Here is a 245,367-nt window from a genome sequence, read left to right as displayed (position 1 = left end):
TTTAACCCGAAATATACTTCAGAGTATTTAGGACAGATATTTTAAAGGCCTGAAAATATAATGAGTAAACTAGGTATTTTAAAATATAAGGTAATAACACTGTAAAACTTATTTTGCATTTGAACATAAAATATATTTTTAATTTAATTAGATTCACATAATTCTCAGATTAAAGGAGAATCATATGATTTACCAACGTTAAGTCACCCATATTAATAATAAAAGAAACTGTAATATATTCACATATTTCAAATAAGAGTAAGTAACGTGGGGTTGTGTGAATAAATGTTAACTTATAATAAAAACATTTCTTTATTTTTCTTCAATTTTGAATAATTTTATCCATAAAAAAAATTTGTGACAGAGCGACAAGCAAATAATCTAGTAATAATTGATTGTTTCTAATAATTTTATTATTGAAATGATAAAAATAGTTGTGAAAACAGAATTAAAAACAGATCTTACAAAATCTTACACATTTATTTTGCAACTTCTCCTACCACCACCATCCGAATCACCTTATATTTTAAACATGATAATGGAATGAGATTTAACCCAAAACCTCTCTTATAATTTTAATAATAGGTGAAACTCAAAGCTCCTTAATGAAATCGGTACTTACTAACTCAATATTTTTATTTAATTTGTTTATTCAGTATAAAAATATGCATAATTAGTTTCTTTTATAATAATATAATCAATATCAATAGTTGTGTAGCAGAAGAGTCCACATAAAATTAATGTGATTGACGAGAATTTTGGAATATTTAAAATGAAACTTAAAAAAAAACAAGTAAAAGATCGAAAGTTATAAAAGAAATTAAGAAATTTAAACATATGATAGGAAATATGTTTGTCTGAAGAAAACAAATAAATAAACAATTGTTCTCTTCTACCTAATGTGTGTTTTAAAAGCAGTAATTAAACACAGAAAAAATAGGACTTGTAATCTGTGCAATCACAGAAAATGGGTAAGAGGTGAGAGGGTGTCATTTATTTGGAATCCATTATTTTCAATGTTCAATGTTCAATGTTCCAAGTCTTAAATTTTAAATTCTCCTATTTTCTGCACTTCAATGGCCCACAACTTGGGAATAAAAACTGACGCGACACGAAAAAGATTTAGCTAAATGGGATCGTATAAAGCTATTTAATTTTAATTTTTTAATTTTGACCTTATCCGTGTTTAACAATGTGAAACCAAAAACTACACTTTTAGTAGTGATGAACAAGGCGTCAATATTGTTTTTCTTACGAATCTTCGCATATCCCAGTCAAACAATGTTATTAATGCACGCCCTAAGTAGTTTGTTTCTATTCTTCTAAAATAAATATTTTTAAAAATATTAAATTATTCTTTTGTTTTTGGTCTGTGTTTATAAATATTAAATTAGTCTTTTAGTTTTTTTAAATTATAATATTGTTCTGATTTTAAAAAAATTGACAGCAATTTAATTTTTTTGTTAAAATTTGTAAAACGAATTAATGATTTTTTTATCAAGACACTATAATTATACTAATTATATCGATAAAGCAAATTATAATTATTAAAAGTTTTAATTTTAATAAAAAAAATTTGATCTGTTTTAAAAAATTTAATAAAAATGATCAAATTACATCAATTTTATAAAAATCAAGATCAAATTATAACTTAAAAAAATTAGAAGACCAATTTAATTATTTTTAACAAAAATAATAACTAAAAAATAATTAAATCTTAACAAATTTTCAGCATAGAGTTATTTTGTTTTGACGTGTTAGTGTTATAATTGTATCATGGTAAAAGGTTTATTATTCTGTTTCTCTTTTGGTTGGAATAGATTCTTTGTATTCTTAGGCTATGGTGGCTATGAGAGGACCAAAAGCACTATGTTTGGTTGATAACAACTTGAAGTGTGCAATTTGGTTTGTGTTTTAAAAGTTACATGTTTTAATAATGTTTTTTTCTTTCTTTTATTTTGCAGGGCATCTTCTTCGGATTGGTCAATGATTTTGGTCCGCACCTTTGATCTCATCTTCTCCACTCCACTGGTGGGATAAGACAATCCGAAATGTTGATTTTTCTGCAATTTCTATTTTACCAAAAACAAGCAAACAAAAGATTTATCTGTGTATTTTCTACGGTAATATTCAAAGTTTTAATATTTGATGAAGGTGAGAAGAAAAAAATGAATCCAAAGAAAATCAATTGAAAATAAAAAATTAAATAGAACTTAATAAGTGACTTTTGGACATTAATTTATTAAACTTTAAATCAGTGGTGACAAGGGTTTTCATACACGGTGTCATGTGGGAGGATTTAAATGAAAGTTTGCCATATTAAAAGAATAAATAAAAAAAATATTTGTAGATAAAATTGTTTGATGAAAAATATATTTCAGAAAAAATAAGTCACATGCAAAAGTTGTGAATAACTTTTTGAATATCCTAATTAAACACTTGTGAGATGAGGGGTAAAATTCTCTATTATATCAAGGCACAGTCACTTTTATGTTGGGCCTCGATTTTGAATTGAAGCCCAGTTCAAATATAAAACACGGGCTTTGGTTGAGGAAACAAATTGAAGATCTGTGAAACAAGCCAAGCCAACTCAGCTTCAAACAAAATACCACAATAAAGGGCTTTTCTTCCAGCACCCCCAATTTTTCTTCCTACACTCCAACTTTTTAATAATTTCAGATTTCAGAATTCGGTGTTACCGGAATTCAGAATCCGGTGTTACCGGCTTTCAAAATTCAATTTTATCAATTTTCAAGATAGGAACAGTGACGAAACATGAATAAAAATTTGAGGGGTGTCAAATTTAATTTTTTTTATATATAAATTAATTTTTTAGTTAAATAAAAAATTCTTCATTTTCTTTACTTAAAGAATTTTCATAGAGTGATTTATATATGCACTTTTCAAATTCTAATATTTCTAAATCATTGAATTCACGCAACAAAGGTATTCTAATTTTTATTCCAAATCAAGGTTATCCAACCAACCTAAGATATATCCATAAATTTGACCATTTCAGCAGAAAACACAACAACCTTTAAATTTCATAATGTAAGGTTTAGGGATGGCAACGGGGCGGGGCGGGTACGGGTATCATGATCCCATCCCCATCCCCATAATAAAAATTCATCCCCATCCCCATCCCCAAACCCAACGGGTATACAACTTTTGACCCATCCTCATCCCCATCGGGTAACGGGTATTTTCTTATACCCATACCCATACCCATTTTTTTATTGTTCCATATATCAATTAAATATTTTTTATAAAAAAAATTTAAAAATCACACCAACGGAATCATGATACTATCAAAATATTCAATATTAAAATAACATACTCTTTTTTATTTTCATGATGTCAAATATTAAGAAAAATATTATAATAGTATAAATCTCAAATTAAAGTATCAAATAACAACTAAATAAAATTCAAATAATTATATAAAAGCTAAAAAATTACACATTACTAAAATTTTATAATAACCAAAATATTTATTAATTTTACAAATGATCAGTGGTTTCATTTGCATTCGATCCACCTACACATAGAAAAAAAATGAAAAATTAGATATGATATAATAATTGAAATTGAAAATTTTAATTACTAGAATATAATGTACCTTCTTCATCAGATTCATTTTCACTCATGAGAACATCTTTTCCTTTTAATTTTTTAACACCTACAAACACCAAATGTAGAATATTAGATGAGAATTCACAAAAAATACTAACAAAAAATATTAATAAATTTGAGTAACTTACCTAGATGGTTTGAGTTCCATATCCAACTTCTTGTACACATCAAAGCCTCTATAGTAATATGATGAAGTCGACTACGGTGAGAAGTTAATATCTGACCACCAGTACTAAAAGCAGATTCAGAAGCTACAGTTGTTATTCAGAAACTTTAACCCATTTGTTTTCTACCATGATAGGATATCAAATTCTTGTGTAACCGGCAAATTATCTTCTTCCAAGTAATAATCCAACTCTGTTTTCATAACTGTAGTTCTAGATTTTTTCTTTTTTGCCATAAACTCTAAAAATTCATTCGCATCATTATCAACATCCTTTCCCAACTCCAATGATGTAGCTCTATAAGAAGAAGTTTCATTCTTTTTTGATTGATATTCCAAAACCAAATCATAGCACATTTGACGAATCCTACTAAGTTTCAGATCAAAATCATTACCATACAATTTATAAAAATAATATTCTAACATGTCCATCTTGTACCTTGGATCTAAAACTGAAGCAATTGCCAATATATCATGAATAACACTCCAGTAACTTTCAAATTTCTTTAACATTTGTATTGCCATATTTTGAATGGTTATCTCAGGAGATTTAACCCAATCATTTATTGCAATCTTGATCTCACAAATCTTTGGGAAAAAGATGTTGGCAGTTGGGTATTTGGAACCAGAAATGATTTATGTGATGTCATTAAATAATTTTAGCCTTCGACAAACATCCTTTGCAAATTCCCACTGCATATCAGTTGGCAAAGAAGTGTATTGAGCTTCACGTTGCTTTAACCTAAAAAACACATCCTTATAACATATGGCAATATCAAGCATCTTGTAAGTAGAATTCCATCTAGTTGGGCAATCCAAACTTAACTTTTTAGTGAAAGAAATTCGCAATTGTCTAGCTGTTTCCTCAAATTTTTCCATTCTTTTAGGAGTTGCTGTCCAATATGCTACACTTTCTCGAATTTTTTCCACCCCTTCTTTTAGGACGACTAACCCTTCTTTCACAATCAAATTAAGGATATGTGCTGAACAACGCATATGAAGCAAAGACCCTTTCTTAATGAGTGTGTCCAACTTCAACTCATCCTTAATTTTTTCAATCATGCTATCATTTGTGCTGCAGTTGTCTAAAGTGATAGTAGACAATTTTGTATCAATATTCCAATCGAACAAACAATCAACTAATACATTGCAAAGTTGATCAGCTGTGTGAGGTGCGGGAACATAAATGAACCTATAAATTAAGCAATATTTTGTAAGACATATAATCTTTCTAGAGGTGCATAAAAAAAATTATTGGAAAATTTATAAATTAAAAAAGGTGTACCTCAAAATTATATTTTGCAATGTCCAATTGTCATCAATATAGTGAGCTGTGATAGACATATACCCTTTCTTTTGATTGCTTGCAGTCCACATATCCGATGTAATTGCTATTCTTCCTTTATTTGTATCTATCAACTTCATAACAACTTGTTTTTCATGTTCATAGATGCCGAGTATCTCTTTCTTTATCGTATTTCGTGAAGGAAGTTGAAATAATGGTTGAATTGTTGTCACGAATCTAATAAAACCAATATGGTCCACTATTGACAATGGATATTCATGCAATATAATCATTGTTGCAAGTTCCCTCTTGGCATTTTCTTCATTATAAGCTCCACAAGCCAATTCCTTTTTGCCACTTGAAATCTTAGAAAAAAGTGTTTTTTGTCCCCCTTTTCCTTTTGCTAAAGCCTTCTTTTGAATACATATGTTTGTATGATGGTGCAAGTGCTTTGTTCCATTCTTTGTTTCTCCACCAAGCAGTTTCTTGCAATAGTTACATTTAGCTTTGTATTTTCCATCAACTTTTATCTTTTCAAAGTGTTCCCACACAACACTTTTCAATTTCCCTTTCTCAGGCTCTACTTGTGTTGTTGAATGTATTTCATCATGAACTTCTGAAGGTGTTTGCGTAGATGGATTCAATGGAGATTGACTGTCATTATTGGAACTTTGAAAGGGAGTTGGTTGTTGTGAACACTGTGGTGGACTTGGTACCTGCAAATCTTGATCTCCTGTGCTCATTTTCTCTAGAAACTAACATACGTAACAAAAAAAAATCAAACAAAGTAAAAAGGTTAATTTCTTTTTTAAAAAAATATAAAAGGAAAACCAATAATCAAGTTTAAAAATATTTCAAATATTTTTTATACTATTAAAAATTTATATTATACCACTTAAACGAAATAGCACAAATAACAAAATTAAATTAATAATAATTCAAATTTAAACATAGATTCTTCATCTTTTGATCTTGAATTAAATTAAGGATTTATGCAATTGAGCACTTAAAATTGAGAATTAAACATTATCATGAAACAAAAAATAAATAATAAATAAAATTATCATAAAGGAGTAAAGATAATTAAATGTGTGACCCAAATTTGAGAATATCCATTTGAACATAACATAACGGAAAAAAAATGTATAATTAAGATTATGATAAAAGGAAAAGTACCTTGAAGATCTGCTTAAACCTTAAAGAACAAGCCAAACAATTAAAAGAGAGTAAAAAAGTGTATAACCAAAGTAACAAAAAGAAGAGCTACAAAATAAGAGTCAAACATTTTCATGAAAATAAATAAATAAATAAAGATAATCAAATGTGTAACCTAAAAATTATTTCATAGAATGAAATTGAGGAACACCTATTTGAACATAATCATGTACAGAGAGTAAAAATTATGTAATAAGAAGAAGAAAAATTACCTTCAAAAATTAAATCTTGAAAAACAAACCAGACAACTGAGAGAGTAAACAAAGTGTATAACAAAAAACAAAGAGAATGAGAAATATGTTATATATATATATATATATATATATATATATATATATATATATATTATATTATATTATATTATATTATATATTATATTACTATGTATATATATTATATGTGTGGATATCTTATGTTTATATATATATATATATATATATAATTATTTATATATATTATATTATATTATATATTATATTATTATTACTATGTATATATATTATATGTGTGGATATCTTATGTTTATATATATATATATATATACATTTTTTTTTATAGATATATATTTATTTTAAGTATATATTATATTATATTATATAATAATACAAATATAATAATATATATTATATTATTATGTATATATATTATATGTATATGCGTAGATATTTTATGCTTTTATATATATATATATATATATATATATTTCTTTTAAATTTTTATAAATTTGTAATGTTATAAATTTGTTTATAAAAGATCTCACTAGTTAAATGATTAATTTGTTTTATACGTATATATTATATATATTATATTATATTATTATGTATATATATTATATGTATATTATATTATATTATATTATATTATATTACATGTATATGTGTAAATATATATATATATATATATATATATATATAAGTATATTTTATTTATATGTATATATACTATATTATATTATATTATATTATATTATATTTTATGTGTAAATATATTATTTATTTATATATATTTTTTAGATTATTTAATAAATTATAAATAGTTTAATAATTTAAGCGGGGACGGGTATTTGGGCGGATATATATATATCCCCATCCCCATTCCCATCCCCAGTTGAAAATTTCGGGTATTACCCATACCCATACCCATATCCAGTCAAAGCGGGGATTCCCCGTCAAAACGGGGACGGGTTCGGGTGATACCCACGGGCACGGGTTTATTTGCCATCTCTAGTAAGGTGTACTAATTTGGATAAAAATATAATTAAGGTTTATGCCATTTTGATAAAAGAATTCCTAAAATCATAATTAAGGTTCATATTAATTTGAGTAAAACTTAATTTGGAAAAAACAACATAGGAGAATCATAAATTTAAGATACATAAATTATAAATTTATCGACTTTCAAAAATCGGTATTACCAGCTTTCAGAATCCGGTATTACCGACTTTTAGAATCCGATATTACCAAATTTTATTCTTGGAAGTACATGCTACAAAGATATTTAGTTTGTAATTTATTTATATTTTTTTTTGAAAGATATAATAATCTTCACGATCAAACTTGGAGGTGCAGAAGGAAAATTGGGAGTGCAGAAGATTTTATCAACCAAAACAATTTCAAATCATAAACACTCAAAACATCATCTGATTTTCGATCTAACATGCATTCATCACGAAGGCTGTGAAAAAGGAGTCTATGCAAATGTTACTAATATTAAGTCAAAAAATTAAAATAATATATTGTCTTTTAAAAATTAAATTAAATAATATTATTCCAAGTTAAAATATTACTAGTACTGTGAAGTTAAAATACAAAATTATATATTTTTGTTTCATTTTTTTATTTATTTTAATTTTATATATTATTTCGTTTCACTGTCATAAAATGAAATCTATAAAAAATACTTTTATATATAAATTTCTCATTTAATTTTAAATATTTAACTTGAGTTATTATATTTAAAATGTTATTATATAATTATTTTGATTTAAATTTTTATAACTTTCTGATAATATAATGCACAAATGAATTCCTTTTCCCATTCTATACATATTAAAAACTAAATTTAATTAAATATAAAAAGATTTGATTATAAATTATTATATAATGGAAGTTATTCATTTTTTATAAAATTAAATAGGAAATAAAACATATGAATAAATAATATAATATTTTCTATTTAATTAATAAAATGACTAGTTAATTTAAAACTACATTGATATTTATCTTTTTTTATTATTATTTAATATTTTTTAATTTATATTAACTAACTTTATATAACTTGTTAATTTATCTTAAAATGGATAAGAGATTTTCTAAAACTAAAAAGTAAAATTTAAATTTATTTTATAAGATAAAAAACACTATGCAAAAATATCAAAATTATTTTATAAAGAACATCTAAATTTTATTTTACTAAATAACTTTTGTGTATAAAAGTTAAAATAATTTTTATGTAACTAATATATTTTAATTACTTACAAAATACTCTAGTCAAATTTAATTTTTAAAAATTAATGTCAGAATCATTTTATACAAATAATTATATATTCCTCACTATTGATTACAAATTATTCAATATTTTATTTTACAAATATAAATTTTAATCAACATCATATTTAATGATATATTAAAATTGTATATAATGAATATATTACAATCATATATTAAAAATAAAATTATATAATAAATACATTATATTTTTCTAATAAAAAATAAAAAATATACACTTAAATTGATGAATATCACATTGATTTTTAAGAAAAATAAAAATGATTTTGTCAATAAAAATTATAAATGAATTTGAGAATAGACTGTTGTGTAGTCAGATCAATAGAAATGCTATATAAAATCCTTATTCTTTACAAGTTATACAACTTCATTGATGATGAAAAATGAAGTAATAATAACTATGTCTTTGAAATGAACAAATTAAGGTATGTCTCATTCAATTCAATTTTGTATTATGTCAGTGACCCACTGATCCAATGGCAGACAATTCTTTGCTTCATTCACAGAAAACATAACTCAATTGATTTTCAGAAGAAAAAGAATAAGAACAGAACAGGTAAAGAAAACTAGTTATTCAATTTTAATATGACCTATAAGATTTTCAGAAGAAAAAATCATAGAAAAACTTCGGCAAAACAAGTCAATGCGTCTTAGAAGCTTTTATAAAGGAGGAAAGACCTGTTGCACAAGAAATTTCCATCGAGAACAAAATAAAATTATATTCATAAACAAAAATAAACTTATAAATTAGAAAATATGTAAAAACTCTTATAACTTCTAGACAAACCCAAAGAAACACCCTAGATAACTAACATCTTCTACCAAAGGAGAGTTTATGTGTATAGAAACCGAGAAGATCTTATAGTCATTATTGCACTTCATACGAACAAAAGGCAACAAATAAAAGTGTGGGAGAATGGACCATATAAACCATCTCATCTGCCATGCATTACTAAGAAATGCAATAACAATGTTGAATTATTCTTACCATGAAAACATCTTCAATGAAAGGGAAGTAGTGAGGTTGGCATCTGAAACTTCAACTACTCAACAATACCCAACCAAATAAGTTAATTTTTGCTTGCAATGCCAGTCCTCTTTCTTCTCCCTCCTACTTATCAAGAACTTCTATAGTTTGGAACAAAATGTCAACAGCTTGCTCGATCTCCTTCTCTGTTATGATCAATGGTGGGACAATCCTCACTACATTTCCTTTTCCAGCAGTTAACACTAACAGGCCAGAATTTTGACAAGCAGCGACAAAGGGCGTGGCAGGTACATCAAAATCTATTCCTATGATTAGTCCAACACCACGAATTTCTTTCACATGTCGGTTTCCTCCCAACTTCTGCTTGAGTAGTTCTTTGAAGTAGAGGCCTTTCTTAGATACAGATGACAGGAAATCAGGTTTTGATATCTTATCAAAAACAGCAAGAGCAGCACTGCAAACAAGAGGGCTTCCTGCAAAAGTGCTTCCATGATCACCGTAATTTATAGAAGAAGCAATTCTCTCTGTCACCAAAACTGCTCCGATAGGTAGGCCTCCAGCAAGAGGCTTTGCAAGGGTCATCATATCAGGGAAGACCCCATATGCTTCATGGGCCCATAAAAACCCTGTTCTACCTAAACCACATTGAACCTACAAAATCACAAGAAGCATATGATAGTTAATAGAATAGTATATAAAACCAAATGCAATACTTAAATTAGCTATAATTATACCTCAACATATGACACCTATATTTTGTCACTCTATGAACAACATAATTCATGTGACAATGTCAATCTTCTCATCATTCAATCAACATGGCAAAGATAGACCAACAGACCATTTTTTGGGTCACAATGTCATCAACATACTAAACAATCTTTTCCAAAGGAACTTAGAAATAAACTGAAAAAAAAAAAACACTTAAAAGTGAAAATCAATGGAGTCTTGGCTTGTTACATACGCAAATTTAAGTTTAAAGTTTTTCAGGAACACTAGGCATTACCATTAACAGTAATATATCAATATTAGATGCACGATACCTCATCAAACACAAGAAGTGCCCCAGTTTCATCACAAGCATTGCGCAGGGACTGTAGAAATTCTTTTGTGGCACTGTAAATCCCACCTTCTCCTTGGATGGGTTCCACAAAAACTGCAGCAATCTTGCCCTGCTTAATTAATTCTGTTGCAGCCTGAGCATTTCCATACTCTAAAAAGGTCACTCCAGGCATTATGGGTTCAAAAGGTGTTCTATATTGTACTTTACTTGTCAAAGCAAGAGCACCCAAGGTTCTCCCATGGAAGCAGTTACTAAAAGCAATGAACTCTGTTGCTGGCTCCTTCCCATTAGTAGTTATTTGTCTCTGATGTTTTCTTGCAAATTTTATAGCTGCTTCATTTGATTCGGTTCCAGAATTTGAAAAGAACACACGATCAGCAAAAGAGGAATCCACAAGACGCTTTGCATATTCTACCTGCAACAATTCAAATATAATTATAGAATGCAACACTGTGCAGAGACGCATAACCTGCTTCTACAAGAAATGAACCAAAGTAAAGCATAATGGAACCACTATTAAATAAAGTATAAAGTTATAATAAAGACATACCCAATAACATTACAACCATATACTTATTAGAAAAAAAAAACATATACTAAATGTTATTTTCTTTCCTTTTCATAATGCAGATGCAATAACAGAATGACATAATAAAATCATATGATCAATGACCATCTCTTACTCCAAAAATCCAAAGCACAATAAAGAATGAAATCCCCAAACCAAATGATCAATGGCAAATCTTTTTCTATTTCTCTAACAAGTATAGGATCAAGGACTCATATACTGCCAGATTAACTGGCATTTATGCAGAACATATCAGGGATGGAAGAAATCTGATAATGGGAAACTACAATACTCTGGATTCTATGAACAGTAGAGTATAAAATTGGGGAGATGTAAATTAATCTTTTAACACCCTATGAAGACTAATAACTAGGATTACTCATAAAGTCCTTCATATTGTAAACTAAAAAATAATAGAAGCCTCGAGTGCTGACAACATTATGTACACTTATGTTTCATTGGGGACTTATTTATCATTTTTATATATTGGTTTAGTTTCCCTTTTCCTACTAGAGTTTTAAACAATTCTAATTTATAGAATTACCAACCAAGTAAGCACTATACTCTAAGGTTTAATGCCTGATAACAACAACTAGGTTTCCCTTCAATTAGCTAATGGTACAGTATAAAACAAGTAACCAATCCTGGAAATTAACTCTCTCAAGCTAAGGTAGATCACCATTAAGAGAATGTAATATCCATAGGAGAGGCACGTAGTGGAAACAAGGGACAGCTGGCAGTCCACAATGATGAAGAGCATGTGGCACCATAGTTTGTTAGGTGCAGTTGGTGACTCATCCCGCACGATTGAAGAACTGAGGATAGTATTTATTAAGGAATGAGGTCATATTCTTCTCTCTCTTCTATGGGCTCTTCTCTCTGAGATCACTAATTTTCTGTTGCTTTGTATGTAGTCCTAGTGACTTTCTATTTCAGTACTCAAATAACACTTTTAAGAGGATTTGTAAACTATACAGGTTAACTACAGTGTGCATACTAACACATAGATATGAAGAAATTGATATAACTCAGACATATAGTAACATGCACAAACCTGAGGTATTGTGTAGAATATATTGCTGGTATGAGTAAGGGTGGCAGCTTGTTCAACAACAGCTTTTAACCAATCTACATCACCATGTCCCAGAGCATTCACAGCAATCCCACCACTCAAATCTAAATATTCTTTTCCTTCAACATCATACAACTTGCAACCTTCACCCCTCTCAACCACCACTGGTGATCTTACATATGTTCCCACCAAATACTTCCCTTCCATCTCGATCACTTCCTTAATTTTCTCCAATTTTGTCTTCCCAGTGTTTGGTGCAGCAACATCCGCATTAAGACACGCACTCACAACACTCCGACCTCTAATCTGAATACCACGACTTCTTCCGATCAAAGTGCCCTCTCTGGGTTTGTAACATGATTGGGAAATTGAATGGTTTGGAGAAAGGTAAACTGCATTCATTCTGTTCAGTTAAGGGAGAGATTCTTCCACTTCTTCCCTTTTGCTGAAACAACAATAAAAATTATAAGAAATAAAAATATGAGCTTGCCATAGAGTTCAGAGTTCAAATTAGGTATTCAAAATCGCGTTTCAACCCTTCTTCTCCTTCTGGGATGGATCTCGAGTCGCCTGAAAATGTCGCGATACAGTCTCTCCCACCGGGGAAGAAGCCCACAGACCTTGCGGCGGCACTGATAAGGGCAATGTTACATGTTACTTGTGGTGGGACTTCTAACGGCTCCGTTACTTGTCATCCAAAAGATATTTTTTAAGTAAAGTTTTTTTCATTTAATAAAAGAAATAAAAAATTACTCTATTTAATAATCTTTTTCAACTTCTTCAAACAAGACGTTAGTTTTTATTTAATAAGGACTAACATCTATACTTAAACTTTAGGTAAATTAAAATAAGGTCTCGCTAATCAGTGTTCTAAGGTATTATTAAGAATAATTAATATATATTAGATTTTACAAGAATATATAGATAAGTATAATCTGACCTAATAATTATTAATGTAATTTTATTTTTTCTAAAAGACAAAAATATCCATAAATATTATACATGTATATTTAATATTTTATTTAATGTTCATAAATAAAATTTAAAAACTAATTAAATAATAAAATAACTATATTTTAATACTGTTAAAAATTAAATATAAGAAAATTTAAATTAACAAAAAACCAACAAAAAAAAATAGTGTTAAACATCTAAAACTTAAAAAAAATAACATAAAAAAGTATAAATTAATAGAAAAACCAACAAAAAAAATACTGTTAAACATCTAAAAATGTTACAAAAAAAAGAATAATTAAAGTGTCAATTTAAGACTTAATTGATTTTTTTTCTTTTTAGTAGAGACTTTAAAAATTCCAAAAGCTTGTTTTGTAATAGTAAGTTATTGTCTGCACATTTAAAAGGGTATTTTTATCTTTATAAAATTTATTGTGTGCATTTATACTATTTTAATTATTGTATTTAATTATTTCAACTTTTAATGTAAAAATGATGATATCAAAGCACATTTATTGTTCTTTAACCGGTGTCCTTAGGACACTGGTTAGCATTCTCCGTTACAATAATATAATTTTGGGTAAAACGTTTATAGAACCACAAATGTACACTTCTTATTTTCAGGAAATTTCTTTATGCAAACTCGTATTTTCTTCCTGCGCCCTGCATCTTTTGAAATTTTAATTATGCTTATGATGAAATTATAGGTCTAGATTACGTGATTAATAAATATTTTGATTAGACTATAATTCAAAAATAACAACTTTACGAAATTTAAATTATACAAATTCAAAATATAAATTTGTATTTCGAATTCGTAATACAAATTTTATTTCGGAATTATGTAATTCATAACACAAATTTCAAAGAGAATTCATAATATAAATTTTATTATAAATTATACAATACGTAATACAAATATTCGAGAGTTTTGCCTTTGACATATTTGAATTTGCAATGATGACTTAATTTGGCAAGGCACTATCTTACGACAATAATTCGTTTTGAATAATGATTATTAGGTGTGAGGAACTATGAACCAAAATGGAGGTGCACCGAGGCAAAGGGTGAAGGAGAGGTGCGGCTTAGGAAATCTGATATTAAGATTTTAAGTCATTTTTAAATAAACGGGGTGCAGTAAGAAAACACGAGGAGAAGAAATACCCTTATTTTTGTCCTACTAAAGCGACCTTTTTTTTTTTTTTTTCTTATCCATGTCCTGTGTCTCAACTTTTTCTCGACATGTATTATAAATGGAGTTTCTCACTGCACCTCCAAACATTTATTCTGTATCCTCAAAGATTTTAAATTCCCATTTTGTCTTTAAGTTAAAATAACTACTTTTTTTCTTTTTCTAACTTACTTACTCCAAGGTTTTTTCGAATGAATTTCAATATCTGATATTTTTTATATGAAAGTCGATATTAAAATATTTTTACTATATATCAGATGTTGACGTTCAGTATTATGTTTTTTTTTCAAAGTTAACCTCCGATGTTTAATTTTATTTTACACATGCCAACATCTGAAATTTTAATTTTTTTTTATCGGATGTCAACATTATATATATATATATATATATATATATATATATATAAATTTCTTTAATTTATTTTTATTTACTTTTCTTACTGTTAATCTTCTTAAAATTTATTTTTATTTTAACTTTTTAATTTATTTAATGTATATGTTTAATTTATAAATATTTAAATTAACATAAATTAAAAAATTAACATAAGTTTTGATACATTAACTAGATGTGGAAATTCGTTTAACACTTTTAAAAAAATTATAATTTTAATGTAATAAATATTAACATATTAAAATATAAAAAAAATTAACAATAAAAAATTGAAAGTAAATATAAATTAAAGAATAAAAAATAAATGAAATATATATATATATATATATATATAATTTATTTATTTCAAAATTTTATCTTAAATTTTTTTTTTTAAATTTGTTAACCAGATTTTCACGTTAAGATATGTAAAATGATGCTATTTTTGTAATTTATGTTAATTTAAATATTTTTAATTTTCATTAAATCAAAAATTAAACAAATAAAATATAATTTACTTTATATTAATTTATATAAATATTTTCAAAAATATTATATTAATATTTATTATTTTTAATTTAAAAGAAACATTTTTCAAAAAAATTTAACCGATTTTCATATCTGTTAAACATTTGTTAAATTATTTTAATTTAATTTATCTTAAAATATTTTATATTTTTAATATATTAATTTTAAAAAATTATATTAAACAAATTAAAAAATTAAACTATAATTAAATTGAAAAAGTAAGAGTAAAAAAATAAAAATAAATAAATTAAAAACTAAAAATACAAAATATAAATAATATATATATATATATATATATTTATTTATTTAATGGAATGTCGACATTCATAATAACATTTTTCTTTAAAAAAAATAATATATTAGATATCAACATTAGTAAAAACAAAACTAAACACCATATATCGACGATCGTAAATAAAAAAAAAAATAGACATAACATCCGTAAAAGAGGAAGAAAAAGGCATTAGATGTCAACATTTATGTGAAAAAGTTTCTTGAGAGTGAATTAGTTACAAATGATAAAAATAGATAAAAATGTTGTTACTTTTACATAAGGAGGCAAAGTGAAAATTTAAATTATTTTTGGAAGTACATGAAAAATGTTTGGAAGTGCATAAACAAGTCCCATTATAGATTTAGAGTAAAATTGGACTTATAATAAAAACATATATTAATATTTTGACGAATTGATTTTGGTATTGTATATTTTATATTTTTATTACTAAACCAGAATATTTTATCTACTTTACTTTTTATTACTATAACATTTTGTTTATCAAACAACTTTAACCTTTATATTATTTTTATTTAGTTATGCTCATTGTTTTCATTTTTAATTTCTTAATTTTTCCCTTTTGGTGCTCACGTGTCCTTAGACAACATTAAATGTTTAACAAAATTATTGAACATAAAAATAACCGTGGTTTAGAGGAAACATCCAATCTGAATTTCTCAATTCGATTAATTTTCAGATTACCTGTTCCGAAAAGTAAAAGGGATCATTTGCAAATCATAATTAATTATGCGTAACCAAACACACTACTACTAAATATGTGAAAGCAAACATTTAAAAGTGTCTTTTAAATATATATTATTCCCGTCACAAATGTTTTGCATATAATTTGCATTTACTTTTTTTTTTTTCAACAAAGACATATTTCTACCTATTTTTTCACTATAAACCACTTACATTGGGATGGTCAAACGATGAAACAAAAAATAATAATTGAAGTAGAAAATAAACTTGTTTAAATTGTATGAAGGATGAAGAAAAATAAATAAAAATGAGTGAAATATTTATATGTGTATGAGATTGATTTTATACAATTAAAAAGAGGTTGTTGGCATTAGAAAGTCCAAAGTGTCCTCCTACTATTTTTTACAAATTTAAAGATGCAATTCAAGAAATTATTTATGTTGGTGATAAAAAAAATGTTAAAAAATGTATATCTTGGGAAAAATAACCCACATAATCGGCTGTGTAGACATATCACCCGTAAAATAATGTCTTTTTAACAGTATATAATTATTACGAGTCATACATAATCAATTATGTTGGACTACTAACATATTATTTTTAATGAAATATCTTTACATGATTTACAAACTTCTCTTCTAAATATAACCATGACTTCATACAATTTATTTTCTAATATATAAGAGTATCATGTAAATACATGTAATAACAGTATCATTAGTTCAAATTGCACTACAAATAAAATTTGACATATCAAAGATAAACAACAATTTACAACTTGAATTACATTCAATAATCCAAAGAAAAAAAATTGGAGAAACTCATTTACAAACAACATATAAACAAATAATTTTTTTATTAGCAATAAAAAATATTAATATAAACGGTGAACAAAGATCCTTCAACTTTTTTACAAGAAAAAAAACTATAAACAAATAGCAAAATAAACAAAATTAAAAGAGAGAAAAATATAACGACAAATAAAGAGCAACACACAAATTAAACTAGAAAACATATTGGTTTCATCTATTCTTAAACTATCCTCTTAAATTTCTTATAAGGCTTTGTGTAAATTGAAGTTTGGATTGTCACGAACACTTAATTCTTCATCCCCTCTAGGCATGTTTGTCCTTCAATCGTTCTAGTCTATACGAATTTTACCAAAAAATAAAGGTTTTGACTACAAATAGCCTAACAAATGGTTAAGATAAATACCAGCAATCCACAAGCATATAGGCCATGCATGCTTAAGAAAAGTAAGTTAAAAAGCACAAAGATTGCACATAATTTGACTATATGCAAAACATCACACTCAATTTACGCCCTTTCCTTGTTAAGGAGCCTCAAAACTGCTTAACATATGGTTTGTTGTTTCCGTAGCTACACACATAACATACGTTGTGTTCCTACGATTACCCATTTGTTAATCAAATTTTCAGGGGTTACTACTTTATTAAGTAAGACTCTCTATGCGAAATGTCGTGCATAAAGGAGGACATTTAATTTTCAAAGTAATTAAAATAAATCAAGGTCTTCCTTTCTAAAACCATCATGAAGTTTCTTATACACTGATTTAAAAGTGTAAGCTTACCTATCTTTCATATTTCTATCTAGGGCATCCCGTTATTGAAATTTTTTTCTTAAACTCAACAAATTTAACAATAACCCCTTCAAAACCATAACGTGCAGTCAAAGTCAAACTATTTACACTATAACATTTTTGGCTTTAATACTAAATTTGTTCGCGAGTACAAAAGTGTTTCATTTACTATATTAAATAAACACTTTTGTAGGCGTTACTTAAAAACTACCAAAGGCAACACGAAATTAGACAATGCGTATAAAAATGTAGCCTAAAGACATGAAAGGCAACGTTTGTGCAAGTGTGGTGTTCAAATTACTAAAAGCCACAATTTTTTAAATGTTGGCACTAGAATGTATGACTACATCAATGAAAACTATGACCTCACTTTAGACTAAAAAAAATTGTAGGATTTTTTCCACTAAACCCAAAATCGATGTGCTCGAGAAAAATCATTTTGCTTTCTGTCGCAACTGAGATCGCGGTGGGACAACAAAAATAATTAAAAAAAAACAGAAGAGTCGTCACCATAATTTATTATGGAAACTATAGAAAAGACTTAAAAAAAAATAGTCTTCAAAATCAAATATGGGTTCGGGAGTCGGTTACGTGTGAAGAAGGTATTAGTACCCCACAATGTCCATCCTAAGACGGTTCCCTTTAATTAAGTATATGCAAGATAAAAGTAGATGTTTTAAAATATTTGTTGTTCCCAAAAATCAAACAAAATAAACATACAAAATAATAAAGATTTTTTTATTCTCCCGACAAAGATTGTACCTCGCTCCTACGCCTTTTCATTTGGAAAATTAGTGATAACGTAGTTATTTGAAAAAAAACTATTTGAGATGATGAGTTAAAATTTGAAATTTTAAATAATTATTTTTTCAACTTATTCATTAAATATCTTTTATAAAATAAATATAACTCATCTAAATATAATTTTAGATTACTTTCAACATCAAGGACAATTTGGTAATCTTGTTTTTTTCTTCATTAAACTTACTTTTTAATTTATCACATCAATTAAATAACTCAAACATTCACGCACTTTATTTTTAAATTCACTTCAAAATCCCTTATGTTATGTTTGAATTGAGAGATGAAATCGAGGGATGGGGTGAGTTTGAGTAAATTTGTGTTAGGAATCCAAGTGTGAGTCTAAGTCCCACATTGACCAGAATTGAGAAAGTAGAGCACCATATAAGGATCAAGACCCATAAACCCATCGCCTTAAGGTTTTGGGTTGAGAGTGGTGTCAGTGTCTTATGTGGTTGGGCTCAGGTCTCATTGGTGTTGTATCTCCCCAGTGATACCTTCTCCTTTATAAACCTGACAAGTGATATCAGAGCCGATGGTTAATACGGGCTCAGACGAGTGCAGTATGATCCCTGACAGTGTTGGTCAGGTAAAGCGTGTCCCGTTAAGAAGAATGGCGGTACAGAAAAGGGTAGCTTCCGCTGGAGGGGGAGTGTACCAATGTGGTTGAAGGTACTCTCCCTCAGTCTAAGTCTCACATTGACCAGAATTGAGAAAGTAGAGCACCATATAAGGATCAAGGCATAAACTCATCGCCTTAAGGTTTTGGGTTGAGAGTGGTGTCAATTTGAAAGTGAAGGTGAAGGTGAGGTTGTTTTGATTAAGGGAAAGATTGTGTGATTCAAAATCAAAATTGATGAAATTTTGTGTATAATATAATAGGTATGATAAATTAAAAAACAAACTTAATAAATAAAATAATATGATTACTATTTTGCCCTTGATGATAAATGTATTATAAATAGAAAAAATAATGTTAAAATGAAATTAAAATTGCAATTTAATATTACAAAACATAATTTATTAATTCATTATTATCATTATTTTAAGTATTGTTACTAATTATATTGTTATTACATATAAAGTTTTATAATACAATAGATTATAAGTAAGACTTTTTGACATTTCACTCCTTTTCTACACAAATCTGTTCAAACATGTGAAGAAAGAAAAAAGTGAACTGCACACCTTGTTTTTCATGTTTTTCATTTCGTTTTTCACACTATCTTTTCATTTATTTTTTGGTGTTCGCAAATCCTTATACGAATTCAAACAAATTATTAAAATGAACAACACAAACTTTATAATATAATAGATTATAAGTAAGACTTTTAAGACATTTCACTATGTTTCTATACAAATATGTTCAAACATGTGAAGAAAGAAAAAAGTGAACTACACACCTTGTTTTTCGTGTTTTTCTTCTCATTTTTCACACTATTTTTTCATTTCTTAGTTGGTGTTCGCAAATACTTATACGAATCTAAACAGATTATTAAAATGAACAACACAAACTTTATAATATAATAAATTATAAGTAAGACTTTTAAGACATTTCACTTCTTTTCTACACAAATCTGTTCAAACATGTGAAGAAAGAAAAAAGTGAACTGCACACCTTGTTTTTCGTGTTTTTCTTTTTGTTTTCACACTATCTTTTCATTTCTTTGTTGGTGTTCGTAAATCCTTATACGAATCCAAAAAGATTATTAAAATGAACTACAAAAGCTTTATAATATAAGAGATTATAAGTAAGGCTTTTAAGACATTTAATTCATTTTCTACACAAATCTGTTCAAACATGTGAAGAAAGAAAAAAGTGAACTGCACACCTTGTTTTTCGTGTTTTCTTTTCGTTTTTCACACTTTTCTTTCGTTTCTTTGTTGGTGTTCGCAAATCTTTATATGAATCCAAACAGATTATTAAAGTGAATAACACAAACTTCATATTCTAATCCATTCAAATTTATTTATTTTTACACAAATCTGTTCAAACATGTGAAGAAAGAAAAAAGTGAACTGCACACCTTGTTTTTCGTGTTTTCTTTTCGTTTTTCACACTTTTCTTTCGTTTCTTTGTTGGTGTTCGCAAATCTTTATATGAATCCAAACAAATTATTAAAGTGAACAACACAAACTTCATATTCTAATCCATTCAAATTTATTTATTTTTACACAAATCTGTTCAAACATGTGGAGAAAGAAAAAAGTGAACTGCACACCTTGTTTTTCGTGTTTTCTTTTCGTTTTTCACACTTTTCTTTCGTTTCTTTGTTGGTGTTCGCAAATCTTTATATGAATCCAAACAAATTATTAAAGTGAACAACACAAACTTCATATTCTAATCCATTCAAATTTATTTATTTTTACACAAATCTGTTCAAACATGTGGAGAAAGAAAAAAGTGAACTGCACACCTTGTTTTTCGTGTTTTCTTTTCGTTTTTCACACTTTTCTTCCGTTTCTTTGTTGGTGTTCGCAAATCTTTATATGAATCCAAACAAATTATTAAAGTGAACAACACAAACTTCATATTCTAATCCATTCAAATTTATTTATTTTTACACAAATCTGTTCAAACATGTGGAGAAAGAAAAAAGTGAACTGCACACCTTGTTTTTCGTGTTTTCTTTTCGTTTTTCACACTTTCCTTTCGTTTATTTATTGGTGTTCGCAAATCCTTATATGAATCCAAACAAATTATTAAAGTGAACAATACAAACTTCATTTTCTAATCTATTTAAATCTATTTTTTTTACACAAATCTGTTCAAACATGTGAAAAAAAAAGTGAACTGCACACCTTGTTTTTCGTGTTTTCTTTTCGTTTTTCACACTTTTCTTTCGTTTCTTTGTTGGTGTTCGCAAATCTTTATATGAATCCAAACAAATTATTAAAGTGAACAACACAAACTTCATATTCTAATCCATTCAAATTTATTTATTTTTACACAAATCTGTTCAAACATGTGGAGAAAGAAAAAAGTGAACTGCACACCTTGTTTTTCGTGTTTTCTTTTCGTTTTTCACACTTTCCTTTCGTTTATTTATTGGTGTTCGCAAATCCTTATATGAATCTAAACAAATTATTAAAGTGAACAATACAAACTTCATTTTCTAATCTATTTAAATCTATTTTTTTTACACAAATCTGTTCAAACATGTGAAAAAAAAAAGTGAACTGCACACCTTGTTTTTCGTGTTATCTTTTCGTTTTTCACACTTTTCTTTCGTTTTTTTTGTTGGTGTTTGCAAATCCTTATATCAATCCAAATTGATTATTAAAATGAACAACACAAACTTCATCTTTTAATGTATTCAAATTTAATTTTTTTTCCTAAATTAATTTCCACGTGAACACATCCTAAATCGGATATATTGATACTTAAAAAAATTGTAACATTCTAAAACAAAGTTTTAAAGTTCACATGTGAATAGCACGTGATTTTCATACATATGCATAGTACACATAAAAGAAGACAAAAAAAGAGAGGGCAACGGCAGAAAAAGGGAAAAACCTGAAACCTGAATTTTGCAACTATTCATGTAAAGAAGTGACAAACAAATAGGTCCAACATTTCTCACCTTCCTTGTTTGCATTTCAATGAATTTAAATCACAGGTAATGAGTTTTCGAAAACATAACAGTTAAATGTAATCTACATTTTTTCTATACTTACCCATGAACTTCAACTTTGAACTATGGATACAATTTTTGTTTTACTCGTCACTTTATTTCACACCATTCAAACATTCAAACAAGGTATTATAATGAGAGTTCCTTTGTTGGTGAAAATTTGTTGCATTAAAGTTAAAACTCTTGGTAAAAGAAAAAAAAAAAAAAACCGAGTGAAAAGACAACACACGAGAAGACGTGTTCGTAAAAAAAAAAGATTCCCCCAACTTGATTTATGAGCGATACTAGTTGATAGGTCTTCTGAAACATCAATGGCTATTTATCTGTGCATGTCACCTGTGGGGGTGAGTTTATCAGAAAAGAAAGAAATGAACCAATTGAGAATGAAGCATGTGATGTGGTTCGGAAATAACTAGTTTCGGTAGAAATTGATCTGATCGAGAAAACCTATTTGGTTTTGGGAACGAACCAGGTTCTTTGCATGGGAACTTACCTTTTCCTCTTACCCATGCCAACTTCATAAATTTACTCTGTAACTTGTTTGAATTTTAAAATTCATTCAGCAGTTGAATTATGTTTACACTTTCTTTTTTAGATAATATGTTTACACTTTTAGAAGCATAATACATCCTTAAACTTTTTCAAAGTATTCTTTTAATATGAGAATAATAGAATAATATATTCTCTACTTCCACCATTTCTTTATAAACAAATACCTAAAAATTTTAAATGAATAAGTATTTTTTTGATTTCGAATCAATACATCTTGAGTAGTTAGAAATGCAGAAGAGTTTGAAATGCAAGAGATGTAATGAATAAAGAAGTTATACCCTCAGAAAAAAAAATATAAAAGAAATTTTACAGAATAAATTGTTATATATATATATATATTATAATCAAATCATACCTTATAAATTATATAAATTATTATAATCATGACATATTTCATAATTATGAAATAGTAATGAATAATATAATAATAATTATACATTAATTTAACTGTATGAGAGATTTGAAAAAAATATCAATAGAAAAAATAAATATTTAGTTCATATTTATACATATTATTTCAAATTTAATAAAAGATATAAAATAATTTTAGATTGGTAAAATAATTTAGGCATAATAAGTGTACAAACTTTTAATTCATGAACAAGTTTTAAAAATAAGTTATCTGATTAATTTTTTTTTGAAACGTCGTATTATAATTTACATTAATATCATTATATATATATATATATATATATATATATATATATTTTTTTTTTTTACATATAATTTTTTATTTTACAAATTTACTGGAAACTCATATTTCATGACTACATAAGATTGAACTTCATCTCCATACATGGAGAATGATATACAAATGTGTATACAAATTCTCTTATATACACATTTGATAAATCTTCAGAATTAATAATCAATAAAGTAACTTTTAAGTCAAGTAGTGAATAATCATTAATGTATGTATGACAATTGAACTAGACAGTAAGTATTTATGAGAGCAAATTAATTTTTTTTATACATATTTTAGAAATACAAAATATATTTTATAAAATTTGTTTATAGAAAGTTAGATTACTGATTTTAAAGAATAGTATAATAAAGTATTCTATAAATTTATATTAACCAGTAAAAAAATTGTGTAATCTTTTATTTTGAAAACACTTGTAAGAATTTTATCTAAATATTCTATAAAAAAATAACGAACAAAATATGGAAGATGGATTTGAAATGATCATAATATCTGTTGCACCTACCAATCAATTTAGCTCTTTTCTTTTCTTCTCGGTCAATTAGCCACTGAGAAGAAACAGGAGCTTGTTACAAACAAATATATTGTATTCATCAACGTCATTATAGCTGGGTCAGTAAAATCTTGATCCGAATCTTTGATCCATTAACATAATCTTGCATTCTGGATTATTTTCTTATCAGTAATAATGATGAATCTGGTTGAAATTTGACCACACAAATACTGTGTGTAAAGAAATCAGAATGAACTCCATGACAGGAACATTCGTTATTTGAAGAAGATTATATAATACTGTAATGAATTCATTAATTAATGTTTTAGAATTGCCTAGGAGATATTATTAGTGTTTTTTTTTTATTTTCTTTGGACAGCATACAAAGAAGACAGTAATAATGAGGCGACACAGATTGCACTAATGGCTATGATAAGTTTTATAAGTAAACAAAATGGAAAAAAAAAAAGAATGGGAAAATGTAGAAAGTGATTTAGGTTAATTATAGAAGGACAATTGATGGAGGAAGAGGTGTCAGCAAGGCCAATGGAAGAGTAATGGAGCCAGCTGTGTTGTGTTGTGTCACAGAGAGATAGATAATGTTAAGCCATACAGCTGTTTGATTAGATACAAGCAAGTGTACGAAATTAAAGAGTTGTCTTCATGGATTGAAATGAAAAGGCCTCACTTCAACACCATCATCATCATCCAGAATCTTCGCTCACCCTGCTTTTAGATTTGTATGTCCCAAAATATCCCCTACCTTCTCCTATTTAAACACGCCCTTACCCTCTTCTTTTCCTCGTACTGTGTCCAAACATGTTAATGTTTGTCACTCCTCTCTCTCCCTCCTTCGCCTATCTCTCTTTCTCTGTGAGACCCGTTTTCTAATGTTTTGCTAGAAGTCTAGCCATCTTTGAATATAAATGTTAATTCTATGTTTTTATTTTCTATTAGACTGCACAGTAAGGTTTGCATTGCTTTGTCCATGGGTGGTTTTTTCTTTGACAAATGCAGTGCTATAGAGTTTCTGTGCTACAAATACTAACATGCATGTGGTTGTATAGAGTATGTGATGAGAAAACGAATTAAATTTAAATTATGTAAGGGTTACGAAGGGGCTCACTTCAGTCCAGTCCGCGGCGGTAGAAGGCTGTGACTCAGCTGCTGACTCGTTGGTTCAAGAGTTCACCATTTAAGGTCAATGTCAGCCCATGAAACAGTTAAGGTTGTAACAGTTAAGGTGGTGCGCTTCTGATTCAACGATGCGGGAGCTGCATTCGGCCGTCACTGTCACGTCTTGGACTGAAGGGGCCTCTTCATTTCTTTTATCTGTTTGGCTCCTGTTTGGTTTTTTTTTACCAGGTATTGCCATGAAGGTTGCAAATGGTCGATTCGAGATTATCAAACAGTTTTATTGAGATTACAGTTGCGATGAGAGGTATAGGCTGAACTTGTTATTTTACCTTTTTGATCTTGTAGTTCCTTTTTGTTTTATTGTATGTTAGAGTACTTTCTGTTACAGTATATTCACTTGTTATCGGTATTTTATGTTGATAGGAATTCTTCTGCAGCGGCTGAAGGAGACTCTTGTTTAACTGCTGAAAAGAACCCTTTTGAAGGTTTAGGGCATTTCTCTGACGTTGGTTCCTTTACACTTTGAGTTTATGGGTTTTTTTGGATCAGGATACTGTGTTTGTTGACAGTGTTTTATTTCTTTGAGCAGAATCAGGTGACTTCTCTGGCGGCTTTTGTTCTTTTGCACTTAGAGTTGAGGGGTTTTTTAATCAGACTGTTGTTATATATGTCGACATTGTTTTACCTAAGAGCGTGTTCTAGTTAATGATGTAACAGATGATTCATAAGGGAGAATTTTCCTTTGAAGAATCTAGAAGGATCTAGAAGGGGAAGCAGGATGTCACCTTTTTCTTGACATTTAATGGATTACTGAAAATGTCTGCATGTTAGCTTTTGGAGACTCGATTAACTGTAATCAATTAACAGTGTTATGTATTTTGATGGGAGAAGTAATGATATAAGTATTTTAAGTTGTATATGAAGTTGAATAAAACTGAATATGAATATATCATGATTTGCAGTTATTATATTTGTTAGACTTTAAACTTTGTTGGTACTTTATTTCTATCTTATTATATCCAAGGAATGTTGAACTACTTAAAGTTCATTACCTTTAATAGTTCATAGCCTTAAGTAAGTCTTTATAATTGCTGAGGTTGAGTTTTTGATAATGTTTTAAAAAACAATTTGTGCAAAAATTTCTGTAAACATAATGCTATGAAAACCAAGTCTTGAACAACAATTAAGTTATGTAATTTGCCATTTTATATTTATTTTATGTTGTCTGGAGATTTTTGATTTGGTAGGAGTTTGCATATTTGTATTGATTTACCATTATTTCGATAAAGGAGTGAGAAATGATTAATCATTTCTATTGTTACTACTGAAAGTCACTTGAATTAATATATATTAACGTCCATAAATATGTTGAGATTTTTTTATATATCAAGTCCAAAAAGTGTCTAATTCCATTGAATTTGAGTTGTAAAGCTAATTAAGCTTACTATTGTCTTCAATAATAATTTACAATTAAATTAAATTTGAACAAATTAACATTGAATGCTATTTACAATTAACTTGTGCACACATTGTTCTGTGATGAAGTATAAGTAGCAAAGCAGATGCACACATTGTTCTGTTACGAAGTATAAGTAAGTAGCAAAGCAGATGGTGTGGATGAAGATAGAATTCAAATAATTTCAGGTGAAGATTACACTAAACATGTAGTTTTCACCTATGCTGGTATTATGTAGATTTTAATTTTATTTTGTTTCTCTTTAAGTTGAAGGATTTAAGCTGTTTTTTGGAAGTGTTGCAACACTATTCAAAAGTATTATTAATATTTGAACGAACAAATTATAGATATTATAAGAAAATCTTGGAAGTAAAGTAATATGTGGAGAACGCATGAAAAACAAATTTGTACCAACTCAAAGTAATTGTGTATACCGAAAACGTCCTTATTCACACGTATAAATGTCAACTTTTATTAACATAACCTAAAATTTCTGTATTAACATAACCTAAAATGTCAACTTTTATATATATTTTTTAAAACGTTCTATCTTGTTCCTCCTGCTAAATATTTATGAATACACTTAAATTAATTAGTTCAAGTTATTTTAGTTTAAAATAATAAAAAAAATTGAGATTATGAAAAAAAGTTAAAGATAAAGAAAATATATTAGATTTGAAAAGAAAAAAAATACTTTTAAGATTTTAAATAATTTATTTTTGTGGGAAAGAAATTTGTTTGGTGTGCCTGAATTTGGTCAAAATTTACTCTTAAAAGCAAAGATAGACTGAAATAAATGGACACGCCACTTTCCCATTCCATCTGTAATTGATTTGGTGTGCCTTAATTACCAATCTCTCATTCTTTGAATCTTCATTTTAAGCTGTAACACACAACACAACACCCTTGTTCCTTTCAAAACACTCCAATCACAAAACTATCCATTGAAACATTTGATCCCTTTCGAGCATTTTCAAGTTCTACAAAATGCAAGCAACCTCTCTGTCTTCCCATGTGTTCTTATCACACCCTCTTTCACGAGAACACAAGGTCTTCTTTGATGCCACCAACCCTCGTAGGAGTTTAATCTGTGCATCAAAAAGTGACTCCTCTGGGCACCACTGTGATGGGAAGATGGTGGACGAGAACATGATCCTTCTCAGAATGCGAATTCGAGAGATTGAGATGCTCGAAATGAAGACTAAAGCTTCTTCGGATTGGAACGAATGGGAGAAGAAGTATTTTCAGAATTATGATTCGGATGTATGTGATGCAGTTGGAGTGTTGCAGAGAGTGTTAATGAAGACTAGACCTTCTTTTGCACTTGCCACATTCGCTCTTCTTATGCTAACCATGTCCATGGCCACGCTGCAACTTCTGTTTCATCTTGTAGGGTTTGCCAAGGGAATCTATCATATCTGAAAAGACCAGCTTTTTGCATGAATAAGAGATCAACTTGAAAGGATGTAGCAGAAATTGAAAAATCTATGTTGTGAACGCAACTTTCTGTGAAAGGGACAATAATTTGTTGCTGCAAATGTTGTTTGTATTGTAGAAAACTAAGAGATTATAATGTGAACAATACATGTTGTCTTGTCCTTGTTTTTTGTTTTTTTTTTTATTTATTATAACCTATGATTGTTTCATCAGCAAAGTTTTTATGCAGTGAAAAATCTGGTTACAATCAATAAGATAGATTACAATCTTTCCGATTAAAAAGTATATGGTTTATTATAATGAGTTTACATGTTAATTGATGAGGGTGACACAGCCATGTGTATAATTAGCGTGAGAAGAAACAACTATATTTTCATACATTTTAGGTGGAGACAATGGTGAAGGAAAAAAAATGGTTTATCTTCTATAAAATGGAGAAACTGACTAGTGTTTAAAAATTTAACTATTTAACCAGTGTTTTATGATTTAAAAATTTTAAATGAGGCGTTTTATTTTGAAGTGTCAATAAGTAATCTTAAACAACATTTTATAAAGAAATTGTTATAAAAAGGTTTGCATAAAATATAGTTTATCTTCTCATTAAATTTAAATTTTACAATGTTTGGAAATTAGAAGGGACATTTAAATATACTTTCTCAATACTAGCAGAAACAAGCCTTATTTGTATTTGTACTATATTATTTTAATGAGTTAAAATTTAGGGTTTATACTAATTTCAGTTTTATAGTTTCGTTCAAAATATATATATATATATATATATATATAATATTTGACATAGAATTTATAATTTGAATAAAAATAATGTTAAAAAAATAATAAAAATTGGAGATTTTCATATAAAAAATAAAATAATAAACGAAACGTAATAGTATAGTATTATACATCGAAACTTGTGCCAAGTGAAAAAAAATTATTTATCTTTTCTTTTTCTTTATTATTTTATACGTACCATGATAATAATTTTGAAGTTTATAGTATTTAATTTCTAAAACACAATTAAAAATAAAAAAATTAAAATGAAATATACTAAATAAGAAAAAAAATTATTGGTATATATATTGTCATATATTATTTTGTTAATAAGTAAGGATATAATATTAAAAAAGTAATTATTTTTAGTATTAAGAGTAATATTAAAAAAAACATAACTTTTATATTTACAAAAACTAAAATTATATTTCTTATATCACTTTTTTCAATTTTCTAATAATTTCCTGAATTAATGTTAAGGGTGTTTAAGTAAATAGATTTATATGGGTGAAATTACTACGATTAAATTGAAAATGAATTTTTTGTTTTTTCTAAGCCAACCTTTTTTATCTATATTAATCCATTACAATTAATATATTTATTATAGTTCAATAAAAATAAATTAATTTATTTTTTTAATATAATTAAAGTCTTTAACTATTTAATATAATATTATTATAGAGATAATAGTTGAAAATTAAAATATAATTTATATAATATAGCAAACAGATAGATTAAATTAACCCTTAAACTTTTGAGAAAAGGAAAAATTTGGTGGGTTTACAAATAAACTCACCTTTAACCTAATTGGAATATTTTTAATCAAAATACTAAAAGAGTCTGATTTAATTTAAACTGTATATAAAAAGTTTGAATGCTTTCTGATCTAACGTGAGTTCGTTCATTTATTGAAATTTATTGCGACATTTCAAATCAATGTAAAATTTAATGATGTAGAAAGCTGGTTCTAGAAGATGACATAAGTAAAGCTCTATTTGTTATTTATAATAAAGGAGGAAGGAGAGAGGCACATCAAGAGTAACGTTGATCTGGATTTAGAGAAATAATAACATTGTTGCTCAGATCGTCACTGTTTTTCAATAATTTTCTTCTTGTTTGTTAAAATTTTCTTCTTATTTTTTAATAGTCAATTAAATATCATAAAAATTGTTACAGAGTAATCGACTATAATTACATTTAATTAATTAAAATTATTTTACATGAACCTAATGAGATAATTATATATAACTTTCGATTTCAAAATTGGCAGAGTTCCCAATTCGAATAGTTTATCTGGAATCACATTTTCAAAACCTACCTTTGAAGACACTCGATCTATCTTTGGAGATCTAAGATATTGAAATATCATTTTCATAACAAAATAAACTAATAAAAGTAACATGCACATAGGGGCTGATTCAGCACTTGCTGATGTATGCTTTTGTGATTATTGGAATCAATTGTTTATGGGAAAGAAAGTAAGAAACACCCTTTTCTTCTTCTTCTTCTGTATTTTCCTTTTCACCATATTCATCTTCAACATTTTTTAATATATAACTGCATTATTTAGGAATCTGACGACGCCATTTTCTTCAAGCAAAAGCAACTCACAATTACAAAGCGAGTCAAATCATAACATTTACTAATCTGTATATAGGTAAAATCAAAATCTACACCAATTGGGATGAATTGAATGGTTTTTACAAATATGAAACCAAATTCAACACATGATGAACAATATTTTGGTCTAGGAGGGAGGAACTCCAGCAAGAACAGTCTTAGCCAACTGAACCAAATGAAAGAAAACCAGTGCAGAAGAAGTTGGAACACTGATTGCAACCAAAGCCATGGCTCCAAGAGCAAAACTAGGTCTAGTATTCATCAACTGGGTCTGCAAAACCCCCAATGCATCACAAATGATGGAATCATACTTGGTATAATAGCGTTTCTCCCAATCCATCCAATCCGAAGGTGGCTCGTAGTTCCTCTCTATCATGTTCATCTCATGGATCCTCTTCCTCAGTGTTATCATGCCCTCATCCACCAACCTTCCACTGAAGTTCTGATCTGCCGAACCTCTCATCGAACACTTAATCGGAGATAATAAACAACAACTTTTCCTGCCACCACTGCAACAACATGGTTTTGAGGATGAAAATGGGTGGAACAAGATTCGTGAGGAATTGAGCAAAGAAGTTGATTGCATGCTTTTTTCTGTATGTGAAAAACTGCGTTGTGTGCTATGGATTTGGTGATGGGAGTGGAAGAGGAATGGTGTTATATTTATAGGCATTGGGAGAAGGTTCTGTTTGTTTGGCTCATATTATAACACTTTTTTTTGCAACGGAAAGCCTTAGAGAAGAAGTAATTAATGGCCAAAACCGTGTTTATTTTAAACAACAGTTAGTTAATGTCTTTGTAAAAGCGCGTTTCTAGAGTGTAGCTGGATTTGTTCGAGGATATTAATTATACGGATGAAGGAAAAGGTGACGCGTGTCTGTGGAAAATGGAGTAATCGTGAAGTTCGTCGAACTTCTCTGTAGATTAATGGGATGCACCGTTGTTGACTTGTACTATTTTAAAGAACAACTTGTGGAAGGTTTGTGTATGTGATTCCATGTAGCAGAAACTAATCTGATACAAAAAATGATGAAGAGAATGTAATATAACAACAAATTTTATTATGTATATTATAAATAAAAGGACATTTATTTAAATAGTTGGAAACAAAAACATCAACGGTTATTAAAAAGCATCCTTTGTGAATACATATAAAAGTCTTTCTTTGATAGTGACTTTGTCGACCAATATTTGAGTTGTGGCAGAAACAGCAATACAACACAATTGAGAACTATAAACTTGTCTCTACAACATCATATACAGTATAGATCTACCCAACATTTACGTAATTTAATGTTCTTGAAACTTTCACATCAACTAAAGATAAAAACAATTTATAATATATAAGTGAGTGTAATCTATATCTTACGAACCGATTTTGTAGAATTCAATTAAATTTAAACTTCAATTCTAACAAACGTGGATATGAAGAATGAAAAAATTATTAATTTGGGTGAAGCATGTGAATAAAAATTAGGATAGCATTATTGATTGGATTGATTAAATAGAAGAAAAAAAGAGTTATGAAAGTGTAAAAAAAATAAGAGTTTAGATAGAGTGTGGGGCAAAGGGTATAGGGTAGGCTTGACTTTTATTGCAAGAAAATAAAAAGAAAAAGAACAATGATGTCGGCGATTTGTTATTGTTAATGTCAACTTTGATTCAGTGTTTTTTTTTTTTTGAGGTTCAGGTTCTCTGCATCTTATCTAGGAGTAAAATTATAGTATTAGTGTATTGCGTATGGTTGAAGATGATTGATGAAGGTTCCTATTTATGGAACCAGCATGACATTAAATGAGAACATTAATTTAATGTTAGGCAAGTAATTAATGCCAAAGAGTATATAAATACCCTACACTCACCCTGCACACTAATCTACATTTCTCTTTTTCAAGCTTCAACTACTCCATTATTATCAATAGGACAAATATTTTATGCATCCCAATCTAATAATGCAAAGTGGTTTTAAAGTTTTGTTTAATTATAAAGATTGTTTTGAAATTTTTATTTTTTGTGAAGTAATTACTTTTATTAAAGTGGCTTTTATTATTTTAGTTATGAATTATCAATATTAAGAAATGTTTGTTTCTTTCTCTTGTATTTAAAAATTAAAAAATTGAAACTTTATCTCTACTATTATTTTGTTTTCACACGTTAAATATTTAAAAAATTACAAATACAAGACATAGCTATAATGTTATTAAAATATTTTATATTAACCTTCCATAATCATTAAACTCTTTTGGGTATTGTGTGATGAGATTAAGAGGCTAACATTTATTATTTTATAAATATGACAAATAAGGTGAAGTTTAATTAATTTGATTTTAATAATTTTAATACGATGTAATTTATTTTTTACAGTCATTGCAGTATAGAAAAAAATATTTTCTAAAAAATATCATCCTTCCGAGTGATATGTGGAATACACACGAGGCACACAATGGTTCAATATTTTTCTTATTAAATAATCACTCCCTCATAATTGAAACAATTATACGATCTTGTATAAAATTGAAAACATTAATATTATCAATTAGAATAAATATTTAGATAAGGTTGCTTATAAATATATAATTTGAATATTTAATTGTATAATTCAAAACTTGAAATCCCTATGCTTTTTACTAAAAGTTATGTTTTTTTTCTTAATGTTAGTAGTGGTCGTATTTTTTTTTAATTGAAAACTGAAAGAACTCAAATCAAAACCTTTATATAATTAAAAAAACATACTTAATTTATAAAGTCAAAGGTGTTGACTTCTGAGTAGCAATATTTATATAGAATCAACATTAATTATCTGAATAGAGATAATTGAGGACAGTTTCTTAGAAATTAAAGCGTGTACAAGAAATTGTCAAAGTGAAGGGAAGCATATATTGATAGCTTTTGTGGCTATATCCTTTCAGAAAATAATATATATAAATATTCTAGTCGGCATGAGCAGTTAATAAATAATAAATAAAAAATAAAAAATTGTCAACCTCACTTCATACTTAACACTTTTAAACTGATAACAATATATTACTAAATTTTTAGAATGTGTTGTTTATTTATTTTTTATGATATTTCGAAGTATTTTTTCAACATTTATCTGGGTTTATAAATAGAAAATTTATAAAGTCTTTTCAATTTTATTTTAATAAAAATAGACCTTACGACTTATTCTTATTGACACATATTCTTTTCATTTAATAATTTCTATAACTAATATAATAGAATTATTCTTACCTGCGTAATTTTGTAAGACTCTATTTTTAATCAATATAAGACATTAATTTTATAGATGCATCCACTCCATACCCTATATTATTGGGTTTGGTGGGTAAATAATAATATAATTATTAAGCCCTTTTAAAATTATAAAAATTAAACTTAAATTAAGCGTGGTCGTAGTTATAATTAGAGTTATTGGATTTTGAGGAAGAAACAAAGTTTTGTAGAAAAAGGTGCTTATAATTAGAGCCATGCACGTTGTCAGAGAAAGTAGAAAAATTGACCTTCTCTATCTCTACAATCTTAAACAACATGAAGAAGCAAACAACGTGAAAGAATAGGTTAATTAAGAAGTGAAACTTCTTCCCTGCTACGAAACTAACCATTCTAGAATAAGTGCACTTTTTCATATGTTTCTTTGAAGTTGTGACGATATTTACGTACTTCATATAAAAATATTAATTTGTTTCTTACTTTTTTAAATATTTTATGAAATATTAAATGCTTGCTTTATCAACCTGTTACTGTTTCCAATCACAGAACTTTCTCTTTCAGGAAATAGGAGGTTACATGAGAATAAGCGTCTATAATAAAAAATTCTTAGGACAAACATAAGTTTTGAGGCATGAGCTCCAACTAAAATTGTATATGTTGTTGTTTCCAATTACGTTTTGTTTTGAAGTTACGTGACATTCATACTTTCTTTAATTTAAAAATGAATATTTACCTATTTTATTTTTTAATATTTGAAAGAAGAATAATTTCTACATCAAGTAAGAACATGGTTTGTGATCTCAATCCATTGCCCTTTTCAGATATCATAGGATTCCTTTGTCCAACCCTAGAAGATGAAACAGAAGTTGCAACATTGACATTGACATGGTTAGCGTAAGAAGAGCGAATGTGGCAAGTGCAAGAGAAGGTCTAGTGTTCATTAACACTCTTTGCAACACTCCAACTGCTTCGCATACATCCGAATCATAATTCTGGAAATGCTTCTTCTCCCATTCACTCCAATCCGAAGAAGCTTTACCCTTCAATTCGATCATCTCAATCTCTCGAATTCGCATTCTGAGAAGGATCATGTTCTCGTCCACCATCTTCCCCTCATAGTGGTGCCCGAACGAGTCACTTTTTGATGCACAGATTAAACTCCTACGAGGGGTGGTGACATTAGAGAAAATCTTGTGTTCTCGTGAAAGAGGGTTTGATAAGAACACAGGAGAACATAGAGATGTTGCTTGCATTTTGTAGAACTTGAGAATACACAGGAGATGTTGTTATGGGGATGAGAATGCAATGGGTTATTTATAAACATGTGTGTGTGTGTAAAATAGCATGGGGAGGTAGAGGACGGTGGAGTGGAGGATTGGGCGTAAAATGAAGATTCGAAGAAAGAGAGATTGGGAATTACGGCAGAGCATGTAATTGGGGTTGAAGGTAGCGTGTACATTGATTTGAATTTGAATGTTTCGTACGCTAAGAGAACCTTCTTGTCTTGAACAACTTTTTGGATTTGTTCTGTTTCTTGTGTACATAACTGCCCAACATTATGCCCATAATATATTGCAATTTGGAAGACACTTCAGTTTTTAAATCAAATAAAAATAGCTAATCATAGGATGATCGTTAATGGGGCCAAGCCGAAGAGCCTACGCTACAATATTAAATTAAATTATTTGAACGCTGATGTTTCAAATGACTCTATTGATTTTTTTTTTTGTTTTTGTTTTGACAGGGCAGCTTTATTTAATAAATTTTAAAATTAAATAATATTGTAAGAATAAAATACGTGATTCGGAAATTAAACAAATAAAAAGTAAAAAAATCAACGCATTGATAAATTGAAGTCGTGATACCACCATGACGGTAACAAAGGTCAAATCTTTGGGGAGGATAAATAGCATGTTCTGTTTAATTCTATGGAAAATAAAAGAAAAGGATAGAAAAGAAGAATTAAAAAAAGAAAATAGAACCCCTTGTTTGATTCTCTTAATGAAAATTAGAACATGAATCATTAACGGAAACAAATAAATTGTCATAATTATAGATTCCAATTAAAAATACTTTAATAATCCACTATATCCTCATCTGTCACAATTTATTGCTTTTACTGAACTAGTCAATTTATTTAATAAAAACACTCAAATTCAAGTTTATTGCAATTTCTAATTAATTGAGGGCTAAACAAAACAACAACAAATAAACAATCATTTAAACTATACAAACTTTTTTTGGAATGTAAACTAAAATACTTTTAACTATTTTTTGTTATTTTATCCTTCCATCCTTTCCTTTAACTAAAAAGAAAAGTTATTTTTACACGCGTCTCCTCCTTAAATAGTTATTTTCCATTCCTCTCCTTTAACTCAATCGGTAAAAAGAGAGAAATATCTATTCCCATTTCTTGGTTTCTTCTGAACTTTTAACAGCGACAGAGATTTTCCTTCATTTTCTGCTTTCAAACATCATATTAGGAATTGGAAAATAAGCCCCGCTACCAACGGGAAAGAAAAAGGGAAATAAGCCCACAACTTAGGTAGGAAGAAATGATCAATTAGGCCAATGTAATTCAAAACTAAGTTCACAGAAAAAAAAAAAAAAACCTGTGACCAACCTCAATTTTCACAAATTGTTGGTCACGGTAGTAACAGTCAAGAAAAACCCATCTCATGGATGATTCCACGTAATCTCTGATCATTGAATGAAAAAAAAAAAAAAACAGTAATCAAATGAACCAACATGAGACAGTCCCGGATTATAACCCATCGCTCTTTATTATGACATCTAAAAGCCTGTAATTCGGCCCAAAACTAACATCCTGTAAGCATTAGCTGATGTTTTCGTTGTCCAATTATCACATTGTGTTTGTGGTCTTGTTCTATAGGAAACGGCTTACTGTCTCAGTATTTGCTGGTCATCCTTCGCAAATGTATCTTTTCTTTTCTACTTAGCACCTGTATTAGATAAATCAATAAATAGATAAATATCTGATATGAACAGCAGTAGGCCCAGCTGATTACAAACCTTCGAGGACAAAAGGACCAACAAGATCTCCTCCAGCTGACTCAGGGGGCTGGTTGGAATCAACTTGGTCAACTGGAGGAGCTTCAACTATCTGTTCAACTTGTAGAGAATGGAGCATCTCAGTTTTTATTATTGGCTCCTTGTCGTCAGCAGGGATTTGAAGTGGCTCGTATTTGGGTTTGTTTTTCTCGAGGAGAAGATAGGTGGTGAAATACCAAAATAGTAGTATTCTATTTTGTGCTATCACCGTATCCCTGATCCTACTTTTCCCAAAGGAAAACCGCTCTAGCGCCTGTGAAAAAGGGAAGGGAGTACCAAAGAGAGTTGGATCAGCATTCGAGAAAGCGCATAGAAAACAAAATAAACTACCAGTTTTCCACATATTCTAACAGCGGAAATGCAGATAGGTAATTTGTATTATTGTGTGGTAGCATCTATTCCAGGTACAGTTACCCAAGAGATGACAACTGATCACAATTTAATTTCAATTTAAACAGAAATGGTTGAGTGAGAGTATATTATATGTCCAGGCTAATATTCCAAAATTACCATTTATATGGAGAGAGAGTTAAAACCTCACTACTCAAGCAACAACTGTAGTTCAGTAACATTAAAAGATATAAGTTGATTCAAAACTGATGATGACTGGTCTTTTCTTCCTCCCTCACTTGTACATATTAGTTAAAAACCCAAAAGGAACCATGTTTCCCTGCTTCACTACTTTCCTTTTTAAATAATTCATAAGATTTCTCTAAAGTTTTGATGTCCAAAGGTCTCGATATATCCTCTCTTTTTCCATTTCTATCAAACCTGACCTTAATTCGAATTGAAATGAAAAGATTGATAATTCTACTCTCACCTGCTCTCCAGTTCGAATATCAAATGAATGTTGATGGTCAAATTGAAGACCACTAAATTCATTGATAGAAAGTCCCTGAAAAGCCCTGAAAGTGTGCATAAATCAATTTGGTAATCATTAGTATCAGAGCAAAGGAAACCATTAATAAGCACTGCAAGGATATTTAGCTCAATCAAGTTCTATTTCCTAGTAAAAGCTATATAGTTGAAGTTAACTCCTTGCTAACTCATAAATCAGAACTGAGCTTACCATCTAATCAGCGAAACATTAGGAATCCAGCGGAAAATGATTGGGGTATTCTCAGGATTAGCATAGTAGCCTCCGAAAACAATAAAAACTGTCATCAGAGAGGGCCCTACTGCCATTGCTGCTTCAGTGGTTGGAACCATAGCACCAACAGTGAGACCCATAGCAGATGCAGCAAAAGATTCCATAGTTATAATGCCACAGAACTTTCCAAATCTAAAATACCAAACTAAGAAGTTAATTATAAGAGAAAGGAAGAATTAACAGGAATAAAGCCCTCGAAAGAATAAAGGCAGAAAGGAGGAAAGTGAACAGACGCTGTCAAAGGATAAACTTTTCATCCTTTCCTTGCATTATTATCTTTTTTTATAATGAATACAAAAAAAAGATCAAGGGAAAGAGGGAAGGACATTCATTGGTCACCCCCTATGTATGTATATACCCCTGCTACATTTAGAACTGAAATAAAAATAATCCTCATAAATGAAACAAGGGCAATAATGGATTGTGAAGGACGGCTTAGAAAATCATGCACATTTGACGGTCCTCTTTATACAAAAAATTATAGAAACTTTCAATCTACTATCCAACAAAATGTAAAATATGAAATTTTTATTCAAACTGGCTAAGATAGAAACTAACCTTTGCAAAGTAGGATGAAGACGTGCCATTGGATACAAAACAGTACCAAACATTAATGGAAATGCTGCTCCAATGGGAAGCTCAGCCAACAATTTTGAGAACAGATAGGGACCCAAGGAATAGGAACCTTTAGCTCGTTCTCTATCTACAATTGCCCGTTCCTTTGGAAACACACCTATCGTCTTTGTGAGAGCAGCCATAGCTGTGTTTATTGCAGTAACCTGTGAGCCTCACCATGTAATTGAGGAAAGCAAACTTAGCCAACTGAAATTGTCATGTTGATAACATAACAAGATTTGGGTTGAAAGCATTTCAAAGTGATTGTCAAGACAATTACAGGATAAAAGATGGAACTCAAATAGTCAAGTGTTCTAGATTTTGTATACACTATCCCTGTACAATTAATTGGTGGCCCCATAATATTTTTACTTTTGTCAACAAGCAAAAATCACACTGTTATTTTATGAATTTGACCTTACAAAATCAATTAAACTAACATGACAAATAAATAAAATTGGTAGCGGTGCAAGAACATTTTATGACAAATACCAAATTACATATTTTTCATTTTTCTCCTTGGAACTTACTAATTTACATCATGAAATAATAACCATTCAAGATAACATGGTTACTCTATCGTTACTATCTTTTTCCTTGTTCAAATTTTTTCTTCCTAACTACTTCACAATATTAATTAGAACCGCCTCAAGTATCTAAATGTAGTTGGAAAACATTGGATCACTAGCTTCACATCCTAATGAACAGTTTATCAGATATATGTGGTTTATTCACGTGTTAAGTATGCTCAAAACAGAGGTACATACTTGCAGACAGGTGCCTATGCCAAAATTCAGAGAAGTAAAAAAAAAAAAAAGGGTAGAAAGTTCATTTAGTTTTAATAGTTTTGGAGAACAGAGCATTAGCACATTTGTGAACAGGGTAACCCTTGGTAAAAGCCTGAAGGGGAAACGACCAGAAGGAGAGTTCCTCTATGTTTTTGTTTGAAATTCAATCACTAATAACTGCAGCATTATGTTCTTTCTCCCTTTCCTGTTACCTATCTGAAACACCATTTTCTATTCATGGGTTCCTACCACATTGTAGAATAAAATTGCATATGTAGCATAGAAACATTTCTTTGTTGTACTGCAATGCATGTTAGCAGCAGGGAAATATGAGAAACAAGCAACATGAATCAAGAACATCACATACCTGAAGCAATCCCATTCTGTCTTGTACTGAGGTCTGAGAATTTCCCATTCTCCAAAATACTGACCCAAAGATAATTGCTGATGCAATTGACATCCTTGCCCGAACTTTGTTTGTTGGTGCATCTCGCGAAGCCTAATCAGCGTATCATTAATCCAATGAATGAAAAATAAGTTTCATTATATATCTAGTAAAAACGTTGAATTTTTAATATGGAGAAAATAAATAATTTAACAACACAAGATATCAGATGTGAAAACGATAAATATCCCACTTTTGTGATTATATCTTGCCAAATGACATAAGGAAACCTCAATATACTTAAATCTGTGCAAGAAGGCAAACTTTATGGTACTATCAAGCAATTTATGCATGTTCTCCCATCCTAAGGGAAAACAGACAGAATTAAAAAAGGGAGGACCTGCATCCACGCTCTTTTTAGGAGCAACCTAAATTGCTTCCACCAAGTTCCTTTCTTCTTTCGTACTGCCCTCTGGGTGATTTTCTTTCTACTGTTCGAGAGACCGTTTACATTTGGGAGATCGTTTACATTAATTTGACTTGTGTATATGATTCTTGATAACGATTCCGATAATGACTGAATAAGACCATCAACTCTTTTTCGAGAGGTATAGACACTATGAGCAGAACTGTAGTCTATGGATATGAGATCAGCCAAAAATTCAGCAGGATTTACATTATCTGGGCACCGGTACCTGTTAAATGAACAGTTACCCACCAATTATTCATAAAAGAGGAAAAAGTCATAGATAAAAGAATAAATAACATATACACAGGAAAATAAAGGTTTTTCATACTACCATCCAATCCCAAATCCCCTTATGTGGCAATCTTGGTAAATTTTATGATAATTACCTTATAGTCATACTGAGGATATTCATGATTGGTTAACAATGTAAAAAAAAAAAAAAAAACTTACCCTGACAACATATGTCTACTGAACTCTTTCAAAATATTATAATATTATTGTTGGAAATCATACATCAACTAGAGATAAGACAAATTTATAGTATAGAAGTGAGTGCAAAACTCACCTTACACATCAAATTTGTTGGGTTGAGTCAAGATTAAAGTCCACTTCTTAATATAGTATTAAAGTCATTTAGATATTTATTCTAATGACATTTGTTGTTAGTTTGACCTATCATGCAACCCACTATTAGGATGCTATTGGACTAGCCACAATTATCGGCATGAGGGGTTGTGTTAGAGATATCACATAAGATAAGATGAATTTATAAGGACAAACCTTATTATGCAAACTGGTTTTATAAGGTTGAATTAAGTTTAAAGTCCACATCTTAATAATTATTTCAATGTGCTATTTTTTACTCCGATTCAGATATATAAAGATAGCAACTGTGATTTCGCATTGATTCAACAACCCATATATTGTTAGTCTGGATTTCTCGGCTATGCTAGAAGTATACCAATTTAAATTAATATTGTCAAATAATAGACAAAAATGGGTGTTTTCGCAACTGAGTATAAATAAGTCAGTTACCAAATAAAAGGTTTTAAGCAATATAATATTGAGAGTTAAGAGAATTCCTCGTATGGAGAATGTATAATGGAATAATGTTAATAAGATTAAGAGGCTAACCCAAATTTTGAGAAGTATGTCAGTGGTTCTTGATGAGCAGGACCAGCATAGGCAAGTGAACCCTCTGTTAGCAAGATGATATCATCAAATTTACTATACACTGAGCCTCTTGGCTGATGTATAGAACATATAACGGTATGACCATCTTGTGCAAGTTGCTGGAGAGTTTCCATGACTTTCTCAGCCTGGAAGGCATCAAGTCCTGAAAGCACACAAAGCAACTTTATGACAAAATAGGCGAAGTGAAAACGCTGATAATAGTCTGTAAAAATTGACCATTTGCACAATATTACATGAAAAATATATAAAAAAAAAAAGGTGGGGGGGGGGGGACATTCTGTGACAAAATCATCAAAGGTGAAAGGGAGTATCAGTACGAAACAAGAAATCCCTTAAGTATATGTCAATGTTAGAAAAACCAGTTCTGGTTCAAAACTTATCTCCCTGAACTATTTCTTAATATTAATTTAAAGGCAGCATATATTCTTGCTTTACCGGCCACACACCTAGACTATATCAAATGCAAAGTTTAAATTCAATTTAAAAGCAGATTTTGCAAGTGTGTGATCACCTGTTGTGGGTTCATCGGCAAATATAACAGATGGACTTGCAAGCAGTTCACACGCCAAGGACAACCGTTTCTTTTCACCACCACTAATTCCACGAACTTTTGCATCACCAACACGTGTATCAGCACAACTAACCTTTTGAAGAAAAAACATACAGGTGCCAAAGGGAGTATCAGTACGAAACAACTATCAGCAAGTGGAACACATTTCCTATCATAAATCTGAAATAGGAAAGCTGAAAAAAATTATTTAAATACAAATTGTAGTTGTAGACTTGTAGTTGATCACAATGGATGAATTGAAATTCATTCTTCAAGGATAATATAAAGGATTATAGAATAGCCTATTTAAAACTGTTCCTACATTCCAACATGAAAAGGTTCCGGGATACAAAAGCAATCTCACCAAGCCTAGTTTGAAAAGGAGATTGTTCACGAACTCATCCCTCTCTTCCGCAGAAGATATGTTAGGAAGCTGAAGTTCGGTAGCAAGTGACAACGTCTCCCGAACAGTGAGTTGCGAGAAAAAGAGATCCTCCTGTCTCACATAAGCAAACCTACACCAATAATGAAAGGCATCTTAATGAATCTTCTCAGCATGCAACTGAAAACATAAAAAAAAAAAAAACTCAAACAAACAAGCATACTTGCACGCGCTCTTCGAAGCAGGCTTTCTATTAAACTCCACATGACCAGTCAAATACATTCGAGGAGATGCTGTGACCTGACCCGCAAGAACATTAAGCAACGTTGTCTTCCCTGAACCTGAAGGTCCCATTATGGCTAATAACCTTCCAGGTGTCGCTATTCCACTCATATTTCTAAGCAGAAATCTCACCTATTCATTAACATCACCTTCCAAGAATCACCAGATTATAAAAAATAAACCAAAATAAATCAAGAAATCCCTATAAAACTAAGCATCTAATACAAAGGTTGATGTGAAATTCAACATGCAAATTTCAAAGGTAGAACCAAAATAAGATTGCATGTCACGAAATGATTAACAGATTAATTACAATAAATATCCAAAGCCTGTAATACTCAAGCTTAATCAACAGTGTGTTAGGTAACATTCAAGAACAGAAAGAAACAGGAACCCACGGTCCTGGTGGATCTATCGTAGAGGCAGCAATTGACGCTACTCCATCTGATTGTGACCGGTGTGACCTTTCCGGCGCCAGGAGCTTCGGCATCCTTAGAACCGTTCTCCAGCGAATCGTAGAGGTCGTTATCCGGCGAGAGAGCAGGGCTGGGAGCGGAGAAGACGCGGACGAGGAAGGAGACTGCTACAGCGATAGCGACCTGGCCGAAGCCACTGCCGCCGAAATCAACGATCATTTGGTGCACTTTTTTCCCGCCAAAACCCACCATTATCGTCTCTTCTCTTCTGTCTGAATTGTACACTGTGAGCCAAAGTGTGAGATGTGTGTGTTCTTAAGGAGAAAGGTGAGGTATCCCAATGGAATAACGACGTCGTTTTTAGTAACAGAGATCAAGACAAGAGTGACACGTGTCCACGTGTCCACAACGGTATTAGATAAGGTGCGTGGGAAAAGCCAAAATAGAAACCCATAACAATCCAATTAAGAGTATGCTATTTTTAAATGAATTCAATTGAAATTATTATTTGTTAAAATGTCAGATTAAATAAATAACTTGATTAAAACAAGGAATATTGGGTTATTTCTTTTTTGAAAAGGTATTTAACCTTTGTTTTAAAAAACTGAGAACAACTTTGTGAGAGTTTAACCAAACAAAATGAAAATAACCATATCAACAATTATACTTTCTCAAGTTTATAAAATAAAGTTTATTTTCTCTCCTGTCGTCAAAATAGATTTTCTGTTAGGTGGTAATAATAAACTAAAATAAGTAAGTTAGTTCTTCCTAACGGCATTGTCTCTTGTAAAAACCCCATAAAATAATAGTTCAAATATAAAAATTTTGCAACAAAAATCATAAAAAAAAAAAAGTTAAAAGATTTGTTGTTGTCTTAATAAATGAAAATAAAATATAAAATTACTGAATTTGGTCATTCTTAATTCAGTTTTACTAAGACTTGAAAATGTTTTCCAATCTTATAAATAAAATAGTTTATATTTTTGTAATAAAAGTTACTTTTATTAATAATACGTTTTGTAAATATAGAAGAAAGATAAATAATTGGTTCACTGTTATAACTAATTCAACTTTAATTCTACCGGTGGAAATACATGTGTGTCTTTTTTTATTTTTATTGTAGATAGTTATTTAATTTAATTTAAAAAAAATGAATTTAAATAAGTAATAATATAAAAGAATAAAACAGTAAAATAATTATTGTAATTTAAAAAAATAATAGAATTTAAATTAACAACCATTTAAAAAGTAGAGATAAAAACATAATTTATTTTAGTTTAAAATAACAATGATTTAAAGGATGAAATTGGAAAAAAAATATATGTACATGAAAAAAGAGAATCTTTGTATATAAGTATGGATTAATTTTATTTAAATAAAGTTTAATATAATGTGATTTAATAAAAAGAAAATTAATTTTAAGATTTAAACAAATCAAAAGCAAAAAGTAGAGGTAAAATATTTCCTTCAAGATTAATTGTCTATTAATATTATTTTTTCATTTAATAGACACAGGGATAATTAGTAAATATTAAACAGTTGTTTAATTACCTCTATGGTTAATATAGTTCAAATAAAAATAACAAAATTAAGACTGTTAATTGTTTTTCTTATTATACTAAAAAATAAAAAATTTAGTAATGCTTATTGTAATTAACTTACTGCTTATCACAAAAAAAAATTATAAAAATCTTATTTTTCACTACTCTCTTTGGATTGGATTGAGGAGATTGGAGGGGAAGAACATAAGGCAAGAGACAATTAAATGAGGTTATTTGAATTAACGACAAATTAATGAAAAACAAACAATAGAGATGAGTAGAAAGATTTACTTAGATTTAAGTTTTAATTTATATAATATAGAAAAAGTTAATTAGAATACATGATAAATTACAAAAATATCATTGATATAATTTTAACGAAAATATGTATTAATTAAGATTAAAAATTGATTAATTATAAAAATCAATATAATATTTAAATTTTTCTTGTTAATAAAATGTCATAAAAATACATCAATTTAATTAATAATATAATTTTTAATATAATTTTATATGTATATACAAGTTTAACTTATTTTGTTAAAATTCAATTTACAAGAAAGAAAACTATTACTATCAAATTAGACAGAGTGATTAAAAAGTTAAATCAAAAAATACCTTTGCATGGTATTAACTAATGCATCCTCTGATGACATACAGTTAATTTGTATGTAATTATGAAATACAATTAATTTATAACAACAAATTTATGTTATAATCTTTAAATTAGTGTAATAATCATATTAATTTTAGAATTTCAACTTTTGCAAACTTTCTTTTTTAATTATTGTAATTAAAAATTAATTGCATTAAGTAACACCTTATGAAGATTTGTCTCAATAGTTTCTTCTCCCCATCAATTCAACCGTGCTCATTCATGTCACTTTATAGAGCGTCACTACCAAATGTGATTCTTATATAAAAGTTGGTGAAAGTAGGATAAAAAAGGTTACCTAATTATTATAACCAAACCACTAATAAGATCAAAATAGTTAAAGTATTACATAGAAATTTAAGGTGAAATGTACACTTTTAATTACTGACGTTATTCTATAGTTAAAACAAAATCATAAAAACCAATCAAATCCAGTTTATGAACGTTTTTGTACATTGACAACAATCCAGTATCCAGAGTTCCTACAAAAAGAAATTTGATGTCTAAAATAACCCTTTAAATGATTACTAATTCATATCCAAAAAGATTAAGAGGTGTAAATACTACTTAATTTTAAATTTTTGAGAGTGTTTATAATTAATTGTCTTTTTTATTGCAATAAAAGATAAAGAATTAAATTCAATAAAAGCTGTATAAAATGTACTGATAAGCATTAAAAAATAGCTATAAAATACACATCCTTGTAAAGCAACCAGTAAACTGTTTGCCAAATTCTACACTATTAGCTGAAGAATGGGTGAGTTACTTTTTGGACATTTTCCTGCACATTTATGTTATATGTGTGGTCCGTAAATGACTTTTACATGTAAAGTCTTCTCATAAAAAGGTGAAAAGTCCAAACTTAAGCATAAGTGATGCTGACATCTAAAAATCCTTCTGTAAGTGCAATGCAACCTCCTACTTTCTCCTGAAGAACAAATGTCAGGTGTTCCAACATGAATCAAGATAGCCCCACCTAAGAAAAACATAACTGCACCACAGGAAGTAACAAAATGTTTAGTAGGAACATAATAAATCATCCCTGAAACATATCTCAAAAAGAAAACAATATTAAATTGCAAAATTAGTTCCATGATAATTCATCTCAGAAACATTCCCAAGAAAGAAAACAATATGCACACAAGATTAAATTGCAAAATTGTAATCTTATAGCTGTAACAAAGAATGAATAGCGGTATAAAAGAATAAATAATGTACATATCCAATCACCTTGATCGATACAATACCAAAATATGCTTGCTAAGTTGACTACAAAATACTAATGATCCCTACTCCCTAATCAAAAAAGACGGCTTCCTCTGCAATGACATTTTCACTGCATGACATCTTAGTCCTTAGATTTATTTAATTTTTAATATATTTTACAAAAACAATCTACAAAACTCGTGTTTGAAATTCATGAAAGGATAAGATGAACACACTTTACTTTTTCATTTCAAAATTCAAAGGAGAGAATTCATTCTCCAACGAAGATGCAGGCATTTGATTGTATAAGTACATAGTTCACTTCAGGAAGCACACTTTTTGCAGTCTATTTCTCAGCTTTGAGTCAGTACACTTGCGATTGCCATCCTAGCCTCTTTACATAACACGTCAGATTCCTTTCCAAAAATTGGTTTATGTATAACCACTTTCACAGAACCTATGTTCAGTATACCCTCCTTTCCTGCAGGCATGATTTGACCAGTTCCAATAAGGGTAATAGGAACGAGTGGAGCATTTGTCTTTGCAGCTACACTAAAAGCACCCTTCTGCAGATCCTCCAAAGAAAGTCACAAACAATGAGTTAGTTCACTGATATAAATCTCAGACAGAACAAACATGTATAAAAAGAAGAAAATGACATAGTTGAAATTAATTTATCTCAAGTTACATTCCGTAATCATCATATAAGCTAGGGAGTCTCTTATTTTTCTGGGTCATAGCTTTCATGAGTCAGTCCATTTGACACATACCCTGATACCCTGCACCCCCCTCCTACCGATTTTTCCATCATCTATATGGTACAGATTCCTATCTAGGTGCAATAAGCGCCCCAATCACTTTATTCCCAAGTGAAGACAGGAAGAAATGAAAAAGGAAATGCTATCAAAATTAAAAAATAAGTTCATTTGTAATATAACTATTACTCTTCCAGTGTTTTGAGTGTTTTAGTAATGTTCTCAGATTGTGCTAGTGCTAGTTACTTATTTAGTATGTGAATGACATAAACTTCATCCATCTCCCCACATGACACAATTCATGTTATGAACACAAGTCAAATCGGAATAACAAATACTTTCTTTGTATTGTGCTATCATCTATTGTAATATAAAAATTGTACACCTGTCACCACCTGTTGGTTGGACAGTACATTGGAGTTAACTTTCTGTTTTTCCTACTTTCCCATCCATTTACAACTTGTAGCATGTTACTAAAGAAAGATCATTGTTAGTCATTTTAGTGGTCAACATGCTATATAGTTGAAACCCTAAGCCTTTTTTCCATTATTCTCTATTTTTCTGCTCTAATTGAGCACCAACTCCTGCAACTCGAGACTTAGTTTTTGCTCCTATTTAAGGATTTCACACAACCTTCCAGTCAAGGATAGTTTCTGCTTCTACTCTTCTAGCATGACTAACCTCTTTTCAATGGTTTCTAAATGAACTTCTCGACCTTTTTTTAGTCTAATTTGGTTGACAAATTGACTGGAAATTGAATTTTGTGAAAAGGCATTGCCAAAAAATACCCCAGCCATATGTTGCTTTTACCTCCTTGGCCATGCAATATTTCATACAATACAGTTCATTTGAAAGTACATCATTACAGCCCTCTTCATTCTGAATTACTCTATAATGAAATGCACATTTTGATGTAACTACAGTAGTCATCTTGTTTAGAATGCTTTCTTTTGTTCTGTTGCCTTCCAGCAAAGTTTATTTTGTGTTTATGGATAACTCATACAGCTTCAAGTATTTTCTTTTAGTGCTATTTGCAACAAACTGAGAACTTGGAAAACTTCGGGGTCATCGTATGTTCCTATTGCTGGATTAGGAATGTATTCTTTGCAGTACTCTTGAACTAGACCTATAGATTAATTAAATAATAAGCATCAACAAGTGTAATAAATTTTTAGGACAGTGATTATAGCAGATCTTGCTACAAGTGAAATATTATATCTTATTCTTATCTTTCCATCATAACCTAACATCTTGTTTATTTGCCACTAAGTTGCTACACTTATTCTTCCTCTGTCCTTTTCCTAGCAGCAGCAATATTCATTTTTAAAATTGTGTTCCTTTTGTATGGTATGAATTGAGTTATTTGATCTTTTTGAACTTATTATATGTATACTACGTGCATAAATACATACATATCTTTTCCTATCTAACTTGGATCTCAGTGTCTGCTTCTATATCATAATTATCTATAAAGATGGCAATGATTAATGATTACAAATTTTTTTACACAAATTCACCTTGAATGTGCCTAGTTTTCCATCTTTACTGCGTGTTCCCTCTGGAAAGAAAAACACAGAGGCTCCTTTCTTGATCAAATCCATACATCGTTTAAGACAGTCCTGTAGGTTAAGAAGCAAGCAAAACTATGACTTGAGCGTCATTTATGTCTTTCAAGCCAAAAGGGGAAAATAATTGCACAGAAAACACTGTCATCCAAGCAAGAACCCATTAAAATTAACTGCAAAAATAATAATAGTAATAGAGAAAGAATACCAGCTGGCTTCGGCTGTCCATGCGCTTCAAAGGAATGACGCCCAAAAAAAACATTGCCCACCCAATTATTGGAAAAAGAAATATCCCAGTCTTGCTAATAAACTTGAAGCTTCTTCCTAACGTGAGAAGAGTATATATGTCTAGAAAACTCTGATGATTCGAAACATACACAGCAGGGGTATCTGGAGGTGGCAGATTCTCCATTCCCTCAAATTCAATTTTAAAAAATGGTGCTACAGTCAGTGTAGCCCACACCTTGGCAATAAAATGGTGGAACTTTCTTCTGTAGCGATCAAACAGGAGTACCAACGGATGTCCAACCATCATCAGCACAAAAAGAAATATGGCACTGAAGGCTGTGACAGCATAAAAGCAAGCTCCCCTGACTTTAGATTCCACTTTCAGCTCTGTAAAATAAACCAGCCTCACAGTTCAAACATAAATCACAAAATCTAATCAAATAGAACATATTATACATACCTGGTAGTAAATAGCCATCTTCAGCAGACCCAGCTGCAGTAAGTTCAGATCTAACAACTACATCTCTGGACAATTTATTCTGAACAAGAAATTTAGGACTAACAAACAGCCATGATACATTTCCAAGCTTCTTGGAGATTCCTTGCATGCAACATTGAGGAGCTACAAAGGAAAGGGAAACAAGGATAAAGAATAAATAAATAAATAAATAAAAATACAACCAGCCATTTACAAAATTTACGGCTAGAAACAATCATTGCATCCTCATCCAGGTATCAAGAAGAAGCAAACAAACTAATAAGCACCAAAAAATCACCAGATTAGTATTGAATCTTTTGAAATGTAAGATGTTATTAAGAATGCATAATGAGAGTACACACTTACCCTTATGTGAAATCCTCAAAATTGGGTGATTATAAGTTGTTGTTCCTCTGTGAGTACACAACTGCAACACGAATGGGATTCAATCAAACAAAGTTAAAAGCCCGTTCACACACACACACGTAAAAAATAAACATGAGACGGAATAGAATGATAAAGAATTACATCACTTACGAGGGTGGAAGAGGATCCCGCGAAGAATCTCGCTTTTTTGTGGCCTATAGATTAAAAGAAAGGCAAAGAAATAAGTAAAAAAAAATCTGTGAAGAAATTAGAGATAGAAATAAGAAAGGAAAGGACTAACCGAGCTGAGGAGGATGGTGGATTGGAGAAGGAGAAGAGAGAAGAGTGATTTCCATGGTATCAAAATTGATGCGAAGAACCGCTTAGGGTTTGATTTGCACTTTTTTTAATTTGGAGTCGGAAATTTCAAAGTATCACATTGTTCGGATCAATCACATTGTTTTGTTTCTCGACTTTTGCTTAAGATTGACACAGCTCAGTTCAGTGGAATTGTTTTCTATCCCATTTCACCTTGGTTCAATTATAAACTACATTAATATTATTTTATCTCTTCTTGAAAATGTTTAAAATTAACTATTGCATTTAAAATTATTTTCTTATCCCACTCTTCATCTTCCTCTTCCATCTAACTCTTCTTTTTCTCTTTCCCATATATTTTCTTAATAGAACAGAAGTCTACTTTTTAGTTTTGGCCAAAATAATAATATAATGAAAAACAAACAAACAAACAAACTATATTATCAAAGAAGACATGAATTGAGAGGGAAGAAAATATTTTTATAAAGAGAGGATTCCTGATAAAAATTTATATTTATGTTTATCTTTTTTTTTAAATAAAAAAATTTAGTAACTACCGGTAAATGTTAAATAAGTATATAAATATGATATATTTATTTTGGAAATGAATTATTAAACTAAAGAAAAAATAATAATATTATTATAAAATTATAGAATAAATTACAAAATTATAAAATTACACAATAAATTATAAAATTATAAAATATCAGTGTAAATATACAGTTGAAAGTTATATACATAATGTAAACATCAATTGTGAACGTCAAACAAACAAGATTTTAATGAAGAAAAATCCCTAGATACCTTTGTACAATAAATTAATCATTATTTCCAAACAAAAATCAATTTCAATATAATAACTTATATCTTTAACAACACAGTCATTCCAACTAACATCCACTAATATCTGTGGTGCATGATTGAACCTTAAAAAAAAATGATATCATTAGAATATCTGTTATTTACTTTGAAAGTAGATCTCAAAACTAAAAATGATTATTAAGATTCTAATATATTATGATAACTATATTTCATATTATATAAGGTAAATCTTATTTACATTTTTATAATATAAAAAGTAGTTAAATAAGATTTTTTTTTTGTAATTTACTAAAAACTATATTTTGTTTATAATTTTATATTTCATATTATTTGTAAAAATATCAAAATTAAAAATCAAGTTTTAAAAAAATCTAAAACTTAACAAATAGTCAATTAATTATTATTTAATTGGTGCTTGTATTGTGTTATTATAATATTATTATTATTATTATTATTTAATTTTTTATTTTGGCGGATAAAATTATATTTTATTCTACCTTTATGTGTGATCTTCTTATCTTATTATATTAACCGAATTTTAATCTTAAAATTCTTTTATTTTTATAAAAATAAAAATAAACAAGTTTAAACTCTAGATGCTGGAGATAAAATATAAAACTACAGTTAAGGTTAACAATGATTCGATATATTTTAACAACGATTTGTTTATAATAAAAGAAGATAGCAATATAGTTGATTTCCTGGCTTTCCCCCTTTCCTGTTTTCAGAGAACACGAAAACAAAACATCGATGATTGAACCCTAAGTTTAAATTTACCGTGGGTAGCCAATTCTAACACTGGTACGTATTTTTCTGTCTTTACCACCTCTCTGTGATTCATCTCTTGTAATCAGTTTTTTGAAAATCATTGAATTGAACCGAAGTTGTAAGTTGAGTGATGTAATGATCCTCGAATGAACTTTTTGTTATTTGTTGTGATGAATGAAGGTTGTTTTGTGTAATTCGATCAGATTTTCTTCATTATACTGAGGGGGGAAATCAGATTGTATGTTTGGACAATATTTGATTTTATGTTCTGAGGGTTGAATGGAGGGAGATGATACAAAGTTGCAGTTGTCATTGCCATTGTTTGAATATTGTAATGGAAGTGAAACGCATAGAGAGATAGAGTAAGAGAGGATTGGTTTGGGTATGTATCTTCAGAATTAGAGAATTAGAGGAAAGAATGTGAGAATTAGATAATGTAATAGCAAAGTTGGAAAACTTGACTTTTCTGTTTCTTCTGTTGAATAGGTAAAAGCACTCCAATAACCAAATAAAACCACACCTGAATTAACTGGACCACTTTTTTAAATGATTTTAACCATACTTTTATTTATATTTTTGGATGGTTTCTGGTTCACCATTCACTATACAAGTTAGGAATACAGAAAGTTCACTCGGATTCACGTCTCATTTCTCTGTTCAAATGAAAACATCTGCCTTCTCGATTTGCTACACCAGTTCCATCTCAGTCTCTCCCCACAATCAAAACAAACAAAACCCTTTATTCTTCTTTGTGAACTCTTAATTCACACATCCCATTCCAAATCTCAATCACTTTTTTTTATTTAATAGTTATCTTCCTCCCTTGTGTGTATCACTGTAAGCTTGATTGTGATTCTCTTTTTCTGCATCTGTCTTTCTCACTGGTTTTGCAGTCATTTCTTGATTCACAGATATATCTTTTTTTTTTTGTCTTTATCTCATTCTGTCTCAGATTTTTTTTTGCTTTTTTAGATTTTCTCCTTTTATGTTTATAATATATGATAAATTGGTGCTGCCATGTTAAGTTGTTCTTTGTATATATGTCTTTGATTAATTTTACAAAAAAACAAAACAGTAGTCAGATGTTCTCAGGTTTGTTAGAGGTGGACACAAAAATATGATTTGAGATAAATTTAAGAAATAGTTATTTTCTGGAGTTCAGGAGATACAACAACTGTAAAGCCTTTGTTAGTGTGAATATTTGTGACTCATTATCATAGTTCAAACACTTTGAATGTGAATGGTTCTTCCACCAATTAAATTAGGATTATGAGACTTTTCCTTAGTAAATAAATACACTCTATTTGGATATTGTGGAAGAATAATTTTCTTGAGTTAACCCACTGTGTAATGTCAATTGATGCTCATACTAAATCCTACCTGACTGTAAAGAATGCCACTAATAAATGAACTTAAACACGACACTACAAACTCAAACAATTTCCAAACTCGTTCAAGTTGAAAACAATTTTCAAACAATATGATTCTGTTTTCCCTAGCCTTATGTTTCTGAAACCATTGATGAGTAGAATTGTTTTATCCTGTTATAGTACTAGAAGACTTGTTTAGTTATCTAAATTTGTGCCTTTTTGAATGAATTCAGTGAAAAATTGTTCCAATCAGGCTGCTCAGGTTTGTGAATTTTATTTGTACAATGGCCAACAAATCTCAAGAAGAGCCCAAGACTGCTCCTGAGCCTGATCGGTGGTACAATCTCACCCTTGGACCTTCGTTCAAAGATGAATCCTCCAACAAATACTGCACTCTACGATGTAAGTTCCAAAATATAAAATTCATTTCTAGTCTTTTTCTTTTTTCTGGTGGGTCAGTTCTTGTTTTCCAAGTTACTGGCAACTAGGCGTGGAATGTTCACACTTGATTTTGCAATGATTATATTGTCAAGCTTTTTGACTTTGGCTCTATTGTTTTTCCTTATTTTAATCATTAAAGTCTTGAAATCTGTCAGATGAATTTAAGCCAGCTTCAGTTGATAAGAATAAGCCAGGATTGCTACGCAAGACCAAAGAGAACAGGATATCTGTGGAATTTCAGAATAACCAAATAGGAAAACCCAAGGTGACATTTGAGGGGAATAGTGAGGATTACAAGGAAAACGATGCTGTATTGTTTTTTGATGGTGAGACACTTCGATTGGAGCGGCTCCATAGGGCCGTAAAGCAACTGCGACACCTACGAATGCCTGGTGAATCTGCAGGCGCTGCAACTACAGCTGTGGCTGCTCCATCTGGACCAGCTTTGGATCCACGATCATCCCCTGTTGGGAAGTCTGTAAAGCCAGCATCTCTTGGCAGAAGCTCATTTCAGGCTGTTCCAGTAAGTGTTCACTAAATATCTACGGCATAGTTGTGTATACTAGCTAATTCCATTGCATCTTAAAATTGTATGGTGTTGGAAATTTGCATTATAAATATGGTTATTTTTGCAATTCATGAAGGTTTTTACTGATTTTATTTAGTTAAAAATTTACTATGTATGGTATGTGCATGATTACCATAATGTATTCTTGATATCATAATGATAGAGAGAGAAAGTTGGGGAGGGGGAGGGTGAGTTGATTGGAGAGGCCTGGAGGGGCAATATAAATGAATGAACTGAAGGCTATTTTTCATGGTTACACAGTAAGCTATGTTTCATTTTTCATCAATTGAAGCATTTGTTTAATTAAGTGGGAAAAGAGTTATAGAAAGAACTGAAGGCTGTAAAATTATACTTTTGAGACTGGCGAACAAGGTTTTCTAAATGAATGAAGCAAAATAGTTTGTCTCCTGTACCATTTTAACGATATTTCTGTTGGTTCTGCACAGGTTGAGGTGGAGCGTATTGATATTGGTGAACCCGAGAACACTGGTATGTATCATATAGTTTGAAGATTTTTGTAATTGCATATTTGGACTGTATTAAGTTTTAAACTTTTTCTCAAAGTAAACAGGCGCTAAGCTTTTCATTTTCATCATTATGTGATGCAGCTTTTTATTTTCATCATATGGTTATTTACCGTATGATCTTTTCAGTAAAAGTGTTCTATTCATGTTTTCCAATTTGGTGATCTGTGTTTCCTTTGCTGCGTGTTACAAATTGCCTCATTGTTATCCCCAGTGCTGAAAGACTTTTTTATTGTGTAAACGTGTTCTATTCACCATTAATGAAATAGTTGATACTGGTTTTGCTATTTATTTATTTATATATGAACTATGATTAATTTAATGTTGTACGTGTCACATGACAGGCACCAAAGTTGGTTCGAAGAGGTCATCTGATTGTCTAAATGAACCGCCCATTAATACATCTCCAGATGCGAAAAATGTAGTCGAGGAACATCACGATATAGATATTAAAGACCTTTTTGGCAGCGAGTCACCGGAAGATGACAATAATGTTGAAGAAAAAGATAATGTTGGATTTGACATGAATGTTCCACACACGGATGATGATATTATGGATGTGGATGTGGATGATAGCGGTGATGAGGTGGACAAAGGACACAATCCTGCAGAAGCTCCCGAAACCCAGGCGAATGCAGAGGGAAGGGATGAGCAGTCATCTTCTTCTAGCAGTAGCAGTGGAAGTGGCAGTAGTGAAAGTGGTAGTGGAAGTGGTAGTGGAAGTAGCAGCAGCAGTGACAATGAAGACAGTGATGAAGACTCGGTTCATTCAATCTAAAGTTATACGACACCGGTTTCATTCTTTTTCTTTTCTCATTATTGGTCTTTACTTTTTGCTAAGTAATCCAATACATAATGAAGTGAATGTGTTGGTCAGGCCTGGCTTGGAAGGGTTCTGAATAATGTGCTGTATTTTATGTGTTTATATTATTAATCGACTTTAAATAATTTCACTTTGACATTGAAACATGTGAAACAATTTTTAACTGGCCCAACTTCCATGGTGGAAAATTGGCTAGCCTGAGGTTGATCTTAGGGAGACAAAATGAATTTGAATTCTTTACTAATGTTATAGTTTACTGTCAATAGGACTTTCAGTGGTTTAAATACTATTTTAGTTCCTATTTTGATCTAGTTTGTTCGATTTGGTGACTCTTTTTTATGCGTTCAATTTGATCTTTGATTTACCTTATATTCAATTTCGTCTTTTTTATTGATGTGGTTTAAATTGATAACAACAGGTGTACAACTACATGGACTGTCGCTGCCACTTTTGTGTGTTTTATTCAAATAAGTCTTTATTTTAGTTAAATTTGTTCAATTTAGTTTCACCCTCCACTTCATCATTCTCACTATTTATTTCATGACCCTTTACCATTGCACCCTTCACCAATGCCACCACCATTGTCGCCGCTACCACCACTATACTAAAACCACCACCATTGTCGCCGCTACCACCACTATACTAAAACCACCACCACCACCAAACTAAATCCATAGTCACCACCACCACATTAAAACAACCACCACCACAACGACCCTACAACCACCAACACAACTATCCCATACCATCACCACCACCTTACTAAAATCATCACGACCACCTCTACCACCGCACTAAAATCACATTCATCACCATCACACTAAATCCATCAACAATAATACTAACAGTAGTAGAGGTTTTAGTGTGATGGTGGTGAATATGGTTTTAGTGTGGTAATATTGTTGGTGGTGGTTGTAAGGGGTGGTGTTGGATTTAGTTTGGTGATAGTAGTGATTGTGGTTGTAGGATGGTAATGGTGGTTTTAGTTTGGTAGTGACAATGGTGGTGAAGGGTCGTAAAATAAAGAAAAATAAAGAGTGAAAATGATAAAAAAGTTCATAATAAAATTCATGATGAAGTGGAGGATAAAATTAAATAACACTTATTCGTAGTTTTTGTTTTTTCTTCCGTAGCTCACAACAACTAAAATAATATGTCCGAACCATTTATTTATCCTTTTTTGTAAAATCTTTTTATTAAAAATGTGATTTAATTTTATTCCATCGCTTTCTACCAAACAAAAATTACATGACTTACAACCAACTTCATGACATTTCAATAATTGACCAGGATATGCATTTGTTAGTTTTCAGATAAGAGTAAAATAATAAATAAACATAATCTTATTATATATATTCCTTGAACCACCGTCTGAAAAACAAAACAAGATACAGTCTAAACATGAATCTAAGGTCGAAACTTTTGACTTTTATACTTCAATGTTGTATCTACATTTTTTAAAACCATAATCAGAAGCGTTACTTAAAAACTGTCGATCAATTTTGATCGAAACACGTCACTTCCAAATAAATTTTCCAACCATTGTATTCCAACACGTCTCTTTAGTCTGAATTTTTGAAAGCAAAATTAGGTGTGAGAGCTGATGTTGGCTATCTGTTCCACGTTCTTAGCCACGCCCCGTTTCCGTTTTCTCATAACTTTCTCATTGATACAAGTCTTTTCAAGTCCATCACATTAAAGATTCGACAACTTCCAAAATAGATACAAGTATTAAGTTTAGACATCAAACATTATGCATTTCTCAACTATTTTTTCATCGACAAACGGTGAAAGTGACAAGGTAAATTCCATGATTCGCAGTACAACAATTTTTACACATTACAACTTATAAAAATATTATTCTTTTACCACATAAAATAAAGCGTCAGCAGAAAAAAAAAATCAACAAAAGTGAAACACAATACTAAAACCGTATTGAAACCTATTTTATTATTTACGTGATTCTTAATAAGTTGGTAACACCCAATTACAACCACTTATTCCAAATATTTAACATTCAAATTATTTCAATTCAGGATTATCATTCAAGCTCAAACTATCATTTATTTGTGCTGAAATCTCACATAATTAAATATTTCAATACGGTAAGATTTTTTCATTAATACAAATTCAAGACACATAACAAATCATGCACCAATTTCGAATGAACAAACGTGAACTCAAACTTTCAAATTTGTTTAGGGATGCGAAAGCAGATTAGGTTTGTCAGGAAAAGAGTTGGCCGGGTTGGAATTTTAACCTGTCAATCCGCTATAGTCCGGTTTGTCTAGCCCGCTCAACTGGGAGGTCAGTCTGTCCTGATCCGCCAATCCTTTTCTTATTTGTGTTTAAAATTAAAAATAAAAATAATATTTTTTATATTATATAAACAAATATATATATATATATATATATAAATAATTTATAAAAAATTAAAAAGTAAAAAAAAATTAAAAAAAAATGGCGGCCCAACCTGCTGACCTGATGGTCCGCTAGCCTATCCTGAGGCGAAATGAGTTGAATTGTCCAACTCGTTTATTAGTGACGGCCAGCCCGACCCGGTCCAATTTTTGTGGAACGAATCAAACGGACTGGACTGATTAGTTTTGCCACCCCTAAATCTATCACTATTAACCAAATCAAGAACAAATTTGCTTCAATAGCAAAAAGACACGACGTAAGAAATATATTCACATATTTCATATTTTCATATTTTATACGATAAAATGCTATCAAAATTTAATTAGTTTATTTATCTAAAAAATTTATGTATTCCAAATAAAATTTGAGCAAGTGTTAATTTAATACAAGAAGATTAAACATGTGTCCATATAAAATCATAATAATCAAATAAAAATATCAATGTGATCTCAGAACAGTAAAAAGTATGTATTATATAATTATAATTTATTATGTATAATAGTTTTATTAATGTATTTCATACTTATTTTAAAAGTCGTGTTAAAATTGTTTATAACAATACAACTTCATTAATAAATTGGAAAAAAATATCATTAATAGTTAAATCTTTTATGGTAATTATTTTAAAATTAACGCCAATTGACAATATATTTAAATTCATCCCCAGATACTGTGACTAAGCTGTGATGTCTGAATTAAAAAAAAAAAAAAAAAACTGACACACGCGCTTACGTGGCAGGGCGATTAGAGAAACAGTCAAGTATTATTTCCACAAGTAAAGTATAACCGAATCACCAGTATCACTCTTTAACCAAAAAAAAAATGTAGGATTTGTCCACATTTTGTCTTTCTTTTTTCATTTATATATAATAATTTGCTGATTGTGATGATTACTTGAAAATTAAATAAACCTGAAATTGAATCTTAGCATCATCATCATTGAATAGAGAAAAGAGAAAGGAAAGAGCAAATCCGTGATCTCCATTCTTTCCCAAGCACCTAACAACCAATCTAACCTCCAAGAAATAAACCCTTGCCCTCTCTCTTCTATCACACTTTCTCTTCTCTACGAGGCTGGGATTTGAAATCGAGCACTGAAATAGCGAAAAACCTGCAAAAACTGGAGAAAATTTTTGGAACTTTCTGATCCATTCCCTTTTCTTATATGCATGTTAGTTTAACAGTTTCCATGCCCATCATCACCGAACCAGGAAAAGCCAAGATCTTTAGCGACCCTTTACCGAGAAGAGTCTAGAAAGCCAGACCCAGTTCTCAAAATCCCTTCTTTCAAGCCACGTCTTCATATGCCCCAGCACCAAGTTAGAGAGCACAGTAGTGGCTATGGGAGTTGACAGGAAATGGCTTTTCACTCTATTCAGTGCAGCATTGCTATCTCTCATGGTTCTGTTGATGTCCTCTTTCTCCGCTTTTAGTTCCCCCAAGGCTTTCCCTTCCCTTGTTCAGCATGGCTCTCGCTACCCTCCAGCTTTTGCATACTTCATCTCTGGTGGACACCAAGACAAGGACCGGATCTTGCGTTTGTTGTTGGCAGTTTACCATCCTAGGAATAGGTACCTCCTCCATCTTGGGAGGGATGCCAGGGACGAGGAGAGAAAAGCCCTGGTTGCCGCCACGAGGGCGGTGCCGGCCATTCGTGCTTTCGGGAACGTTGATGTGGTTGGAAAGGCTGATTATGTCACCTACTTGGGGTCCTCCAATGTGGCCATTGCTCTCCGGGCTGCAGCCATTATGCTCAAATTGGATAGTGGATGGAATTGGTTCATCACTTTGAGTGCACGGGATTATCCTCTCATCACACAGGATGGTATGCCTGTTTGGTATTTTCTGTTCGCTTCTTTGATTTGTGACTGTGTTTTGATGAGTCAGTTCCTAGATTGCTGTTGCATGGTTGGTTGGAAATTGCCTTTTGATTAGTTGGTAATTCAGTATTATGAATTTGATTTTGAGTGATCCAGTATTCAGAAGTAGTTGCTTGGTACTTAAGGAAAGTTTGTGCAATTTCAGTGGTCCAAAAACTCACTTTCTGTTCCTTTAGTTCATCCTTTGTTCTCAAGTTTCCCTTTTTTAGTAGACGCGTGAGGCTGGAATTTCAGAGAGAGAGGAAAGAAAAAAATTAGCAAAAAGATTAAGACATTAACTGTATGCTAATCTATAATTTTTTTTATTGCAGTTTAATTATTATCCTCGACAACTCAACTCCCAAATATTCCCTTAGGAAATCTAAAATATACATTATTAATTGCAAACTTGTTCTCTGTAGAATTAATTTTCAAATTGACGAGCTTCTCCTTAATCTCGCTTATCCCAGATGGTGTCTTATCGTTGAATCTCTGATATGATCAGCTTGAATTTATGTATTTCAGTATATAATTCAAATATTACGTTTTTTTTTTTTTTAAGTTCTTTTGGTGTCTTAATTTTAATGCCTTGTTTTGAAATTTTATGAATTCTGTTTGAGCAATTGCATTGATGTTAGCATAATATTGCTTTTATGTGGCTAAATAATACTTTCTGTAAGTTCTTGTTTTGAGATTTCTTTTTGTATTGATTTTTTGTTGTTGTGATACTGAAGATCATGGTTTATTCTTTTAAGACAATGCTGAAATTATCTTCGCATCAGATTAGTTACTACAGATTGATTAAACTGAGGCCTGTCCAAGTGTCATTTGGGATTCTACTTTTGATTTTCAGATTAAATCTAAAATTTACCTAGAGCCCCCCATTTTTATAGGCTATAGTTTTGAATGTTTAGATAATAAGTTAAAAAGACAGGTTTTCCAGCTTATTAGTTTTTCATGCATAAGGAATTTGTGCTAACAGCCAGAAGATGAAGCCAATACATAAATGGTGAGGGAGCTGCAAATGGGAGAAAAGGGTATTCAGTTGAAAACAGGGATCATTGGGGTGAGAAGAGTTCAGTTTGTTAGTAAATGAGTTTAGGTCTTAGGAATTTGAAGTCACTTCATTTGTTCATCCTTGTTGATTTGAACCAGTTTGTGAATGCATTTTGGACTCATGCCAAGATTTTGCACATTAATTTCCAAACGAAAGAGATTGGTTCTAAGCTGGAGATTGTTTCATGTCTTAGATGGTTAAATATCTTAAAGTGCTTATTATCGCAAAATCTGATGACCGATCAAGTCGATTCTTCTGATTGCATGGGATTACATGCCACTCGTTATTTGCTCATGAATTGATAAATTGAAATACTGGTCTTATTATACAGATCTAATAGGACTGGAGCATGGGCTTCTAGTTGGAGGAAAGTTTTAATCATCCTTACGAAGTGGAATATCAAGGTGGAATATGGTTTCGAATGCTGAATTAACAGCTACTGTTATGCAGAGGATATGATTTAGCATAGTTCAAATGTCAAATAGTCAAGCAAAAAAAGTTGTCACAAATAGCAAACTAATTCTTAGAAACTAAGGATGGTCTTCTGTTTTTATTTTGTTATCACTTTTAATAGCAAAATTATCACCTTGTTTTCAATTTGTTTCCTGTTTTCAAAGATCTGTACAGTAAACAGAAAAAACAAAAAAAAGGGTTTTGTTCATCATTTCCTGTACGAATCTTTTAAAATAAGAAAAAGATTGGAAACAAAGTTACAGTTTTGTAATTAAAAGTGAAAACAAAACGTTTCCTCAAAGTAAACTGGCACTGATGTGTTTTAAGGGGGATGGACAGTTATCTAGATTTTAGTTTCAGACTTTCATCACTTTCCATTATGCTTCTGATTAAACAACAAAAATTGTGTATGTTTCACTCTGATGTGCGCATGCTACAGGAAGTATGCTAAGTGTATTGTCATGTCTCAAATAGGTGCTTGCAACATATTTATAAGTTATAAAACCTTAGTAATTTGAGGGCTGCATGGAAGGTCTTCAGAGATATCACCAATGTCACTTATGCTAGTCAAGCAGTTAAGAAAGAACAAAGAATGTGACAGTAAAATTTGATTTTATAATGTAAGGGGGTATGATGAAAAAACAAGTTTTTATGTTGGTAGCCACAGAGATTGGCTTTTGGTGCCCGAGCATGTGAGATTGGTCGTGAGACATTCGATGACAGACACGTTGTTTATCATAGAATCTCCTAAGGCATTTCATGTTTTACAAGTGAACCCTCAACCCTGTAGAGCCAATGAGGGTGGCTGATCCTAAAACTTTGAGTTCGACTGTAGATTATCATTAGCCTCTAGATTAGCAAGTAGCAAAAATCTATTCTGCATCAGTGCGTCATGGGCTCATTCTATATGTTATTTTAGTTGCTGTACGAGAGAAACATCTATATTCATTATTCTGTTATTGAGTGAAGGAATACATAGAATTCTAAAATTTGTTCACTGAATTTTTCTTGTTTTAAGGTCAACAGAGTTCTCAGTTTTTTGTTCATACTCTCAGTTTAGCATGATGTATGCCTTCTTTCCCTACTTTTCAAAGTTACTGATCCACATCCGTTATCTTTTATCAGATCTGTCCCACGTTTTCTCTTCTGTTAGGAGAGACCTGAATTTCATCGAACACACCGGTGACCTTGGATGGAAAGAGTATGGAAACTATGCTAATTCTAGCTGCTACTTTTTCTCACTTATTCAGTTAGCCTTATATCATTTATTTGGTTTTGCAGGAGCGATAGATTCCAGCCTATTGTAGTTGACCCGGGGTTATATTTAGCAAGAAAGAGTCAAATTTTTCAAGCTACAGAAAAGAGGGCAACTCCTAACGCATTCAAAATTTTCACAGGCAAATCTTTGATCTCATAGCACAATACATGTCTTGCGCAGTGTTTCTTTCCCCTCTATATGTTGAATGTTTTTCTTGCCATGCAGGTTCACCATGGGTAATCTTGAGCAGGCCCTTTCTGGAGTTCTGCATTTTTGGTTGGGACAATTTACCACGAACCCTATTGATGTACTTTACAAATGTGAAGTTATCTCAAGAAGGCTACTTTCACTCAGTCATTTGCAATGCGCCAGAGTTCAAGAACACAACAGTAAATGGGAACTTACGATATATAATGTGGGACGATCCTCCAAAGATGGAACCACTCTTCCTCAATGCTTCCCTTTACAATCAGATGGTAGAAAGTGGAGCTGCTTTTGCAAGACAGTTTGAACTTAATAATCCTGTGTTGGACATGATTGACGAGAAGATCCTCCATCGTGGTAGCCATCGAGCTACTCCAGGAGTGTGGTGCGCTGGGCGGAGGAGCTGGTGGGTGGATCCTTGCTCCCAATGGGGTGATGTCAATATTGTGAAACCAGGTCCTCAGGCTAAGAAGCTTGAAGGGTCCGTTTCTAACCTTCTTGATGGCTGGAACTCACAGACCAATCAATGTCGGTGAATAGACACGAGAATAGAAGCATTTAGGAAGCTGTGCTGTCTAAGCACCACCATTCACAGTAATTGCCATTTGCAGAAAACACATTCTTTGGTCACCCAAGTGTAATGTCAATATTGGAGGCATAGCATTGTTTATAAGTGAGTTTTGATAGCAACACATCAGAGTTGTAGTGGGAAGGGAATATGTGTTTAAGCTCTTTGGCTTTGGAGGCTTAATATTTGTGGTGGATCCTCCAATACCTTACATCAGTATGTCTCCTCATTATCATAGGGATTCTGGACGATCAGAGCACAAAGTTCATTCTTTTTAGATATCATTGTCATTTTCCATTCCCCCATTATTGTACTTTCTTTTTTTTTTTAATATATCAGGAATATCTCTCTGTTAGACCTCAAAGACTAGTTTCTCAAAATACTGAAATCTATCTAACTATTCTTATAAACACGGGATTGAGATTGAAACTTTAACCACGTTCTACAAAATAAAATATCTACCGACCATGTCATAATATAGTGTGGCATTGGTTTTTTTATTATATGGGACCTTTGCTGGTTTAACAGCTTTTCACTTGCCATGTCATTGAGTAACATATTTTGAAATGGATGGACGAGGTTAGAGAAAATACACCAGAAAATTAGGGTGAGAATAAAGTTGTTTAGCAGAGTTGAAGAAAAGTTAAAATGGATAGGAATTATTTATTAATGTAGTTTTAGTTAGTAGAAAGTAAAAATTGATTTGATGGTCCAAATATACTAAAAGAAAAAACAACGTAATTTACAGTGGCATAGATGGTCATGCTGGGTAGCATAAAACGTGCCACATCCCAGTCAGTGTTGGGTTCCATGGCACTTTTTCGATCATCCAAAAGGTTCCTCATCTCCGATCTCCTCCTTCCCCTCACAGAATCTTCTTCGATATCCCTTAATCCTTCGTCAAGTTCAAATTTTCACCACCATTACCCCAAACCCACAATCCAATTTCCCTATGGGTCTCCAAAAAACACCACATTGGCCTTCCACACGGCCCAACCTAGGTCCACCTCCAACGCCGAAGCAATCTGCAGAATCTTATCCAACTCCCGCGACTCCACCGTCGCTGCCTCTCTCGCTGCTGTTGTGGTGAATCCCTCGCCGGAGCTCGTCCTCGAGGTCTTGAACAAACTCAGCAATGCCGGTACCCTTGCGCTTTCGTTCTTCCGTTGGGCCGAGAAGCAAGGCGAGTTCAAACACACCACAGAGACCTTTCACGCATTGATCGAAGCACTGGGTAAGATCAGACAGTTCAAATTGATTTGGACTTTGATCGACGACATGAAGCAACGAAAGTTGCTGACTTCTGACACTTTTGCCCTCGTTGCTCGGCGATACGTGCGAGCACGGAAGGTCAAGGAAGCAACCGAGACATTTGAGAAGATGGAGCGGTACGGTCTGAAGCCGCATGTATCGGATTTCAATAGGTTGATCGATGTGTTGTGTAAATCGAAGTGTGTTGAGAAGGCGCATGAGGTGTTTGATAAAATGAGGCACTTAGGGTTGGACCCCGATATCAAGTCCTACACCATTTTGCTAGAAGGGTGGAGTCAGCTGCAGAACTTGATCAAACTCAATGAATTGTGTAGGGAAATGGAGGATAAAGGTTTTCAGATTGATGTTGTTGCGTATGGAATAATCATCAATGCGTATTGCAAGGCTAAGAAATTTGATGAAACCATTGGGTTGTACCATGAGATGAAAGCTAAGGGTCTGAGGCCCAGTCCCCATGTGTATTGTACTTTGATTAATGGTTTGGGTTCAGATAAGAGATTGAACCAAGCTCTTGAGTTTTTTGAGGCATCTAAGGCTAGTGGCTTTGCACCGGAGGCTCCCACCTACAATGCTGTTGTTGGGGCTTATTGCTGGTCTTTGCGTATGGATGATGCGTATAGGATGGTTGGCGAGATGAAAAAGTGTGGAATTGGTCCAAATTCTCGAACTTTTGATATTATACTTCATCATCTTATAAAGGGTCGTAGGATTGAAGAAGCTTGCTCGGTTTTTCACAGAATGGGTGGCGAGTTTGGGTGTGAGCCGAGTGTGAGCACGTATGAGATCATGGTGAGAATGTTTTGTAATGAACAGAGATTGGATATGGCGATGGCAGTTTGGGATGAGATGAAAGAGAAGGGAATTCTTCCTGGAATGCACATGTTCTCCACGTTGATCTGTTCCTTGTGCCATGAAAGTAAGTTGAATGATGCGTGTAAGTACTTTCAAGAAATGTTAGATGTGGGTATTCGGCCTCCTGCCAAAATGTTCAGCACCTTGAAGGAAGCTCTGGTTGATGCGAGGATGGAGCATATTGCCATGCATTTTGCTTTGAAAATTGATAAACTCAGGAAGTCTCCATTGGTTGCTTGACACAAAGGTACACACAATAATATATCAGGAATTGGTGGTGTGAATTTTTCATGTGATCGTGAGAAATTTGTGTCTCTGTCTTGGTAAACGTTTGTTCACTGGAGATGGATATGATGTTCTTGCACGACAGTGTATGTGAGGAATCTGTTCATATCGTTTTGAGACATTTTATATATGAATGGGGTTCTTCAGAAGGAATTTGTGCATCACACTGTCTGAAAATTTCAGGTTTCCCTTGATATATCCCAAGGCTAATTCATATGGGATACCTATGATCAACAGAACCACCTGGCAGATTTTATTAAAGGAATTTTTATTAGGAGAAACTTTAGAGAATACTTTAACTCTTTATAATTTCAGTAATATACAATATGAAGGAAATGATGCTAATATAAATTTCAGTATTTATGCTTTATTTATACTAAAATAGTCAATAGACTAATTTTGGGTATTGTTGACTTTCTAGGGATGTTGTTCTCTATGTTATTAGTAAAGAGATTCATCTGCATCATTCTTTCTTAATTATTTAAAAATTATAATTGAGTTGAATTTCTTCGGCAACTGCGTTCAAACTCTTTTTGTGTGCATATATAAAAATTTACAAATTTCAACATTTAATCGTTAATATCGTAAAAGGTCATGAAAAATATTGGGAATAAATTTTCTAATTCATTCTTTATGATCCGTTAAATTTATTCAAAGCCATAAAATTACAAGATATTCATTCGAAACCATAAAATTACAGTATATTTATTAAATTGATGTGAATATTATCGAAAAAGGCAATTTCTGTGTTATTGAAAACCAAAAACTAGTCACATCATGTTGTTATGAACTTTGTTTGAGTTGTGGATAAACTGACCACTGATTATTTTCTTAATGTCTAATAAATCACATTATTTTTTCAAATTTTGAAAGCATTACTAAATGCATTCTTTCTGTCGTTAAGATCATTTGCATAGTCACTCTCAAGTATAAATAAATAAATTTTCATTTCGTTAGAAAATTTTCAAATTCTGCGTTCTCTGCAAATATAAGGCTCCCTTCCAATTGCTTGAATAAAGTATTATCAACCTTTACTTATTTATTTATTTTTTAGCAACTCAATACCTAAAACAAAACAAAAAAAACACCAATTTATAGTCAACAAAATTAAATTATCCCAATATATTATCATGTTGCTTCTGATTGATTAAAAAATTCACTACAACCTTGTAAAACTTCAATGTCAATCTCTCTATATTTTAAATTAATCTTTTAGATTTATATATTTTTTCAAAATTATATTATTTTCCTATAATACAAATGACGATGGAGAGGTGGTGTGTGTTTGGGGTTAGTAATAGTAATATTTCTATTTATTTTAGAGGCAGTTAGAGTGTTTGGGCCATGTGCAGCCCAGCCCACACGAGAAACCGATTCTTGACGCGCTTGATACTAAAGAGCCCACAGTGTGCGCATTGAGGGAATAGTTTCGTCTCAGAGGAGAAAGATCTTCTCCCACCCTTGTGCTCAAGTAAGGTTTTCTCCTCAATTTGTGTTCTGCTGCTTCATTTCGTTCCTTTGGTTCTTGCGGGAGAAAGAATTTGGTAAGCAAGAGATTTTTGTCTTTGTTTTTCTCCAACTTCTCGATTTAGACCGCAGAACTCCGATTTTTTTAACCTACTATGAAAATTAACCCTTAGTTTTTTACAAATTGCATCTGAGAAGTAGCGCAATCTGCAGAGTTTGTTTTTATTTTTATTATTATCATAGTCAAGAATCTCTCCTTTTTTGTTATGGTTTGTATTATTATTATGTTGAATAATCTGTAATGTTTTGTCAGTTATCTCTAGATGTAAAGCAGGGTTTGCGTGTTTTTCTTTGCCCATTTCTCGAGTTCGTTAGGTTTACTTAGTATGGTTTTTTACATTTTTTTTGTTTTGTTTTCTTTGCAGGAGCAAGAAGCTGGTTTGGTGTTTCTTTTTGTTTCACCTTTTATGAATTCCTGAATTTTGAAGGGTTTTAGGGTTTTACAACATGTTAGGTTCATTACCTATATTGCCTCTCCCTGCACCTCCTGCTGATGGAAATCTAGGTCCTCTTCCTGTGTCTCAAGTGTCTGAGGAGAGAACTTTCAATGAGGAGCAGAACAAATCAAATTCAGCTTCTGTTCCAGTGCCAGCAACAGTTGCAACCCACACAAGAACCATTGGAATTATACACCCTCCTCCAGATATTAGGACCATTGTTGATAAAACGTCCCAGTTTGTGGCTAAAAATGGTCCAGAATTCGAAAAGAGGATTATTGCAAATAACACGGGCAATGTCAAGTTCAATTTCCTTAACTCATCAGATCCCTATCATGCATATTATCAACATCGGTTGGCTGAATTTCGGGCTCAGAATCAATCATCAGGGCAGCAAACTCCTTCCCAGCCTACTGACTCGGCTGTTCCCGAGTCAGCTCCAACTGCCCCTATCCCTGATAGTAATGGCATAGCAGCAGTAGAAAAGCTCGATGTTTCTGCCCAGTTTAAACCTGTTAGGAAAGTACTTGAACCCCCAGAAGCAGAACAGTATACTGTCCGGCTTCCTGAAGGAATTACAGGTGAAGAGCTGGATATTATAAAGCTTACAGCACAATTTGTGGCTCGAAATGGGAAATCTTTTTTAACAGGGTTGACAAGTAGGGAAGTCAATAATCCCCAGTTCCACTTTTTGAAGCCGACCCACAGCATGTTCACGTTTTTTACTTCCCTTGCGGATGCATATTCGAAGGTTTTGATGCCTCCAAAGGGATTGACAGAGAAGCTGAAGAAGAGTGTGTCTGATATGACTACTGTCCTTGAAAGGTGTGTGAATAGGCTGGAATGGGAGCGTTCACAAGAGCAAGCTAGACAAAAGGCAGAGGATGAGATAGAACAGGAAAGAATACAAATGGCTATGATTGATTGGCATGATTTTGTGGTGGTTGAAACAATAGATTTTGTTGATGAGGAGGATGAAGAATTACCTCCTCCAATGACCATTGAGGTGGTTATAAGGAGAAGCAAGGTGTCAGCCACGGAAGATGATACTGTTGAGCCTGAGAAGGAGGTTGAAATGGAAATGGACGAGGAAGAGGCTCAGCTTGTTGAGGAGGGCATGAGAGCTGCTAGTTTGGAAGACCCAGATGACGGGAAGCAAAATGAAGTCAGAGTTACTGAAGACCCTGAACCACCAATGAGAATTGTTAAAAACTGGAAGAGACCCGAGGAGAGGATTCCCGCAGAAAGAGATTCAGCCAAGTTCGTTGTTTCTCCTATCACTGGTGAGCTAATTCCTATTAGCGAAATGTCAGAACATATGCGAATTTCTCTCATTGATCCCAAGTACAAAGAACAAAAAGAAAGGATGTTTGCCAAAATTCGAGAGACAACTTTGGCTGCGGATGATGAAATTTCAAGAAACATAGTTGGACTTGCCCGGACCCGTCCTGATATATTTGGTACCACCGAAGAGGAGGTCTCCAATGCTGTCAAGGCAGAGATTGAGAAGATAAATGACGAGCAACCTAAGCAGGTCATATGGGATGGTCACACTGGTAGTATTGGGCGTACTGCAAACCAAGCCATGTCACAGAATATTGGAAATGAGGACCAAAATGATACATCTAATAATGAAGCCAAGAACCTTCTTGGTCCTGCTGCACCTCCTCCAAGACCTGGTATGCCTTCGGTTCGTCCACTTCCGCCACCACCTGGATTGGCTTTAAATCTTCCTCGTGGTCCTGTCCAGTATTCTGTTCCTCATAGTGGTGCTCTTCCAATTCCTCCACCCAGGCCACCTGTCATTCCGATGATGCCATCTGTTCGGCCAGCTCCTCCCCCTCCAATGCAGATGACTTCTGGACAGCAGTCAATTATGGCTGGCCAACCGCCCCCAATGCCTCCAATGCACCTGAATAACCAAGGATTTCAAATACCTCCACCACCAGGATCCCAATTTACTCCTGTTCCAGTTCCCCGACCTTATGTTCCTCTTCCTGTTCCAGCATCAGTTATGCCTATGATGCATCCACCACCCTTGCCACAAGGAGTGCCACCACCGCCACCACCAGAAGAGGCTCCTCCCCCACTCCCAGAAGAACCGGAACCAAAGAGGCAGAAGCTTGACGATTCTGCTCTGATCCCTGAAGATCAATTTCTGGCGCAACATCCTGTATGGATCGACCCAGTTAACAATTATTATTTTGTTAAATGTTTATATAGCATTATATGTAGCGTTAGTGCTTTTTTATCTATCCTAACTGGCAGTTTGTTTTATTGACTGTAGGGACCTGTTCGTATCTTGGTATCTGTTCCTAATGTTGATGAAGGAAATCTCAAGGGACAAGTTCTGGAAATTACAGTGCAATCTTTGTCTGAAACCGTTGGTAGTTTGAAGGAAAAAATTGCCGGGGAGATTCAGCTCCCTGCTAATAAGCAGAAATTGAGTGGAAAACCAGGCTTTCTCAAGGATAACATATCACTTGCCCATTACAATCTTGGTGGAGGTGAAACACTTGCTCTCACCTTAAGAGAGCGTGGTGGTAGAAAGAGATGAGCTTGTCGCTTGCATGTCGGATGAAGAAGGTTGTTGTAATCTTGGCCTTATTGTAAGGCATATGGACTCTTATAGTATTGATAGACTACATGACTTAATTTCATGAATTATATGTTGAATACATTAGTTTTATTGTATTTTTGAGACATCTTGAACTATTTACTGCTTTCTGGAAGACTGATGTTAATTCTGGAATACAGATTTTGGCACCTTGGCGCTTCTCTCTTGAGGGAATGGGAAGTAGTGGAGTTCCTTTATCTAATATGCTCTATTCAAATTACTTGCATCACTGATTATTGCTTTCTTTTGTATTTCAGTTTAGTATTTTTTTTTAATTGAGAAGTTTCTTTTGCTGTCAGAGAGGGATTATTTACATATTGACTTTTTGTTTGTTTTTTTCATTTTCAGTATTGCAATAATCAACGTGAAGTGATGATTTAGTGTTTTCTTTTTCTTTTCCTTTTGTCTTCTTCCTAGTGTTTAGGTTTTTGTCATATGTTGGATATTTTCTCGTACAACGACACTGTTGGACAGTTGGTTAGAGAGGCGTTGGTTGCTGAGAGCTTATGTACCTTTAGCTGGGGTATCTTGTTTGGGTTCTAGTCAAAAGGTTGTTTTATTTTGTTGTTTATGTCCTTAACCTAGATTATTTCTTGCAGTTGTTGGTTGGGATGGTTGTTTTTTGATTTGGTTGTTTTGTCACAACAGAAGTTCTACTTGGAGTTGTGGGAAGGGCTGTGCAGCTTAGCCTGATGTGTTTTTGAATGAGATGATGCGCAGGTAGAATGGTGAACAATCTTTTCTGTGCTGTTGTGATCTTTCACTTTTTATCTTGTAAGTTTTGTGCTGATGGCAGTTTCTGCCTGCCAATTTATTGCAGAATGGACCAGGTTTGGTATTTTAAAGAAGGCACCGATTCTCGTGTTCTTTTTTGGGATATGTTAGGAAACTTTCTGATTAAGTTAACTTGCCTCTGTATGATTAAGATTATCTGGTCATCCTTATTCTGCCATTGTGCATTTGTTTCTTCCCTCTTTTTACCCCCATCCTCCCCCATTGGCCTGAATTTTACGTGTTTTTGTGAGATTGTTAGTATCCCCTCATCGGAGCCCTATGTTTGACTCTCGACAGACTCACAAGTTGCAAACTGGTAAGCTTGCTTGCAAGACGCTCCCGGGGAACGGCATTGATGTATAAAAGATATTATTGAATTTGACTTCTGTTTCTATTTACACTGGGAATTGTGGTCTCTTACAAAACCTTATGATGCACCCTTTCTGTAGTCTTACCAGATTCCAACTACTCTAAGAAACACGTCATTATTGATACATAAGCGCCGAATAACGTTCCATTTGCCGTGAGTGAGATGATCATTGTTGATAAAAACATGTATGCAATATCAAACTATGCGTATTATCTATTTCTATTAGACTATAGATTTATGATTTAAAAAATAATCAAAAAGGTGAGTAAGATTAGAGATAGATAGTTTCTTTCTGTTTTAAATATAAGTTTTGTAGTTGTAAAAACCCACTTATATTTCCCGCCACATTTGCTTTGGATTTTCTTTTTTGTAAGTTGAGTCCATTTACTATCTTAATAAGTTATTTAATTAAAAAAATTATTAAATTAGTAAGACATTTACTAAGGAAATATTTTACCACAAGGGAACCAAGCGAAGTATTTTCGTACTAGAATGAACTTCCATCTTGGGTATCCGAATTTAATATTTGTGGATTAAAAAATAAATAAAAACTATTTAAGACGGAATTTATTTCAAGTTAAGTGTTAATCAATGCTAGCAAGGGAATCTTTAATCATTAATTTGTGAATAAAAGAAAACGGTCGACAATTGTTTTCTGCTATTTTTGTGATTTTTTATATTTATTTTTTTGGTATTACACACATCTTGATTATAAATCATGCATAGGATAACTAAAAATTTATAAATCTGATAATATTACAAAACATGAACGAACAAACAATAAGACCTAATCTTCTTGAAGCTGTTTGGAAATATGGAAAGTGTTTGGGAATTGAATTACTCAATCCCTTTTCACTTGTATCAATTAGTTTCTTGGCATTGTGCTGGCTCCACCATCTTCAGCTTCATCATGAACCCAATTTGAAGTGTTTAAATTTTTAAAATGCAGATATTAGAAAGCTAAGAACAAATATAAATAAGTAATCAGGGCTACACAAGAAGATAATGTTTGGCAACTCACCTTTTTAAAGTACAAAGTAGTTTCTTTGGCAATGTCTTGAGGGAGAGGAATGCACTCAACCATACAATGCCTTCGTTGCTGGGCCAATCCCATCACTGTCTCAATAAACACGACCTCCTTTCCTTGCTTTGCGAACATCATAACTAGGCACTTTTTAAAATTTTGAATTTCTGTCCACACATCTTCGTGCACAGTTCGTGTAGCAGATTCATGCTGATAAAAGGAAAAGACAAAGTAATAAGGTTAAAATTCCATCAAAATAAGATAGTACTAAATAAGCAATAACTTGTGGTTTCAACTCTTAAAAAACCGGCAGTAGTAGAAATTAAAAGTCACCTGAATTGGTAAAATGCAGCAATGACCAGGAACCACGGGTTGCCACTGTGACAACATAAGATATGTGAAATTTGCGATTGAAACAACATAAGATATGTGAAATTTGCGATTGAAACAACATAAGATAATAGTGTAACACATCAAACATGATTACAAACAAATACATAGAACTCTAAGAGCCAAATACCTGTTAGAACGACCATTTGATCTGATTGGATGATCTTCAATTTCATGTTTTTGTATTCATAACTTTTACTTCTTGCTGCCCACCAAACAAAATAAAAAACAGACAATTAAATCAAAATAATCAACAAACTAGAAGGATATGTTTCTGTAAATGAAAGATAAGTGCAATATGTTGAATATTAGTTTGTTCTGACTATATGTAATATGGTGGAGGGTGGGAAAAACACAATGCACTGGTTTAAACTGCAAAGACTATAAGATGCAACCAATCTAGAAAAGATACCATATCCTATTATTTTATGTTTTACCATCAGTTTTTCAGCTTCTTCATGCTCTCCCTTCAAACGAAGTTGCATAGCCTTAGCTGCCAATTGATTTGCACTCATCCCAGTCTTGACTTGAGCACTTCTTTCCAAAAGAGAGCCATCAGAATTATTACTCATCCTGCATAAAGCTTCCATCATTGGAAAACTTAGTTAGGCTAGATACTGCGGCAAAGATTAGCCCAACACCCTCAGCTACCACGTTTTGGTGGCTCTTTCGCTTTCCCCAATGCAAAGAATCTTGAACTTTAGGTTTTCTCATTTCATGGTGGCAAACAGAAACATCCTTTAAATAGTCCTGCTACCATTTCATTAATAGAGTATATTTCAGAATTCCAGAAAAATGTTATTATCACCAAAATATTTATTGGACATAAAACGAGTTGAAGGAACAAGAAAGAAACGTTAAAACCGTTCAATTCTGTCATCAAAGTTCCATTGTAGGAGCCCTTCGACCGTGCCTATCAGAAACTGGTAAATTTTCTTTATGTGCTCGAGCAAGAGTAGCTGCATTAGATGCAACATCTCAATCTTCGTTTACCAGTGCTACACATATTGAATCTTAATTTTAAAACTGTTTGCAATATTTAAATAAAGAGTTAACTCAAATTTAAAAACAGTTACCTTAAATTACATGTATGAATTACTTGTATGATGTTAATACAAAGGTTTTTGTTATATTTAAAATAAATAAATATTAATTTAAAAATATTTTAATGGGATTTATGCAACAATTTTAATAATGAAATTTCAAACATTTTTTTCTGACCAAGAAGTTAAAAGAAAATGAAAAGGTTGCACTTTTTGCCGACCGTTGAATCTCTGGTGTTGAACATTAAAATGATGATATGAAAAGATACCACAAATAGCAGAACTGACCTCATTCTCTTTTCTAGCAGTACAATCATCATCTTGATTGAAGCCATAAGAAATCGAGTCCAGATAAACTATTTGATAGGATTCCAATAAAAGATTTACACCATACTTCATTTCGGTAACCGGGTGAATCACTTGTTTAAGGCATGTGCATTTTTATGAATGAATTTGATAAGTGTTCCTCTGTAATGGTGTGAGACTGAGCTACATTGGTCCTGCAACCATTATTTTGGCTGAAGGAGAAGTTTCCATAAGCTACTGTAATTTCCTTTCATGTTCAATAACTTGTTTTTGACCATTGTCCACCACGTTCTGTCACTGAAACTGTGTTCCATTCCTAGAACTCTTTCATGTGATAGCTCATTATTATGTTGTGTATATATCTCTTTATTTCCAGCACTGGCAAAGTTGTAACTCAGTTTATTTATATCTGCTTCAGATAGGATATCATATTTTGATCTGATTACTTCATGAAGCCAGAAACCGAGTGTATGGTCATGGAGGAGGTTGCATTTTTAACTCTGGAACTTAACAAGTTTTGTGGGTTTGCGAGTATTCATATGTTTAGGTTGTTCAACTTTCTCTTTCATAACACCTGGTTTCTCATGTCAAATGGGAAGCGGTTAATCTATCTTCCACAGTTATATAACACAAATGAAATGATTTCTCTTACGAAACTGATTTTAAACGCTCAAGTAATCTTTATTCAGATAGCAGAAGAATACAGAGAAAAGGTTAAATGATAGTGTTTATATTTTTTCCAAGTCCCACATCGAACGATTTCAAAGGAGAAGTGGGCTGCTTACACTATAAGACGAAGGTTGGTTCTCTTGTATTACTCACGGAGCCGTGTGATAAGCACAAAGCGAACTATTCTTTCGCCTTTTACTAAAGAATACCGTGTGCTTGTCACTCTAAGCGGCATACGCCAATTTTTGAAAGGGCTTTTCTTTAGTAAAGTTCTGCAGTTCTAGTCTAAATTTTTTTGTATTGTTTTTAGGAAAATTATGCAATTTTTGTCCAAATACTTTCTTTGCTTTAAAAGTAAATTTAAAACAATTATTTTTAAAGTATAAAATATCTTGTCTGCTTTGGAAGTAAATTTTGAGATTAATATTAATAATAATTTAATAAAACTAATTTAATTTACACTGTTATAAATAAAAGTTTATTTGGTGGTTAGATTTAATTATTAGAGACCAAGTTGCTGTGCTTCAGTAAAAAGTATTAGATAACGGTGATATTTTATCATTCTAAAGATTGAATTTTATCATTCTAATGATTGAAAAATTTGGAATTCTACTGTTTTAGGAAATTTAAAATTTTACCAAGGAAATCTTATATCAGAAATTCTGTATCCGCATTGATTTGTATCTCAGAACAACGAATTTTTAAGCATACTATAAAAGTTAACCCTAATTTTGTTCAAATTGCATCTGAGAAATAGCGCAATCTGCGACGTACTATTCTAAGGAATTTGATGCTTGTTATTATTGTAGAAATTAAATGTTAATGAAGGCCTGGCCACTTAAGAGAAATATGAGCTTAGGATTACATTGTCGAGAAAACAAAAGTGTTGACATGTTCTTAATTCGAATTATACAGGAAAAAAAGTAATTGGATGGCTACAATCCATGATTCCTAAACAAAAACTGTACTAGATTGCTTTCAGCAAATGCCCACAGGGACAGGATTATATTGCTTTGATAAGTGGAAGTGCTATATTCCATTACCTGCATTGATATTTTGGTTAGACAAGAACATAATTTATCGTCAATTTCTTTGGAAATAACAAGCAGTTTCCCACCTCTGCAGATAACAAAAACCAGCTTGGATAAGATATCTGACTGTTAAGTCTTCAGAGACATCTATCAATTGTGCACACCACAATACTACTGCAATCTTAAATTTTTTTTTTACCACTACACAACCGTTGCATAAAACTGAAGATCATCAACACAATCAATACATGACAACTATCAATTTTCCTTACTGTAAAACTGAATATTCTGATGTATTGTTTACTCAGAAATCAAACTCCAGAGACGAACACAACCGTCCTCCCCTGAACTGACCACTCTATCATGATGGATAAAAGTTAATCCGTATACTCCACCTAAATGAGCACCCTTTATGGTTCTGCGGCTTGAAGTACACTCCGTATACTTCACACGTGTCAAGTGAACCAGTAGCTACCAGTGTGCTATCAAGTGACCAAGCTAGATTGTTAATACGTGCAGTGTTAAACATGTAATTAAGCTTCACCTGAAAGATAAAATTTTCAGTCAAATGCCATCTCATGAAGAATTTCTTTGGTCAAAACAACTAAGCATTTCAGTAGCTATTACAGTATTTATCATACATGAAGCACACAAACTTCAAGAAATGAGCCGCGTCTGTGTTGGAAATTGCGTCGGTAATTCGAAGTTTGTTGTGTTTTTGTCAGTGAGGAGGCACGATCATCAAAACCTATGCTGTATCAGATTTTGTTATTTTATGGTCCCGTTTTACATCATTAATTGTGTGTGGATATATCCGGGGTAGTACATTCAATGCTTAAACGTTAAGGTTATTGAACTTTCTTACAATTATCCTAATTTACAGAACATGTACATTACCACATTCATTTAATGAATGTCTTCTTTCCTATCCCAACATTGGAAATACAGTTATAAACAGTAGTGGGGAAGCCAAATATAACATTCAAAAACATGAAGAGGTTCTTCATTTCGTCATAGATCTGAGTAAATAAGTTTAACTTTCCCTTAAGCAAATCAAGTATTACGACCACTCAAATGTTTCATCAGTGCTGCTCCTTACAGAATCAAGTTTAACAAAAACATACTTGAAATTCAGATGCACTCATCATGATGGGTAAAGCAAGAATGCTACTACAATCAAAAAGATAGAGAGTCACCTATTTCAAAGAGGAAAAGATAGTGTATGGGATGAAACAAAGTCTAATGTTACCTCTTTGAAAGCACGGTCCCATACAACAGCTTCACGATTCAAATCAGCTGATGTAAACATGGTAACGTCTGGAGAGTATTTGATTACGGTGATCGCGCCTCGGTGCTTCTCGAGTACAGTCTGTTCAGTAATTGTATCCCCTGAGACTGAATAGATGCGCAATTTGCCGTCTTGCCCTCCCACTTGCTTCAATGCCATCAGGTGAAAGAGCAGCCGTGGTCACAATAAAGTCCAGCTTTACAGTGGAAAGAACTTTTGCACCGTTTAGTAAGACAACTCCAGATTCAACTGCAACGATGGCAAGCTCAGGGTGGTCAAGTGCAAGGCTCAAATCCTTAGGTTGACTTCCAACATCAACAGTTTCAGCAAGACCTAAATTATCCCCTTCAAGAGGAACTCTGTATACCTACATTTAATACAGACAAGTTTAATCACTATCTACTGAAGCCTAAAAAAATCTTTAGTTTGGAATAAAAGCAAGGTCAATGTTCGTTAAATCTTATGAGGAAGTAAAAGAAACAATTGACTTTTCACAAGATTGAAAACCCAATTATAATCTGCTCCCCCGGTGGACCAAGTTATAAAATCAAGAATTAAACAAATTTGCTTAAACTATTTTTGAGTGAAAGAGGAATAATGATAAGGAGTTCGATTTTACAGTAAGCATTAAAAAAAATTATCAACGATGCAAAAGGGTGCCTTGTAGACTGAATAATTTGACTAACAACCAAGCATAGATTAAGAATTCAACTCAAAGATGTGGGGTTGTGAATATCAGGTCCAAACAGTAGTTTAAAATGACCAAGAAAGTAAAATCAAGCAACGAGAGAGACATTTCATATGTTGCAAGCCTTGCTCAGAAAAAGATGATCACTCATTTTTCTATATGTTTCGATGTTATAAAATGGCCACCCAGAAACGAAATGGACTATTAACTGCTATCTTTTTTTAATAAAAAGCTGAACTTTATTCTTTTTATGCACTCTGTTCCAATATGGAAACAAAAGTTATGAATTGTCAATAATGATTCAAGACTCAAAGATAATTCATACGGAACTTACAATGAAAGGCACTATTTAGCTACATGGCTTCACAAATCTTCACCAACAAAATATTTGTTAAACAGTAAACACCGTTAATAGAGTTGCAAAAGTCAGAGGCCTAGATCTGGATTCATTGCAGACATAAGTTCAATCTCTAATACTGGAATCGACATAGTTGATTTTGCATGTACTTTCAGGATAAACATAAGCAAAACTGACTTCATGGTGTGGTGACTAGCCTACTATCAATCAGAAATATTATACTACATTTATCTAGAAACAATTCCACAATCATCGTATATTTCAAACGTGGAGCTTCAGTGTTTGCAATGACGAAATAGATGAACCAAATATGTCTGTATAAAGATAAACCATAAAGGAATGATATCACATGTCAATCAGTTACCTTGTTGTCAAATCCAGAAGCAATAACACCATCTTCCCCAGCTACCAACAATTTGATTAATCCGAATTGTTTATTGTCAACCTTGCCAGCGTATCCCTTGCCTGGAATCCATCTAATGATCACTCCATCATAGCTGCTGGTCAAAAGCATCTTTTCACTTTTTTTGAGAAGAGTCAAAATGGTGACATTTTTCATGTGACCACATATTGACAACGGGCTTTTATCTAAATCCTTAGCAGAATATAAATTGGTCCTGCCACCAAGAGATATAGTAAGCAGAAAATCATTCAGCCAAAGAGATGTAGCATATCAACCACCTCAATTGAGCTACAGAAATTCCACTAAGATATCAAGAAAATAGTAAAATCATTTATTTTTCTTTCCCAGTGGGCTGTTTAGCTTGTTATAATGGAAATGGAAGCACCAAGCGAGCAAGTCCATATATCTGCTTAGTGTACAACCTTTTCCATGGGGATTTATTTCTAAGACAAAAAATAAAAAGAAAAAAAATGAAAAGTTTTGTTAAAATTACTTTATACACAACTTAAACAAATTAGAGAAACTATAAAGAGATAGTTTCTACAAATTAGCTTGTGCATAAAACAATTTTAAAATTAAGGAAAAGTTCATTTCCAGTTTTCTTCCTAATTTTCTCTCATAAAATCCTCGTAGAGAAATTCGTCAAAACAAGACCTATGTTTTATTACCATATCATTTTAATTTAATCACAATTAGATGCATCTCATTCACTTTATCCTATAGAAATCAAAACGAAAGATACTATTGAATTAAAGTATAATGCAAAACTCACAATAATTTAGATGGAAGTTACCTACCTCCTGGGTTGGAGAATCTACAAGTAATGCAACTGGTGACTTGATGACCCTTTGTTGGAAGGGGGAGCTTAGAAGGCCTCAGTTAGCATATCTCCTTCAACAAAAGCTGTGTCCAAACAAAACTCCAAGCCTTTAGCACTTGATTGCAATTACTCTTCATGGATATTCATCTTTGCTTTGTGGACTACAGATTCACCTCTCTGATATAGATCTAGTTCAATGCTTGACAGGATTTGGAGAGTCCAGGCTATCCCTGAAAATACGTATTTTGGAAATAACAGAATCTCACTGCATATTTACTGAAACCCAATATAGAATTCATGCCAACACCAATTCATCAGAAGGCTCAAAATCTCCCAACAACTTTTCCGACTGACAAACCAATAAAACCAAAGTTTTCCACACATCCTCACAGCAAAATCTCCCACCTACCAAACCACTCAAAACCTTCCCTAGCAACTCAAAATCCCCTTCCTTGCACACCATACCAACGAACTCATTCAAACTGGAGGAACGCGGAACATAGCCTTTAAAAATCATCTCCTCCAAAACCAACCCAGCTTCCTCAAACTGCATACACCGGCAAAGCCCATCAAACAGGGTGCGGTAGGTCACAACATCAGGAACACATTGTCTCCTTGGCATGTCCCGAAACAAATCATCAGCCTCCCTCCACTTCCCCTCTTTACACTGCCAACCAATAACCACATTGTAGCCAAAAACATCAGGCTTCACACCCTCTAATCCATCATCCAAAACCCTATAAGCCGCTTCAAACTTCCCCTCCCTACAAAACTCCCCAATTAACACATTACAGGTCACAGAATCCGGCTTTACACCACCACTCTTCATTTCCTCCAAAACCCTGAACCCTATATCCTTCTTCCCCCCTTTTAAAAACCCTGAAACCAAAGTGTTGTACACCACAGCATCAAGCTTCAAATTGTTCCTCACCATCTCATCTTTCAGCCTAACCGCGGAATCAAAATCGCCCACCTCGCAAACAGCTTTAATCAAATTAGTGTACACAAAAGCATTAGGCTTAATTTTAAAAACCCTCTCCATCTCTTCCTTCACCTTGAACGCCTTGGGAAGGTGCAATTGAGGGCTTTTGCACAGCAAGTTAATCAGAGTTCCGAACGTAATTTGATTCGGACGAACGCCTCGCCTACGCATTTCGTTGAACAGCTTCCACGCCCGATCGCGGTCGTCGGTTAGAGAACAACCGTGGATGAGGATGTTGTAGGAGCATGCGTCGGGACCGCGAAAGCGGGGGAGGTGCGGCAGGAGGCGCGTGAATGAGGCGAAGTCGCGGCAGGAGAGCAGCGCGTGGAGTAGGGAGTTGAAGGAGCGGAGGGAGGGGGAGGGAATGGAGAGGAAGGTGCGGAGGGCGCGCGATGGGAGGCCGGCGCGCGCGTAGGCGGCAATGACGTGGCGGAGGAGGGGTTCTGGGGTAGGGAAGCGCGTTTGGGTGTGGAGTTGGTTGAGGAGTTGTTCCATTTGGGGGAACATTTTGGCTTGGGCAAGTTTGGTGATAATGAGGTCATAGGAGCGGAGGGAGTGGCGGAAGGGGCGGGGGGAGGGGTGGTTAGGGTTTGGGTTGAGGAAGAGTTGAAGGGCAACGGAAGGGTCTTTCTGGGAGCGGAGGAGAGAGGTGAGTCGGAAGGAGGAGATGGGTTTGGAAGTAGACATTGCTGTGTGTTTCTTTAACTTCAGTTGCTTTGTGTGTTTCAGTGGTGTTATGGTGAAATTAAAATTTTGAATGGCAAAAATAAAAATTATTTGTCAAAACATTTTTTTTTTTTTTACTGTATGATATATATTGTCTGCTTTGGAAGTAAATTTTGAGATTAATATTAATAATAATTTAATTAAACAAATTTTATTTACACTGTTATTAATAAAAGTTTATTTGGTGGTAAGATTTAATTTATTACAGACCAAGTTGCTGTGCTAGTATTAGACAACCGTGACATTTTATCATTCTAAAGATTGAAAAATTTGGAATTCTACTGATTTCAAGTTCTTCTTCTGCTGATTTTTCTTTTGCCAGAGGTTTGATGTTGTTTCGTTTGGTTCTTGAGAAGGAAAGAAAGAACGTGATAAGCAAGAGATTTTTTTCGTTGTTTTTTCTCGTAACCTCTCAATTTGTACCTCAGAACTCCGAATTTTTAAGCATACTATGAAAATTAACTCTCAATCTCTATATTTTAAAATTATTGTTCTAAAGTTATATCTTTTTTCAAAATTATATTATTTTCCTGTAACAAAAATGCACATTACCTAGTTGTGGGTGTGTTTGGGTTAGTAATTATAATATTTCAGTTTAATTTTATAGGCACTTAGAATGTTTGGGCCATGTGCAGCCCAGCCCACAGCGAGCCCACAGTCTGCGCATTGAGGGAATAGTTTCGTCTCGGAGGAGAAAGATCTTCTCCCACCCTTTTGCTCAAGTAAGGTTTTCTCCTCAATTTGTGTTCTGCTGCTCCTAATTTGTGGTACCATATCAGGAAGTAAAAGTTCCTCCACAGAGTTGCAATGGATATAATCTCCCAATTACAAGAACAGGTTAATTTGATTGCACATTTAGCTTTCAATAGCATTGGGACATTGCAAAGGGATGCCCCTCCCAATCGACTGTCGCCAAATTATCCTGAACCTCCGCCACATCCTACAGAGGAGGGCACAAATTTTTCAGAACAGCCAAAGCTCATGAGTTCTACTTTAGTCAAAGCTGCCAAGCAGGTATGTAAATATATCTCTGGTTCTTGACACATCAGGTTTATTTTCTTGCAAATCTTGCTTCCATTTTATCACGATCTCCCAAGTCCCAAAAATGGTTCATTCGTTTTTGATAGGCCGATTTGGATATCAGTTGCTCCTACAAAGGTTAAATCTTTTGTTTGAACTGATGTTCTAAACTGGATGCCTGCCAGTGATTTAATTCAAATTTGAAGACCTATAACTGTATTGTCTGGTGACTATTGTGTTGTGCAGATTGAGTTCTGAACTTCTTAGCCGTTTCCCTTCTTTGGGTATAAGTTGTTTGGTGTTGTTGGTGAACATCTGGTTTTTCCATAGGGGCTCCAAAAGTTCCGGTGTTAATTTTAGAGGTTTAGACACTGATAGAGATGTTAACAGGCTTTGGCGTTCTCAATCTGTGATTGTTTGGTTTACATGGTTGGAAAGATATGCCGGATTTTATTTTTTTTTTGTCAAATGATGCCTCTGGAGTTCATGTAAGATCATAAAATAGTTCACTTAATTTCTTCGTAGTGTCCTACTAATGGTTTTTCTAGGGGTATCTTTGGTAGAGATGTACATAGATATTGGTATACTGTGTTGTGTCCTGTTCTTAGTTTTTTGGGTTTCCTTTTATTTCTTGATTTAATTGTTGAAATTTCTTGTTCTCGTGCATTCAATCTATCCTTAATAAGTTCCATTAACTAAAGAAAAAGGTTCCAGACATAGCTTAATTTTCTGAAGTAAATTTTCTGAAATATATTATATGGATCATACTAAATAAACATATTCTACGACTGGCATGGGTGCCTATGGTATTATTTCTCGAAGAAAAATGCTCTCGTTACCTTTGAATAAAAACAGATGGATTGTCCTTTAGGATAATAGAGAGATACAAGATGTGGTATCAAGTATTCCAATTGTGTGTTTGTTTTAGAGGACAACATGCACAATACACGCTTAGAAATTGTAAAGCAATATTGGATGTATACGTAGAACCAATTTATCCAATTGGACTCGGGCTTATTTTTTCTTATTTTCTGATGCTGAACTTCATTATTTATTGAGCCTCCTGTCTCATTATTTGATCACTCATAATTGGTCGGTTTAAATATATGGGTTTTTCTGCAGTTTGATGCATTGGTTGCAGCTCTTCCAATATCCGAGTCAGGTGAAGAAGAACAGCTTAAGAAGATAACAGAACTACAAGTGTGTAACTCACACCTCACTGAGTATTCTTCTTATCTGATTGACTGGTCAACTTAATAATAAGTAAACTAATTGTTACAAACAGTGTTTATGCTTTTACATTGCTTCTGCATTTTGCCTTCCAGGCTGAAAATGATGCAATAGGCCAAGAACTTCAAAAGCAGTTGGAAGCTGCAGGTGTGTCCAATTCTCTATTTATATCTGAACTCTGAGCTTTATATCTTGATTTCTCTGTATAACACATGAAAGTGTAAATTCCTGTTATGCGTCTTGTATTGCATCTGTAATGTGCATTCACTTATAATTCTGACTGAAAATGCAGCTGTAATGTGCTCTGGACTTTAGGATATCTAGAGAAGTTATGAGTCTAACTAATACTGTGTCTGTTCTTGATGTCAGAGAAGGAATTGAATCAGGTTCAAGAACTGTTTCGACAAGCATCAGATAATTGTTTGAATTTGAAGAAACCAGATGACAATTAGCTACATGCGTTTTTGGCTAGATCAGAGTGATGAATTTGGCCACAAGTATCTCAACTTGACACAAAGCAGGGACTGCTGCAGCAAGATTTTCCTTTTCTCCATGAAGTCTTGGTTAACTGAAGCATTATATATATATATATATATATATATATATATATATATATATATATATATATATATATATATATATATATATATATTGTTTTTGCAACTTTTGCATGTCGGACGATGTTTTGCCAAATTCATAGTTGTTACTGTAAGTATATTCCTGCTGTCTATGGAGAAATGAAACCCGTATTGATACCAAGTGTTCTTTTTACCATCTTTATTCATGTCAGTCTCTGAAAAGTAGGCATCTTAGTGACACCTTTTTATCCTTAATAATTGTAAGTTAATGTTTTTCTTAAATATTGACGAATAATGTGTTAATTCTTAAATCAATTTTATTACGATAATGTCATTCCCTTAATAAATTCATTTTCTATGTTGTAAATATAAATATTAATGTAGTTTTCGTGTCAACAAATTAGAATATAATAATTAATATTGTATTGAGAACTGAGTAAAAAAGAGTAGTTTACTTAATCTTTGTTAAAAGAATATCAAACGATGCTTATTATCCTTTACTTTTAGACTAAAGATTTTAAATTTAAAAAAGAATCAAAAGGGTGAGTTAAGATTATAGATTCAGTGTCCTTCTGTTTTAAATTTAAATTTTGTAGTTGTAAGAACCCGATTATATTTCGTGCGACATTCGCTTGTTTGGAATTTTCTTCTCTGTAAGTTGCGAGTCCATTCCATTTCTTAATTAAGTTATTTAATTAAAAAGAATATAAATTAGTGTGACATTTATGAAGGAAACATTTTACCACGTAAAGGAAATGATAACAGTAATTTAAATAAATCTGTAAAATCATTGCAAAGTTCATACGAATAAACCTATAATTCTTCTAAAATAATTATACCATCTTGAGTTCCCTATACTGGTTGGGATCTTCACAAGCTAAAATTGTAAATTTGATGAAATAATGTACAGTACATGAACAACAAATAAACAATAACTCACATTCTTATTACCTTTTTTGAAAGGTAATGGGTGCAGAACACCGCCACATTCATTTCTATCACTAAGATATTGTATGCCAGGACAGATTCCAATGTAGATTAACTAAATCCTTAAATCAAAGAGGCCTAATCTGTAAGATGTTTGTTAAGAAGTTTCATGAAGTTGTTTTGTCCAGTCAAAATGATTCCACTCTTTGGAAAAGTTTGCAACTGCTTGTTTTTGTACCTCCACGGCCTCGTAGCGTCGTCGTCTATACATGTCCTCCTCTGCCAATTGTAGCATGCCTCTTACCACATTCAATCCAAGACTGCTATTAAACTGTTTTTCATCGTCAATGACATGGACAAAACCCTTGTTTAAGCCAAATTCAACGTGGAAATATGGAAAGTGCTTGGGAATTGAATTACGCAATCCCTTTACACTTGTATCAATAAGTTTCTTGGCATTGTGCTGGCTCCACTCATCTTCAGCTTCATCAATAGCCTGTCATGAACCCAATTTGAAGAGTTTAAATTTGAAAATGCGGGTAATAGAAAGCTAAAAAAAATATTAAAAAAGTAATCAGGGATACATAAAACAATAATGTTTGGCAACTCACCTTTTTAAAGTACAAAGGAGCCTCTTTGGCAATATCTTGGGGTAAAGGAATGCACTCAACCATACAATGCCTTCGTTGCTGGGCCAATCCCATCACTGTCTCCAGAAACACTACCTCCTTTTCTTGCTTGGCGAACATCATAATTAGGCACTTCTTAAAGTTTCGAATTTCTGTCCACACATTATCGTCCACAGTTCTTGTAGCTGATTCATGCTGTCAGATGAAAGAAAAAGACAGAATTACAAGGTTAAAATTCCATGAAAATAAACAATAACTAAGTTGTTTACGGCACAAGACCAGGCCGCTCAAAAATCTGTAGAGCACTTTCAGTTCAAGTCAAATTAATGCAACTTAATGCTACTACAAATTCATGCAATAATACTAATCTACCAAATTACTATCTCAAGTTCAAGAAAGCAGTATCAAATACACTTAAATTCTCATCACTATCATCCATTTGAATATTCTCTTGGACTAGCATATCACTCATATTGCAGGGATTGTGCTAAATAAACAATAACTTGTACTGGTTTCAACTCTTAAATAAACAATAACCAGTACAATAACTTGTACTGGTTTCAACTCATAAGAAATTGAAGTCACCTGAATTGGTAAAATGCAGCAATGACCATGAACCACAGGCTGCCACTGTGGCAACATAAGATATGTGAAATTTGCGATTGAAACAACAAGATGCATAGGTCGATTTGGATTTTCTAAACAAAAGAGGCAGCGCTCTTGTTGAGTCAAGAACCTATTGGTCTTTTTATGGATCTTGCTGTCATCACCTACTTGCTTCTTTCTACTCTTTCTGCTTGGACCATCCTCAAAATCATATTCATCATCAGCCTGAGTGGAAATACTAAACTTCTTGTTCTGCATTATCTTGTGAGCAAGATGCATATCAGCATCATCTTCTCCTTTCTTCTGCCCAGCAGCAGGTATCTTTTGCATAGCATTCCTTAAACAAGTAAAAAATCGCCATTAAAAGCATTATAAATAACAAAATATTACAAGGATGCATGAAACTGTAGAGACCACTAATAATAGTGTAACACATCAAACATGATTACAAGCATAAAAAGAATAAAGAAATGCAAACTAAAAATAAATAACGAGAAGCCCAGTTTTTTTCTGTAACAAGAGAAATGTTAACTAGGGCATAATGTTTTCACATTAAAAATGAATAAATTGTGAGTGGGATAATGGACAAGAACACAAACAAATACGCAGAATTCTAAGACAGCCAAATACCTGCTAGAACTGCCATCTGTTCTTGATCTAATTGAATGATCTTGATTTTCCTGTTTTGTGTTCATAACTTTTACTTCTTGCTGCCCACCAAACAATAAAAAAATACAGACAATGAAATCAAAATTATCAACAAACTAGAAGGATGTGTTTCTATAAATGAAAGATAAATGCAATATGTCGTATCATCTATTTCCTTATTTTATGCTTTACCATAAGTTTTTCAGCTTCTTCATGCTTTCCCTTCAAACGAAGTTGCATAGCCTTCGCTGCCAACTGATTTGCACTCATCTCACTCTTGACTTCAGCACTTCTTTCCACAGGAGTGTTTGCTTCTAACGGAACATCTTCCAATTCAACACTTTCCAAAACAGAGCCATCAGAATTATCACTCATCTTGCTACCGAAATTTTGCATAAAGCTTCCATCATTAGAAAACTTATTTATACTAGATACTGCGGCAGAGATTACCCCAGCACCCTCATCTACCATGTGTTGGTGGCTCTTTCGCTTTCCCCAAGACAAAGAATCTTGAACTTTAGGTTTTCTCATTTCATGGTGGCGAACAGAAACATCCTTTAAGTAGTCCTGCTAGCATTTCATTAACCGATTTAAGTAAAGTGCAACATAATAAATTTCAAAATTCCAGAAAAAAGTGATCAACACCGTAATATTTATTGGACATAAAACAAGTTAAAGGAACAAGAAAGAAACGTATAAAAGTTCTTTATTTGTCATCAAAGTTACCCTTTTAGGAGCCCTTCGACCATGCTTGTCCGAATCTGGAGAATTTTCTTCAGTTATCCCTTTTTGTCTATTTTTTATAGCACGTAGATGTGCTCGAGCAGGAGCAGCTGCATTAGATGCAACAGATGCGGTCAACTCACCCAGAGAACCCCACCTTTCTTGCACAACCTGCACATATCAATATAAGTAAATGGCAATTTTTTACCGGATGACAAAGATGTATTTTTATATATGAACAAAAAGCAAGGCAAAATAACCTCATTAAAGTTTCGTCCTTCTCGAGCTGCTTGTTCTTGTGAACGCTTTAAGGCTTTGAGTCTCCAACTTGCTCCTCCATCCCCAACAAGGGAAGAAGATAGAAGTTGGTCAGCACCAACTTTAGCTCCATCCTTTTCTTCTGGGTAACCACTTCCACTATCCTTCAAATATGGATTCATTTCCTTAGGATTTACTTTCTTTGGCTGAAAAACAAAGCAAACAAATATGCCCTTTTATACATTGGCCGAGAATGAAAGATGAAGACAAGCTGCAAACTGTATGACAATGTTCAATACAAGCCACAACAAATGGACAGCCACTTCAACTATCGAAATTTCAACAGAGAAATTGAAACATTGTTCCCCAAAAAAGTCCTTTTATCTCTAACAAAATAAATATATCAATAATGAAATAAACAAATGATATAAAATAATTCTCCAGAAGAAGGCCAAATGATCAAACCATTTTATCTTCAGGAGGCATTAGCTCACCATGTCACTGCCTAATACATTCTTTTAGTTATGTATGTTAACAGGAGATCTAAATATATTTACAGCCAGAAGGGAACGATATTTAACCGAGACATACCTCCTCAACAGGAACCTCCGACACATTCTCTTCTGTTTCCGCAACTGCAGGTTTCTTACTTTGAGCCCTGAGCATCCAATCCAATCCCATTTCTTTTCTCGCAATTTCCATCTCATTAGGGAAATCATCCCTTTTATTTTTTGATTTACTCTTTCTCTTTTCATCTTTATCACTCTCACTTTCACTTGAATAAGGAGAAGAGTCTTCATCGGACGAATACCACTTCTTCTTCCTAGATCCTTTCTTGATCTTAACTAAATCGTCATCAGAACTGTCCTTAGAGCTCCTCCCTTTCTTTTTGTTCTTTCTCCTACTCTTATCTGATTTTATCCTTTCTTTCGAGGCAGAATCCAAGTCCTCATCATCCACCTAATACATAATACACACGATCATACATAGGCAATAGGAACAATAACACTCACACTAAGATAAGAGTAGCTCTACTCACCTGATCCCGGGGAATGAATTTCACACCTGAAAACATTTACTAGATTCCTAAATGGTGCCAATGCCTGCATAATAATAAAATAAATATACAATCAACAAGACGAGGAATTTGAATGGACCTATCATAATAATACAATCAATCAACAACATTTTAAAACAATATTATGACCTGTGATAGCATGGACCTGAATTTGAATGAACATACACTGAAGTTGCAACTAAAACGCAGAGTTGAAACCATATAGAGAAGGGAATTGCAAAAGTAGAAATTACAAAAACTGGAAACTGGAAACTAAATCAAGGAATCAGAACCAATCGGTCCAATTCTCATGCATTCAAGATTTCAATCTCTACAACTACAACAGATATTATTCTAATACAATAATCAAATTGAAAGTTCAAATCAAACCTAGATTAACCAAACACTTCTAAACATTCACAGCTACACTAAGGAAAACAAATTTGAGGATAAAATGCAATAGAAAAAAAAAAAAAAAAAAAAACCTGAAGTACAGGAAAGTGGGTGCGGGTGGAATGCCCCAACGATGGGGAGCCAATAGTTGGTTCAGCTACAGCGAGACGATACACGTCGCAGCCGTGGGGGTTTCTTCGTCCAGAGCAACAGCCTTCGGCGCCGTCGATTTCGTCTCCTCTGTGGGGGTTTCGTCGTCCAGAACGAACCTGGATTTCTCCGCCCACAGCAAAGCCGCCGCCGCCGTGGATTTCGTCTCCTCCGTGAGTGACCAACGGTGGGTCTCGTCTCTCGAGCTCTGTTGTGTGTGAGTGAGAGAGATGAGAGAAAGAAGCGAAACAAAAAAGAAAAGAAAAAAAAAAAAAACAATGACACGGCCCACACAGGCGGCCCGTTTTGAACTTTACTTTCTCAAGCTAAAACGGGTTACGGGATCGGCCTGCACTCAATCTTTTCACAATTCAATATGCTAATGAGGGATGTTACTCTCTATACCTCCAACAATTTTTTCAGCATCTTTAAATATTTTAAAAAAATTTAAAATAATCTTTTAACTTTGACCCTTATCTAATCTATACTCTTAAAAAAAGTCAAAATCCAATTAATAAAGTTATCTAACCCAACATCCTGAATATATATACATATTTCGACATCCTAATATATATATATATATATATATATATATTGAATTTTCTTTTACTTTTAATTATTTTTTATTTTTTAATTTTTTTAACACATATTTTAGAAATTAAATAAAATATCAATTTATATTTTTATATATATAAATATTTTTATTTTTATTTTTATATAATATATTAAAAAATAAATAAAGTTGTGAAATAAATTAAATTAAAATATTAATTTATTTATTTTTTTTAAAAAAAAGTACTGAAATATTTATATATAAATTCGGTTAAGTTATTTTCTCAATCGGATTTCAATATTAGTATCTTTATTTTTAAGGTATAGATTAGTTAGCGGGTCAAAATTAAATAAAATATTAATATATTAATATGTATTTATATATTTCAGAAATTAAATAAAATATTTATATACATATTGATATGTATAAATATTTTTAATTTTATTTTTTATATAATATATTAAAAAATAAATAAAGTTGTGAAATAAATTAAATAAAATTAAAACATTAATTAATTTTAAAAAAATAAATAGAAAAAATTAAAGAACCGAAATATTTATATATAAAGTTATTTTCTCAATCAGATTTCGATATGAGTATCTTTATTTTTAAGGGTGTAGATTAGCTAGCAGATCAAAATAAAAAGATTATTTTAAAAGTTTTTGAAAATATAGGGGTGCTGAAGGAATCGGTGGAGGTGCAGGGAGAAACGGCCGCTGATGCGTTAGAGGATTTGGTAGCTCTGTACTTGTGTCTAGATTTCGTGGTTAAAAGAAAAGAAACAATGTTTGAACAAACATATTTGTATGAAACAGTATAATTTTCCTTTCACAATCACGAGCGAAGTGATAAATAAAATAAGAAAATAAATTATGTGATCTGAAAAATAACAAGATATAGACTGGATATATATTTTTTTTAAATACATATACGGCCAGTTCATTGTTTTGAAGAAAATAAAGTCATCAAATTCTTTTTTTAAGATTAAAATCGGTGGAATTTTTTTTCCTATTTTTATGAAATTATATATATGAAAGTAAAATATCACATAACTCAATTAAAAAGTTTTAAAATATTTATCAAAATTTAGTAGAACATAATTGATAATTTTTAGATATACTGTGAACTCAAAACCTAATTAAGTTTAAGAATTATTATTACATTATTATTTTTATTAATATTATATTTTGTTCTCGTTTTATTATTAATATTTTAATACTATAATACCAATAATAATAAATACAATAAAATCAACAAAATAAATTAACGAAATCAAATGGAAAGAAAAATTAGTAAATGATTTTGGATATCTCTTCCCCACCGATGTCTAAATAACATAAAAGATTAATAACGATAGTTACTTATATATCACTAAAAAATTAGTAGAAACTTAAATTAGGTAGCAGAGAAGAGAGGGATGAGGTTTTTACCATAATGGTATAATTTTATATTGAATTTATGTAAATGAATAACAAATTTAAATTTTACTATCAAAGCTCACATGATTTCATAGGAATTAAGTGAAACTACGATGACTTTAAACTTCTTTAAATGAAATTATGTCAAACTCTGTATGATTTTATTACATGAGAATAATTTATTTGTGTGAGTTAAACATAACTTTGATTAGAAATAGTTTTTGATTTTTGTTTTTTTACTAAAGTTATGCAAAATGACACAGCTTTAATGTAATATAAAATAACTTTATGTAACATCAGTACGATTTCACGTAATTTTCTTCTGTTTTTATATTATGAACGCATGACTTTGGAGGACTTACCTATGATTCCATAATTGTAAAATTTAAACCTTTTACCCATTTGCATAAATTCAAGATAAATTTGCACTATTCTAGTTTAAAAAACGAGGAAGGAGCTTAATGGACATAGTAATTTCTGCAAAAATGGAGGTTTTGAGTAAAAATGTCAAAATGATAATCTGGTCCGACCCAGTTCGACTCATCACTGGTTGATCATTTAATGAATCAATCCAACTCGATTCATTAATTAACGAGCCAAACAAATTTCAATCTGATCCGGCCGACCACCACTGCGGGTTGGTGGATTATACGAATTGGCTCACTTAATTAAAAGAAATACAATTTTTTCATTTTTTGAATCAAAACTATATTATAATTCTAATTAAAATCTAAATAAACTTTAATACAATCCAAATACAAATTATTTATATGTTGGTTAAAAAAAACAACCTAACATAATCCAAATAAAAAACTCAACTTAACAATAAATATTTGTGCGACCTTTTACTTGCGAGTTGGTAAGCCGCCAACCTAGCTTACCACTACTTCAATCCAAGTAAGCCGGGTTTTAAGTGAGTCAAATCAAAATTAAATGTAAATTGAAATTTCGACTTAAATTCATAGAAAATCGAATTGGTTTCGAATTCATAACGTCTCTAGTTTTAAGTATGAAATTGAAACAGAGGATAAATAAATCTACAATTTTGATGTAGATTTGGTTGATTGATTTGAAGGAAACGTCTAGGGTTTAGGAGAGGAAGTAGCAATGGCAGATCCCAGACAAGAAAAACATGTACGTATAAGGATGGTGACGCATGGACAATAATGGAGGTCAACAAAACGCAAATTTAGGCCCCAGGAGACTCAGAGCAAAAAGAATAGAAATTCTATGATTGCCATTCTCTTTTTCTCTCACTTCCATTAATATGTGGATGTATATGTTTGAATAATGTGTGAAAATGGACCCATCAATTAATTTTCACAACTCACAGGTGGTAGTAGGTTATCGAGTAAATAACAGCATGCATCTACACTTCAACTCTTTGATTTGAAAAGCCTTTGGCTTCTTCTCAGCCTCTTCCAAATCTCTAATCATCAATCAATAGCTACCACTCCACTGCACATGCCAGATACAAACCTCAAATTTTATATCTTTTCTTTATTTTCTGTCATGTGGAAGCTTCAACATTGGAGAAAAACACCAAAAAATCAAATTAGTTTCACACAATTTTCTCAAGCTTTTGAACACAATATTACAACTCACTATGCGCGTTGAGTGTAAAATCAACAAAACTCGGTTGCTCAACTAGCTGGAGCTACCAAACTTATTCTCTCTTTGCATCTCTTTCATGCAAGCAAAATGCAACACAACCTAGTTGTGGTAGAAATATTAATTTATGAAAGTTACTATCTGTAATATATACATGCATATAGAGTCTTTCAAACAAAGTGTTTGTCAAAAAGTATACACATATATATAAAGAGAGAGATAAGCATGAAACTGTTTTCATCCAAACAAATGTATTACTATAATTTTTTATATATATAGATATGATAGATTTTCTACAGTTCTCCACTGTTAAGATAGAAACACTGACATTCAAATTAAATGATCCATCACCATCATTTCCACCAAAAATAAAGGACAAAACATCCATCTCATTAATGGACATGTTTTCTATGGCTCCAATGAAATCAGTGATTAAGCTGTTTTCTTTATAGTTATACTTGGTTGAGTGGAGAAGATGCTGCAATATTTTTTCAGTTTTGATATCTTACATTACTTCTGATAACTTCCACATTTAAAAAGGACAAACCGATGATTTCTTATTCCCCATTGAAAGATATTATTGATAAAATTAACATTTTTGTTGAAAATTTGGCTTCCTTTTTTATATATGTGTGAATCACTAGCTCAAAGAAAGGAGTTTTAAATGAAGTTTCAGGAGAGTCATCATGTACCCTGAAGTCAAATTCTTGTGAAAAAGTTAGCCAGTACAAGATGGTGCAGAACAATGAAAAGAAGATCAAAGTTGAAAAAATGTTTGTTTCTTTGAGCAAAAGATAGCAGCTAAATATTTTAGCCATGCCATTATCAAATAACTTACTGTCTGCATTCAATAATTTTGTCTATTCACCATCAAGTCAAGTGGCTATTTGGTCACATATTTGTGAAGACAAAACAGGAGACAAATGTCCTTATCTAACTTTATTTTATACATTCAACTTTAGCACAACACAAGTAATGCATATATTAAAAACAGACCCTTTTAAATGCATAATTTGGCATCCCAAAATATTGTTATAAATAAAGCCTCTTCCCTCCCTCACTCTTTAATTTGCTTTCACTTCATCTCTCTCTCTCTCTCTCTGTCAAATACCCTGTTCTCTCTTCTCCTCTAGTTCTCCATTCATTCTTGTGTTAAAAAATAACCAAGAAAATGGGTGCTCTTGATTTCCTTTCTGACTACTTCTCAGTTTCCACCCCAAAAAAGAAACGCAAGCTAATGCAGGTTTTCACGACCTCCTAAACCATATATGTGAATGTGTTTCATGGTGGTTGTAGTCTAAAGCAAATTCTGATTTTTATTTTCCTGTCTAACCCTTTTGTGTTGCAGACAGTTGAAATCAAAGTGAAAATGGACTGTGATGGCTGTGAAAGAAGAGTTCGCAATTCTGTTTCCAACATGTCAGGTTGGTATCTTTGTTCTTTATACTCACTCTCGTAGTTTTCAATTTTCAAGCAATTTTTCATACGAATTGATGAGAGTTAACTAAGTTGAAGTAATTTGAAAACACGAACCCAGGTGTGAAAGAGGTAGAGGTGAGCAGAAAACAAAGTAAGGTAACAGTAACAGGTTACGTGGATAGAAACAAGGTCCTAAAGAAAGTACAAGGAACAGGAAAAAGAGCAGAGTTTTGGCCTTATATTCAGTACAACTTGGTCGCATATCCCTACGTGGCACAGGCTTATGACAAGAAGGCACCATCTGGGTATGTGAAAAACACTGAACAAGCACTCCCAAACCCAAACGATGAGAAACTCACCTCTCTCTTCAGTGATGACAACCCCAATGCATGTTTAATCATGTAAACTATTTTCAGTACAACAAGATCAGAGTTACCTTGCAAGTTCATGTGTGCATATATAGTTTCTTTCAGACTATTTCAGCTTCTTGTTACCTGTGTTGTCTTTCTTTAATGGCTACAATTTTGGTTCTGCTTTTAAGTTAGTATAGAACTTGGAGGAATGGATGCAAATTCTGTTTCCTGGCTCTGTACTTGTGTCTAGATTTCGTGGTTCAGAGAAACAAAGTTTGAAAAAACAGTACAATTTTCCTTTCACGATCACGAGCGGAAAGTAAATAAAATAAGAACTTGAATTCAAATAAATTACTTGATCAAGATGAAAAATAACAAGAAAGATAATTAATTATGTTCTGGATATTTAATTTCATTTTTAAAATAAAATGTACGGCCCAATATTAATTAATTAAATAATTATATTATCACGCTTTAAGTTTGTTTTTTATGGTATCCATATCAACTTTCTTTCAGAGTCATCGGAGCAACAACTCTGCTAAATTAATAACGAGAGTTACCAAAAGGTCCAAAAAGATACCTCCAATTCTTGATTCTTTATACTTGTAAATGATCTTTATTCATCCTCTTTAATCCAAAGTTGATATTTTGCCAACCCTAATCTGAAGATATTACATGCAACAATACCTATAATTGATGGATAAAGTAAATAACCCCAGAATTACGGAATGAGGACCCATGTTAACTTTTTATCCGATTAATTTTTTATATACATATATTCATCGTTATAACATTGTTAAAAAAAATAGAATAATATATTTGCCTTCCCTTTAATTTTGGGAATCACACGCAGATAAGTTATTTTAATCCAAACTCTAATAGTATATGTATAGAAACATTGACAAAAATCGATATACCTTAATGTTAGTGGATACAGTTGAAGGATAAAGTTAGATGAAGACATGTCTCAAATATACTAGTGTGCAATAGTAATCCCCTTTAATGATTTCTTTTCTCCAACACATTCTTTCATCGCAATAATCAGATTCTTTTATTCAAATTTTCCCGTATCACTCAATCAAGGTCTCATATTTAAATTTGTGAAAAAAATGTGAATAATTATAGTACAAAATTGATTTAATATCAATAATGGTTATTCCAGCTATACCATATATTGAAAGATGAATGTGATTCGGACATTTGCTCATCAATAATTCACGGTAATTAGATATTTTTGTTACGTCACAAATTTATTCAGATTAAGGATGTCATAAAAATATGCATACGTGGATAAAATCCGTAACAGGTAGGAAATTTTTATTGAAAATGTATATCTGCAGACTATACCCACATGTTAACGGGACGAGTACAAGTATCATTGTATCTATACCCGTGGATACCTGTACCAACTATACTCTAATTTAAATTAAAAAAAATTAAAAAATTACTAAAGCATTAACATATTGATTTTGGATGAGTTATTTTTTATCAATTGGTTTAAAAAAATCTTTATTTATTTGTAAATTGTCATTCAACACTTTTTTAGATAAGTTATTTACACTTTGTTTGAAATTTATAAATGTTATGCATTGTATTTTTATTTGAATTTATGATTAAAATTTGTTGTTAAATATTAAAATTTTATTTTTTGTAAATACCTGCAGGTACCCATGGATATCCGTAAATATTAAAAAAATATAAGAATATCCGAATGAATATGAGTACATGACGAATATTTATCTAACAGGTAATGTACGAGAAAACTATTATCCGTATCCTACCAGCAATACTAATAGGATGGAGAAGCTAGAAACTTTTCGTTTTTTTTCTTTCACACAATCATGTATATATAACATGAACTCAAGGCTTGTACTTGGTATGAGATCACTTGAAGAAGGTAGCTTTTACTTTTAGGAATAAGATACAAAGGAAACTTACATATCTTTTTGTCTCTCTGGAATTCAATGACTTTATTGAAAAAGCATAAAAGCAAAAAGGTTTTTGTTACTACAAATAGATAATGGCAGCATGTGTAATAGTATAGGGCAAGAGAAGATTTTTTTGGTTTTGCATTTAATGCAAATGCATAATAAGTGATTGCACTTTCTTACCAGCCAAGTGTGGAGATAGAGATGGAAGGATGATGAATACAATAATTAATTGTTCTATCTCTATCAAGTTAGGCTTCTGTTTTTTTTTTTTTTTTTTTTTTTTTTTTTTTTTTTTTTTTAATTAGGGGACAAAAAGAGAAGGGGTCCATGTTTATATTTCATTCCCATAAAACCTATAGTTGAAAAAAAGAGTAGAGGGCTATTATTTGGCAAAGGAACCTTCCACTTGGGGGAACAGCAACCATAACCAAAGCATTCTTGTTCTTTTTTTACATTGCAAGTGGGTGTCTTAGCAAGAAACAATAACTTCGATGGTTCAGCTGAGTTATCATTTTTTGCATTTTTTTCTTTTGTTCTTGTTAATTGTAACAAAAAACAAAAATGAAATAATGCTATTTTAAAAGTAGTTGAAAATAGCAAAATGATCGAATTTTTATTTGAAGAATCATCCATGTTTAGTATTAGTAGGAATAGTAATTCTGTCCTCTTTCAAAATTTAGTAGAAGTCCTACTGGGCCTTTTAATAATATTTAGACCCAGTTCAGCAAAGTAATAATGGGCCGTTTCAGCCATGAGTTTGACTCTTTTTTTTCATGTTTTTCCTTCCCGCACCCAATCGTTACCAAATACATCCATAAACTTAAAAAAGTTTAAAATACTGTTTTTTCACTGCTTCAACTTCACTGTTACCATCGTCCCATTGTCATCTTTGTAGAGGGAGAAAAAGAGAAAGAAAACACTGGTGAGAAAGAAATAATAGAGAGAATACGTTGTGAAAAAAAAAAAAAAAACTTCTTTCAAAACTCATTCTGAAAATTCAATCCTAAAATCTTCTTTCGAAATTTATTCCATGCGTCCTGAAAATATTGTTCTGGAAGTCTTATTCCAGAAAATCTATTATAGAAATCCCGTTCTAAGAAATAATATTTCAAAATTTCTAGAAGCTTATTCCAAAAAAATTCTAAACACACTTTTAGAATGGTCATCTTGAAAATTTGGAGGTGGTGAAGAAATTTTGGTGATGCTTGAAGAATAAAGACTTTTTTTTTCATTCAACATACTCTAGACTTTAACTTCTATCATCTTACTAATTTCATGATCTACCTCTCATTCTCGTTTCTTCAAACTTTCCTATATCCTTTTGATCCACTAGCCTTTTGGAAAAAAGTAGCACCTTTTGAGTTTAGTTATTTTTTTTCCTGTAACAATGTCATCTTTCATATATAAATCTTGAATTTTTTTTATATCATATTATTAGCAAAGAACATTTATCAATTTTATCTTGATTCACTGTAGAGTCGTTAAGTGTGTAATAACTAATCCAAAAAATCAGTGCAGCTAATGGACACTAAAAGAGGAAATAATCATTTAAAACAATTCTAAAAGCATTTGCAATCTTATTATTGATCGAGTGATGATAATTGATATTTTAACTTTTTTAAATGTGTTGGTGGAACAAAGTGTCAAAGAAAGTTTGTTACGATAGTCTCTGACTCGACTCTGATATCATATTAGAAGTGGATTTTAAGACTAACTGAACCTCACACAACTGGCTTGGAAAGTGAGGTTTGCACCCACTTATTATTGTGAATTAGTCTTATCTCTAGTCGACGTGGACTTCTAATAAAACGTGGCCAACAATATTTTATCTTGATCATGGGTGTGACTTTAGCATGCCTAGTTGCACTTTTATGTGAAAGATGCATTGCAGCGTTGGAGCAAGATATAACTAACAATCATGTGTCTATATTGGGTTGATATCTTTATTCCATATCTTGAAGGCACTTTCATTGGCAGAGTAGGTTTTCAGAATGTATTGTGCTGCAGTGTTATTAGAGAGGCATGCTATGTGGCTATAATTGTGATAACTGTTCCTTGTTCAAGTGTAGAGTGGGAACATGCTTGTTTGGGTATAACAAGGACAAAGAAGTGCAGCAGTGTATGATAACAAAAATTGAAGTAATGAAGAAACACTGGTTTGAAGTTTCTGTGGAGTTGATTCCTACAATTTTACAGTTTCTATTTTTAGGCCATTTCTCACCCACGGGTTGCCTTTCATTTTGTCTCTTAGTGAAGCATTTTAACGTTTGAGAAGAAAAAAAAACCGTGTTGGAGTTAGAGCCTGATGGGTCAAAAATTTGCGTTGGAGTTAGAGTTTGGGCTTATTCTTTCTCTTTCTTCTTGCACACCACTTTCCTCTACTCTCAAACACTTTCGCTAAAGTGCAATATGCCAATATATGCTTTTGCCCTAACCAGTTTTGCCATTTTGTTTCAGATAATTTGACCTCAACAAAAAAAAGAAAAACTGATAAAGTTAGGCTTGGACTTTGACCAAATGATGGATTCAAACCGAGGACTTTATATCACTGTAGTGAGGTTCTCTTTTTTCACGAATCATCACAGGTCTTGTAACATTCTGCTACTTTCTCTTGGTTATAATTCAAAGGGGTTACTTTATGCAGTTGAATATAGAATTCGATAATTACTTTAAGATGATTAAGTAGGTTGATTAGATGTAATGGTAATGAAATTAGCAGTGTGAAATGGTGGATATGTTTTGACATGAAATGGTAAAAGATGGTTGCAGGAAAAGAATGGGACACGTCCCATTCAAAGGCACTAGGGGGGGACCCCATGCTCACTGTTGCCATTTATGACTTTTGGATATGAAATACCAACCATATCAGATCCTCCTCTTCTGCCACGATACGATACAATACAAACCCACACCACATCATATGACTCATGTCACGGCCTGTAATAATAATACTCATTACCCATAAAACAAACAACAACCTCAAATTGTTGTGTTTAATCTGCTAAAAAAGAGTTACCTCTGATAATGTAACGTAACGTTATGGTAGAACAGCAATGAGAGAGGAATGAAAAAGGTTGATGTGTTGGAGAAGATGCAGGTGTTTGGGAGTAGGAAGTAATGATGACCTAACAAGAGGTTACAGTGGTGACTGAACCCCAAGTCCACACTTTTTCACAGCCTTTGTGTGATTGCGTGCACTTTCTCTCTCCCTCTGCCAATGCCCTATATCATAGCGTAGCCTATCAAAATACAATCACAAACAAACCCTTCTTCTTCTTCTTCTTCTTCTCTCTGTCACACCAAAAAATAAACTCATTCATTTCACCTCTTTCTCCCTACCATAAATAGCTTTTAAACCATGAACTATGTTTACAATTTGGACCCATAAAAGGTTCAAAAATTAATTTCTTCTTTGCTTTTTTCCCTTCACCTTAGTTATAGCACCACTTAACCCCTACCCTACCTACCCTCTACTCCACACACCACAGGTGCTCTACCAATTCTCTCACCTTTTCAAATTTTGCAACCCAACATTCTCTTTCCTCCCTCGTATACCTCGTCTACTGCCTTGGGAAACCTTTTCCTTCATCAACACACTCCCAATAATGTTGTTTTTCTTTTTCATGTTTCAATTTAATGTTATTTAAAGAAAGAGTGATGGATGATACTGTACATCTATGTGATGCACATTCAAAAACTTGGATGTGAAAAATCAAAAACTGTTTGGAGAATTGGATCACAGTGTGAAGGACACATAGGTATGGAATATTAGGATCTCAAATATGAGTAAGCTAGGGTGGAGAGTGTTTCAGGCTTTTTCCACTAAGATTCTCTCTTTTGTGTCGTTTTAAAGTACTTGTCTCCTCTATTGGCATCACCCTGACCCAACTGTTAGTGCCATTGGAGGAGATATGCTACAACGTTAATTCTAATTAAAACAACAAAATCTGCAAATGAATTTGTTGTGACTGAAAAAAAAAATGCATTGTGTACACAGTAAATAGTAACCATAACCACTTATTTCAATGTTGGTGTAACTTGAGAATATGTTCACTCTTCCTCACGAATCCCGACTTCGGTTGGGCTTGTAAGGTTAATTCCAATAGTTCAAAGTAAATTACTTAAAAACATAACTTTTTTGCAAATGTTTAACAAACATAAAAAATCTTTAATTTCAATAAGACTAATTCTTCACGGAATATAAATGAAAATAACTATACTGTATGTAGATTTTGAGATTTAAATATTGTTTTGATATAGCTGTTTTGTCCATGTGACGAAGAAGGGAATTTCCTTTCCGAAATCTTTTTCTCTTTTTCTTTGTTTCGATACAAAAATATCATGAGACTTTCCATTGACCTTCGTGTACATCGCATCATTCCTTATAGAGAAGTTGATCAAACAAATGATGAAGAGACAAAGGGGTGGTTCCATTCTCACGTGACAAAATTCAGTCTTAGGTCAAGTCATTCATATTCTTTTTTACCAGATTGCATGTATCATTCACATCATGTAGTTCTTCTTTAATAACTGTGCAATTTTTTATTGTCCATAATATCTTCTGTGCACCTTCATCATAACCATGGATTCCAAAACTACAATTTGGATAAGTTGACTTTTTATCAAAATTAAATAACTTAATCACACGTTAAATCTCTAATTAAATTAGTTCGTAGGAGGGTATAATGTGTCATTGAATTTCATTTGTTACTGCAATGAATCGGAAACCATAGCAGAGAATGATTGTAGAATATGAGTGACAAACAAGTGGTGACAATGTTTGCATTTGGATAGCGAAAAAATAGCCTCAGACAATGGTCGCAAACCAGGGATTGTCAACTGTCACCGAGGTACGGTGAAACTCTTCATTGTATTGTGCTAAATATTGTATGGTGGAAGAACAAGTGTAGTCATCATCATCTTCCATAACCTAAATCTTTAATAAAAACTCATTCTTTGTACCCCACCAATTTACTACCACTCATGCATTCCCTCCCACACTTCCTTGTTGCTGCAAGAATAAACTAACTTTTCCAACGGATAAGAGACAGAGAGATAGAAACATTATTGAAAAAACATTCTAGTTCCTTTTAATTATGAGTTTATTATGACCCGGAAAGTACCTGTTTTTCAGAACATTTTGTCAATATATGAAGTGTTCTTTAACCATACAACTCCTTTCATTCCACATACGTATCGTTTCAAAACTTTCTCGAGAAATTTCTCATACTAAGATGTACCCCTGAGGAAACACGTTACCAAATCTTATGTTTGAAGTCATCACTACAACAGCAATTTACAGATATTTTCTTCTGTATTTAAAATAATCTTAGCCGTTAAGTTTTGTATTAAAATGTGTGCCGAACTATGTGAAGTGAAACCAAGTTTAAATGACAACCAGACATGCTTTTTTTTTAATAAAGTATTTTGTTTGTTCCAATGAATGTGGTGACAGTGGAACTTGGTACAAACAAACAAAACAGTAGTTATCCAACTAAGAAAGTTATCAGCTCTTAAGAAGACAGTTATTGCACCTAGTCATGTTTGGCTCTGTTGTTACAAAAATATTAAAATTATAATTTTTTTTTGTTATGAAACATTTAAGAATAAAATCATTCTTCAAAAAATGTTTATTATGAAGAGAGTATGAAGTGGGCATGTGAAGTCGCTGTTGTTCTTTTATTGTTTTCCGTCACCATTTTATGTCAAATCACATCACTCAGAACAACCCCATCACTCACTCTCTCTCCTCTCCCACTCTAACTTTTTTTCATTATTTTTCCAATAACACACCCTTCTTTTACCACTATCTCAATTCTCATCTAGTTGGAATTCAGTGATTTATGACAACTCATTTTTCTTGTTTTTTTTTTCTCAAATAAAATATAAAATGTATTTAGTTAATTAATCTATTTTTTAAAGTTTTTATATGTAATTAATACATATATTTGTTAAATATAATTATTTTATTAACATATTCATTTGGGATGAAATGTATTGATGATAAAAACGGATTTTGAAGGATATATTTTGAATCTTTTATATGCATATTTTGTTATCATTAGGATGATTAAACAATAAAGAAGTCAATATAAATACTAAATTTAAATTCTGTTTTAAGAGATTTGTTAAATTTAAGTACACATATGTTCAAATTAATTTGATATGATTGTTATACATCGAAAAGAATATTAATTTTAATATAACTAATTTATTTATTTAGTTGTGGGAAAATTTGTTTATAATTAAAATTGAAAATTTTATAATTTAATTTATTTAATTGAAGTTGAAAGGTCTCCCCTCTCTCTCTCTCCTCATTTCCCCATTTTCCTTTCTAATTCTTTCCTTGGCATTTGCCTTTAGCTTCAACTCTTTTTTTTTAACTTGATTTAAATATTATGTTATTATATTCTTTGTGTAAATGCCTTGTACATTTTCTTTTCATTTTTATGATCATGATTTGAATCGTATAAAGTTTCTACATTTCAAAATCCATACTTAACATGAAACATAAAATTGAAATGTTATTTTAAAGTTATGTTGGAAGCCCATGTGGCTTTGTTTTGTTTGCTTCCGAAAACTGGTGGAGAGGGAGATAGAAGAGTGGCTACTTTTACCACTAGCCAGTATAAGAGAGAGACAGTAGAATCTATAAGTTGTAGAAACTCACATGCAACCCCTTTTACCGTTTGCTTAAGGAGCTTATTTTTTGGTTGCAAACAGAGGGAGAGAGAAAAGAGGGAGCGTGTTTCGTTCCAAACAGCACTGAAGAAATGACTAAAGAAGAAGACTTTAAGCTCCTTAAAATCCAGGTCTTTCTCCCTTATCCAACACATGCTTTCTGTCTTTCTTTTAAGACATCTTTTCTGTTTTTTTTTTTTGTTTTTAAATTCCATTCTCTATGAACACCGCAAAGTTGTTTGTTAGTCTTTTCCTGAGGAATCTTTCTGTTTCCTTTACTTGGTTGCTTTGTTTCGTCTCATTTTCATATACAGACTTGTGTTCTCAAAGTTAACATTCACTGTGATGGGTGTAAGCACAAAGTGAAGAAACTCCTTCAGAGAATTGAAGGTCCTCCCTTTTCACCTCTCGCTCTTACTGTTCATTCACTATGCTCATTCTTGTCTACATTATCTCTAGCTTCCCTTGTTTTTCTTCACTACATAGTGTACTAAACATGAAAAGTTGTGAAAGTTTTTCTTAGGTGGAAATCGTAATCCTAGCATAGTTGTTTAGTCCAAGTTGAGTAGAGTAGTAGCATTGCTAACTCACATCAAACGGTTTCATTTCAAGCTGACTGTTAAATGAAAACAAGATAAGTAACCTGTATTAAGTACTGACTTGCTCCTTTATGTAGAGATACTATGGATATTTTGTTTTGAAACCTTCTATGGGAAGTTTGGCTTTCAATTATGATGTTGTAGTTTGACCTTCGTTTATGTACGGCTTGGATCATGTTAAGGATTTGGTAAATTGTTTAGAAGAATGTCCTGTTTCTTTGTCTTTCTAGTGTTTGTACATTGTTAGATTTTCTGGTTGATCTATTGTTCTTGCAATTTATTGTTGAGCTCGCAACTGAGATTCTGGTTACTTGTTGTTCTGCAGGTGTTTACCAAGTTCAAATAGATGCAGAACAGCAGAAAGTAACGGTTTCAGGTAGTGTGGATTCTGCAACCTTGATCAAGAAGCTGGTGAGAGCTGGTAAATATGCGGAGCTCTGGTCTCAGAAAACAAACCAGAACCAAAAGCAGAAGAACAACAACAACACCGCGAAGGACGACAAGAACAAAGGACAAAAGCAAGGTCTTGCCAAGGGGCTTGATGCCTTCAAAAACCAGCAAAAGTTTCCTGTTTTCAGTTCTGAAGAGGATGAGTACTACTCTGAATATGAAGACGATGACGAGGACGAAGATGAGGAAATGCGGTTTCTGAGGGAGAAAGCCCATCATCTGCAGATGCTCAAGCAGCAAGCAGCGAATGCAAATAATGTGAGGAAGAGTATGGGGGCCATCGGAGCAGGTGCCATCAACGGTAAGATGAACAATGGTGGTGGTGGTGGCAATGGTGGTGGTGGCGGCGGCAAGAAAGGAGGCCCGAATCCGAATATGGGAATGAAGGAGAGTCCGAATGCGGGGCTTGATCAGAAAACAATGGCGGCCCTAAAATTGAACGGTGGCCATGTGGTGGGTGGCGAAGGCCTGGGCCTGAATCTGGGTGAAGCGAAAAGGGCGAATGACATCGGTGCCATGATGAATATGGCTGGTTTTAACGGTAACGGTGGCAATGTGACGAGTGCCACTGTTCTAGGGGCTAATAATTCTAGCGCCATGGGAGGTTTTCCTGTTCAGTCGAACAACATGATTCCAGGGTCCTCTGCAGGTTTTTCGAACGGTGGTGGGCAATACCCATCTTCTCTGTTAATGAACATGAATGGGTTCAACAACCATCCATCCCCATCTCCATTGATGATGAACATGAACATGAACATGCAGGCCAGACAAGCCATGCAACAACAGCCCCAGATGATGTATCACAGGTCTCCATTGATTCCCCCCAACACTGGGTATTACTACAACCATAGCAATAATGGGTACAACCCTGCACATGCACAACAATACTCCTATTCCTATGGCTTGCCTAGTTACCCTGGGGGTGATGATCACTCTGCGACTCACATGTTCAGTGATGACAACACCAGCAGCAGTTGTTCAATAATGTAATGATAGATAGTAGAGCCCAAAAAGTGAAAACAGAAGCAAAAATAGGTGGTGGGTTTGACCTTATAGTCCCATTTACCAAGCTAGAATAGTGTTTGACTGCAATGTGGTGGGGGATGGATGGATCAATGAATGAATGTGTGAGTGAATCATATCAGTGTATCAGTGTACTGGTTAAGATCATGTTTGGCTTCTTGTTATTTTTTAAAACATTATTGTATCGCTGGTTGTTCTGTCTTGTGAATTAGAAGAACATGTTTTATGTTAAAAGTCCTAACTTTTTCAGGCAATGAAGTTTTATTATCTTCTTCTTCAAGGCAGTGTAAATAAGCAAACCTAATAACTTTGGAGTTTGGGTTTGTCGGGACATGGTGGATGGGTTAAGATATTATTTTATTGTATTGGATTTTGTTGGATATTGGAGAGTATGGTTGAAATTAGACAAGGTGACACGAGTCACTGTTTTCTGTGCACTGAGACATGAAATGATGACACCGTGTGTGTATGAACAGTTGGGTTGACAATGTGTGCATCGCTGTGAGGAATAGTATTATGCACGTTAGGTAGATACGCACGCGCGTGTCACGTGTGGGATCATGCAGGACCACGTTACAACTTGGGAGTTGGTGATATAATTATGTTTACAACATTGCTAATTATACAAACATATGATGCTGACATAACTCCACCCAGCCCAGGTTGTATATTAATTATCTCAAACAAAGCACATGGCACTGTGTTTAAGAGACAATGTTAAACCAAACCCAACCAACGTTGTAACCTTCAAACATTGGTGTTGAAGTTCAAGTGTGATTATGAGAAGATTTAGGTTTGAAAAAAAAAAAAAAAGTGGAAGTTGGTTGATGGTTGATGGTTGGTTTGTTATAAAGGAAGGGACAAGGAGCAGGAGGGGCCATGTTGTGTGGTAAGCAAAACGCTAGTGCCAAGACAAGGACCATGACCATGACCTTGAGCAATAAATAATGAATAGAATGTCTACAAAGGTGGTTGCCAGCAAATTAAACAACAGGTATAAATTATAAAGTGGAATGGATACTATTGGGAACTGGATTATTCTAAAGAAGGGTTTTAAAAACAACAAACTCAGATAATTTAATTCACAGTATTCAACAGTCAATTCTCTAGCTAAATATCTCAGGAATGCTAGCTATGCCATTTGCGAATAAAATCCTTATCCAAAATATCACACCAAATTGGTACAGTGAAAGAAATTACTATGAACGAAGCAAAGCAGAACTCGTCACAGTTCATGCAAACTCTTGTTGTCAAATTCTAAATAATATATTCTCTGCATTCGTTCGTTGCTAACAATTTCGATAGGTTTATGAAATAAACAATGCATTATAATCTACTCTGGTTTTTTCGCTATTTGCTTTCTAGAATAATACACTTATATTTTGATGTAAGTTACATTTTAGAAGAAACGATTGATATTTTTATGAAATGTTTTATAACTGTTACGTACTTTTAAATTTGTATTTACTTTTATTGAATATTATCAATATCTGTGTTTTATATTAATAAATAGTAAAAGAAGAATTTAGAAAGTAATTCATAAAGAATGTTAATTTAGTACATTGATAATATTTAAAAAAAATTAATATAATTAATCACTTTCATCGTTGATTTTGTCAAATAACATTATTTATCAAATACTAGAAGAAGTCAAGCATTATTGTTTTTTTATTCTTGATACTTGGAAGTGTGACTTTGCCAATTTCATTCCTATGCTTTCTCCAACTCTGGATTTTAGCTTAATTACAAATTTGCCCCTTTTTCAAGGAAGTATTCTAATACTTGTTTTTTTTTTTTTTTTGTAATTGTTTCTACACTCTTTTAAATAATGCATTCTTCACTTCACTTGTGCTCCTTTTCAGTGTTAGGTCAATTAGATTTACACGCAACATGATGTCAGAGTGAGATAAAATGAAAAATCAACTTTAGTTTAAATTAGGAGAGATTTTGATATTCCAAAATTTTCACTAAATTAATTATGAGCGATTTTAATATTTTAATGCGAAGATGTCACGCATACAAATCAAACTTTATTTTATTTATGAAGATTTTGAGATATAGATGAATTGTATATGTTAAAAAGGTTAAATATTTACTGTAAATTCAATAAAATTTAAAGGACATTGACGAGGTCAGATAATAGTTTGAAAAGGAAAAAATGGTTTGTGCGGCAAAATTTAATTTTTAGGTTGGATAAGGTTGAATAAATAAGAAATGTCGAAAGAATATTGGATCAATTTATGAAAAAAATTGAAGAAAAAACTCAAATTGAAGATCTTAATTCAAAAAATTAACAGTCTTTTATTTTCAAAAAATTGGAATTAATTAACTTAAACAACTATGGGATAAAAATCAGTTATAGTCCAAATTAAAGAGATCAAATCTGCAACTAAATAAAAAAAGAAAAAACTTGAAGAGAACATATTTTTTACTTGTGCAGGAATTTGATGCTTGTTATTATTGTAGAAATGAAATGTTAATGAAGGCAAAACAAAAGTTAGATTGTCGAGAAATATGAACTATGAACTTAAGTGAAATATGAACTTAGGATTACATTGTCGAGAAAACAAAAGTGTTTACATGTTCTTAATTCGAATTATACAGGAAAAAGTAATTGGATGGCTACAATCCATGATTCCTAAACAAAAACTGTACTTAATTGCTTTCATCAAATGCCCACAGGGACAGGATTAAATTGCTTTGATAGGTGGAAGTGCTATTCCATTACCTGCATTGATATTTTGGTTAGACAAGAACATAATTTATCGTCAATTTCTTTGGAAATAACCAGCAGTTTCCCACCTCTGCAGATAACAAAAATTAGCTTGGATAAGATATCTGACTGTTAAGTCTTCAGAGACATCTATCAATTGTGCACACCACAACACTACTGCAATCTTAATTTTTTTTTTTCACCACTACATAACCGTTGCATAAAACTGAAGATCATCAACACAATCAATACATGACAACTATCAATTTTCCTTACTGTAAAACTGGATATTCTGATGCATAGTTTACTCAGAAATCAAACTCCAGAGACGAACACAACCGTCCTCCCCTGAACTGACCACTCTATCATGATCAATAAAAGTTAATCCGTATACTCCACCTAAATGAGCACCCTTTATGGTTCTGCGGCTTGATGCTGGTTTTCCAACTTCATATATAATCACACATGTGTCAAGTGAACCAGTAGCTACCAGTGTGCTATCAGGTGACCAAGCTAGATTGTTAATACGTGCAGTGTTAAACAACATGTTATTAAGCTTCACCTGAAAGATAAAATTTTCAGTCAAATGCCATCTCATGAAGAATTTCTTTGGTCAAAACAACTAAGCATTTCAGTAGCTATTACAGTATTTATCATACATGAAGCACACAAACTTCAAGAAATGAGCCGCGTCTGTGTTGGAAATTGCGTTGGTAATTCGAAGTTTGTTGTGTTTTTGTCAGTGACGAGGCACGCTCATCAAAACCTATGCTGTGTCAGATTTTGTTATTTTATGGTCCCGTTTTACATCATTAATTGTGTGTGTATATATCCGGGGTAGTACGTTCAATGCTTAAACGTTAAGGTTATTGAACTTTCTTATAATGATCCTAATTTACAGAACATGTACATTACCACATTCATTTAATGAATGTCTTCTTTCCTAGCCCAACATTGGAAATACGGTTATGAACAGTAGTGGGGAAGCCAAATATAACATTCAAAAACATGAAAGAAGTTCTTCATTTCGTCATAGATTTGAGTAAATAAGTTTAATTTTCCCTTAAGCAAATCAAGTATTACGACCACTCAAATGTTTCATCAGTGCTGCTCATTACAGAATCAAGTTTAACAAAAACATACTTGAAATTCAGATGCACTCATCATGATGGGTAAAGCAAGAATGCGACTACAATCAAAAAGATAGAGAGTCACCTATTTCAAAGAGGAAAAGTCTAATGTTACCTCTTTGGAAGCACGGTCCCATACAACAGCTTCACGATTCAAATCAGCTGATGCAAACATGGTAACGTCTGGAGAGTATTTGATTACGGTGATGGCGCCTCGGTGCTTCTCGAGTACAGTCTGTTCAGTAATTGTATCCCCTGAGACTGAATAGATGCGCAATTTGCCGTCTTGCCCTCCCACAATTGCTTCACTGCCATCAGGTGAAAGAGCAGCCGTGGTCACAATAAAGTCCAGTTTTACAGTGGAAAGAACTTTTGCACCCTTTAGTAAGACAACTCCAGATTCAACTGCAACGATGGCAAGCTCAGGGTGGTCAAGTGCAAGGCTCAAATCCTTAGGCTGACTTCCAACATCAACAGTTTCAGCAAGACCCAAAGTATCCCCTTCAAGAGGAACTCTGTATACCTACATTTAATACAGACAAGTTTAATCACTATCTACTGAAGCCTAAAAAAATCTTTAGTTTGGAATAAAAGCAAGGTCAATGTTCGTTAAATCTTATGAGGAAGTAAAAGAAACAATTGACTTTTCACAAGATTGAAAACCCAATTATAATCTGCTCCCTCGGTGGACCAAGTTATAAAATCAAGAACTAAACAAATTTGCTTCAACTATTTTTGAGTGAAAGAGGAATAATGGTAAGGAGTTCGATTTTACAGTAAGCATTAGAATATTATCAATCAGAAATACTACTATTTTGCTTTTAGATCTTACAGTTTATTGCAGTCGCAGAACTGTTTTAAGATCTTGAATATTTTTCTGATCTTTTGAATGAGTATTAAAATCCATAAATTGAAGGTATTGTAAATGCAACCTCGAAGTAATAAAATCTTGACTCGAATTTCATTTTTGGATTAAACCAAAATTAAACACACTACTGTATGTAATTCACAGGTACTGTAAATTCTAACAAAACAACTGCTTAAAACTGATAATAGGTTAAATTGCATCTGTTATTTGATATTCGATCAAAATTTCCCTACATGAATAAATAGATTGTGTAGTAGAAAGATTTCATAATGAATATCAACGATGCAAAAGGGTGTCTTGTAGACTGAATAATTTGACTAACAACCAAGCATAGATTAAGAATTCAACTCAAAGATGTGCGGATTGTGAGTATAAGGTCCAAACAGTAGTTTAAAATGACCAAGAAAGTAAAATCAAGCAACGTGAGAGACATTTCATATGTTGCAAGCCTTGTTCAGAAAAAGATGACCACTCATTTTTCTATATATTTCTATGTTATAAAATGCCCACCCAGAAACAAAATGGACTATTAACTGCTATCTTTTTTTAATAAAAAGCTAAACTTTATTCTTTTTATGCACTCTGTTCCAATATGGAAACAAAAGTTATGAATTGTCAATAATGATTGAAGACTCAAAAATAATTCATACGGAACTTACAATGAAAGGCACTATTTAGCTACATTGCTTCACAAATCTTCACCAACAAAATATTTGTTAAACAGTAAACACCGTTAATAGAGTTGCAAAAGTCAGAGGCCTAGATCTGGATTCATTGCAGACATAAGTTCTCTAATACTGGAATCGACATAGTTGATTTTGCATGTACTTTCAGGATAAACATAAGCAAAACTGACTTCATGGTGTGGTGACTAGCCTGCTATCAATCAGAAATATTATACTACATTTATCTAGAAACAATTCCACAATCATCGTATATTTCAAACGTGGAGCTTCAGTGTTTGCAATGACGAAATAGATGAACCAAATATGTCTGTATAAAGATAAACCATAAAGGAATGATGTCACATGTCAATCAGTTACCTTGTTGTCAAATCCAGAAGCAATAACACCATCTTCCCCAGCTACCAACAATTTGATTAATCCGAATTGTTTATTGTCAACCTTGCCAGCGTATCCCTTGCCTGGAATCCATCTAATGATCACTCCATCATAGCTGCTGGTCAAAAGCATCTTTTCACTTTTTTTTAGAAGAGTCAAAATGGTGACATTTTTCATGTGACCACATATTGACAACGGGCTTTTATCTAAATCCTTAGCAGAATATAAATTGGTCCTGCCACCAAGAGATATAGTAAGCAGAAAATCATTCAGCCAAAGACAACCAACAAGCATGTCCTCCACCTCGCCAGATTCAGTACATGACAAAGTCTTATGAAGGGTTCCACTGCTACCATCCTCAACAATATTCCATACTTTTGCTGATTTATCAGCGGACACAGTAAGAACCTGCCATTGATTACTTAGTTTAGAGTAGCATGTAAACAGAACTGCGCTGAAATCGATAAAGCATAAACACAATCAAATCGTTTTATTCTTTACACGATTAGACTGGTCTTTGCTCATAAGTTATTATACTTGAAAAAACTAAATATCTTCTGCTACCATCTATTCTATATTTTCTTATTAGCATATTTTTTATCAGCATGTCTTCTTATTAGCATGTTTAGAACTACGTTCCAAACCACGTTGAAGTGGATTGAATGCAGAAACTACATATATTATGTAGCGTGGGAATGAATTCACATTTGTGGATCTCAAACGCGATAACAAGCAAACACTATACCTGTTTGCTGTCAGGACTCCAACTAACTGCATATATGCTGCCCTTGTGACCATCCTCCGGGGACAACTCACCAAGTTTGTTCCCTGTCTTTCCATCATATATAATGCCCTTCCTATCCGAGCTAACAGTAATAAATTTGTTCCCATCTGGAGAAAATCTCACACAGTTGACAAAATTCGAATGGTCCCTGCAGATACAGAATGTCTTCTATGACAACCTGAATAAAGAAATGGAAACCTACTCAACCCAAAACATTTCTATATGCTAAAACAACTTCACCCTATTTTCAAAAGTAAAGAATTAAATTAATAAACGAAAATGCCGCGATTTGGTACTCCTGATCATACACTATATATAGCTATAAGGAAGTTATCTTTATCCACACCATCCGAAAACTCTTCAATCCTGATCATGTTCTATTTATAAAGTTCCTTCATATCCCAATTACCTGGTAAAAGACATACATTAATTTTTACGTGCATCTTTACCAACAGAAGAGAGATGCCAACTCTCACAGAAAGTCCCTTCGTAGGAAATTAATATACTGCCCACTAAAAAAACTGAGAAACAAAAATGAAAAAGAAGCTCCCCAAGTTAATTTGAAGAGGCATTTATCACTATTAAACCACAGTGACAAATATGCTACCCCAGGTCATAAACTTACCTGATGGACATATTGAACTTGAACGGTGGACCATCATAAAAATTCGCCAAAAAATCTTCTCCACACGTGACAATGCGGAATGGCCTTGTTGGTTTAAAGGCACAGCTTAAAACCCGTCGCGAATGGCCATCAAAATCACCAACAGTGGAACCTGAATCCCACCTTAAAATCCAAAATATATTAAAAATGAAAAAAGGGGTCAGGCAATTAGATGTTCAAAAACAAGAAGCACTTTTTCACATGCATGCATTTGGCCAATTCTTCTTCTAATATAATTCTGAGAACATGTAACTCAAAATTCAAACATTATGAATTGAGAGCCGTAACAGAGAAAAAAACGTTACAGAGAAACTCAAACAAATTAAAACAATTTCAGGTGAAAATTTGCTTAGCTACCTCCATTCAAATCATACAGGGTCATAAGAAATGAAACTTAAATACTTCTGATGGCACGAAACTTTAACTATGACTAGATAGATGAGAGTCAATGTCAAGTTGTCGTTGATAATGTAATTACACATTATCAATTACTAGTTCTTTTAAAGTATCTCATCAAAAGAAATTCTTACACGATATGGATTTAGTGGAAAATTAAGAATATAATAGATTATGGCTGATCTACAATCAACGAATTTTTTTATTATAATAATAATGAATAATTAAAAATAATAAATAAAATCATTTTATTTGTCATTCTCTTTTACTTTAGCTAAATAGTCCTGTTTTTTTTTTCTTTTTTTTTCCTTCTCACTTTTTTCATGTGCTATCTAACCAAAGCATTACTCACTTTTTTAATTTAATTCTTGACATGACACTCAACCATATGATTGCTGATAAAAAAAATACGCTCAATCATATGTTTGCTAATTAAAAAAAACACACTCAAACACATACCTCAATTATTCCTATAAGATTGTAAGTTTTACGGGAGTCTCCTTCAAGTAAGAATTTTGTTTGCTTTTGTGTGTATATTTATTTGAACAATATCAGACATATTGCTTATTAATACAGACTCAAAAACTAAAATTAAGAGAATAATGATAATATTGTTAAATTTTTGTCAAATATATGAATAGTAATGTTATACTCACGATATATAATTATTAAAAGCAAAAATATTTTAAAACTTTTACATTGATATTCCATGCCTATTAATGAAACTATGATGAAAATACAAATAGAGAAAGAGATGCACTACCCAGAAAAGTGTAACAATAGAATCGAGTTTAATTGCCATCAACTATTAGAAACATTGATAATTAAAATAAAACTGAAAAATCTTGTCCGAATAGACATTTTTCAGAAAATATTTAAGCATGTTTAAAAAATAAACTCATACATAAAAAAAGTTGTGACAAACAGATGATGAAAAGTTCTAGGCTCCACCAAACAAAATATCTAGATATTAAAATTTGATTCCCCAGTGCCATGGAAGATTCATGCTGATTATTAAAAAAATAACTCAAAATTGACGTAACTAAAGAAAAGTGCAATTAAAATTAAAAAGCAAATAAAAAGAAGAGGAAATGAAAAGACAGTTACATAAAGGCGCGAACGAAGGACTTGCCCTTGCCGTCCCCACAAGCGACGATCCTCATTCCGTCGAAGGACCACTGGAGGTCGTCGATCCGACCCGAGAGGACCCGAAACTCGTTCTTCAGAACGTATTCGTTACGCGTCCCCCAGATGCGGACGGTGCCGGAGACGTCGGCGGAGGCGATCCACTCGCCGTTGGGGGAGTAACGCGCCACCGTGACAGGGTAGGCATGCTCACTGTATACGGAGACCTGGAGCGGGTTCTCGAGGTTGCGGATGATTACGGATCGGCCGGTGCAGTACAGAATGTTGTTGGATTTGGTGTCGCCGGAGATGAGGATGCCGCGGCCGCGCTCCGTGGAGGGTGCGCAGGAGTAGGTCTCCAAAAGTGTCGCCATTGTTGAATCGGGATTGCTCTGTGTCCATTTTTTTTGGGTTGTTAAGGTTGCGAGTTATAGAGTGCGATAGAGAGTGCGTGTTTGTGTCCGAAAATTGAGGACCATGTTTTGAACAAGCTCGCTCTCTCATTGCCATTCACATTTTCAGTTTTTGTGTCAAACACTTCCCTTCCTCCATAACACTAATTTCAATTCATAAAATCAATAATATTTTATGAGATTACTTCTGTAATCTATATATTAAAAATTAGTTTCAAAATATTAGACCTGAAAATTAATATTAAAACATCAATCCAAGTGAAAACATATATATTATCCATGCTCTAATCCTAACAAAGAGGACATGAAGAAGTATTATCAATAAAATTGTTATAATAAATTAGTTCTAAAAATGTAATTATGAAAATTGTGAAAAGTTATAATTCAATTCATTTTTTACTATATCTAAAGTTTAACTTGATTCTCATTATAATTCTGTAATTATTCTCTAACAGATTATCTGAGTAAAATTAATTCTCTTTATGTTTCTCCAATTTCTGAAATCAAACACGTCTTAGAAGCAATAATGTTTTAGATTATAATGTTTTTGTCTCTACTTCTCTCCTTTCTGGTGTCTTCAACATGCATGATTCCCTTGAATTGGTTTTTTCTTTGCATTTGTCTTTTAGTTGAGTCTCTTGGACTTTTATGAGATTTATCACCTTGGTAAGATGAACATGATTTTGTTGGTTGGAGAGAATGCCAAAATGACTCTAATGAGTTATGTCACTTTCCCTCAGCTACCATTCCGGCACCCTAAATCCCTAAAAACACATCTCCTATTAGTAAACAACAAAATAATGCCTTAATCTAACGAATGGATAATCATATTTTAATATTCCTTTATTTATATATATATATATATATATGTCAAATATAAATATTATATTCTTCGTATTTATTAGTATTCATTGCCATAAAAAAATATTAAAAAAATCACTTATAATTTATTAAATTATATTTATATATGTTTAGATTAAATTTAATTAAAATTAAAATTTAATTTAATTTATATAATACTTAATATTTTTTATAATTTTATTTTAAAAAATTAATAAATATTTTTTTAAAATATTCCACGGTATCCCATATTTAAAAAAATTATAAATATTTTTTAAATAGTAATTTAATAAATAAGCGAACAAGTAACAATTTTTTTTTAGCGATAGACAAACACAAACACCATTCGCCTCTGATCCAACATGTCATCCTACTAATGTCAACTTAATAATAATTAGACACTTTAAGCTTCAATATATTTTATATATCAATTAAAGATATTATCTTTAATCAAATTATTTGTGTCTCCTTTTAAATATAATATCCAAAATTTAAGTATAAATTAAACGTTAGAAAAAATATACTCACAAACATTAAATGTTTTGTTTTAAAAGTAGTATCATAATATGTTTTGTATAAACAAAATTATACTTCAAACGTTATAGTAAAAATTTGTGACTTTTAAAAAAAAAATTGAGTTCAAAATCCTATAAAGATGTGAAACAGTCATGTGTTATCTTATTTAAATAAAAAATTTAATAAATTTGTATTTTGTATAATATATATTATTGTATGACAACATGTTCTTATTAAAACAAATTGTTTCTTTGTTAAATTTGAGCGATAAAAAAGTTATTTTAGTTAAATATAATTCAATAGATTTTTTTTATGTTATATATATATATATATATATATATATATATTGCCATAAAACTCAATACTGTTTGATTTTTTTCTCTAAAATATAAAATAAATTACAACTTATTTAAATAAGATATTACAATTAAAATGAAAAATATGCTACAACATACTTTTTGTTAACATTTAATAATATTATTCATAAAATATCCTTATTGTAAGTGTTATTTTGTGATATCTTAATTTACTTCTTTTTTGTTAAATTCAATACTTCTTTATCACTTTCTTTTTTAATATTTTACTCAAATAGAAAAGACTTATAAAATTTATACTTTTTTACTGGTTGTTGGATTTTATACTACTTATATTTTAATTAATAATTATTTTTTTGGTGATTAATATTTTCAGAAACAGGAAAATTAACTTTTTATTATTGGGAATGGATGATTTATTTAAAGTTTAAAATCTAAATTTTATATCAGTATACTTTAATAGAAACATCTCATAATATTAAATTTTAAACTTCTGATCTACACTTCAGTTAACTTTTCCATAACAGATAAATATTAATTAATAAGAATTTATGTTTTATTTTACTAATAGGTCAATAAGTACTTCACTTATTACAAAAATAAATGAATGTCTCATCGATAGACTCTACAAGGTAATAATCGGATATATTAACTAATATAATAAACAAATGTCTCATCAATAAACTTTATTACGTAATAAGTTAAATATATTAAGAATTAATCTTCAATAACTCTTTAGTATAATTTTCTTTCAGAAAGAATATCTGTTTTAAAATAAAATCATAGTTTTTTTTTTTAAGTATTTTCGATGGAAGATCTTCTTCACTTGAAATTTTACATATAAGATTTCCTTTTGTACGACCTTTCACTTAAAGGAAAGTTATTGTAAAAGAATTATAAAAAAAACTTTAATATTGCAAAATGATATCTATAATTATAGAAAATAATAAATGAGATTTTATACCTTATAGGTGACACACCGGGTAGTATAAAATATTAAAATAAAACCTTGCACTAAAAATGCTAAATATCATTGTTGATAATTACGATTTTAATTTTATCATTAGTATACTAAATAGCAGTAACATTGAGAAACACGGTTTTAATTTTATTATTATTAATAACATTATTAATTATAATAAAAAAGTTATTAATTATAAGAATAATATCCACTACTATCATTATATTACTTTAAATAATAATAATAATAATTTATATTATTACAAGAATAAGAGAATCATTAATATTATTTATAATATTTATTATAATAATTATTGATACTTGAACCATCATTATTATAATTATTATTGTATAAAATTAAATCGTGTTTTATTCATATAATAATTCTAGTAGTAAAATTGAAGTTGTATTACTTCACTTAGATTTTGAAAATAGAAATAGTGTTTATAAATATGCTTTTTTTAAAAACAAAAAATTGTCTCTTTATGTGGGATTCATTCATTTTTTTTTTTTTGAATTTTTTAAATTTCAACCTCTTCAATAATTTTAAAAAGAAATGCAAAGACATATTTTATAAACAACAAATGCTTTTCCAGTCACTTTAGCCACTCGTTTTTATTTTAATCTGGAAAATTGTAGTGCATGCATTTTATTTGGTCTTCCACTCACTGTTCATTTATTAGGTTAATGAATGTATTATTCGTTACTAGGCCAATACTGATTAATTAAAGTGCATTAATTAGGGTCAACGCACTAATTAGGTTGGGAAGTCGAAAACAAAAAAAAAAAAAAAAATCAAAGAAATTTAAATGACAAAGATATTGCATGACTGTAATTTATTACATGTCATAAATAACATTAACTATTTAAAAACATTGAAAAAAAAAATTCAAGGAAATTTAAATGACAAAGATATTGCATAAACGTATAACTGTAATTTATTAGATGTCATAAATAACATTAACTATTTAAAAACATTGAAAGATATTTTAATATAGGTTCTGCTAATAATATTTAAATACATTTTAATTTTAATTTAAAGTATAATTAATGAGTATTAAATTTTGTAAAAGTTTAAAAATAATTTTTATATTATATGAATTTTAATCTTAATAATTATTGATACAATTTTATTTTATTTAAAAAATAAAATTGCTCATAAATATTTTATGATTATAATTGATAATTTATTTTTTATATATAAAAAAAATTAAATAATAAAATAATTATATTTTAATATTTTTAAAATTAAAATATAGTTTAAAATTAAAATATAGTTAAACATTAAAAAAATTTAAATTACTAGAAAATAAAATTTTGTTTGTTATTTTAATAAATAATAAAAAATAATTAACATAATATTGTTTGTATTAAAAAATAAATAATATTTTTTTGTTAATTAATTTTTATGTTTAATTAATATTTAATTTTAAGTGATATTAAAATATAACTATTTTATTATTTAATGTTTTTTTTTAAATCATCAAATAAATTATTAGTATAATATTTATGAACATTTTTTCTTTTAAATAAAATAAAAATACAATGATAGTTACTATAATATAATTTATTTAATACTATAATTACCTATAAATTATTAAACGTATCATAAGACCTTCATTAATGATTCTCCATAACATCTGCCATTTTAGCCGTTTGAAAATAAATAGAAGTCCAATTTGACTTAGATTTTCACATTTGAAAAAAGTATTACTTTTCCCTAATCTGTTACTAAAGATATGTATTTTTTTATTGTTATTAATATGTGTAGAAAATACACAAACTGCAACTTTTTTACAGTGGAAGAAATATTTTTTATTAGAAAATAACTAATTTGAAATTTAATTTCTTAATAATTGTTTTCGGTAAACATGGCGAAGTGAATTTTTCAATAGTTTACAATGATTTCATAACATTGCATAAATTTTTCATGCTTTTACAAATATACCATACCTTGTAGAAATATAATGTAATAGTTTTCAAATTGTTAGTAGTACATTTTCAATAAAGAATTTATATACAAGATTTATTAATTACAAAGAAGAGATAAAATTCTCCAGTATCAAAAATTATTTTTTTATAACTCTTGATTTGTTCAAAATCATAAAAATATTATACTTTATTTTGAAAAATAATAATGTAGGATTTCAAAATAAAATATGGAAATAAATATAATGTAGCATGCCATTAAAATAACACGAAAAATTAAATATGGTGTAGTGTAGTTAATTATTGAGAAAGAAAAGGTGTAAACTGGTGAAGTGTGACAAGAGGGAGGGTAAGAATAAAGTCTGAAACAGAACATGCATTGTCAGAGTGAGAATAAGAAAAAAAAAAAAAAAACCATGTCTCTGTTGAGTTTACAAGAACCCTCATTGAATTTTTTCACTACAATTCTCATAAACAAAAAAGTGTGGCTTTCATTTTTCTATCTACAGGTTCACACAGTGGGTCCAACACTCACACAATGGCACAGCACAAGATCTCCACCATCAGACATTAAATATCTACCAATTTTGATCCTATAAATAGCCCTTCTCCCCTTCCCTTTGATGCTGCATATCTGTTCATTTCTGAAATACCCATGGACAGAACATTGCTCCTCAAGTTACTCACTCTGGTTGTTCTCCTAGGATGTTCCTCAGCTTCAGATCATTTGGTTAATGTCTCCAAGTTGGAGATGTTTGTCGAAGAGCTTCCAGATATGCCCAGAATCCATAGTTATCACTTTTTGAATGGTGTCCCAAAATCCAAACCTCTCAAGATTGGGATGTTCAAGAAGAAATGGGTATGTGTCTTTCTTTTTCCCTTTTCAGTTAAATTTGTTCTCCATCGTGTTCTTCAATTCACAAATAGTTTTTAAAGATTAAACTTTCAAAATTTGAAACCCCTCCTTGGACTGGTGCAGTGAATAATTCTAGATAATTGTGTGGTTCATAAGTTTTGGTATTAAGAACTGTTTTCCGTTTAACTTGTAGTTGAAATTCAAACCAATAATTTATTTCATAGTTAATTTATTCAAATTTTGCAATTTTTTTAGCTTTTTCTAATCAATGTGTGGTATCTTATACTCTTTTCCCGATATTGGATTTCCCTAAGTACTGATACAGTGACAGTGATTATCTAAATAAATATTGACTGAAATCTGTTTTAAACAGTCTAAGTCTACCGTCTAGCAATAATGCTTGCATGAGTTATTCCTTCAGCAATTCCATGACTTGAAATGTTCATTATTTGTCCATAAAATAAGTATTGGTCATTCTCTTCCTTGTTTTCTGTCAACTTAGTCATCTCTACCTTCGATTTCTTTTTTTTCACAATCAGGTCTTACTCCAACTTCTTTATGAAAATTGAGATTTTTTGGATTACTACAAGAATTTGAATGATTGATCTTGGTGTTGCAGATCTAAGATTATTTGTTTTTAGATGGCTCCTTCTGTTTTTCATAAATGGTTATGTTCAAAAGTCTACATGATGGCAATTTTTTCTCCTTCCCACACTTTCCAATCAGAACTGTCAACGAATGCACTCATTGAAAGCAACACACAATTTGTTCACAAAATTGTCGTTATTTTCTTGTTTCCGGATTTTCTCTTTTTCTCTGTGCTTTCCCCAACTCAATGCTGCAATTAAATGTAGACCCTTTTTAGTCGGTGAAATTACTCAAACTATCTCCATATGAAAGGCCCACCTTGTAAAGGATGCTCTACTCTTGTATTTCAATGGTCCCTTTTTCTCTTCGAAAGAGATGATTTATGTAAAATAACTCTTCACAATCTTACCAGGTTTGGAGAAAAATAACATACAACAAGAAAACCATGATTATATTCTCTAAGATCTGTGTATAACTTTGATAGTTGTCGAGGAATAGAAAGTAAAAAGAAGGGTAGGTAAAGTATGTGTCCCTTTCTTATCTGAATTTTACATATATCACATTAGAAACTTAGAAAAGTATCTTTGTTTAAGTATTTAACTTTTAACTTTTTCGTCGTGTAAACAAAAAAAATCACTTTTAACCACTTTATTTAATGATCATCGGTGGTTCTAGTCTCTTGAAAAAATTATTGGTGGTTCTAGTCTCTGCTGATTAATCCTTTCAGGTTAACATAACATGTCACTGACCCTTGTTCACTTGTTCACGACTATTAGATAATTACACAGAGGATTGGTTCGCAGAACCTTTAAAGTGATATCCACTCTGGCCTTGACATTGATAATTCAGCGTCCACTGCCACTATTGTCTTCTTTACCACACAATTCTCAGCCTTAAGTACTATACTTTACCTTCAATAATATTCCTTTGGATTGGGTGCCATCTCCTTCAAACCTTTTTTATATTAGGGAAAATAGAAAAAGAGATCGTAAAATATCATTCTGCGAGTGCATTTTCTAATGGCCATTATTTAATTCACATCAATGGACCTGAGGCTCTCAAGATTAGTCACTATATAATTACGCAAAGAATTGGTTCCCAAAGCTTTGAAAGTGCCATCCACTCTGGCCCTCACATTCATACATACCTCAGTATCCACTAACCACAATGTCTTCTCGTTCACACCATTCTCTCACTCTTAAACTCTTAATTACTTCACTGTTACAGTTTGTCAAGACAATTAGTCAGAGTCATGTCACAGTATTCTAGATTTAGAATTCAAGGTTCTGCTACCTCTTTCTTTCATAACGTTAACGTTGTAATTACATCTTTGTTTTCACTAATGTAATACTTCTTTTTTCACAATTTGTAACTATCTACTGTTCTTTTTTTTTTCAGAAATTTCACAGGGATCTACCTCCGACAACAGTGTATGCTTTCGGAAAAACCAAGCACACAGCAACTGTTCCTGGTCCAACTATCGAAGCCCTTCACGGGGTTGATACGCACGTGAGGTGGCAAAATCACCTCCCTCCAAACCACATACTTCCGTGGGACCCAACGATCCCTACAGCAATTACCAACACCACACGTGGCATTCCCACAGTGGTCCACCTCCACGGTGGCATCCACGCGCCCGACAGCGACGGAAGCGCGAATGCATGGTTCACTTCTAAGTTCAACGAAAGGGGACCCACGTGGAGCAGGAAAACTTATCACTATCCAAATAATCAGCACCCGGGGAATCTATGGTACCACGACCATGCCATGGGGTTGACCCGAGTCAACCTTCTCGCCGGCTTACTTGGCAGTTACATCATCCGCCACCCCGTCGTGGAGGAGCCGTTAGGGTTACCCACGGGTGAAGAATTCGATCGACCGTTGGTCGTCTTCGATCGTAGCTTCCGCACCGACGGTTCCATCTTCATGAGTTCCATGGGTAACAACCCCGACATACACCCTCAGTGGCAGCCAGAGTATTTCGGTGACGCCATCATTGTCAACGGCAAAGCGTGGCCGCGCCTCACAGTACGACGTCGTAAGTACCGATTCCGCATAATCAACGCCAGCAACGCCCGGTTCTTCAGATTCTTCTTCTCCAACGGCTTGAGATTCACGCACGTGGCGTCCGATTCGGCTTACTTAGACAAGCCCGTGACGACAAACGAGACTCTGGTGGGGCCATCTGAGATCACAGACATCGTTGTTGACTTCTCTCAATCTAAGACTAACGTCGCTATTCTATCTAACGATGCAAACTATCCTTATCCTTCTGGTGATCCCGTTAACGAGGCTAACGGCAAGGTTATGAAGTTTATCATTCTACCCGATCAAGAAGTCGACACGTCACGGATTCCTCGACGATTGGTGGAATACCCCGTCGTGGATTTATCGACTGCGACGCGTACACGGTACGTTGCCATGTACGAGTACACGAGCAAAATCGATGAACCAACCCACCTGTATCTAAATGCAAAACCTTTCGATGCACCGGTAACGGAAACCCCGAGGGTGGGTTCCACGGAGGTGTGGTACGTGATAAACCTGACGGAGGATAATCACCCGCTGCACATTCATCTGGGTTTGTTGAAGGTGTTGGATCAGACGGCGCTGGTGGAGCTTGACGAGTTTAAGGAATGCATGACAAAAAAGAACGACCCGGTGAAGTGCCACCTGAAGAAGCACGCACGTGGGAAGAAAGTAGTGGTGGAAGATCACGAGAAAGGGTGGAAGAATGTGTTCAAGATGATACCTGGGCATGTAACGAAGATTGCGGTGAGGTTTTCTTACATACACACCAACGCTTCCTATGACTTTGATGCAACCGCAGAACCTGGCTACGTATACCATTGCCATGTAAGCACTCACTCACTCACCATTTGTTTTTCACTTTGTTACTACAGCCATAGCAACTAATGGTGCACACGCATTGATGCAGGTATTGGATCATGAAGACAATGCTATGATGAGACCCTTGAAACTCATCCACTGATCATCTTCATATTTACATATATTTGGTGTGATTTTGGTGACACAAACTCAAGTGCAATCGGTACAAGTTTAAACTTGTTTTAAACAAAATATATTTTCTAAAATTTATATTATACCACCTTGAGGTGCTTTTGAAACATCAAAAGTGAGGTTATTTTAAATGCATGTTCATATGTTTTTGTTTAGGTTTGAATTAACCAAGTCTACCATAGTAGATTGAACATTTCTTATTGTAATATTCTGAGATGTATTTATTTTTTATGGATTCAACAAATTACTTAAGTAAAATAAACCTATTAGTTTTTGTGTTAAATAAAAAATGGTGCTAAATTTTATAATTCTTTTATTTTAAAATAAAACATTGAAAACGTAAATTATTTCACTTTAAGATTAGTTTTCTCTGCGATCAGTTTATGAAGTCAAATTGACAAACGTTAGCTCAAATATATGTAACTGATGCGAAAGAAACTTGGTAACAAAAAATAATACTATATTTTGAAATTTTAAAGTTGCATGAAAAACAGTTTACTAATGAGATAAATTTATGATTTTGGCATTGCAAAAGGATTTGTTGACAATATGAAAAAAAAAAAAGGATTGGTATTAACTATCTTTATTACTTAAAATTAACATTTTTAGAGTGTCTAAGAAAGAAAAATGGCGAAAAATGTAAGGGTGTTTCTTTGTAAGGCACATACCCGTGACACAATAAAGCTACCAATAAAGAATGGAGTGGCCCACAACGCAAGCTTAGTCCGTCTCTTTTGGGCTTCTATGTTTTAGTGATACAAAAGATAAAATTATATTAATGGTTAAGAAACAATTTCCTTTATTTTTATGCAATTTTCAGCTGGCACAGACATAATTAAAAATAAAATATAAACGTGTAACAAACATAAGAATAAATATTCTCACTTTTTTTATATTTTTGTAATACCAATAGATTCATTGAAACAAATTCCTTCCAAGATTTGATTTTAATCTATCATAAATGGTTTAGATAAATTCTAGAAAGTCTATTTTGACTTACTAATATATTGGAAATATTTTAATAACATATTTTCGAACGTGTTTCTTAAGCACAATGATTTATATTTACTGATATTTTAATTATGAATTTTGTAAATCTCTCTTTTGATTCAATAATTTTTATTTATGATTTTATAGTTTTAATAATTAATAAAAACCATGGCATTAAAATCGTATTAAATTAACATTCAACTAACACTCTGTTATATTTAAAAGTTTTTTAAACAATTTATTTGAGTTTGTGAAACTTATTTATAATTTTTATGAGTTTTTAATTATAATCGGTAGAAGTTTAGAAAAAATACAACTTTTAAATATTATATAAATGACACTTTTATTCTTATAATTTTAAAATAATCATAATTCTTTTTTCTATTTTTTTAATAATTATTTTTTACGTTTTAAACATTTTGTTAAATAGACACTTATTTTTATTATGTTTTTAATAAAATTTATTTATGCTGTATATTTATTTTAATTTTATGTAAATAGTTAATGTAATATTTTGAATTAAGAGAAGCGACTCCCACTTGCTAAACATATAAAAGTAACAAATATTATTTATTAAACATATAAAAAAAGTTTAATGTTTATTTCAAAATTAAGAGGTATCATCAGCTCTTCGAAAAATGCAATGCACACCTTATGATTTATCAGCATGAATACTTCTAACTTGTTTTAATAACTTTCAGGTGAAATTCATGATATCCATTTGAATAAAAATTAAATAACAGAATTAAAAAAAAATTAACAATGTTTATGCAAACACTTTTATAGTTAAAAAGAGTGAAAATTAGAAATAAATGTCCTGAAATCGTATTATATATGATGGTATGCGCAGCATAACCCAGAATACCCCTCGACTCTCAGCAACCGTTTGATTAAAAAGTCTTTGACATTACAGTGATCATCATCATTCATTCGTGCATGTCAATCGGTATCAGCATCACCTTCCTAAATTCAACTACCCGTTCCGTTCTCTTTCTTCTTTCTTGAAACCCTAATAAACTCCTTCACTGCTCTGCACTTCCCTCTGATTCCGCTTCTGGTAACACAAGCTCTTCTTCCCAGATCTGAAATTACTTGTTTTAGCCGTTTCTTTCTTTGTCTCTAATGATTTTTTACGTCTCTTAAGCATGTGACGCGACTCCTTATCCGAATTCCAATCCACGCTTAATTGTTCAGTTTTTTACGTTTTATTCAATCTTCATATGGTTCACTTTAGTTGGAAATTGAAAATCACGAGGTTCAATTGACGGATATCATTCTCCTGAAACGCTTTTAGCTAGATTTTAGTTAGGGACCTGACTGAATCTTTGAGAAGTGTTGTAAGTGTTTCCTAAGGTTTCCGGGATAGGTTTTTTAGGAAGTTTCCATTTGCAAGTGAAGTTCCAGAAAACTGTTATGCCAAATGTGTGTGGATTTGATTTTGGCCATTACTTGATTATGTATACATTTTATCTCTTCCACCCAGTAGCATGTTGTTATGATCGATCTTATTGTTGAGTACAGAAGAAGAATGATTAAATGAATAGGCAACATATCAAGAATAAACATTATTTGAATTTTTTGTCCTGTGCAGCTTCGACTAGTAAGATACTGTTGGGCCGGAGCCATCTAATGATAAAACTTCCATTTTTTACATAAGTTGCTGCTGCTATTTTTGTAATCAAATGGATTCAGTGCCTGATAATGTGTCTAATTCACATCCAATCAAAGATCCACCCACTTTTTCTCCTGATAAAGAGCGTGATGGTCAAGCCTCTGCTGCTTCAGTTTCTGAGCAAGATAATTCGGCGCACGAGACAACTCCTATGTCATCCCCACCAGGCATATCGTCTTGGGCCAAAAGCTTGAAAATTTCTCAGTCATTTTCTCGCTCCCAAGATGACCCATCAGGTGGAAATGTTGAGAAATCAACTTTTGCTCGCTTCACTAGTAATCTGGGATTGAGGTTGTCTCCAAAGTCTCCTGGATCAGATGACAGTTCCAATGAAACTGCTGTACAATCTAATTTGTTTGGAAGCATTACGAAAGGCCTGGTTGACACTTCTAAGAATGCTGTGAAAGCTGTGCAGGTTAAGGCACGCCATGTTGTTTCCCAGAATAAACGCAGATATCAGGTGATGTTCGTGTTCAAACTACTAATATACTTTGTCTTTATCATTGTAAAGCTGATTTTCACAAAGTCTTACTCATTTTAAAAAATAAAATATTGTTTCGTTTCTTATATTGGGAACATTTCTTCAATCCCTTAATAATTGGGTGCAGCATATCTTTGGGAGTCCAGCCAATGCTTTTATTTTTTTGCTTTTCTAAATTAGATCTCATAGCTGGTGTTGAGTTTATAAGGCCCTGAATTTTGCAGACATTTGCTTTCTCCCAGTTAAAAATACGTTATATAGTTTAGTGTTCTGTACGGAGAATATTATAGTGTGTTGAAAAAACCGTTACTAGAATTTTATTATTTAACTATTGTTGAGACTGGTGAGTGCATTGAGTTTGAACTTTTGTATTTCTTTGCTTCATTCTGAATTGTATGTTCCCTTCTCAAAGAACCAGGTTGTTGCATACCCATGTCCCCTTTTATACTCTTTACCTTTAATTTTCAGGAAGGAGGTTTTGATTTAGATATGACATATATCACTGAGAACATCATTGCAATGGGATTCCCTGCTGGTGACATGAGCTCTGGGTTTTTCGGATATGTTGAAGTGAGTTAAAATTCTGTATGTTTTTTTTTAAATTGCTGTCTTAATCTTTAACACCACTATTCTGACTATCTAAAATTGTAATGCAGGGATTTTACAGAAATCATATGGAAGAAGTGATTAAGTTTTTTGAAACTCACCATAAGGTAGTAAACACACTCTGATGCATGAAGTTACTCAGTGTTATATTTATGCCTTTGCTGTAGTTTTTGTATAATACAAATCAATGTTGTAGTGTATGGAATGTTGTTTTTGTTTCATTTAGAAATGTCTATACCATAAATTATTTGTATTTTATTATAAGTTTAATTTGGTTTATTGGAAGTGAATGCTACCTATGAACGTACAATCACCCCGCCCCTCTAGCTAGGCATGGATTTAGCTCCTGTAAAGTAAGGGGGTTTGGGCTCAAAAGTTGATTTTTTAATTAGTCCATAGTTTGTTAAGATGTACATACATTTTATTACACCGTGTACTGTATACCAGTGGTTATAACTGCATTTTATTGTCTGCAGTGCACTCTTCTTTCTTTCACTTTAGAAGAGTTAAGTCTTGCTAGGCTATTTTGTTAGTAATCGGAATATAACCTAGAGGACAGATGATGGACCACTTGTCTCGGGGTCAAAGGCTGTAAGTTATACACAAGTAAGGCACAAGAAAGTGGCTGTGGTGGTAGGGTGGAAACGGAGTTTGTCTGAGTTTGAGGAAGGATTATACTTCTGTTAAGTAAGTTGTAAGCAGAGTGCAGAGATGTCTGTAGGGAAAATATTAGTTGCGTCTTTTACATTTCTGTTCCTTTTCTACTTCTGTCTACCTCTTTTCATGCCTACAATAATGCTGGTTTGGTTGGGGAGAAAAAAAAATGTTGGGAAAGAAAATCATTACGAAAATGAAGACAAAGAAGTCTTCACTTTTTTAGTTGGATAGAAGGTGAAAAGAAAGAACGAAGTGTTTTTGTTTAAAGGATAAAAATACCCTCAAATTGAAAAAGACTGTCAGATAGGAGAAGTTGAGGGATTGGATTGGAACTCTAATGAGCTTACATTGATTTATGTGTGGTCTTCTCATACAGGAGAGAAAAGTTTGAAGGTGGGTCCTACATATTCTCTTCTGTTCTTTTTGCTGCCAAACATGGAGAAAAAAAATCATGGAATGCGTGTTTTGTCTCCTTTTATTTCTCCTGTATTTCTGCTATTCCAGAGGAAGTCTAAATTTCTATAGAATATCCTGTTTTTACGCTTCGGCGCTGTGTTCCTATCATATTCTCTGATAGCTTCGGATATGTATGGGGAACTTGTTTGCTCTTGGATATGATTTGAATTTCCTGGGCCCTTTTTTGCAATACATATGCTATTATGCTCACATTTCTACAACACAAGGAGATATTAAACTGCTGAACTTATCTTTGACAGTTTTGGCTATTTTAATTTCCCTACTTTAGTTATTGTTGTTGATAATACCATAAGATTGCATTGTTGAATCTGTGATAAGATTATTAAGGTTTATTAGATATAGGCTGAAATTGTGTTGGAATATTTTATCATTGTTATTTTGTTTTATTAGCTGTACACAGAAGTCCTCTAGAAGTGTCTCTTGGGTGAGAGGATTGTATCGTTTTTAAATAGGGAGAGCAAAAAGGAGAGGTATCTCTCAATCTCATGAATAGTATCTAGAAAGATTTGGTCTTTAATCAAGGCAAATGGTCTTGTATGATCTATCTAGCCATCCTTGCATTGTGGGATAAGGTTTTTATAGTTATTATTGTTGTATTAGTTGTACATATTTCGGGCAAGTAGGCTGAACCTCTTGTAATATTCTTTCCCTAAACTTTCAAGTTGGTATCATAGCCCATGTCAAGTTGCATCGTAAAATTCAACACAACCCTATTTGTTGTGCCATTCAGCCAGTGATCCAGGTTTGTTTGTTGATCCTAATTCTGAAAATCCCTCCATTTGTTTCATCTTTATTAGAATCCCATTCAGTGGTGTTTTCTGGCCTCATTCTGACCCAGTTTGATTTATGAGCATCTCGTTTGCAGTTCCTTTCTGAGCATCTAGGTTGTTTTTGCCCTAAAACCTCACTTTGTGGCTTACTGTTGTTGTTGAGTTTTTCTTGAGGCTTTTGTGTGGAGGTCGTCTAAAACTCCTTTGTCTACCACGGTTTCCCCAAAGGTTCAACTGACATGAATCCAGTGGTTCTGGATCCTCAAATAGCTGTTTTTTGACTTATTAAGTCTATTTCACTACAACATTTGTTGGTTGTAATGATCAACTGTGAGACATCCTCAGTAAATCTCTGAGGACCAAGGAATACATTCGTAGCAAGCTAAATATATATACAATGATACAACTTGTATGCACTGGCTTGAGGGTGAATGTCTGTATTACATTAAAATTTTATTGTTTAGACTTTGAGATATAGGTTGAAATTGTGTTGGAATATTCTATTGGTTTGGTTGTAGTTGTTCCTTTTACCACCTGAATACAATCCAGATAATGTCTGTTTGTCTTGCAGATCTTGTAATATTCTTTCTCTAATTATGGGAAACCTCTTGTATAAAATTTCTCTCTCCCTCTCTCTATAAGATAGGATGGACCGAGAGACTCTCCTGAGCAATTTTCTGTCAAATGTTTATTCCTTATCTTTGTTTCAACTATCATAAAATAGTCCCTATTATTACATATTAGCTCATGCTTCATATATTTTGTTATTCTGTCTGTTTCATATTTTATAGTTTGACAAGATTCAATTATATGGTGTCTCTTTTATCAAAGGACCTCAAAGTTTGAAACTTAACGAGCCTTGTTTAGTTTTGCATTTGACTTTTTCCTTGCTGTGTGCAGGATAAATACAAGGTTTATAATCTTTGTTCCGAGCGGTTGTATGATGCATCATTGTTTGAGGGGAAGGTAAGTCTTTATTTAGACAATTGTGATAGACTTTCTTAAGGGTTGTAATTTTTAATTATACACCATAACCTTTTGGTCATAACATGGACATATCACTTTAGTTTTAACCTTTAATTTTGGATAGTAGCCTTGAGGTTATCCTTTCTTCAATTAACAATTCATTCACATCCCATCTGCTCGTACTTCTTGATCATGACGCTAGACAACCTAGATTACTCGAAGTTTGTTTTCTGGCCACGTTATATTTTCATGGACTTTATTGAACAGCTTCTTGTATTCTTGCATCTGAAATTTGAAATTTCTTCTTTTAGGTGGCTAGCTTCCCTTTTGATGACCACAATTGCCCGCCAATTCAACTGGTTATATCCTTCTGTCAAAGTGCTTACTCATGGTTGAAACAAGACATTGAGAATGTTGTAGTTGTCCACTGCAAGGCTGGAATGGCTAGGACAGGGTTGATGATTTCTAGTCTTCTATTATTCTTAAAGGTAAAGAATTTCTCGGCATTTTCTTGAAAACATGATGAATGTGCTTGATATTTGCACTTTCTTTCTTGTGCTAGATTTTTTAGATTTGATGACTAGAATATACTGCAGTTCTTCCCAACCGCTGAGGAATCGATGGATTACTATAATCAAAAAAGATGCGTTGATGGAAAGGGACTTGTTCTGCCGAGTCAGATTGTAAGTTCCTGCTCTGCAATAGGTCAATTAGGTCAAAATTTGGAGATTCTGGAGTTATTACTAGAGTTTTAATGTTTTCTTTGTTAGTTCTGCAGTAATTTTTTATGTTTTACTGTATTCTGTAGAGGTATGTCAAATATTTTGAACGAGTCTTAACTTACTTCAATGGCGAAAACCCTCCTGCCCGCAGGTATTTACCGGCCAAGATGTGACTGTAGTATTTACTTGTCTTAGTATTCATACTGACATAATATGTACAGGTGCATGCTTAGGGGATTCCGGCTTCACAGATGCCCTTACTGGATTAGGCCGTCTGTAACTGTCTCAGATCATAGTGGTATGCTTGACAATCTTGTAGTAAAATTTCCCTTAAAGTATACATGTAGTCCTTGACCATTCTATTAGTAGATTTATAAACTAATCTTTTGTACTGGTCATTAAACTTGTCCTTGTTTCTATTGTGGTGTGTTTTATATAATGTTTAGTTCTATGTTATGCACTCAGATCTTTTTAGTATGAACTGAGAAGGCATATTCTCGTTAGGATTTTCATCCGAGGACAATAGCTATGTTTTTGTTTCTAGGCAAGAGTCCTGATTGATATAAAATCACGGAGAAAGTCTACCTGTTTATGCATGTTCTTTCTAGCTACAATGCGAACGAATTGTTTGCTTTACTAGTTATGAGTAGTGGTAACTAGATATATATTTGCATGACAGTATGACCTGCTTTGTTTTTGTAATGTAAGATCTTAGTGTCTGACAGACTGCCCTGTTGATGTCTACTCTAACCCATTTCTGATGTGTAGGTGTTTTGTTCTCAACCAAAAAGCATCCGAGAACCAAGGATCTTTTGGTGCGTTTCATTAGTATTATGTCATCTGTGTATCAAATATTGTATTGAATTATTGTTCCAAAGTTATGTTTTTTGTTGCCCTCCCACCCCTCCCCAAGTATGATGAATTTCTGCGTGACTTGCGATTTCACAATTTGCAGCCAGAAGATTTTTGGTTTAGTGCACCAAAGAAGGGAGTGATGGTATTTGCTTTGCCGGGAGAGCCTGGTCTTACAGAGTTGGCTGGGGACTTCAAAATTCATTTTCATGATCGCCAAGGAGATTTTTACTGGTATTAATTAATTTTCATTATTATTGATCAATTCTCTTCGGCGTTGGTCTTAATGTTGGATTGAAATTTCTTGCTCTTTTCACTCTTTTAGTTGGTTGAACACAACTATGACAGAAAATAGAAAAGTATTGAACACCGGTGATCTTGATGGCTTTGACAAGGTAAGTTTTGTGGTTATTGGTATGAGTAAAAAAATTTATCTGGCTTCTGTTGAGTTCAGCTTTTCCATGTCTATCATTCACAATTGGATCTTCTTATCAACTTTATTTTTAATTGACCTGAACTTCTGGCAGAGAAAATTGCCTTCTCCAGGATTTATGGTCGAGGTTGTGCTCGTGGACCATAATGCCAGTGTAGAAACTTCGCAACCTAAAACTACTACAACGAAATCAGATGAGAGTTCAAGTAACAGTCCTACTGGTCCTGCGCCAGTGGAAAGGAGCACCCCTTCACAGAATGCAGTCAAAGAATCAGAGAGCCATAATAATGATAAAGATGATGTGTTTTCAGATGGCGAGGCAGAACAATCTGCTTCTTCAGCAACCAAGCAAACGAACCCACCTTCTGAAGCAGTTGAAACTGTTAAAAATGATACCAGAGGCTCCGAATCCGACAGAATTTCAAATCAAATTGCAAACTTATCACGTGCAACAGAACAAGTTTCTTTGGGAAACAAGAGTTCCTCCACGTCAATTCATCACGCTAGTGAGCCAAGAAGTAATGTTGACGGTAAAACAGTGTCTAGTATCGAGGTGCCCAGCGCAGAAAGTGAGTTTAAGGCCATGGCTGCAGATGCTTCTGTTTTTACCTTTGGAGATGACGAAGACTACGAAAGTGATTGAACTACCTCAATTTGTCTTTATACTTCGATTTTTGTACATAAAATTGCTTGCAACTTCAACAGCAATATTTTGGTCATCCATTTGTTTGTTTGTTTGTTGTAATGATAAATCTGGATGCTTCATTGACTTAATGCACAAGTTACAAATAAGAATATGCAGTGTTATTTGTACGAGTTGGCCCCCTCCCCCATGCAATACCGTCTGCATTGAATACATAGTCCAATTTAATTTAGAGTCCTTGTAAACATATATCGTTACTCACTTTTTTAATTATGATTATTTCTTTTTTCAAAACCAAAGTATAAGTTCCAAAAATTTATCTTTTGATTCGTACCATCTAATTTTTTAAAAATGTATTAAATGATGACATTATGCATAAGGAAAGTACGCATTGCTGTGAAAAATTACTACGGCTTAAAATAAAAAGTAATAAAAGTTTTATTTAATTATTTTTCTTTTTTAGGGTTTAATTTATTATCACGATATAGCATGAGTAGGGATGTCAACGGGGCGGGTAGGGTACGGGGAGTAGCTTCCCTGTACCCTACCCGCTAGATAAATACCTGTCCCGTACCCATATCTGTCGGGTATCTGTTATGTGGGCACCCGTCTATTTTTTTCATATCTACGGGTATCCACGGATACTCGTGGGTATTTACAAAATTATTTAAAAAACAAATATTTAATCATAAATTCAAATAAAATAAAATACATCATTGTCATAAATTTTAACTAGTTCAAATAAACTCAAGTTCATACAAGTCCAAATAATTATAAAAGTAAATATAAAATGACGTTCAACAAAATGAAAATTCTTTTAACTAGTGTTTAAATAAAAAAGTCCAATTTTTCCAATTGATTCTTAAAAAATAAACAAAAATAAACAAATAATAAACTCCAATTATCACTTGCTAAGTATTCTTATTTTGATTTCATCATTTGACAACAAGCATCTCATAAACGTCATTGTCCATTGTCTATATTGGATTTGATGTATATGCCCAATTTCAAATAAAGGAAAGAGAAGAATGTCAAGGGTGTACTTGGAAGAAGACAACGTACCAATACTTGAAATTTGAAGAATGAAAACAGAAGACAAGATGTGCAACTTAGAAAAAATGAGGTCAGAATACTTTTTACTAATATATATATATATATGTAAGGGTATTTTTGTAAATTAAAGTTTAGCGGATACGGGTATCCACGGGTACGGATACTATGATACCCGTACCCGCCCCGTTAACATGCGGGTATCAAAAATACCCGTAGCCGCGGGTAGCAGGTATCTATTTTTTAATATCCATTTCTTATTCGTTGCAGATTTTATCCGCAGGTACAGATTTTTTTGACATCCCTAAGCATGAGATTGGAAATGTGGCATCATTCACACACAAACTTTTTAACATTTTGTAATAAAATTAGACAACAAAAAGTAAAATTGAAATTTTGTAACTCAAGAAGGAAATTACAGAGACAAAGAAATCCATATTCTGGTAGTATTGGAGTCCTAATGAAGATTAGAGAATAACATTAGAACTTGAATTATGCAATCTAAGTCTTGGATATATGAAAGTAATCCAACTATAAAAGTGAAGCAAAAGGAGCATGGAAATGAGTAAGATTTGGTCAGTTTTGTAGTAGGAAACGCAGTCTCCTCAGCAGTTTCGGAAGAACAAACGGTGCGAACCAGCCGAACGATATAGCTAGCCATGCTAACATATAGTAAATATTGTCACCACTTACGAGGAAAAGCATGGATACAGTGTAGTTGAATGACATGAAAAATAGCAACAATTGCAGAGGATACTGCAGAGGGAAGCCGGATGTTAGCCACATGATCATATAGAAAGAGGTATAATATCCAACGCTGTTGCCCAGAATAAAAAACAAAAATGCTAGTTTTGATTTGGTAGACACGATAGATTTTCCAGCAGTGTTGCCATCCTTGTCTTCCTGCCACAATCCTCCAGGGGGACTAAGCACAGCTTGATAGGTTGCTGTCAACATAAGTGCAGCTATGGTTAGCAGTATATTACGCACATCATTTGTAGAATCCCTGTTAGGTTTGTATTCGAATAATTCCAGTTCTTCTTCTCCAAGCCAGTTGTACCCTGTTCTTGTAGGTAGGTTTGATGATTCTTCATTAGTGCAGTTCGTTGGAGGAACTTCATTTCCATGAACGATTTCAATTTCCAAAGGTGCTACTGCTTGCCCTATTCTACCACCTTCATTCTCAATGTCCTTTCCACTCTTAGCTCCTGCTTTCACAAGGCTTCTGTAAATTTCTAAATCACCGACTTCGCTTTGGAATAACGTAAGAACATCCAGAGGGGTCATTCCTCTCTCGTTCACCGGATTCACCACCATCACTTCTTTCGCAACATCATCCTCAACCAATAACAAATCAACTATCTGCAATCCAAATTCTACTAATTATATATGATCTAACATCATTCAAGATTAATTATGCTAATGACTTAGATGATGAATTTATTTCAGAAGTCGATGCTTTATGTAAATGATCTTAAATCTGTTGAAGAATGAATGAGATACCTGGTATTGCTTCCTTGACGCAGCGATATGCAAGACGGTATTTGCTTGGTTGTCTTTGTCATTCAACACTGCTCTTTCCATCTTCAATCCCTTGGCGTGTTCCACCACCAACTTAACTGCATCAAAGTGGTTGTTTTTTACAGCAATATGAAGCGGAGTTTCCCCTCTCACCGTTTTGCTTTGAACAGTGAGTGGAGCAGCGGAGAGCAACGCCTTCATAACATCGATTCTTCCTTTGACTGAGGCACAGTGGAGAGGAAGACTTCCCTCTCTCCCCTCAATGTCACACAGCTGATGGTCAACTTTCACAAGCTCAAGCACCACTTGAAGATGGCCATTGGCAGAGGCCAGGTGCATAGGACTAAACCCATCTTGGTTGAGTTCATACGCAAATTGGTTCTTAAGTTCCAACATCTTTTGGACGAAGGAAACGTGACCACACATTGATGCAATGTGCAGAGGAGTTTGAGCCCCATGCAAGGACACACCATCCAGCAACAACATCTCTTCTCTCATCAACCTTTCAAGTTCGTCAACGTTTCCTGTGGCTGCAGCCTCAGCCAATCTTCCATCCATCAGGAAAGAGAGTTTTTGTTTTGAAGATATAATATGGAAGAAGGAAGAGAAACAATATACCACAATTTACGACTGCAATAACTTAATTTCTACTGAAGTTTTATCACTTATTTATAAGAGATTTATGTAACCAACTTTTCCACCAAAACTCAAAAAACTTAAAGCAAGTTTTCCACTAGAGTTTTCCTGGAAGGAAACTTAACCAACTTGTCCACAAAACTTAAACAGGTTTTCCACAGAACAGGACAAACAAGTTTTCCGCAAAAGCTAATAAATAAGTTTACCAATTTTGACTCTGCCTTTTGTCTGTGATCTCGTGACTTCAAACTTGATCTTAGACTGTATTTGATCATAATATTTACTCTTTTTATAAATGAATACTTAAATTTATTTAATAAATATAATAATACATTATAAATCATATTTCCATATATTTTTAATAATTAAAATAATTTTTATATATTTAAAATCAATTTAAATACTTATAAATGAATAAATAACACGTGAATAAATAATACAATATTTATTAAATTTAAGTTTCCATTCCAAAAAATAGGAATTTAGAACTATTATATTATTAATTCATATATAATACATTATGAACTTCAAATTTATTATATAGTAAATAACATTCATTCTTAAATTATTCTAGGTGATATGAAAATTTTCATGTTATTTTTATGGACCAACAAATGTGTAGAGGAGTTTGAGCTCCAAGCAAGGACATACTATCCAGCAACAACATCTCTCATCAAATTTTCAAGTATTCTCGCATCCATTTCCTTGCAGAAGCTTTGCCAACACCACCAAACAATGTGTTTGCTTGCTTCAATCATAATAAAATTATCTTAACCTTCATAAAGAAAAATTATTTTGTAACAATTATTTTTTGACAAATTTGATAAAATTTTCATAAATAAAATTAAAATAAATTATTTTTTTATTTTTTAACTAAAATGACATAATAAAGTAGTATTTTTTTTATCTAAACAGATAATTTGACAAAATTTATTAAATTTGTTTTATTAAATTATCATTTTTCTTCTATAAAATAATAAAACTCCTTTTTCCTTGATACTTCTTAGGTACAAATGCTGACAAGTTCAAGGAAGGAGGGCAGTTAGAAATCTTTAATGCATACAAATTGTTATTTCTAAATTAAATTTCATTTTTGTGCATACAAATCTTTAATGATTAAAATATTCTTATATCATGATTCTTTTAAAATCTGAAACCTAATTTTATGTTTATAAATCTTTATTATAATTTTAGTTTTAGCTTACTTTCTACTAAAAGTTTATGTATATTATAGATTTGATTCATAGTTGTGAAGTTTGTGCAGAACAGAACAAATTGCTGAACGGCTAAACTGATTTTATTTAGTTTTTTTTTTTTCTTAATTAAGATTATAGTATAGGAATGTGTTGTTTACATATATTAAATATGAAGAAAAAAAACTTTATTAAATTTAAAATGATTTAAACATAAGAATTTAATTGCGTTGCCTTATTATAAAATTTTAATGTAATTAGAGGTGGTTTTGCATGACCAAAATTACAAGGCACATCTTTCTCATTATTTTTTTTTTCTGCACTCTCATAAAATCTATACCCAGTCTTTTGTGGTGAATATTGGGCTTATCGATATAATTTTTGTCCGTTTCCTGGGCTCCACCCAGTACGCTGTATGTAATAAGTTGGTAATTTGAGGAGAATGTATGTTGTTCTGGATAACGATAGATATTTTTAACACAAAATTGTACCATTGACAAATCAAATGTTCTAATAATTAAAAATCCGGTAAATTCTAATGGTAAATATTGAGGAAAAAATTAATTTCATCCCTCAATGTCTTTCTCTCTTTTTTTTATCTGATTTTTTTTTTTGTAATTTTATATTTATTGTGCCTCGTCTTATCATTTGTTATCTCTTGTTTATAATAGAATAGTACAAAATATATTTATGATCTAATTTTCACTCTCTTTTACGTTGTAGATTTAATTAGACTAATAAATGACAACAATTTATCTCATGTTTATTATTTTTTTGAAGTCTCAATTGTCATTTTCCCTCTTTATCACAAACATAGATATAAACAGAGTTTAAACTATATAAATTTAAATCTAAATTAAAACTTGAAATTAGAAGAATTCACTTCTATTATAAATATTAATTATTAGTCATTGAATAATAATATTTTCAATAGTCACTATTGAAAAAAAAAATTATGAAATATTTTTCTCTTATTAAATTACATTTTTTTATCTTAATGTTTTTAAAGAATAGTATATTATATGTCAAAACAATTAAAACTCATAAATATTTTGTTAATTAGATTTGTCAATTGTATTAAATTGATTTTTAAGAAAAATTTCAATTTTAGAAATATCTTTTATTTAAAAATAAAATATCCATTAGGTATTATTTAGATTTAGGAGAATATTACAAATATTTTATATTCTATTACATTGTGCCATGTATACACATAATATGTAAATAAAATAAATATAACAAGTTTTTTTTCACGTCATATATCTTATATTTCTCATATTTTCAAAATTCTACTAATCTTGACAATAGTATCAGAATTTATTTGGTGATCAACTTAGATAATTGTAACCACAATAATAATAACTCAATTACAACAATAAAGATATAAGTAAATATCATTGCACACTTTAAGAGAAATATATAATATAAAAGAGACTCGATTTTCAGAATAAGATTTCGTGAATAAAATTTTCAGAATGTATAGAATATTTTTCAGAATAAATTTTTTAGAATACTTTTTTACATTAAATGTGTTTTGAAAGAAAATCAAAATACATAAAAATATGTTTCGAAAGTTTTCCGAAACACATGAAATCAATTCTGAAAAAACGAGTTTTTTGTGTTTGCATTTTGTCTATTCTTTCTCTTCTTCTTCCTGTGCACCGATGATGATAAATTCGATGCTATGTTAAGTACATATATTTTTTTAGGATTTAAATTCACGAAACCACTATCTTGGATTTAAAGCACCTTACTTTCCCAATGGTGAAACACTACTTACAAGAAACCAGAGGTTTATGAAATTAGGCTGATAGATAGGTTTAGTAGAGTTAACTACTTATACAACCTTATAAATGCCAAGGGGACAATAACTTCTAAACTCTATCATACACCTAATTTACCAAAATGACTATTTCTCATTCTTTTTTGCCTTCAGTTTCTACTCATTTACAATATTTGATTGATTTGCATTATTCATTTAAACACTCACTACATTTGCCTAATTAATTAGAAAATTCTTAATTATCCTCCATAACTGAGTTGGTTGACTGACATAAAAGATTATATTGATATTATGTTAACTAAAATCATTGTTAACTAAGGAAGTATCTTGATAATAAGTGAAATCATTGTTAACTAAAAAAAAAACTAATTGATTAATAAGTGGATTAGTGTTGCATGAGGAAATTGAATGAGAGGGCAAATAAAAATGTGGAAAATTAAATTGGCAGTATAAGAAGTTGGTGTGATGGGTCCAGCTTGGGGTGTGTGCCGTTAGATTTATGTAATTCTGGCCGCCAACTAAACAAGAACACCGAAAGCATAATCATCTATTAATATTGCCATTTTTTTTTTAATAATAATAAATGTGTGTATAAAAGACAAGCCTGAAACCCACTAAGTTGAAGAAGAATCAATCTCTCCCTTTCACCTTTCTCCACACCCTACCACTTTTCTTCTTTCTCTGCTTTCATCTACTCTCACTTCTTCACTCACTGAGAAAAGAGAGAGTGAGAAATCCAAAAAGGGAGTCATGGGTGTGAGAATGAGTGTTTTCTTTTTATAATGAACAAAGGACTACACACCCTCTTCTTCACTGAAGAAGATGGCAATCCACAACCACAATCACCAACTACAACATAACGAGAATGTCTCATCTGTTCTTGATGCCCTTTACTGTGATGAAGCAAAGTGGGAAGAGGAAGAAGAAGATGAAGAGAGTGATGTCACAAACAGTGAGGCACGTGGAATGCACGACACTCTTTTCCCTCTGCTCTTGTTGGAGCAAGACTTCTTCTGGGAAGACCAGGAACTAAACACTCTCTTTTCCAAAGAGAAGCTTCAGCATCAACAAGTTTACGGCTATAACAATCTCAACACTGATGCTAATAATAACAATAATGATGCTTGTGACAGTACTAAGAATAATGTGCATTTGGACCCTTCTTTCTCTCAGCCTCGTCGTGAGGCGGTGGAATGGATGCTCAAAGTCAATGCTCACTATGGATTCTCTGCTCTCACTGCAACACTGGCCGTTACTTATCTGGATAGGTTCCTTCTAAGCTTCCATTTTCAAAGGGAGAAGCCTTGGATGATCCAGCTCGTGGCTGTCACTTGCATCTCTTTGGCTGCAAAAGTTGAAGAAACTCAAGTGCCTCTTCTCTTAGACCTTCAGGTAGCTTCATCACAAACCTTTGTTTCATCTGAGTGTTTTTTTTTTTTAATTGTTCGTCTTAGGTTGATGTCTCATGCGTGTTTGTTAATGATGTTATGTTTTCAGGTGCAGGACACAAAGTATGTGTTTGAGGCAAAGACTATTCAGAGAATGGAGCTGCTGGTGCTGTCCACCCTCAAATGGAAGATGCATCCCGTGACCCCACTTTCCTTTCTAGATCACATCATAAGAAGGCTTGGATTGAGAACTCATCTTCACTGGGAGTTTCTCAGGCGCTGCGAGCATCTCCTTCTGTCTGTGCTTTTGGGTAAGCATTTAAGAATAATGACTATAGTCCTCACTATTTCAGATACCATTATTGAGTTGACTTAAGACTCTTAACTTTTCCATCAGTACAAAGAATGAATGAAGATGTTATTGTGCTGATTTTCTCATCATTTTGTATCTCTGTGTTTTCTTATGTGTAGATTCGAGATTTGTTGGGTGCCTTCCTTCTGTTCTGGCCACTGCAACAATGCTGCATGTAATAGACCAGATTGAACACAGTGGTGGGATGGAATACAAAAATCAGCTTCTGAGTGTTCTCAAAATTAGCAAGGTTTGTCCAAGTGATAATATTTGTTTATGATTACGATTAAGAACACGATTTGCATGAACATGTTAGATTAAGAGTAAATAAAAGCCGACAGTGTCATTAATGCACATGATAAGCACGTTATTTGATACTAGTTACTGTGCATTTTAACAGGAGAAAGTAGATGAGTGTTATAATGCTATTCTCCAACGCTCAAATGCCAATATTTATGGTCATAACAACAACATTTACAAGCGCAAGTATGAGGAAATTCCAGACAGCCCAAGTGGCGTAATTGATGCTGCATTTGGTTCTGATGGTTCCAACGATTCGTGGGCAGTGGGGTCATCACTGTATTCATCACCAGAGCCTCTGTTCAAGAAGAGCAGAACCCAAGGACAACAAATGAAATTGTCACCACTTAATCGGGTCATTGTCGGAATTGTTGGCACCTCTCCTTGATACCCTTTTTCTCTCTTTCTTTCAAAACCAAAATAAAAAAAAAACGTCTTATATTTATTTACTGTGGTAATTAATCTTTCCATGCATATCTTGCTAAACTATAGTGCCTTCCCCTCTATGTGTATCTCTTCATTTCCAACAATGTCCCACAATTGTCTACATCACACGAAGAGGAAGGAGTGGTCTCTGAGGGAAGAAGAGGAGGACAAAGTTGGCAATGAAGGATGGTGACTATCATCAGCTCTCTATAATATATATTTCAAGCACTTTTTTTGTTCAATGGGTCTCATATAGACCATACCAAATTTGGACATATTTATATCATATTTTCTATAATAAATTGGGAACAATTTTGTTCATGTGTATATGCTCTTATTCGCTTCCCTGTGTGTGCTTGAATTTTGAATGGTTACATTACACGATAGAAAGATGATGGATAAGATTCAGAAAATGGTCCAAGCTGAGTTTTTTACCATATGTTCTGTTATCTCATTAAGTAGTTTGGTAAGAAAAAACCATTGAGACAGAACAAAATAAGAAGGGTTTTTTGGACAGATTAAGAAGAGGGTTTGTTTGCATGTGAAGGGAGAAGTAGTTTGTCGGCCAGTGGGGTTTTTGGTCATAGGGGAGGGTGCGGGCTTCTTCATTGGGGGATTCAGTCTTTTGACCTCGTAACAAGGGCCAAAGCCTTGGTCTTATAATATTCAACCACAACCTAACCCCTACTTACTCAAAACACTAAACTTCTTCTACTGCTGCTACTGTTCATTATTCATCAGGCCTAGCTATAGGGCTCTTGGTTTCATATGTCCCTACTTAATTATACATTTTGTTGCCTTTGCATGTCATTATTCCGTGGATTATTAGAGTAAGAGAGCATTAAATAAGCATTTCGTACCTTGGAACCTTTTAGTTGGAAACTTCAAAGGAGTGTTGTCACTGTGCAACAATATTTATTGCATTCTCTTCCTTCTGCACAATCTTAGAGGCATGTAAGGACGAACATGCTATCTTAATTTATTTTGGTTTACATGACTTATAGCCTCTGGTCAGCTCCTGTGCATCTCTGCCAATCCAGCGCAATATAATTTAGATTCTAGCGTTGCTTTACTTTACTCAATTAAATTCAAATTCTCTCAAACGTGATCACCACTTCAAAATGTCTTATTCTAACTCTAATTATAATATTACAACTTTTCACAGATTGCTTATTATGGTATCCAAGCTCTGCTTTCTCTTTTTTGTCGAATAATATACACAATTTGTAAGAATACAACTTGTGTCAATTTCATTCTGATGTGATCGATGTGAATAGATAGCATATCTTGATGATCTCAGCGATGTATAATTTGAAAGCAAAGTCTGCATGCATACATGTATATAAAGTTACAAAACTCACTTGAAATTAGTTTTTGCTGGTTTTAGCTAGCTGTTATTAGTTGTCACACTATCTGTTCAATTATCTGGTGTATTTGCACGGCAACTTATCATGCATTTTGCAGTCTTAGAATCGATTAATCATGTCGATTATAGCACTAATGAGACAAGCCAAGAACACAGCGAAGAATACGGGGAGACACTTTTGCAACTAATTCAACGTAGTGGGATACACAGGATTAACTTTTCAACACCTGTGCAAAACCTTGCTTTGTTAGTCGTTAGTTGGATTAGACTAACTATGATTAAGTGCACACACCCTTTTTACAGAAACAAGAAAGGTGGCATACCCCATGTGGATAACATTCCGTAGACCTTCCCTTTCTCTAAGTTGCGTGGAGATTTTTTTTTTCTTTTCTGTTTTTCTTCCTACCCCTTTTTCTTTTATGAATGCAAAGATTCATAATGATCATTCTAGTGGATTCACTATAGTGCATGCTTCACCTTTAGGTTGTTCTCTTTGCAATTGTTTATTTTTTTATTTTTGTCTTTGTTCTCGTGTGAAAACAAAAATAAAGTTCATTCTGCTTTTTTCACGTGTATAACACAAATTATTTCTATAAAGTTGTGTATGTAATAACGCTAGGTATGTGAAGATGATGGAATGGTTTAGTAGTATTTTAGAACAGTTTTTGTTGGAGTAGTTTAAAGGCATAGAGAGCCATATTTGTTTGTCTCCATGAGATGGAGTGTGAGTGGCAAACAAGAAAAGTAGTACATACATATACATATACATACAGATATAATGGTTTTGGTTTCTTGGTGGCTTTGACAAAACAACCCATTAATTGTAAATTATGATCCAATGCATAAAGGTGGTGGATTTTATTATGGGGGACAAAATCTGATTTTGTAGGAAGATTGTCTCTGGTTCTGTTAATATTTTTCTCAACTTTAAGTTTAGCAGTTTAAAGATAGTACTAGATGGTAGTGATGATGACTTCATGAGACAGAGGGAGAAAAATTGAAGAGGGGAAAATGTTTTTCCAAAAGGAAACAGCCTTAGTCCTAAGGAAGAACCAAAGGTTGTGAGATCAGTAAGGTGTGCCCCCACCCCAATAATTGTAGAATAATATGATAGCTTGGTGATTTTGAACTTTCTCTTTTGACCTAGTCTCATCTGTGTTTGTCATTGCTTAATAAATTCAAATGAATACAGATTTTGGCTAAAACTCCTCAGTGTAATTTTCCTCTGCTCTTTTCATGCTTACAGCTGTAAAGTCTAAAAGAACAACAAAAGAGGGCCATATATATGCTTGTGGACCCCACAAACATTTTTCTAGAGTACACAGAAACACACTGCTTAGGCTGCACAATAAAACATACTCTCTTCGATCTTTGATAAAATAGCCACTTCATAGCTACATACAGCCGTATCTACTTCTGGAAAGTTGAAGCTGCTCACTATTCTTTCTGTAAACCATCCCAGAATGCTACAAATTATTAAACTCCAACCTTTAATAATGGCAGCTGCTATTTGTTACAAGCAAAATCAAAATATCACAACAGCAATTAATGGCGATTCATTTTTAGTGCTACTACTTACTTTATCTTACAGTTTCACCATGTCCAATAAAAAAATTCATTTTCAATGTCCAGAGATTTCTCCAACAGAGAAGTAATGCTCATGTAGGATTTATAGTTGATGGATTGCATTCTAACACATGCCATGCATGATACAACAAAATGATTACAGTTCTGCATCATCATGAATTACTGTATTTTAGGTTTTTCACTAAAAAAAATGATTTCAAAACTTGTTTTTTTCTTTTTCACCAAAGCATATGAAACAGGAAAGAGTTTGACTGTTCCACAGCAAAGACAATTAGGGTAGGGAGAAGTAATTCACTCCATAATAAGGTAATATGTCACATCATTGAGCTATTAGTTTGTCTGTTATGTGCTAAATCAACCAAAAGAATTAAGTCAACATTTTAAAGAAGTATATTCCTCAAAGATTTGAAGTTTTGAAATTCATGTGTTTACCTGCCTCTCAATGGAAATCTTCACCAATCTTTTTGTTGACGGTGTAATTTCCTGCACACCATTCTGAAAGTTATTGCAATCGCCTTATAAAATAATAAACAATTCATCACAAGTTTCCAGGTTTCAGCATCAGGGTAAGGATGAGAAAGAAAATAAATTAACAAAATATTTATTATGAATTATATTGTTATTTAATTCTATAAAATAAAACATTTTTATATTAAATTATAACTATATTTCTTATGAATTCAAGTTAATAAAATAAATATATTATAATTTTCAAAATGCACGGGTAAAAATATCAGTATGAGAACAAAAGTTAAGTTCCTATTACCAAAATATGAGTTTTGGATATCTGTGTTTGTTAAATATTTAGATGAATACTTCATAGTGATTATTTTTTACTAGAGTAAGATTTGCACAAATTAACTTATAATTCTAAAAACAAATTTGACACAAAATGATAAGGACAAAATTTACACAGTACACTGTAAGTTGTCCTTTCCATTTAACTATAGTATTCAAGGAACAGCCTAATTGGTCATTTACCCTAAAAATGAAGTTTTTATGGTAAGATTTCGGCTGTTAGTTAATAGAGAGAGGTCAAAGATGGATCTGAAAGCAGAAAAGAATTGTGATTCCTTGAGTTTGTTTGACACCGTAATGTTTTCAACTGGGTGTAAAGTTGGTGATGGCACGGAGAAATTAACATTCTAAACAACGAAGGTGTTGATGTTTGCTTCTGAAACTCTGAAGGAACTATCCAAGATTCATATGGTCCCAAATACCAATGGATTCGAAGCAGGTGATGCATCACTGTTGTGAATGGCCCCAATGGATCAGAAATGTAGCCCCCAAACCTCTGTCAACTAGCATTTCCACACCTAATGCGTGAACCAAATTATTATCACAACGTTCCTTTTTTAATTGTTACAGTTAATGTTTGCTACCAGCAATCGGCATCCAATGTGCTAGGAAACGATCCTATACTAACTGGCCACCATCTTCTCAGGCAGAGACAAAAATGCCAACACAAGAAACATAATTAGATTTGGCCATGTTATCCTGAACTTGTACGAGTAAAATTCATTATGCCACACGTATATAAATTTGTACAAACCTTATGTACATCGCTATTTCTTATATTAAAATGAACACCATAGTCAGAACATTGTGGTCCAAACTCCAAACAATTTAGATTAAGCTTTCTTAGCATTGGAAATGTATTAAGAGGGGAAAATCTTTGGATTTTCTGCAGTTCTGAAAGCTACAACCTTTCTGATGAGTTTCTTCTCTTTTTTTATTTTCTCTGTTTTATTTGGATGGCATTCTTGCAATGTTATAAATTTGCATCCAGGATTGGTGGTCTGAGGAAGAGCAACAATGTGATTGATGGTGGCAGTCCCTTCAGGAAATAGATAAACATGCGTTGATGAGCTGGAATAGGGTAATAAATAAGAGATTTTACTGAGTCGGAAATATTAAATGAACTGAGAACAAGTTCTTTTATGAGTGTTTGGTTTCATTACCTACTTACAGTCACCAAGTCCAGAAGATCAATAAATTGAGGAAAGGGTTTGAGGTTACTGGTTTAGAAGCTCATAGCAGGAAGTCGAAAATAATCTTCTTGGCGCCTTAAGGGGGTACCCCACCAAATTGATGCAATGTCTTATATGGAAAAGAAAACGTTTATAAAGGAGAAGTAGACAAGTAGCATTGAATGCCAAAACAAAAAGGCTGAAACAGTGGTGCGTTTAGGTGGTCCAATTCAAAGAAACAAGGTTAAATCTCTTTCCCTCTCTTCTAACAAGGCAAGATTTATTGTTAAGCAAGGAGGATATGGATCCCTTCAAGGGTTCCTTTACAAGGTCAGAAGAAAAGGACAAGAGAAGTTTTTGATGTTTTAGGGGCCAGCTATGAACCCCAGCATGGCTTGTGTCCCAAATCTGTGAAACTTGGCTGCCATTCTGCAAGCATGTCTGCCTCATCAGACAAAGATTTGGGTATCTTGTGACAGACAGGAGTGACCCTAGCACTATCACAAGTTAAGTTTTCAAAGCTTTAAACACTATCTAACAGTGAACATATGCTAGGTGACAAGTGAATGCTGATAAATGATGAATACCCTAAATATGGCCTTATCTGGGGTAATCATCACCTTAAGTCTTTGTTCCTGGTACAAAACACTGTGGGTATAAAGCGACAAGTAGAGGACGCCAACAAATACACAAAACAAAGCATGCAGCATGTGTTGTGTACGTAGATAGTGAAAAGTCAAAATCCTACCGTAGTAATTGTCACGCAGCAAACTATCTCCAACAGAGAACGTTGTTTCTATTCTTTTATTTTTTTCTTACACATGAGAAAAAATATATGCAACAGCACCTTCGACAGATCAAACAATTAGTCTTGTTTTGTATGTCTAAATTGTAATGCATCTCATTTTTTTGGAAATCTAATCATTGATTAAGTACAACGTGTTTGCTTGATCTAGGAAAACACCCCCTCGGAGAACACAAAACTCTTCTGTGTCTGCGCATAGTAAAAGTTTTCTTATCGTGTGTTTGAACATTAGACAATCACATCATGTTAGTGTATGATTTGTCTTTCCTTTTTTACAATGGAAAAACTCTAGATGCAAACCAAACAGTAAAAAAACTGGTATAACGTAGAAACTTAACAAGACAGGTATTTTTGATCCGTGTAAAATTCAAAACCAGATATTTGTATGATGAGAAGAGAATAGGAGAATGTGGATGAGTTAAGATATGGTCCAGTGAGTTATGAGGCATTTGCTTGGGGGTTGTCACTTCATATACTACTATGGCCTGCAGGTCGTGTTACTCGACCCACATGGCTCAATGCATCACAGAAAGATAGAACCCGTGACTCTTTTCATGGTACATTTTTAGCTGTTGTGCATCATCTATGTCACCAGAAATCACAAATCCCAGCTGTGAAACAATTGGGTGAAAATTGGAGAACTCAAAATTTTATATTTGTGTTCTATTTTTTCTTCCATCTTGGCATATCTCAAGATTTCAAGGGAATGATGACACAAAAAGTGACTGCACCAACTTAGGGACGGACAAGCTATTTCAGAATAGTAGGTAGAGTAGTCCTGAATCGCTGCCAGAAGCGAATTACGTATTTAGAATGATCATTTTTTCAATTTGACTAGTGCTTTGTTACAACTTAGAATTCCATCTGTTTTTTCTTGTCCTTTCTATCTATTAATTTTTACATCCTTGGTCAAAATACATTTCTGTTCCAACATTCCATAATAATTTTAGAAGAATCTCCAACAAATTCATAGCAGACCAGAGTTGCAGCACTAAATTCAACTCTAAATATGAGCCTTCACACTGTCCACAAGCTCTCTAGTTCATGCACCACAACACTATTGGCTTTTAATAAACTTAAATGTATTAGCAGTTGTGGATAACTAGTGGTAAGAAACTAGCCGTTAACGTACTAGTCATTTATAGCTGTTGGAAATACAACGGACGAAAATTGTAAGTCTATAGATTGTATTGTTGATGGCATGAATAAACATAAAGAAAAGTGAATAAGTTTGTTTCATCCAATAGCCTCTTTCTCCTAGCAAACACAACCCAAGGAAATTCATTCCAAAACACTTACATGGGATTGGTTGTGTTAGAAATTTCATTCATATTTCAATAATTTACAACAGAACAAATGGACTACTAAATCATCCATAACAGTACACCACATAAAACTTCAAAAAAGAAAAAAACTGTACAAATCTCTGGAAAAAAAAAATCATATTCTTTTGATGTCAAAACGTGCAAGAAAGGCTGCACACGTAATGAGTGTGAATGAACAAAACAGTTCAATATTTTTGAGAATCATTGGCCTCAATGTTTTATCACACAAGCGCAGTTTTTTCAGCGACCAAGATTCAAGGAAATATAATCATCCCCAAAAAGAGAATCTGTAATAGGTTGCAAATGCATGCCAGATATGAAGATACAATAATGATCCTAAATACCTGTGAAAACTTTCTGTACACAGTAGATCAAGATCAATTCATAAAAAGAAAAAAAGCCACTTTTGCTCTCCAACATGATTAACTCTAATAGAAACTTCTGTTTATAAAGCAAGTCAATTAAAAACATAATCATGTTATCTCACATCCCACTTCAAAATAAAAACTTGTTAAACATGCAATCTAACTGTTTGTTTTAAATTTCTCTATTTAAACGAAGTATTGAGCAAGATACGAAATAGACAAAGTGTAATAGTACATGCAGATAACAAAAGGAGTTATATTGAGTACTACATCTTTCGATGCAGATAACAAAAGGAGTTATAGTGAGTGTTACATCTTTCTATGTGGATAACAAAAGGAGCCGTATTGAGTGATACATCTTTCTCTGACAGTTTTTTTTTTTTTTCATTTTGTTTGCTACCATACTGGGAGAATCAAACTTAATTGCAAGACTTTATTCATATACACATATATTTCTTACTGTGCTGCTCTCAAAAAAGATAAAACAGTGATCGAGGGATTTATAGAGTGCGAATTGATTGATTTGAATTACACATTGGTAGCCGTGGTAGTGGAATCCTGCAACAATAAGTATCATAGTGATCATTTATCTATGTGCAAATGATTTATATATCTTAGAAATATCTAACTTTCTTTTTATTTATGTATCTATTAAGATACGTCTTAATTATAAGGATCACATTTCATGTCATTGGAATACAACTTGATTAAAAATTTTGAATTCATAGAACTTAAAATAGTAACAAACACTTGTATCCTCTATAGTTATATCATGTATTCTCTGAAAAGCAAGACTTTGTCTATGGTAAAAAAACAGCATGTTTATCTGTAGTGAATTTATCAGTTCCAGCCTAGCAGACAAAAGAGAACAAAATTCAACGCAATTCTAAGACTGAATTCCTCTTGCTTTGCACATGCATAAACGATGACAGACAACACTATTTCCTTGTAGTAACTTCAACGAATTTTGTTGGCTATTGATTCCCTGAATAGAAGACCAACCCATTTGATGAACTAATTACCTTTTGCTCTTACCGACAAATTAAGGTTAACATAAGCACTTCATTCATGTTCCTTGAACTATATTATTTTGTTTTTCTTTACAAATGTTTCAATTGGAAGATTGTCATAGTTGCTGGTAAAAAAAATAAAAAAAATCTTTGCCGTGATATTCGGTTGATCAACTTTCAAAAATATGGTGCTCTATACCAACTATTGAAACAATAATTGTGTGCTTGTTAGGAGTCAAATCCAATGTCAGTGGGTTTACTTTGTGATGTACCCCACCAAGCCTATGTATAAAAAGCTTTGGTCTAGGAAATGAAAAAGAGTGCTATGGTGAACCTTAATTTGTGGGTAAGTGCAAAAGGTCATTAATTTATCGTTCAACATTGCAATGCTGGAAATTATTAGAAACTAAACCTGAAATTTCTGAATTTTTTTTTTTTTTTAAAAGTCCATTAGTTAGTTTCGTAAATCATTTAAAAGCTGAAAATCATAAAAGAACTAAACCTGAAAACTGAAAGAGTATGTCACATTATTTCACTAGTTATTCATTTTATATGATAGAGTTTTGTCGACTTTTGTTCTTCGGTGTCTCCTCCCAAACGCATGAAAAGGAATCCTTTGTTATAGGGAATAGTTCTCTCAATCTTTACTCTAGAATTCAAGTTCATGATCAACCTTTCATATTCGCTTGTTCTGCTGTTCCTGTTTTTCTCTCCAGACTGATTTCTTTGTTCCTCTAATTTACAGTTCACTGTGAATATGGTAATTTTTACTGCTGTGAAAACTTTAAGATATCAAATACAACATTGCTGTAATATGGTAGATTACTTTAGAGTATAACTAGGGTCTTTCACCTGATAATGATTAGATTGTTTATACATAGCTTATTTGACATCAAAGATTTACATATAGACAACTTGACAATGATGAATGTGAAAATCGTATGAAGATGATATAATATCCAGAGTTGGGGTCGCTTTCTTTTTTAGTGTTTCAGTTTTACGATCTGTAAAAAAATTAATATATAACTTTTGCATTTGGAGTTGTTAATTTACAACTTGATTTTGTAACTTGAGAATTGTAGGTGATATACCGTCAACCTATAAGCTGAAGTGTTACAGAATTTTTTGTTGAATTCTTGCTTCCCACATGGAATGTCAAGTTTTCAAGAATGAGAAATGATGACAGCTAAGGTGACGGCAGTAGTGAGATAGAAAAACACAAGCTAATCATGAACAGTAGGCACAGCATCCTGATTCACAGCTAGAATGAATTACTAACATCAAGTGATCCTTCTTCAATTTGACTAAGGCTTTGTCAGAACTTAGAATTCAATCTATTTTTGTCTTTTCTTTTCATCTATTCCTTTTTACATCCATCTGTTCAAATCTTGAGAGATCTTGGTTATGAAGCACAACTTTCCACATCAATCTATACAAAACCTCCTATAAATTCATAGGACGCCAGCTATAACTACAGAATCTTCTGTAGAGAAATAAATCATTAACAAAACAGTTCAACAGTGTTTTAGAATCATTGGCCTCAATGTTTCATCTCACAAGCGCAGAGTGATCAGCTTCAAAAAAAGGAAAAACACCATATGTACACAGTAGATTAAGACCAAATCATAAAAGAACAAAACATCTTCTGCTGTCCGAAATAACAATGACTCTAACAGAAACATCTGAGGGATGATGGGGGTGGGAATTAAATGATATGAATAACGCATGGGTAGCCATGGTAGTGAAATCCTGCAACAATAAGTATCATAGTGAACATAATCTGGCTATGGACCAATTCCAGTAACATGCTTTCAATCGAGTGGATACCTTGCTCTAGCCAAATATATGAGTTCATCATCAACATACAGTAGCCTTTACTATCAATTGAATTTGAGCCACAAGCAGCCATTTCCAATAAGAAACTGAGACCAAGTATTGCTCTGCGTAAATGATCTTTTCTTTTCTTTTTCAAAAAGATCTGTCAAATTGCAGTGCTTGTCCGTGGTTACAAGTTTACACATTAGTCCCTAGAGATCAAAAATATTATTGCTACCATCTTGATATATAAAGATACACACCACTGTGCCAATTTATTCTGTTCCAACATACGGGACAAGAGAAAACAAAATTAAGCATAATGCCATTATCTAAATATAACGTCTTATGCGTGTATCTAGTAACTGTGAACCTAAGCCACAAAACTCGATGCACAACACGTTCATTACTATCTTGCTCCATAACCGCACCACTGTGAATTTATCAGTTCCAGCGTAACAGACAAAAGAACACCAAATTCAACATAACGCTAAGATTGTTGCATCCCCTCACATTTCACATGATAAACCCCTGATGATTTGCACCTCCCCCTGCACTTGAGACAACGCTGTTTCCTGCAGCGATTTCAACATAATATTCAATTTTTTGTATAGAAGAAAAAAAATATATAATAGAACAACCAAACACTATTTGACACCTAGAAAGAAAAAAATAGAAGAGAAAGAAATGTAAATTTGACAAGTGAATTAGGCGATAAGAAGAAAAAGATTGAGAAATAAAAAATGTCAAATTGGTGTTTGTATTATGAAGTTATCTACATATCATTGTTGTGAGAATTCAATCAAAACCAAGACAGCAAGCAATAGTTATTAGATGCCCTTTTCAAACCCCTCTCCCCTAATGAAATAAAATGCAAACCAAAGTTTGTACACCCCCATCTCTCACACGTACCTTAATTCTTAATCAGAATGCACCGAATTGGAGATCCCTCGGCACCAGACAACCTAAGAGGTAAGCAATGCACTGAATAAAATCCCGCAGGAACATCATCAAGCTTCAAGCCCTCAACAAGAATGACTTCCTGAAGCATATTCAGTTGTTAGGACTTGTTCACATTGATTCTATTTCATATGAAAAAAGCAACAAATGAAACATATTCAATCTTGTTCCTACAGAGGAATCTGAAGACACAACTACCAATCGCATGTCAAAATACAGTTTTACTGACTTGTTGACAACTATCTTTCAAACTAAATAGTAAAATATTTTAACATGGGCATACGTCAAATCAAATTTCAAATTGGGAGAGACATGGATGGAGACATTGAGCAAGCTAAGATGTTACCTTGATAAAATACTAAAGATACTACGAGTTAGCTGCTATAAAATGCTTCAAAATTAAAGACGACTTAAGTAACTCTTTAGAGCCCTCATTGACATGTACTATGTAAAACTATACTTATTAGGATGTCCTTTGCCAGGAACCTATACTGGTATATACAAATATTAGGGCCAGAATGCAAATAAGCCTGATATAAGTTTTAAACTAACTAGAACATTATCTGAAAAGGTTTTAGAAAGTCATCCAAATAAATCATTAGTTTTGCAGTAAAATTACAATAAGGTAATTATTAGTTTTAGAAGGAAACAAAGCTGTGATAAATTTCCATGTGGCACGATCTTAGAAATTTTTATTATACGTATTGATAAAATTACAGCACAGAGAATATCAACAGCCATGACTCAAACTTCCAACAGTCTTTAAGTGGTCAGCTTTCAAAGCCAGATACTTCCCAGTTAACAGTTTGACAAGTGCACATTATAGCTATAACATCGAGAGAAAGATTAACTGGTATTGTGATATACTAATAGGGGTAGAAAGAACAAATAATGTTCATAGTACATACATCACAAGTAATAAAAGTCAAAGATTCCACTTCAGCCACAACAAACAAATACAAAGATTGAAAAATACTTTGACCCTATGACCCTCAAGATAAGATTCACTCTCACTCAAAAAGGGCAGGGTATAATTAGTAATCAACGTTGAAACATAACAAATACAAACCCTCGCCACAAAAGGAAATTTTTCTTACCCGGTCTTTTAAAAAAACAAGGTGAGATGGAATCAAGTAATCATAAGAAGCAACAGATAGGTAATCAATTCCTGCATTACACCACAGAAAATAAATGTCAGGCAACATAATTAAGTAGGGAAAAAATGCGGAAAAGTTGAACAAGAACGAAGTTGGGGGAGATATGCTCAGCTAAAAACATGCAATGAAAATGCAAAAAAAATAAGTAAAAAATAGTGAATCACAGTTAGCAATCCAGAAGTGGGTTCTCATTTTTCAGAGATGACAAGAAAAGACAGATTGATATCAGTGTTTGTCACAAGCAACCCTTATACCTTACCTACAAGTTTGATATCAGTGTTCTCCACAAGCCATTTGGCTCCATCCACTGTGAATCCTACATAGCTTGCGTCAAATTCCTTCTGAAACATAAGCCGCCTAATAATTCAACATGCTCAGTTCAACATTTGATTTCAAATGAGCAATGAAATTCAAAGATTGTGGAAATGATAACATAGCTTGGACAAATCTTATGCAAACTTGTAAATCATAATTAAATATTTCTTTTCTTTATCATCCACCTCTGCTTTTTTAATCAAGGAGAATATAGTTATTGACACAAGTACAATGAACAAAAATATAAATAGCCCGCACTCAAGTCTCACATATAAAGAAATTAAAATAAATAAAAAAGAGATAACAAATTGTTGACAAAGGCATTAAAAAAAACTATTACTGTTCCCTCACAAAAATTTAAAGTTACACAGACTTCGAAAACTTATTTGAGGTAAACACATAACATAACTCCAAGAACGCCACTATTACATTTCAAAGTTGTTTACTCAAATCTAATAATCTTTAAGTACCACCATAACAGAACTTTTGAATAGCCCAGTGTTAACAAAACATTGTAATACTTGCTTAGCCTTTAGACGTTACCTGTCTGAATTTAACGTTCGGAAGAGAACACGTATTACACCTCTTGGAATATGTAACGACTTCATAACTTCAGCTAAAAAAGGACAACACATTTCCATCAGATAATAGCATTATAGGAGCAAAAATAATTCTAAAACCATAAAGTTGCCAATGTCGTCCAATCCTCATACGCCACATGAAGAAAAAAATGAATACCAGTTATATTACTATCTCTTGGAACATCGACTAACAGAGCAGGTCCTGCACACAAACAATCAGCATTTAGACCAAATGATAGTAAGAATATTATATGTATTATAAACTTAAGTCTATTACACAATTAGGATCTACACATTTCAGGTATTGTCCATTTGGAACCAGAAACCTCGCAATTTTGTCCTCAAAAAGAGTATTTAGTCCAAGTGCTGAGTCAAGGAAAAGAGTGTAATCAAATATCTTTTTCCTTCCTTATAGGATATCCAAAGAGTAGAATGATAACAAGTTTTATTCCATTCCATTCTTATTCATGTCATTCTATTATATTTCAATCCATTCCATTTCACTCTTAGTCTCCACAACCAATCCAATCATTATATGTGATCAAAGAAAAGAATACGAATAAGAAAGGAATGATAAAGAAAGGTGACCGTTGAGGATGTCCAAGTCGAGCGTATCGACGTCAAAGCCAGCGTCGAAGTAGTGGTCGAAGACGTGGCCGGGAGAGTCTACGTGCGTGCCGGTGTGGGTTGGGAGCTTCATTTCGGAGTTGTTAGCGATGGAGCCGTTCTTCATGCTCTTCGGAAGCCACAGGAACTGCCCTATACCATCCTTCGAGTCAAATTCCGGCATCTCGGGGTGGTACCGATGACTGATGTCGAATATTCGGCCATTGCCGTATACTTCCCTGCGCGGCGGGACCAGGCTGTCATCGCCGTTCGCAGCCCAAATCGCCGCCGCGAAGGCGCACGCTACCACTGACAGCAAGGCTACACACTTCATCGTCAGATTTGTTCTCAATGTGGTCACAAAGATACAGTCAAGCCAACAGTATCAGTTCATGTCCAATCCTCTTTAACTTCAATGAGTTTTTTTTTTTCGCAGATTTCACTTTTAGACGGAAGATCTTGTATTTTAGTGATAAATGGAAAATAGTTTAAATATTATTTTTAAATTAGTTATTATTGCACAAAAAGAATTATTTTTCCCCTACTGTATGTAATAATTTATTATTAAAAAACAGTGTAATAAGAATATTTCATTTTTTTTTCCTTTTACTTTGGGATAGAAACTTCTAGAGGAAGTTTTATAGAAGGAAAAAAATACTTTATACTCGTTAAAATCATGATATAATAATTATAATTGCATGACTAAATTTTGTTTATTTGGAAAGATATACTCCTGAAAATACATTTTTAGTCAATTACCACATTAAGGATTATAATTTAATAAAGTAATATTCTTTAGTAATTTTTTCATTTTTTTCTTAGGAAAGATATTTTCTTACTTATTTTCGTGGAAATACTTCTATAGAAAATTTAGCTAAAAACCATTTCATCCAAATCGTATTTTCTAAATATTATATTTTAAAGGTAATAAAAATCTTCAACTAAAAACCAAAATCCTCTTATATTTATATACTTAAAACGATATTTCAACATAAAATTAAATTACTTTATTTTTTATATATGTTTGGTGTAAAGTGTAACTAAATACTTTAAAATAATAATTACAAAAGTTGATAATTTTAGAATCACTGCATGATTAACCGATAGTGTATTAAACACTCCAATTAATGTGATAAAAAAATTGTGTCAATAAAAAGTTAAAAATTCATAAAGGAATTAAATAGAATTACTCAATTAATGTATATTAAATTTTAATAATTTGATTCTTAAATATAACAATTTATATTAAATAAATTAAGCCTACATTTTTTTATAAATTTAAAACTGGTTGATATTTTAAATAAATTGAATTTGGCGTATATTCTATTTTGTAAATCTAGATAAAATGTTAGCTATGAGAAGGTTTGATACTATTCCTCGACCACCAGGACCACCGGTTAACATTCTTCTTTAAATTGATTTTTCCATTTTAAAGATTTTTAATATGGTGATTAACCACATCAGTTTTTAGAAAAAGAGAAGTTTCACATTATAAAGAGAAATGAAAAGAAAAAAAAAACATTTTAATACGTTTTATTTTAGTTTCTAAAAAGGGTTAAAGAAAAGCTATTGTTGAGAACAAGTTAAAAAAAAAAAAACGCTTGCTTGATAACACTGTAATTGGAAAATTGTTTAAGAGAAGCAAAATAGATCGATAATGGAGTTTGTGAAACGCATAAGTTTATTTTAAGGAACCTAGGTAAATATTAAAAACATAAGTTTATTATTACAGTCCGCAACCGAAGTAAAACAAAAGAGAATTCAACATACTACAACATACTGCTATCATGAACTGCCTTTTGTGGACCTAACTATATTCGGGCTACGTTGCGTCAGTTTCACCATTCAGCATCGGCATCTTGACAAAACAATAAGGATAAGAATAATGCACAGAAACAATATGGAAAATATGGCACATTCTCGTAATATAATCATACCGTGCAATTGAAAACCAGGTTTGACCACAAACTTGCATGGACCTCATCATGTGATCAGAATGCATCGTATTGGTGATGCCTCAGAGTGAACCAATCTAAGAGGCAAGCAACTGAGTGAATATACTCCTGCTGGGACATCATCAAGTTTCAAGCCTTCCACGAGAATGATCTCCTGATGCATTTGGAATTTGTCAGTGTATTGCTTATGCTTGCTCTAATCCAAGTCACAAATCATGCAATTTTTAACTTTTCTTTCAAACAAGGAAGTCAAGACATATCCTAACAATCTCTTCTGTTTACACAAGTGCATCTTCCACATATTAAGCTACAAATATCTTTCTAAATAAACTGAAGATTATTTCTCTAGAGTCTCAAAGATATGAATGCTAATGTACCATAAATTTGGATAACAAAAAGCTGGGACACTATCTAAAGATGAATCAGCTAAAGTAACCATTATGAATTAACAGAAAGGACAGGTTAAGCAGTGGAAACTAAAAGTTCTCTGCCAGAGTGATAAACCCGACCAGCTATAAACTTATACTAGGAGTAAAACAAAATATAAGAATTTAGCAGTAGTGATAGTGATCAACTGATTCTTATGATTCTTAAAGTTTATACAGAATCGAAAAATCTAGTTAGAAATAAAAGGTACACTAATTTGAGAAACACAATTAAAGAAGCAATCCAATAGAAATAGCTATTTTCCCTGAATAAGTCATTAAATGATGCAGATAAATTAATATTGCCATAAACTTGCTGGAAAAGCTAAATCTAAATGAGATTCACTGACACCAAGAGTATCAAAATCAGAGTTTAGACATCCAATCTAACACACCGTTACCAATACAAGTACAAAAATTTAACGAGGAAAATTATCCCAATGTTAGGCACTAATCAACATATTTAGAGTCTAGATCTTATTTGTAGTTTTCTAGTTTTTTTCAACACGATAGTGAGGAAAATGAGTAGCTTGTTATTAATAAGGAGTAATGGGTGCATAAATTTCAACCATGAGGCAGAGAATTTCTTACCCTGCTTGCCAGAAAAGCAAGATGAGATTCAACCGAGTGATCATAAGCAGCAGCAGATAAGTAATCAATTCCTGCCATTTGCATAAAATATAAATAAAATAAGTTGTTTTCACTGTTTTTGGTATAACTTTTGTAAATATGAAATACAGTGAAAAATAAGGTGGCATCTTCTACAAATGAAAACAGAAAATGTTTTATCAAACCAACCAAATCCAATCTTTAGTTCAGTGGGACAAAAACCGGTTATGTACATAATGTAACCTCAACGAATATAGTTCAAGGTAATGCAGAAGTTGAAGAGATCAGAAGGAAATAACTTTTCTATGAAAAAAAGGGCTCTTGGTTGGCCAAGTTATGGACAGAGTGATGATACCACAACAGAGAATGTTTTCTGTAACTAGCTTGATATGAGGAATACAAGTACAACTGACATCTGAACGAACCAATCAAGGCGCAATGAATTTATAATAGATTGGTCTCAGAACAACCACCAAGATATAGAAAAAGCTGATCGAATAAACAGTTCACAAGTGAAATTTAAAGAAGTGAGTGGTGTCAGAAACACAAAATAATCATATGCACTTTGAACCTTGGGCGTTTGCAGCTATTTATTAATTCATAACCACAAAGAATGGAATAGAGTGACATCAACTCATCTTGATTCATTCCTAAATTGCAAATAAATACTAATAACTACCATGCACTCGTAAAGACAGTAAAAAGATAAAATGTATGCTTAAAAATGGACGTTATCTGAGTTGACAAAAAGTAAGATATAGTCAAGACAAAAGAAATGACTAGAACAAAAAGTAAGTTAAAAAATGTGACAAGGAAACCTATATAACTAAATGACTACACTTTATTAGAAGCAATTAGAATATTTATTTATAAGAGGAAAATAAAAATGCAGACTTGGGACCAGTCATGAGTGGAGCAAGAGTCAGAGGAAATGCTTTAGGCAGGGAATAAGTAGCCTAAATCTTAAGAAGTCATCAATATCTCTCACCTACAAGTTTGATGTCAGTGTTCTGTATTAGCCATTTTGCACCATCCTCCTTGAATCCCACATAGCTTGTATCAAATTCTTTCTTAAACATGAGTCGCCTAACAATTCAGCAGTGATTAACTCATGTAGTTTCTAACTAAAAGCTACAAATCAGTATATAGTTTAAGCAAAATGTTGAAATTTCAGGCTAAAATTATATTACTATTTATTAATCATCAAGATTAAATACATGATCAAATAAACAAAAAAAAAAAAAAAAAAACTTAAATGTGTGTGGGTATACAGAAAGGGGAGGTAGGCACTAACTATAAACATTTTAATTAAATTCATATTATTAAAAACCTTCGCATGCCTTGCATTTTCTCCATAGTCCTCCATAGAAACCATATAAAAGTTGGTATGGTGTTCCTTCGTAATTCTAATTTACAGTTCATAGTAACTTACAAAAATTCTTAACATAAATAGCCATGAAATCCGTTTTCACTTTACAGTTTTTCAAATTCCCATTAGGAGTCAATAAGTCATTATGCATCACCGGTAATTAGTGATTCTTATTACTTCCAGCTACCGGCCACTTCCTCTCCATTCTCTAAATACTAATACCCTATTCATAGCAGATCATATACATAAATTGAAGGAAACTACAATTAAGGAAATACCTGTGTATAGGTCAACATATTAGATCCACGGCCACCCAACAATGACGATAAAGGAGCAACCAAAAATTGAATTTGAACATAAAAAAAGGTACCAAAAGACTGAAGTCGTAAATGATTGCAGTGCAACATGTAAAATAAAATTGTTGTTCCCTCCATTTTCAAAACTATCAGAGCCAATGTAACTTCAGGATTAACAACATATAATTTCCTTCTTAGAACTCGTTTTTCATAACATTGCAAGTTAAAATCACAGAGATAATTTTCAATATAAATAGTGCAATAATCTGAAAAAAACGACGCACAAAACAAGCTATTTCGTGTATATGCGAGAGCTATGAAGCCGCGTCAGAGAAACACTTTAAAAGCAAGTCTGAAGAAACTTTATTAAATTAACAACAAGAAAATAATCTCACAGTAGTTATGATACATGTAACTTATAGAACTCACCTGTCGGTATTTAAAGTTCTGAAAAGCACGCGACGCACACCTTTAGGGATATTCAAGGACTTCATAACCTCAGCTAGAAAAAGGAGAAATTTTGTAATGCTTCAATTAAACGTGACAAATGATGACAAGGATAAGCTTGCATTTTATAACTGTGTAGGAAAGTACAACTTCAGGCTAAGGCAAGTACAACATTCCAACAAATTTACTGTGTAGGAAAGTCTGGCGTTAAGACTTTGTATGACTAAACTTCCTTACAGTATTTATAAGAATAAAAGAAGATGAAATGAAATGAGCAAAAAACTTCTGCGTGTAAAATTTATTTCATCTAACTTATCCAGGAACTAAGGTGCATAAGTTTATTTTAGCATGAAAAAAGTTCGAAGTTGTTTTACTAGTTTATATTTGTCTACCACAAATGTTTATGAAAAAGTTCATAAAAACAAGATTTCGTGTGTACAAGAAATTGCTGAGTTAATCAGAAAAAAAAAAATATCCCAACCAATTCAATACACAGAATGCAGGATGCAGGAGTTCAATAAAACAAAAAAAAAGGCAGAAAAAACAAAATGGATCATTAGTAACATTTACCCGTTATGTTTTTATCCCGTGGAGTATCAATCAAAAGTGCAAGGCCTATTAACAGAACAAGCAGTGTATTAGTTGTCCGCACCTAAAACTTCTAGGTAATCAACAAACACAGTATTTGAAAAAACGAAACCAACCAAAGGAGAACAACAGCAAATTAACAATAATTGACAAATGATAAAAGTTACAGGGACAGGGAGAGGATCGACACGCTACCGTTGAGCAGTGTTAGGTCGAGCGAGTCAACATCAAAGCCGGCGTCATAGTAATGGTCGTAAAAGTGACCGGGCGCGTCGACATGAGTGCCGGTGTGAGCACCGAGCTTGAATTTGGAGTTGTTAGCGCGCGACTCATTCTTAATGCTAGTTGTAAGCCAGAGAAAGTCTTGCCCGAGCCCCTCCGTCGACTCCCAAACCGGCAACTCAGGCACGTACCTGTGGCTGATGTCGAAGACTCGCCCGTTGTCGTACACTTCTCGCCGCGGAGGAATCAGAGCGTCGCGGCTCTCCCCGCGGAGGGGGCACCCATCTTTAGCGTCCGCGCCGGGGATGGAAGGATACGCGGCGGAGTTCGCAGAGATGGCGATGGATTGCACCGAAATTAAGCAGAGGATGGCAAAGAGTGATAGAGAGTTCATGGTTCAGTGAGTTGAATTAGACTAATGAATCATCTTGCAATTGGTGCCTATATTTCTTCAGTTCTACTCACCCTCTTTGACAAAATTATTTTATTTTATTTTTTTATTTTGACAACAACAACAACAAAAAAGAGTGAATGTAATCAACTACTCCTTTATGTTTTTTTTTTACTTAAAAAATCATTTTCTTAGTGCAGTTTTGACCATGATCGTTTAATTAAAAATTATACTAATCTCCCTTAAAATACTCATAATTTATTTAAGTTATTATATATTATACTCATATATTTTTTTTCTTTAACATATCTCAACTTTTAAAAAACATGAAAAGTAATTTTGATAACATTAATTTCATTATAAATTAATTTAAAAATAAAAATATTTATTACATTTTGTTAATTGAAAAAAAACTAAGGAAATTAACATTTTGAATTTTAGGACATGTGAATAAATACTCTTTTATTTTATCATTTAATTTTTTAAAATGTTGTCCTGTTTCTATAACATTTTTCTTCCTCTCATTTTTCATAATTTATAAATAAATCCTCCTTTGACAAATATTAGTTATTATAGCTACAAAACATAATATTCAAGTTGTTTTACCTATTAATTATTTTGGAAAATGCTTTTGACATTATTCTCTATTACTTATTTAAATATATTAAGTTACAATGTTTAAATAATTTTTTAACGCTATTTAAAATCCTATAAAGTAAATTTTTATAATTAGTCATCTTTATTATTACTTTATACTCATTCTTATTTAAATAAAATGAAAGGTATTCGAGTCATGTATGATCTTACTCAATTATCAAAATTTTTAACCTTATGTCAATTAAATCTTTTGTAAAATTTTCACTCATTTGTATTCACTTCTTCTGAATTAAAATCATCTTACTTTTCACTCTTTTCCTTTTCTTTTCTTTCTCTTTTTATCTCACTCCAATAAGAAGAAAACATAATAGTATATTACACTAATAGAATATAAAAAATAATAATAGAAAAAATTAAATAAGTTGCAAAACTACTATAAAAACCTACTTAAAGTAACTAGTATCTTATAAGTTACAATTTCATTATATACCTATTTTGAAATTATCAAACACTTTTATTTTGTTTAACAAAAATTTATAAACTAATCGAATAAATTAGGAATCAGTTTATTTGGTTTTACCGATCACACTTATACATTTGTTATTACGTTAAATATAATAAGATTAATTAAGTTTTAAGTTTTTCTGATATTTTTAATCGAGTTTTGGTTAAAAGTTTTTTATTTATTGAATGTTAAAAAATTAATATTTTTTAATTGATTTTTTACTGCTTAATTTTTCCATTAATCAATGACATAGATGTTATATTACCTTGTCACTATGCATAGTTGTTTTATGTGTTGTTGTGTTAATGTTAAACGATATAGTTTTGTAGTTAATATAATATATGATTTTTATGGTAGAAGGAGGATGAGAAAACAAAAAATGAAATATAGTGAAAATCCATATACAATATCAACAGACTTCGAAACAAACCTATGGTTGAACACTAGAATAAAGATGCCATTAGATTAAAAAAAATCAAAACAAAAACGAGTTGAAAAAAATAATTATAAAGAGACTAGGAAACAATAGTTGAAATGACTAAAGATAAAAAATATATATATATAACATATAAATAACTATAAATTTCATTTTACAAATTATTTTTATGAGAAGAATTAAATTTAAAATTCAATTATTATAAGACTTAAAATTCATTTTTTAATAATTAATTATTGTTATTTATATCTTAATGTCTTAACCGTAGCTTAAATATTATTATATGTACATATATTATAATGTAAACTAAGAAGAAAAAAACTTTTATAATTATCAATAATAATTGTTTATATCTCTCAACAAACCTTTTACTCTTAAATAAAGATAACTCAGCCACACATACAACTAAATCTAACTCTAAAAGAAGAAAAAAGATCATATATAAATAGATGGACAGATAAATTTCACTTTCAATATGTCGACAGCGTTAATAATTAGTGTTAACCTTGTTATGATTTTTTATTTGTTAATTACAGTTATTTAGTATTTAAAATTAAACAATTTTGACCGATTTTAAGTTGATCATGTCATAGGCTGACTTTAAACTAATACATTATCATTTCAACGTTACCGGAACATGTGATTTGACTTTGATGTGAAAAGGGATCTATAACGTAGAAAACAATAAAACTGGATTGAATTTTCTAGTGAAAGCATTGAATCTTCCGTTTAATTGATGGAACGATGGAACGCAACAAAAAATATTTAGATTCTTATTTCACACCCTTTTTTCCTATACACAACCCTTCTCTATATATTTTTGTTTTACGAAGTACTTCTCAGTATCACCATTAACAATAGTTATCGGACAAAAAAATTACGAAAAATAAAAGTGCAAATGTTATTCATAATTTATGATGTATTTATTGCAATATAGTTTATGATTATGACTTTATAAAGCATTACATTTTCAAACATTTTTTGACGCAGGAATCCGCCACACTGCTCGTAAGATCGCGATCGCGAACATCTGATATATATGTAAAGTTAACAAAAACACAATTAATTTAAATATAAAAAAATGTTGTAAAAGCTTAAAAGGACAGAACAGAATCATAGTAAGAACATTACCACAAGACTTGACGCAACCAGGAACAGCATCGGTGGGTTTTCCGAGACATTCGAGACGACATGTAAAGAGACATACTAGATAAGAAAAACCAGAAGCAGGAGGTAACAGCAATGGTGCACATTCCAGTTCACATTTGGTAGCACAGTCGATTAAAAGAGTCTTATATGGAGGACTCTGAGTTGCTGTTGATAATTCCACCATAACCATCATCGTAATCATAAGCACAATTTTGCTATTTTTCATCTCATTCTTTCTCATTTTATTCCCTAGATCTATACGATCTATATCACACTTTAATATATAAATGTTGAATTCTTGATATCACATTCCAAACAAAATTACAAAACATCTTTTTATAGTGAGGAAAATTATATTATATTCTATTCGATGCTTACGTCATGTTTAATTATGTATTAAGTGTACTATATAGTATTTAAAGCGGATTTTTTGTGAAAATAGTTTATTTTTCAATATATCATTAATTGCTGATCAGTATTGTAAGATACTCGTTAAGATAATTAATATGTGTTGAATTCTCTAAAAAAATACATAAGTAAATGTAATATTAAATTAAATCTGACTTAATCATTATTAATACAATTTTATTTTTTTAAAAGACAAAATTGTCCATAACAATAAGCATAGAGAAGTTTAAATTAACATAACAACTAGTAAAAAATAAAATAGTGTTTAAACATCTAAAAAATTTATAGAAAAATAACTAAAGTATCAATTTTTTTAAAAACTTAAAGATATACATTTCAAAGGTTTACCATCTTCACATTTGCAACTTTCACTTTGAGAGACTCTTGAAATGTCACATTTTTTTTTCTTTTAGTAGAGATTTAAAAATTTCAAAGTCATTCTTCTATATGTTATTGTCTACAAATTTAAAAAAATGTTTTTGTCTTTATAAAATGTGTTATATGCATTTATAATATCTTAATTAATATATTTAATTATTTAATCTTTCAATCTCAAAATGAAGAAATAAATACAAATTAATTTTCCTTGACCAGGACACTGGTTAGCATTCTCCATCTATATAAACATATTTTATTTGGTTCCAAATATTTCTTTTCACTCTTCTCAAGTTTCATTTATTTTGTTATAATTTATAAGTTATATATTATCCCAAAATTTATTTATCTTTTATAATATGTAAAATAACAAAAAGTGTTATAATAATTAAATTTTGGTTCAATAGAATAGAATACAAGTAATAAAACGGATCAATTCGACCCGTGGAGCGTGGAACGGGCTGCCCGTCAAACATCTATTATAAATAGTAACCGATTTTCAGTGCATTGAAACATATATTTAATGTGTGACTCAACAACAGGCGTTAAGAGTTAATATGTACGTTTTATATATTTCATTCCAATTCAGTCATAAACACAAATTGGTCTAATTCCCAATCATGCATATATTAAATATTATATTAAATACGATATATTAAACTCTTCATTAACATTAACATAATGTATCGCTCTCTTGGTTTTTGTCTACATCTTATGTTTCTTTTTTAACAACCCATAATATAATAAATTTTATTGTCTTGAATAAAATAATTGTGAAATTTCTTATATTACTTTTTTTTTTAAACATCACAGTAATTGCACGGGTAAATTAATTAAAAGTAAAATAAAATATAATTGTAGTTATTGCATTTTTATAAACATATATTAGTTAAAAGTTACTCATATTTTTTTTTAAAGAAAATCATTATATAGATAAGTTGATTAATTTAATTTTGATTAATATAAATAAATATAAGTGATTTAATATTTAATGTATAAATAAGAATAATAAATAAATAAAATTTAACAAATCAAAAAATAACATAAAATAATATATATATATATATATATATAAACACGTTAATTTGAAATCATAACCCTAATTTCCAACTCACACAATACATAAAATGGGCCAATAAGCAAAAATAACACATGTTATGCAAACAACACTAGATTGTACAATGTTTTGCTAATAATTTAAACGTCATTATGAAAAATGACCAAATTGAATAAAATTGAGAAAAAGTTAGGATCTAATTATAACACCCCTCTAATCAAGAGGGTCTGTCAGGTTTGCAGCCAATACACCCCAACCCCTCACCCCTCAGGCCACACAAGGACCACCAGGTAGGTTGTTGCCAGTCGGGGTCGAACCCCAGACCTGACCTTTAACACCCTCTCAACAAGATAGATGTCACCCTCTCAAGCAAAAAAAATATTTAATTCAAACCAAACATAAAAACTAACTAAATTTTGATTTGGTTTAATTTCAATTCAACCCTAAACACAAGTGATCAAGAACAACGACGATGACTACAAAATAACGATGAAGTTTGTATCTACTTATATATTATGAAATAATCATATATTTAGTCGATGCGGGATTTCTGATAGAAATACCTTTAAAAATCATTATAAAAGAGATTAAATATGTTTTTGGTCCATGAATTTTGATATGAAACTATGATTGGTCTTTATCTGGAACTTTGACACATTTTGGTACTCAAGCTTTAAAAAATGATAGACATAGTCATTCTTAACCAATTAAGTAATGTCAAATGCATTTTCTTTTCTATTAAGCATTGAAGAAGGAACGTATCAAACTTTATAAATCTCTGTAAATAATTCAAATGTTAACATAAAATATACTTGACATGTACAAAAATAATTAACGTAATTGCATTAAAAGAACTATATATATTTATATTGACAAATTTCAAATTCAGGTCAAAGTGTATCAAAGTGTAGGCACTAAAAAATACTTGATTGTAATGAAAAAGTATTTAAAATGGAAAGATATAAAAGTAAAATTAATAAAAAATATGGAATAAATTCAAGTCATTATCTTAAATAATTTATTTTATATTATTATTATTTAAATTAGTGTTAATATTTATTATTGTTATTATTAATATTAACTAAAACCAACAATAAATTTATAATTTGTTAAATTTGTTATTATTAATATTAATTGTAATTTTAATTATTAATACTAATATCCTTAATGTTGATTTATTAAAAGTTGTAAAAATGCATGGGAACTATTTCCTTTAATTGATTAGCTGTGTTAATTTGAAAATAAAACTAAGGTCACTTTTATTTTGGTCTCTTGGCTTCTACACGAATGTCTTTAACCATCCTCTAAGAATATCCATTCCTCCAAATCGATGCAAATGAGCAAAAATAAACAACCAATCTACTCACACATTCATTTTATCATATCTCTAATAAGAGTAGCATCAAACAAAAAGTTAAGTGTCTCTATATATGTAAATTTACTATACTTAATGGTCCCATATTCAACAAAAGTATGCACAATTAGTTGATAATAATTTGTTTAATTATTTATAAAATCATAGTTCATTTATTTAAATATTATTAATGTATTTTTGAGAATGAAACTAATTTGTTTAATATGCAAAATGATTTAAAAGAGATAAGTATGAATACTTTATTAATTAAAGTTTAAAATATGTTATTTTTTTTTCAATTTTCAAATGATTATTCATCATATCATAAATTTTAGTTCACACGGTGAAAAATAAAATACTTTTATTTAGTCTAATTATAATATGTTTTCTAATATATTTTTCTTTTTTTCCTTTTTATGCAGTTTTATGAAAAATGATGCATGTCTAAAATCAAAACATTTCACGTGAAGTTTATAGGATAAAGATGAATCATTGTTAGTATAAATACACAATTATGTGTTTAGAACGTTGATAATAATATTATATATAAGTTTAATCCTCTTATACAAGAGATATGAAGTTCAGAGTTTAAAATTGATTAAGTTATAAAGACAAAGAAAGCTGGTTATAATTTTGATAATACTTTAGGATATATAATTTGAATTGTAGATGTGAAATGGTTACAATATTGAATTTTGTGTAAGGATTGTGTTTTATTTGAGAATATTTACAACGTTTTGAATTATGATATGAATAATATATGTGATGAAGACTTTTGAAATACCATTGAGTAACAATTTTGGTTAGGCCAAATTCATTAACTAGAGATGTAAAATGCTTATTAGTTGAATGATTATTTTGCTTGTTGAATAAGCATACCTTTGACTGAACAAGAAAAACGGTGATAGATAAATTTAGATGTGTGCTTCATTTGCTAAGCAAACACAATGGTGATTGAACAAGATAATATTTTGTTTGAGAATATTATAATGTTTTGAAATATTGTCGAGTGGTTTTTGGCTAGACCGAATTCATTAACCAAAGATGTTAAATATTTATTAGTTAATGATTATTTTGACTGTTGGACCAGCATATATTTAGTTGAGCGAGAAAAACGATGATCGATAAATTTAGATATGTGCTTAATTCGTCAAACAAACACAATGGTGATTGAACATGTTATATACACTTTAAAAAAGTTGTTTTAAAATACTTATAAAATGTTAGAAAAATTTATCTTCCATTATTTTTTATATATTTTATAATGTATTATATTTGAACAATGTTTTGATTGGTGAAATTATAAATTGAGACTTGTTGGTATTTAAATTGAACTGAAATGTAAAAGAATAAAAAATATATAATGTTAAGTTGTGACATGACAAGTGATGTGTAGTAGGTATAGTTATCTGCAAGAAGAAAATATTATATTTAATGTTTAGGTTATGTATTGAATTTGATATATTAGAAGAAATAATTTAACTTGTATTAAATTCATTGAAAGGAAGAAGATCTTAACGGTAAAAAGTTCTTATGATTTAATTTTAAGTATTGAGATGTCACATATGTATAGATGTAACTTTATTCCATTGTGTGAATCACTTAAAGAAAGGATTGTAGTGTGAGATGTGTCTTGTTTAAATAACTATATATAAGAAATTTTTCTCGTTTAAATATATGTTTCATAATTTCAAATTCACTTAATTACAATATAATTATTTATTAAATTTTTAAAAATTAACAATTATGTTTACTTGTTTTCTATAAAATATTTTTTTCTATTTATTCATCGTTATTTATTTCAATTCATTTTACATTATTTTTAATAAATTTTAATTTATTTTATATACTAATTTAAAACATTACAATATTATCATCTATAAATATAATATTATAATATAATATGATGCATATTTAAAAATAATACGTACACATATTATTAAACAATTGATTTTTACTAAAATTACTTATATTTATATTTATAACTAAAATTTAATTATTTTTATTATCATTACAAAATAAATAAATCCCCTTACACATAATGCATGTATTTCAACAATAAAGTATAACAAACTATGATAAGTTATTACGTTTCATAAATTTTATGAAATTATTTATCTGATTAATTGTCATAACATTATTAATTGATTTAGATGTTATTATTAGTGTATTATTATAAAAGAGTTACAAATAGATAATGTAAATAAAAGAAAAATCATTTCTCTTGTTAATACTTCATTTGTCTTCTTTATATATATCTTCTCTTAAACCTCCCGTTCTGGAACATAGCACCTTTCTCCCCTCTCCTTCCATGTCCAGCTGAGGCATCCACCTTCATTTTTTTTAGCACTGAAAAACCAGACATTGTACCTCAACCGTGGCCCTTCCCTCCTAAATTTCTCCAATCATTCAAAAACCCAACCACACTCCAACCCCACCACAACACAACACAAACCAACTCCTTAAAAATTAACATCATTCTTAACCATCTCTTTGTCAGAAACCACACACTAAATCCAATATGCAAATCCTCTACCTCGCCATCATTTCCCTCTCTCTCCTTCTCTTCCACAACACAAACACCTTCATCCTAGTCCAAGCCCTCACCTCGCCCTCAGACATTGCAGCCCTCAGAGCCTTCAAGGCCTCGATCAAACCCTCCTCCATCGCACCCTGGTCCTGCCTCGCCTCATGGAACTTCACCACCGATCCCTGCTCAATACCTCGCCGCACCAGCTTCATCTGCGGCCTCACCTGCACCGCTGATTCCAAAACTATCAACCAAATCACTCTCGACCCAGCAGGCTACTCCGGCACACTCACCCCCCTAATCTCTCAACTCACACAACTCACCACACTTGACCTCTCCGATAACAACTTCTTCGGCTCAATCCCCTCTTCAATCTCTTCCCTCTCCAACCTCCAAACCTTAACCCTCCGATCCAATTTCTTCTCAGCCTCAATTCCTCCCTCCATAACCACTCTCAAATCACTCCAATCTCTTGATTTTTCACACAATTCTCTTTCTGGGTATCTTCCAAACTCTATGAACTCCCTCGCCAAACTCCGTAGACTCGATCTCAGCTTCAACAATCTCACCGGTTCAATCCCCAAACTCCCACCCAACTTGCTCGAACTCGCGATCAAGGCCAATTCTCTATCTGGGCCTCTCCAAAAACAGAACTTTCAAGGGATGAACCAGTTAGAAGTGGTGGAGCTAAGCGATAATGCCCTCACCGGAACGGTGGAATCCTGGTTCTTCTCTTTACCGTCGCTGCAGCAGGTAAACTTGGCCAACAACACCTTCACGGCGACGCAGATCTCGGGACCACGCCCGGCCCCCAGCAGCGGCAACCTCGTTGCCCTCGACCTTGGGTTTAACAGAATCCAAGGCTACGCTCCCGCGAATCTCGCCTCGTTTCCCGCGCTGTCGTTCCTGTCGCTTCGCTACAACGCGCTACGTGGCGCGATCCCTGTGGAGTACGGGCAAATGAAGTCCATAAGGAGGCTCTTCCTCGACGGAAACTTCCTCCTCGGAAAGCCGCCGGCTGGGCTTGTCGCCGGCGGCACGGAGGTCACCGGAAGTCTGGGGGACAATTGTCTGAAGGAGTGTCCAAGGTCATCGCAGCTGTGCTCGCCGGCACAGAAACCAATCTCAGTTTGCAAGCGAGCCTACAGTGGTAGACCAACACCGATACCTGTTGTCGGTTAAAATAAATTAAAAAATTAAACTATAAATAGATAGGTTTTTGTACTTTTTTTTTAAAAGGTTTTTGTTAGAAGTGCGTTACTAGTGAATAAAAGATGATGGTGCCAGTAAAGTATAGAGAGTGAGAATGGTAATGCAATAGTGTTCATACTTTCCCTGTTCTTGCGAGGATGACGTTGACATCTTGAATTTTTAAATAATTTAGATTACAGCTATACCACACAAATGAGAACACATGTGCATGATACAGTGTTGTGCATTGATTTAGTTTGAAAGGTTTAGATGCGAAGTTTGTGATGGGCCCAGCAGCGTCCACGATGAGAGGCCCATATCTGTTGTGGAGTTGAAGGAAGCCCCGTCCCTTCCACCGACTACCCGTCAAAAACGTCTCCGTCAAAAACGTCTATACATCTTATGAACAAAAAACAAAACCATAAATAATCACACTCTCCCGCTTTATTATTTTTCCATCACGTGTTTTAAGACAAGTAATGTATTATATGCACAATCTTATTTTAGTTAAAATAATTGAAATTTGATTCACATCAACTCATACTCGATTGGTTTAATTATGCCTTTGGTTCCCATTTTGGAGTCAAAATCTCAAAATGGTATCCAAATTTTTAATTATGCCTTTGGTTCCCATTTTGGAGTCAAAATCTCAAAATGGTACCCAAATTTTTAAAAGTCTCAAAACGTTGACGCCGTTAGAGGGAGTGTCACATGTCAGTTCCTCGATTTTTTGAATTTTTTATTATTATTTTTTTTGAATTTTTATTTTATTTTTAATTTTTTTTTTTAAAATAAAAAAATTGCCACGTGTCAAGTTGTCATCGTGCCACGTGGCAGTGACAGTGACACATGTCAGTATTACACCACGTGTCATTTTCTTAGTCTCAATTTGGTCCCTTTATTTTAATATGTCTCAATTTAGTCCCAATTTTTGTAGAAATTAGCAATTTTGTCCCTCTCCAAATTGAAATCAAATTTAATTTCTGTATAAATGTACACAAATATTTCCATCAAAATTGATATTTCAAGTAAATATTTTTAATCAAATTAAGTTCATTTAATTAATATTTTACATTGAACTTTATTTAAAATGGTTTAAAAGTTGTTAATAGAAAATAATGTTAATAGAAAAAAATTCTTAAATTACCTAGTTCATGTTACAATAAAACACATATAAATTTAAAATTTTTAAAAATTTTAAGTAAAGTTGAATGTGAAACATAATTTTAACTAAACTTAGCTATGTTAAAAATATATAATAAAAATATCAATTTGAATACAAATATCAAATTTAATAAAAATATTTGTATAACATTTATATAAAATTAAATTTTGTTTCAATTTGAAAGGGGACAAAATTGCTACTTTTTACAAAAATTGTGACTAAATTGAGATAAATTAAAATAAAGGGACCAAAATTGAGATTAACAAAATGACACGTGGTGTAATACTGACACGTGTCACGATGACAGCTTGACACGTGGCAATTTTTTTAATTTTTTAAAAAAAATTCAAAAAAAATAATAAAAAAATTCAAAAAATCGAGGAACTGACACGTGGCACTCCCTTTAACGGCGTCAATCTTGACTTAACGGAAAGGGCAAACGTGAGACGTTTCAACAAAAAAGGGGACCATTTTGAGACTTTTAAAAATTTGGGTACCATTTTGAGATTTTGACTCCAAAATGGAAATCAAAGACATAATTAAACCTACTTGAGTGAGAGAGCTATTTTGTGACCACTTCGCATTTGAGCTACATTATTCTCGTAGAGCTACTGAGATTTACTAGGTGGAATTAAATAAATATTGATGCTGATTTCATTTAAAAAAATATTGGTAGCAAACGAACTGATACGACTATCATAATATTATTCTCATATTCGTGAATATTGATATTTACAAAAGTCTAATTTAAATTAAAAAAATAATAATTAAAATATTAATACATTAATTTTAAATTACTTATTTTTATAAATTAATTATAAAATATTATACATATTTGTTTCAAATAACTGTTTATATATATTGATTTAAAATTTTAGTATACTTATAAATTTTAGTTATGATATGACAATTTGTCGTTATTTTCTTACAAAATTTTATACTTTTATCAATAACTATACTCTAATGAATTATAATCTAAGAATTTATATAAATTATCAAAATATATTATAGATTGTTATTTAATACGTCTGGAACAAATAAGTGAAAAATATAAAATAATTATACCCCAAAAGAAAGTATAAAACAAGTGAAAAATCTTTGTAAATCTTTGTAAATTTAAATTTATTTAGACTTTACCTAAAATTTGAATTTATAATTAAAATAAATTATTAAATATTTTTAGATTTTTTAAAATATGAGTATTAAAAAAATATGCAAATATCCATATATATATATATATATATATATATATATATATTAATTATGGTGTGTTTACATGATTTATGTAAGAAAATGCAATGTTTATTATTGTGTGTTTACATTATTGATTACTGTTATAATTTAATAAAAAGTATATTTAATTTGATATAAGATGTGGGACCAGAGTTAAAATAAATCTACATTCCTTTAATAAAATGCAATTAATCTCAATTGGTTATATTTTTTTATCTAATATTAAAACAAATCAATCATCTTTAAAAATATAACTAGTATAGTACATACTTTTCTCAACAAAAAGATTTATTTTATAATCACACCTCAATTGAATTAATTCAATCAATATTAATTTAGTTTAAATTAGGTCCATTAAAAGCTAAAAATTTAAAAACTTTATTTTCCTTACCCAATTATTCCCATTTCACACTAGAAATCTTGGAGAACTAAGAACCTTACTTCCTATGAATCTCATCATAAGCACATTTTGCATTACTATTGACAATTTCAACAATTAGTCATATAAAGAATCAAAACGAGCAAATTGAACATTTTACCAATGGTGCAATAAATTTTCACTAAAATTGAATAGATAAATATATATTTTAAATTATAGCGTATGAATAATTTAAGTTTGAAAACACAGTTTTATATAAAAAATATCATGTTTCAATCATTTAATAACCATTTCACTGAGTCAATAGAAGAGTCAACTGGTATTTAATTGAAAAATATAATTTTTTTTAGTATTCAATAGGTAAAGTAAATATTAAATTAAAAATTCTCAAAATTATCAAAAGCTTAAAATATAATTAAATATTGAATTTAATTATTTTTATGATTTTGTGTATAAATTAAATATGTTAATAAATAATATATATATATATATATAATTTTAATTTATAGAATTAGCAATTGTTTTAAAATGACATTTATATCTATTTTCTATTTTGATTACAGTATTTCTAATTCTATTAGCTAACTTATATAATTTTTTAATAATATTTTAGAATGAATAAATAAAATTTATAAAATTAGAAAGTGAAAATTAAATTAATTTATCAAACAGTATACATTACTAGCAAGACAAAAATATTAAAAATATTAAATTTATTTAATCATTGTGAATGAATATATTTGTCTTCTTTTTCACACATTTAAAATTTATAAATTGTTCATAGATATGATATAATGGTTGACTTATATCTATATTAAAATAATGATCACAAATGTATTAGAACTTAAAATAATATCATTACTTATATAATGTTTATGTTCAATTTAACATTCAAATCTTAAAAAATAAAGAATAATACATAATATAACCATGATATTTTAATTTTTTTGGCAAATTTTATCTCATATCTAAAATCAGTTATATTTTTTAATTGTATTTAATAATAATATATTTTATTAAAAATACCTTTTAATATTAATATGATTTCTTATAGTCAGTCATATTTGTTATACTAGAATTTTTTTGTGGTAAATTTGATCTCATATCTAAAATCAAATATATTTATTTAATTATATTTAATAAAAATGTTTTTTATTAAAATGATTCCTTATAGTCATATTTGTTATTCGCAATCTTATTAACTTTGTTTATCAAAATAAGATATTTGATCAATTATAAGATTATTAGATATTATTTTGTTTGAGTTTGTGTTCTTAATTAACTTTATTTTAACACTTGTTTAAAACAATTACATAAAATATATTTTATTAAAAAAATATATAATAATTTAAATATTTTTTTAATAAAAATAATAAAACCTTATTATTTAATTATATAAAATAGATTATTTATATTAAATTATAATTATACTTTTATAAATTTAAATTAATGTAATAAATATATTATAATTTTTAAATATGTAATAAATGCTCAAAATATCGAGGAGAAGAAACTTAACATCTAAAAAAATTTATTCCGTTGCCGGGACTTGAACCCGGGTCTCTCGGGTGAGAGCCGAGTATCCTAACCAACTAGACTACAACGGAATTTTAATTTTATAAATGAATATGTTTTAAAGGATTAATGTACGGAAAAGTGAAAAGAAAGAAAAGAAAGGTTTATATATTTGGGATTCTGTGGTTTACCTAACAGACGCCGCATCTCCTTCGACCCAGATACAAAAGTATGCTTCTTCTTTCTAGTGTAAAAATTATTTTTGATGCAATCTTTCTAAGAAAACTCTGAATTCTGTATCAGTTTTCTTTCTTTACAATATCAGATTGATAAATGAATGTTTCACTCTTCTCTACTTTTGTTATCCACAGTTGCCCTTCCTTTGGTGCAGACTAAGAGAACAAAGAAGACAGGCATTGTCGTGAAATATTGTAAGTTTTGTAGTTTTGTAATCAATTTGTTAAAGGATTTTGTGTCCCTGGACGGATTAACCTTTTCGTGATAATGGTATTAAGCCTTGCAACGAATCCTTACCGGCATCTGAAGGAAGGGTATTTGTTAAAGGATCTTGTGTCCTTGTACGAACTGTTAATCTTTTTGTATTTCCAAATCACATTTCAATTAAACAATAGTTAAGCATCACGGAATAATAATGGTACTGTGTTGGATTCATCAAATTGGTGTAAGCACTAATAGGATGTATATGTAAATATCCTGGACTTTATATAAAGGGTTTGCTGTTGATTATGCATATTTTGTTCAAAGATTTTAATGTATACTTGGGACAGTCTTGCTAAAGTAATTGCTATTTGGAGTGCATTTTGCATAGGTAGTGAGATCATTTGGGGCCGTTAGCTGAAAGTTGAGTCGAGATCATTGTCTGTGGAGAGATACCCAAAACACTAAAACCACATCGTCTGTTCTGTCTCTGTTCCTGTTCCTCTTCAGATTTTGCAGCAAATGGGCAAGAAAAAGTTAATGCCTTTCCTCTTCGTACCTTTCTTCCACTTCCCATTTCTTTTTTAGTTTCAGTTTCTAATCACTGTTTTCACATGTACAGGTCTGACTCAAAGTCCGGCCTCAGGTTCCAGAAGAAGATCCAATTTTATTCCAGTATGTTTCCGGATTAATTTCTGAATGTTTTTTCTACTTTTTTTTTTTAACAATACAGCAAAACTATTTAATAAGTTTATTGAGAAAATTAAATAAAATGTTGGATATTGTTCTATCTGTTTGTTTGTGTTTAACTGTAAAGTTTTATTGAGTGGTGGTTTGGTATTACGTGTCAATTTCTGTTCTAAGTTTCAACCCTTCTGATCAAATTTCTTTTGTTATTGCAGAGGTGAAAGCTGTTGTCTCCGTGAGGGCCCCCCTAAAGTCTATTTTGAGGGTGAGAATTTTATTTCAACTCTATTCTTACTGGTCTCAAGATGGATTGATTGAACTGTGGAAGGACTTTATCATTTTTATTGGTTTTAATGTATTGTGTTGGACAAATACCTGGGCACTCTTTCCTCTCTCTCACACTCATAATTAAGCATTCTTTCGATTTTGCTGAAAGAAATATTCAGAGGATGTCAAAATATTGTTTGGTGTGCAATTAACACCCATGTGATTTGACAAGAAGTCACAGAACTCAAATAACACTTTCAGGAGTTCCATTCGTTGCTTGCCATGTTGATTCAAATAAAAAATGATGAAATAGGAGAGAACTATATGTGTTGCTAAGAGTGTAATGGAAACCAACCGAGTATCAACTAATATAACTAACAATCAGTAACAGGAGTTTCTGAATTTCATTTTTTAAACATCATTTGTACTCTTTGAAAGTATGTGGTGATAATGTTGTTTACAAGGCACTGGATGCATTGGTTACCTGTCTAATATTGATTTACAAAGCACTTTTTATATTTGACATGAATGGAATTTTATAATATAATAATTTTTATGTTTTCTCTCTTAATAAACTATCTTTTGTGAACTATCTTGAACTAGTGATTCATCTCTTATGTCCTGGAGATACGATTGCTGTGCTGTTGTACTAACTGAATCATGTTCTTTTGGAGATACATGCTCCAGCACTTTTATCGATTTTATTAGTATTGTTGATTTTATGAAATGTTGTTGTCTTCTATCAGAAAAAGAGCAAAGTACAAAGACGGCAAAAGAAATTGGAGGCATATAACCTATCTTCACTTTTAGAGGCCCTTCCTGAGGTGAAACCATCAAAGAAAACAGGTCATGAGAATGACTCGAAACTTAATTGTAAATCAAGGCAGACGTTGGTGTGAGTGTTTCTCATTGTTATTTAAATATTGCATTGCCAACTTCTCATCTGATATGTATAATTGTATTTGTAACCCATTGTGCTTGCTCATTAGGTTGAGGGAAAGAGATCGATTTTCTGCTGTTTTTAAGGATCCTAACTTTCAAGCAGATCCCCTGTCATCCATTCAGCATTATTTACAGAAGACACAACCAGTTGTAGAGGAACAGCCTAAGAAAAAAGCGAACAAAAATGGATCCAGAAAGAAGAATAAATCAAAGGCTCTGACTGGACTACAATCTATGGAAATTTAGTCATTGTGTGGCTCCTATAGTTATCTGTTTTTTTGGAAGGTCTTTTCATAATCATATTACTTATGTGAAACGTTAGGTACTCGAATTATGAATAAAAAATCAATGGCTATTGTGATTAGTCACTATTTTGATATTAGTGTTGGGAGATATTGGAGAGATTTGGGACATATAACTTATAACCAAATTTATATAATGAATCATGACATTCTTCAATCTAAAATAGTAAAATAGGCTTTAGGTCTTTTCTCTGAATATGTCATCCTTCTTTTGTAATATTTAATATATGACTTTAACTTATAATAAACTTCTTTTCAATTGCGAATCCTTTTCACATTGTTTGTACTCTTGCTTGACTAGAAACATTCTTCACCCAATCCATTTTAGGACTCATGAGTTGGTAACCAAAATCAACTACTCTCATATTCATTCATTCATTGATTTTTTTTTTTTTTTATGAGAAATTGTATGCGTAGAAGGCATGCATTGCTTATATGAAAATTAATGTATTTATATAACATGAGTAAAATAGAAAGATGTATCAAAAGTTATCAGATAATAACTAATAAAAATAATGCTAAAATGACAGACTTATTTTTTATTCCTAACAATTAACATAACTTTTATTTAACGCAAAATAACAAACAAATATAATATACTTTGGATGTTAATTAGTTTTAACAATTATATATTCAACACTCTTTGATTTTGGAACCATAAACTTTTAAGTTTTTGTCTCAGGTATTTGGATTTAGCTTTTAGAAGTACTTTGGTTAAAATGTTAGTACTTTGATTATTTATTTTGCAGTATAGTAATTTCACTTCCTTTTGAAATTTTCTTAGGACAAAAATTCTATCTTAAAATGTTTAATTTTTTCATGAAATACCGGATAATTGAAAATTGAAATTCCAGTTTTATTATTCAAAAAGTCTGATTCACATGAAACTTCCTACATACATAATTTTTGTTATGAACATTGAAGCTTCTTAAAAGGAAGAGAAGAACTGTTTCAAATTGAGATTGGGACTATAGTTCGATAACTGATGCATCTAACGTTTCAAATCCATTTTTTCGCCACCGCCTTTGACTATTGATGATTTTAAAAATTGTTCAGAAATTTGTTTGTTTAAAACTATGAAGGCCATCTGTGGGTGGGAGTTAATCATGTGCATAACTGTACTTAACATTTGTTAAAGGAAATATGACCAGGATTATGTCAGACTTCCTTGTTCAAAATGTTGTTCAATAGTCAATCAATTCAATGCTCCGTTTCTATATTCTTTACTCAGCAAATTAAAACCTGATCCATCACAGAACACATTATCACTGGTATTCAATGTCATGGAAGTCTAAAAGAGACCCAGCTATCTTTCCCACTTCCTCTTTTTCTAAATCAGATATTTGACAGCTTTGTTTTCCTCACTTTTAGGTTCCACGAACTTGTTTTCATCCCTGAGATGAATGAAGACCTACTAAATCCTCCATTCACACTGGTGTAAGAACCTCTTTGCCAGTCGGGATATGTTCTTACCAAGGAACTGTGCAAGTAAAGTGGACCTGAAGAAAGTAAATTTTTAGGTACAATCAATACTTTGATCTATATGGTGAGAAAGTTCATCTGATAGACACATCTAAGTGGATTGTCATACTTTGACAGTTGTGACTTTTCAGGCTTCAATGCCAATTAATTTTTTCATCAAATAGTACAGAAAAGAATGATGAAATTTTATCTCCAACAACCGAAACCTCTGAGCTTCAGAATTTACAACAAGCACAACGAGTCTAAATATGTGATCAATTCTTTGAGGCTGACTGGAAGATAAAAACTGCTGTCAAGACACCCACAAGTGCTGTTACTGCGAGGGCAACTGTAGGAAGGGGAGTTGCTAGTCCAAAGTTCTGCAAAATTGAGGTACAAAAGTACTTTATTCTTTTGCAACAGATATGTCATAACATTATTCTAAAATCTGTGAAGGGGAGGTACAAAGAGGAGTAAACTTATCTAAGTTTTCAGTCAGTTGCACTCACTTTGAAGCTCAAAACTTTAAATAATTCTATTTAGTTTAAGATTAATCAGAAATGTAAGTGAACTCATAACCATGATTGTGAGCTTTTAAAACATCATAAACTGTTGACAGCATTAGATTATTAATTTATTGACAAAAACTTCAGCTGAATTTACTGGATTTCATAAACACAATAAACGTAGAGAAACAGAGAGAAAAACAAGCATATTAATGTTAGAACATCAAAGTAAACTTTTGACTGGTGTGGAGGTTTTACAAAGGGTTAATCATTTGATGAAAATGATAAATTGGATCATGGCTCAAAGATGCAGACAAGTGCTAGCGGTCCAAGTCATGCCTGAAGTAATAATTCACTAGTTACTACATAGTATATACTGTATCATACCTCTAGGAGTCCTTTCCCAGTGGAAATTTCAACAGTGATGGCTACTGCAAAGCCAACCATGGCCAGCCGGCCTAGCCACACATCCAAACTGTTCCCTTGTTGGGTGCTTTGCTCACATCTTATTGAAACAGGCATTGCTTTGCATGTGGATTTCCTTCCATGATTTCTTCGAATCACTAGAGGCAAGTCAAACAATACTTAGCTGTGTAATCACTAGAGGCAAGTCAAACAATACTTAGCTGTGTAATAACTTAATAAGGACCTTATTTTATTTCAACATTAATTTAGTTTCATTCTCCCCTCAAACCCATAAATGAAGAAAATAACATCATTTGCGTCATAAACACATGGATGAAACTACAAATCCAAGCTTCTAGTTTTAAAAGAGTTTTAGGGCAATCTAAGAACTGACCAGAAGAAACTGGCAAAACCAAAAAGAAAAGAAAGGCAACAATCCTCAATGAATGAATCAACTTCACATAACATTTGTACCACTACCATCTTTTACATCTGCTGCAAATAAGCTAGTTCACAGGCTTAACTCATACAGTCTATCTAAAATAAGAAGCTTTACAAATGTGCAACTTTGCAAGTTTATAACAAATAAAAAAACAAAAAAAATAAAAAGCAAGAGTTTTAGATATCATTTGTGCATTAGCATTACCATCTTTCACTGTTGCCTCAAATTAGCTATTTCACAGGCTTAACTAACGCAGTCTCCAAAATATAGAAATTACAAGATTTCGCAGTAGAACTCAACGGCTAAAATTAAGTCTAGGGTCAAAAGATATGTTAAATAACAAAGGAAGCCGTGGCCTATAGTAACCCTCCTACTGCAAAAATTTAAGAGTAATTTTTCGTCAATTCGAAGCCCGCATAATATGAAATTCCAAGATAGACTACCCCACAAAGAGTTCTAATTTATCCTGAATCCCAACAAACTGATGCAAAACAAATATCCTTTGGTTGGAATAACATCTGAAAAAAGAAAGAAGGAAGAAGCAAAGATCGCCAAGTTACCAGAGCATTCAATTTTGAAGTCAAGGGAAGTAATTATTGTTAAGGGATTCCAGTGACAGTGGCATAATTGAATGCAGTTTTCACATTATAAAGTAAACAAATATGATAAGGAGAAACCACGGGAAGTAGAACACTTACACAGTGGGGAACCAGCGATGAATGATGCTCGAGTTATAATCAAATTCCTATGAGGAAAGTGAGCGGTGGGAGAGTATTTTGGAGCAGTGAAAACACATGCATCTGCGACACATTTTAACCGAGTGTTAGAGATTGAACTTGATACTGCTTCTGATTAAAGGAAAAAGTGATGAGAGAGAGATTACCACGAACAGAGAGAGAAAGAGTAGCAGAGGGTTGAACAAGTGCCATGGTGGTGAATTGCAACTATCTCAATTGTGCGGTGCCTACGAATTTTGCAGTTTAATGTTTATCTCTTGCTTTTGTTGAAGCTGTGTCAGTGGCTCATACTTGTTCCACACCATAACCATTCATTCACGCTCCTTTAAGTCCCACGTGGCCTCTTTAATGATTTTCTTTTACTTGTTAACACCACGGTGTGTATATATATATATATATATATATATATATATATATATATATATATATATATATATATATATATATATATATATATATATATATATATATATATATATATATATATATATAATAGAATTTTGATTTACACATTTTCTTACAATTTTAATTTTATAATTCTTTTACATTGTTTAGTTGTTTTTAATTTCAAAATACAAATAAATTTATAAATTTTATATCCTAATAAAATAACTACTCTTAATAAATAATGATTACCTTGATAAAAATTACAAAATGTTTCCGTTATGCAATTATAGTATTATAAAAATTAATAAAATAATATTTTTCTGTAGATATTTTTTGTAAATTTAATATAATTTTTAATAATATTTTTTCATTTTAATTATTAAATTGATAATCATATTTTTATTATTATTTATTATTGTTAAAAAAATAGACACAAATTATCACACCATATATATATATATATATATATATATATATATATATATATGAAAATGTAAAGGTGAATTTTAAAATATTTAAAAATGCATTAATTAAAAAATTAATTCGAATAATAAAATGTAAAGAAGATATTTCTTTTTTTCTAAATGTCACGTTTTTATGTAAAAGAGCTAAAAAGAGTATATTCATAATTGTTTCTCTTAAATTGTAAATTTTTATATAAACTCATTTTCTTTTTATTAGTGAACGTACATGTGCGATAGTATCTGTGTATCCGAATCTTTTAATTTTATAAGATTGATAATATTTATTTTTAAAAAATATATAATAAATTTTAAAATAATTGTTAAATAAAATAACTATTTAAAAAGATTTTTAGAATAACAGTCATAATAAAAAAAATTAAAAAAAATATTACAGAAAAAATAATTATAAAATAATAATTAAGGATAAAATTAAAAAATAAAAAATATTCACAAAATAAAGAATTTCCTTTGTATACTTATATATGATATATTATTGGTAGCAGAGTTTTGATTTTTTAAGTAGTGTTATCGATTTGAATATGGAAAATACATAATAGAAGAAAGGAGATAAACTTTTTGATATTAAAAGTTGGTAATTAACAATAATTTACGTCATTACAACATGTGTAAACGTAAAAATTGTAATTTTTGAAATTTAAAAATTAATATCAGGCATTGCGACCGAGCAATGCTAATCCACATAGAGCATGTCAAAATCATGGTTCTCGTTCTTGGAATAAAAAAAGTTACAAACAATTTGAAGTTTTTGTTCTTGGAATAAAAAAAGGTTACAAGCAATTTGAAGTAAAAACAAAACATAATCAGGTAATAATGTTATTTTTGGTACTCATGAAACTCCATAGACCCACCCACACCCTGTTGCCTTGTAATCTCATTTTTTGAGGAGAACACCCATTTGGTTGTGTTGCTCGAATGACGACGTTTTCAATTGGGACACACTTGTCCCTGTTCCAGCATTTGCGCAACTCCAAACTTCCCCTCCATGGTCTGTGCACCGTTGAACCTCCACCCTTCTTTGGCTCCTCTTCTTGCAGAACCAGATTCACGGGTCCAATTCCCACGTTGCTCCGTCGCAATGTATTGGCACGTGCTGAAGATAAGGCCAGAGACCCTACATCTTCGCTTCAGACTCAACAAAGTTCACAGTCACAGGTTCTGGCTTCTTTTTCTGTATGACCGAGTAACCAAGTTTCTAGCAATACCCTTTTAGTTGCTGTTTTTATAGTTTACGATATTGGGTATTTGATGCTGGGGTGCATAGTCTGGGTTAAGGGTTCCTCACTTTTACATGAAAGATCGAAATTTTCTGTAGATTGATTGAATATTCAATTCCAACAGTCTTTATTTAGAATCAGTTCTGTTTCATGCAATGACTTTTTTTTATTAAGGAGATAGCTTCACCACTGTAGTGTTTAATGGATTGACCAAATCTTTCAAAAACTAAAAAATAAAAATGGTGGTGGGTTGAACTTTAGTTCTGATACAAGATTAGAGAAACTTCTTGTTGCATGTTAATAATGGTCACACTTCTCTTCACTTTAAAAACGGTATCAGAACTTGACACCGGAATCTGGAAATTGCGATCCCCTCTGTTCACTCGATGAAACAAGCTCACAAGAGTTTGAAGAACGCTACCAGTCTAAGACTGATTCGCTCAAAGCTGTAGCAATATTAGCAGCTGCTGCAACTGGAGCAGTGGCAATTAACCATTCTTGGGTGGCCACCAATCAGGTTCATCAATATCCTCTCTTGGTCTATCCTAATTTTTATGCTGCTCATTTCACAACGAAGTACACGCTTTTGGGAATACATTTCTATATATGCATATTATAATAGTTATTCGTTTTTTGACATTGGTCTGCAGGATCTTGCTATGGCTTTGCTATTTGTACTAGGTTATGCAGGGATCATTTTTGAAGAATCTCTAGCCTTCAATAAAAGTGGCGTGGGACTGTTGATGGCTGTAAGCTTATGGGTGATACGGAGTCTAGGGGTAAATGCCCACATTCTTTTGTTTTTACTTTTGAGTTAGTCTGGATTTAATGTGTCCATTGTCATGCTTTTTAGATTTAGATCGCTGTTTGTTTCATCATGTGTAGAACACTGAACAGTGTGAATTCACTTGGTGCATCTACTCCCGCATATGCATGTGTAAATAACAATTGAAAAAAGATGCTCAAGTGTCTGGTCCATATACCCATACACACTTTTTTCCTTAGTGATTTAGTGTTTATTTAGTCATCTCTGGAAAAGATAAGGAGGCACTTACAAGGATTAGAACAAGGACAATTTCTATGCATGTGGCACCAGTACCATTATGTTCAAAAGTATGACCCTTCCATATCCCGCCTTTATGTAGAAGCACAGTTTCAATGGTGAACTATAGGATGTTATGTTTTCAAAATGCTTTTGAACCTAAATTGCTTTTCTCATCTCATCCAGTATATTTTGATGCAAAGATAAGGAGTTGCTCTCCTCCATCCCCTAACCTTAGCAATAATTTTAAGCTACAATTTGGTAAATGGGGGCAATCTCCCTCTTCCCTTAACTTTTCACATGTCAAAAAAGGGTCTAACTTTGGTTATCCAAATACAACAGTCCATGGAAAAATTATAACACTCAGTTGGACTTCCTTGCCTAAGGAATGTAAGTTGGTTTGATTCAAACTACACATTAGATTTTACCTTGAAGTTTTTTCATATGGGGATTACTTTGTGTTGGTAGCTATTGATGCACATAATATGTTGTAGAAAAATGTAATTTCCAGACCCTATAGTTGCTCTCTCCTTAGTGACAGTATCCCATAATACGACCACTTAATAAATGATAGTTTGCCCCTTGATCTCTTAGCTATAGACACTTGTGACTTGAAAAATATTTGCAGGCCCCAATTATATCCCAATACCCTTTCACTTGTTGAACTTCAACATGTCTAGTCCCTGGTCTGTTTATATGTTTTTAAGTCGGTTTTTATCTTCCTCTTTCTTTCTTTCTTTCAATCGGACTTTCCACTGCTATTTTCTATTTAATTGTATGGATTGTTTATAGGCTCCTTCAACTGATATAGCTGTTTCAGAGCTTACACATGCATCTGCGGAAGTCAGTGAAATAGTATTTTTCTTGCTTGGTGCAATGACCATTGTTGAGATTGTTGATTCTCATCAAGGATTTAAGCTGGTTACTGACAATATAACAACCCGAAATCCACGCCTCCTCCTCTGGGTGGTAAGTTCTTTCGCTACTTTGTGCCTGCATGGCCAACCCTACTAAAAAAGCTTCCTACAGATTCTTTGCAAATTGAGAGTTCTTGGAAATATGATTACGTTAGTTGTTGAACACTACAGTTTGTGGTCAAATTTGGATGATACACACAGCAGGAAAGGACTCAGATTGAAGAGCTCCTTTTCGTAGAAAGATGCTGTACCAATTAGGCTGCACAATATCAACAATTTTTCAAATTTTGATCCTTATAAATGTTGGCATTTTAAGAGAATAAAAGACATCACAAACAAAAAATTACCAAAGGCTTGGTGCACGTTTGCTGCTCGATTGCTTTTGGAAAATAATTGTTCGTTTAAAGTTCTCAAAATTTTATTAAAAACCAATTATTTTTAAAATAAACTGAACCAGACAAGCTCCAAATCCCCCTGCCCCTTCCCCAACTCTAAGTTCTAAATCTTCTGTATTTGTATATCTAACTATTCTGTCTCAACAATGGAAGTTGACACATTAAGTTCAATTTGCAGATTGGATTTGTTACGTTTTTTCTCAGTGCAGTTCTAGACAACCTTACATCCACCATAGTTATGGTTTCCCTATTGCGGAAATTAGTACCTCCATCTGAATATAGAAAGTAAGTGTCTGTTATGTTGTTAACTTCTAGTGTAATGTTTAAGCCATGTGGTGAAGTATTAAACGTGACCATATTTTCTAAAATACCACAGTATTAATAGACTGGGAAGGTTCATCATGCATTGCCTAAGGTTTCATTTCAATCACTAGATTTATAAGCTTGACAGCTCTGCACCTTCCTGGGGAATTTTATACTACAGCACTTTTTTTTTTCCATTCTCTTAAAAATTCTCAATTCTCATTTGAGGAATCTGGACAATTTTTCATCGTGAAACTAATCTTAAGCTTTTTACTTTATTAGTTCCTGCTAGTGCTTGTGGTTTATAGATGATATGAAATGGTGTTAGCCTTATATAAATTTGCAATATGTATTTAGTGATATTTTAGAAGAAGAAAAGTTTTTGAGGGCATAAGGTTTAGAGAGTGAATGAATCTTCTAAGTTTGCAATTTGTAGAATTTTCCAACTATTCCGTGGTTTGGCTACACTTTATCAAATCATCAAGCTGTTGATTTGGATTCTGTTGACAGGATTCTTGGAGCTGTTGTTGTAATAGCAGCAAATGCTGGGGGTGCATGGACTCCTATCGGTGATGTTACAACTACTATGCTGTGGATACATGGCCAAATATCTACAGTTCAAACAGTGAAGGTTATCTGTTGGATATTTTTTCCCGTGTGATTTTTTGTATGCATGGCCAACTATCTACAGCCAAATATTTCCGTGAAACTGCACAATAAATTTATGCTATATGAAATTTGTACTAATAAGTAATATCTTCTGAAATATTCTTTGGTTATTGTAGGGTTTATTTGTGCCTTCAGCCGTTTCTCTGGCTGTTCCACTGGCTCTAATGTCTCTGACTAGGTACTCTATTTACACAACAAAAGTCAGCCATAAAGGTTGATTATTTTGAATAGTGAGATTTAGCTCTGACATGTTAGTTTTTCTTCTTCTGCTCAGCGAAGTTAACGGGAAGGGACAAAATTCTCCCAATGTCTTGGCATCTGAACAAATGGCTCCTCGAGGACAGCTTGTTTTCTCAGTGGGTTTAGGAGCTTTGGTTTTTGTCCCAGTCTTCAAGGCTCTAACAGGTTTACCTCCTTACATGGGAATGCTGCTGGGACTCGGTGTGCTTTGGATCCTCACAGATGCAATCCATTACGGTGAATCTGAAAGGCAGAAGCTAAAAGTACCACAGGCTCTCTCAAGGATAGACACACAAGGAATACTATTCTTCCTGGGAATTCTATTATCCGTTAGCAGGTAATGTGGAAATGTATGTTAATTTTTCTGCTGGGGTGAGTTTTGCACTATTTCCCAGTGTTCAAGCATATAAATCAACGAGAAAATGTCAGCAATATGTCATTGTCCCTTTCAATAGAGGAGGACTTTCTGTGACTCTGGATAAACTTATCCAGAAAGTAGAAAAAAATAAAATAAGCTTCTCCCTTAAACTAATTTATGAAAGCTATCCAATTTATCCTTTTCAAAAACTGATTTTAACTTGTAAAAGATAAGCTTGTTTACCTTTTTTATTCTTATTTGCTTCTTATACAAGTGTTTACAGAAAACTTAAAACTTTGATACCCTAAAAATTTAGTTGGCCTTCCCAACAGTAGTCTTTCTGGAAATATGATATATTACCCGGTTTACCTTCTATTATTATGAAATAGAAAGATCTTTTATTTTTTCCGTATGAACTGTGATTACCTAACATCATGAAATTTCCAATATATTAAGGTTAACTGGTTTTATTTTACCAATTTTACCCGTCTCGTGTTTGGCAGCCTGGAGGCAGCAGGGATTCTTCGAGAAATAGCAAACTACCTTGATGCACATGTTGCTAGCAGTGAACTGATTGCAAGTTCTATTGGTGTCATATCTGCAGTAATAGACAATGTTCCATTGGTTGCTGCAACAATGGGAATGTATGATGTCGTTTCTTTCCCTCAAGATTCTGAGTTCTGGCAATTGATTGCATTTTGTGCCGGAACCGGGGGTTCCATGTTAATTATTGGCTCAGCTGCTGGAGTTGCATTCATGGGGATGGAAAAGGTGGACTTCTTTTGGTACTTACGAAAGGTATTTCCTTCTGTACACATCAGACATCATGATAATTTGACATGATAAAATGTTTGTGTGTAGTTCATAACAGAAGTCATTTATCTCCTTTTTTTTGCAGATTAGTGGCTTTGCTTTTGCAGGTTATGCTGCTGGTATTGTTGCCTATCTAGCACTTCATCAACTCAACATCTCCCTACCAACTCTAGCAGAGGTTCCTTTCCTCTCTGGTTCATAAATAAAAAAGTTCAGAACTCATTTGATTCGGTTTTCATGGCATCAAAAGCAACATTTCCAAAACTAAGATCTTGGTAGACAAGAAGTTATTTAGAGGGAGCATATCAGGTAACTCTAGAGGAAATAAAAACAGCTAATCGTAGTTGATTGAATTTCATTGTTTAGATAAATTTTGCTTAAACTTTCATGCTCTTGATGCATCATGTATGTATATATTTTGTTTAGGACCCTCAAGTACCTTAAAATGTATACATCACCAGGATTCAACATATGGTTCGGTAAACCTCATATTACCAAACACAAATAGTTTGTATTTTCTTGGAGACAAGTTTTGGTGCAATAACCAGATAGCTGCTGTCCTGTGTTCCGGAGGTCACATCTTCAAATATTGAAATTTTTTAAAATTTAATGTGGATGTTCAGTTACCTCCAAGATTGTATATTGTTTAAAATTTAATGTGGATGTTCTAAATGTGTATCCATATAAAGGATCAATAACTGATTTGATCATTTGGCTAGTTAAATATTTTGATTTTCAATATCTGAATTTTAAAATGATGCTGTATAGAATTTTTAATAAATAATTATTTAATATAATTGAAAATCATCCAGGTACATAATTATTGATCAATAATTTTCAGCAATTTGTTTGTAATTATTGATCAATAGTCCGCATTAGCTAGCTTCTTATAATTTTATTCTAAAAAGACAACTCAGATAAGTTGAAGAAAGATTACATCACTTATGTAATGTAATGTTTAAAGAGAAAAATGATTGAAAACAATAAAAATAAATAAATTAAAACTATTGTTTCTTATACGGGAATGGTGAAAGCTTAATAATGTTTTCTAGATTTTTTTTAGTATCTTCACAATTTTTTTATGGAAAAGGTGAATTTATTTAAGTTAAAAAAAATATTAATAGAGTAAATATCACATTAATTTTAATATGATAAAAAATTAACATTTATAATAAATATACCAAATTATCATTTATTTCTAAAAAAGTAATATAAATATTATTAATTATTTAACATCAATGAAACAAAATTTATGCTCTTAATTTGTACAATTCCATGAAAAATATTTCTCTTTCACCCCAACGGATCCTGAATATCAGTGTGTTCCCTCATAGAACATATTTTTGCTCACCCAAACAAATGAGACCGAGAAAAAGAAGAAAATAAATATTTTAATTTTATTATTCTAAAATAAATAAAAAGAGGATCTAATTTTTTTTTCTGAAGCGGGTCCACAAGTAAAACACATGGACCAATAAAAGAGAGTCCTTTATATACACTTAACTTAACAGTTGGTAGAATACACAGAGTAATAGACTTCACTTATTGACGCTTAATAATTCATTATAATATGAATAAATGAAGACAAATATGATTTTGATAACATATTTAATCCTTCTCCACTGCCTTCAAGTGCGCGTGGGTTATGGTCCAACCTTTCTCAGACATTTACATAACTGGTAAACGGTAATTTTGTTGGGTGCCCAAAACCATTTTTTATAAGTACATTTTTTCAATTCCATGAAACTTCCCTTATCAATATGCTTCCACAATTGCAACAAAAATACATCCAACAAACGGAAACTCACAGCACCTAATTTGTTATCTCTTCAGTTGTATTTTTTGGAATATACCAAAATTCTTAGAGATGTAAGTATTTTTTTTTTAGTTTTACCAATTTAAACTATTAGGCTAAAAAATAATGTTTTCAAAAAATGAAGAAATTAAACTGAATATATTTTAAAGGGTTAAATATATTTTTAGTCCCTCAAGTTTAAGTGAATTTTGAAATTAGTCTCTCTTTAAAATTTTATATAAATTTAGTCATTTATCTTTAAAAATGCGTGAATTTAATCATTCTTACCAAATTTTATGAAGTTTATTTGACATTTTAAACGCATTTTGTGATAATATTTGAGTTAACATTGAAGCAAAAATGTTTCAAACTGTGTAAATAATTCAAATACTATCATGAAATGCGCTTAAAATGTCATATAAATTTAATAAAATTTGACTAAAAAAACTAAATTCACACATTTTTAAATATAAAAGATTAAATTGATCAAAATTTTTGATAAGGGACTAATTTCAAGAAAAAAAATATATTTAACCCTAATTTAAATATAAACACGATATTTTACCTGTATCAAAATAATCCGAGAAATTGATGATACGTTACCCCTGTGGCACGTATCAATGAGACAGAATAATAAACAGTTATAGTTATGAGTTGAGAGCTGCGATGTTTCTTACAGTTTTACCTGCAAAAGTTCTGAGAAAAACGCGCTGGGAGAGGCGCGTGGCGGATTATGAATGGTCGAACCTGGAAGCAATATATGAGTGAGAGTTGCAGCAGAGCAGAGGATCACAGGTGGATGCATTTGGGGGATGATGGGGATTCAGAGGTTCTTCCCCACTCTCGCCATAACACTCTCCATACTCTTCGGAAACGGAAACCACGTTCTCAGCTTCGACGGCGGTGGTAGCCACCAAAAACAGCAACCCACGCTGTGCCAAGAGCTCATTATTCCCTCCGGTTACCCCTGTTCCGAATATACGGTACCTACAATCTTTCTCTTCTGAATAAACTTCTTCTGACCTTTCAATCGTGATAGCGTATTCGTTTTCTCTATTCATTTAATCTGAAAATTGAATGACCAACTCCTTTGTTTGTTTTGTTACTCTCAGACTCAAACGAAGGACGGTTTCTTGTTAGGTCTTCAGCGCGTCTCTTCTTCTTCTTCTCTTCGTCTTGGGAACCGTGGAGAACGAGGTCCTCCGGTTCTGCTTCTGCATGGCTTATTCATGGTTGTTCACTTCCTCATTTTACTTTTCGCTTTCCACGCAATTCATGCAATAAATGCGTTGACTAAACTGCAATATGGCGCTTGCTTGCTCCCGTCGATCACATCCAATTTAATTTTCTGGTTTTTAATTTCCCCGTTCTGTTCCTCGTATTGAATCGATTGGCTTTTGACTCAAGGATTTCACGGTTTATTATAAGTCTCCACTGTTTTTTTTTTCTTTCTTTTATTGGTGAAGATCCAAACGGCTTTGTGGTTGATTTGATGTCTAGGAAGTTTCCAAATGGTATTGTAACTGCAGTTCACTTATATATTTGCACAGTTCTTGGACTGTATTTGGGATAGTTGTAAACTTTTCTTCTTTACAACCAAATTTGAAATGAATAAACCCTCAATTTAATCTCAGATTATTACCCACTCTCCTACGGGGTTCTTTAATGGTAAAAACAAAATTATGTAAGTAGTTCATTGACTCCTGGAAATCATTCTATGTAGGTTCCCAAGTATCCAAAGTTAGTAAAAATACATCAGTTCAGGAACTAAAACGATTGATGTGCAATGCTTGAGACATAACTTATATCATTATTTCCTTGAGGACTATTTAGGATATATTCAGGTCGAGACATTTGTATTCATTTTTAAGTTTTAAACTGTTTGATTGAATCTAAGCAGTGATCTGTTGATGCGATCAGGCTGGTGACGCATGGTTTCTAAACACTCCCGACCAATCACTTGGCTTCATACTTGCAGATCAAGGTTTTGATGTTTGGGTAGGAAATGTGCGTGGGACACGTTGGAGCCATGGGCATATATCTTTGTCGGAGAAGAATAAGGTGTATATTTATCTCATCCTTCGTGTTATAAAATTCATTGAGTGTCAGTTAGTTGTTTGTGATAGTTTTTTTTATTTTTTATTATTATTATTTTCATCAAATGGAGCTGATATTTTTATAAAATGTAAACTATTGGAGAATCATTAAGATGAAAGGAGAGGTACTCTTCTTTTCTCTATAGAGTAACTAAGGATGTATTTGATAAAACAGAAAATCTAGCATTGGAAGTTCGGTACTGAAATATTTAGTTTAGTTAATACATTTCACCTTGTCCGTGATGCATGACCAATTGATCTTGGGATGGTTCCTTTGTAGAAATTCTGGGATTGGAGCTGGCAGGAATTAGCCCTGTATGATGTTGCAGAAATGATCAATTACATCAATTCAGTAACAAACTCAAAGATATTTGTAGTTGGGCATTCGCAGGTACTTATTATAGTTGACATTGTCCTTTTCACTTGTTATTTAGCGGTTGCTATATAGCATACGTTTTTTATGTTTCCCATGCTTCATAGGGGACAATTATATCTTTTGCTGCCTTCACTCAACCGGAGATAGTAGAAAAGGTTGAGGCAGCAGCTCTTCTATCTCCAATATCATACTTGGATCATATCAGTGCACCCCTTGTACTTAGAATGGTTAAAATGCACCTTGATAAGGTATTTCTTGCTTTGTTCTATTAGGTTTCACTGCAGAAATGTTCCTTGACATGATTACTGTTTTTTCTCAGATGATTCTTTCCATGGGTATTCATCAACTAAACTTCAAAAGGTTTACATTTTTCTCCTTTTCTTTTGGTTGTATTCATCGATTTATTTTTAATTTAGCAAATGTTCAATTTATTATTTTTCTTATTTCACTTTCAGCGAATGGGGGGCCAATCTCTTGGTTTCCTTATGCGATACCCGCCTAAGTTGCAATAACATGCTCTCATCCATAACAGGTTCATGTCTTTCACACTGGCTCAGTCTATGATTCTTAATTTCAGAGAAGTATTTGATTCAGAGCTCACTATCTAGGCTGTGAATTTTTATGCTGAATTTAGCTGTTTGTTGAGAATGTTAATGCCTTATTCAATTATGACAACTCCACTCTATTGTGTCTTTCAGAGAGCTAAACCGTCTGTTCTATCCAAATAATATTCTCCACATCGTGGAGTTATCTATTACCATTGTCGGTGGGACGACTAAAAGTAAAATGGATTGATTTCTTTGTTTTATGTTGGATCTGTTGTCATACGTTTGTCTAGTTATCCATTAGTGGAGCTGAGTCATCTTGTCTCTCTGATTCATAAATAGACGAGTGTGTATGACATGGGAAGACAAAGACAATTGCTTTCTTTATGCATCTTGAAAGGATTTTTCTCAATCCTTTTTTCCTCCCATACCTCATTAAAGTGTCAGTACTTAGTTAAGATAAGTTGATTTGTCACAGCAAGCATGATACTTCCTATGTCCAAGTGTCAGGAACTTATAATTTGAAACATTTCCGAGTTTGCGAGGGAGTTCAACTTGGTCCAGATAAAAGATTGCAAATTTCTGAATTCGTAAACTGCCTGCCTACTCAGTTTAAAATTGATGGATCATTGAATTGGATGTTATGTGAAATCTGCATCCTCTAGTCTAGAGCATGAAGGGGGTGAGCCCTCTCTGTTAGGACAGAAGGGATGCGACGAATAGTCGGGGAGAGTTTGTCACAAGGGATCTGTTTGTTAAATAGTGGGAATGAGGATGGAAGGATTCATTCAAAGCGTATTACGAAGATTGTGTGAAAGAGGAAACTCTGTGTCGAAGGAAAACTCTTCTAAGACAATTTTTTCTCCTATTTTCATGCCATTTGTTGAATGAAGTTTGTTTCTATCAATTTCTCATCTGCTTTTCTGTTTCACAATGCTCTAAATTATTATATTTATCTAGTTTTGTCAATATTGTGTAGCAAGAGACATGCTTTGACCGAGAGTCAGGCTGTGAAAGTTTACAACTATCTAATTTTATTTTTACTAATCACAAAATTATCAGTAGGGTAATTACAAGTTGGAATTATTTAATTATTTTCATGCATGAACTTTTCATGAATTTGAATTTGTATTTCAGTGTATTGCGTTTGGATTTTGTGTGGGAATCCTTATGTGCGTTATGCCATTATCTGTTATTGAGATGCACCAAAATCATATAATCAGGATAGGGAAAGTTTTCAAGGATAAGATAGCAGAGTAAAATGACCCAATTAAGTGTCTTTATCCTATTGTTGTATCAGCTTGAAAACTATCTTCACTTCCAAATAATTCGTGCCATTGCTCTTGGTTCTCTGAATTTACCTGAAACTCGATATGGTGATTAAGCTGTTCAGATCTGGTTACATTGATGGCCTTGTGAAAGCATATTCTATCTCTATTAGAGCTAATAGATGTAGTCTGCTAACATATTAACTATTTCGTTAACTCATTTTGACCAATTTAATGAGAAGTTGCTCTTTTGGGTCATTCTACAATTTTGAATAGTTTTGCCGTGTTCTTTTCCTTTCTTTTTTGACAAATACTTCTACTCAAGACACTTTGATGAAATGACAGGAAAGAATTGTTGCTTCAACGAGTCACGTGTGGAGTTTTATCTTGAACAAGAACCTCATCCATCATCCACCAAAAACTTGAACCACCTTTTCCAGAGTATGCTTCACTATCTTCATTTGAGCCTTTAATGACATTTTCTTTGTGGCTGTCCCAATTCCCAAGTATGTGTTAATGTTGTTGCTCTTATTTATGTGTACAAGTACTTCTTATCATCAGAGATTAGCCTCTGATCCTGTCTAATAATAATCATAGTATTTGCATGATGCCAAATAGCTAAACTGGCCTTTATAGGGATGGGATACGTAATATTGGAAAATAAGTCTGAACTATGGAAAACAAGGTTTTGTTGTGTACATTAGCCAGGGAAATGAATTTGATAATTAGTCTAAAAGTCAATCATAATTTTTGTTGGTTTATTTTTTTTGTTTGATAGTATTGTTTACCTCTTCGTGAATAGTATTGATCACCTGCGTAGTACTGGGCAAAATGCATCAAAATAGTCCTTGTTCTTTACAAACTGACAAGTAGATTAGCCAGGCAAGTTCTGCTATATTTTCTCTTTTGGTTATTTATATTCCGTTACGAGCATGGGATACATGCTTATGATGTTTTTGACATTCTTAATCTTGCCAAAGACCATACCTGTACAAAAATTCCTACCGACTAGCAACTGCCATCAATTCCTTCTTAACTGGTGGTGAATCAGCAGATGAGTGCACTGAAATTCTTTTATCATATGTTTGATTTATTATGGTATCTAATAGCCCGTGGAACCGGTCCTGCTAAGTGGGAAAAAAGCTTAGGGGATGTTATTAAATATATTATGATTTCCAAGAGCATGTCGTTTGAACTTGTTAGAAATTTCTGTATTGACATTTCAAGCTTTTACCTACTTTCACCCTGGCTTTTTAATACATTTTTTTTTGTTGGTCTAGAAATGAATATTCATTTTATGTGCCATTATTCTTCTTAATGGATCTCTGATGACCTGGTTTGTTCACCAGTGATCCGCAAAGGAACCTTTTCCAAATATGATTATGGACAGCTAAAAAACATGATAGAGTACGGCAAGTTCAAACCACCAAAGTTCGACCTTAGCCGTATACCCGAATCATTGCCTCTGTGGATGGCTTACGGTGGAAACGATGCTTTAGCAGATATAGCTGATTTCCAGCACACACTCAAGGAATTGCGATCCACACCGGAGGTGATTTATCTTGAAAACTACGGTCATGTTGACTTCATTTTAAGCTTGCAAGCAAAACAAGATCTTTATGACCCTATGATTAGTTTTTTCAAGTCAACCGGAAAATTTACTAGTATGTAAAGTTTGCTTCCTTCCGGCACGATGAATGTAATACAATAGTCAGTGGGTTCATAAAGTATTAAACTTTCTGTATAGTCAAATTGTTAATATTGTGTGGGTGGAGTCCACTCCACTGCACCTGCATTTTCTGTGTAAAGAATTTACAGATCTATGAAGTTTGGCATTGCATGGTCACAATTTGTCATTGGATGTTTCCTGCATCCCATCAAATTTCTTCCAACACCCTATCAAACTGGATTTTGCTTTCCGGTATGCACTAAACTGATTCCGGAATACGGAAGACACTATCTCAAACCTATCCGGATTAAAATTTTCAGAAGTCTGTGATGGGATACAAGACAAAATTTGATGGGGTGTCGGAAGAACCACCCTTTTGCCATTTAGGTCTGCCTTCAACCCTATGGTAAAGCTAACGATATTTATCATAGCAAAGATATTAAGGTTGAAAACGTTCAATGAAAAAAGTTGAGACCAGCCAACGTGCTTATTTATAGGCTACTACTTCCAGCACCATATTCCAACATCCTATCGTTCCGGAATACATTAAAACAAATCCAGAAATTTGTTCCGATAGACAATCATCCTATTTCTAATACGGAAATAATTTCTAGGAAACTTTTGATGGGGTGCACCAAGAAATTTGATAGGGTGTAGGAAGTCCTTGCCTAAAGTATATTATAACGATTAGGAGGTTTTTGTTAGTATATTTTGTAATAAGTCAAGTATAGTTGTTAGTTGAGACAGTTGTAAATGAGTTTGTTACTTTTCAGTTTTATAACTGTAACTCTCATGTATAAATACCCTCCCTCTCTTCATCAATAATATACAGTGCCCAAATATATTGTGTATTCACACAGCTGTTCCAATAGAATTGGTATCCAGAGCCAGGTTCGTCTAGGACCTGTGAAGGTGACTTCAGAAATCACGTTTGACAGATTGCGAGAGGCAGTGGTGGTCAGACAGAGTGATTGAAGCACGAAGGAGAGTCTAAAGGTTAACAGTAGTGTCCAAGAATTCGTTTCTTGATCAAGACGGGAAAAGGGATGGCTGGAAGCGAGAGTCACATTTCCTCAATGAATTTTTTGACACTGACTGAGAAGAATTGGGATCGCTGGAGCACACAAATGCGGGTACTGTTCAAATTTCAAGATATCAGTGATGTGGTTGAAGGTGGCTGCTGGTTCAACAGATGAACAGAAAACGAGTATGAGAAAGAGGGATAACAAAGCCCTATTTATCATTCATCAGTGCGTTGATGATGTTCACTTTGAGAAGATTCAAAATGCTGTTACAGCAAAAGAAGCGTGGGACATCTTGGTGAGGAGTCACGCGGGAGGAGAAAAGATTAAAAAGGTGAAACTCCAGACACTGAGGAAGCAGTATGAGTTACTGCAGATGGAGGAAGATGATCGGATTGGTGAGTATTTCAACAAAGTACTCACCATCACGAACCAGATGAAGGGTTGCGGAGAAACCATCACTGATCTGATGATTGTGGAGAAGATCATGCGTTCATTGCCTAGGAAATTTGACTATATTGCAGTGGCAATAGAGGAATCACATGATTTAGCAGCAATGAAGGTGGAAGAACTCCAAAGTTCTTTAGAAGCGCATGAAATGAGATTGGTTAATAGAAGCCCAATCAAGAAAGCTGACCAAGCCCTGAAGGTGCATCATTTTAAGAGTGATGAAAAGAAACAGCAAAAGAAATGGAGAGGGCAACGAACCAGTGGAAATTGCAAATCTGAAAGAAGTGATTATGATAGAGGAGAGAGTGATTCAGTAGAAAGAAAAGGGAGAACAGAGAAGAATTTCAAGAAGAAAGATAAGAGTAAGGTGGAGTGCTTTAATTGTCATAAGCTAGGACATTACTCCTATGAATGCCACACTGATAAAGGAAAGAAGAAAAGGTTCCAGAAAAGAGAAGTGTATATGGCGAAGGAGGACTCTGACTCTGAACCACTTATCCTGATGGTGACCACCACTGCAGAAGATTCAAACTCAAAGGCTGAGTCTTGGTATCTTGATTCGGGATGTTCGAATCACATGACGTGTCACAAGGAGTGGTTGATAAACTTTGATGCAACAAAGAAAAGCAAAGTCAGATTTGCGGATGATAGCTATTTGGAGGTAGAAGGGTCTGGAGATGTTGTAATTCTAAGGAAGAATGGGTCAAAGGCAGTCATCTCAGACGTTTTGTTTGTTCCAAAACTGAAATGCAATCTTCTAAGCATTGGTCAGTTGGTGCAGAAGGGGTTCACAACAGTTATGGGGAGCTACGACAAAGTTGAAGTGTTCGATGCTGCTAAAAATCTTGTTTTGAGAAGTAAACTCTCCAAGAATAGAACATTTCAGGTGAACATAAGGGCTGCTGATGTACAATGCCTCTCTATAGTAAAAAGTGATAGTGATAGCTGGTTATGGCACTCCCGATATGGCCATCTAAATTTCAAGAGTCTTCAGCAACTTGGTACAAAGAAAATGGTGCTAGGACTTCCAAAAATCAACTTGCCCGAGACTGTTTGTGAAACCTGCTTGGCTGGAAAACAAACTCGAAAATCTTTTCAAGAACACCTAAAGATGAGATCGAAGGAGTGTTTGGAGGTTGTACACTCAGACGTTTGCGGACCATTTGAGGTTCCCTCACTGGCAGGTAACAAATATTTTGTTAGCTTTGTTGATGAATTTAGCAGGATGATTTGGGTATATGTGATCAAACTCAAGAGTGAAGTCTTTGAGGTGTTCATACGGTTCAAGGCTCATGTAGAAAGGGAGAGTGGCAAGCTTCTCAAGATCTTAAGAACGAATGGAGGAGGAGAGTTTACCTCAAATGTGTTCGAGCAACACTGTCAAGCAAGTGGCATTGTACATGAAATTACTGCACCATATACTCCTCAACATAATGGTCTTGCAGAGAGAAGAAATCGTACAATCTTGAATATGACAAGGAGCATGATCAAAGAAAAGGGGCTGCCACAAAAGTTCTGGGGAGAAGTAGTTTCCACATCTGCTTATATTCTAAATAGATGCCCCACCAAGAGATTGGAAGGAAGGGTACCCGTGGAAGTTTGGTCTGGAGTAAAACCAGCAGTAAATCATCTCAAGGTGTTTGGAGCATTAGCTTATCAACACGTGCCTGATCAGAGAAGAACTAAACTTCAGGATAAAAGTGAACCTATGGTGTTTGTTGGCTATCATTCCACTGGAGCATACAAACTGTTTGATCCAATCAAGGAGAAAATGGTTTTAAGTAGAGATGTTGTGATGCTAGAACATGAGCAGTGGGACTGGGCACTTAAGCAGACCAGTCTTAAGAAGAATCTAGTGATCAGTAATGGCATAGACAGCCCCATAACAGTAGAAGCAGAACAACCCACTACACCACAATCATCAGTAACTCAGAGACCGCAAAGGGAGAGAATTGTGCCCCGCAGATTTGCAGACTCTGATGTATATTCTGATGATCAAATTGGTGATGAAGGAGAATTGATCCACATGGTGCTATTAGCAGGAATGGAACCAATTAGTGAGGATGAAGCTTTGGCTCAACCAATCTGGAGAAACGCAATGCAGGAGGAACTGAGATCCATTGAGAAGAATGAAACTTGGACCTTGGTTGATCCTCCCGCGAACAAACACTGCATTGGGGTAAAGTGGGTCTTTAAGACAAAACTAAATCCTGATGGCTCAGTTTCAAAGCACAAGGCCAGGCTTGTGGCAAAAGGTTTCTTGCAGCAGAAAGGGGTAGATTTTTCTGAAGTCTTTGCACCAGTGGCACGAATAGAAACAATTCGTTTGGTGATAACTGTAGCATGTGCAATGAAATGGCCATTATTCCAGCTAGATGTTAAATCAGCTTTTCTGCATGGATCTCTAGATGAGGAAGTATATGTCCAGCAACCTCCTGGATTCATTGTGAAGGGGAAAGAACATCAAGTTTTCAGATTAAGAAAAGCTTTATATGGTCTAAAGCAAGCTCCAAGAGCTTGGAATAAGAGGATTGATTCCTTCTTTAGCAGATTGAAGTTTACAAAGTGTACGGTAGAGCATGGTGTATACGTAAAGGGAGGCATGGGAGAAGACATGATTATAATCTGTCTTTATGTGGATGACCTGCTAGTCACAGGATCAAATCTGAAGGAAATCAACGAATTCAAGCAAATAATGGAAGCTGAATTCGAGATGACAGATCTAGGGAAATTGAGTTATTTCTTAGGCATGGAATTTGCCTATACAACCAAGGGATTGGTGATGCATCAGAAGAAATATGCTGGAGAATTGTTGAGAAAATTCAATATGGTGAACTGCAACGCTGCTGCAAGTCCGATTGAGGTAAACCTGAAGCTAACCAGTGTTGAGGATGGGGAAATCGTGGATGAAACTCTCTTCAAACAGATTATCGGATCACTACGATACATCTGTAACAGCAGGCCTGACTTATCATTCTGTGTAGGATTGATAAGCATATTTATGGGGAAACCAAGGAAGACACATATGATGGCTACCAAGAGAATTCTGAGATACGTACAAGGAACAACAGATTATGGAGTAATGTTCCCTATTGGAAGGCTGAAATCAGAACTGGAGCTGATTGGTTACACTGACTCTGATTACTGTGGTGACTTAGTGGAAAGGAAAAGCACCTCAGGATACTTGATCTTGTTAAATGATGCTCCAATTTCCTGGTGCTCTAAGAAACAATCGGTGGTAGCATTGTCTAGCTGTGAAGCAGAATATGTGGCTGGAAGTTTTGCAGCATGTCAAGGGGTGTGGATTGAAGAATTGTTGAGAGAATTAAAGATAGTGATGATAACTCCTCTACAGTTAAAGATAGACAATGTATCTGCTATAAACCTATCTAAAAATCCCGTAAGCCATGGTAGGAGTAAACACATAGAGGTGAGGTACCACTTTCTCAGAGATTTGGTGAACAAAGAAAGAGTTATTCTGCAGTACTGCAATACAGAAGTGCAGCTAGCTGACTTCCTCACTAAAGCACTGAAAGTTGATAGGTTCGAAGCTTTGAAGAAAAAAGAAGGGATAGTTTCTTTGAGGGACTTGACTTAAGGGAGAGTGTTAGTATATTTTGTAATAAGTCAAGTATAGTTGTTAGTTGAGACAGTTGTAAATGAGTTTGTTATTTTTCAGTTTTATAACTGTAACTCTCATGTATAAATACCCTCCCTCTCTTCATCAATAATATACATTGTCCAAATATATTGTGTATTCACACAGCTGTTCCAATAGTTTTCACCCAACTGCACGGTTTGCAAATAACTTTTACACTGTATCAGCATAACTACTAAGATAACACAAATATAAAATTGAAATTAATTAATTAAATTACTTTATTCTTCACCAATATTTTTAACATTTTAAGAATTTAAATAAATTTAGAATCATGTAAATTTATTAAGTTAATTATATAATGTATGGAATAGTATGTAATAAGTCAATAATATGTTAACTTAATAATTTTATTGAAATTATTTTGAATAAAAGTAATACATTAATTAAAACTTATAATATTTTGCATTCATCTTAATATTTTTAGGGTTTAAATAAATTTGTAATTAAATATATTTATTAAAATCATAATTAAAATAATAAAGAAATAAATATAAGCATAAAACCAATAGTTATTAGTGTAGTGGACAATCAAGGTTAACAAAATTTACATGCTAAATTATGACAACTAAGCTTAACAACTGAAAAAAAAAATTATGAAACCACTCAATTATGTTTAATTTATTATATATTGTCATGGTCCTACACCATCTTCGTAGAGTAGTAATATATTGATAATCAATATTAGGTATACTATCATCTGAGAATCACTTACTTAATTATTAGTCAAAATATTATTATTAGTTAGTTCAAATGTTATTACCATTATATTTTATAAAATGGTTAAGGATTCTCAACTGGTTCAATATAAAAAAAATATTGTCACATCATTATTATATTTTTGCATTCCCATTTTTATTTGTCTTAAGTCAAAGTCGACGAAAAGAAACTCCCACACAGGAAGAAAGATGATGTTTTGACATGTTAAAAACTATTTGACTAATTTATTTTTAAGGCTAATGTGCTAATTAAGAAAATAAACTTTTGTATTTATAAAAATAATTGCGTTGGAAAAACAAAATAATTTGTTGAAGGGCCACCATATATTGCACTTTTGGGAGTGTCCAAGGATCATTATTCAGACTTCAATGACCTCTATATATAGTACATCTGTTGCCCTTCCATGGTTAAGCCTATGTTTGTCTTCAACTTTATGTAACGTGAGAGAGTTGGAAACGTTAAAAAAAAAAACTAAAGTACCAATATTCCACTTTCATCTCCAACATGACGTGTTCCAGAAATCAACAAACATTCACCAACACGTTAAAATATCCAAAAATACACGACTACATATCGTTTTATATGCAAAAAACAGTAATATTTTTAAAGGAATTGGGAGTAGGTATTGCCTACCCCATAAATATTGATCCAAAGATGAATTATTTACATTCAAAATATTCATTATTCATCAAACACTTGACACACACATATATACAAACAAAAACAAAATCATAGATATATAGAATTTATAATGTGATATAAATTTATTTTGCTTGTAATGATATTTGACTATGCTAGTTGCATTTAATTTATCTCATCCCATGCAACAAAGATATAACGTGTGAAAGGAGATTTATATCTCCTTCACCCTAACAGCTCCACGCTTTTTTATGTCTTTCAGAAATGCATCAAGATTCTTGGCAGAGGAGCCATTTGCAGCCACTGCAGCCTCTGCAGCCATCTTCCACCTCAATGCGTTTTTCTTTAGTTCCTCTGCTTTTGGCCCTACCGTTGCTTCCAATAACCTCTTCTTCACCTCCTCTCTGCTCACTATTTTCTTTTCAGTTTGCCCATAACCCAGTTTAATGGCCACACCATAAACATCCACCAAGAACTTTGCATTTGTCACCTGGTCACCCCATGCCGGAAATGTCAACATCGGCACTCCCAATGTCACACCTTCCATCGAAGAATTCCAACCACAGTGTGTCACAAAACATGCCACCGAACCATGACCCAACACTTCCTCTTGTGGGCTCCACTGCACCACTTTTCCCTTCTCTCTTGTCTCCTCCAAGAACCCATCAGGAAGAACGTAAGGCGGAAGCCCAAACACCTTAGTCGGTGGTTTCAGAACCCACAGAAACGAAACTTCAGACTCCAATAATCCATGTGCTATTTCCGTCACTTGTTCTTGCGGCGGACACACGATACTCCCGAAGGAGATGTACACCACAGATGCCGCTGCTCTTGAGTTCAACCACTCTATGCAATCATCACTCTTCAAAAAATCACCTCGAATTTCACTCGTGTCTGTTGCTGTTGGGGACTTGAACAAAGGACCAATGGGTCTTATGTTCACAAACTCTGAAAGATAGTTTATGTAATCACTCTCTAGCTCCTCAAAACTATCCACCAGCACGCAGAATGGCTTGGACAAGTTCTTAAACTGTTCCAATATAACTGTCCCTAGAGTTTGATATGGACTGAAAGGATGCAGAAAGTCTGGGACTTCGTTGTACTTAAGGACTACAGAAGCTAATTTAACATCATGATAAGGATCAGCTTGAGATGGAAAAGGTACCAGTTTGTGGAAATAACTATAGTAAGCTGTGAAGGAAGCAGCAGATTGAACCCATAACATGGCAGAAGGAATACCATGATCAGCAGCTACATCACAAACCCATGGAACAAAGGGATTGTTTATGATGCATGAAACCGGGTGGTTTGTCTCAGCGTGCTCCTTGATCACTTGGGAAACATATTGCCTCCCAGAACGCTCAACCTGAGCATTGAAGTCACTGAGAGTTCTCTTGGAATCGTCACTGCTCGTCACGCCGCCATCGTCAAAGAACTCGAACTTGAGAAAACCATCACCAACTGGAGTGACTGATTTGTGAGAGATGTCGTTAGCTGTTCGCATGAGTTTGCCAACTGCGTCGGCGGTGGAGAAAGTTACGAAGAAACCCTTATCAGCAAGAAACTTGGCAAGTCTAAGGAGAGGGTTTATGTGACCTTGCCCCGGGTATGACACCATGAGAACGTGAATAGGAGCTTCAGACTCCATTTTCTTCTTCCTTCACCCACTTTTCTTTTTCTTTGAGATGTACAACGATAGTGTACACCACTGTGCGATTTATATATCACAAAACCATTTTTAAAAAACATTATATTCATTGTCCTCCAAAGCATTGTCTCTTCCACGTGCATTCCATTTCATCACATCTACTTACCACCAAATTTACTACATCCACATGTTAGATAAACACACCCAGCCTTATTAGGTTTTCCTTAAGTAATACTTCCCGCCACCAAATTAAACTGTGCTATACTGAGTTAGGGAAAACCTACGTTCCAATTAATTTGGCATTACAATATGGTTATTGATCATTTTCCATTCTTTTATTCAAAGGGATAATGTTGATTAAAGGTAAGTTTCAAACAAAACCAGTTCCAGAACATTTTTGTATCATCATATTTTACAAGACTGTTTTCTTCATTGAAAAATGATATTTTGACTACTAAATTTTGACAACATTCTCTTACAACATAATGTATTATCTTCTAAGTGATTTTTGAACATTGAGAATGAGAAAAAGAAAAAAATGAAAAAACCACTTAAAAAATGATAGTTAAGGTAGTAAGAGAAAGTTGTCAAGATTTAATAGTTAAGAAATCATTTTCCTTTCGGTATTTAAAGTTGAAAGTTTTATACCATATAACTTCAAGCCTTTAAAGAAATTTTAAAAATTAGGATCACATACAGTTTCTTTACATAGAAAAAAAAGTTAAAGTTAAAATTATGTTTCTAAACACCAGTTCTATCTCAATAATTTTACAAAAAAAGAAAATGTTTTTTTTTTTATTCCGGCCTGAAAAATAACTATGTAGCACGTAGATGAATTTGCTTTGTATTTATTTTTTAATAGATACCAATTGAAATAAATAAATAAATAAAATTAAAGAGCGAAAGATAACTTTGGTTTTTGACACATAAGATTTCCACATAATAAAAAACATACGTAATTTCTAAATACAACCTATGCATGTGATTGGTCCGATAAAATTTTCAAAAGGCGTGACTTTGAATAAATGAAAGTCATATAAAATTTTACATAAATAGTTATTAGTCTTTTAATATTTGTTCTTAGAAAGTGGGTTTGCGTGGTTGGCACGAAAGGATAGAAACAAAATTGTAGTCATGTTTGAATATCTGTATATATAAATCTGACTTTCCGTTGATTGTAGAACGATAACTTCTAGGCAACCACTTCTTTTCTTAAGATTAGCAAACTTTTTCTTTGATTCTCATAATATTCTTAAAGAAATAATAATTCTATTTTCTGAAAAATTATATATTGTTTAATGAAATCTGGAAAGTGCATATTTTATAGATTTAGAAGAGAAAATTTGAATTAAATATAATATAAATTCTTAATACTATGATATGATATAATATAAAAAGTAAGTAGTTATGATAAAGTCGTCATGATGTACAGGCAAAAAGATTAGTTTTCTCCTGTAATTTTGACTTTTCTTTCTATATTATTTTAAGTTTTATTTTTTCCTTCATTTTAACGATGAAATATCCCATCGTGAAAGGTTACGAGGTTTTAATGTTTTTTATTTTATTTTTTCTGTTCTCCATAGATAGTTGTTTTTGATAGTTTTTTATGAGGTATAGGGTAGAAGTAGTCTAATAAAATTCAAAAGCTATTTTGAGTGTGAGTGACACATAGGCAATATAATGTAAGTGGTTATAACTTAGGGTGAAAGTTAACACATATAACTGAAAAGGTTATTGCTTGTGTGAAAAGTTTCTTTTTAAGCAAGAAAATTTTAAGGAGAATTTATGACTTGAGAGAAAATAAATAATAAACAATGATATACATAATAGGTTAATGTATAAGATCAATAAAAAAACATCTTTTAATATTTAAAAAAAATAAACATCATTAATTATATATATATATATATATATATATATATATATATATATATATATATATATATATATATATCACTACTAGAAATTCTCATATTACATAAGAATTTTTTTTGTAAATTTGTTAAAAAAATTTGCAAGAAAAGACTTTTTTTCTGTCATTTTTTCTAAGAATTTTAATTGACATATAATTTTTTCGTGGGTAATCATTTCCTACAAAATTATAAAATTTGCAAGTATTTCCTACAAAATTTGTTGCGAAAAGTGTTTTATACAAAATATTTTGCAAGAAAATTGGTAACAATTTCTTGCAAATTTTTTTTCACAACAAAATTTGTAGGTATTTCCTGCGAAATAAATTTCAAAACAAAATTGACAAAAAATATGGATTTTTTTAGTAGTGTATAAGATAAAATAATGTCAAATTTATTATATATAAAATTAAAATGATGAGTCATGCTGCTTTTATGATACTAATTAATAATAATTATTAAGTATTAAATTTTATAGAAGTGCATAGTTAATTATAATATTAAATGAATTTTGACTTAATCAGCATTAATAAAATCTTACTTTATATAAAAGATAACAATGCCCATAAGTATTATAGAGTTGCAACTAATAATTTATTTGATGTATACCTATAAATAATTAAAAAATAATTGAATAATAAAATAATTATATTTTAATGTTGTTAAAAATTAAAATATAATTAAACGTAACAAAAGAATATTAATTTGAAGGAATGAGAAAAGACATTATAAATAAAGGGAAAATTTTACATATAAAAGTACAATATTTTCATTACAAAAGAATTTGAAAAAGGTTATAAATTTCAAAGAGATTTTTTTCTCCAAAAATTAAAGACTTTTAAACGTTTCAAGCTTACACCACGGGTTCCAGGCTGGGTTGAGTTGAGTTGAATTTTTTTCACAAATTTCAGTGAGGATTAATTTTTGATTCGGTCTACCACTATAAAAAAAATGATAATTAATGGAGGTTTTTATTTAAATTTGTGGGATATTTTTACCCTATGCAATTTCTGGAAGTTTTCAAACCTCCACAGTTAGAGTCGCCACAACATATTTGCAGAGGTTTTTGTCGACCCTTGGTATCCGAGTTATATTGCAAAGTTTTTTTTTTTGTGTGGAGGATTTTAACATTTTCTGTTGGTAACTATCATTTTGTGGAAGTTTTAAACCTCCTTTATTTACAATTGTTTTATAATTATCCACTTACAATTATAATTTCTTAATCTAATTAATATTTTTTACTATAAGAAATAAACAAATAATAAATTTGTAAAGTACAAAAAAATTAATCAAAATTAATTTTATTTGTGATTTAAGATAAAATACATTCATTGAAAATTACAATGCAAATATAAAAAAAAATACACAATGTTGAAAAAAAAATATTTAAGGGACAAATCTTATCATCATTATCATCATCTTTGAACTCTATAACATGTGCAAGTCTTCCACTCCATCTATGTCACAATTAAGTTGCCTAGAGTGAAACCTCAAAGTCAAAGTGATCGGTCTTTGAGCCTGGTCAACAGTGTGGTTGCTTATTGTAGATGATGTTGTCCTACCATTCAATATTTCATTGTCCTACCGTCAAGTTACCCTCTGATTCACTTGACAATGCAATATGACATCTAAGCCTCAAGCTATCAGCATCAAACACACCAATGTTGTCATCACCAAGAACTCGACTCAATCGAACTAAAATTGTGATGAGCCAGATTGGCTTAGCAATCTACATGCAGATAAATGGTCAAACATATTGGGTTCACAAATGAAAACCTAATATTTTTGTGCTTTTGGTTTTTATTTGGGGTTGAACATTATTTTGGATTATATTGAAGTTTATTTAGATTTTAATCACAATTATAATTTAGTTTTTTCTAGACTAAAGAAAAAAATTGTATTTTTTTAATTAAGGGAGTCAGTGAGTCAACTCGTTTAACCCACCAACCCATGATGGGCCCATCTCGGTTCGATTTTTTTTGGCTCGTTAATATTCAGCTGGATTGGTTAGCTCACTAAGTGGTAACCCGTGGTGGGTCAAGCCAGACCAGGTCGGTTAGCATGTTTTGACAGCTCTAATCCTTACAGAGATATCTTTGTGTTCATCCGATCAATTTCTCAATTTGAGTAAGTTGATATTCATCTCTCCCTTTTTGTGTAATTTTGATAATCTTTGCATGTGTCTCTCTCTTTAAAGTTGCATGTGTTTCTTTTGTCTTTTGTTTGGTTCTCTGTTGATCAAGGGTGTTAATCAAGGGATATGAAGACATGGTTTGATCATTTTGTTGTATTTCTATGTATATAGAGTACCATATTGCTTAAGAAATGTTTTGGTGTTCTTAGAGTCAAGTCAAGTTTTTAACCAAGGGAAGGTAGTTTTTCTTGTTTATGTGAGTGAAATTGATAGAGATTGATATTGAGATGTTTGTGATTGATTGAATTTGGTAATTATTATTCAAAAGAAAATAACAAAGACTCTTGGAATTGGGCTGACATTAGGGATGGCAATTAGGGCCTGGCCCGCGGGCCCGCATAAAATTAAAAAAAAAAACTTACACTTATGTATATTAATTACTTCTTTTATGGACTCTTGCATTAACATTTCAAATTCTTGTATAACTGGAAAAGATAAGTATTATGTAATTTTTAATGTGCTAAAATTTAAAGAATACATTGTGTATGTCATAGTATGAATATGATGAAAATGTTGAATTATCAATTTATCATATAATTCCCCAAAGTCTTTACTTAATTTTGTGAACTTCTTAAAGTTTCTCAATTTTTAAACTTTGAAAGTTTTATCATAAAAAAATTAAAAAATTAAAAAGTTAAAAAAAAAGTGGGCCAACGTATATGCGGGGCGGGCCAGAATATGCGGTCCGCATAAAATGTGTGGGGCGGGGCGAGCCGGCCCGCAGTGTGCGGGCCTTATGCGGGGCGGGCCTAAACGGGGCGAGCTGGCCCGCAGTATACAGACCTTATGCGAGACTAACTTTATGCGGGATGGGCCTTATGTGGGGCAGGTCGGCCCATATTGTCACCCCTAGTAGACATGATATCTGAAATGGATTGAAAGTCTGAGTCGACAAAAGAAAGAATTCACGTACAAAAACTTCGGTCAATAAAAGAGGCACTGATGTAAGTTTTGGAATAAAAAATGATTATTAAATTAATATACCCATAACAAATATAGAGTAAAGAAACAAATACAATAACAAAGAGGAGTTCATTGGTATTATCATATATCTCTAAATATATATACGTCCCTCATTTTGGATAGGTTATTATTTCACAACAAAAAAAACTGATATTCAGATCTAATATTTATTGGGTTGTTTTGAGCATTACAATAATAATATATTTTTTAATCGAGTAAATATAACTAGTTTTATAATTATTATTATTTCTAAAATGCAGCAGAAGTCTTTTCTTTTTGTCTGAAGTGTAGCAGATTATCATAAATAGAAGGAGAAGAAAAAAACGAGTGCAGGAAAATAATTTTATATAGAGTGGGCGAGGAATGTAAGTGTGGGACTATATGACAGGGACAGTACATTGAAGAATGGTGTCAGACGCCAGCTAAAACCTGTTTTCCTGCTATTTAATAACTGGCTGCTACTGTCATACGGTAAGGAAAGAACAATGATACAATCATTTAAAATTTTTCACTCTCACCTTTTATTTTTCATGTGACTTGTTGATTTATTAATTAATTTACTAATATTTTTTTAAAGAATTAATAATTTATATTAAATCACATTAAAAATTAATTATAAAAATTAAAAATAAAAGTTAAAATATAAAAATTAATAAATAAGGATCATAACTGTTTTATTAATTACTTGTATCGATTAACTTATATTTACAATTTTGAAATGTTTTTTAAATTAGTGGATCATAGTTATTCTTTAGGTCTGTATAATATTAACCGAAAGATTATGCTTAAACATTAAGAATGGTGACTAACTAGATGAACTAATATTTGCATATCATTAAGAATATAGTACAAAAACAAGAAAAGTTAAAGTTTTTTGTAATGTAGAGTTTAGGTTTCATAATTATTTATATTTTTTATTATGATAATTATGTTTAACAAATTGTATGAAAAGATTAATAAAAATTATTATGTAAACAATTATATATAAAGTAATATATGTCAAATATAGTATCTTATATTAAAAGAGTTATCAAGTTAGATATAGGAACAACTCCTCCATTTTTATATTCAAATTCATTTATTAAAGACGTAAAAAAGATTATGATAATTTAATTGCAACCAAATTTTTAAGTTTTTCATAAAAGATGAATTTGAAAACATTATTTAATTTTAAACTAGAATAAACTAAATTATAAACATTGAAACTATGTTTTAAAAAGTATACATTTAAAATATAGTAATAAATCTAATTACTTGAATTCAGAGGTTAAAATATAAATTAGTTTTCTTTCTCACAATATGAAATATTATTTAATTTCAATTCTTTTTTTTTATTTAGACTGAATTTAATTTAATTTCAATTATTTAAATTAAAATAAAAAATTTTCAAATGACGAAATTGTATAAAATATTAAATGTTTATTAACATTCATAATAATTTTTAGAAAAAATCATACTCTATTTATATACATACTAATAAAAACACATTTTATGATAAAACAATATAATTATAATTATAATTATAAAATTAAAAATACAAAATTGTTATATTTTAATTGTTGGTAATTTTGATTTATTTAATTTAAAAATGTAATTAAAATAAAAAAATTAAGACTGTCACTTTAATAATAAAATTGAAAAAAGATGCCGACAAAAAAACTCATATATATATATATATATATATATATATATATATATATATATATATATATATATATATGTACAGATATGTATAGATGACTCAATATTTAACATTCATCTATTACTTGTTTTAATTTAGAAATAAAAATCTAAAATATAACAAATAACAACTTAATATATTAAATACCTTGTCCACTATTAACTATTTTCAATATTTTAATTTACTTATTGAACATGGTACTTAAACAATAATAAATATTTTAACATAAATGAAAGTAGTTTTATTAAATGATGCATAAAAAGGTAAACACGGAATATACATAATAAATCACATTATAAAAATACTTAAATATATAAATTAATTAAAAATATTTAAAAACTGATATGATGTAACTATTTTTTAAATACGTAAAAAAATAATATTCAAAATTCTATAAAATTTTTAGTTATATTTATTAATACAATACAAAAAAAATTATCTTTTAAGTTTTATTAAAATTATTTTCTATACTGTATACACTGTCAAATGATAATAAATAATAGTAATAGGATATAAAATAAACGGTAAAATGCTTTATTAATAATATAATAAATATATCTCAATTTTTTTTTTAATTTAGTAAAGTATTATAAAAAGACACAATAAAGAAAACAGCTGCACTCACGGGTTTTAAACTTGTCCTTACATTAAAATTATTCTCTCTGGTCATAGTATTCAAAAAAGCCTTATGACAAAGGAGTCAAATGTAGAAAATGAAACTTTTACATGATGGCAATTAATTTTTGTAAAATAATATTTTGATAACTTTATTTTATAATTTAAGATGTTAATTTTAAGTGGTTTTAAAATATAAATAAGTGAATGAATAACTATTTAAGAAATACTATCTTATGTTTTAAAATAAATTTGTTAAAAGTTAATTTTAAAAAAATCATTTTATTAATTTTCAAAATTTAGTTGTCAATTATTTTAACTACTAAATTTTAATAACTTTATTTTATTATATAATATGTTATTTTTTAAATAATTTTTAAATATTAAAAATAAAAAATAAAATAAAAAATAAAAAATTACTTAAAAGATACAACATAAAATTATAAAAGAAATTTATCAAATTTAGTTGTCAATAGTTTTCTTTCCTTAATTTTTCACAATCATTCCAAGTCATTAAAAAAATTATATATTTTACTTCTTTATATGTGTTGCCTGTGTATGAACACCGTGTTGCAGAAGGGTAGAGACCACCCGCAACAACAATTTCTCCTCCTATTTAATCGCTGTCTGCTACAACTACTATATACATACTAAGGAAAACAACCAAAATAGTGAAAGATGGATTCCGAAGCTCCGATTCATGTGCTCATGGTGTCCTACCCAGGACAAGGTCACGTAAACCCTTTCCTTAGACTTGCTAAGTTCCTTGCTGCTAAGGGCTTATTTGTAACCTTCTCCACCACAGAACTAGCTGGCAAACAAATGCGAACTGCAAACAACATCACTCACAAATCAGTCATTCCAATCGCCGATGGGTTTCTCAAGTTCGAGTTCTTTGAAGATGGTGGCATGACGGACAGTGATGGTGATGGTTCCAAGATAAAAACTCTCAGTGACTTCAGTGTTCAGGTTGAGCATTTTGGGAGGCAATATGTTTCCCAGGTGATCAAGGAGCATGCGGAGGCACACCATCCAATTTCATGCATCATAAACAACCCCTTTGTTCCATGGGTTTGTGATGTAGCCGCTGATCATGGTATTCCTTCTGCCATGTTATGGGTTCAATCTGCTGCTGTCCTCACTGCTTACTACAGTTATTTCCACAAACTGGTACCTTTTCCTTCTCATGCTAATCCTTATCTTGATGTTCAATTGCCTTCTGTTCTCCTTAAGTACAACGAAGTTCCAGACTTTCTGCATCCTTTTACCCCATATCCAGCTCTAGGGACAGTTATATTGGAACAATTTAAGAACTTGTCCAAGCCATTCTGTGTGCTGGTGGATAGTTTTGAGGAACTAGAGAGTGATTACATAAACTATCTTTCAGAGTTTGTGAACATAAGACCCATTGGTCCTTTGTTTAAGATCCCAACAACAACAGACACAAGTGAGATTCGTGGTGATTTCTTAAAGAGCGATGATTGCATAGGGTGGTTGAACTCAAGGGCAGCGGCATCTGTGGTGTATATCTCCTTTGGGAGTATTGTGTGTCTGCCGCAAGAACAAGTGACGGAAATAGCGCATGGATTATTGGAGTCTGAAGTTTCGTTTCTGTGGGTTCTGAAACCACCGGCTAAGGAGTTTGGACTTCCACCTTACTTTCTTCCTGGTGGGTTCTTGGAGGAGACAAGAGAGAAGGGAAAAGTAGTGCAGTGGAGCCCACAAGAGGAAGTGTTGGGTCATGGTTCGGTGGCATGTTTTGTGACACATTGTGGTTGGAATTCTTCAATGGAAGGTGTGACATTGGGAGTGCCGATGTTGACATTTCCGGCATGGGGTGACCAGGTGACAAATGCAAAGTTCTTGGTGGATGTTTATGGTGTGGCCATTAAACTGGGTTATGGGCAGGCGGAGAAGAAACTTGTGAGCAGAGAGGAGGTGAAGGAGCGGTTATTGGAAGCAACGGTGGGGCCAAAAGCAGAGGAGTTAAAGCAAAAGGCGTTGAAGTGGAAGAAGGCCGCAGAGGCTGCAGTGGCTGCAAATGGTTCCTCTGCCAGGAATCTTGATGCATTTCTGAAAGACATAAAAAAGCATGGAGCTGTTAAATCTATCAATGATGTTTCTTCGTGAAAATAGTAGTATTGTGGGGTGGAATGGATAAATAAATGATTAATGAATGCAAAAGTTAATCAACTGGGCTCACTCTTCCTACTCACCACGCACACTGTCTTTCCATTTGCGCCTACGTGATTGTTTGGGAACAATCAAATGGAATTTCCTTAAATTATATTTCTGCAAAGTAGTTCTTTTAAATCCTTTTTTTTTTGTTTTAATTATTTAATTAATTCTTATTTATTTTGGTTAAGTTTTAATTTTGCTAAAATTATTGGATTTGCAATTAAATTGAGGTGACGTTAACGGTGTTCTTTCGCATATCAGTAGATAATTCATGATATTTTTGATTTTTTTTTTTAGTTTTTTTTTCATGGGGCAGGTCCTTGTAATGTCGTGTTAATATCGATTTTAGTGTTTTGGATTTATGTTATTAAAGTATCTTAAATTCAATTTTGTCTTTATATTTAAAATTTTAAATTCTTTTAAATTTATTTTTTTAAAAATATTAAATCAACAATTAAACATAATTATAACTTATATAAATATATATAAATATATATATATATATATATATATATATTAAAATATATATTTAAAATTTATAAATTAAATTATTTCACTTAAATATTTGAAATATCATTTAGTTTTCTTTTAAAAGGAATTAAAACTTAATTACATCAAAATTTTAAATATTATGATTGAATTGAAGATAATACCATGAACCGATACATAAAACATAAAAACCACGTTAATGATAGTATAATTTGAAAACTTCTAATTAAATTGATTTTATGCGAGAAAGTATTGAATTAGAGAAAATCCAAGAGATGATTTAAAACTGTCTTTGGTTAAAGCAAAAGTTTTTATTTTTTTTTCTCTTTAAATTTCAAGTCGTTTTTCTCACCTAAAACTGCATTTTGTCTCGTATTTAAACCTAAACCAAATTCCAACTGACAAAGATAAAAGGGTTTTACTAGAGATGACAATTAAGGTCTGGTACGCGGGCCCGACTCACAGGCCCGCAGAAAAAACGCGGGGCAGGCTAGGGTAGTGAGCCTGCAGGTCCGCGTGGGCCGGCCCGCAAGTCCGCAAGCCTGCATAAAATTAAAAAAAAAAAAAACTTGCACTTGTGTATATTAATTACTTTTTTTATGGACTCTTGCATTAATGTTTCAAATTCTTGTATAACTGGAAGAGACAAGTATTATGTAATTTTTAATGTGCTAAAATTTAAAAAATACATTGTGTATGTCATCGTATGAATATGATGAAAATGTTGAATTATCAATTTATCATCTAATTCCCCAAAGTTTTTACTTAATTTTATGAACTTCTTAAAGTTTCCTAATTTTTAAACATTGAAAGTTTTATCATAAAAAAAAATTAAAAAAAAATGCGGACCAATGTATATGCGAGGCGGGCCAGAATATGCGACCCGCATAAAATATGCAGGACGGGGCGGGCCAGCCCACGGTGTGCGGGCCTTATGCAAGACGGGCCGGCCCGTATTGTCACCCCTATTTTTTACCCTCAAGCCACATGTTTAGAAAGACCTTTATAAAATTTATTTTGGTTAAAATTGATTGTTTTAAAAATTATGTTTAGATATTTTCGCTTTATAAAACTTAAAGGTAAATGTTTTAACTTAATACTAAACTATGCCTTTTCAGATAAAGTTGATATTTTAAAGAAAAATTTGTTATATTCAACAATAACTAAACATTTAGATTATTATAAAATCAAATTTCATTACGTGTCAAAAGTAAATCTCATGATTTCGAATGAACATTCATTGTTCGAATGAACATTCTTATTTAGATGAAATTAATAAAATAATAAATTTTAATATAACTTTTTTGTATGTAATACATCAGATGAAATTAGTAAAATAATAAGATTTTATCTATTTTTTTTTTGTATCATAGTCAACATCTTCCTTACTTGGTGATCCTTGCTACTGCTATTAACAATTTGAAAGAAATATTTCACGCGTATGTTGTTTGTAGTATTTATTTGTCATTATGCTTTAAAATATGAATATATCATTAAAATTATGAATAATAAGTTTTAAAAATGTTTTGGGTCGTAGAAGTTTACTTTATGAATGATGGAAATTATAATATATATATATATATATATATATATATATATATATATATATAAAAATTTGTATTGCTAGAAAATCTCAAAAATATATATTTATTTACAATAATATTATGTAGGAATGATTTCATTAAGAAATAAAGAACATAATATTATATATATATATATATATATATATATATATATATATATATATATATATATATATATATATATATATATATTTAACAGCATGAATTATCAAGAGAAATACATGGACATAAAATATTTTTTAAAATATGAAATAATGTTATGGATCACGGAAATGTGGCTGTGAAACACACCAAACATAATCTTATCATGTACAATTTACAGATAACTACAAAATACTTTTCCTTGCTGAACCCTATTGTGCTCAGGGACCAGATCAAGAATAGTGTGGTGCTTAATTTGTCTATGAAAGTGAAAATAGAAAGGAAAACAATAACAGAAAAAAGTCGAAACTGAAGATAAATAGAGCAAGAACACATATATATTATTTGTAAAATATTAGAAAATAGTATTTTTAAAAGTCACAGTGATTTAAAAGTATTGAGATTCGATTATTTTAATATTAAAACGTTTTAGTATAAATAAATATGTTATAAAAGAGTTTTGTTATTTTAAAATATTTTATGTCTCTAAAAATTACTTTTTTAAAGTTATTGGACTTTTATCTGGTCATATGATTGAATAATTGAGAAAATAGAAGTGATCATCGCGACGAACTCTTCAATTTGGACCTATCAGATTCTCCAATTGCATAAGTTGAGTTTCAACCTTTTTTTTAGTATATTTCTATTTTTGTTGCATGTGAGTCATCTTTCGCTTGCATGCGTCTTTTTAATCATCAATATGAGTCTCTGTATGAGTCTTTGTTGATCAGTGATATGTTCTGATCATTCTTGTGATGTTTCTTTGTGTAGATGGAGCATCATATAGAGTTATAGATGTTTGACGTTTACATATATATTTGAGCATGATAACACGTAAGGGAAGTTAATTGCACTATTTTTTTTTTAAGTTTGTATACATGTTTGAATTTCTAATTGCACTGTTGTACTGTGATTTGCTAGCATGATTGAGTTGTGTGATGAGTTTTACCTGTTGAATTGGAGGTTAAATCATCAAATTTACATGATTTGGGTTGTATGATGAGATTATGAAATATTGTAAGATTAGTACTGTAAATGTGATAAATTGAGTTCATAAATGTTGTGAAATTGTAATTAGTATGCTTTGGAAATGAACAATTATGCATAATCATATTTTGCAGAAATACGCAGACTCTGGGCGAGCATCTACTCACTGGGCGAATTAGAGCCTCACTGACTTGGGAGTCAGTGGACGAGCATTCACTCATTGGGCGAATTCTAAGTCAGGGGCTTTTTGACTAAGGAGTCGCTAGGCGAACATTTACTCGTTGGGCGAGCAATCTGGTCGTTGGTCGAAGATGAGGTGTTGAGAAATATCTTTAGAATCTATACTTGAAATTAAATACCTAATGGATGCTTGTATCTAGGAATAAAACTTGGTTCATTAGTAATCTTAGACTCTTAAAACTAATGCATGATTTTACTTGTTGAGGATTCAAGGGATTGAAACTTGATGAGTGATCATAGGCTCAAAGGATATAGGAATAGGATTGGAGTATTATTGATTGATTTTAACATGAATATGGAATTGAGATTATTTAGAATGCGTGAAAATGAAGTAGTTGAACTCTAATCTTGACAAATTGTAAATACACTATGTTAAATTCTTGTTACACACCAATTGTTTGATAAAAATACAAAAGGAATTTCCATTGTTTTACACAAATCCTTTACGAAAGAATGATAAAATACTTATTTCACAACAATTGTTTGATAAAAATACAAAATAGAGTTTCCATTGTGTTACACAAATCCTTTAGAAAAGAATGATAAAATACTTATTACTTACTACGTTGTGGCCGGTGGTGCACTTGCCATTTTTCAATAACAATAACCTTTTGGTATCTTCCTATCATATATAAATAAAAAACGAGTTAGAAAAAAAGAAAATAAGAGGAAGAGAAAAAGACTAGAAAGTTGAGTTGTAAGAATTAAAGGAAAGCGAAGAGAAATGGGGAGAAGGATACAATAATTTGATTTATGTTATAATATGATTTTTATTGAATATTAATATATTTAGAAACTATTTTTGTAAGATAAATTTTTAAAAATATTTTTTATGAAAAAAATTAAAATATAAATTAGAATTAAAATAAATTTTAAACTTAAATAAAAGTTATTGTAAAATATTAATAAAAATTGTATTCCAAAATTATAATATTTTAAAATAAATTATTTTAAAAAATCTAAAAATATAAATTCATTACTTTTATTTTATTTATTGTTTTAGTTATTTAAGTTGTCACAATTTATATAACAATATATAAAGAGGATTTCTTCTTTTGTGTCCACATTTTAAAATACCAATTTTATCCTTTAAAATATAATTATTTATTAAATTTTTTAGAATTGACCGTTACTTTTACAAATTTTTTTATAAAATCGTCTATTTCTGTTCTTCTCTTTTTCTCTATTTATCAACAATTATTCTCTCACATTTTCTGATATATTTCGCTTTACTTTTAATAAATATAATTTTATTTTATATATTAACTTAATAACATTACATTATCATCCACTACTATTATAATATCACATGTATATTAAAAAAATACGTACACACAGACGCCACAACACAATAATTCTGCACAATAATTTGATGTTGTTTTTAAGGAAAGGCGTCACAGCACAATAATTTTACGTTATTTTTAAGGAAGAAACGTTGTACATGGAGTTAGGAAAAGTTAAATTTTATAAAATAAATGTAAGCATTTAATATAGTTGATAGGATTCATTTATTAATATGTAAATATAGTTGAGAGGATTCATTTATGTAATAAATTGTTTTCATTTTTATTGGTTAAGCATGTTATTCAATTCCTGATAGAAACTTCCTATCCAACTTTTTAATGCACTTGATTGAATCTCAACTCCTTAACTTTGCTTAATTTGAAATCACAGTATTTTTTGAACACAACTCTTTTGTGAATCCATAATTCCTTTCATCAATCCATAATCTTTTTTTTTTTTTTTCGAAGCCTGATTGATTCCTTATGTGAATCCAAAATCTGAAGTAAGATTGAGGATTTATTTCCATAGATTCCATTACTATGACGCCTACGACAGAAAAAACATTTGGAGGCATTGAAGATTCTCATTCCGACTTCGATTTTTGAGAAAAGGGTTGAAAATTTTCCTCTATCTAGTAAATTGCTAGTTGTAAGAGTGCAATGTGTTATTCCTTTTGCTTCCCAAGGACTAACAATAGTCAACAACACTAACATTTACTAAGAATTTGTATTTTGACATTACTATTCACACCTCCAAACGACTATTCAAATCGCCATCATTTTACTCCAAACATTGACGTCGATACTCTCACAAACGCCGTCGGCATTATTTTGGTCCACATAACCTAATTTCGTTCAAATCCAACTACACAATGCGAAAGCTACTAAATGCGTATGTGACAAATTTTCCAATAAACTCTTTTATAAGAGAAAAAAATATATATATGTATATGATTTTCTATTAGAAAATAAAAAAAAACTTTAACTGGACCATAACTGGAAGTTGGTGAGACAAAGTGATTTTTTTGGATGTGAAGTGGGAGGTGTATTTAAGATTTCACACCAATGTGTGTCACAAGAAAAAATATAAAAGACAAAAAAAAATTAGGTAAACACGCTATCTAACGTTAATTTCTATTTTAAATTTTGGCGTCGTGTCCTGGAATAGAGATTTTAAAAAACAATAACATATATGATTACACAGTAATCACGTATAATATTTCAATAATAATAAAGAAAAATGTTTTTTTTATAACTAATTTAATAACTTTATTTATAATATAAGATGATATTTTTTAAATAATTATTTTTTTATTTTTTATATTTAAAAATTATTTAAAAAATAACATCTCAAATTATAAAAAAAAATTATCAAAATTTATCGGTAAAAAAATTATTTAATTTCAATAATTTATTAAATGAACACTTTTTTCATATACGTTTATAAGAAAATTTAGTTTTAAAATATAATTAAAAACAAAATAAGAATATAATGCGTGTGAGAGAATTTTTCTTACTTGTCATCATAGATAATACTGTATACATTCCTCGGTTTATACAAGTTTGGCATAGTGAACATTTCTTCTATCAATTTTATAAAGAAAACGTCACAGAACATATTATTAAATTCCAGTACAGACGTCTTAAAAAGAATTATGCATTTTTCTGATTATAATACCAACAGGCTTCTTGATTCGACCTAAGATGGTTGAAAAAAAAACTACTTTCTCCTCCTAATAATCATCTTTATATGTGTTGGGAAAAAAAATAAAAGAACTACTCATCTTTATTCTTAATTTTGTAATTTTTTAAAATATACATTTAATCAGTTTTATAATCATTTAAACTTTATTTAATTATTATTTAATGTCTTAATTTAATATTTAAATAATTATAATTTTTTATTTTTGAAATTAAAAAAATACATATACACCATTCCAATGTTAAATACATAAGAAAATAATATTTTATTTATTATCAATTTCTTTTTTAAATGATTAATTAATTAATATTCAAAAGAAGATGAGTACAGATAATTTTTTATAATAAAAATGAAAATATGATAATTTTTTTATATTAATAAATATAAAATGATTCAATAAAAACTCAAAAATGATATAAAAAAGGTTACTCATAAAAAGATGATGAAAATTGTAGAATTTTAAAGTAAATTATGAAACTTGATGACTAAAATCCATCAAGTCATAAAGTGTAATCTTTTAGATTCAGGTTGTCTGGAGTAGGTGAAAATGAATGGAGTGAATTTGAAAGAATAAAATTGTTAATTGAAAATGAAGATTTGCAGGATTATGAGTAGATAATCTTTAACGAAAGAAGGAGATTTGGAGGTAAGTAATGTAAATTGAATGTGTTTTTACGATATTACCCTAATTGTAATTTCAAGTGTCAAACGGTAATATTTTTCATGCTTCTCACGGGATTGGAAGCTTTTGCCTTTTGCTATGCATGGCAGCTGCGAAAGCAATGAGACATGACGATGGAATCGATTTCATATTTTAAAGAATATATAATAAATATTAAATTAAAAAAATAGCACAAAAAAATATTATTTTAAAATAATAATAATAAAATTTTATTTTATACTTTCTTTTAATCATAACAAAAATTAATTAATTTTTTATCAATTATATCAATCAAATTATTAATAATTTTGAATAAACTTCTCAAATTCTTCATGTAACTCTTTCCAAAAGTATAATAGTAACACAATTTTAGGATTTCAGTTTATGATCTCTCGTGTTTTTTAGTGTTGAAACCGACATCAACTATTCTTTAGCGGAGGTTAAGTGGACTGAATCACAAACGAATCAATCATGACGTTTGAGTTTGTGTTATAATCTTAAGTAAAAAGAGTTGTGTCATGACTAGTTACTATAACTTTTGACCTAGTGACAAGTGTTCGATCTTAAAAATTAGTATCAGAGTCATTCCAAATTTCATGCCAATCAAATGATCTGCAGTTGTCAATATATCTCAAAGTAACAAAAATATATTGTTCTGGGGTATATTAAGATTAAGTTTTTGTCGACCAATTTTTTCTAATTCACATCTTTGTTGATTTTTTTCTTTCTTTTGTAATTCTTTCCATAAAGATTCATAAAATACTATATCTCCTCCAATGCAAACAAATTGTCAATAAAACTCCAAAATGACATTTTCTTTTGATGTATTTTTTTTATCCTTATCATTTATGAAAGACACGAAAATTTTAAGATAAAAAACATTTTTGAATTTCGCTTAAATTCGAATTTATAGTTGATAATAAAACTAGAATATATATTTTCTATTTCCTACTTACACGAGCTTATATCCTTACCTTTTTATCAATCTATAATTCTAATTTATCCCCAATCTCATATTATAGTGCCAATATAGACCGAAATTCTGACATATCAAAATTTTATAATATTTGGTTGATTATTCTGTATATTCCATTTACTTAAGAAATAATATTTTCAACAAAAATTATTTGATTAAAGAAAATTATTGCGCCTGAATAATTACTATAACTTTTTATCTAATAAAAATAAACTTTTTGTAAAAAAATTTAAGGGTTAAGTATGTTTTTAGTCCCTGAACTTTGGTCAAAAATTAAAATTCGTCATTGGTCGAAATTTTAATAAATTTTGGTCTCTAAACTTTAAAAATAAATTAATATAGTCCTTTTAACCCAATTCTTTTCAAAACTTTGATAATTTTAGTCTCTAAATTTTATAAATGCGTGAATTTAATTTTTTTAATCGAATTTTGTTAAACGCATCTCATAATAATCATTTGAGTTGTTTCAAATATCAAACAAATTTAACAAAATTTTGTTAGAATGATTAAATACGTGTATTTCTAAAATTGAGACTAATTTCAATTTTTATTGAAAGAGAAACTAATTCAAACTTTTACTAAATATTAAGAGACTATAAACTTATATAGTCATGATAATGACGATGAAATCACAAAACTTCATGACATATTCTTTGAGATATTATGTTAATATGATATTCTCAACATATTTGTTCGCATTAAAATAATGTTTGGATAATAAAAAGAAGGTTAAATATGTTTTTATTTCCTAAATTTTGATCTTAAATTTGAATTTGTTTATATCTGAAATATGTTTCATAATAGCATTTGAGTTATTTATAATATTTGACATGTTCTCTTTTCAATATTAATTAGAAAACGCGTTTGACATATTAAAAAAATTGACGTAATTGGATTTAAAAAGACCATATTCATTTAATCATAAAGTTTGAAAATAAAAATATATCAAAGTTTTAAACAAAGACAAATTTCAATTTCATATTAAATTTTATTACTAAAAACACATTTAATCTAAAAATAATTTATTTAACATTTGATAAAACTATATTTTTTTATTGGCATTTAGAACTGTGCGTAACCGTGTAAAAACATCCATTGGTCTTCATTCTTTTTTGTCATTTTCTTTAAAATAATTATTATGCCTTTTTGTAAAACTCATTGAAGTAACCCTGTGCAAAAATCCATTGGTCTTCATTTTTTTTTGTCATTTTCTTTAAAATAATTATTATGCCTTTTTGTAAAATTCATTGAAGTGGTTATTAATTTTGTAAAACATCTTTAATTAATAAACATTTAAAAAAAAGTAAATAAACATTTAAAATCATCAAGCGTCAAGCTTCTTCCTTTTATATATATATATATATATATATATATATATATATATATATATATATATATATATATATATATATATATATATTAAAGAAACTAACTCGATGTATTTCACTATCGTAAGAACACTTTTAGAAGCATAATAATATATAATAGATTTAATTAGTGATTTATTTTTCTATTTGGTTGGTTTGGTTTATTTATTTATTTTTGGGTTTAATTTAGTTGTTTAATTTTTTAAAAGTATTCAATTTGATCCTCCAATATTTCAAAAGGATTTAATTTTTAGAAAAAAATCAATTTAGTCTTTCTATTTAAAATTTTGATTCAATTTAATCTATTTATTCTTTAATATCTTCAAATTTAGTTTGAGATCAAATCAATAATTAAGTTTAATTACAACTTTTATATAAATATTAACAAAATTAGAAATTATACATTAAATCACTCTATCTAAATGTAAAAGAAAAAAAAATTGAGTATACAGTGATTAAAAAATAAAATAAGTTGAGTAATTAGATGAAATAATTTGATGTATAAATCATAAAAAAAATTAAATGTATATATAAGTTGTAGTGAAACTTAATTAGTAATTTGATTTTAAATAAAAAAAAAAAGATAAAATCATGTAAATTGAAATTTGAAATAGAGATATGAAATTAATTTTTTTTTTAAAATTAAATATTTATAAATAATTAAAGGACTAAATACAAATTTTTTTAAAGATTAAAGACTAATTAAATTAAAAATTAATTAAAAAACCAAAAATAAATTTAACTAATAGATTAAGAAACTAAATATCTGATTAAACTTTAAAATAAAATCAACCGGTTTAAAAGACAAGAAAATGAGTAAGTAATAGAAAAATAATATGTTAAAATTAACATTCGTGATAGAAAGTTATTTCGAAATAATATTATAACATTAATGGATAGTAAATGAGATAAAACAAAATTAATTAGAAATAAAGAACCCTTTCACAATTAATCATACTAATTAATATTTCAAATTACATTTTATTATCTTTTAATTAAATTATTAATATTATTACATTAAAAAAATAGAATTGATGAGATGAAAGTAGGGATGTCAAAAGAATCTTTATCCGCGGGTATCCGCGGATAAAACTCACAACGGGTAGAAAACAAATATTAAAAATAGATACCCGTTACCTGCGGGTACGGATATTATGTTAACGGGACGGGTACGAGTATTATAATATCCGTACCCGTGGATACCCGTAACCGCTAAACTCGTCCCCTTGATATTCTTCTCTTTCCTTTATTTGAAATCGGGCATATACATCAAACTTTATATAGACAATGACGTTTATGATATGTTTGTTGTCAAATGATTAAATATACTTGTCACGTGGCAATTGAGATTTATTATTTGTTTATTTTGTTTATTTTTTAGAAATCAATTGGAGGAAACGAGTTTGTTGATCAAAACACTAATTAAAGAATTTTCATTGGGTTAAACGTCATTTTATATTTACTTCTACAATTATTTGAACTTTTATCAATTTAAATTTATTTGAACTTTATTTAAAATTTATGATAATGATATATTTTATTTTATTTGAATTTATGATTAAATATTTATTTTTAAAATAATTTTCACAAATACTCGTAAATATCTATGAAAAAAATAAATATATACCCACATAAATAAATACGATACGACAAAGATATTTATTGAACAAGTAAAATATGAAGGAGCCACTAACCTGAGCTACCCGGGTTTACATCCCTATCCCGAGATGATGGTATCAAAATATATTTTTTCCACTGATGACACTAAGCCCAAGTTAGCCTGTCATCCCCAACTAAGTGTCTAATTTTCTACCAAAAATTTCATCCACAAAGGATTGGATATTTCGGTCCGACGAGCCACCCTGAGCCACCGCTTCTCTCGCGGCCCGTTTCAGCTCCGAAGCATTTCTCTTGAACTCCTCTGCCGTAAAAACCTGTTCAATAGCCCGTTCCACTTCCTCCGTCGCCACAAACCCATCACTCCCCGGCGTGAGCCGAACCCCCAAATGAAACACATCAGAAATCAGTTTGGCGTTTGTGGGTTGGTCGGTCCACTGAGGCCAAGCAATCATGGGCGTGCCCGTGGTTATGGCTTCCAACATGGAATTCCAACCACAGTGCGTTAAGAAACACGCTATCGCAGGGTGACTGAGCACCTTGGTTTGCGGGCACCATGGCACCACCATGCCCTGTTCTTTGCTCTCTTCGACAAACCCTTCTGGCAGCGGAACCGCTTCTTCTCCTTCTTTGTTCTTGATCACCCAAAGAAAATGTTTGTTACTGTTCTTTAAAGCCTTCGCTATGCTCTCCAGTTGCTGAGCGGTGAACGCGATGAGGCTCCCAAACGAGACGTATATAACCGAAGAAGGAGGTTGGTGGTCGAGCCACTCCATGCACGAGTCCTGTGGTTTCCACATTTCGATTCCCACATCTTCGTTTTCATCTTCGTCAAGTAAGGAGGGGGGAACCAGTGGACCAACCGTTGTGATGGGGCATAACTCAGCCATGGAATCTATCACATCTTTCTCCAACTCGTAGAAGGAGTTTGCGAGTACCCACTTCAGCTTTTTCATGTGCCGGAGCATCTCGGCAAGTACCTTGGGCATGCTTCCAAAAGGGTTTGACGGGAGAACAAAAGAAGGAAGATCTTGGGGTTTTAGCAATGGAAGACCGGGTAAGTTGACACTGATGGAAGGGTTTTCGAGAGTGGGGAATTGGTTTAAGTTGTTGTAGAAACGGTAGTATATGGCGTAGAGAGCGCAGGGTTGGATCCAGAGACATGCACAGGGGATGTTGTAGTTGGCAGCTACATCTGCAACCCATGGGACAAAGGGGTTGTTGATGATGCAAGCGAGTTTTTTGGAAGAGTTAAGGAAGTGGGTTTCTATGACGTTGGAGAGGTTAACGGGTCCGAATGTTCCTATGAGATCCATGTATGAGTCGACGGTGCGCTTGTTTTGACCGTTTCCAAAGCCATCGGCGAAAAAAATGACTTGGATACCGTTGATGGTGATGGAAGTAGGGACGGTGGCGGCGTCTGCGGTGGAGGATTTGAAGATGCGGTGGTAAACTAATTCGGTGGTGGCAAGGGTGACGTGGAGGCCTCGGCTTAGTAGGCTTTTGCCTAGCCTAAGCAGAGGGTTGATGTGACCTTGGGCTGAAAAAGCGACCAGAAGAACGTGAAGCTCTTCCTGGGTTTTGTCCTTGGAATCCATGGATTGGCTTGGATTTGCAAACGTTGTTTTGATGGAGGAAAGGTAAGACATGGAAAAATGAGTACAATAATGGCCATTTATAATGCCTTAGTGGCCTAGAACTTGTCCCTCAAGGCACAATGGTCACATAAGGGAAATTACATCTCATAATAAAGAAAATTCAATTGGATCAGACAAATAATTGCCCATTCAGACCAGGGTCACATGGAGAAGGAAAATTGTATTTTGAATTCCGATTTGTCTTCTTAAATTGGTGGAAGTGAATGGAACATGTGAAAGTTGAGTTTAATTTAAAGTTAAATTTTAATATAGTGTCAGAATTATGAGAAAAAATTTATCTTAAATTTTTTTTATTTATTTATTCAATCTATTATTTATCTTTGACCTGAGATGTTGCCTAAAATATATTTTTACCGAGGAGAAAGTAAAACAAATAATTATAACAATTTAATTAATATGTAAAGTAGTAACCAAACTTATTTTTGCAAAGCGCATGACTATGATAGGTACAGCTTCATCGTTATTACATAGATAGTACAACATTTCACGTTTTTGGCATTAAAAAATTCAATAATACGCTATATTTAGTAAGTAAAAGACAATGTAATAAGAAGAAAAAATAATTTTGAACATTGAAGGAAACACCGTACGGTGGACCAAATATTTAACCCAATGTTGTTCATACTCGGTATTTCTTTTGTCCTGCTTTTGCAATTTTTATTATATATAATATCATGAATAAGTGTAATAGTTACAAGTGTGTGAAAAAGTGTTTTGAAGGAGAAAATGTTTTAAACATTTGTTTGCGTGAAAAAGATGTATGTAATAGAAGAGAGAATATACTAGAAGTTTGACGCCTATAAAAGTGATGATACTCTTTCTGTTGTGTGAAAGGTGCATTCTTTCGTATGAGTGTGAATACACTTATAGCTGTGCACGAATATATATATATATATATATATATATATATATATATATATATATATATATATATATATATATATATATATATATTTAAAGAGTTTGTTTAATGGTATAAATATTGTTTGATTTTAAATTAATTAATATCATTAATTAAATAAATTAAAAGGGTAATTAAATTTAAATATTAAACCATAATTAATAATTTAATTGGTAAGTATTAATGATTTTGGATGGTAATATATATATATATATATAATAATAATAATAATATAAAACAAAAATTTAATTTTTTAAAATATTTTTTATTTGATTTTTTAATTGAAAATTGAGTTATTCAAATACCATATATTTATTTCAAATAATACATTTTATTTTCATTTTGTTATGATATTATTAATTTAAAAAGATAAGCGTAATAAATGAATTGACGTATTCAAAATATAAAAAATGTTACTCTATTTTTACTTTAACTTCTTTTAATTTTAAAATTAAATATTCTATTTAACTATTTATTTTTTATATGACATCTGTCTTTACAAGGTAATATAATATAAAAAGTATAATAAAAATAAAATATTTATAAGATGATTAAAAACTTATTATATGTATTTTTTTTCTAAAATATTACACTACAAAAAAATATTTAAATATCAACTAATTATAGATATAAAAAATAATTAATGACTAATTTAGATACTAAATTATAAACAAAAATTATTGATATAAAAATAATCTATATTATAAATAAAAAATTATGTTGATTTAGATTCTAAATTATAAATAAAAATTATTGATATAAAAATAATCTATATTATAAATAAAAAATTATATTGATATGTGAATAACACTTTAATTTAGTTTCTAACGTTAACTAAGAAGGTTTTGTCTACAAAATAAATTCATTTTTAAATTATTCTTTAATTAAATAGATATCAATTTAGACACTAATGATTCTAGTAATCAAAATCTTGTAATTAATGTTAAGAGATTAATTTAGAATTTAATTTACAAATTAATTATAATTTATTTATTTACAATAAAACCTATTTTAAATATTGATAATTTTTAGTTTATAATTTGTTATCTAAGTTAGTCTGTGTGATAAGTAGGGATTGGCAACAGGGCGGGACGGGAACAAGTTTCGCTATCTTATACCCATTTCTGTAAAAAAAAATTATCTTCATCCTCGTACTCAAATCCAACAGGTATCAAACTTTTGTCTCATCCTCATCCCCACCGGATAACGGATATAATCTCGTACCCATACCCATACCCGTTTTCTTACTACTTCAATATTAATTTTAATTAATTTTTATAAAATAATAAAAAAAATTGGTAAAGGAAACATAATATTATCAAATATTCAATATTAGAAGGATGGTTTCGATATCAAATGCTTTAAAATAAATTATAATTGTTTCATGAGAACCAAAATATTTATTAAATTTGCAAATATTAATGAAACCTAATTGATAAAATTTAAAAATAATTTTTAAAAAATATAAAAGGAAAACAAATATTCAAATTAAAATATATTTTAAATATTTGTTTGCTTCAATCTTTTAAATTTTAATGAATCTCTTTTTTATACATTAATAAAAGTTATAATACATCATTTAATCAAAATGATACAAAGAATAAATAATAATCATAGTAATAAAATTTTAATATAGATCTTGTATCTTTTAAACTTCAATTATGTTGAATGGTAATAAAAAATTATTCATGAAAATCACATTAAATTTTTATATTGCAGAAATAAAAGTTATTTATACAATTATAGCAAAAAAATTACAGTATGATTGATAATGAGTTAAAAAATAAAATAATAATTAGATAAAATATATTGAAATAGCATTCTACATAATGAAAATAAACAACAAATAAAAATATTAAAAAATTAACAAATATTCAAAAATAATTTAAGAGATTATTGTAAAAAATCGCACAAAGGACAACAAATATATAATTAAGGGTATGATAAGATGAAAAATAATTTAAGAAAACTTTTCAAATATCAACATACATACTCAATGGTTGAGAAATAACAAAAATTATTTTAGCAAAACAAAAGAGTTCTTCAAATGAAACAAAAACTAATAATAATAAGTAAAGATTTTTTTTTATATTACCTAGTAAACGGAATGTTTGTGCTATTAAGTACTTAAATTGAGCGTATTACACTTTCTCATATGAAAGAAAAATATACAATAAATAAAAATATTAAAAAATAATAAAAATATTCAAATGTGAGACATAAATTTTTTTTTTTAATTGACATACATCTTTTTAATATAATTACATAAATGTTATGGAAATGCGAACGAGTTCCATGACAAACCAAATAATTAGAAGAAATAAATAGTAGTAAGTATATATATATATATATATATATATATATATATATATATATATATATATATATATATATATAGTTACTTAGTTAATTGTAATTTAAACGGGGACGAGTATTATGGCGGGGATATGTATATTCCCATACCCAATTGATAAAGTCGGAAATTCTCTATACCCATATCCATACCCAATCAATGCGGGAATTTCCGTCAAAACAAGAACGGGTTTGAACAATACCCACAAAAACATGTTTATTTGGCGTCTCTAGTAATAAGTAATTTTATGTTTATTAAATCGCTTACTATTTAAAAGTTTAATTTTCTTTCGGTGACAGTGATAGTAAGAAAAACCTTGTAATCAGTACAAATTATTAAATAATGAGAAATACAATAAATGATAAGAAAATATTTAACATATCCCTAATTTTGACAAAAAAAAAAGTTTACGTCTAATGCTAACAATCTTTTGTTATTAAAAAAGTGTTTTAACCCTGTTTTTACTGTGTTAGGATTTGTTTAGAGTTGAACAAGGGCTTTGTCTGAACTCGGCTACATGTGTAGTACATTCCTTGCCTTCGGTTTTGGAACATTTCTTAAGGCTAAAGTAATGTTTTTATGGATCTCCTTCAAGATGGCATCAAGGGGGTTTATTGGAGTGTGATAGTATATAAAGAAACTGAGGTGTTTTATAAAGGATTATATATTTTGACAATTTTTTTTTATTAATTCTGATGAAGTTTTCTTTTCAAATCACACTATTTTTTTTTTCAAAATACACCAAATATTTATCTTGTCCAATAAAATTGTGTCTTTAAAAAAAATAGTCAACTTCTTATTACAAAAATTAACGTTTCTATTTGTTTCTTAAAACTTATATATATATATATATATATATATATATATATATATATATATATTTTTTTTTTTCTATTTGATAAGCCATTGTATATAAACTAGTTCATCTATTGAGTATCAATTAATTTTAACTTTTAATTATTTTTTAAAACTAAATTTTGTTATTTGTCATTCAAACTACTATTGCACTATTTTTTCACAATTTTCATTATGCTTAATTTTCATATAATAGACTACTGAAATATTGATTACTTCAATTTATAAGGTTTTTTTTTTTTTACATAAAAAAATTAAAATATAAACTACAAATTATTAAAAATAATGTAATAATTATTTATCTACATAATATTAAGGATAACAAAAATATATATTAAAATACAAAGAATGATAATAATAGAAAATTAAATAAGATATAAGTGACCTATCATTTAGATATTAATAAGTGACCTATTATTTAGATATTAACTTATAAGTTAGTTTCATCAACCTAAATATATTTTATAACTAGTAAAATAATTTAATTTTTTAATTCAAGTTATTGTTACATTGGATTTTTTTTTATAACTTTTATTGTATGTAATTTTTTTATAACATCATGTAATGAAATATTTTTTACTTCTATATGTAGTGTTACATCTTTGTTCATTTTGAACTACATAAAAATGAAAAAAAAAAACTTTAAATGTGTTTGGTTAGATCATTAAATTAAGGAAAATAATTTTTTAATACTTAAATTTTGACAATTTTCTCTCATAACCTTGAGGTGACATCTTTTTAGTGACTTCTTCTTCTATCTATTTTTTTATTTCTTTATATTTCAAAATCACTTACAAGATGTCACCTCAAAATATAAAAGAAGTTGTCAAAAGTTATTTCTCAAAATATCATTCTCCTTAAATTAATTAGTGACTTATTAACTAATTTGTAAAAAAAAAAAAAATAGGGTAAGTACCTCAAAACAACTTATTTTAGAAGTGTTGAACTTATAAGTTACAAACTACTTTAACTAACTTCTCACTTGCGTAGGGTATCACACAACATAAACTAATATCTTCCAACAAAAACACACAGAAAGGGAAAGAAAGGGGTGGTTACGATCTCAGCCCAGCAGACATGACACTGTAAGAGAAAACATGTTCGATGAACAAAACACACAGAAAGACAACGTAAACAACAGAATACAAAGTACAGAAAAACTTAGAAGAGTGGTAACTTTGGTGGTTACGAAGCTATAGTTGTTAAGGGCAATGCCCTGGTCCGCAGGGGCTAGGACCACTTTGGGCCACGTCCTTCTGTGCATCACCTTCCACAATCAACCCCTTCTTCACCACGTCTGCTGCGTTCAAAAACCTTCTCTTTGGTTGTATTATTAGATTAGCATCTCCGTGCACCATACAACACAAACAAAGAAAAATAACAAAGAACCCTAAGCATTGGACTTTTCCAACCGTCATCACACTGTTGCTGATTCAACCCAGTTATTTATATTATGGTTTTGCTTCTTCAAACTAACTTCTCATGCTTCACTTCTATTTATAGTCTTCTTTGGAGAACTTTGATTTCCCTTTTTATATACTGTACTATATGGCGTATTGTCATCTCTAGCCAGACCATCGGTCAGGTGGTCCAATGACAAACGGTCAAATGGAGGATTTTTTGGGTTGTTGATGTGGCAATCTCTCCGGAGTGCTTTAAGGAAGCTCACAACCGAACGACTTCCGCGTTCATTCCGATTGAACTTTGTCTTCACAATTATGAGGACAATCGTTAGGACGCACGGACCTCCGGTCGTGTTGGGTATTGGGCTCCCTTCCTATGTGGAGAAAAGGCCCAAAATTTGAGAAGCCCATGTCTCACTTAAACCTAGTGGAGAGGAGGCTATAAAATAAAGAGAGAGGCAGAACAATAGAGTCAGAATACACTGAAAGCCCTAACACATAGAGGGAGAGGTAGAGGGAAAATTCTGTTCACGTTTTTCATAGAGCTGTCGCAGTAAATTCGGCGCCGCGGATTCGTTCACCGTTGGATCGGGCTGAAATTTTTACAGCAGGTTCGGAACTCATTGCTCTTCATTCTGACCGGTCGGATCTTTGATACGAGGTCTGAGTTGGGAGATATTAATTTCGCACTGCAGCAGTGATTTGTAGAGGTTTTCCTCTCTTGTTCTTCTCTATTTGAAAGCTTTGTTGCTTTGTTATTTGGTTGGGTGTTGGCACTAATTTGTGCTATTGATTAAGACTCTTTTGTACTCTTGTTGATCATAGTGAAGCTATTTCTTTGGTCTGGACGACTCGTGGTTTTTACCCTTGATTTGAGGGGTTTTCCACGTTAAAAATCTTGGTGCCTTTATTTGTGCTTTTGGTGGTTTATTATTGCTGTTCTTTGATTATTGCTCCTCATAGATTCTTGCAAGTTAGGGGAAATTATATCCGCTGCATTCTCTGGTATATTGTTTGTTATTGTTTTCCCCATCAGAGTGGCATCAGAGCTCTTGGTTGGGCTATATTTACTTGCTTGAATGATGGAGGCAAATGCAAAGATGATTACTTTGAATGGTACAAATTATCATTTGTGGAAGGGCAAGATGAAAGATTTATTATTTGTCAAGAAATTGCATCTTCCGGTCTTTGCTACACAGAAGCCAGATTCTATGTCTGAAGAAGAATGGGACTTTGAGCACCAACAGGTATGTGGTTTTATTCGGCAATATGTTGAAGATAATGTTTATAATCATATTGCTAATGAGACACATGCCAGAGCTTTGTGGGAGAAGATTGAGTCTTTGTATGCTTCTAAGTCGGGCAATAATAAATTGTATTTGTTAAATTGCTTGATGAATTTGAGGTACATGGAGAATTCTTCTATTTCTGATCACTTAAATGAGTTTCAAGGGCTCCTAGATCAATTGTCAGGAATGGGCATAAAGTTTGATGACGAAGTTATGGGATTATGGTTGCTTAATACTCTACCAGAGTCTTGGGAGGTATTTCGGGTTTCAATTACGAACTCTGCCTCGAATGGTGTTGTTTCTTTTCAGATGGCAAAGAGCGGTGCTCTTAATGAAGAGATGAGAAGGAAGGCACATGGTTCTTCATCTCAGTCTGAGATGCTTGTTACAGAAGCTAGGGGGAGAAGTCAGAAAAAGGAACATAAAGGTGGTAGAGAGAAGAGTAGGAGCAAGTCCAAGTCAAGATACAAGAATTTAGAGTGCCATTTTTGTCATAAAACTGGACACATTCAGAAATACTGTTTTAAGTGGAAAAAGGAGAACAAAGACAAGAAGGGCAAACAGAGAGAGAATGATCATGATGATGATGATCGTGTCACTACTGCTACAGATGGTGATCTTGTTCTTCTTCGTGACTTTGAGTCCGTTAATCTTGTATCTGATGAGAGCATGTGGATTATTGATAGTGGTGCTACACTGCATGTTACACCTAGGAAGGAGTTCTTCACATCTTACACTTCTGGTGATTTTGGAGTGTTGAAGATGGGTAATGATGGTGAGTCTAAAGTGATTGGTGTTGGTGATGTTTGCCTGCAAACCAACATGGGAGTGCAGTTGTTGCTTAAAGGAGTCAAACATGCTCCGGATGTTCGTTTTAATTTAATCTCTGTGCAGTTGCTTGATGATTGTGGTTATGACAATCACTTTGGTTCTAGTAAATGGAAGCTCACTAAAGGTAACTTGGTTATGGCCAGAGGGGAGAGACAATCTAAATTGTATTGGACTAAAGCTTTGGTTGCTAAAGACAGTGTGAATGCTATGTATATGGAGGCATCTTTGTGGCACCGGAGGCTTGGTCATATAAGTGAGAAAGGGCTTAACTGCTTAGCTAAAAAGGATGTGCTTATGGGATTGAGAAATGCAGAATTGGAGAAATGTTCTCATTGCATGGCTGGTAAACAAACCAGAGTATCTTTTAAGAAGCATCCTCCCTCAAGGAAGTCAGAATTGCTTGAATTGGTGCATTCTGACGTTTGTGGCCCATTAAAGGTAAAGTCATTTAGTGGTGCAGTTTACTTTGTTACTTTTATTGATGATTGTTCCAGGAAGCTATGGGTCTATGCTCTTCAGCGGAAAGGTCAAGTACTTGAAAAGTTCAAGGAATTTCATGCTATGGTTGAGAGGCAATCAGGCAAGAAGCTGAAATGCATCCGTAGTGATAATGGTGGTGAGTACCGTGGACCTTTTGATGTTTATTGCAGGCAGCATGGTATTAGACACGAGAAGACTCCTCCTAAAACTCCTCAGTTGAATGGTCTAGCGGAGAGGATGAACAGGACCTTGGTTGAAAGGGTTACATGTATGCTTTCAGAAGCAAAGTTGCCTAAGCACTTTTGGGGAGAGGCATTGCTTGCAGCTGTGCATGTTATTAATCTCAGTCCCGCAGTTGCTTTGAATACTGAGGTGCCAGACAAAATTTGGTTTGGTAAGAATGTTAGCTATGATCATTTGCGTGTCTTTGGTTGCAGGGCATTTGTTCATGTTCCTAAGGATGAAAGATCCAAGTTAGATAAAAAGACAAGGCAATGTATCTTTATTGGCTATGGTGAGGATGAATTTGGCTACAGGTTTTATGATCCTGTTGAGAAGAAGCTTGTTAGAAGTCGTGATGTACAATTCATGGAAGACCAGACCATTGAAGACATTGATAAGGTGGAGAAGACCACACCCGAGAAAGATAGTAATCTCACTGATGGTAATCCGATGAGGTTGCCCGCTCACAATTTGGAGAATGTTGAAACGGAAGCTCAAGACAATGAGCAACATGGTGATGTTGATGATCAACAGTTTGGAAGTGGAGTAGAGGTTCCAATTGATGATGCTCAAGAGGAACATGATGATGATGACGATCTTGGTGATATACCTGAATCACCTCAAGTCCAACTCAGGAGGTCTAATAGACAAAAACAACCTTCTACAAGGTATTCCTGTGATGAGTACATAACCTTGACTGACGGTGGAGAACCTGAGTGTTTTGAAGAGGCTTTGGATAGTGAAGAGAAGAAACAGTGGCTGGATGCAATGCAAGATGAGATGAAATCTTTGCATGATAATCACACTTACGACTTGGTGAAATTGCCTAAGGGCAAAAGGGCATTGGAAACTAGGTGGATTTTCAGGGTGAAACAAGATTCAAATTCTACACTTCCAAGGTACAAGGCCAGATTAGTGGTGAAAGGTTTCAGACAGAAAAAGGGTGTTGATTTCAATGAGATTTTCTCACCTGTGGTGAAAATGTCATCCATCAGAACTGTGCTAAGTTTAGCTGCTACTCTTGATTTGGAGGTTGAGCAGATGGATGTGAAGACAGCTTTCCTTCATGGTAATTTGGAGGAAGAGATATACATGAAGCAACCTGATGGTTTTCTTGTTAAAGGCAAGGAAGAATATGTGTGTAGACTAAGGAAGAGTCTATACGGTTTGAAGCAGGCTCCAAGGCAGTGGTATAAGAAGTTTGAGTCTTTTATGTGTGAGCAGGGTTACATGAAGACTACTTCTGATCATTGTGTCTTTGTTAAAAGTTTTTCTAATGATGACTTTATTATCCTGTTATTATATGTTGATGACATGCTTATTGTTGGAAAAGATATTTCCAAAATTGACAGGTTAAGGAAGACACTTGGCGAGTCTTTTGCCATGAAAGACTTGGGAGCTGCTAAAAGGATTCTTGGCATACATATCTCACGTGATAGGAGAGAAAAGAAGATTTATCTATCACAAGAGCAATACATTAGGAAGGTGTTGCAGAGATTCCAGATGGAAAATGCTAAAGCTGTGAGTACTCCTCTTGCTACTCATTTTAAACTGAGTGTTAAACAGAGTCCTTCAAATGAAGTTGAGAAGACCAATATGAGTAGAGTTCCTTATGCATCTGCGGTGGGCAGTTTGATGTATGCGATGGTGTGTACAAGACCAGATATTGCACATGCTGTTGGTACAGTTAGTCGATTTTTGTCAAACCCAGGTAGAGAGCATTGGAATGCTGTGAAATGGATTTTGAGGTATCTTCATGGTACAGTTGATATGAAGCTTTGTTTTGGAGGTGATAAACCTACTTTGATGGGTTACTCAGACTCAGATTTGGCTGGGGATATTGATTCCAGAAAGTCCACTTCGGGCTATTTGATAAAGTTTGCAGGGGGAGCTGTGGCTTGGCAATCAAGACTACAAAGGTGTGTAGCGTTGTCTACTACAGAAGCAGAGTTCATTGCTATTACTGAAGCATGCAAGGAGGTGTTATGGTTGAAGAAATTCTTGCAGGAGCTTGGTTTTAGGCAAGATAACTATTCATTGTTTGTTGATAGCCAAAGTGCTATCCATCTTGGTAAGAATCCAACTTTTCATTCTAGATCCAAACATATTGATGTGAGGTATCATTGGATACGTGATGCTTTGGATGCTAAGTTGTTGGAGTTGAAAAAGGTTCATACAGATGATAATGGTGCTGATATGATGACTAAAGCATTGCCAAGAGGAAAGTTTGAAGTTTGTTGTGAGATCGCCGGTTTGGCGGTTATCTCCACATAGTTGTGAGGGGGAGATTTGTTGGGTATTGGGCTCCCTTCCTATGTGGAGAAAAGGCCCAAAATTTGAGAAGCCCATGTCTCACTTAAACCTAGTGGAGAGGAGGCTATAAAATAAAGAGAGAGGCAGAACAATAGAGTCAGAATACACTGAAAGCCCTAACACATAGAGGGAGAGGTAGAGGGAAAATTCTGTTCACGTTTTTCATAGAGCTGTCGCAGTAAATTCGGCGCCGCGGATTCGTTCACCGTTGGATCGGGCTGAAATTTTTACAGCAGGTTCGGAACTCATTGCTCTTCATTCTGACCGGTCGGATCTTTGATACGAGGTCTGAGTTGGGAGATATTAATTTCGCACTGCAGCAGTGATTTGTAGAGGTTTTCCTCTCTTGTTCTTCTCTATTTGAAAGCTTTGTTGCTTTGTTATTTGGTTGGGTGTTGGCACTAATTTGTGCTATTGATTAAGACTCTTTTGTACTCTTGTTGATCATAGTGAAGCTATTTCTTTGGTCTGGACGACTCGTGGTTTTTACCCTTGATTTGAGGGGTTTTCCACGTTAAAAATCTTGGTGCCTTTATTTGTGCTTTTGGTGGTTTATTATTGCTGTTCTTTGATTATTGCTCCTCATAGATTCTTGCAAGTTAGGGGAAATTATATCCGCTGCATTCTCTGGTATATTGTTTGTTATTGTTTTCCCCATCAGGTCGGGCAGCCACACCAAAACTGAACCAATAAGTCAAAAGTAAATAAAAATAATACAAGCCAGTAATCAAATTTACAAAACAATTAGGTCATGATTAAGAAAAACCATAATCACGGATCCATCCCAAAAACTATAAATAGGAGTCCAAGGTAAGTTGGTGAGGACTTTGACTTCGCATTTATTACAGCATTAATTGCACTATCCCGATCGAACTTGAAATAACTTAAGCATCAGAGTCTTCTAGACAGATATTCTGATCGTCTGGACAACTGAACGGATAGAAACTAAAAGAAATCGAACGGAAGAAAGAACGAGACAACGAACGATATAGTGTTGGGCAAAGACTTAAAGAATTTAAAGAACAACTTAAGTGCTGGAGATATGTGTTTGGTCTCTATACCCAAAACATATATCATATTCTTGGTTGTAAATTAATTTTTTTGTGTACGATTAGTTTTAGGCAGTAAAAAGAAAATAATGATTTTACTGTGAAAGACCGAAAGTATATTTAAATCTTAAAAAAGTAAAATAAACTATAATATAATCTAATTTTTGGACGTGATTACTTCAATAAATAAAATTTAATAAAAGCAGTATTACAGTACAATATTTTTACTCATGAACTACTCTCTTTTTTTATCTGTACAACATTAACTCGTTCATAAAACTTGGAATTTTCTGGTAAAGAATTCATTTACTCCAATAATTGGTCTAAAAATATAAACTATTGTTCTTTAACAGAAAATAGTTAAAAACCCAAGTAAGAGAGAACGTGGATTAATTGGAAATATTTTTTTAAATATTCAAAGAAAAAATATATTTAAAATTATCGATATAAGAATAAATCCAATAGAAATTGAATACAATAAGTAAAAATAAAACAATACAATGGTTAATCAATATGAAGAACAAATATTTTTATCCTCCTTTGATAATTTATACCTTAGAATCCAAACAAACTTAAACTTATATTAGGAATTTAAGTGTGAGTTTAAGTTCCACATTGACTAAAAATGAGAAAGTAGAGTATTATGTAAGAATAAAGATTCATAAATCTATAGCCTCAAAGTTTTGAGTTGAAAGTGATGTTAATGTCTTATGTGATTGGACTCAGTCTCATTGGGTGTTGTATCTCCCTATTGAAACCTCCTCTATAAATCTAACAAGTGGTATATAAAAAAAAAAAATATATATATATATATATATATTATAAATTTTTTAAATAAAATATAATATTATATAAATTCAATATAAATTTTCATTAAATTTAGCCTAATAAAATATAATTTTAATTTTAATTAAATTTAACTTAATAAAATACAAATTCAATTTTATTTTTATTTTTTTGCAGATAACAAGTACTCACAAATACAGATAATATGATATTATTAAACTATCCGCAAGTAATAAATACGTGTAAATACTAATTATCCGTCACAAATTTTATGTGTGGATACCTGCATACGCAGATGTTTTGCCATCCCTAAACCTTACAATATATCAAATTAATCTAGAAGTAGAGCTAATAAGAATCATCGTCCAATTAACAAATCATGTTTTTCAAATACCATTATGTATTTTATTTTATAACATTTATGCGTGATACGAATGTAGTTAATCTCCCAAGGTACAGCTCAAAACGAATCTAAAGTAGGTTTCGGAGTAAAATAGATGTCATGGATACTTGTGCAATCTGCCCCGTAGCAGAGAAAATGATGAGTTTGAATCGAACAGCATTAGTTAGGACGACAGGGACAAGGACTTTGAATTAGAGGAACAGAGTTGTTCAAACTCAAATGGAGTGAAATTGATGAAATGTTGAAAAGGATGAACCTTTCCAACGTTAAAGAAGGGAGGCTACAATGCATTGTGTAAAGTACATAGGCAGATGCAGTGTATAATGCATAGCTTTTTCCAGTAACACGAACCACTTCACTCTTGCTTTCAGCATTGGACAAGCCACCAGTTTGGTGGATAACCAATCTGCATTGCAGAAAGGAGACTTCACGTATTGTATCTTTCAAACTATTTTGCATGCATCTCAGACTTCTTCTGTGATCTTGTCAAGGAAAATGGAGCTAAGCTAATTCATTGCGTCCACAAGAACAGGAACATTGTAGTTGTTGGTTCCCACCCATTTTGTTTTGTCCAGTACCTTTCACAGCCAGAAAAGATAGCCTCAAAATCTGACAAGAATGGCGTCACTATAAAAAGGTGGAGAAACTTGAAAAAAAAAAGTTAAGTCTTTCGGAATTTCCAACTTAAGATTATTTAATATTTTAAACATGTTACGTAATAACATTCAAGTTATTTATATATTTCACACATTTTTATTTTAATATTAATTAAGAAATATGTATGAAATGTTAAATAAATTTGATAAAATTTAATTAAAAAAATTAAATTTATGTGATTGTAAAAAAGATGAAAGATTAGATTGGTCAAAAATTTAAAATATAAAAACTAATTTTAATTTTTACTGAAAAAATTAAGGGACCAACAAGATATTTAACCCAACAAAAAATTATAACTATTTATTTAAACATGTACGTATTCGGTCTCGATTTCATTCTCACTAATCAGAAATATCCCATATCTATATCTAATAAACACGATTTTTTTTTGTCAAAATCAAAAACAGACTTTAGACAGTACTTGGAAAAAAGAATTATTTTCCATCCCTATAACCTTGTTAGTAATATAACATTAAGCTTCAAAAGAATTACCATCCATCAAGAAAGCGAATAATGTAATTACATACAAATAATATCAATATAGATTAATTTGTGTTTAATGTATATCTTTTCTCCTCTATTTTTTTTATCTCTCTATACTAGCACGTATAACATTAAAAAAAAAAAACAGCACAGTTAGTTGCCAATTAATTATTTAATTTAATTAAAACCTTTTTATTCTTTATCGCAGCACAATATACTTCATATAATGTTAAGAAGTTTCAATTTAATTTAAATATTTGATTCACTAAATTTGATATTCTTTTTTGTTAACTATTTTTATTATTTAATTCAACTCCGTTCGTTTCTCATCATTCTTTCTTTCTGAAAATATTTAGAAAAAAATTCTTAAAAGTGTATATAAAAAATAAACTAAAATAATTTCTGAAACTTGTAAATTTGAAACCAGCCCTGCCTCACATATATAAACGAAATTTAATATTGTATATCAATAATATTATAAAATTGAATTACATAATTGTTTTTTTCGAATACCTTCTTATGAAACTAGTAAGACTAATTAAATCCTGCCTTTATAGATAAAACATTAATGATTTTGTTATACATATTCTAAGTTTTAGTTTTTTTATTAACTATATTTTAAAATTGCAAAAAATATCTACAATAATATATAATATAGGATTATAATTTCATATTTTTAATTTGTTTTCTTAATTAATAACATTTTTAAATTATAAAAAAAGATAAATATAAATTACACATATGTTAAAGTAATGATCTGTACTCTTATATATGAAGGATATTTCATTTTTTTGTGATCTTATTTGTTTTTCAATTTTTTCTTTTAAATAAAAGTTTTTTAAAAACTATAACTATATATAAAATATTTTCTTTTTTTATATCATATTTGTTATCAATTTTATCTTTTAAATAGAAGTTTTCCAAAATTAGAATGATTATTTTATTAATGTTTTATATTTTTGTTTAACTATTTTTTAAACTTAATTTTTTTTTTTAATTGTATAACTACCATATATTCTCACTAGTATATCATAAAACATTTATAACTGTTTTTTTTTAAATGTAGAGACAAAAGTTGCACTTTTCGATTAATATATAATAATAGAAATATTTTCTGTTATATTAAAAGTTATTGTACTCTTTATAGCTATTTGTTTATAAAGTAATTTTGAAAAATAAATATTCGTATAAAAATAGATAAATCACATCACAAGTAATAAAATAAAAGTCAGGAAATATATTAATAAAAAATTACATATCAATTTTGAATTTGACATTGGAGATTTAATATTTGGATGAAATATTTTAAAAAAAATATTACTGTGCATCTTGAAGATTTAGAAAACGAAGCATGTGTCCCAGCAGCATGCCCTTGTCTATGAGAGCTTGGACCACTCTCATCGACTATGACTTTGCCAATGCAAATCTTCTCTCTATAACTTGGATTCCAGATTCTCACAATTGTGTGTGAAAGCTCCCATGTCTTTTTTTTACCAAACGTTACTTATTAATTATTTATAATAATAAACGGTTAACAAACTAAATAATTAAAAAATTAGTAATTATATATAATTTTTTTTATATATTATATTAGTTTAATTATATTTTAGAAATTCTTCTGGTCTATTAAATATTTAATTAATTTAATTTTTCAATTGAGTCCATTTAATTAACTTTTGTGCTAATTGAGTAATGTTGTTGTCAAGTGTCTCACATCATTATTATTTTGTGATATTATTTGGCTGAATTATCACCACATATTATTTTGTTATTTTATAATTTATAATTTTAAAATTTTAAAATTTTAAAATTTATAATATATTTTTATTTTCATTTAAATAATAATTATAATTTTATAATTATACAATTTTAAATTAAAATAAAAAATTATAAAAGTATAAATTTATAAATTTATAAAATGTAAAACTTATAAATTTAAAATAATAATAACTTTAGTATGTTAATAGTGGCAACATCCGTACCTTAAAACTTGAAATATAATTAAGCTAATTATATTTTTACCCTCTTTTTGTTCTTTTTCTTTCGCTTGTTACAACCATCCATTACACTCTCCACCACCGTGCCACCACTTTGTCACCCATCACTGTTATACCATCTCCCACTTTGTCATCCATCACTGTTATACCATCTCCCATGGTCAGTGGCGGACCACTGTTGGTGTTGGTGTAGGAAGGGGCCATGCCCCCAAAATTTTTTAATTTTTTTTTATTTTATGTATATTTTAATTTTTTATATTATAGACATTAAAAAATATAGTATAATTAAATCAAATATTTTATTTTTTTTATAAACATAATAATTAATGTTAATAAATAATAAAATATAAAATCAAACATAATAGAAAATAAAGAATAAAAAGATTTATCAAGATATTTTTTTATTTTTGTATTTATTATAGTTTGAGTTCCTCACAAATTGTTTTCATATTCTATTCTCACATGTTTTTTCTTATTTTTGAAGAGAAAATGATATATTATTTTTGCTCTTATTTATCCTCTGTCCTCTTCCTTTCATTCTCATGAAAGTAAAGAAGAAAGTAATTTTTTAGTCTCAATTGATAGTGAAATATTAGTTTAATAATTTATTTAATGATTCTCTTTTATATTAATTGATTATTTCATGAATATAGAAAAAAAAATATTGTACTGTGTTTTTTTTTATAACTGAATCTTAATTGTGGTTCTATTATATGTCTTGAGTTTCTCACAAATTGTTCTCATATCTTATTCTCAGTTGTTTTCTTTTGTTTTTTAAGAGAAAAAGATTTATCGTTTTTGCTCTTATTTCTTCTCTGTTCTCTTCCATAGTCGAGGAAAAAAGAAGGTAATTATTTGGTCTCAATTGATAGTGAAATATTAGTTTAATAATTTATTTAATGAGTCTGTTTTATATTAATTTTTTATTTTATGAATATAGAAGAAAAAATATTATACTGTGTGTTTTTCTTATAAGTGAATTTTAGTTGTAGTTCCATTATATGTTTTGAGTTTTTCACAAATTGTTCTCACCTATCTTCTTTTGTTTCTGAAGAGAAAAAGATATATTATTTTTGCTCTGATCTTTCAATGATTTTCTTCCATTATTGAAGAAATAAAAAAGAAGGTAATTCTCCTTTGATAGTAAAATATTAGTTTAATCAGCCTCTTCTATGTTAATTTTTTATTTTATGAAAATAAAAAAAAATATTATACTTTATATTTTTTATAACTGAATTTTAAATGTGATTTGATTATTATTAATTTTTTTTTTGATAATTTTTTAAATATGTGTGATTTCTTTTTTTAATTATTATTATATTAAATTATATATTTAATTTTATTTAATTAATAATAATTAAATATATAAATTTTTAATGTATTATTTTAGTTCTGACGTCAAGATCCATGGTAACCCATCAGCTATATGTTTCGGGAGTTGTAGCCAATGGCTTCGCAATCAATACCCCCACTCCATCATCACATCATAATGTCACCATCGTATAAGCCACGATTCCCTAAATCGTACCCCTCTTTTATAACTTTAGATTTTTGGCAGTCTGAGATCTTCTGTCTTGGTTGAATTTTGATTAATGTAATTTTGGTTGAAACTTTTTTACACTTTCATTATTAATGTTGACTTTTTCCTTTATGATATGCTAAATAAGTGTTAGTTTTTTTTTTTTCATATGTTGTGAAAAGTGTGAAAAGAGTTGTCAACTTATTTACTTTCTATACCTCTTTTCCATTATCTAAAAAGCGGGGTACTACATATACAGTAAATATTGTATTTCTGTTAGCTATTTAATTAATTTTTCTTAAAACAACTGTAGAAATAAACATAAATGAGTAAATTGGAAGAATTAAACAAAATACAAATTCGAACTCTAATAGATAGAGAAATTACACACAAATTTCATTAATTGTGTATGTATAGGATCTGATAAGAATCACGTATAACAATGACAAAGGAATTCCGAATAAAAATTACAAGAAAAAGCAAAGAAAGTAATAGCGACAGAAAGGTGTCTGCCACAGGAGCCAAATGTTTGGAATCACACATAAAATCGAAAAGTGTGAGCTGAGATGTAACTTTCTTAATTATGAAGCTCTAATGGTTAGGTTTAGAGTAGGAGGGTAGTGCTCCTTTGTGCCCTGGTCCGTCAGGGCTAGGACCACTGCTGTCCATTACAAGTTTCCGAACATCATTCTTCGGACCACTTCCCACATTCAACCTTCTCAAAACTATGTTCGACAACTCCAAAATGTTTCTCCTTGGTTCATGATCATCATCAGCATGCAGCACTACAGTGTTAAGTTGTCGTGCCGTCGCATGTTTGATGTTCAACCAGGAAGAGCACCATACAATAACAACAATGAAGGCTAAAGATTGGAGTTTTGCAGCCATGACAAGAGCTAGATCGATCAGAATGAATGATATTATTAGTCCTCG

General features: G+C 31.6%; 30 protein-coding genes, 1 long non-coding RNA gene, 2 other non-coding genes and 2 pseudogenes across 57 annotated transcripts; 18 read left to right on the top strand and 17 right to left on the bottom strand.

Moving 5' to 3' along the window:
• Positions 1–9,496: 9,496 nt before the first annotated feature.
• On the bottom strand, positions 9,497–13,185 carry LOC114191930 (acetylornithine aminotransferase, mitochondrial-like). Its single transcript, XM_028081384.1, has 4 exons — positions 13,031–13,185; positions 12,477–12,939; positions 10,835–11,269; positions 9,497–10,442 (listed from the first exon to the last, which is right to left on the bottom strand). The coding sequence occupies exons 2-4, from the start codon at positions 12,894–12,896 to the stop codon at positions 9,915–9,917; spliced, it is 1,383 nt and encodes a 460-aa protein (XP_027937185.1). The 5' UTR covers positions 12,897–12,939; positions 13,031–13,185; the 3' UTR covers positions 9,497–9,914.
• Positions 13,186–24,857: 11,672 nt separating this feature from the next.
• LOC146884902 (uncharacterized) lies at positions 24,858–26,420 on the top strand. Of its 2 annotated transcripts, XR_014996678.1 has the most exons (3): positions 25,091–25,738; positions 25,858–25,939; positions 26,024–26,420. It is a non-coding gene; the product is annotated as an uncharacterized LOC146884902 (long non-coding RNA). The 2 variants fall into 2 exon arrangements; XR_014996677.1 differs by having other exon boundaries at positions 24,858–25,738; positions 25,858–26,420.
• A 1,325-nt stretch (positions 26,421–27,745) lies between these two features.
• LOC114192536 (uncharacterized) lies at positions 27,746–28,488 on the top strand. Its single transcript, XM_028082284.2, has one exon. The coding sequence runs from the start codon at positions 27,878–27,880 to the stop codon at positions 28,310–28,312; it is 435 nt and encodes a 144-aa protein (XP_027938085.1). The 5' UTR covers positions 27,746–27,877; the 3' UTR covers positions 28,313–28,488.
• Positions 28,489–30,723: 2,235 nt separating this feature from the next.
• On the bottom strand, positions 30,724–31,394 carry LOC114190223 (uncharacterized). The gene has a single exon (XM_028079022.2). It carries the CDS (start codon positions 31,389–31,391, stop codon positions 30,846–30,848), a length of 546 nt encoding a protein of 181 aa, XP_027934823.1. The 5' UTR covers positions 31,392–31,394; the 3' UTR covers positions 30,724–30,845.
• A 3,325-nt stretch (positions 31,395–34,719) lies between these two features.
• Positions 34,720–35,235, bottom strand: LOC114192386 (uncharacterized). Its single transcript, XM_028082092.2, has one exon. It carries the CDS (start codon positions 35,179–35,181, stop codon positions 34,753–34,755), a length of 429 nt encoding a protein of 142 aa, XP_027937893.1. The 5' UTR covers positions 35,182–35,235; the 3' UTR covers positions 34,720–34,752.
• A 1,234-nt stretch (positions 35,236–36,469) lies between these two features.
• ABCG7 (ABC-2 type transporter family protein) lies at positions 36,470–43,533 on the bottom strand. Its single transcript, XM_028080281.2, has 12 exons — positions 43,214–43,533; positions 42,757–42,947; positions 42,516–42,666; positions 42,113–42,245; positions 41,542–41,743; positions 40,339–40,633; positions 39,921–40,052; positions 38,709–38,929; positions 38,070–38,282; positions 37,821–37,905; positions 36,962–37,253; positions 36,470–36,891 (listed from the first exon to the last, which is right to left on the bottom strand). Exons 1-12 carry the CDS (start codon positions 43,481–43,483, stop codon positions 36,881–36,883), a joined length of 2,196 nt encoding a protein of 731 aa, XP_027936082.1. The 5' UTR covers positions 43,484–43,533; the 3' UTR covers positions 36,470–36,880.
• Positions 43,534–46,077: 2,544 nt separating this feature from the next.
• LOC114189709 (1-acyl-sn-glycerol-3-phosphate acyltransferase BAT2, chloroplastic-like) lies at positions 46,078–50,559 on the bottom strand. 6 transcript variants are annotated; one of them, XR_014996518.1, is made up of 9 exons: positions 50,327–50,558; positions 50,197–50,240; positions 50,026–50,086; positions 49,642–49,803; positions 49,162–49,568; positions 48,906–49,007; positions 46,870–47,199; positions 46,658–46,746; positions 46,078–46,418 (listed from the first exon to the last, which is right to left on the bottom strand). XR_014996518.1 is itself a non-coding variant. In XM_028078363.2 (8 exons), the coding sequence occupies exons 1-7, from the start codon at positions 50,379–50,381 to the stop codon at positions 46,987–46,989; spliced, it is 1,044 nt and encodes a 347-aa protein (XP_027934164.1). In that variant the 5' UTR covers positions 50,382–50,559; the 3' UTR covers positions 46,078–46,418; positions 46,970–46,986. The 6 variants fall into 6 exon arrangements, 1 of the variants encoding a protein (XP_027934164.1); XR_014996517.1 differs by having other exon boundaries at positions 46,875–47,199; XR_014996516.1 differs by having other exon boundaries at positions 46,658–47,199.
• A 1,236-nt stretch (positions 50,560–51,795) lies between these two features.
• On the top strand, positions 51,796–55,968 carry LOC114189496 (RNA polymerase II transcription elongation factor). Of its 2 annotated transcripts, none has more exons than XM_028078071.2 (5): positions 51,796–51,966; positions 53,537–53,705; positions 53,900–54,267; positions 54,759–54,801; positions 55,181–55,968. In XM_028078071.2, exons 2-5 carry the CDS (start codon positions 53,588–53,590, stop codon positions 55,612–55,614), a joined length of 963 nt encoding a protein of 320 aa, XP_027933872.1. In that variant the 5' UTR covers positions 51,796–51,966; positions 53,537–53,587; the 3' UTR covers positions 55,615–55,968. The 2 variants fall into 2 exon arrangements, with proteins under 2 accessions (XP_027933872.1, XP_027933873.1); XM_028078072.2 differs by having other exon boundaries at positions 51,829–51,966; positions 53,557–53,705.
• Positions 55,969–58,969: 3,001 nt separating this feature from the next.
• On the top strand, positions 58,970–63,778 carry LOC114190926 (beta-glucuronosyltransferase GlcAT14A-like). The gene is made up of 4 exons (XM_028080004.2): positions 58,970–59,905; positions 62,575–62,650; positions 62,731–62,846; positions 62,933–63,778. The coding sequence occupies exons 1-4, from the start codon at positions 59,422–59,424 to the stop codon at positions 63,445–63,447; spliced, it is 1,191 nt and encodes a 396-aa protein (XP_027935805.1). The 5' UTR covers positions 58,970–59,421; the 3' UTR covers positions 63,448–63,778.
• Positions 63,779–64,210: 432 nt separating this feature from the next.
• On the top strand, positions 64,211–66,354 carry LOC114190925 (Tetratricopeptide repeat (TPR)-like superfamily protein). The gene has a single exon (XM_028080003.2). The coding sequence runs from the start codon at positions 64,236–64,238 to the stop codon at positions 65,841–65,843; it is 1,608 nt and encodes a 535-aa protein (XP_027935804.1). The 5' UTR covers positions 64,211–64,235; the 3' UTR covers positions 65,844–66,354.
• Positions 66,355–67,283: 929 nt separating this feature from the next.
• Positions 67,284–71,673, top strand: LOC114192445 (putative splicing factor 3A subunit 1). Of its 6 annotated transcripts, XR_014996741.1 has the most exons (6): positions 67,284–67,432; positions 67,781–70,025; positions 70,140–70,438; positions 70,610–71,019; positions 71,118–71,189; positions 71,290–71,673. XR_014996741.1 is itself a non-coding variant. In XM_085676155.1 (3 exons), the coding sequence occupies exons 2-3, from the start codon at positions 67,863–67,865 to the stop codon at positions 70,407–70,409; spliced, it is 2,433 nt and encodes an 810-aa protein (XP_085532281.1). In that variant the 5' UTR covers positions 67,284–67,432; positions 67,781–67,862; the 3' UTR covers positions 70,410–70,671. The 6 variants fall into 6 exon arrangements, 2 of the variants coding, with proteins under 2 accessions (XP_085532281.1, XP_085532282.1); XR_014996743.1 differs by lacking the exon at positions 70,610–71,019; XR_014996742.1 differs by lacking the exon at positions 70,610–71,019 and having other exon boundaries at positions 71,069–71,189.
• A 3,527-nt stretch (positions 71,674–75,200) lies between these two features.
• Positions 75,201–75,316, top strand: LOC114192834 (U5 spliceosomal RNA). The gene has a single exon (XR_003606153.2). It is a non-coding gene; the product is annotated as a U5 spliceosomal RNA (small nuclear RNA).
• Positions 75,317–75,883: 567 nt separating this feature from the next.
• On the bottom strand, positions 75,884–81,334 carry LOC114191746 (Pentatricopeptide repeat (PPR) superfamily protein). Of its 4 annotated transcripts, none has more exons than XM_028081116.2 (5): positions 79,611–81,334; positions 78,775–79,027; positions 77,326–77,731; positions 76,718–76,829; positions 75,884–76,620 (listed from the first exon to the last, which is right to left on the bottom strand). In XM_028081116.2, the coding sequence occupies exon 1, from the start codon at positions 81,300–81,302 to the stop codon at positions 79,929–79,931; it is 1,374 nt and encodes a 457-aa protein (XP_027936917.1). In that variant the 5' UTR covers positions 81,303–81,334; the 3' UTR covers positions 75,884–76,620; positions 76,718–76,829; positions 77,326–77,731; positions 78,775–79,027; positions 79,611–79,928. The 4 variants fall into 4 exon arrangements, with proteins under 4 accessions (XP_027936917.1, XP_085532283.1, XP_027936916.1 ...); XM_085676157.1 differs by having other exon boundaries at positions 76,718–76,824; XM_028081115.2 differs by lacking the exon at positions 76,718–76,829 and having other exon boundaries at positions 75,884–76,088; positions 76,163–76,620.
• Positions 76,438–79,215, bottom strand: LOC146884901 (actin-interacting protein 1-2-like). Its single transcript, XM_085676067.1, has 6 exons — positions 79,199–79,215; positions 78,775–79,027; positions 77,501–77,731; positions 77,326–77,445; positions 77,201–77,272; positions 76,438–76,620 (listed from the first exon to the last, which is right to left on the bottom strand). The coding sequence occupies exons 1-6, from the start codon at positions 79,213–79,215 to the stop codon at positions 76,438–76,440; spliced, it is 876 nt and encodes a 291-aa protein (XP_085532193.1).
• A 660-nt stretch (positions 81,335–81,994) lies between the features above and the next one.
• Positions 81,995–84,350, top strand: MED21 (mediator 21). Its single transcript, XM_028079431.2, has 4 exons — positions 81,995–82,355; positions 83,484–83,561; positions 83,687–83,738; positions 83,961–84,350. The coding sequence occupies exons 1-4, from the start codon at positions 82,149–82,151 to the stop codon at positions 84,041–84,043; spliced, it is 420 nt and encodes a 139-aa protein (XP_027935232.1). The 5' UTR covers positions 81,995–82,148; the 3' UTR covers positions 84,044–84,350.
• A 686-nt stretch (positions 84,351–85,036) lies between these two features.
• Positions 85,037–89,811, bottom strand: LOC114191878 (CwfJ-like family protein). Of its 2 annotated transcripts, none has more exons than XM_028081323.2 (10): positions 89,503–89,811; positions 89,000–89,063; positions 88,552–88,920; positions 87,963–88,166; positions 87,706–87,873; positions 87,172–87,546; positions 86,962–87,041; positions 86,311–86,668; positions 85,708–85,920; positions 85,037–85,592 (listed from the first exon to the last, which is right to left on the bottom strand). In XM_028081323.2, exons 2-10 carry the CDS (start codon positions 89,033–89,035, stop codon positions 85,254–85,256), a joined length of 2,142 nt encoding a protein of 713 aa, XP_027937124.1. In that variant the 5' UTR covers positions 89,036–89,063; positions 89,503–89,811; the 3' UTR covers positions 85,037–85,253. The 2 variants fall into 2 exon arrangements, with proteins under 2 accessions (XP_027937124.1, XP_085521299.1); XM_085665173.1 differs by having other exon boundaries at positions 89,512–89,811.
• Positions 89,812–94,182: 4,371 nt separating this feature from the next.
• LOC114190705 (heavy metal-associated isoprenylated plant protein 20-like) lies at positions 94,183–95,149 on the top strand. Its single transcript, XM_028079685.2, has 3 exons — positions 94,183–94,385; positions 94,491–94,566; positions 94,680–95,149. Exons 1-3 carry the CDS (start codon positions 94,314–94,316, stop codon positions 94,964–94,966), a joined length of 435 nt encoding a protein of 144 aa, XP_027935486.1. The 5' UTR covers positions 94,183–94,313; the 3' UTR covers positions 94,967–95,149.
• Positions 95,150–103,426: 8,277 nt separating this feature from the next.
• LOC114189704 (Heavy metal transport/detoxification superfamily protein) lies at positions 103,427–105,878 on the top strand. The gene is made up of 3 exons (XM_028078357.2): positions 103,427–103,657; positions 103,841–103,916; positions 104,451–105,878. The coding sequence occupies exons 1-3, from the start codon at positions 103,619–103,621 to the stop codon at positions 105,563–105,565; spliced, it is 1,230 nt and encodes a 409-aa protein (XP_027934158.1). The 5' UTR covers positions 103,427–103,618; the 3' UTR covers positions 105,566–105,878.
• Positions 105,879–108,125: 2,247 nt separating this feature from the next.
• On the bottom strand, positions 108,126–114,913 carry LOC114190584 (actin-interacting protein 1-2-like). Of its 3 annotated transcripts, none has more exons than XR_003605829.2 (7): positions 114,322–114,913; positions 112,780–112,941; positions 112,116–112,302; positions 111,353–111,778; positions 109,557–109,964; positions 108,401–108,873; positions 108,126–108,326 (listed from the first exon to the last, which is right to left on the bottom strand). XR_003605829.2 is itself a non-coding variant. In XM_028079532.2 (7 exons), the coding sequence occupies exons 1-6, from the start codon at positions 114,711–114,713 to the stop codon at positions 108,616–108,618; spliced, it is 1,833 nt and encodes a 610-aa protein (XP_027935333.1). In that variant the 5' UTR covers positions 114,714–114,913; the 3' UTR covers positions 108,126–108,402; positions 108,588–108,615. The 3 variants fall into 3 exon arrangements, 2 of the variants coding, with proteins under 2 accessions (XP_027935333.1, XP_027935332.1); XM_028079532.2 differs by having other exon boundaries at positions 108,126–108,402; positions 108,588–108,873; XM_028079531.2 differs by having other exon boundaries at positions 108,126–108,873.
• Positions 114,914–119,798: 4,885 nt separating this feature from the next.
• LOC114191819 (multicopper oxidase LPR2-like) lies at positions 119,799–124,038 on the top strand. The gene is made up of 3 exons (XM_028081226.2): positions 119,799–120,170; positions 122,154–123,611; positions 123,694–124,038. The coding sequence occupies exons 1-3, from the start codon at positions 119,967–119,969 to the stop codon at positions 123,745–123,747; spliced, it is 1,716 nt and encodes a 571-aa protein (XP_027937027.1). The 5' UTR covers positions 119,799–119,966; the 3' UTR covers positions 123,748–124,038.
• A 1,582-nt stretch (positions 124,039–125,620) lies between these two features.
• On the top strand, positions 125,621–133,215 carry PEN2 (PTEN 2). Its single transcript, XM_028080285.1, has 13 exons — positions 125,621–125,823; positions 126,358–126,898; positions 127,388–127,489; positions 127,576–127,632; positions 130,330–130,395; positions 130,707–130,883; positions 130,992–131,078; positions 131,204–131,268; positions 131,339–131,415; positions 131,886–131,932; positions 132,073–132,203; positions 132,295–132,364; positions 132,497–133,215. The coding sequence occupies exons 2-13, from the start codon at positions 126,449–126,451 to the stop codon at positions 133,043–133,045; spliced, it is 1,878 nt and encodes a 625-aa protein (XP_027936086.1). The 5' UTR covers positions 125,621–125,823; positions 126,358–126,448; the 3' UTR covers positions 133,046–133,215.
• Positions 133,216–134,515: 1,300 nt separating this feature from the next.
• LOC114190778 (uncharacterized) lies at positions 134,516–136,270 on the bottom strand. The gene is made up of 2 exons (XM_028079812.2): positions 135,599–136,270; positions 134,516–135,457 (listed from the first exon to the last, which is right to left on the bottom strand). Exons 1-2 carry the CDS (start codon positions 136,172–136,174, stop codon positions 134,672–134,674), a joined length of 1,362 nt encoding a protein of 453 aa, XP_027935613.1. The 5' UTR covers positions 136,175–136,270; the 3' UTR covers positions 134,516–134,671.
• A 3,578-nt stretch (positions 136,271–139,848) lies between these two features.
• On the top strand, positions 139,849–142,021 carry CYCD3;1 (CYCLIN D3;1). The gene is made up of 4 exons (XM_028078235.2): positions 139,849–140,620; positions 140,726–140,927; positions 141,088–141,218; positions 141,369–142,021. The coding sequence occupies exons 1-4, from the start codon at positions 140,051–140,053 to the stop codon at positions 141,654–141,656; spliced, it is 1,191 nt and encodes a 396-aa protein (XP_027934036.1). The 5' UTR covers positions 139,849–140,050; the 3' UTR covers positions 141,657–142,021.
• A 10,036-nt stretch (positions 142,022–152,057) lies between these two features.
• On the bottom strand, positions 152,058–155,985 carry LOC114190077 (cyclase-like protein 2). The gene is made up of 7 exons (XM_028078842.2): positions 155,539–155,985; positions 155,108–155,152; positions 154,913–154,985; positions 154,314–154,411; positions 153,995–154,065; positions 152,850–152,979; positions 152,058–152,512 (listed from the first exon to the last, which is right to left on the bottom strand). The coding sequence occupies exons 1-6, from the start codon at positions 155,888–155,890 to the stop codon at positions 152,851–152,853; spliced, it is 768 nt and encodes a 255-aa protein (XP_027934643.1). The 5' UTR covers positions 155,891–155,985; the 3' UTR covers positions 152,058–152,512; position 152,850.
• Positions 155,986–157,214: 1,229 nt separating this feature from the next.
• Positions 157,215–161,919, bottom strand: LOC114189848 (cyclase-like protein 2). Its single transcript, XM_028078564.2, has 7 exons — positions 161,441–161,919; positions 161,228–161,272; positions 160,640–160,712; positions 159,534–159,631; positions 158,528–158,598; positions 157,494–157,665; positions 157,215–157,414 (listed from the first exon to the last, which is right to left on the bottom strand). The coding sequence occupies exons 1-6, from the start codon at positions 161,859–161,861 to the stop codon at positions 157,540–157,542; spliced, it is 834 nt and encodes a 277-aa protein (XP_027934365.1). The 5' UTR covers positions 161,862–161,919; the 3' UTR covers positions 157,215–157,414; positions 157,494–157,539.
• Positions 161,920–164,273: 2,354 nt separating this feature from the next.
• On the bottom strand, positions 164,274–164,847 carry LOC114189579 (uncharacterized). Its single transcript, XM_085675476.1, has 2 exons — positions 164,521–164,847; positions 164,274–164,428 (listed from the first exon to the last, which is right to left on the bottom strand). Exons 1-2 carry the CDS (start codon positions 164,784–164,786, stop codon positions 164,359–164,361), a joined length of 336 nt encoding a protein of 111 aa, XP_085531602.1. The 5' UTR covers positions 164,787–164,847; the 3' UTR covers positions 164,274–164,358.
• A 4,931-nt stretch (positions 164,848–169,778) lies between these two features.
• On the top strand, positions 169,779–171,680 carry LOC114190096 (Leucine-rich repeat (LRR) family protein). The gene has a single exon (XM_028078863.2). It carries the CDS (start codon positions 170,261–170,263, stop codon positions 171,449–171,451), a length of 1,191 nt encoding a protein of 396 aa, XP_027934664.1. The 5' UTR covers positions 169,779–170,260; the 3' UTR covers positions 171,452–171,680.
• A 4,091-nt stretch (positions 171,681–175,771) lies between these two features.
• TRNAE-CUC (transfer RNA glutamic acid (anticodon CUC)) lies at positions 175,772–175,844 on the bottom strand. The gene has a single exon. It is a non-coding gene; the product is annotated as a tRNA-Glu (tRNA).
• A 45-nt stretch (positions 175,845–175,889) lies between these two features.
• On the top strand, positions 175,890–178,450 carry LOC114190090 (ribosome biogenesis protein). 3 transcript variants are annotated; one of them, XM_028078853.2, is made up of 7 exons: positions 175,890–175,981; positions 176,124–176,183; positions 176,582–176,726; positions 176,813–176,865; positions 177,093–177,142; positions 177,891–178,039; positions 178,134–178,450. In XM_028078853.2, the coding sequence occupies exons 3-7, from the start codon at positions 176,713–176,715 to the stop codon at positions 178,330–178,332; spliced, it is 465 nt and encodes a 154-aa protein (XP_027934654.1). In that variant the 5' UTR covers positions 175,890–175,981; positions 176,124–176,183; positions 176,582–176,712; the 3' UTR covers positions 178,333–178,450. The 3 variants fall into 3 exon arrangements, with proteins under 3 accessions (XP_027934654.1, XP_027934655.1, XP_027934656.1); XM_028078854.2 differs by having other exon boundaries at positions 176,568–176,726; XM_028078855.2 differs by having other exon boundaries at positions 175,945–175,981; positions 176,586–176,726.
• A 1,451-nt stretch (positions 178,451–179,901) lies between these two features.
• Positions 179,902–182,305, bottom strand: SEP1 (stress enhanced protein 1). Its single transcript, XM_028079027.2, has 4 exons — positions 182,086–182,305; positions 181,901–182,002; positions 180,743–180,918; positions 179,902–180,229 (listed from the first exon to the last, which is right to left on the bottom strand). Exons 1-4 carry the CDS (start codon positions 182,129–182,131, stop codon positions 180,125–180,127), a joined length of 429 nt encoding a protein of 142 aa, XP_027934828.1. The 5' UTR covers positions 182,132–182,305; the 3' UTR covers positions 179,902–180,124.
• A 1,294-nt stretch (positions 182,306–183,599) lies between these two features.
• LOC114192076 (sodium/proton antiporter 2-like) lies at positions 183,600–189,503 on the top strand. 3 transcript variants are annotated; one of them, XR_003606059.2, is made up of 11 exons: positions 183,600–183,963; positions 184,366–184,542; positions 184,676–184,804; positions 185,860–186,036; positions 186,558–186,664; positions 187,193–187,313; positions 187,468–187,529; positions 187,626–187,928; positions 188,453–188,747; positions 188,848–189,071; positions 189,224–189,503. XR_003606059.2 is itself a non-coding variant. In XM_028081650.2 (10 exons), the coding sequence occupies exons 1-10, from the start codon at positions 183,724–183,726 to the stop codon at positions 188,962–188,964; spliced, it is 1,728 nt and encodes a 575-aa protein (XP_027937451.1). In that variant the 5' UTR covers positions 183,600–183,723; the 3' UTR covers positions 188,965–189,339. The 3 variants fall into 3 exon arrangements, 1 of the variants encoding a protein (XP_027937451.1); XR_003606058.2 differs by having other exon boundaries at positions 189,189–189,503; XM_028081650.2 differs by having other exon boundaries at positions 188,848–189,339.
• A 1,775-nt stretch (positions 189,504–191,278) lies between these two features.
• On the top strand, positions 191,279–196,691 carry LOC114190476 (lipase 1). Of its 2 annotated transcripts, XM_028079373.2 has the most exons (9): positions 191,279–191,540; positions 191,670–191,789; positions 192,478–192,618; positions 192,934–193,044; positions 193,134–193,277; positions 193,349–193,389; positions 193,485–193,561; positions 195,188–195,283; positions 196,192–196,691. In XM_028079373.2, exons 1-9 carry the CDS (start codon positions 191,370–191,372, stop codon positions 196,512–196,514), a joined length of 1,224 nt encoding a protein of 407 aa, XP_027935174.1. In that variant the 5' UTR covers positions 191,279–191,369; the 3' UTR covers positions 196,515–196,691. The 2 variants fall into 2 exon arrangements, with proteins under 2 accessions (XP_027935174.1, XP_027935175.1); XM_028079374.2 differs by lacking the exon at positions 195,188–195,283.
• A 6,380-nt stretch (positions 196,692–203,071) lies between these two features.
• On the bottom strand, positions 203,072–204,748 carry LOC114190301 (gallate 1-beta-glucosyltransferase 84A24-like). The gene has a single exon (XM_028079133.2). The coding sequence runs from the start codon at positions 204,646–204,648 to the stop codon at positions 203,215–203,217; it is 1,434 nt and encodes a 477-aa protein (XP_027934934.1). The 5' UTR covers positions 204,649–204,748; the 3' UTR covers positions 203,072–203,214.
• Positions 204,749–212,576: 7,828 nt separating this feature from the next.
• On the top strand, positions 212,577–214,444 carry LOC114190015 (gallate 1-beta-glucosyltransferase 84A24 pseudogene; annotated as a pseudogene).
• A 10,810-nt stretch (positions 214,445–225,254) lies between these two features.
• LOC114189844 (UDP-glycosyltransferase 84B2 pseudogene) lies at positions 225,255–227,039 on the bottom strand (annotated as a pseudogene). The gene has a single exon (XR_014996833.1). The product of XR_014996833.1 is annotated as a UDP-glycosyltransferase 84B2 pseudogene (transcript).
• Positions 227,040–245,367: the final 18,328 nt, after the last annotated feature.

The sequence above is a fragment of the Vigna unguiculata genome, chromosome 7 (assembly GCF_037176805.1).
Source record: "Vigna unguiculata cultivar grain cowpea cultivar isolate G323 ecotype 2 chromosome 7, ASM3717680v1, whole genome shotgun sequence".
In the NCBI taxonomy this organism is placed as follows: Eukaryota; Viridiplantae; Streptophyta; class Magnoliopsida; order Fabales; family Fabaceae; genus Vigna; species Vigna unguiculata.
This window is presented reverse-complemented; position numbering and strand designations above follow the sequence as displayed.

Coding starts and splice junctions, on each gene's coding strand:
- LOC114189848 (XM_028078564.2), bottom strand. CDS start 161,861: ATGAACTCTCTATCACTCTTTGCCATCCTCTGCTTAATTTCGGTGCAA. Junction 160,713..161,227: donor ACGGGATAAAAACATAACGG/GTAAATGTTACT, acceptor TCCTTTTTCTAG/CTGAGGTTATGAAGTCCTTG. Junction 158,599..159,533: donor CACTGACATCAAACTTGTAG/GTGAGAGATATT, acceptor TGCAAATGGCAG/GAATTGATTACTTATCTGCT.
- ABCG7 (XM_028080281.2), bottom strand. CDS start 43,483: ATGGTGGGTTTTGGCGGGAAAAAAGTGCACCAAATGATCGTTGATTTC. Junction 42,948..43,213: donor ACGATAGATCCACCAGGACC/GTGGGTTCCTGT, acceptor GTTAATGAATAG/GTGAGATTTCTGCTTAGAAA. Junction 37,906..38,069: donor AATGTTTCGCTGATTAGATG/GTAAGCTCAGTT, acceptor GCACACTTTCAG/GGCTTTTCAGGGACTTTCTA.
- LOC114191878 (XM_028081323.2), bottom strand. CDS start 89,035: ATGTTTTCAGGTGTGAAATTCATTCCCCGGGATCAG. Junction 88,921..88,999: donor AATTCATTCCCCGGGATCAG/GTGAGTAGAGCT, acceptor ATTATGTATTAG/GTGGATGATGAGGACTTGGA. Junction 88,167..88,551: donor CGGAGGTTCCTGTTGAGGAG/GTATGTCTCGGT, acceptor TTTGTTTTTCAG/CCAAAGAAAGTAAATCCTAA.
- LOC114190223 (XM_028079022.2), bottom strand. CDS start 31,391: ATGCCTATAAATATAACACCATTCCTCTTCCACTCCCATCACCAAATC.
- SEP1 (XM_028079027.2), bottom strand. CDS start 182,131: ATGGCACTTGTTCAACCCTCTGCTACTCTTTCTCTCTCTGTTCGTG. Junction 182,003..182,085: donor TCTTTCTCTCTCTGTTCGTG/GTAATCTCTCTC, acceptor AATGTGTCGCAG/ATGCATGTGTTTTCACTGCT. Junction 180,919..181,900: donor CATCGCTGGTTCCCCACTGT/GTAAGTGTTCTA, acceptor ACTTGCCTCTAG/TGATTCGAAGAAATCATGGA.
- PEN2 (XM_028080285.1), top strand. CDS start 126,449: ATGGATTCAGTGCCTGATAATGTGTCTAATTCACATCCAATCAAAGAT. Junction 126,899..127,387: donor AGAATAAACGCAGATATCAG/GTGATGTTCGTG, acceptor TTTAATTTTCAG/GAAGGAGGTTTTGATTTAGA. Junction 131,079..131,203: donor TTGTTCTGCCGAGTCAGATT/GTAAGTTCCTGC, acceptor TGTATTCTGTAG/AGGTATGTCAAATATTTTGA.
- LOC114191930 (XM_028081384.1), bottom strand. CDS start 12,896: ATGAATGCAGTTTACCTTTCTCCAAACCATTCAATTTCCCAATCATGT. Junction 11,270..12,476: donor TATTCTACACAATACCTCAG/GTTTGTGCATGT, acceptor GAATTGTTGCAG/GTAGAATATGCAAAGCGTCT. Junction 10,443..10,834: donor CACTTCTTGTGTTTGATGAG/GTATCGTGCATC, acceptor GTGATTTTGTAG/GTTCAATGTGGTTTAGGTAG.
- LOC114191746 (XM_028081116.2), bottom strand. CDS start 81,302: ATGTCTACTTCCAAACCCATCTCCTCCTTCCGACTCACCTCTCTCCTC.
- LOC146884901 (XM_085676067.1), bottom strand. Junction 77,273..77,325: donor GGGACCGTGCTTTCAAAGAG/GTAACATTAGAC, acceptor TCTTTGAAATAG/GTGACTCTCTATCTTTTTGA. Junction 76,621..77,200: donor TGAGTGCATCTGAATTTCAA/GTATGTTTTTGT, acceptor TTTATCTTTCAG/GTGAAGCTTAATTACATGTT.
- LOC114192076 (XM_028081650.2), top strand. CDS start 183,724: ATGACGACGTTTTCAATTGGGACACACTTGTCCCTGTTCCAGCATTTG. Junction 184,543..184,675: donor CTTGGGTGGCCACCAATCAG/GTTCATCAATAT, acceptor ATTGGTCTGCAG/GATCTTGCTATGGCTTTGCT. Junction 187,314..187,467: donor CTACAGTTCAAACAGTGAAG/GTTATCTGTTGG, acceptor TGGTTATTGTAG/GGTTTATTTGTGCCTTCAGC.
- LOC114190925 (XM_028080003.2), top strand. CDS start 64,236: ATGGTCATGCTGGGTAGCATAAAACGTGCCACATCCCAGTCAGTGTTG.
- LOC114190090 (XM_028078853.2), top strand. Junction 176,866..177,092: donor GAAGATCCAATTTTATTCCA/GTATGTTTCCGG, acceptor TTGTTATTGCAG/AGGTGAAAGCTGTTGTCTCC. Junction 178,040..178,133: donor AAATCAAGGCAGACGTTGGT/GTGAGTGTTTCT, acceptor CTTGCTCATTAG/GTTGAGGGAAAGAGATCGAT.
- LOC114192386 (XM_028082092.2), bottom strand. CDS start 35,181: ATGCAAGCAACATCTCTATGTTCTCCTGTGTTCTTATCAAACCCTCTT.
- LOC114190778 (XM_028079812.2), bottom strand. CDS start 136,174: ATGGATGGAAGATTGGCTGAGGCTGCAGCCACAGGAAACGTTGACGAA. Junction 135,458..135,598: donor CGTCAAGGAAGCAATACCAG/GTATCTCATTCA, acceptor TTTGGATTGCAG/ATAGTTGATTTGTTATTGGT.
- LOC114190077 (XM_028078842.2), bottom strand. CDS start 155,890: ATGAAGTGTGTAGCCTTGCTGTCAGTGGTAGCGTGCGCCTTCGCGGCG. Junction 155,153..155,538: donor CGACTTGGACATCCTCAACG/GTCACCTTTCTT, acceptor GTTTGTGTGCAG/GACCTGCTCTGTTAGTCGAT. Junction 154,412..154,912: donor CGAACGTTAAATTCAGACAG/GTAACGTCTAAA, acceptor TTGAATTATTAG/GCGGCTTATGTTTCAGAAGG.
- LOC114189704 (XM_028078357.2), top strand. CDS start 103,619: ATGACTAAAGAAGAAGACTTTAAGCTCCTTAAAATCCAG. Junction 103,658..103,840: donor TTAAGCTCCTTAAAATCCAG/GTCTTTCTCCCT, acceptor TTTCATATACAG/ACTTGTGTTCTCAAAGTTAA. Junction 103,917..104,450: donor ACTCCTTCAGAGAATTGAAG/GTCCTCCCTTTT, acceptor GTTGTTCTGCAG/GTGTTTACCAAGTTCAAATA.
- LOC114190476 (XM_028079373.2), top strand. CDS start 191,370: ATGATGGGGATTCAGAGGTTCTTCCCCACTCTCGCCATAACACTCTCC. Junction 191,790..192,477: donor TTCTGCATGGCTTATTCATG/GTTGTTCACTTC, acceptor TGATGCGATCAG/GCTGGTGACGCATGGTTTCT. Junction 193,045..193,133: donor TTGTAGTTGGGCATTCGCAG/GTACTTATTATA, acceptor CATGCTTCATAG/GGGACAATTATATCTTTTGC.
- MED21 (XM_028079431.2), top strand. CDS start 82,149: ATGGATATAATCTCCCAATTACAAGAACAGGTTAATTTGATTGCACAT. Junction 83,562..83,686: donor AGAAGATAACAGAACTACAA/GTGTGTAACTCA, acceptor TTTGCCTTCCAG/GCTGAAAATGATGCAATAGG. Junction 83,739..83,960: donor AAAGCAGTTGGAAGCTGCAG/GTGTGTCCAATT, acceptor TCTTGATGTCAG/AGAAGGAATTGAATCAGGTT.
- LOC114189709 (XM_028078363.2), bottom strand. CDS start 50,381: ATGGAAATCACTCTTCTCTCTTCTCCTTCTCCAATCCACCATCCTCCT. Junction 49,804..50,025: donor TTTGAGGATTTCACATAAGG/GTAAGTGTGTAC, acceptor TTTCCTTTGTAG/CTCCTCAATGTTGCATGCAA. Junction 49,008..49,161: donor TGGACAGCCGAAGCCAGCTG/GTATTCTTTCTC, acceptor CTTAACCTACAG/GACTGTCTTAAACGATGTAT.
- LOC114190705 (XM_028079685.2), top strand. CDS start 94,314: ATGGGTGCTCTTGATTTCCTTTCTGACTACTTCTCAGTTTCCACCCCA. Junction 94,386..94,490: donor AGAAACGCAAGCTAATGCAG/GTTTTCACGACC, acceptor TTTGTGTTGCAG/ACAGTTGAAATCAAAGTGAA. Junction 94,567..94,679: donor TTCTGTTTCCAACATGTCAG/GTTGGTATCTTT, acceptor ACACGAACCCAG/GTGTGAAAGAGGTAGAGGTG.
- LOC114190926 (XM_028080004.2), top strand. CDS start 59,422: ATGGGAGTTGACAGGAAATGGCTTTTCACTCTATTCAGTGCAGCATTG. Junction 59,906..62,574: donor TCCTCTCATCACACAGGATG/GTATGCCTGTTT, acceptor ATCTTTTATCAG/ATCTGTCCCACGTTTTCTCT. Junction 62,847..62,932: donor CGCATTCAAAATTTTCACAG/GCAAATCTTTGA, acceptor CTTGCCATGCAG/GTTCACCATGGGTAATCTTG.
- LOC114189579 (XM_085675476.1), bottom strand. CDS start 164,786: ATGAGAAAGAATGAGATGAAAAATAGCAAAATTGTGCTTATGATTACG. Junction 164,429..164,520: donor GTCAAGTCTTGTGGTAATGT/TCTTACTATGAT, acceptor TACATATATATC/AGATGTTCGCGATCGCGATC.
- LOC114190096 (XM_028078863.2), top strand. CDS start 170,261: ATGCAAATCCTCTACCTCGCCATCATTTCCCTCTCTCTCCTTCTCTTC.
- LOC114190584 (XM_028079531.2), bottom strand. CDS start 114,713: ATGGCGACACTTTTGGAGACCTACTCCTGCGCACCCTCCACGGAGCGC. Junction 112,303..112,779: donor AAGTTCAATATGTCCATCAG/GTAAGTTTATGA, acceptor CTGTATCTGCAG/GGACCATTCGAATTTTGTCA. Junction 109,965..111,352: donor CTTCTGGATTTGACAACAAG/GTAACTGATTGA, acceptor TATTAAATGTAG/GTATACAGAGTTCCTCTTGA.
- LOC114190301 (XM_028079133.2), bottom strand. CDS start 204,648: ATGGAGTCTGAAGCTCCTATTCACGTTCTCATGGTGTCATACCCGGGG.
- LOC114191819 (XM_028081226.2), top strand. CDS start 119,967: ATGGACAGAACATTGCTCCTCAAGTTACTCACTCTGGTTGTTCTCCTA. Junction 120,171..122,153: donor GGATGTTCAAGAAGAAATGG/GTATGTGTCTTT, acceptor TTTTTTTTTCAG/AAATTTCACAGGGATCTACC. Junction 123,612..123,693: donor GCTACGTATACCATTGCCAT/GTAAGCACTCAC, acceptor GCATTGATGCAG/GTATTGGATCATGAAGACAA.
- LOC114189496 (XM_028078071.2), top strand. CDS start 53,588: ATGGCCAACAAATCTCAAGAAGAGCCCAAGACTGCTCCTGAGCCTGAT. Junction 53,706..53,899: donor CAAATACTGCACTCTACGAT/GTAAGTTCCAAA, acceptor GAAATCTGTCAG/ATGAATTTAAGCCAGCTTCA. Junction 54,268..54,758: donor GCTCATTTCAGGCTGTTCCA/GTAAGTGTTCAC, acceptor GGTTCTGCACAG/GTTGAGGTGGAGCGTATTGA.
- LOC114192536 (XM_028082284.2), top strand. CDS start 27,878: ATGCAAGCAACCTCTCTGTCTTCCCATGTGTTCTTATCACACCCTCTT.
- LOC114192445 (XM_085676155.1), top strand. CDS start 67,863: ATGTTAGGTTCATTACCTATATTGCCTCTCCCTGCACCTCCTGCTGAT. Junction 70,026..70,139: donor AATTTCTGGCGCAACATCCT/GTATGGATCGAC, acceptor TATTGACTGTAG/GGACCTGTTCGTATCTTGGT.